Source organism: Lepisma saccharinum, chromosome 6, assembly GCF_977018435.1.
Source record: "Lepisma saccharinum chromosome 6, izLepSacc3.1, whole genome shotgun sequence".
Classification (NCBI taxonomy): Eukaryota; Metazoa; Arthropoda; class Insecta; order Zygentoma; family Lepismatidae; genus Lepisma; species Lepisma saccharinum.
In genome coordinates this window covers 16,079,796-16,368,153 of record NC_139234.1, presented here as the reverse complement: position 1 = coordinate 16,368,153, position 288,358 = coordinate 16,079,796, and the positions used below count along the sequence as shown (strand labels likewise).

The 288,358-nt window shown below is 37.9% G+C and overlaps 6 protein-coding genes across 10 annotated transcripts; 1 reads left to right on the top strand and 5 right to left on the bottom strand.

The window, feature by feature from the left end:
• The first annotated feature begins 1,942 nt into the window (after nucleotides 1-1,942).
• LOC145988590 (troponin C, isoallergen Bla g 6.0301-like) lies at nucleotides 1,943-14,538 on the top strand. Its single transcript, XM_083123575.1, has 6 exons — nucleotides 1,943-2,069; nucleotides 5,023-5,053; nucleotides 11,350-11,493; nucleotides 12,512-12,631; nucleotides 13,467-13,598; nucleotides 14,338-14,538. The coding sequence occupies exons 1-6, from the start codon at nucleotides 2,067-2,069 to the stop codon at nucleotides 14,364-14,366; spliced, it is 459 nt and encodes a 152-aa protein (XP_082979701.1). The 5' UTR covers nucleotides 1,943-2,066; the 3' UTR covers nucleotides 14,367-14,538.
• Nucleotides 14,539-22,074: 7,536 nt separating this feature from the next.
• LOC145988589 (NCK-interacting protein with SH3 domain) lies at nucleotides 22,075-58,840 on the bottom strand. Its single transcript, XM_083123574.1, has 8 exons — nucleotides 58,758-58,840; nucleotides 52,716-52,896; nucleotides 49,683-50,618; nucleotides 47,157-47,359; nucleotides 43,373-43,476; nucleotides 40,524-40,745; nucleotides 37,340-37,512; nucleotides 22,075-25,743 (listed from the first exon to the last, which is right to left on the bottom strand). The coding sequence occupies exons 2-8, from the start codon at nucleotides 52,884-52,886 to the stop codon at nucleotides 25,552-25,554; spliced, it is 2,001 nt and encodes a 666-aa protein (XP_082979700.1). The 5' UTR covers nucleotides 52,887-52,896; nucleotides 58,758-58,840; the 3' UTR covers nucleotides 22,075-25,551.
• A 42,059-nt stretch (nucleotides 58,841-100,899) lies between these two features.
• On the bottom strand, nucleotides 100,900-101,670 carry LOC145988996 (uncharacterized). The gene has a single exon (XM_083124297.1). The coding sequence runs from the start codon at nucleotides 101,668-101,670 to the stop codon at nucleotides 100,900-100,902; it is 771 nt and encodes a 256-aa protein (XP_082980423.1).
• Nucleotides 101,671-154,711: 53,041 nt separating this feature from the next.
• Nucleotides 154,712-165,076, bottom strand: LOC145989251 (uncharacterized). Of its 5 annotated transcripts, none has more exons than XM_083124572.1 (3): nucleotides 164,839-165,076; nucleotides 160,155-160,320; nucleotides 154,712-156,340 (listed from the first exon to the last, which is right to left on the bottom strand). In XM_083124572.1, the coding sequence occupies exons 1-3, from the start codon at nucleotides 164,858-164,860 to the stop codon at nucleotides 156,316-156,318; spliced, it is 213 nt and encodes a 70-aa protein (XP_082980698.1). In that variant the 5' UTR covers nucleotides 164,861-165,076; the 3' UTR covers nucleotides 154,712-156,315. The 5 variants fall into 5 exon arrangements, with proteins under 5 accessions (XP_082980698.1, XP_082980696.1, XP_082980695.1 ...); XM_083124570.1 differs by having other exon boundaries at nucleotides 164,826-165,074; XM_083124569.1 differs by having other exon boundaries at nucleotides 164,839-165,074.
• Nucleotides 165,077-191,336: 26,260 nt separating this feature from the next.
• On the bottom strand, nucleotides 191,337-215,807 carry LOC145988588 (uncharacterized). The gene is made up of 2 exons (XM_083123573.1): nucleotides 215,277-215,807; nucleotides 191,337-199,503 (listed from the first exon to the last, which is right to left on the bottom strand). The coding sequence occupies exon 2, from the start codon at nucleotides 199,460-199,462 to the stop codon at nucleotides 198,353-198,355; it is 1,110 nt and encodes a 369-aa protein (XP_082979699.1). The 5' UTR covers nucleotides 199,463-199,503; nucleotides 215,277-215,807; the 3' UTR covers nucleotides 191,337-198,352.
• Nucleotides 215,808-230,081: 14,274 nt separating this feature from the next.
• LOC145989250 (putative ammonium transporter 1) lies at nucleotides 230,082-274,525 on the bottom strand. The gene is made up of 11 exons (XM_083124567.1): nucleotides 274,418-274,525; nucleotides 264,455-264,554; nucleotides 252,256-252,345; nucleotides 245,782-246,009; nucleotides 243,614-243,816; nucleotides 239,192-239,425; nucleotides 237,673-237,784; nucleotides 236,294-236,409; nucleotides 234,605-234,731; nucleotides 232,980-233,084; nucleotides 230,082-230,981 (listed from the first exon to the last, which is right to left on the bottom strand). Exons 2-11 carry the CDS (start codon nucleotides 264,552-264,554, stop codon nucleotides 230,851-230,853), a joined length of 1,446 nt encoding a protein of 481 aa, XP_082980693.1. The 5' UTR covers nucleotides 274,418-274,525; the 3' UTR covers nucleotides 230,082-230,850.
• Between the last annotated feature and the right edge of the window lie 13,833 nt (nucleotides 274,526-288,358).

Below are 288,358 nucleotides of genomic sequence, written 5' to 3'. Positions count from 1 at the left end.
TTATCAACACTACTCTAACACCACTTAACACCCCCCCCCCAATTTCCTCTACAGCCTATCAAATTTCTCAGAAAAGCGCAATTAATGGTCATTTTGGCTCTGAACCCTTAAACACTTTGTACGAAGTTACCTCCCCCCTCCCAGTGGAAAATTATGGATAAACCCCGATTCACGGAAGAAATCAGCTTCCAAGTTTTTGCGTTTCTTACGAGAGCGAACTTTACATATCGCACTAAAAGTAACTTATGCAACGCCATAACGAACTTCACAATCTTCAGGAGAGGATTTAAGGAACAGCCAATTGCCATACCTCGTTTAACACACTAAACTCGTGAGATCTTTCGGAACACATCCACAATAGAATGAAAGTCAGTTGTAATCGTTTCATTACAAAAAAATAATGTGTAATAATAAAGTTTGTAAAAAAATAAGAAGCGTCAGTCCATTAAAAGTAGTAGTTCCAAGTATGTCATTTTTCACCATTTAATCCTTAAAATTCCATTTTGATATTGCAATTATTGAAGTGTATTTGCTTATAAATGAGTAATAGTAAGGGAGACAACTAATGCAGCTTTACCAATTCAAACTGTCATTACTGAACATAGAAACAAAGTGTACTATTTAAAGATGTTTATATGGATATTGGTGCTTTATTTTAGATTCAATTAATACGCATTGTTGGAATCCAGGAAATTCCAGAAACAGTACATATATTTACGAAATCAAGAAGATAATTCCATTTCTATTAGAGTATTAACATACCATTCTCATCGTGCAATAATAACAGTGTGGTTTTCCTTAAAAACATGATCAATCATGATGTATATTTTCAATAGTACGAGGTTCGAATTCGGAGCCTCTGGTAGTGGGATCCATGAGTATTACCGTGCAAATTGTCCATGACTAATTTCATTAATTTTTCTCTTATATCCTATGTGTTTTTAAGCGATGGATTTTTATGTGTCCTGATACAGAACTTGTCAACAGTTTATTTTGAGTTTTCTTTTAATTCTTGAAGCTGTTATTGGGTCAAATAAAGTGCACGACCATGGTGATGGACAATTTGCAAGGTAATATTCATGGATCCCACTGTACTAATGGTAAGAGAAAAATTTATACATAATACCTCTTTTCTTTACGAAGCAAGTTATGAATGCCGTGTTGATATTTTTGAAATCGATACGTAGAGGCATTGAAGGTTAAGCTATTATCTTTGTCCAGTCTGGGCATTATACTTAATTAAAATATTTTGAATTTGTACTAGGAACGAATTTAATAGTACTTTTGATATTATACAGCTTAGTATGGGTGCACTTATTTTCACGCGTCTCCGAGACACTACATTTTCTAGTTCTTAACACGTAGGTCTAGTTTATCGTGACACTTCACGATTTTCTCAGGGGTTGTTCCTTACTTTACACAGTAGCAGCGCTGCTGAATACACTGCAAGCTTGTTTTGTTGGCGTATCAATGTACCATTTGAAAATACTGTTAAAATTTGTGCGTTAACTGTTGTCTTATTAATAAACTAGCTTGTTTTATTCCTTAATGCTGCTTACGTGTTTGCTTTGAGTTTCATTGTATTTGGTTGAAATTCAAAGGCTGTGTTCTCTTCGTGTGGAGAACGTAAGTGCCGTCCTTCACTTCCAACACTTTCTCTGCTTCCTCAGCCTCTGACAAAATGCTCCATGCAAACTAACACGCACACAAACACACGCACGCGCTTGTTTCTTTCTTTTCTGGGAAACTCCCAATCAGAAAACATTTGTCTTTTCGGCAGCTAAAAATAGGCTCCGGCAGAGAAAATGTATCATTGCAACTGCTTTCTGCCCACAACGTGCAACGACAAGATCCGATTGGTCGACGACCACCAATCAGAGCGAGCGCGTGCATTAGTGGCGGGAGGGAAACGTCGCAGTAATGGAAAATTGGAAATCAGCTATAGGGCCGGAGCGAGGGTTCATAACAAGGTGTTGAGCAAAGCGATTCTCAATACGAGAGACAGCAGTCAAAGCAACACAAGCTACTACTACTACTCTACACAGCTACTTTACCTTACAAGTACAATGGTAAGTAGACTTGTTTTGCCTGCTACATTGTTTTGGATTAAGCGTTTGGACGTGGGTCTTACCTGATAGTGCGTTAAAGTGAAGTTCGTGAGAAATCCGAGCGAAAGGAAGTGGCGCTAGTGTATAATTGTGCTCTCTCGGATATGTCCCGGGTGGATACACACAGGTGGGTCAATTAGGAGTGTTCGCAAATATTCAGCGGTGTTAATTCATGACATACGAGTGGGCTGTTTAGGAACTACCGAGAATTTTCTAACGCTTTCAAGGAATACACATTGTTTCATTTAGTGATTTCTAATCAAAAGACTTAATTACTGACATGTATGTTTCTTGTTTTCTGTACTATGAGCATCTAGACTGCATTTTATGCAATTCGAGTGCGTGACTGTGCTTCTATTTACGTTTCCTACAAATCCACATTTATACTTGATGTTATTTCTCGACAACCAATGCCCGATCATTACTATTGATTGGCCTACCTGAATGTAAACGTCTTGGGATTCAACGGCTTGTGAAACATTTTGCGAAATGAAGGAAAGTGCCACTAGTGTAGAAGCCAAATATGGTATTCTCTTGGGAAAACGAAATCGAATCCAAAGGTGGACTTAATTACAAAAGAACTAACACAGCGGTTCTTTACAAATCTTGGCCCCCGCAAAATATTACCAAAGGCCCCCCTCTACCTACCTACTTTCACGCACCACACACACATTATATACGTGTGTGTGTGTGTGTGTGTGTGTATATATATATATATATATATATATATATATATATATATATATATATATATATATATATATATATACTGCTGGACAAAGAAAACCGGACACTTTAATATTTGACATCTGAATTGCAATTACTTATGAATTACGCTCTCAGTTTGGTAGTTTTCTGTAAGCCTTCGAATCAGAATGTATGCGGTATCACAAAAAATGCAAGTGTCCGGTTTTTTTTGTCCAGCAGTATATATATATATATATATATATATATATATATATATATATATATATAGGGCCTCCCCCATGGCGCAGTGGTAGCGTCGTTGCCTTGTAATCAAGGGGTCCCGGGTTCGATACCCGGTGGAGGCACAAGTGGTTCGGATCCCACTTTAAACTGTAGGTACAGTCCCGATTAGCCATACTGTGCATAAAGTGGACTTAAAACACCAACTCAACAACAACATATATATATATAATTACACATATATTATGTGTGTCTGACTTGATCTCATGTTGACAAAGTCACATACAAGGGCCTACAGGGTTATTCAAAAGTCCCTTAACACTCCCTATAAAGAGTAAAGGAATTAGGCGTGGTACATGATAGAAACAGGTTAGGCTTAGGGGAACCACATTGGTATGTTCCAAGCGGACGTCCGTCATATTGGTGGCCGCCATATTGAATTCAACTCAAAACTTCTAAATGGGAAGGAGGTGATGTGCATAGGGGGGGGGACAAAGCTAAGTATAGCATACATACTGATATCTTTCTGTTTACGGGCCGGGGGGGGGGCAAAGTTTGTCGGTTTGAAAAAGGAAACAGTAAACGCACAAGCACAAGAAAGACCCTCAAACTGAGTAATATTCCAACATCATTGATTCTGCCCATTTCAGAGCAGAATTCTGCGTAATTTCCCACCTGTTCTGTGCGAAGTTTCGGTGTGCAAGAGTTATGTAATATGTTGAAAGTTATAGATTGGGCTCCCTAAAGGGGGGGAACGAGAACTGGAGGGACCCAGACCCCCTGACCCCCTTGTTTCGGCGGCCGTGGTGATATACGACACTGTTTTCTCACACCTGGAAAATTATATATTTGTTACGATCATGCAGTCATAACATTTTCCTGATTAAAGATGGGTTGAAGAAACCTTCACCACTGCATTTCTCGTGAAATTCTAGCCAAATTTGATTCTAGTCTGATTGCCACACGGGAGGCCCGGGGTTGGTGATCTGTCGGAATTTTTCCGGCTTTGTCCCCACATAAAGCGGCTCCAGGGCCCACCCAGGGGGTAAAGGTGGCCTGGGCGTGGTGCTGATCACATCACCTACAAGATGTCAGACATCGAAAATATGTGGGGCCCTACTCCCCCTAAATGTGCCTTCATGGCACGGTGTATATGCACATGGATCTTTACCTTTATATATTGTATTCGTTTCTGTACCCCTGAGTAACTATGTTTTTTTTGTTTTTTTTAAATACGCGAACCCTCTACTATGTCAAGGGCCGATAGCCCCCTAAAGGCTTACTTGTCTCCTGCCCCGCCCCCCCCTCCCCCAGCACTGCGGGGTTTTGCGGCTTGTAGATCCGGCACTGTGTTTGCTTTATACGAGTATATATGGTGGTATGAAATGATTCAAAAGGAGGTGCATAAGCAACTGATAATGTTATGTGGATGGCTAGGGAGACATATTAAGACCTGGCTTGTTCACCATAGTTGCAAATTCGAATTGTAAATTTAATAATAAATATGCACATATCTAATACTACTTAGTAGTCGTCTAGAATAGTACGAGCTGGTAACGATATACAATACTAAAATAGACCAAAATACTTTCAAGAATGCACCTGCAATGCAAAATTTGGAGGATAGGACAGAAGCAGGAGACACGGTTATCATTTTATTTTCAACTGAAATGTATATGATATGGTAGATTTTGCACAGTTTCAACAAAATAATTTCACAGTATTTCTAAGTATTAACGACAGAACAGTAGAAATCTATTGAAAAACTATATATCACTGTATCCATACAGTCATGCTACTTTACAATTCAGAAATGTGCAAAAACTGCTTTTTACCCCAAAAGAAACAATAATCTATTCAACACTGGCTACATATGTTACCTTAATAAACTTAACTTTCATGCTTGAACATTATATATGAGAAAGTGAGTTTCGCTTTTAATGGATTGTGATTGTGTGTATAACACGAGTTCTTGTCCTTTTTTCAGGCAGAGGATCTTCCAGAAGAACAAATGCAGAGTAAGTTATTATATTTAATTTTTAACATAGTTTACGATTTATTTATATATTACGTATAGTGATAAAAGAATTTTCACATTGCTGTGAAATTTATTTCTAAAAATACTGGGCAAGTCAATCCAGCATAAGAGTAAGGTAGCCAAATAGGATAAAATATAATTGGAACTTTTTTATGCCGAAGTTCAATTACGTAAAGAAATTATTCTCTTTGCTAGTCTCAACAACTAGAATAAACATTTGTTACCGCCGGAGTAAAATAGCGTAGCTATGAATTTATAGTGTTTGTTATTTTACCCTATTTATCACTTACTGTCGTACTAATTTGACTAGGATCTATCTCCTCATGCAATTTTCAGCCAACTGTCTTCAAGGTATAACATCATCAGATAGTAGCATTGTAAAGTATGAATTTGCTCTTTTTCTGTACTGAACAACATGGATATACAACAATCTGACAGTGTTGGCAGAATTTTCTGCTGAAACCACTATTTATACCAGTCCAATAGTACGATATTTAAAAATAATTACTTTATCCACACAGCATCAATAATTTCTGCGCCTCCATGTTTTCAGTCATATACGCACAAGAAACAGGTCTAGGTCATTTGCGGCACATCGCACTTGTTCCTGTTAGGCCCGTTTCTATACTTGTTTATTCACCACTGAAAACGTTTCTCTCCTTCGTCTATCTATGCATATGTATTATTTCTGATAATTATATTAACATTAGCAAATCGTAAACTGCTATCCTATTAAATAAATTAGCTGTATTCATTAATATTCCTTTCATGTTGTTTATTTAGTTTAAGATGCACTTCAAATATGCTGACACACAGGAATTTTATGTTCCACCTGTTGATATAGTACAGTGGGATCCATGAGTATTACCATGCAAATTGTCCATGACTATTTTCATTAATTTTTCTCTTACATTCTATGTGTTTTTTAGCGATGTATTTTTCTTTTAATTCTTGAAGCTCTTATTGGGTCAAATAAAGTGCACGAACATGGTGATAGATAATTTGCACGGTAATACTCATGTATCCCATTATACTATAAATAAAAAAATATATTGAGGATATGCAGTGGCGAATTTTATGAACAAATAAATAGAAGTTTTCCCCTCTTTTAGTAATTCTTGCCTCGAAGGCATTTTTCAAAGTTGTCGACAGGTTAATGAAAATCAGGAAGTCTGGTGATAATTACTAGTTCTGGCAACACCTGCAGTGTCAAAGTACAAGAAAGGAGAACGCAACGCAACTGAAAGGGAAGTAACACCAAAACGAGAGAGTGAAGAGATACTCCTGAAAACGTTGTTGATGCCTCCGTTGAAAGCGAAAGTGTTTACATTGGACATCCGCCATTTTGGCGTATTCCCAATGGTCTTTCGCAACCAGGGTGTGGTTCGTTCTGTCCGATGAGAGACGAATCCTCAAAACACGCCTTTTACCGTCCATGACCACCCAGCTGAGAGGGCATCGACGTCTGGCAAATTTAAAGTCTTCAATGCCAGGCTCATGCGGAAGTCAATAACTCCATCTTGCCTTTTATTTACTTGAGTTCTATGTGGCACACAGTCGAAGGTGGAATTCACAGAGGTGGGCCTGTACACATTTTTATGTTTGGGAAGTTTAGGTGTCTTAGATTGTGACGTGGGTTGGAAATACTCACAAATGTACACAAATACAACAATTTTTAAGTGAAGGTTCTTCCAAGGATTAATAAAGGCAAGTTATCGGATATGTGGGAAATAAATTGCATACAATGGTTAAATTATTATTATTATTAATATTATTAACACACACAAAGTAAGCGTGTTTGAATATTCTGTACAAACCAACCTTTATAAATACACATTTGTTTTAAGGGATAAAAATATAACAAAACCAATAGGGATGAATGGATAGTTATACGTATAGTTGGATCCATGCGTATTATCGTGCAAATTGTCCATTACCATGTTCGTGCACTTTATTTTGCCCAATAAGAGCTTCAAGAATTAATATAAAACTCAAGACAAGCTGTTGACAACATCTGCATCATCATATATAAAAATTCATCGCTTTAAAACACATAGGATGTGAGAGAACAATGAATGAAAATAGTCATGGACAATTTGCACGGTAATACTCACGGATCCCACTGTAATAGGTACGTTGCAAGCTTGCTAGGATCAGTGCTGACATTTTTCGGTAGGTGTGAAGGTCCTCATCTTGCGTTATACGCAGTGCTCGAAATAAATCTTTACTTACTTGTCATAGTGAGAAGAGAGGAAGTGTATGGCCTCAGCCTTCTTGAGTTTGAGTTTAGTTTTAAGTCCACTTTTATGCACAGATAGGCTAATTGGGACTGGATCTACAGTTTAACGAACCACTATGTGCCTCTACCGGGTATAGAAACCGGGACACCTTGGTTACAAGGCGACGACGTTACCACTACGCCTTCGGGGAGGCCCACATAGCCTTTTTAAATAAAATAACACCGGATTATCGTTTACGTGAAAAGGGTTGGCTATTTAAAAAACATTCACAGTCGCACCCTTACGATATTCATGGGCACCCCAGTGCACAGTATAGCTGCTATGTAAGTCTTCTAATACTTCTTTTTCTATTTACTTATTTTACTCTTCTTTGACATTTACGAAGTATGTGGACCTCTGTGCAATGTAACCGAGAAATAGGGGAGAATCAACAAATAGAGTTTCGCCTCTTTTTTCGGAACGACTCATTCCCAGTGATGACTTGTACCCTTGAACGGATCGCGACGATGAACCGATTTCTCATTCCAGTCCATGACCTGGCATAGAAAGTGCTTATGGGAGCCAGAACTCGCCATATTCTAACAATAGCGCAAGAAACTGCAAGATCGAGATTTTTCATTCCTCGCCTCGCACAGTATTACGTTTCGGGTTTGAATGCAATGCCGGAGCCAGCACTTGCTTTCCAATTTGAATACAGGAAAACAAACAGTCTCCAGCTGGCTCCGAAAAGAAAGACGGAAAAAAACTGTTGCGGAAGTGAAAAACCGAAAGCAGCTGCGCACTTTGCTGGGAATAGATTCTTCCTCTTTTAGTCTATTTTTGGTTAAAGGCCAGACCAACAACGTAACGTAACTGGAGATTATGCTACGTGAGCAAAACTTCAAGGTTCCAGGGTGCGCAAAATATATATCCTCCTCCAACTGCCGTGTCCATCCTTGCGACATATCAACATCTCAGGAAGTACAACGATAAACATTTGATACTGTCAAAGGTACCAAATATTTATAGCGTTATAAATTGTGCAAGTCAAGAAAACATACCACGAGTAAGCGCTACAAACGAGGTACCAGCTTGTGCTTAGCATTCCGAGTCAATAGAAAGCATAGACATTATTACTAGATGAAATTCTGACATAGTGCTATCGGCAGTTATATTAGGTTCACCCTACTTTATATTTAAAGTTGTCTAACGGAAAGAGGATACCTGTTTACAGGCTGGCACTTGATGTTCGTGCTCAGAAATTGTAGAGTGGCATACATAAATAAATATACCAGGAAAATGATTTCATCATTTCATTCACTTGTACCCAACGAGTTCTACTGATGCTATGCAGAGGATGTAAAATGTTCGCTGGCGTTTTCTTTAAATTCTTGAACGTTGCATTGGGTGGGAAAAAGCAAATAAACATGGTGATGGGCAATTTGCCTAGTAGTGCTTATGCAACACATTCTACCAGCATAAATTCAATTCCATCCCTTAAAAACAAGCAATAGTAATATGAATGAAAATATAATGGGTAATTACTGGACATCTATAACATTCACACGTCTATGGACTTTACATTCACAGCAATAATCTGTAATCCACTAAATGTCACAACACTCCATATAAGCGAATCTGTCGTCTAGGCAGAAGCGTTCATATGTCCATGGATTTTAACAGGAAACTCTGTACCAGCATTCCTGCCTTCTGTCACTTTTACACGTCTATGTAAATACTATCAAAAGACTAACACATGCTAGTCTTTCGATAGTATAGCTCTTGCTTGCACTCTTCAATACTGGTTTTATGAATTAATTTTGAAATACAGTTTCTCTGGAGCTTTATCTTCAACCGTCTTAAATATTTTTCTCGGGTTTTGTTCATTTGTCTAAAAATCACATGTCAAATAATTTTTAGTTTCTCATATCTCCTGTAGCACGGTTCAGATTTCTTTAATCGTACAGTGGGATGCACAAGTATTGCTCGGCAAATTGTCCATGACTATTTTCATTATTTATTCTCTTGTATCCTACGTGTTTTTAAGACATATATTTTTACGTATGCTGGTGCAGAGGTTGTCAGAAGGGTGTTTGTCGTTTGTTTAAATTCTTGAAGCTCTCATTGGGTAAAACACAGATAATAAACATGGTGATGGACAAGTTGCTTGGTAATACTTATCCATCCCACTGTACAATATGCCCTCTCTATAGTTTTAGACTGGTTGAGCGTCTGTAGGGAGGGGAGATAGTGAAATAAGCATTGGGAAGCAGCTGTAAGAGAAACATAACACTTCACGTTCTGTTTAGGAAATAAAAAAAAAGCTCGCCCTGACAAAAATAAACCTGCGAGAGAAACGGGGCTCGTTTTCCTTTGCTCAATTTCCGTCTAGCTTCTTTGCTGGGACACCGTCATACATTTTGGCAATCGGGGCGCAGTTCTGTAACGGGGAGAACTAATGGGAACGGGATTATTAATGCAGTTGTACCCGTGTGGACCTGGCAACGATCCATCTACAAATCGGCCGCGTGGCGGCGCTAGTTTGATCTTTCACGTGAAAATGTACCCGAACTAATAGCAGCATTAATCCGTTTTGCTTCAGGCTGCCACTTTCGATTCAGAGTAGTGTATTGGACAAACCTCTTTCGCATGAAAATGAGGTGTTCGAAAATTTCCTGCATATTAGTTTGAGTTTTTGTTTAAGTCCACTTTATGCACATATAAGCTAAGCGGGGATGGACCTACAGTTTAAATTGGATCCGAACCACTACGTGGGAACCCTTGATCACAAGGTGACAACGTTACCACTACGTCATCGGAGAGGTCCCCTACACATCCATAAAATGGACTTAAACTATCTAAACCAACTTGCTTTCTTTAACAGTTCAAATCTTCTATCATTAAATTATATAAACACATAATACTATAACTTTTTTCGAACACATTTCTCTAATAACTTACAATAAGCAAATGGAATTTATGGAGAGAGACACACACAAGTACGTACAGTGGGATCCATGAGTATAACCGTGCAAATTGTCCATGACTATTTTCATTAATTTTTATCTTACATCCTGTGTGTTTTTAAGCGACGGATTTTAAGTATGCTGGTGCAGAATTTGTCAACAGCTTGTTTTGAGTTACCTTTTAATTCTTGAAGCTCTTATTGGGTCAAATAAAGTGCACGAACATGGTGATGAACAATTTGTACAGTAATACTCATGGATTGCACTGTACACACCCGCTATCCAACTGGGATTCATAAACCGATTTCAGTTCTGTTCGCCTGGAATATAGACAACCAACGTAACCTTAATGCTTCGCAGGATATTATAAGTAACAGGATATTGAACCAGTCACTGATCAAGGCGAGCTTCCACGTCAAAAGAATCGTCCCTCTGCCAAAATCGTCTAAATTTGCTTAATAAAACCATAGAACAATGAAATTTAAGTGAAGTACATACAAGGGAGTTCCACTTCTTTTATTCGGAAATCTTCGTGTGACGTAGGTTGAAGGTTCTCACGAATTTACACTAAACGAAGTTCTGAAGTCCATTTCTTTCGATTAAGACTTTACAAGGATAATTCAACGCAAGGTAACTGGGAAATTAATTTCACAATATTGTTAAAAAATTAAAATAGAATCATTGTTCGGAAAATTAAGTCTTCATTCATTAATTACTTGAAAAATTAAGAACTGCCCAAATTATTCTCTAAACAAAGAATGAAAAATGACCATTACGCTTTCCTCAGAAATCTCTACTTTTGTAGCTGAAAGTAACGTGAACGTACATACATGTATGTTTCTTGTGTAGCATATGGATATATGGTTAAGATGAAATTCTTATATGTCCATAATAGTGTACGAAAAAGTAACACGTTAATTATTTACTAAGTTTCCTGTCCCTGAATTAACTAGAGGAGGAAACTTGGAGCAGCAAGTGTAAAACTATACACAAAAAATTAACTGCATACATTGGAATTGTAGGATTTAAGTTCACATAGGCCAGTTCACTCTTTCGTTGTATTGTTAACTCGTTTTCTCGTCTCTTTTCAGTCTTGAAGAAGGCTTTCGATGGCTTCGACAGGGACAAGTCTGGCAGCATCCCATGCGACATGGTGGGTGAGATTCTGAGACTCATGGGGCAGCCCTTCAACAGGAGGATCCTAGAGGAACTCATTGAGGAAGTCGATGCTGACAGTGAGTATATGTTGAGAAAACAAAACAAACAACGAATGCGCGGATGTAAGAACATCTGTTAGAAAATTCTTGAGTTGGCAACACTAATTTGTAAGAGATTAAAATATTCCAGAAGTCTTATAATATAATTGTGTTAGTAACTGTAATTACGAAATATATATAACATATAATAATATTAAAACAGCCCGTCTATAATTTTGCCGTTTCAACATTTCTATAAGTAGTCTGTAATTAGTTTTGCACCCATATAAGTTCTATTTGTTATTTCACGTATGCTTTTGCAACATATAAAAAAGTGTATGTCTAAATACACATCTATCGAGCTCAGTCATCGATTGCATTATCTTGTTTCTTCAATTTTAAGACTGTGATCAAATTGCTGAAGAACGAATCTCATCATTGAAATTAAAGTCCACTCACTTTGATTTTCAAAAACCTTTCAATATGTACTCATGTTTCATGAACTACAAGATAACATTACACGAAAGAAAGCCGCTTCGCTACACTTTCCACTTACGCGATTCTCAGGATAAAATACAGATTGAAAACCACGCGCACTATTTCAAAATAGTTCACACGTTACACAATTACAAATATTTTTGAATTTAAGAAACTGACCAAAATGAAGTTTTACAAAAACAATTTAAACAAGAAAAGATTTGAAAATGTTCAAGATATCGCAATATTTTATTATAAACATCTATAACTTTGCCTGTACAGTTACGGACACTTCTGGGTTGTAACAATACCATTGATTCTCAACAGAATCGTTACAACCCAGAATTGTCCGTGACTGCACTAGAAGTTTATGGACGTGTAATTGGCGGAAACTTTCAGATACTAAAGCTGTCGGCCAGCGAAAGATAAAAGTTATCATGATTCGCCTTACTTCATTTAGCAGTTGCTGGAGAGTTGAAAACGTGACAATTCTTGTTCAAGATTAACTGCTTATTGTAGGTATGTCTATATATAACGTTATTTCGTGTATGCCTACTGCACAAATTCATTTTGTTTTCAGAATCCGGCCGTCTGGAGTTCGATGAATTCGTAACTTTGGCAGCTAAATTTATCGTTGAGGAAGACGCAGAAGCGATGCAAAAGGAACTTCGCGAAGCCTTCAGGCTTTACGACAAGGAAGGTGAGTGGAAACCAAGATTTGTTGAATATATGGTCTTGAATGTTCACCATACTTATGTCATCTCACCCGATATTTAGCTTCGATACAAAAATAGAACGCGCATTCTGTATTCACTTTTGGCACAACATGGCATTAGCTTGATTGATTTGCTTTATTTTACTTCGCCTTTTGTGCTACTTTTGACTAATTTGCAAAGATGGGGATGAGTGATGATATGATGAAATTGATGGACACTCACAAACATTTATGCCCATGCTGGGATTCGAACCCGGGACCCATGGCATCGTAGCGCGATATGCTAACCACTCCGTCACGGGTGCCGCCAACATGGCATTAGCAACGACTAAATGAATCCTGATTCCCATTCAAGGGCCAACAATCTTTTTTGAAGAATGGTTGCAATATTATTTGTACGGTCTGATTTTTTAGTTAGTCTCTCAACCTTTCTTAGTTTAAACAAATGTTATTTTGAATAAATTTCACACAAAGCAGAATAAATGTTCATACCGAAAGATATAATTTACGGTAAATAAGGTGTGCCTGGCGACCTTGCTAAGAAGTCATTTTGGATTTTGGAAGATGTGTTTATCATGGTGGGTTAAATTCAGTGTTGGTGCAGCCAACTATATTGAAAACTTCCTCTAAGTATTTTACAGCCAACGTGTTGTGCGCACAAAATTAAATTAGTACTACCGATGTATAATATTTAAGCTCTAGATGAGAATTAATGGAGCGGGTGGCATTGCTTATTATGCGAGATTAAAAAAATAACCAATTTTCTATCACTAGTTAAAAGCAAGTTTTTCAATCATTCTTTATGTTTGTATACTCACAGGACTTGGTTACATCCCAACTTCTATCTTGAGAGAGATCCTGAGAGAACTGGATGACCAGCTCACAAACGAAGAATTGGACATGATGATTGAGGAAATAGATTCTGACGGCTCAGGAACAGTGGACTTTGATGGTAATTAGCTATTCCAACACTTAATGAGTTAAGAATCATATTAACTTTTGTGTGCAAAAGCTTCAAAACTGTAGTAAAGTTTGATTGAAGTTCCCTGTTTGCAGATATACTAGATAATGGACACAGAAATTTCACTTGGGAAAATGTATAAACGAAAAGAAAAGAGATTACAAGAGAATCTTTCACGATAATCTACCAAGTTTTCCGAAACAGATGAAAATTGATTGGTTGATTGATTGATTTAGTTTATTTTACTTCGCGTTTTGTGCCTCTTGGCTAATTTGCGAAGATGGGGATGAGATGATGAGATGATGAAATTGATGAATGGACATTCACAAACAACCAAGCCCGACCGGGATTCGAACCCGGGACCCTTGGCGTCGCAGCACGATGTGCTAACCACTCGGCCACAGGGTCGGGCTAAACAGATGAAAAAAAGGTAGTTTAAGTTCTATTTTAAATTCAGCTTAAGTTGTAAGTAAACTAACCATCGGACCACAGGGATTCGGCACTTTCTTTGTGTATATGCGTAGATGTGGCATGAAGCCACCTGGTGGACAAAACAAAAACCACACCGATTGCTATAATGAGATCCTTTTCGGCGCTGCTCTCTTCTCACAATATTTATAATTGAGCAAATTGGTTGATGGTCAGCGTTTAAACGAAAGTTGCGGAGAATTTTGAGATTCAGGTGGTGGCATCTTTTTATGATGCTTACTCGATTTTTGTTATTTTACAGAGTTCATGGAGATGATGACAGGAGAATAAGTGAGCTCAGACTGAAGAGAAGTGAAAAGACATTTCCATTATTTTTGTTACATTTTGTTCTCGTCGCATTTTTATTTATCAGATTATTTGATGTTTGTTCTGTTAATTTTGCATTCATTTTTCTGTATCAATATAAAAAAAAGGTTTCAATAAAAAACAATTGACATAAAAATGTGTTTTCTTGTTTGTTCCATTTACAAACTGGAAATGAATTCTTGTTAGAGAACATTACATTAATCCAAAGCTTGTTGGTAATTTTCAAATAAGGTGAATACATAGAGGTGTGGCCATCAGGTAAGTATATTCAACAAATCCTAATGACATCAGAGGGTTTGTTGAATATACAGTAGAGCGTTGATTATCCGAAGTAATTGGGGGACTTGGGTGTTCGGAAAACTGGTTTGTTCGGATAATCGAACTGTACATGTTTATTTGCCAAAAAGAAGTACTGTACAGTAAATTTATTCATAAAAACAGGCATCTCTTTAAGTATTACAAAGTAACGTACAAAGGCAACTTTAGTAGGAATATATAGTATGTGGTACAGTTTATTAAACAAAAATATGTACATATTACATACGCATTTTGCATGAACAATACACACAGTACACAAAATTAACGTTTAAAAAAATCCTTTATTTTGGTCAGCAGCGCCTTATGAAGGCCCCATTAGAAGCAATGTTCCGCCAGCGGTGGCTCAGTGCGGCGACTACTGTGGGAAACTTGGTTTGGGAGTGAGGGGGATGATGGACGGTAGGGTGGGAGAGTAACAGGTGCGAGCGAGTACACAGTTCGGTTAAGCGGTCGTTCGGTTGACCAACGTTCGGATAATCGATGCTCTACTACTTCAAGTTGAATTACCCATGGAAATATGTGAAAAAATATATGCTCTAGAACTGCAGTGACTAAACTTAAAATTCCCAGGTACAAGAAGCAGATGACTGGAAAACCTCTTATGTTTTTCGCCTCTGTTTTCAAATTAAATTTATGTCTCTAATGCAATTGGTGCGAGTGATTTCAGGTGAATTTCTGTTTGTGTTGACAAATGAGATTGGATAGAAGTGCAAAAAAGACTGAAATTGATCATCTTTTGTTCATGCCAAGTGAATATGAAGTCTTGCCTTACTATTTCTACTGGCAGCTGGCATGGACCAATGAGATAGGCAGCTAAGAAAGAAGATGATGCAACTTCTTAACCGCAAATAGCCAGTTCCTTCTCTGCGAGTAAAGCAAAACTTCGCATTCAATTTACTTCAGCTGGGAGACTGCTTTCGCAACTATAGATAACTCATTGATGTTTACCCACTCTCTTCACTAACTTTTTCATTTACTCCGTAAACATCCTATGATCCATATAAATACATAATAGTGTTTTTGATTCCACTAATGAGTTGGAAGAGAGACCGAATATAAGGTAACATGGCATACTGAGTATTTTTTCCTAGCAAGCACATCTATACATTGTATGTTTTGGGAACTTTAGAAGATGCTATATTTGTTTCGACGCTAGCCTCAGTTCCTGACAACATTCTATGATCATTTTTTTTAAAACTCCGTTACAATAGCTTGATAGCTTGATCAAGGTTGCTGTTAGGAAACATGAGGTCCTGTGCGAACACTATATCTCGGGACAACTTCCATTTCTAGTAAAATTTCTACCTTTTAACAAAATGGTTATTACTATATCATAATGGTTTCTCTGTAAACCCTAGACAAAATTTGACATACGTAGAGAACATGAAGACAAACAATTTTTCTCGATATAACTTTTCTCCTAGCTGAAGCCTTGTTTTTGCACTAGGAACACTTGAGAAACATTTTAACACATTTGTACACAGCCATGCCCTACAGATTCATTCTTGCCAGTGTAAGATAACGTGATGTTAGTACTTGATGGATCATGTTGGCAGAGAAGCAGACAGGATGAAACCCTTGAGATATACAATACTGTCACCCAATTCATGCATTGTTGAACGGCTTTACAGGTATAGTAAAAAAAATTCAAAAGCTCTTTTTCGACTTTTTAAAAATGCATTCTATTTTTTCCTCTATTAAGACTTAGAATCCTGATTCATATTTACGTTCCCTGGACAAAAAAATTAGAAGTGTGAGGCCCTGTGCACAGGCCCACGTAGCCCACCCCTAACGCTGGCCCTGAATTTAATGTTAAGTAAAAAGGTGTTTTGAACGTTTCTTGACATTTTCTTTTCAGTGGCTTTTCTGATATCCTAGAACTGGTTTTGCATTTATTTTCAATGCACACATTTTGTGTTATGATTGCATAACCTGAAAATGTAATCTGGGGACATTATGGGGAACTACAGCATCTAATTCTGTGCAACGTGAAGGATTCAGTGACAGAGAAACTGCTTACAAAGATGACCAGGTTCTCTATTGTCACGAGCTTTTGGAACACAGGTATATCTGATGTTCTGTTTTCGTACAAGAAAGTGCATAACTCTTGTGCAAGCGTGTCAAGCAAAGATTAGGAGGCTGTTAACGCTTGTGTTAAAGTTAATTGTTTGAGAATTTGCACTATTCTTTATACATGCGTTTCATTTTACTTAATATTATTATTGTGACTTTGTAATGTTACCATTATGTATGGCAAAGAAAAAGTCAGAATTATGGAATTGAAGATGACATTCTCCCGTGTTGTTGACCAGATGAGGTCTAGAGACAAGGTTCCAAATCTTCAAGAATACTAATCCCACATCTTCTCTATTTGTAACTAGGAAAGCTTCAAGATGTAATTTATAGTCAGGTTTGGTTTGATTTCAGTTATGTTTGACAGGCGAGGGAAACATTTTTGTTACTTTATTTTTGTTTCTTGAAGTAAAGAGAAGGTCATTATACATATAATAACGATAAAAGAAGGGTACGAAAATATCCTCGATATTTCTATAACTTATATTTCTCAAATAATCACATAATTTGCATACATTCAATACACGAAACCTGAGACATTATAGAAATCTTTACATTTCCATACTGTAAGCCCATAAACACACCGATTTTAACCCTTCAAATACCAAAAATCCTTGACAATGATGCACAAAAACTGTGTGGAATGCACAAAATGCGGTATCGAGTTGCTAGCAAATTGCATACCACTGCCATCTGTTGACCAAAACTCGAAACACAAGCTGAAATTTTGGCACAGATTTCAAATGTCATTTTGAATGGGCCTTAACGAATAACTTCAGAACAGCCTTAAAACACATGCATGCAAAATGATAGAAAATATATATGGACTAGTATACAGGTATTATGACTATTTTTATCACAATTATAATAAAAAAATGTAGTTGCTCAACATTATGTTGTATAGCTGTACATGCAACACAAGGAAATAGAACTCAAATTAACTGAATAAATATCAGTATATGCATAATACTAATAATGATAATAAATGAGTGCTTTTTACATATAAAAAAAGTTTAAATTTTGTTTGAAACTGGATGTACTTATTAAATTACAAAAATTACTGTGACTTCTTGGTATTTGTACTTAAATGTTAAGAAATCATTCCACATAAAGAATATGTGCTACTAGCTGTAATTGAAAAACAGCCTGCCCTGCTTATATCAAGTTCACTTCTTTTAACACAATAGTTTTAATGCAAAGATAGTAACTAATATTCAACTTCAGTCTATTATCACACAAGGAATAAATTCATTGAAATATGAAAGGAACTTGTTCTATTGTAAAATTCGACATTAATTAGTAGAGTTAAACAGAATTTAAATTCATAAATTTTTTCTACTCACGTAGGTGTTGCTAACATTGTTTAAACTGAAAAGATACAGAGGATGGGGACATTTCAAAACTTCCATTTTTCAAATTTTCAGATTTTTTACACAATATGTAAAACTTTGGAAGTCAATGGCATAGGTAACGCTGTGAAGAATCCCTTATCTCAAACATATGCACCTATCTATTTCCATTCCTCATCATAATTCATTATGAGGTCATCTCAATTAACTTATATTTCTAATTGAATTATACTTAAAACAAAGGCAAATATGACAGTAAATTCTTTTCTAAAAGCATAAATTGCAAACCAACAACAATTTTAATTTAAAATAGCACCAATACTTTCAAATATAAACATAGAATAATGATTGTTTTGCAAGTGAATCAAGCAAGCAAGAAAATTTTACTAAATTTCTTTGCAAATCATTAATTTCATGATTTATTTAGTACACATTTAGTACAAAAACTGAGTTACTAGTGTAAAATTAAAGGACGAATTATTACTTCAAAGTTTTCTTTCATGATAACAAAAACTGTAGAAAATACACAAGGAGAGTATTCTTCCTGGCAAATTTGAAAGTGCAAAATATTTAAATTTACTATAAGTCATTCAGGAAGGAAAAGGGGAGGGGGTAAAACTATACGAAACACACTGATCAATGCAGAATTGGCAAACATGTGCAATTTAAAATCAATTTACAAAAAATATTTTACCTTGTTTTGTTATTGAAAAGCAAAATTACAGTATATTTTCAAAGTAAATTTGAATTACCATGAACTTGGCAGAGATTCTCAAATGAAAATGATTGTTTATTGTCTGCTAGTAAAGACTTGTACATGGAGAAACTTCTCTATTGAAACAATTGCAGCATAATGAAAGCAACAATGTCTCCTGGATTTAATTCACAGTCAGAAGAGAAAAGTTTTCACACGACAAATTTGAAAACACAGAGGTAGGAGATTTTGCTACAGGTCTACTTTATTTCCTGAAAATGGTGTTTGCTTGTGCGTTAACAAGCAGAAATATTCAATAACAAACAAAATTTTCAATATGCAACAAAAAAAATCACCTTGTTTTCCAGAAAACATTAAAAAATGTTAAAAATGACTTAAAATTTGCCAAACAATGAACCATTTTATTTAAAAATGCAGGAAAATGACAAACAAATTGCCTCTATTTAACCAATTATTTCATGATACACATTTTAATATATTCAAGCAATCTTTTAACCTTTAAAAAAAAAAAATATGTGAAAACATACAATACCTTGCCTAGTTATAACATTTCAAGAAATATATATCTAAATGTGTAAAAAGTTATTTCTGTATATAATTCGCTCACCTGCATGCAGCCGCTTTGAACAACCTAAATATCGCATGAGTAGTATAAAAGGGAGCATTTGAGAAGAAGAAAAGAAAAATATTTACGTTGTAACTGTTGGCAAAGATGACAGTTCTAAAGGACTAGTACAAAAACCAAAAAAGCTCTTCAAAAGACAACTATCACTCCACATCAGACCCTGATTACCTTTACATATAAATCACACATTAATATTGTGTAACAACAGACAGCACAAATGTACTTCTATTAACTGTATACATTGGTCACATCGAAAATTTCTCCCACATACAATCTCAACAAATGCATGCAAATAAGTTACATGCTGGAAAAACCAAAATGCTTTTTCATAAAATCAATCCAGTATTCACTATGTAATAGTTGCAAGTAATAATTTTAATTTACAAGGTAATAAGTGAATAAATTTTAACAGCATAAAATGATTACACTCTGCTTTGCCAAAGTTTATATTATGTAGTACATATAAATTTCTCATTTCTAAGGACAGTGCTATAATGTAAAACCAGGTAGATAAAACCTTTTTTTCTGATACTGAACATTTCGAAGTAGTTCTCTTGTACGAATTGGTGCTGTTTAATGTAATTGAACATCAGATCTAAGATTTAGGATTTGGATAATGGATTCAGACATTACATCAAGTATTCAGATATCAGATCCAATTTGGGTACCAGATGCAGAATTCAGATATTATATACAGCACTTAAATACGAGAATAAAAGTTGGTATTGAAGCTATGACGAACTTGTGATTTACTACAAATTCAATGTGCTAACCAACTATTCCATCATCCTGGGTTCGTTGGCACACCGGACATCTAGCAAATTATAGATCAGTTCTATTGCAACACTGGCAAAAAATAAATTGTTTATCTGAAGATGAGAAAAGAGATGCTTTTCGTGACACTGTGTTAGAATAAGTATAAATAACAAGCAGTAGACAATGGATAATGTCCAGTTAACATTGCTAATAAAGAATTATTGTCACTAACATTCAGAGAAGTGTTAAAGTATATAAATGTTTACAAGCTGTGAACAAGTGTAAGGCAATAATCAAAACCTAATTGCAGAAAACAACTTAAAAGCCTGATTGACATGATACAAGTATACTTGGAGCATAACTTGGACATTCATGCAGACATAAGAAAGATGGTGGATTTGGTTTCTGAAGATGTGAGAGGTGGTTGCAGATATCTTAATACAGATACCTGAAGAACATCATACCATCTGTAAAAATGTGGCAGTTTCCTACCACACAACATTGGGAATGTAAATTTGAGTAGCTGCACCTGCTGTATTTGGTCTTACATTTTTTCCATCTCTTGTTTATAAGTTGTTTGCATGCATGAATTTTTTGAGAACGTCACTACCAAACAATTTGGTAATGCTCCTTTTTGTTTGCTACCGTTTCTACTGTTGTATTCCATGCACCTTTGTTCTTATAGTTTGCCAACCTCACCTTACACACCACTCCCACATCCAAGCATACTTACTTGTATTGTGCCAACTAGGCTTTATTTGAATCAGCTTTCATGCTCAAGTACTCAGGAGTAATATTAACATTTGAAAAACAATTTTAAATATGAAATGTAAAGTAAATTTAATTTAGATAATGCATGTTATTTTGATAGTCTGAACTTTTGTCATTTTACAAAATATGTGAAACACAGTCCCTTGTAGTGAACAAGGACCACAAATGAAGAGTTTTTCAAACCAATTTCCTTCATTTAGACCTTAAAGAGATGAAGAAACAAAATCTGTATTCATCTTCTAATATCATTACAATAATTAAAACAGGAAGACTTTGGTGTAGCATGCATGGGAGAGAATAGAACAGTTTACAGGGTCGTTGCAGAGAAACCCTGGTGGTAAGGGACCTCTGGGAAGACCAAGACAAAAGAACAATGTTGAGATGGACCCGAAGGAAATTGACAAGGTTGAAGCTGCAATAAATGTCTTGTTTAGGAATTCCAGAGAATATGTATCACCACATTAAAAACGTCTCTTTAGGCACATGTCTTTTTCACATTTAACCAATATTCCTGAACATCTCAAGGGTGTCAAAACTCAAGAATATCAGCCAGTACTGAAGACAAAATTGAAACCCTATTACTTTCAATACCATCAATATCTTCCAGCACAGTGATAATAATATCAGCTCAGAAAGTAGATAATTTCTAACAACCTGCTAAAATAACAACAATAAGAGTAATTGTGTATATAGAACATTGACATACATATTTAAATAAAAGCAATAGGAAGTGATTCATAAATTAGAACTATGCTGTGGTACCATAAGTATCTGGACAACAATGTGCATGGAATAGTATATTTGTCCGAGGCTTGTACAAAATACAGAGAAAAGCTTTCAGAATAACTCCTTGAAATAATGACTTTCAGTCTCATCTTTACTTCTTCTTGCCATATGAACAAGAAAATACAGTTTTCTTTTCAAGGATCCTGCAAACAATTAATTTTTATGTGATTGTTGTTCTTAAATGTTTCTGTTTTATAAGAGTATTATACGAACCCATAAATGCTTATAGGCTGAATTTATATGCATATAAATTTTCTGAAGCTGAAATCATCATTCAAATCATATTAAATGTGCCTTTCCACTTTAATATCACATTCATTAATATCTGTTAAATTAGGGATGGACTGATATGAAATTTTGGCTGATACTGATAAAGTACCGATATCAATCACCGATATTCTACCGATCCAATATAAAATTTCAAAAGGTTCATTGACCTTCTTAATAAATGTATGTTATCACATGTATGAAGCTTGTATGAAGCTTTTACAATGCAAAAAGAGGCTGCATATTTAGACATTCACTTTAAAAAAAAGTATCAAATGGAGATTGCATGTATATATTCATAAAAAATAACGAAATGGCACAATATTGCACTAAATTATAAGATATTTATAGATGTATTGGACCGGGAAAGTTATCGACAATTTTACCAATACACTGATATGCCAATAACGATATAGTACCAATTAATCTGTGTCATCCCTGAATGCGCTGATATACTAGGCTTCTGCAACTGTCTTTTATTTATCATCCCTCTTGATTTTTCATTATTAATATTAATTTTAAAGGCAAGAGGCACAGTTTCGTACATGAATTGATAGGCAGATCTGCATGTCCTAGTGCTGGATGGAATATACAGGAAAACCTCGTTAATACGAAATTCAAGGGACCAAAAAATGTCAATTTTAAATTAAACAACTTCGAGTTTTCCAACTTTCCAACATGGCGTCCGTTTTTCACGTGGAAAATAATTTAGCGTATAAATTTCTGCCATAACAGTTATTTTAAACTTGGCATGAGCTCACAAAATAAGCTTCATAAGCTTTCGGTTAATTTCTCGGAGATAATACCAAACCAGTTGTTTCCTACAGCCAGTTTTAAGCAGGTGAATAATACCCTTGTCCAGTGGCTGCATGTAGCTTGTCGTGTTGGCTGGTAAGTACAATATGCTCATATTCTTGCATGTCATATGCCTGTCTAAACACAAAAGCCCGTAAATGAATATCTTCCTTGTCATTCATGCATTCTTCTTAAATGCATAGTTGCCAGGAAGATACTTTACCCCTTAAAAACAACAAGGTTTCTCAAATCTTTCCTTTTCCACCCACAGATCAGGGAACATATTTTGAATGATGCCGATAACGGATGCTGTCAGCTACAAGATCAAGAGTATCCCATTGCAAAACTGCGAGTTCAGAGCTACAGAACAATTATGACTGGTGGATGAGACTTCCAGATGCCATTCTGCTATCTTGTCTCCCATTTCTCATCTGGCATGTCTTCAAAACTGTACCTTCAGCGATGAAAGTAAGTGACCTGGCATGCAGAGTGATAAAGAATGCAAGCACTTCTGGCCACCTAGGTAGCCTCCTTCAAGCAGCTTTTAGGATGAGGAAACAAGTCGAGGTCAAGTTAAAATAACATCCGAGCTCTCTCCAGGTTCAATCTTTCCTTCTTGGCTTCACAGGTGTCTACTTCGTATTAAGTGAAACAAGTTTTGCCAAACGATCTCGGGGAATTAAAAATTATCCGTGATGAAATACTTTTAAAAACCTATTTAGCAGCTGGGGGATGTAAACAACTTCAATTTAAAGGGTACATTGTATTATCCAACATCGCATTTACAAGGTTTTCCTGTACTCCATATTCCTATTTTTGCTATTTAAGAGCCACTTTTCTACCACTTAAGGGTAATTGAGACAATGAGTAAGAATGAAAACTTGATGAAATTGATGAACAACACTCATGATCAGGCCCCTTGACTTGAACCTGTTACCTTAGGTGGCAGGATTGAAATTTAAGAACTTCAAATGGAGGATCAAATCTAGAATTTTACATGAGTGCTTACGGAAGTGTTTTTCTTTATTTACTATAGTAACATATTACTCCACACAATTGCACACATAACATGAAGAGAAAGGACAAAAGTTGAAGAAAATAACGTCACTAAAAATGCTAAATTGCATATTTTAATAATGAAAACATCACATTAAGGAGGGAATGTCTATATTCTTCATAATAAATACACATGAGTCTTGAACATATTTGTTGATGTCAGCTTAACAACCAATATCTGTCTTAATAATCTACATACACAGCAGTTTGCTTCTGCAATATGAGGAGAAATATATACTCTAGAATATGTTGGAGGCACTTTTCAATATTCATGAGCATTTTCACATAACTGAAATAAATGTGCAACTTATGTGAAAATGTGTACCCCATGGCCTTAAGATGAATGCGACTACAAGTAAAATTTGCAAAGTTTTAAATTTAAAAAAATAATTGTAAGAATGATAATAAAATAATATAATTCACTGCAGTGGCAATTGAAATGCCTTTTTCAGATAAAAACAAATATGATAAAGGGAAAATGTTTAGTTACTCAATGCACATTGCCACATGCCATGAAGGCATATGGGGGGAGGGAATGTGGAGATAGGGTGTTTTACATTCACAAGCTTGATTGTTTGTGGAGATGTAATCAGCACTATGCTTCAGCTGGCTTTATCCCCACGTGCCCTTTTACTAGTGACTGTGTGAACCCCAGAGCTGCTTCAAGTAGGGATATTGGAAAAATTCCCACCATAAATCACCTACCTTGAGTTTCCTGTGGGGCAGTCAGATGACCTATTGATTGTACCATTGCACTGCGGCTCTAAAATATTAAAAATATTCTGCACTCTTCAATGTCTTTCATTGTACCAACTTGCAGGAAAAAAAAAAACATCCCTCAGAAGTTCAATAATTTCACGGTGATTTTCTGCTTATACAAGTGATAGATGTATTTACTTAATGGAATTTATGTGCTGCTCAAATTGTGAGAAAGTTATGATTAAAAAAAATACTCTTGGACACCTGACATAAGTCTAGATCATCAGACATGTCCAGGAAACTGCGAACATCTGGCACTACTACCCTTGCGATGATTTAAACCTTCTTATCTGAAGTTTGGAAGATAAAAGCATCCACAGGTAAATTGTAGTGAATATTTCTGGTTGATCACCCTAACATAGATTAAACTGAAACATTAAAAAAATACAGGAAATTCGGAAGTGAAAATTTACTGAAAGAACAAAAGATTAACAGTTCCGATCTGTAGTTTACAATTCTGACTACATGCATGTCCAAATACTTCTGCTAACACAACAAAATGTACATGTGTGAATTCAGTCAAATAAGATCTAGAACTATGCACTAATATTGTTCTATTTTCTGACATTCTTACTAATAAATAACTAACCTGACTGTTACAGCCAAAAATATTCTATGTCTTTAAAAGACAATTATATAATTACACCTATATAGAAAAAAATATCATCTAATTAGAATACATATTTACAATATAATACAAGTGTACTATTTGGCACACAATTGAGAATTTATGATTCTGTAGTGCGTATTTTACATGGAATTCTCGAGCAGCATATCTAGATGGAATGGCAAGGAGAGAGTAGTATTTGCATATAGAGTACATGTACGAACAGGGTTGGAATTTTTACTTACAGTAAAGGTAGGGGGAGGAAATTTATCTTATACTTTGAAGTACATGGGGAACTCTTGCGAGATCTCCTTCACCAGCTGCTGGTCGACCTGGCTCTTGTCGGTTTCCTCAATGAATATCCTTGCGAAGACTCTCGCCATCTCGTCTTTCTTGTGGAGATGCTCTGCGTAGTTTGTGTTCCTCATCACAAGCCGACACAGCTCCAGGTACTGGTTTCGCCTCTGCAGAAATATTGAGGAATGTGAATGCTTATGCATGCACATGCTTTATAAATTTAATAACATTTATTGTGAAGAGTTCTCTTTATTTATAACTGGGTTGGTGGCCAAGCTAATTAAGTTGTCAACTTTTGATCTTACCACTGAGGTTCTCAGGTTTGACTCCTGGCCTGATCATGGACATTCTTTGTGAAATGCCTCCATGAATTTCATCTAATTATTATTACTATTATTATTTATTATCTCACTAGGGTTACAACTAAGCCATACAACATTTCATTTAGAACAATATTGATACAAATACTGACTCATCCTCATCATCGTAATTAGCCAAACAGTGGGGGGGGGGATGCTAAGTGCTAAATAAAAACAAAAATAAAAATGCATTACACTTTAGTGGCTGAGAATGTTAGTCTGTTTAATCAACAAGGTGGTTATTACATTTCTTCTGATTAAAGCCAAGCAACAATGGAAGAATATGATACACTCTTGATAACTGTTGGAGAGTCATGGAAACACTGCTGATTTATTTGCAGCAAAAAAAATAAAATAATAACAACAATAATAATACAGTATTGTGCAAATTAATCTGAACAAGACACACATTTTGTCATTTAATGCAATTGCTGCAATATACATAACTATGCGACCGCCTACCTATTCTCGTAGCACTTCTGGCAACTGGAGAATCGTAGGGGACCCCTTCCTTACTTGGATTTTTACCTTTCAGGCTTAAATCACATACGCTAACTCATGAATAATGTCAAAAACAAGTCTGGTGTTAGTAAATTCAGATTTTTATTAATTTTTACATGCAAACATGCTTGAAATTTGTTAGAAAACAATCCGATTCACATGCATCGCAAAAACTTACAACCATGGCTTCCATTCAGCTAAGCCACAGAATATCTCCACACTCCAATCCCTCTAATTTGTACAATGTGATTGCCAATATGACTTTTCTTAACATCGCTGTCAAAGTTGTAATTTGTACAGCATGATTGCCATTGTAGTTTTTTACACATTGCTGGCAAAGTTGTCATTTGTACAGCATGATTATTTTTATATACAACATTTTCAACTTGAAAACATATGATCTGTCATAAATTCCCCGGGGTTGGGAAATTTGACTTTCTTACTGAGAATCAAGAAGAAATGTCAAATACTTCATGCATTACTAAAATTATGACATTGTTTACATGCAAGAAGTTGGTTGCAAAACAAACACCACATAAACAAAGATATAATATATAAGATTATGACAAAATATCAGATTCATATATTAAATAACCTAACATGCATAAACACAAAACAGAATACACGTATGTACAGTGTGTATGCATAATCGCAGAACCAAATTTGTACAATTTTCATGCATAAACACAAAACAACACATGTGCAGTTCACATGCATCAGTAAAAAAAAAGAAAAAAGAAAACACATCATGTACAATTTGCATGCAGAGATAAAATCATCACATGTGCATCTTGCATACATAAATAAGCATAAATTAGCATGTATACATTTAAAACATGCAATAGACAACATGTATGCACGAACTCCACATACCACAAATATGGTACCACTAAAATTTACAATTTGTTATCATGCTCTCATCAAATACAGTTAGACAGCATCATACAACTGCTCCAAACCTAACTCATGAAGTTTCAAATCGTTACGCATGCTTAAAAGTTTGTTTATCCAAAGTTTTTGTTTGTCCAATGAACAATGCCAAACTTTGATATTTTTTACGGAAATATTTGCAATGTCTTTTCCAGTGTTGCAGCATATGGCTTTCACTGTGTTATCATCATGAATTTGCATACAAACAAAAGGACCTTGGTATAAATTGCAATATTTTTTTATAATGCAAGTGATAGTGTCACTTTGAGGATGCAGTTTTATGAAGATCAGATCGCCTTGCTTTACTGGATTTTTTGTTGCTTGTTTTTCATGCTGTTTTATAATATGTTTTTGTCTCTTATTGAAACTACATGTTTCTGCCATAAGCAGCTTATTTTTCAACATCTCTACATCAGGAATGCGATCCGTTAGTACTTTTTTACAGATATTTTGAGGTTCAATATTTAGCCTGAGTTCTATAGGAGCATAACCTGTACTGGAACAAATTGAATTATTTAACAGATGTAAAATGGCAGCAACATGGCTAGACCATTGCTTATGTTTACCATTGCAAAATATACGCATCAATCTATTTATTTCCTGGTGATATCTCTCCACTAAGTTGGCACTTGGATGATAACTGGGAATGTAAAAAATTTTTACATTGAGAGCATTCATACCTTTTGTAAAATGTTCTGCACGAAATTGTGGACCATTGTCACATATAATGATTGTTGGTATTCCCAAATGGATGAAGTAAGAATATGTTAGTTTTCTAGTTACGATGGAAGCTGTACTATTGCCAATAGGATATGCCACAAGATAACGACTAGCAGAATCTAATAATGTTAGTAAATATTTTTCACCTTTGGAAGAACGTATGAATGGACCTTGTAAATCAATAAATAATATTTCACCTGGTTTTGAGGGTTTGTGCATGATTTCCAGATACTTGGGAGGATGTTTATCTGGTTTATTTTTCATGCAAATTTCACAATCAGTGATGTAAGATTTTGTGTCTCTTTTCATATGAGGCCAGTAAAATATTTGGTAAATTTTACCGAGTGTCTTGTCTGTACCAAAATGACCACCTTCATCATGATACTTGTGCAGTACAAGATTTACTAATGATTGAGGCACGCATATTCTTATCCGGTTTGGATTGTGAAAATCTTTGATGGTAAGTAGATCATTGTGAATAAGGTATATATTCTTCCAGTTTCGATGTTTGCTCTGTTGTGAACTTTCACAACCAGCGAGAACAGATTTAACACCACTGCAATACGGATCACTATTTTGTTCATTAACAAAATTGTTTTTATCACATATTAATGACTCATCAAGATACTCAAAGTTATTCATGAATATGAGTTCATTATCATGGTCATTAAAAGATCGGCTCAACAGGTCTGCCAAGAGGTTTTCTTTACCTCTACAATACTCGACATGGAATGAGTACTGTTGTATTTGAATAAACCATCTAGTCAGCCTATTGTTCCAAGTGTGTGCAGATTCTAACCACGTGAGGGATTTATGATCCGTGATAACAGTAAATTTTCTACCTAACAACAGTGATTTAAATTTGTCCAGTGTAAAGAGTATTGCTAACACTTCTACTTCAGTGGATGTATATGATTTCTCAAAAGGTTTCAAAATCCTTGACACGAATCCAATCGGACGCAAGTTGTTGTCTACCAGTTGAAAACAATATCCTGCAATGCCTATATTTGATCCATCAGTTTGAACAAAGAATGGTTTGTTCAAATCTGGATGGTAAAGCATTGTTTCTGCAATAATGGACTGTTTCAACAACTCAAAGGAGCATTGTGCACTTTCATCCCATTCCCACTTTTTGCCTTTTTTCAATAACTGGTACAAGGGATGTGCCATGATGGCATAATCTTTAACATATTTTGATAGCCAATTGAAACTTCCCAAGACTTTCTGCAGTTGCTTGATATTGCAAGGGACAGGTACGTCTTTTATGGCTTGAACATACTTGGGAGATTTCTCATAACCCTGTGCACTGATAGAATGCCCTAAAAATTCCACCTTGACTTGACAAAATCTACATTTGTCCAGTCTCAGTGTCATGTTGGCATCTCGTAACTTGTCAAAAATAAGTCTTAAGTGAAAAAGATGTTGTTCGAAAGACGTGCTTTTGACAATTACGTCGTCTACATAACATACTGTAAAAGATTCCGTACCTTCCAAGGTTCGTGTCAGAGCATTTATGAAAGCAGACGTTCCATTGATTGATCCGAACACTACCCTTGTGAACTGGTAAAGTTTTCCCTGAAAACTGAAAGCAGTATACTTTCTTGCTTTGGGGTGTAAGGGGACCTGCCAGAAAGCATTAACCAAATCTAGGGAGGACAAACATTGACATCCATGAAAACTCATTAAGAGTTCATTTATGTTCATAGGATGTAATTGCTCAAGCTTGACATGTTTGTTGATATTTCTTTGGTCTAAGCAGAGACGAATGCCTCCTCTGGGCTTGACTACAACTAGGAGAGGACATAAGTACTCTGATTCAGAATATTCAATAATGCCTAAGTTGAACATTTGTTCTATTTGCCTGCCAACTTCGTCCCTATATGCTAATGGTATTGGATAGTTTTTGTTAACTATTGGTGTGGAAGTATCCAGTTCTATTGTGTGTGTATACTTGTTACAGAGACCTGGTAATTTAGAAAACAATGTTTTATATTGTTTTAACAACTGAAATAAAGCTATCCTTTGTGACTCATTTAAATGTTCACACTCTTTAACCCTTTTCCACAAGTCTTCATCAGAAGGATGTGCGGATGACTGTGGGGATATGTTAGATACAGAAGGTCTGAAATCTAAGTCTTCTTCAGGACAACTTTCATTTGAAACAGCGATAAATTTGGAGAATTTGCTTCCTTCGCTCGATTCCAAGAGTAAGCCTCGCTGGACAAAGTCTAAAGTACTGTCAATATTGTATAGGACATCTAAACCGAGAATAATGTCTACTTTTAAATGTCTGACTACCAGGAATTTAATATAAAAGGAAAGTCCACAAATTTCCACGTTCAAATGAGTGGAACCTATTAGCTTGTCTTTCATTTTCCCTGTATAGTCCACTAATTTAATTCCCGTAACTGGCAATAGCCATGGTTTAGAAGACTGAGTACAAATAGACTTATACAGGATTTCAGAGAGAACACTGACCTCAGCGCCACTATCGAGTGAAGAAGTATATTCCTTATTGTTTATTCTTACTTTTATGTGAGCAGAAGGTTTACGCTTGCTATTAGTATTTATGGGTTGCTTACAATTTTTAATTTCTGCACTGTAATCTATTTCATCACATTCACTTAAGTTTATGAAATGAATAGCAGGATTTATCGCAACACTCACATCACCTGCTTTTTGACATGAGCTCGTAACTAGTTTAACTGGTGTATGTCTGCCTGGACTGTGATTTCATTCTGATTGACATCATTGAACAGACCTTTTTGTTTCAAGAAATCAAAAACTACATTCATCCCAGACTTTGACCAATGAATTAAATCAATTCGGCCATTCCTTGGATTGCCAAAGTGTTTTTCAAATAGATCCAATTTTATACTGGAATCTGCATTCAAAAACAGATGACTAATATTCACTACAATGAGATTCTCATCATTCCCCAACTCTACTAGAAAATTATTCCACTGACTCCACTTACTCCACAAATCAGGATTGTCAGCAGTTAACAACTTTGGGATTGGTGGTAATGTGAGTAATATCAATTGATTCGTTAAAGGTAATAACTTGTGTATTAAACCTTTGAGGTCACTTTTCATTTTGTGTAGCTCTGTATATCTCAAAAAATCATTCGTGCCAATAAGCAACATCACTTTTTTACCAACTTTGGTATCTGGATGGATTTTTTGGGATAGGTTAGAAATAGTTTGGCCACTAGTACATAACCCTATGTTCCGTTTACCTAGTGAATCATATGAAACAGTGTAGTTTGCCAAGGTTTCTGCTACGCGGATCATCATGGAATCACCTAGCAAATGAACATTATTGTACAAGGGTTCAATGACCTGTGCTTCGGTATTTGTTTTGACTGAATTATAATTTTTTTTGTGTGTATGATTTACATTACTAGAGTTGAGTTGTTGCAAAGGAGGATTAGCAGGTACACTCATGACACCTCCCCCTCGACATGAGCGACTTACACGTTTCCCGAAAAAGTAGACTTATTGGCATTAGTGGTTACATTTCTTTTCGAGTTACGCTGTGTGCTGAAATGATCAACAACCTCGCACTTGAGTTTGTCACCTCTGTCTTTAGACTGATCAGTACATTTAGTTTGAATAACTGCTACGTTTCTATTATTATCAAAGTTTTTAGTTCTACTGTTAAACACTGCCTGTGGCCTTTCACGTAATGAAGTTTTGCCAAGGGCTTCAGAATTTTCTATTACCGTGATGGCTTCACTCAGCTCGGTAACAGGTTTCATAATGAAAATTTCCTTGATTTTGAAAGGCATCAAAGTAGCAATTTGAGCTAGCCTTTGTGCTTCGTCCGTGTTAGGTTGAACAATCTGTAAAATTTTCCATTGGTCCATGAAAAATGTTAGCAGTGACCCATGAACAGACTTTTGATACAGAGAATTCAAGATTTTGGTGAGCATCGTTGTTTTCCAATTAGAATTTTGATAATGATTCAGAAACTGAATCTTGAAAGATTGGTAATCTGAAAATTTTTGCTTTGAGATCTTTTACCATTGCTTAGCATCCTTTGTTAGCAGTGTTGGTACATAAGTCATAAAATCTGTTTCTGCTATTTGAAATAACTCGAAATTCTCTTCGATATCATCTAAGAATTCAGATGGTATTAGTTCACTAGAAACTCCGGAGAATTTCGGAAACCTATTAAATTGATCTGACTTTAAGTAATTTCTTTTAGTAACATGTGAGGAAACTTGATTTTCTTTGCACCTAGAAACACTCTTACTTGTTCCATTAGGGAAAAGTGTTGTTACACTATCATTATTATTCACATTGGCTAAGGGAGACCTTTTTCCTAGACCTATTCTTTTTTCTACTCTTACACCTAGATGAATGACAGCTAATTGTGCTGGGTGAACTATCTGAATCACTTTCCCGAAACCTGTGTAGCATGGTAGTAGTTGAATTCTGTAGAACTTTAACTTGTTGTGCTACACCTGACAAAACGGGCAACACTGTATTGTTCACAATACCCACTAAATGTTCTACCTCATGGGAAACATTACCATTTTGTAATTCACTAGTTTCGATGGGAATATTCACTTGTATGGGATTTACCAGCAATAAAATTAAACCATTCTTCAGCTTCTGATGGTTCTTCAGTAGATTCCTGGTGATCTACAGGTGAAAATGCAGGCTTCTTTTTGACAGACTCTGGTACTTGTACTTGACGATGACACCATACAGTCTTCGCTTGATTGTTTTCTATTCTTTCTTCCAGTTCAAAAAGTTTGTTTTTCACAACCACCAGTTCCTGACGCAATTCATCCTTTTCTTCTATCAATTTTCTCACTTCCATGTCAACTTTCTGGGTTTCACTCCTAACCTTCTCATTCCTAGAAATGCATTCTTGCCTGTATAGGGACACATCTTTCTGCATGACATTCAGTCGGATGTTCAGATCAGCTCTTGTATTTTTTTCTAGATTTTTTAGATCACTCTTAAATTCTGCTTTCACTTGTCCTAACTCCTGTTTAAGTTCCTCTTGTGACTTCGAGATAGCTCGCAATTCAGCCAATATTTGCTCCATATTTCTTATTTTTCACGTAAAACAACTTAAAAGTTCACTTTGCACCAAACAAGAACTAGTTGAACACTATCACAATCGTGGAATCACTTACTTGGTTTTTGCAAATTAGTTGCGATGATAATGTAAAAAATTTCACATTCTAATCTTTAGACGAAAAGTCTTTGAGACAGCGTACTGAGTCTCATAAAATCTTTTGCGACCGCCTACCTATTCTCGTAGCACTTCTGGCAACTGGAGAATCGCAGGGGACCCCTTCCTTACTTGGATTTTTACCTTTCAGGCTTAAATCACATACGCTAACTCATGAATAATGTCAAAAACAAGTCTGGTGTTAGTAAATTCAGATTTTTATTAATTTTTACATGCAAACATGCTTGAAATTTGTTAGAAAACAATCCGATTCACATGCATCGCAAAAACTTACAACCACGGCTTCCATTCAGCTAAGCCACAGAATATCTCCACACTCCAATCCCTCTAATTTGTACAATGTGATTGCCAATATGACTTTTCTTAATATCGCTGTCAAAGTTGTAATTTGTACAGCATGATTGCCATTGTAGTTTTTACACATTGCTGGCAAAGTTGTCATTTGTACAGCGTGATTATTTTTATATACAACATTTTCAACTTGAAAACATATGATCTGTCATAACTATACATGTATTTAGAATAACCCTTAGTACTTTATGTGACCTCCCTTGTTTGTAATCACATCTTTTACATGTTTAGGCATGGATGACACTAAATTTGCACAAATCTTTTTAATTTCTTCATCATGGTACCACACATTAACAAGGGCACAAAGCATCTTCTCCTTGGTTGAACAATCCACTTTTGACATCCTTCTTTTGCAGATAGACCATACATTTTCAATTGGATTTACGTCAGGTGAGTTTCCTGGCCAGGAGAGTACTTGTACATTGTTATTATCAAAGAACTCATTGACTTTTCGAGATATATGACATTTTGCTACGTCCTGTTGGAAAACACCATCACCATCAGGAAAAGATTTCTTGAGATGAGGTATGACTTTTCGTTGCAGTATGTCAATATATTTATCACTGTTCATCAACCCTTTAACAGGAACTATTGATCCAGGCCCTTCAGGTGTGAAACAACCTCAGAACATTATTTTCGGGGGGTGTTTTGGAGTTTGTTGCATGTGTTCTGGTGAAAGTTTTCACATTTTCCTTTACGAACGAAAAAAACCTTGTGACTATGCACTTCAAAATGGCATTTGTCCGAAAAAAGCACTTTCTTCCAGTCACTCACGGTCCATTCCTGATGACGTTTTGCCCACGTTACACACTTTTTACACATTTTTCTTGTAAGCAGCTGTTTTTTCAATGGCCTACAAGCTTTTCGTCCAGATGCAAGCAGTCTGCGACGGCTGTTGTAACGTGGACGTCCACTCCACTTGACAATAAATCATGTGTTAAATCAACAGCAGTCAGTCTGGGGTTCTGTTTGCATTTTCTAATAAGAATTCGGTCATCCTGCAATGAAGTCTTCCATTTGCGACCACATTTTCCCTTTCCTTGAGGCTCGATGGATCCAGTCTCCCGGTTTTGTTTCAAAACTGAATTAACCATACCCAATCCGACACCACATTCTGTAGCAATTTGTCTCTGTGTCATTGAAGTATGCTGTGATAACGTAAAAAATTTTGACCGTTTGCGTGGCATTGTATCCATTTGGGTAGCAGCCGAAATAAGAACCACTCACACAAAAAAACTTACCTTTCACTTGGCACATAACTTGCAACACAACTGACTCTTCCTCTGCAACAAAATACTTCAACAATAGACTCCACTTCGGGTCTTCAACAATGAACTATTGAGTAAAAATGGATCGTTGTTCATAGCACAGGGCATTATTGAGAGAGAATGTTCAGTTATTTTAAAAAAAAAGTGAAACTAAAGCTTAAAACTGCAACGTATTTTAAGATTATTGTATACCTGGAAAAGTATGCATCTTGTTCGGAATAATTTGCACGCTACTCTACACATGCATGGTAATTAAAACCAGGTCCAATAGACCTATCTGTCATCACAGGAGGTGAAGTGATATTAACTCTTGATAGTTTGGAACCACTCCACGACTAACCTGCAAGTAATCATCACTAGCAAAGAATCAATTAAAATATTGTAGTAGCTAATGTGAAAGGGATGTTTATATGGGACCTGGATGGAAAACCTGATGGTAAGAGACCTGTAGGAAGGTACAGAGAAAGATGGTGTTGAAATCGGCCTGAACAAAATGCAAGCGTGGTCATGATTGGATTGCACACTTGGGTAAGTCACTCAAAAAAGTAACGTGTTGCAATTACTGTTACTTTGCTTCCAAATTAACACATTACCATTTGTCACACAGTAAGGACACTTAATTGTTTACACAAGTACCACATCTGCTCCCCATAGTGCATGTTTTCCCACAGTAACTTTACATGCACACAGAATATTCAGTCCTACCAAATGAATCCTCCAGTTCTGAATTTATCAAGGAAAAGCAAAGTAACAAAGTACCATTAGAAATACTCATGTAAGTTTGTTAATGCATTATTAATGCAAATACCAAAGATGTTACAAATACAAGTACTGAAAAGGCAATGCATTACCAAAGTAAAACCTCACTGTGTTATATTATTCTCCAACTCTGTTGGATTAATCCAAACAAAGTGTGCCTTGCTTTGTGACATGCACCCTCCAAACATTCACTGACAGTGACTGAGAGAAAAAGTCATTCCACAAACAAGGATAGGCATAGCCAGTGGCGGCTGGCAGCTAGTATGATGGGTAGTGCCAACGTGATCAAGAAATCGAAAAATTTTTGCTAGCATATGTCATAGAAATCTTAGTTTACTAAAATTGCAGACAAAAATTCAGACTTCCTAAGATTGGTTTACTTCGCATTTGTACTACTTTTGACTAATCGCGAAAATAAGGATGCGTGAACACTCATAAAGAACACCCATGCCCAGGCCGAGATTTGAACCCGCAATCCCTGGCGTCGTAGCATGCTGTGCAGAGGTCTGCCAGAGTTTCCAGGATATAAATGAGACAATTAAAATTTTGACGCCTGTCACCTTTGCCATTTCTTTTATATTTTCAAATACAATTGATGTTTAAATCTGGCATGGGACAGCCAAATCGTTTAAGTTTTAATTTAATATCGTATAGTACCTTGGAAAACGGTGTATGTAATAATGCTCTAATCTGACTCATCTTTACTAACTACCCTTGCTTTCACACACCATCGGACTCTTTCACTTCACTAAAAAGAAAAACACTGAACAATTAGACACACCAAGTCGATCACGGAATTCTCGCCTTGCTTTGTTTATAATTTGCAACCCCAGCACGGCAGACGGTGCATCAACAATCGGTGTTATTAACAACTGAAATATGGTTATCTTCTAAATGAACTGTAGATCTACAATTTTTAGAATTCAATGCAAGAAATTTAATTATATCTCCAAGTGAAATTCTTATACTGATAGATTTTCCGTGTGATTTTTTACAAATATTAAAGTAAAAAATCCCCTGGTGATGCGAACTCCCTTTGATATTTAGACAATTCTTTTGTACAGTAAATGTCTTCAACGTTGTCAACGTCAGTTGCAACACATGAGTGTCTGTGTGCGTGAGAGCAAGGCATATATCTTTTCTTAAGGAAGAAATCGATAACAAAAAAGTCTGGATGGCTCTTTAGACGCATCTATCTAAATGGATATATAAATTTGGGGAAGATATTACGTTCGTTCTTGCCAAGTATGCAGGGAAGTATCTTTCTCGCGAATTACTTCTCCAACGAGTATTACAAATCGGTCAGGATTAGTCACTTTTCTGTGAAGTTTGCAACTATGTCAACACAATGCGAAAGCTCTCCCGTCGTGCCACGACACGAGCTGGCACGGCTGCTTGTCTTATGGCTGCCACTGGGCTACCACCCCCACCTCCTTGCTCATTAACTGCGGAGACTTTTTCATGCCTCCGCGTATGCCTCTGCCTTGTTCGTAAATGTATTAATTTAACTATATTTTGGCAAAGCAAGTGCTATTTCTTTTTCTGAGGGTAGAGCCATGGCACGGAGGCTCTCCCCTTAGAGCCGCCACTGGGCATAGCGACTTCACCTGCAAGTCAGTCACCTTGGTCACCAAAATTGATGGTTATGATGATTTGCAACTTACCTCGTCGCCAGGAGAGAGATCGGAGAGCTGCCTCACTATCACATCTATGAGCACCTTGATGTCATTCGTGTACACGAGAGCTGCCGTCTTCTGGCTGCTGAAGAGATCGATGAAGAGCTTCAGGACACTGTGGCATTGCCGCAGCTGGTTCTTGAACACATGAGACGGTTCCTCTGCATTCAAAAATAACAAAAGTATTAGAACCTGTCCATTACATATACTTAACAGAGCGTTTAGAGATTTCACCTGAGTCTTCCTTCATTTTTGATCTTACCAGATCATAAATAATAAACAATTTTAACATATACATCATCATCCTTTGGGGTGAAATATTTACATATTGTTGAACTACCTTATTGGTAACCTGGGGATTTAACTATAAAGAGACACTTGCTGTTAATTGCCCATTTCCTTTATTGTAAACACCGTAACCGTAATCAAATTTATGAGATTTCATTACTAGCCCAGTTTGGGAGTAATGTAATGCATTACTTGGAAACATGTTACTTACTTGGTACTTACATCCATAATATGTTACTTTTTTGGTGTTACATTCAAACACATTACTTTTTTGGTACTTACATTTGCAACATGTCACTCTTTTGGTACGTACATTAGTAAGATGCTACTTTTTCAGTACTTATATTTATAACATGTTAGGGTTGGTTGGGGTAAAATGGGTATAGTGGGGTAAAACGGGTATAAACAAAATTTTATTTAATAAATCCTAAACTATTAATAGTATGCACCAGTAAAAAATATCATATATGTATACCATGACTACATATTATTGATTGATTTGGTGTTTTTAAGTCCACTTTATGGACAGTAAGGCTAATCGGGACTGGACCTACAGTTTAAAGTGGGATCCGAACCACTTGTGCCTCCACCGGGTATCGAACCCGGGACCCCTTGATTGCATAGTGACGACGCTACCACTGCGCCATCGGGGAGGCCCATGACTACATATTAAATCATGCTAAAAACATGTTGGCAACACTGATATTGGCTTCTCAAAAAGAAAAAAATTGTTCTTCACAGGTGTCAGTGAAAACAAAACAACCAGTTTTAAAACATTGTGAAAAGTGAACCTGATAAGATTGAAGCTTCCAATCTACGTATGTATACATTACATATGTCTACTTCAAGTTTTCATTAGTTTAAGATTTTTATGTGTGATAGTTTCTATGTTATTAATGATTTAAAAATATTGGGTAAAATGGGTATAATGCGAGCTGAAAAGAGGCCAGGAAACAGAAAAAAAAAAGAAAACTAAGGGACCTACTGCAGCCTTGCGCAAAAAAATAAAACAAGAGAAGGCAGATCCAAATGTGATTAAGGAAAAAATCTAAATGTGCCAAGAAACTGTTTCAACAAGTCAAAAGCGTAGATGAAGACGAAGGGCCTAACCTTGCCAGATCATTAAAAAATGACATAGGCCTAACTATAGGGTCATGGGTATCTGTCCATTACCAGAGTGTGGCAAAACAGTGAAGGAGTATAGGGGGTAAGTAACTGCTCAGGATCTCTGTAATAAGGATCGTTATTCTGTCAAATTTTTGAGTAAGTGAAGGTGAATGCTACATTTTTACAGAAAAAGATGACAATGAATGGGTGGATGTTGGACAAATTGTTGAAGTATTTCATGTTCCAGACTACAATGGGAGATTTTTCAAGTTTGTCTACATATTTCTGCCACAAATAATGGACTATCATTACTTACTCTACCTACATTACACATATTCTGGGGTAGAACAAGTATAATACTTGTTAAAGCTATGTTTTACTTTGAAAACATGTACTATACCCATTTTCCCCCATCCATGGGGTAAAATAAGCATAGTGTAGAAATGGTAATCATTTTTATACTAAGTGGTCAATCAACTTATAACATGCATAAAACTATTCTAGAAAGTCACAATGCTGAGCTGGAACAAAATTTTAAAAAATAATGTTTATTGGAATTCATTATAAAACATTAAAGATGAAAAGGGGTCATTTTTATACCCGTTTTTCCCCCAACTGACCCTAGTTTCTTGGTAATTACATTCAAAACACATAACTTTTTCGGTACTTACATTCATTTGAATTTGAATTTTTATTTGTTTTAAGTGCAGTTTATACACTCATAGGATAATCATGACAGGACATACAACTTAAAGTGGGATGTGAACCATTGTGGTGCCTCCACTGGGTATCGACTTACATTCGTAATGTGTTACTCTTTTGGTACTTACATTAGTAACATATTACTTTTTCGGTACGTGCATTACCAATGCATAACCAAGATTACATGGGTAAGTGTCATTGTACATCTTTACCCTGATTTACCAGAACAGGAGCATTTATGTGCTAGGGTGGAACATACTTTGTTGTGATGTTGTAAAGTTGTGAACGTAAAGTTTCACTGGGAAAACATGCATCATAGAGATACTTGTGGAAGCACTTAAATGTCCTTATTGTGTGATAATGTTCTGGTACTAGTAATGCATTACTTTTGGAAGCAAAGTGACAGTAACTGTTACTCATTGTGCTTTTTGAGTAACTTAAGCAACTCTGATTACTAAATGGGAGATTGTTCATATGTGTAAAGAAAATTTGCATAGATTCTCACATATTTTCTGCAAAATTCCAGAAATTCAAGGAATTTCTCATGAGTAGACAACCAAGCAGTCCTGAGTTTAATCCTCCAAGTAGCTTCCAAATTTCAATGTTGATCCAGCCTCATGAGGACAATTTGGGAGCAAGTTGGAAGTAATAGTAGTGGACTCTTATCTCGAAAGCCAGAAAAGGGCGGCCCCCGTGGCGGAGTGGTTAACACATTGCACTATGATGCCAGGGGTCCCAGGTTTGAATCCCAGCCTACCCATGGATGTTTGTGAGTGTCCATTCATCATATCATCACTCATCCCCATCTTCACAAATTAGCCAAAAGTGGCACAAAAAAAAAGCGAAGTAAAACAAAGCAAAGCAAATCAACCAGAAAAGAGTAGTGATGGAATACAGTACGGTGACCATGCATAACCCAATAAAAAGCTGTTGGCAGCCTTGGCTCACAATGGGCTGTTTGAATCACAGAGTCAATCTTAAACTCCCATTACGACACCATTGATAGTGCAATGCAAGTGTAGTAATTATATAAAGTTTAAAAGAGCAATATGTACAAAACACATTAGCAACTCACCTTCTCTATTAAACAGCAGCAAGCATTTCTCTATGAAAACTTTTGCATTCAACCTCTTCCCCAAGGTTTCCATTGTAATATTTTCAGAGATATTTAAGAACTGCAGGTTATATACAAATACCAACTTAACAAAGAGATCGGACACTTCTTCACTGATATCCGTGTCAGCAAGGTCCTCCACAGAGTCCAGCAGGAAGTCAACAAACCTCTCTCCTAGGTATTCTACAGAGAAAAGGCAAAAGATGATATATAAAGTAGGGATGAAGCAAGACAAAATGTTTGCTGATAAGGTACCAATAAAAAAATGATTGACACTAAAAGCAGACATTCTACCGACCTGGTATAAAATATCGAGTTTTCCTTGAAGGCAGGAGGGAGGAATTGTGGAGAGAGAGGGGAAGAAACCAGGACAGTTCATTCACCTCTTCAATAAATTCTTCTAACCTGGTGACTGTACTGGGTTTTGTTCTAGAAAAGCAAACTGTATATTAAGACACTGACTTTACAATATCAGAATATATTAATGAAAATTAATAATAAGCTGGCAGAATATTGCATTAACCTTATGCTATGCTGACAGCAATGGAGTACGGATTCTAGCTTGCCCCATCCTTATTATAAAGTAATTACTGATATACGAGGGTCACTATTTATATTTTGAGCCTTGGCAACACTGATTGAAGTTAGGCGCGATTTGACGTTTGCACGGAATCGTCTGGCATTATTGACCATAACGTACTTCAAATGTTTTGTCAATAGCTTGATTTGTGTTGTTTATGTTGCCTTGGAGATTGCGCGACAACAATAAAATGGAATTAACTCGTGAACATTTTCGTGGAATGATTTTTTACGATTTTCGACGTGGATTATCAAGACAAGAGTGCATCGATCAACTTACTTCCACATTTGGTGATGAAGCCCCATCCTTTGCCACTGTGAAACACTGGTATAACGAATTTAATCGTGGCCGCCATTCGCTCACCGACGAGATTCGCGAAGGTCGTCCACAATCAGTTGTTGCTCAAGAAAACATTGATGCTGTGCAAAACCTAATACTGCAAGATCGTCATGTGACATACTGTGAGATTGAGGCAACCATAGGCATTAGTTCCACCAGCATATATAAAATATTACATGATCATTTAGCTGTGAGAAAGGTATGTTCTCGTTGGATCCCACACAATTTGACAAAAACTCAAAAAGACGCTCACGTCAATTGGTGCAAACAAATGCTCAATAAATACAATTGTGGTGCTTCAAAAGACGTATATAAGATTGTAACAGGTGACGAATCATGGATATATGCATATGAGCCGGAACGTAAACAGCAGTCGACTGTATGGGTGTTTCAAGATGAACCCAATCCAACAAAAGTTGTTCGTGCTCGAAGCACATCGAAACAAATGGTCGCCTGTTTTTTCGGGAAAACTGGTCATGTGGCAACTGTACCTTTAGAGGAACGTAGAACGGTCAACTCTGAATGGTACACAACAATTTGTTTGCCAGAGGTCTTCGGTCAAATACGGAAAACAAACAAACGCCGTCGGATCATTCTTCATCAAGACAATGCCAGCTGTCACACATCTCGTCTAACAACCGACTTTATGAACAGTCAAAAAATCGAATTGATGGGTCATCCGCCGTACAGTCATGATTTGGCACCCAATGACTTCTTCTTGTTCCCGAATGTCAAGAATAAATTGCGTGGACAACGATTTTCATCGGCGGAAGATGCCGTTGATGCGTTCAAAAACCATATTATGGAGGTGTCTCAAGAAGATTGGAAAAACTGCTTTGACAAATGGTTCGAACGAATGCAAAAGTGTATTGACCATAAAGGAGAATACTTCGAAAAACAATAAAGCAGTTTTCAATGCCAAATTCCTGTTTTTTCATTGTTAGGCTCAAAATATAGTATACCCTCGTAGTATTGATCTGAATGTGTTGACAGCAATTTATATAAAATTTAATTTAAAAAGTATCCATCACAAATATTCTATAAGTACAAGGAGATAACTGTGTGAATTCACCCTGTCAGCATTTCTACTGAAAGTGTGTACATCTTAGTGATGTGGTCAGTGAAATGCTCTGGTCACTTTATCTCCAAGTACCCATTGACTAGAGGTTGGGTGAGCTTGAGAGCAACGCAGGGACAGTGAAAAATTTCCACCCCAGTTCACCTGCTCTGGGAATCGAACTGTATCAGTCAGGTATCCTACCAAATGGACCAGTGTCATGGGCATCTGCAATTTTTCCAGAGAGGCACATAAAAAGACTTTAGTGTGAAGTTATCACATTTCTGTAATGTTCTGTACCAGTTTTACTTGAAATTATCAGGCCTTTACAACACTTAACACAAATTACTGTGATTAAAATGGAAGTATAGCTGGTGGATTCTAGGCAGTGTTGATGTCATCACCACACAGGAAAAGCAGCAGAAAGTGAAATATCAGGTAAGGTGAGGACTGGCTCATTAGCTGAAGTTGATAGAACAATGATACAGTATGCCCGAGACCGATGTTGAAGTCCTGGCGAAGTCTGCATTCTTTACTTACATTCATATGTAGTGAAAAGCATAATTTTAAGCTGGCATTCATTAACCCCTCTCCCGAAGCCCGTGATCACTGCAGCTTCCCTTCAATCAGATGACGCTTTTCAGTGACATGTCACATATCCCTGTAAAGATCATCTGATTATATATGAACATGTTCTTTATACCTATTCTGCAAGGTCCTTTATGACATAGTGTGTATTGCAGCCATGATACTCAAAGTTGTAGGTTAAATGTTTACACTTGTGCTTGATGTAAAATATCAATGTAAAAATAATAATTAGAAAACAGGATTTACCGAGATGTGTGATAGGCATTGGTTCTCCTCGAGAGAGAATAATGATTAGAAGACTAGCAGAATCCTTCAATTTTATCAGATCGTCCTGGTTGGTCTGCATGTCCCTGTGAAGAGAGAATTCTTCCATCAAAACACTGTGTACAAGATATACCCAAGGTTTGAAGCAACAAGAATACTTAACACTTTCCTAAGAAAATGAGTATGAATACCAGGGTGCAGAATCTTTAGAAAAATAGTGTGATAGGCATGGCATGGGTTGAGTGGTCAACTTACAAGCTCACAACAGGAGGTTCTGGGTTCAAGTCTGAGCCAGGGATGAATGTGGAAGCACTCATTTGAAATTTCTATCTATGTATTACCATTCCGATAATTTTACATTACTTTTCTACTTTATTGTTATGTTGAACCAGAGATGTCTGGCTCTGTAGCATGTCATACTGGATATTCTGCTACAAAGGGGAGGGAAATTTCATCTCATTACCAATTTATCTTCACCGTGGTATTAGCCAAAACTAGCAGAAAAGTACAAACACATATGCAGAAAAGTACATACACATAGAAAGACCTACTTTCTCCACCATTATCATTTTAAAAAACAACAAGAGAGAGGGATATGAATATTATGATTGTGGTTACAACTAATTGATTTTATCTGTTGTTATAACAGATCTTATTTAAGATAAGATCTACGTTAGGAATAAGGATATTAAATTAGGCACCTGGAATGTTCTGAGCCTTTACTGGCCTGGGGCATTTCAGTGTACAGTTAATGAGATAGGGAAGTATAAATTAGATGTAGTAGCTGTCCAGGAAGTTAGGTGGTCAGGAGAAGGGAATTGTAAAACTAAAAATTATACTTTTTTCTATGGTGGTACTGAAAATCATAATTTTGGAACAGGCTTTTTCATAAATAATAGAATTATCTCGGCTCTTAAAACAGTAGAATTTATTAATGATAGGATATCATATGCAGTTTTACAGGGTAGGTGGTGTAAAATTATTTTAATAAACATACATGCACCAACGGAAGCTAAAGATGATAATACTAAAGATGATTTTTATACAGAGTTAGAACAGGTCTTTGATAAATTTTCTCAGTATGATATGAAAATTCTGTTAGGTGACTGTAATGCACAGATTGGCAAAGAAGAGACATTTAAACCCACGATTGGTAAAGAAAGTCTTCATGAATTAAGTAATGATAATGGTATAAGATTGATTACTTTTGCAACCTCAAAGAATTTAATTGTGAAAAGTACCACTTTTAAACATAAAGATATCCATAAATATACCTGGTCTTCTCCAGATGGTAAAACTCATAATCAGATAGATCATATTCTCATTGATAAGAGAAGGCATACTAGTATAATTGACGTTCGTACACATAGAGGTGCTGACTGTGCCAGTGACCATTATTTAGTAATTGCTAAATTAAGACAAAGACTCTCAGTGATAAATCATAAGCAACAAAATCTAAAAGTTCTAAAATTTGATACAGGAAAGTTTGCTGATGAAAGAATTAAGAAAGATTACCAAATTAAACTGTCAAATAGATTTGATGTTTTGCAGGATTTAAATGATGATGAAAATATAAATGAAACAGACGTAAATAAGAATTGGGAGCACATACGTAATGCAATAGAATCAGCAGCTAAAGAAAGTATAGGATACCATAAACCGAGAAAAAGTAAGCCATGGTTTGATAATGAATGTCATAATCTAATAGAAATAAGAAATCAGGCTAGACTTAGGTGGTTAAATAACTCTGATGATACAAATCTAAGCAATTATAATAGAATAAAGCGAGAAGTTAACCGCACGTTTAGAAGTAAAAAAAGAGATTACTTGAAAAGCAAAATTAACGAAATTGAAATAAACAGCAAAAATAAAAATATCAGAGATTTATATAAAGGTGTAAATGAATTTAGAAAGGGGTGGCAACCTAAAGTAAACTTGATAAAAGATAAAGACGGTGATTTTCTAGCTGACCCAAACGATATTCTAAATAGATGGAAGAACTACTTTAATGACCTTTTAAATGTCCATGTAGGAGATAAATCAGAAGTAAATGAAGTCCACACAGCAGAACCTTTAGTTCCAGAACCTAACTTGACTGAAGTTAAAGATGCTATTAAAAGGCTAAAGAATAACAAAGCACCTGGCATTGATTTAATACCAGCTGAGTTAATTAAATATGGTGGAAATTCATTAATATGTCAAATTCATAAATTAATTTGTTTAATATGGAATAAAGAAGAAATCCCTCAACAGTGGAAAGAATCCATAATTGTTCCTGTGTTTAAAAAAGGTGATAAAATGAACTGCAGTAATTACCGTGGAATTTCTCTACTCTCAACAACATACAAAATATTGTCTAACATTCTTTTAACAAGACTAACCCCATATGCTAATGAAATTATAGGTGATTATCAATGTGGATTTAAACGTAACAGATCAACTACAGATCAAATTTTTCACATCAGACAGACACTTGAAAAAAAGTGGGAATATAATCAAAATGTCCATCAGCTATTCATTGATTTCAAAAAAGCATATGATTCGGTCAAAAGAGATAAATTATATAATATATTAGAAGAGTTTGGAATACCTAAGAAGCTTGTTAGTATGATAAAAATATGCACCAGTGAAACAGAAAGTAAAATTCGTGTGGGTAATAATGTGTCTGACAAATTTACAATTCATGATGGGTTAAAACAAGGAGATGCATTATCTCCATTGCTCTTTAATTTTGCCTTAGAATATGCTGTAAGGAAGGTAAGAGAAACTAAAGAAGGACTAAAATTAAATGGTGTGACTCAGTTGTTAGCATATGCAGATGATGTAGACTTACTGGAGGATGATGTGAATACAATTAAGAATAATGCTAAAATATTTTTCAAAACTGCTAGAGAGATAGGTTTGGAAGTTAACAAAGAGAAAACTAAATATATGCTTACAGGGCGAAACCAAGTGTTAGGTAATAATCAAAATCTAATTATTGATAACAACTCGTTTGAACCAGTTTCCAAATTCAAATACTTAGGAGTAATATTAACAAATGAAAATTCTATTCAAGAGGAAATAAAAAGTAGGCTCAATTCAGGAAATGCATGTTACTTCTCTCTTCATAAACTTTTATGTTCTCGTTTAATATCTAGGAAACTAAAAGTTAAAATATACAAAACAGTAATTTTGCCTGTAGTATTATATGGGTGTGAAACTTGGTCCCTTACATTGAAAGAGGAACATAAATTGAGAGTATTTGAAAATAAGATCCTTAGGAAAATCTTTGGACCTAAAAGGGATGAGGAGACAGGTGAGTGGAGAAGGTTACATAATTTAGAACTACATAATTTGTACTCATGTCCAGATATTATTAGAATAATTAAATCAAGAAGACTTAGGTGGGCAGGCCATGTGGCACGAATGGGAGAGGAAAGAGGAGTTTATAGGATTCTTGTTGGGAAACCAGATGGTAAGAGACCTGTAGGGAGGCCAAGACGAAGATGGAGGGACAACGTTGAGATGGACCTAAAGGAAATCGCTAGGGATGGGAAAGAGTATATAGATCTTGCTCAAGATAGGGAGAGATGGAAGGCCTGTGTTGCTGCAGCCATGAACCTTCGGGTTTAAGAAGGCTAGAGAGTTAGTTAGTTAGTTAGTTTGTTGTTATAACAGAACACCCCATACGAAAAATTTGGGGTAAATTACAATAAGACTGTTGGCAAAAGGAAATCTACCTCAACCCCGACCCAGGAACACTTCAAGACCCGCACTGACTTGCCTTGCTAACTCCAAGGGGAGGATAGAATTGACCATCACACCGATGATGGCTGTGTCCAACCGACACATGATCTCGAAGGCCTCCAGCAGGAGCTGCCGAATAGACCACCTTGTTTCCATCTGGTAGTACTGGATGAGGGAGATGATGCCCTGGTATTCGTCCTCAGACATCACATGCCGGGAGACAGCCATATTGGCATTGTCCTGAAAGGGACACACGAAGCTCCTGAACCTTATTCAAACTTTAAAATTCTTTGTGTCAGTAACATAAGCTAGGTTTCTTACTAATGGTACACATTTAATGCACGATAATTGTTATAAAGAGAAAATGTATATACAAAGAACTTTGATTTTTATTATCTGAAGCTAAACTGCATGATGATACATAAAAATATATCTAATCATAAGAAATTTAAAGTACTGCAGCCTGTTGTTATTTCACACACACAAATATATGGCAAATTATGTCAACTGTCTTAGAACTGTTGTTTTCAAAATTTATATACAGAGTCTGTCAAAATGTATACACTCTTTAACCGATGGTATCTGCATATTGTTTTTAGAGTTGCATTGAATTATCTGTGGAACATGTCGTATGGTGTTTTCTCAACAGATGTCGGTACCTGTATAGCTCTCTTGACTAACACGTGACGTATGATAGTGAATGATTGATTGATTTGGTGTTTTAAGTCCACTGTATGCACAGTAAGGCTAATCGGGACTGGACCTGCAGTTTAAAGTGAAATCCGAACCACTATGTATTTCCACCGGGTATCGAACCCGGGACCCCTTGATTACAAGGCGAGGACGCAACCACTGCACCATCGGGGAGGCCTATATGATAGTGAATCAAAATGGACTCTGCACGCCTGATGTTTGAGGAACGAAAGCTAATTTTGAAGTGATGGTTCAAGTTTGAAAATGTTGCTGAAGTTCAACGTGCGTGGGGTATGAGTTTGCAACACAACCTCCAACATGAGTGATAATTAAACGGCTTTGTGATAAGTTTGAGACATATGGTAACATTTGTGATGTGCACAAGGGAAAATCAGGAAGACCTCGTACAGCTACAAGTCCTGTTTCTTCTGCTATGGTCTTAGAAAAGTTTGCAACGTCGCATCGGAAGTCTGCTACACAATGTGCTCGTGAGACAGGGGTTAGCAGTACAAGTGTACGACGTATTCTGAAAACTGCCAAGTTGAAAGTGTACGTAAGAAGATTGAGGATGATCTTGATCGCCGCATGGAGTTCTGCGAATGGTTTCAGCATATGGCAGGTGAGGATGAAGAGTTTGTGACGAAGATTGTGTGGTCTGATGAGGCCCAATTCAAACTAAACGGTACAGTGCATCGTCATGATTGTGTTTACTGGGCCCCCCGAAAATCCTCACGTTCATGTCAACAAGGCAGTCAATCTCCCAGGGGTGACTGTCTGGTGTGGACTGTCATCTAGAGGTTTAATAGGGCCCTTCTTCTTTGAAGGTACAGTTACTGGCGCCAGGTATCTGGAAATGCTACGCACATCAATTTTGCCAGCTACACGTGAACTTTATGGAAACAGTGAGTTCTTCTACCAACAAGATGGGGCACCCCCCCACAATACCACCAAGGTGCATGGACTTTCCTAGACGAGAATCTGCCAGGACACTGGATAGGATGAAGAGGTGCATTTGAGTTCCCACCATGTTCACCAGATTTAACACCGCTGGACTTTTACCTTTGGGGGACCTTGAAGGATGTTGTGTATCGAAGGAAACCACCTATGCTGGAGGCCCTTCATGAAGAAATTTCAGCAGCAAGTGCAGAAACCCCCGCGGACACATTGACCAATGTTGTTCAAGCAACCATTCACCGTTGTGGTATGTGTCTGGCGGCTAACGGTAGCCATTTTGAACACCTCAAGTAACTTAACATGAAGGTGCAGAACGATTGTATTAAACCTGTGAACAGGAGCAGAAAGCTTGTATTAAACCTCTTATATGTAAATTAGTTCAGTACTAACACACAATAAAGAATTAGTGTTCGTTAAATTGTGCATACCTATACATTTTTTTGACGGACTCTGTATTATATTTACAGTTTTAAGACACTAAATATTATTCACAATCTAACAGAATTCGAACCTATCTGAATACAAAGTGGACTTAAAACTTAAAAAATAACAGACAATACAGATCACTGCTGCCAAACTTTGGAAATTTCCAGTGTCTGTTGAATTATCATTACTTCCCTCTCATCACACACACACACACACACACAACACTCACTATAAAAAATATGTTTTCTTTTTAAGAAAAAAGAAACAATGTACTTCTTAATCTGTATCACTTTATATGCATGAAAAACATGACCAGCATGTATTGCTAGACATAATGCTCTCATGTAGAAAATATTCACTGCTAACATGCATTGGAAAAAAAAAGTATTTGCACACTAAGAACTTGAAGCCTGGTAAAAAATACTAGATGATAATTGGATGAATACAGTGATAGAGAACCAAAAGAGCGAATTCTTTAGAATGTGCTTACCAAAATTGACGAGAGCTCTTTGATGTCCTCCGTGATAATGTGTTCATCTTCGTACAGCATCCAGCTTCGTTGCTGCTCATCCTCCTTGCAGGACGTCAGCTGCTTGAACAAGCGCCGCAGCCTTTGTGCATCATAGGTGTCTTCGATGAAAGTTGGAGTCATCTTAAGTGGCCCCATCAATTCACTCGAGATGATATTCAGTGATTCACCAGTCAACGGTACATAATCTTGCAACTGATTCAGCACAACTCTCACCGCAACTCGGGACAGCTCGTAACTCAGCTGTGTGTGGCGCCGTACTTGCTCGACCAGCTCGTGAGCTATCTTTGGATTCATTCGAGAGTTTCCTTCACCATGAGCCAAAACTTCAATGGCGTTGTGACTAGATTTCAGATGCTGTTTGTGTACGACTTCCGGACACGACTTTGAGCCTTCAACTGAGTTCTCACGGAACCTCACTCCCGACATCTCGGAACTTGAGTGCGATTGCTTTGGCACATTATCAGGAGGTGCTTTTTCTGCCGAGTCTGTGACTAGAAGCCGTAACATCAGCCTCCTTTCAATATCATCCGAAGGTGCTGCCTGATCAGCAGCTGGGTTGGGACTAGTCTCTCTGATCCCTGGCTGAGCTGTAATATACGAAACACCGGGACATGGCAACTCTGCTTGGTTAAGGCTCATGTCACTATCACACTTGGCAAGGTTTGTTGGTGAATGGAAGTTGCGAGTGGGTGGTGGAGGGGCCTTCCTCTTCGGCAGGAGAGGTTCGCCAAGGATATCTTTGCCGTTCATCGAACCAAGCTGCCTCAATAAGTCATTCAATTTGTGGATCAGATCTTGCCTCTCTTTTGGAACAGAACCTCCAGCCTCGTTTGTAAAGTTCCGAGCGACTTTCAGGCAGTTGCTCACAAACTCCATTAGGAAACTAACAGACACCTTAAAACAAGAAGAAAACACCAATGTAGCATGTAAGAGAATACTCTAAAGCATGAACATTATCATGCACTATCATACCTTTAGACCAACAGAATATTACAAAACATTAACACACATGCTAATTTGATTATCAGATATAAATATAGCCATGGGCTCAGTTGATATGTATAAGCATTGTCACTAGAACTGAAATCTTCAAATTCTTCATGCCAGTTACAGGGAATGGACAAAAATATGGAAACACAACATCGGAACGGGTGATATCGACGCAATTTTTCCACTTGAAATCGGACACGGTGCGACATTCTTTTGTTTTGTGGCATGAGATAGGACCCTGTCGGACTAGTAGGAGTAGACAGTTGCACTGTAGATAGCGTGCAGTGCAGTTGATACTGAATCATGTTCGAGCTGACAGTGTTTCAAAGAGGGCAAATTGTTGGTGCCCGCCTTGCAGGTGCCTTTGTTACCAAAGTTGCAATGTTATTTGGCATATCGAGAGGGACTCTATCCAAGATCATGATGACATAATAGTGTGTCCGGAAAGACATCATCAGATAAACACCTGCGTGGATGAAAATGTACACTGAGTGACAAAGACAGGACACTGAGAAGGATCGTGACCCTGTTTTGCATGAAGAATGGTGCATGATCCCATTATCCACCATCCAGGACTTGTATTTGTCCATGCCTCGGAGACTGCACGCCGTTTTGGAAGCTAAAGGCGGTCCTGCACCTTTTTAGCTGCAGCATTCCAGCATTTCTTTGTAGTTGTTTCCATATTTTTGTCAATCCCCTGTCTAGTATCACACTGAAGTACATTCCAGCCTTTCAGTTACAAGAATGTTTAAATCGGTTGGACCTAACGTATGTGGTTAACAGGAAGAGGTAGCCTATTTACTTCTTAACTAGGATCATACATGATAAAAAAATATTCTGAAAAATGCCAGGAGACAGAAGACAAACTGTCTTGTAGCATGCACATATAAAAATGCTTCACCAGTGATCAGCTAGCAAAAATGTCCACCTTGGACCTGAAAACAGGCATGAGCATGTTTCACCATGCTGGACAATACTTTGCGTAGAAGCTATACATTGCAGTCTCTCTAGTAACATACACTCATTAAAAATTAACATAATGCATAGTTAATGAAAGTAACTCTTCACTAAACTCACAACAATCCTTTACTCCTGGAAAATAAACATGCTTTTGAGGTATAGTGAACAACATTAGAGCCATTTGAAACATGTCGCTAACACAAGCCACTCAGATCTGGAGGTATTGGCATGCTATCTGTTGACAGGTTGCAGAGTTAGTTACATGATCATCTCTGTAAATGTGAAAGTCTTCCAATATACACCTGCCGCAAAATGACTTCGGACCTCATGTGAAATATGCCGTAGTAAGCGGTTTATCACTCTGTAGCCTTGTATCTAGTGTTGTTTTGTTTCGAACACGGAATTGTTTCTTCATGAACATATCTGGCAAAACTGTGTATTACTGCTGATAAGTGAGTACATTTCATTTCGTATTGTTAGTTGACACAGGAAGGGTGACTTTCTGCTGTAGTGTGTGTGATAAATTGCTGTGTTTTCGTGTGGTGTACTTTGTGTTGGATATTTTCCTACTGTATTGACTACTGTACAGGTGCATTTGTGATATGCCGGGAAAGTACTGTAGTAGTGTGGAAAAAGCCAGCATTATTGCATGGTGAAGTGAAAACATCCCGATAAAGACGACATGTAAACAAACAGGTCGTGCAAAATCAACCATAATGAAGGTACTGGCAGTCACCAGAGGACTGCCTCCGACTGTCATTCCAAAGCACAAATTCGGTGGTGGGAGGCAAAGAAAAACAACCAAATCTACAGACACTCTCCTAATGAGAGAAATAAAGAAAAACCCTCGACTGACAGCGCCAGAACTTAAAGAAGTCCACCCGCGTCTGCTGGAAAACGTTACTGAGGTCTGAAGTCATTTTGTGGCAGGTGCATGTGTGTTAATTTTGAACAGCAATAAGAATACACTTCATTTAAGTATACAGTCCACAAATAATTAATGCGAGAATCCACAAACACAGGTGGGATTGCAATACTTACGGGAACGCATTCAACATAGTTGGAGGGTATGAAGCCGACATTTCCTCTCTCGTCACACACCTGCCACCAGTTCTTCTTGTCAGTCGCCTTCAGCAAGATGAAGTAGTCATTGTCCTGGAAGCTGAGGGTTCTCGCATAGCTCGCACTGTAGCTGTATGAGGCCCGATACATATTCTCCTGCCTGGAAATAGACAATGCGTTGAGTTGATACATATTCTCCTGCCTGGAAATAGACAATGTGTTGAGACGATACATATTCTCCTGCCTGGAAATAGACAATGTGTTGAGTTCAGCATCATGCTCAGATCATAATCGAAGATCCAAACCACTGACAGCAACTTCTTATAACATGACAAGTTTAAAAACAAGATGCTGCAAATAGCTGTTGCGCATCTCGCACCACATCTTTCCACTCCATTCTCTGCAGCGACGTTGGTTCGCAGTGTTGCAACCTGGAGGGAGCGGAATGGTCTGAGGATTTTCTACGAAATTTGTATTAGTTTTTCCTGGGCTCTTTTCTACCTGTCAGAGTACAGAAATTCAGCTTACTTTTCGCCGACTCTTTTCCTTCTTTTAAAACTTGGCCTCCCCGATGGCGCAGTGGTAGCGTGGTCGCCTTGTAATCAAGGGGTCCCAGTTTCGATTCCCGGTGGAGGCACAAAGAGGTTCGGATCCCACTTTAAACTGTAGGTCCAGTCCTGATTAGCATTACTGTGCATAAAGTGGACTTATAGCAACAAATCAATCCAATACAATTATTTTAAAAATTGAGAAACCATTAATTTAGATACTCCCGTGGTGGCACTTGCGGACTCGCCAACATTATACTTAAGTTTATGTAACTCCTACTGATTTCGCAAATATGTTCAACATTGTAAAAAAAAAAAAAAAATTATCTGGCCTGTCCTCTAAGGGGCTTTCCAGAGCAGATTGTGGATTTCATTGGACCCGGCATGATTTGATTTTTGCATTTCAAAAATATGCAGCCAAGATTAAAGAGCAAGAACATTTCAATGCTTTAAAAAAAAAAAAACAGGCAAGCGTGTTATCAGATTGCCTTCTCGTAGAGATTGTTGTACGATAAACAAAATAACCCCCACCCACTCGGCTTTAAAAAGATATGAGCCATCGCAGTCAATCTACACAGTAAAAATAGTTAGTCATATTTGTTTTAGCTTAATTTTGCTGAGTTGGCACCACTCGTACTCTCAAGGCCAGACCAGTACATAGAAGAGTGGTGGGGAGGATGACGTAATAGGAAGTGCTCCCCAGCGATCTGCGCATATCAGGACTTAACTTGTCAGGCTATAACATAAAATCCATATTTTGATATTATCAATAACTGAAGTACAGACTGTCTGTGTTAGTGAATGCAAACAAAAATCAGTTCACTTACAAGACTTTTGAGAATAAACAAAGAGGGCTCTGAAGGTATTGATGATGACATACTCAAATGAAAAGTATTTTTGCTCTCCTTTTACTCAAAAGTAAACATATACACAAACCATTTGGTAAATGCAGTCAGAACCCAAGTTTCAGCTATTAAGGCTGATACATCATAACTAGAGCCCGGAAGTTTGGCAAAATGCCTCTTTTTATTTACTGCATATATTGATAAAATTTTTCCGGATATAGGTTTTTTATGTTGTTTCGAATGTTTTAGAAGCCTTTTCATTTTGCCTATTTGGGACCCCACTGCCTATTTTTAATTATAATGCCTTTTTCTGCCCTTTTCAATGAAATTTGACCATTTTTTTTAAAAAAAAAATGTTGGCATTTATTTTTCTTCTGTTTATTACGTGAATCATTTTCGCCTTATTTAAGTAATATTGAACTCACGCATGTTTCAACATTCCTGAAGGAGAAAAGTGTGAGAAAAAATATTTCATGCTGAGTTAGGATATTGCCTTTCGGTTAACATTTCCTTGTGCATGATTGACTGCTGAAGTGGAGAGGTTGATTTCGAACACAAAGAAGATATTTCTGAAATCTCCCTCTTGAACCCGAAAATTTCAGGAAGTTACGCCTGAGCTTAGTTTTCCTCCGCAACCATTCTTGACAAGATGGGGAACCTGGATATCAGCAGCAATATATATTATGCTAACAACCTTGAAAAAATCAGTGAGGTGATCGATGCTCTTCCAGAAAATGAAGCGGCTTCAATTCGTGAAGTGAGAAACTCCTGTGCTATTCAGAACTGAAGAATGAACTGTCGTTTATTTTTGCACATTATGGTGCATTGCCAGAGATAATTACAAAGCTAGAAAAAAAGAGGTGAGACTCTTGTAGCATCCATGAAAATCTCCGAGGAATCTATGCAGCAGATGATGGAAGTGCCAGGAGAAAAGGGGTCAGCTGTTGCGGAAAAGTGCAAACGTGTAGTGAGTGCAAATGAGGACTTGAAACAATTGAAAACAATTTGTGATATTCTAAAAGGTGAAACTGCTGTTACCGAAATGAGTCCAGCTACATTAGCTTGTTCTATGTATGCTCCAATAACTTCTGTCGAAGTAGAAAGATCATTTTCTATTGTGAAAAACATTCTCTCTGACAGACGACTATCAATGAATGTTGAGAACTTAAAAAGCACCTTGTAGTTATGTGCAATCAAGATGGAGTAAATTGAAATGCTCTTCCCAATGTAGATTTTAACATTTTGCCAGAGATTATATATAAAAGTAAGCGACTTCCAAATGTGGCATTTTTAGGTTTATTTTGCCTTTTTGCCTGCCTATTTTAACGAAAATAAATGCCTGAACTTCCGGGCTCTAATCATAACTTATACGTCAAATGCAACACCAGCCATTTCATTAATGTAATATTTGGCTACCATTCATTTTGTTTCATATTATTATTATTAATAATATAATAATAACAACAAACAGTGTGAAACGGGCCTTGATAGTCAGAGCCTACCTACTGACTGCTGGCCTCACTCCCACATGCCTCAGCAGAGGTGGACGATTATCCAACCACTTAAGGGATTATGTGTGGTCAGCACCATGAACCCCCAGTTTTTGTTGTAGGTTATCCATGACCGGGTTATGCTACTCATTCAGAGTTCCAAAATTTCCTTGACTACCCCTCTCATACACTGGCCTAAATCCCAGGAGAAAAATCGTTACGCTTCTCCCCAGGAAACTTGAACCAGCACACTCCCGTAGCCTAAGCCCAAAGCCTGATACCTTATACCACACACTCACGGTGCGGCATTATTATTATTATTATTATATCTTGTCAAAATTTTAAGCTCACTTTATGCTTTGATAAGTTAATTGGGACTGGACCTACAGTTTAAATTGGACCTGAATCACTGTAGAATGTGCCTCCAGCTGGGATCAAACATTAAATCGGCATTATGAGTAATGGGAGTTAACAACACTGCAGGCTCGTCCTTGTGTCCGCATTGAGAATACGTGTGCTTTGCTCATTTGCGTGTGTATGGTGCATGAAGAAGAACAGGTTCCAAAAACTTGTACATAGTGTAAAATACGTTCATCCCAAGTAATAATAATTTAGTGCATCGTTCAAAACCGTGCTTGCAGACAGCATCTGTTTACTTACTCTTCGGGTAAGTACCTTTTTCTTTTTACACTTTCTATTCACGATAGCCCCACTAACCATTCACGGGTAGCCCCACGAACCATTCATGGGTAGCCCCAAAACAATTCACGTTAGCTCCAAAAACCATTCACGATAGCCCCACGAACCATTCACGGGGACGAGGTATGCCTACGAGGTTAGGTTAGGCCTGTTAGATTAGGTTTCATTAGTACTCATTTCATCCCTAAATATGTGCTTCATCAGGTAAATGTCTGTTATATCGGAGACACAATAAAATCGGATATATTGTGTTTCAGATAGTTTGTACTTACCAATTGTGTATTGCTGAACATAGTTTAAGGTGCCATTATGCTTTTCAAATGAAAATAACTTCGATTTTTCACATTACGAGTAATTCTTTTGGTTCCTTTCTTCCGTTGCGGAACACACAGCTGTGGTGGATCATCGTGCGTCATGCTTGTTTTTTGTCGATTTGGAGTGGGTATGCAGTGTTTCAACCTTCTCAACCAAAAAATACCTACTTTCGTGTTCATTATGTAATCACAAACCATTGATGGAGATAGCCCCACGGACCATTGACGGATAGCCCCAAAAACCATTCACGATAGCCCCACAAATAATTGACGGATAGCCCCAAAAACCATTCACGATATCCCCAAAAACCATTCACGAGAGCCCCACGGATCATTTCCAGCAAGGTTAGGTTAGGTTAGGTTAGCATAGTTAAAAAAAAAATCTCGTAAAAAAGTTAGGAAACACTGGCGAGACCGCGCGATTTTCGACGCTCGCGCCATCTGCAGGTACATAATGGAAACAACGGCATAATGTTGTCGCTTTGCACAAAATGCAAGTTTATTACATCCAAAGCGCTTATTTCTTGTTGTGCAGCATTCTACGGTGAGAAAATACCTCCACGAACTTTCAAAATGCTACAGAAACTCATTTTCGTAAATAGTTTCTTCTGTAAAAATGAAGAAATGGGTCTCCGATATAACAGACATTTACCGCTTCATCATCGAAAAATTTCCTGGTACTATTATCGTATGCGGGAAACACCTACGAATCATATATTTCGGACTTCTTTACATTGCTAACGTGTTATTTTCGAATGCGGAACATTTCTTAAGGCGAAATAATGCATTTCTAACTAAGATAATATCTATTTCTTCTATTTACGAGTACTTACTGTTACTTATTGTTTCGAATCTGTAACAAATTATGGCCGTGATAGCGTACTGGTTTAGGGAGCGTTCTGAGAGTGTTTTGTCGATTTATGCAGTGTTGCAACCTCGTTCACCGGAAAATATCAACTTTCGTGCCCGGACTTGAAATTATGCTAATACCTCGCAAACCATTGACGTTAGCCCGACAAACCATTGACATTAGCCCCAAAAACCATTCACATTAGCCCCAAAAACCATTCACGTTAGCCCCAAAAACCATTTTCCGTAAGGTTACATTAGGTTAAGTTAGGTTAGGCAAGCATAGTTAAAAAAAAAAAATTAAAAATACTCGACATGTCATGTTCTAGTGAAAACACGGCGAGGCTGAAACACTGGCTATGGGGTTGCATCATCTTAACACATGGAACATTGCAGAAAGCAAATGGCGGGAGCAGAAACAGCGTGTCGAACAGAGATTTTTGCAGAAAACAACACGCATTCACATTAAAATGGATCAACTCTACATTGAGGAACTTCCACAATGCTAAAGAAAATTATTTCCGTAAGTACTTTCTCCTGTAAATTTGAAGGAATCCGTTTCCCTCATACGATAATGTTACCAATTTCCCCAGTACGTTCAATTACGCATCGGTTTTTATCGATTTCCTCCTCCAGGTAATTTTTCCTCGGTTTGGGATTTACGTTTTTGAATTCCTTATACAATAAGCTTTCCAACGATATGTAACAAACATTCCTTAGGAAAAGGACGTCAAGTAGAGTCTTACCCACATGGAATCACGAACGTCCACAAGTTACACAGTATCAACATAGCAAAGAAAAACAAGATATGTAAAGCCTCCCCGATGGCGTAGTAGAGTAGTAGCGTCGTCGCCTTGTAAGGGTCCCGAGTTCGATACCCGGTGGAGGCACAAGTGGTTCGGATCCCACTTTAAACTGTAGGTCCGGTCCCAATTAACCTTACTGTGCATAAAGTGGACTTAAAACACCAACTCAACAAGAAGAAGATATGTGTATAGAATATGGATTTAAATACCAACATACTGAAGTATGCAAGCAATTTTTACTAGACAATTCATCATCGTTATAGTTTTCTATCTATGTTTATTCGTGACTGAAGTTCAGTCCGTCAACTGGATAGGTTATAAACCACAGCTTCTAAGGAAGTATTAATTCACAGTGATTTTTTTATGAAAGGAAAGGTTACTGGGAAAGACATGTCTCCACAGTTGCTCTGAACAAATATGCACTATGAATGCATAGTATTATGCTACAATGACTAAAATCGTATACTTACTTGCTTTGAATCAGGGTATTTTCCAAAGAAACTTGTATTATTTATTGCTTCCTTGCTCTGGCGTATTTTCCATAACAACTCCGAATTAAGCTCGTCATTTGTTTTGAAGACAAACAATGTTGCCAAGTCACATTACATCACTTCACAAATTAAGGGCCGGTTGCACCATCGCCACTATCTGCCACTTTACAAAGTGCTGGATAACGACAGGCGGGAGATTTAGGCGGCGGTGGGTTGCACCAAGCATTTTTATCCTCGGCCTTGTAAGGTGGAACTTTCTCCTGCTTGCCGTACGACCTGGCAACAGAAACTGGAGAAAGTTGTGTTTTCGATTGTGTTTTGTTTGTTTATTACGTGCTAATGTCTGCTTGTCAATTCCAAATGCATGCTTTTTCAACTGAAATATGTTTTAAAAAACTAAATATTTATTGCAATAAAATGAAACAGCTGATAGAAGTAGGTAATGCATGTGTCGTACTCTCACATAATATCAAATGTATGTTATATGATACAATATAACCCGTAATCTTTCGAAGTAGTGGGAAGCTTGCAAAATTTTCAATTTATTTTCCACGTAGTACTCCAATTAACATAATGCAAAAAAGAATATTCCTCGTCTTATCTTTCAGTAAGACATACGGTCACTTTTTTAAAAATATTAAACACTACTAAACAGTGACCAAAATTTTACGAAGTCGTAACAAATGAAAGTTACATTTATTCAATTTTTATTGCAAGGCTGACATATCTGAGTTTGTGTAAATATACGGAATGAGGAGAGCAATCTTCTATTCTGCTCTTACTAATTTATCATTCGTTTCTGTTAATAATTTATCAATCCGTAACCCCTTCTTTAGCGAATAGCGAGTATAGTATTATCAACGTTGACCATCTTATAGGTTTCTTCTTTATTTATAATGCAGCTTTTGTGCAAGATTAATATTGAAAGTTGGTTGAGTAATAACAATGAGGATGAAAATTAATTTTTTGTATTCAAAACAAATTCGAATAGCACAAAAAAATCGTTAATCAACGGCTCCATGTACAAGGTACATTTTGGGAAATACTATCATCTTAGCACAAAAGAAAGAATCAAATAGTAATGTAAAGTACCGTAGTACTGTATGTTTTCATGTTTTATTCTTATTAAGAAAAAAGAAACTCCAGGCTGTATATACTTTCAGATAGGTAGTTTCGTGCAACGTTATATGCTAGTGCAATGCAAGAACGTATATATTTCTTTACAAAAAACAGTAATATTCACCAGGAAAATATACCTTGTACATACGTACAAGCTGTGGTCCTTTTTAGACGAGCGGATAGGGACAGTATTAGCACCTTGGGTAATACATGCTAACACCAAACATGGCCTGCCTAACCTATCCACGTATGTATATAATAGTTTAAATAAACAAATTATAATTTGCCAAACCTATTTACATGCTTATTTATGCTACTATATGCCTACGTGGATAGGTTAGGCAGGCCAGGTTTGGTGCTGTTAGCATGTATTTCCCAAGGTGCTAATGCTGCCCCTAGCCGCTCGTCTTTTTAGGCCAGTTATTTTGAAAAATCAAATACAAGATCATGTGTATTGCATATGAATGTTAAAAAAACAACAACAGAAACAACTTGAGTGCACGTTTTATGCATCTTCAGGCATGTAGATTCGTGCAAGGTTTATTACAATGGTGCATTTTCTTTGTATCTACGAAACGTAACACCATTCGGAAATTGTTCCTTGTATATACGTATCAACGCTGTAAAGATACTGCTGTACCTGTCTTTATTATTATTATTCTTTGCCAGTTTTAAAGTTAAAGTACAAAATCTCGCACAATGTAATGAAAAATATGTTACTTCGCATAAAACGTTTCCTCTAAGTAGTACATACCGAAAAAAAAACTTTGGCATTTACGTCTTATGCTCTCCCATGAACATTAGGGTAGGGTTGGTTAGGTTAGGTACAAAACCAGTAGGAAATTGTTCCTTGTACATGCATGTCAACATCGTAAGGATGCTTGTTAACAGTAAATTTTTTTTGCCAATTTTGGAAGTTAACATACAAAATCACACATATGCAATGTATACGTTTCTTAAAAGATTGGTATTACGTCTTATGTACTACTAGGTATGTAGTTTGCTGCAAGGTTATTATTGTAAATATGTGTGTTTGTAAAAACACACCACCATTCGGAAATTGTTCCTTGTACGTACATATGTATGAACTGGACGGTAAGAGTAGCTACTGCTAAATATTATACGTGCATTCTTTGCCAGTTGTTATTCGGAAACAACACATTACTTGTTTATTTGCAATGTTACATTCACACCAATGGCGACGGAAGTGACTCTAATAATATTACACGTGTTTTAATCTTAAATATTACAAATTACTAGGATTGCGAAAAAGCAACTGATGCATGGTGTACATTTCGTGTATTGCGTTTGGTTGAAAAAAATTGTTACAGCAAACACACATTAATTTACTTGGAACGGCATTTTAATACAATTTTCCAAGCATGAAACGCATTACTTTAACCTGGTTTTATTTTCTGTATCCGCATGCACTCAAATCCTACATAAGAAATTACAGTGAAACTGCTAATGCTAATATCAATTTACAACATTTTCGGAACACACACGAAAATGACCACCTAATATTCATTTCTACACATATATTTACAAACGTTGCTTTATTTATTGCCGTTCCTGGCCTTGTAAGGTGGAACTTTCTCCTGCTTGCCGTACGACCTGGCAACAGAAACTGGAGAAAGTTTTGTTTTCGATTGTGTTTTGTTTGTTTATTACGTGCTAATATCTGCTTGTCAATTCCAAATGCATGCTTTTTCAACTGAAATATGTTTAAAAAAACTAAATATTTATTGCAATAAAATGAAACAGCTGATAGAAGTAGGTAATGCATGTGTCGTACTCTCATATAATATCAAATGTATGTTATATGATACAATATAACCCGTAATCTTTCGAAGTAGTGGGAAGCTTACAAAATTTTCAATTTATTTTTCACGTACTCCAATTAACATAATGCAAAAAAGAATATTCTTCGTCTTATCTTTCAGTAAGACATACGTTCACTTTTTTAAAAATATTAAACACTACTAAACAGGGACCAAAATTTTACGAAGTCGTAACAAATGCAAGTTACATTTATTCAATTTTTAGTGCAAGGCTGACATATCTGAGTTTGTGTAAATGTACGGAATGAGAAGAGCAATCTTCTATTCTGCTCTTACTAATTTATCATTCGTTTCTGTTAATAATTTATCAATCCGTAACCCCTTCTTTAGCGAATAGCGAGTATTAGTATTATCAACGTTGACCATCTTATAGGTTTCTTCTTTATTTATAATGCAGCTTTTGTGAAAGTTGGTTAACGATGCAGATGAAAATTAAATTTTTGTATTCAAAACAAATTCGAATAGCACAAAAAAAATCGTTAATAAACGGTTCCATGTACAAGGTACATTTTGGGAATTACTATCATCTTAGCACAAAAGGAAGAATCAAATAGTAATGTAAAGTACCGTAGTACTGTATGTACGCATGTTTTATTCTTATTAAGAAAAAAGAAGAAACTCCAGGCTGTATATACTTTCAGATAGGTAGTTTCGTGCAACGTTATATGCTAGTGCAATGCAAGAACGTATATATTTCTTTACAAAAAACAGTAATATTCACCAGGAAAATATACATTGTACATACGTACAAGCTGTGGTCCTTTTTAGACGAGCGGATAGGGACAGTATTAGCACCTTGGGTAATACATGCTAAGAACACCAAACATGGCCTGCCTAACCTATCCACGTATGTATATAATAGTTTAAATAAACAAATTATAATTTGCCAAACCTATTTACATGTTTATTTATGCTATTATATGCCTACGTGGATAGGTTAGGCAGGCCAGGTTTGGCGTTGTTAGCATGTATTTCCCAAGGTGCTAATGCTGCCCCTAGCCGCTCGTCTTTTTAGGCCAGTTATTTTGAAAAATCAAATACAAGATCATGTGTATTGCATATGAATGTTAAAAAAAAAACAGAAAAAACTTGAGTGCACGTTTTATGCATCTTCAGGCATGTAGATTCGTGCAACGTTTATTACAATGGTGCACTTTCTTTGTATCTGCGAAACGTAACACCATTCGGAAATTGTTCCTTGTATATACGTATCAATGCCGTAAAGATACTGCTGTACCTGTCTCTATTATTATTATTCTTTGCCAGTTTTAAAGTTAAAGTACAAAATCTCGCACAATGTAATGAAAAATATGTTACTTCGCATAAAACGTTTCCTCTAAGTAGTAAATACCGAAACAAAACTTTGGCATTTACGTCTTATGCTCTCCCATGAATATTAGGGTAGGGTTGGTTAGGTTAGGTACAAAACCAGTAGGAAATTGTTCCTTGTACATGCATGTCAACATCGTAAGGATGCTTGTTAACAGTAAACTTTTTTTTGCCAATTTTGGAAGTTAACATACAAAATAACACATATACAATGTATACGTTTCTTAAAATATTGGTATTACGTCTTATGTACTACTAGGTATGTAGTTTCTTGCAAGGTTATTATTGTAAATGTGTGTGTTTGTAAAAAACACACCACCATTCGGAAATTGTTCCTTGTACGTACATATGTATGAACTGGACGGTAAGAGTAGCTACTGCTAAATATTATACGTGCATTCTTTGCCAGTTGTTATTCGGAAACAACACATTACTTGTTTATTTGCAATGTTACATTCACACCAATGGCGACGGAAGTGACTCTAATAATATTACACGTGTTTTAATTTTAAAGATTACAAATTACCAGGATTGCGAAAAAGCAACTGATGCATGGTGTACATTTCGTGTATTTTGCGTTTGGTTGAAAAAAATTGTTACAGCAAACACACATTCATTTATTTGGAACGGCATTTTAATACAATTTTGCAAGCATCAAACGCATTACTTTAACCTGGTTTTATTTTCTGTACCAGCATGCACTCAAATCCTACATACGAAATTACAGTGAAACTGCTAATGCTAATATCAATATACAACATTTTCGGAACACACACGAAAATGACCATCTAATATTCATTTCTACACATATATTTACAAACGTTGCTTTATTTATTGCCGTTCCTGGGATAATTAACAAATCCGCCTTTTTTTGCTGTTATTTGGTAATGCAAAAGATGCAGCAAACTTTCGCAATTTGCAACAGCTGATCGAGACTTTGCCATTTTATCAACTATAAAAGTGTAAACACAGATTATACTATATAGGTGCTGCACGTATCTTTTGGCTGCACAGTGTATTGCTTTTCCATGTTTACCTGGCACTTAACGCGTTAGGCAGAGCCTCGACCGCCACTTACGTTACACGGGACTTTAAGTGCTAGGTAACGTTAGGCGGACATTGAACAACCGCAAAATGGTGTTAAGTGGGGGATAAGACGTTAAGCGGAGATGGTGCAACCGGCCCTTAAGAAACAAAATTGTGTTGTGCATCGTACATCAATGTAAGGATGAGATTTCGGAGAATACGTCTATATATAACATATACCTTACAGATGAGAATGTAAAGAATAAATGGAGTAGGAAATCGAGTAAAGCGAATGCTCCAAAAGAAATCTCAGCGAATGGGCGTCGTCGGTTCAATTGCCTCAGGCAGCTGGTTTCCCACTTGAGATCGGGTGAGCTTCGGCTCGGCTTCGGCTGTGCTCGGAACTGGAATGTTTTGAAAATGCATGATTTTCCTACTCCGGTTATTCTATACCTTATCCTCTGTAAAATATGTGTGATATATAGCCGTATTCTCCGAAATATCATCTTTTCATTGATGTACGATACGCACAATAATTAAAGTTACCCCTTCCGAAGGAAAATAGCATTGAAATGGATAGGAAGAAAACTAAGTTCGTTGTGAACACTCAGTCCCAGCGCGTCTTCTGCTGTGACGTCACCACAAATGGACTCAATAAGTACTGAAAGAATAATCAAGCATTGACTCGTAGCGTCCGCCAGCAGTTTCCGCTGTTCAACGGACATCACTGTTTGCCGTGTTGCCACGTTCCACGTATAGCTTTTCTCCGCTGTATAAAAAAACTGTATAAAATCGGTTACGCAGTGAGAATTGACAATGATAATGTATTTTAAAAACAGATGCAAAGAGCTTCAAAACAAGACTAACATTGTATTTGTAGGACTACCCAATACTAAGAAAACATTGTTTCACAAAATTGATATAAAATGTTTTTTGACAAATTGAAAGCCTGAAAATTAAAAATTGTTTAAAACCTTTCTGCCTGCACCTTACTAAAATTTCATTACGATCGGACAGCCCGTGTTTTATTTACAGAATTTCAAAGAGAGCGATCGTTTGCAAAACTAATTAGAAAGACAGGCCTTTCTTTTGTTCTCACGACGATAAAAATATAAGTTATACTCGAAATAAATGGTTAGCATAGATTAACGCAGAATTGAATAAGCTAAATTTTGATGTAACTCCTTTTTATTTAGGTCTACTGGTTAATTTTTAATTGGAGTCCAAACTCGAGTATCTATAATTTTTAATCCGACAGTAGGTCACTTCATTCTTCCCATTCAATATCGACTGAAATCTACTGTGTCATCGGTTGGAGATGTGAAAATAATTTGACCCTGGCCGTGTCCGAAAGGTGCAAGTCCGTGCTTGGAGCGAGCATGCTTCGTGAATGGTCTCGCAGTTTAAGAGCCCGTATCACCGCTGGTGACGATACCTAAAAAATAGGTTCTTGCGTCGACCTTCTGTGCTCGAACAGTCAAGTGTGTGGCATTTAAATTTTACTGGGTTAAAGATCAAATATGAAATTAGTTATATCGCGAAGCCTTTTTTTAAATACATTATTTATTACTTAGTTTTCCTTATCTCAATTTCGTAAAATTCACTTGCTCGCCAATTATATGCAATAACTTAAATCAAGATTTTAAAGCACAAGAAAGCTTCAACTGTTCTTCTACAGCAATTAAACGAAACTGATCTTGCAGAATTTTCTTTAGAATGTCTGTAGCTTTTCGACGTACAGAGCAATGTATGTAAATTTTAACTTCGACTTTTCTAAGCTGGTCGCGCTAGCCGTTTCCCCCTCTGACCCGCTCGCGCCCCTCATGCACCCCCTCCTCAATCCTCCGCCGTCCCTTTTTTCTTTCACAATCTACCAGTCTTCGCTTCCCCAAGTGGCAAGAAAACCTCATGCTGAGAGCTAGGAAAAGAAAAAAGAAGGCAGGGAAAGGTTTTGGGGGAGAATCAATGGTTTGGGCGATGCTTGTAAACTGTTCTTCACTACGCGATATCCTAATACTAAATCACGATGGGGTTGTATTGCAAAGACAACAGCGAAGGACGGGGGATTTCCCCAGTATATTTTTCACAAATGGAAAGGGCTGACTGCACAGACTGAAGTACACCTTTACAAAAGGTTTGCACGCGAAAGAAAAAATTGTGCCAAATTATAACTTTTTTTGTGAGAACACGAAAGTCCATTACCAAGGGATTTTTTTAGGGGGAAGGTGACTTTTAACCTAACCTAACCAAAGTTTTTAGGTAAATATTGTGTAAATTCTATCTGGTGGTGGATTATCAACCAGTCACGCAAATGAATGACTTTTTAGCTGTCGATCATAAATAAGTTCAATGAACGTTCATTGTAAGTTTGAGATATTCCTGAGGGTCAATGGTAAAAAATACTTGATGATCTGTTATGGAAATAGTGCTATTTTTTAACATTTTGAACGTCCGTTCAAATTAATTACGAATTTGACTCCTTTCATGATTTGTAAGTAGGGGGATAAACTATATTTACTTAATACTTTACTGCGTTATTTTTTCACCAATTACACACACACACACACACACACACATATATATATTACAGTCAGACCCAAAGATAAATCACAACATAAGATAGTTCTGTGTCATCATATACAAAAGTACTTTTAGGTATAGGTCTTATCTAAAATAAAATACATTAATTATGTTGTTTTTTCTTTTCCAAAGACATTGTTTAGTGGAATAATATGACAGACTTACTATTGACAATGACCATACAAAACACACCATAAAAATTTCATTCACTTTCAACTTTCTGGGGCCGGCCACCGCGGGGGAGTGGTTAGCACATCGCGCTACGACGCCAGGGGTCCCGGGTTCGAATTCCGGCTTGGGCGCGGATGTTTGTGAGTGTCCATTCATCAATTTCATCATATCATCACTCATCCCCAACTTCACAAATTGGCCAAAAATGGCACAAAAAGCGAAGTAAAGTAAAGCAAATCAATCAATCAAGTTTCTGGATATACGACAAATAACACTATGTAATGTAACACTATCTCTGTATAAGGAATAGAGACAAAAGCATTGACTATGAATATCATTGACATAACTCAATGGATACAGTTGCAGCTCTCACACTAGACAGATGTGATTAGTAGTGAAAATAACTACCAATAGTTTTGATATGTGTTTCACATCTGATTCTTCTCCATGGAATAGAAATTGGTCACTCGACATAAATTATTTTCCAACGTTATAAATAATAATTTATTAACATGTAGACCTAGGCTTACAAGGAATAAAACTGCCCAAGCGTGCTGATTTTTGCAATGAATTGCAATGTTTAGTTGCACAAAGGCTAATCGGGACAAATCCTACAGCCCTTAGTGTAATCCGAGCCACTTAATTAAATGTGCCTAACCGTGGATCGAACCCGTAACACCTCGATCACAAAGCATCATTATTACCGCTAACCGCGGCGGGGAGGTTCACTTATATTCTTTCTAATTCTTAACATTTAAGACTTAGGTAGTTTCTGCAGTCTTTTGCCTCTCGGATGTTTTCAATAACAAAAATAGATGTAATGATGAAAGGATTGAGAAAACATCGCTGATAATTATGTTCATTGCAAATACTCGAATAAGAAACTACAATCAGAAAAGCTGTCCCCCGTGGCGGAGTGGTTAGCACATGGCGCTACGACTACAGAGGTTCTGGGTTCGAATCCCAGCTTGGGTATGGGTGTCCATTCATCAATTTCATCATATCATCACTCATCCGAATCTTCGCAAATTAGCCAAAAGTGGCACAAAAAAGCGAAGTAAAACAAACCAAAGCAAATCAACCAGAAAAGAGTAGTGATGGAATACAATACGGTGACCATGCATAACCCAATGAAAAGCTGCTGGCAGCCTTGGCTCACAATGGGCTGTTTGAATCACAGAGTCAATCTTAAACTCCCATTACGACACCATCTTCGCAATATTCAAAAGTGACAGAAAAGCAATGTAAAGTAAACTAAATCAATCAATCACTACAAACAGAAAATAAACTTGACGGTTCTTGAGATGTTGAACGTCCTCCAACTTTCAAAAATTCATTTTTCACACCTATTTCGGAAATTTGAAACACCATTTGCAGAGGATAATAATTGTACACATTTAACTCTATATATAACCTAAGAAACAAATAACAATCTCAAAGACACTGAATAAATCCACCTACCAGGTAGACATCACAATATCATGTCAATTTCGTGACAAGTTTGGCGACTCATGATTAACAATTTCTTAGTATCAAATGATCAGTGGCCGTTGTTGATCCAGGCAGATAAGAAGTTGCACTGCCCCTTTGCGATTTTAGAACACATTGTAATAAGGTAATATCTTCCTGAAGTAGGAAATGTACTTGAGCATTGTAATGACCTTTTATGAAAGAATTATAATGAAGAAAAACAAAAACGTTTTTCTCTTGTTTTGGTCGAAATGCGTCTACTGTACAATAAAAATCTAGGGGCTAAGAACTATTTTGACGGGCTCCAACCCTCACTACCCCCTTTAGCGCCATTCCTGAAGTTCAAAAGTCCTCTTAGAATTTATTAAAGGAATATGCACCTTCCAAATAACTGCATCACACACACACGCACACACACACAAACTTCATTACTTATATGTACAATTATCTGCGAATGTTTGAAAAGTCCTGTAGTAAAGTCGCAAATTCGTCGTTCCGGTTCAATATGAGTAATATGCATTGGCTGTAAATAGTTTTAATTGTATCAAAAATGCTAAAAGTACACATTTTAGTAACTACACGACTTCTCCAATGATTCCAAACGGCTAACTATTGGAGTCATATGCATGTGTATTAGCACTGACCTCCGTGATGGACTGGTTAGCACATCCGGGAATTCGAATCCCGGCATGGATGCTCTTTGTGAGTGTCCCTTCATCAGTTTGATCGTATAATTCATCCTCAGGAGGAGCACAAAGCATGACGCCTTAGGTTGTAAGACACGTTTTTATTACGTTAAGAAAAGAAAGAACATCAAAATCATCTCACCTAGGATAATCCACCAACTGCAGAAAACACAAACAATGTCTTCCGCCTGTTCTGCACATGTGTCGCAACAGGCTGAATAGCTATGCAATACTACAAAACATCATCTTTATTTCTATAGATAAGGCTAATACAGTTTCTTGTTCATATCTATCATAGTTATCCTGAAATACACGTATGTCAGTTTTCACGCAGCTTACTAGTTTCCAGATATGCTTGATTCTGTTAACTGTACACTCCTATTATTCATACGAGTAGTTGCGAACTCTCTCTCCGGATCCGAGCATGCATGTAAAAAAGAACTGAATCACTCCGCTCCGGAGGGCTCCTTTTGTACCACCGAGACCTAGCTCCGAAAGTTGAAAGTGAATGAAATTTTTATGGTGTGTTTTGTATGGTCTGTCATATTATTCCACTAAATAATGTCTTTGGAAAAGAAAAAACAACATATAATTAATGTATTTTACTTTACATAAGACCTATGCCTAAAAGTATTTTTGTATATGATGACACAGAACTATCTTATGTTGTGATTTCTTTGGGTCTGACTGTGAGATATATATATATATATATATATATATATATATATATATATATATATACAGGGTCCGGCAGAATGAATAGTAGGATATAAAAAGGATAGAACGTCGAAACAAATCGAATAATTTATTGAAACACACATTGAAAACAAAGAATAATAGATGCCATTACATACCATATATGCCATTTTACTTGGTTTTGAAGATAACGCCAGACAGATGGTCGCCATCACGTTCAGCGCATTCTTCCAGGCGGCGAACGAAAGCTCGCATCACCCGCTCCAGCATATCCAATGGGATCGCCTCCAGCTGTACGTATCCTTGCCTTCAGTTCAGCCACGGTATGAGGACGTGTAGCGTACACTTGACTTTTTAGGTAGCCCCACAAGAAGAAGTCAGGGGCAGTCAAATCGGGCGACCGTGATGGCCAATGAATGTCCCCAAATAGGGAAATCAATCGACGAGGAAAATGACGCCGCAAGACAGTCATGGACCGGCGGGCCGTGTGGGCTGTTGCCCCGTCCTGTTGAAACCATATATCTCTGTTCACCCTTGGAAGGAGAAAGTCATGTAACATTTGGACATAGCGATCGCTATTAACCGTTACCGCACGTCCATGAAGATCCTCAAAAAAATATGGACCGATGATGCCAAACGATGCCACACCGCACCACACCGTCACACGTTCACTGTGCAGGTGTTGCTCATGCAGCCAACGAGGATTAAATGGCGCCCAGTATCTGCAATTCTGTTTATTGACACCGCCGTGCAGATCAAAATGAGCCTCAACCGACATCAGTATGTTCTTTCGCATCTGCGGCTCGGCTGCTAAAAGTTCCAAGCAACGCAACGCAAAGGTTCGTCGGGCATGTTTATCTTGTTCGGTTAGTTTCTGTGCGACCTGCATTTTGTAGGGGTGGAAGTGGAGGTCTTCATGGATGATGCGCCGCAGGGAACGATCTGACATTCCTAGCGCCAAGGCATGTCTGGCAGCAGAACGCCGAGGACTTCGGATCAGTGCTTGACGGGCCTCCTCCACTCGCCCCTGGGTCCGTTGTGTCTTTGGTCTCCCCGGGCTTTTCTTTTTTGCACACGATGCAGTAGTCCTGAATTGTTGCGCCCACCGTACAATCGTCCTATGATCCGGGACGATCTGATGTCGGCCCAGATGGAAATGGTGACGAGAGAGCCGCTGCACGGTGATTGGAGACTCGTTATTTTTTAAATACGCCTCAACGGCGAATGCTCGATGTTCCGAACTCCACAAGGCCATACTTACAAATGGCAGTCCTTCCTCAATGCAGCGCGCACACACGTCGTTGCGCAGGCGCAACAGCGACGCCGTACTACGTGACTCAAATCAGGCTATTCATTACGCCGGACCCTGTATATATGTAATTGGTGATAAAATGACGCAGTAAAGTATTAAGTAAATATATTTTATCCCCCTACTTACAAATCATGAAAGGAGTCAAATCGAAATTAAATTGAACGGACGTTCAAAATGTTAAAAAATAGCACTATTTCCATAACAGATCATCAAGTATTTTTTACGATTGACCCTCAGAAATATCTCAAACTGACAATGAACGTTCATTGAACTTATTTATGATCGACAGCTAAAAAGTCATTCATTTGCGTGGCTGGTTGATAATCCACCACCAGATAGATACTCTGCCACGGAGGTCTTATCTTCTTATATATTTCCCTTTTCATTTCCTTCTCTTTTGTTCCTTTACAGTAAGACAAAAGCTGCGAGCGAAGAGAACCTGAAATTAATTAGATTGACAAGTATTTCTTTGCAAACTAACAATACTATTAATTTAAAAGGTACTAATAGTTAGAGGTAAACAATTTGGATGTTTTGCATGACATTTTGGAAGATGCTGTTAAAAAAACAGGACATAACTGATTTTTTGGAGTAGCATTGCAGACAGCAGGACATAGCCCTAAAAACAAAAGGACTGTCCTGCGGAAATCAGGATGCCTGGTCACCCTAGTAGCAACACACACTATACCTGCCGCAAAATTAGTTTGGTATTGAGAGCTGAAGGAACACGCGTCACGGTGTTGCCTTTTCATGCGATACGGTACGCAGTGCAGCCGGCTGACGCTGTGTCGAGGAAAACGTGTTATGAAAAGGAACAACAATGATGAAATGTGTTATTGTTTTTCGAGGAAAACTGAATAACAATGATGACAACAATGATGAATGTGTTATTGTTTTCTCTCTTTGTTTCCATCTCCCTTACAACATGAACGAATTAACGAAACGAGCATTGTTTACAGGTTACCTTTTCAATCCACTCTGAAAATATTGAATATATACACTTTCAATAATCATTTCTTTCCGAAGTCGCCGTTAAAGTCTGCCCATCTTTCAATTATACCGCAACTGAATTGCACAAAGTCCAGTTGGTGAGGCGTCTGACTTTGACGCGGGAGACCCGCGGTGGTTTGGGGAACTCTTTCAGATATCCTTAGCAGGCCTCCCTGATGGCGTAGTGGTATCGTTGTTGCCTTGTAATCAAGGGGTCCGTGGTTCGATACCCGGTGGAGGCACATGGCACAGTGGTTCGGATCCCACTTTAAACTGTAGGTCCAGTCCCGATTAGCCTTCCCGTGAATAAAGTGGACTTAAAACAACAAATGAATGAATCAATCAATCAATCCGGAGTCGACTCAACCCAAATGAGTACCTGGGGTAAAGGCGGTTGGTGAACCACATCACCGCATCACCTCCATAATATGGTCGAGGTCGAGAATGTGTGGAGCCCTACCTCCACATCCCCATATGCCTCCATACTTTACTTTATTTTGCGTCCATTAATTTTTTTGTATGAGAATCCCAGAGATTTTATGAGTGTCCTTATTTCCCACCTTGAAAAAGTCCCGAATCTTTCAACGAAACGCGCAGTTTCCCTACAGTGGGATGAACTTTCCTCCTATAATAAGAGTAAATATGGCGACGAATAGCGTCTTGCTGAAAGCTATCTAAATTTGTCACGCGTTTACTGATATTCCTCTTCTTTCCTGGGGTTTCCAGTTTTGAAACCTCGCATTGATTTATTTCTACCACATTATATTATTCTTTCCCTATGGTAACAATAGTGTTCTTAGACACGCCGACAGCAGCAGCAGTCCTGTCCAGAACTTTATTTACAGAAATGATTGGACCCCCATTGTTTCTCTCTTGCTCAAAATATTTGCGCACAGAACAAACGTTTTCCCGCGTTTGGCCTTTGAGAGCAATTCCTCAAGTATTGCCTCCTGTGCTTGACATTCTTCACACAGGCACACGACATACTCAAGCAGAACACAGAAAATTGTGTACGTACAAAAAAATAACACACTAAAACAACACGCTATATACAACAAAGAATACTCTAAATTCAATAAACACTAAACAAACGGGTCGGTTAAAATATCACAGCAACGCAACAAACAACACGTCCTCTCCCAAGAACATGAAAACTGATCGCAGGAAGAATCGCTCGATAAGCGGCAACACCGAGATAAACGTTTTCTGTTGCTAGGTAACCAGGGGTTGAGTGAAGCACTGGGACGATTTTGATTGGCTCGCATGCCAGCAACCCACCCTCTCGCAGTAACGTAGACCCGCTTTCTCCACGTGCTTCTCAAGTGTCAATACCAAACTAATTTTGCGGCAGGAATAAACCTGAATCACTGGATTTCCACTAGTAATGCTCTATAAAAAATGCTGGACTGGCCGACTACCCATTTGCTAGTTTTCGCCTCACACGATACTTGTTACACCGTACTTGTCGATAGTCTTTTGTTCCCATAATGGCGGCCGCGCGAGATGTAAACAACGTATCACTTCAGACTTTTAAAATACGATAACTATTCAACCGAGAGGAATATAGCTTCGTATTAAATGGTTTTAGGTAGACAAGAATGGCGCTGATAAAATACATACTTTACAACGTTTACTATACACGTATGGAAGAATATTTTAGCTTTTTCAATTGTAAACACCGTGCACTCACCATAGACGGTATAACTCGACGTGCCTTTCTTGCTGTATGTATTATACATTATAATTGGAACAGCTAACCGAAATGATCCATGAAAGGCTTTGGTTTAAAACTGTAAAGTACTGTCTGTTATAAGATTTTTGGAAGCATTTACGTAGCATTTATGCTTTCGTCTACCGCCGGCTTAAAGGTGGATGTGGGCGAGCAATTTGAAGAATGTTGTAGGAGAATTACTGCCTTGTGCTTTTATTAAGAAAGAAAAAGTGTGAACTAGAGATTGGCTCGAAAAAAAATGTGGTAATCAATGCGTACCGAACAAGCTTTTTAACTCGGGTTTGCATTATTCATTCATGAGATTCGCAAGATTCATTCACAAAAAAAGGTCAAACATTTATTAAAACACTTGTAATAATAATGATTTTCATTTTCAGCTAATCATATTTGTCACGTACACATCTCATCGCTTTGCATAAATACCTAAATATTAATGAACTGAACACGAATGCACTGCACGTCATCTCATTACTTTCTTTTAAAAATCGAGAAACGGAGACAGCCAGCACTCGGAAACCACAGACAAAAGACGCTAGCTTGCAAATTCATAGATTATCTTCACATGGTCAAACTTTGCTCTGATTGGATGTTCCACAGAATCCAGTCGAGGAAAGCTACGAGTAGTAGCAATTAGATCATGTCCTATTCCTCCAAACCAGTCAAGCAGTCAGCCAGGCGGCCATGATTTCTACCTAGAATGTCAGTTCAGCGCCAACTAGGGCATTCCTACTAGAAATCTTGTTCCGTGTAATAGGGGCTTTAGTCTTGAAGCCTAGGACAAAGGCTACCAGGGGCCCGTCAAGTATCTGAGCCATATCTGAGCGACGCTCGCTGAGGAAGCTAGTAGAATGACAGCATTTTGTTCCTACGCGTTAGCAAAAACTTGATGCGGCTGGTGTTATGTTACATCCGGTCGTAGCGGGCCACGAGCGGTTTTATTGTTGAGTCAGCAGAACGTGTCTGATCACGTTGAAGACATCGGAAGCGGTGGGGGGAGGGCGTCAATGGATTTGTCACGTCTTGAATGGTCTCGATTAGTCTGTGTGTAAATAAAGGCAACAAAATGGCTGAGTTCGAAAATCGAGTTGGATTAGTGGTTCATGTTGTCACCTGGCAATGAAGAGGTCGCGGGTTCGATTCTCTAGGTAGTTAAATTAGGCCAATTGTTTAGTCCCGCCATTATAGGTCCCCGATTAGTCCATCTGTGCATAAATAGTGTTTGAATAAAATCAATATGGTGGCCTTGGGTTAGTGGTTATTGTTGTCGCCTGGTAATGAAGAGGTCGCGGTTTCGATTTTCTAGGTAGTTAAATGAGGCCAATTGTTTTGTCCCGCCATTATAGGTTCCCGATTAGTCCATCTGTGCATAAATAGTATTTCAATAAAATTAAAATGGCGGCCGCGTTTTGTGTTTAGCGGCGGCGGCGCGGGGCGGCGCGGGGCGGGGCGGAGCGGGGCGGCGCGGCGCGGGGGGTGTTTTTTATTCCGCGAGATGTTTTAACCAAGTGGTTGAGGGTTCGATTCCCAATGTTGGTGAAAATTGGATGTGCAATTGTATTTGTTTAAAAGTTCCGATTAGCTTTTTGTGCACAAAGAGAAAATGAACTAATTGGAAATAGGATGTTTATGCTGTAATGAAAAGGTCCCCGGGTTCGATTCACAATGTCAAATTGGCTGATAATGATGTTGTTTTTCAAAATAAAAAAAAAAGAAGTGTGAATAAATTAGAATCTGTTGTTTTGCCGTGTGGGGCCCCAGTAACGATTATTTTAAATGCATAAAGAGTAGGTAAAATAAGCAAGATGGCCGTCACTATTGTTTTGTGATCAAAGAGGAGTCACAGGTTCGATTCAATCAAAGGAGGTAACATTCTATGTTTCAATTCCATGTAAAAGTCTAAAGTTATGTTTCGATTAACCTCAATGCATAAAGAGGAATTAAACAAAAACAAGCAAAATGGCGACAGATGTGATAAAAGAAAAATTGAATTAGTTTTTTATAGTGACAAGAAAAAATAGCGAATCATTGTTAGAAATAGAATGAAAATAAAGATACTTGCCTTTGCGTGTCCAGCGCTGTGCAGAAAAGCTCTCATGCTTTATCTCCGACAAGTCCACAATACACATTTTTTTTATTGTATAGTTAATTATTAATGTTGTTATAAACACAGATTCTTACCAGTGTGAAGGAAAGCTCTCATGCTTTATCTCCGACAAATCCACAATACACACTTTTTCATTATATAGTTAATTATTAATGTTGTTATTAACACCGAGTTTTACCAGTGTGAAGAAAAGCTCTCATGCTTTATCTTCGACAAGTCCGCAATACACACTTTTTCATTATATAGTTAATTATTAATGTTGTTATTAACGATTGTTACCAGTAAAAATATAAACCATGAGGATTTTTAAAGGGGTGATAAGTGAAAAAAAGCCAAGACATATATTTTATCCCTGTTTATTACCAATATTTACAAAATTCAAAAGAGCCGCACACGCACACACACACACACACACATACATATGTAAAATGTTTATATTGTGTCACCAGTTTATCAGCATGTTATTTAACAAGTTTTTATTCTTCAAGTTTGTTCACTCACCCACATAAGGAATTGTGTCACTATCATATCATATCCATTTTCTGCTGCAACCACTGAATTAAAATGTTTCACTATTTTTTCCACAAGCATGTTCTCGCAAAAAACAAACACTTCTTTGGAATGTCTTTTTCCGTCGATGTTTTGTATAGACAAAGGCTCAGGTTTTGTACATCCATGTAGATGGGAAAGCACAAACTTCTCCTTATTACATGCATGGACAGGGGAAATATCTGTGCAACCGAAACATTGTTCGCGAAGGTCGAGAATGCAAGATTCCACACAGTTTCCAAAATATGATTTCAGATACGGCGACACTGTTTCACACATAACTTTCGCATGCTCGATGCACACAAATATCTTCATAAAGTTCCGCCACGAACTTTCTGCGATGAACACTATCTCCAGGGAACCGTAAGCTGGTTTCTTCCTTATAATGATCTGACGGCGATTGTACAGTGTGGTTATCAGCAATTCATGTTGCTCACTTAGTGGGTAGGAAACACGAGGCTGCTCACCTGGAATAGCGATGTAATTGTCGATTACTGGAAACAATTCCTGAAGAGCGTGCCACTCCTGCAACTGTAGTTCAACACCGGCCGCCCCGCTTCTGTGTAGCCTGACCACAGGTTGGAAATCCAGATGAGAGGAAAGTCCGATTGAGATAACTTTTGTTTTCGAAGCATTCAAATAGTAGACGTGATCAAATAATATCGACTGGCGTATAAGACTAGTTACTTGTTTTTGTTCTTCAGGTAAATGCTGATCGCTCTCTTTCTGAAGAACCCCCTTGAAATTAGTGTACGGTTGAAATCTTTTTTTCAGCGGCATCGAAATAGAGGATTCCATGACTAAGAACTGCGAGATACTGCATGTCGCAGCGTGCAGGTATACATTTGAAGAAATGCGTGGGTGTGTTTTTGAGACGCATGCGCGCGTAGCAAACCAAGCATGTGCTGGACAAAAAAGGTGGAGGGGGCGGGGCATTACAAAGATCAATGGTGAGAGAAAAATCAGCAGAATATCATAAACGTCATATTGAGGAAATATTGGATAACAAATATTAATTAATTTAATTTAAGCATCAACCGCATTGTCGATCTGAAATTAGGTTTATAGACAGGGGGCAAAATGGAAAATATCGACGATGTTCTAGTATTGGATTGTTTCTGTATTTCCATCGGTATAATCCTCCACCACATTTGAAGCATACTGTTTTATCCTCTTTTTGAATGTAAAATAATCCTGCTTCGGACAGAGCTTCTACAAACGGGAATTCTTTTGATTGCCGGTTTCTGAAAGAGGACAATCTAGCATTGAAAGATCCCATCTCTGGATATTGCGTCATTGTTCTGTAAAGACACAAAACAAGATAAATATTATAAGTAAGCTGTTGTAAACTGTAACGCTACAAAATTATTAATATACTATTAGGACTATATGTAACTTGTATAAAATTTCAAACAGTATTTACTGTCAATATTTTCTAGTATACGTACCGAGTATTATAAATTTAATTTACGAGTCAGCAAATAAGTTGTTATAATATTGTCGTTTTTTATCGGTACTGGGAATAAAATTTGAAATTTATGCATGGGTTTACCAGAGGCTCTATGGAATAAATACAGAAAACAGTAATGCCCACAGTACACAGACCCGTAACTTTGTATCTGATGAGTGTTGTACGTATAGAATTTAGAGTTATTTTCCAAAAATCGCAAATGGTTATGCACATGTGGAGGTTTTCCGTAACTATCAAAAAATTCCCCCCGGGAGTTACTGTCTATGTAAATTGCTACCCAGTGCTTCCCGGGGCTATCTTTGGGATCTGTATTTACAATCAACGCTGCTGGTAGTTCCACATGTACAGGTAATTCATTAGCTGCGAAAACCCCAACATGATGATTGTCAAAGGCTCTATTTGATATTAACCAGTGAAGCAAATTTAAAGTCGACAGCATTGCTGGACACTAAATAGTAATATTGTGCAACTCACCTTTTTATACTTCAAAGTAGACGGTACACGTCACAGTAGATTCCAGAACCAATTTGATCTGGGCCACCAAGCTGTTTATAGTTGTTGAAACAATGGAGAGCTATCTAACACAACGCTGATGCTCGGAATATGTAGGCGGGGTTTACAAACGCGCATGCGTACAATGCTATCAGGCATTTGTTGTGCTGTTGTAAAATGAATTTTGTATTATAAGAAAATTGTCTGTATGTGTGTGTGTGTATATACATATATATACAGACACACACGAATATTTATTTATTGATGAAGTGTATATATATATATATATATAATACAATACAATATAATATATATATATGTAATTTGAAGATACAACATATCAGTAAAATCTAACAACTAGAAAAATATTCATAACATTCGACTTTTATATTATATGTAATTTAAAACATTCTTCACAGTTTGAGAAATGGAGTGCTCGTGGAAACACCCGTTCTCTGCAATATTGGCTGGTCCATCAGGATGTGGAAAGACATATTTTGTGAAGCATTTTCTCCAGTGTTTACCCCAAATGGTAAATGTAAAATTCAACAATATTTTGGTGTGCTACGGGGAATGGCAATCTGCATACAATGATTTCCCTGGTTTTGTACAATTTCGGGAAGGAATGCCTAATATTGAGCAATTTGTGCCAAATTCTGGACCTCATCTTATTATTATCGATGATCAGATGAGGGAATGCGATCAAAGAGTCACAGATTTATTTACAAAAGGGTGTCATCATCGTGATATTAGTCTTTTCTTTATCACTCAAAATCTATTCCATCAGGGAAAAGGGAATAGGGATATATCTTTAAATAGTCATTGTATTGTATGCTTCAAAAATCCAAGAGACAGAGCCCAAATTAATTATTTATATAGACAAGTATACCCGGAGAATCCAAATTTTATAAAAGATGCATATTACAATGCCACCGCTGAACCCCATGGATATTTGCTGTTTGATCTGAAGCAGAACACTCCGGAAGAAGTACGTTTTCGGTCGCGGATATTTCCCGACGATGATATCAATTATGTATATATTCCTACAAAAAAAGCAAGCATAATCACTAGTCGTTTATTCTGTCATCATGGCTCCAAGAGTGAAACACGCTAAAGTGCTCCAAGTTTTGTCGGATGCTAAACCAGCTCTTCGCACAGCGATATTACAAGCTGCTGATTCTTCCTTAGTTAAGTCAATCTGTGAGTGTTGTTACAATGTTCTAAAAGGGAATGTTCCTCTTTCAACACCCCAGAAAACAAGATTGAGCCGGTACAAGAAGGTGATACGTAATCTCTCTGCCAAAGGACACTCTACAAAGCAGAAGAAACAGATACTAGTGCAACACGGAGGATTTCTACCTGCGTTATTAGCCCCTTTAATAGGAGGTGTGTTATCAAGTTTATTTAAGTGAAAAAAAATCTGAACATGGAGCATGCCAAAAAAATGGTTATAATACCTCAAGAATTTATGGATAACATGAGACATCCTGTTATGTCTGCACCGTCTACATCCTTATCGCAATTGGATCAGGATATGCAAGTAATTTTGAATCTCAAAGGTCTTTCGGATGATGAAAAATGGAATCGTTACAGTATTGTGCTTCAAAAATTTCTGTCTATTACTCGAAAACAAAGAGAACCTGTGTCGCTACCGATTACAGAATCTACTGAGAAGTTGACTCATATGAAAGAAGAAATTCTAGCTGCTACACCTAGCATGTATCGTAGAAAAGCCGAACTGTTGTATGAACGTCTTTTACATAATAGTAATATTGATTGGGATAAATATGGGGCAGTTTTTATTAACAATAATAAAATTGAAGGCTCAAATATTGTCGATCTAGTATCGGATATAATTCGACCACGAAAAACAAGCAATCCTGTTGGATGGCAACTATTCAATAGAGCTCTGGCGTTATCTAATATTCCTCAAGAATATATTGGAAAACCCCGGAGACAGGAGTTTATTCAACAGATTGTTTTTGGCAACCCCGGACGCCATGTTCCGCTGTCCGGAGCTAACCAAGAAGAGGCACAAGAATTAACAGAAGCAGAAGAAGAAGAAGAAGAAGAAGAAGAAAAGCAACCAATTTCTTTTGTATCATCATTTCCAGGGCATAAACGTAAACGTACTGTTCCAGTTTGGTCAAGATACAAACCATGAGCGAAAAAATATTAGAGAATATCTGGTACAATCCATCTCATCCAGCATCCTATTCTACAGCTTCAACACTATGGAAAGCTGTAAAAAAATCCATACCATTGTCAACAATCAAACATTGGTTGATAAAGCAAACTGCATACACTTTGCATAGACCTGTAAAGCGTCGATTTCCGAGAAACTTTTATTTTGTGCATAATATCGATGACCAATGGCAGGCTGACTTGAATGACATGCAGAGTTTGCGGAATCACAACAAAGGGTACAGATATATACTCACAGTTATCGATATTTTTAGCAGGCATGCTTGGGCTGTCCCTGTAAAAAATAAAACTGGTGTATGTATAAAAAAAGGCTTTCCAGCAAATTTTCAAACAAAGCAAAAGAAAACCTTTGAAATTACAAACTGACAAAGGCCGTGAGTTTACCAACAGTATTGTGCAGGAATATTGTGCAACTCACCTTGTTATACAATTAATCCAGATGAATATCTCTTTGATTATTAATTTCCATGAGAGCGTCAAATTCAGAGTAGATAACACAAGTCACAGTAGATTCCAAAGCCGATTTGAAGTGGACTTCCAAGCTAACAGCCCCTTGCCGTTGAAGACTGCAGTGGGATATGGCACTTGCAGCTGCGTCTGGTATTATATCGAAAACAAGTAATGCGTATCCCTGGGGGGTATTCCTCACGCGATATATTGTTTCCTTCATCCATATAGTGTATCCCTGTTCCAGAGAATAATGTGTGATATGCTGTTATGTACTTGTTGTTTTCAAAGTCTGGTTGAAGTGGTTTGCCGGGAATTTGGACTCCATCAACATATAAAGTAAAGAAGTTGTAATTGAAATGTTGAAAATTGAATGGGTTTGTAGACAGAGTGCCGTTGAATGCATCGTTGGTAACAAACCTCACAACTAATCGTTTCGGAAGACGTCCAAGTATCACATTGTCAATTGTTTTTGAAACAATATCTTTTGGAATAGTTACAGCTTTAAGTTGTACTCTTGTTAGAGGGTATTTTGCTGTATGTTTTTACAATATGCGATTGTGACTAAGTTTGATGGATGAACTGACCGATACTTTTCTCACATATAGTGTAGCATCCAGAATTTCCACTTTGCCTTCACTGTCATCTAATCCCATCAAGCAGAAAGTGTTTTTCGAAGGAATCAGTTTTATTCGCATTTCCACTCCATTGATCAAAAATTTCTCTTGATTGAAAATATCAGAATGCAAGTAACCAAACATATCAAATGTTTTACTCTGTTTTGTTAGTTGGTTACGTTTTGTAAAGCCTTTGTTGTCTTCCGAAACGTTATCAAAAGCGCCTGCTGTATCTTTGTACCACAATGCACTTTGGAGATGAGATGATTTTGCAGATATGTCATAGTTCAGTGCTTTTTCAAAATAAGACCTGTATGGGTGCATGTGAGATGGAAACGAGATGAGTTTGTTATTTAAGTAGATTTGTACTTCGCTGAACATTGCATTGAGAAAATCATTGACAGGTCCAATTGTTTTATCTGTGGGTAGCAATAACTGACCATTCGCTTTTACAATTCTGGCATCTATATTCAACATTGTGTGTGCTAAATCCATATAATCATCACCATGTCCAGGTATTACAAACTCGGTGGGGGCATTATCTGCCAGAGAACTAACAGGTTTGTATCCGATGGTGTGGTGTTCTAAGATGCTTGTCTGAGTAGGTTTTACCGAGAAAATATCGAATTGACTTTTAAAACACTCACATGATTTCTCCCTAATTAGCGCCATATCTAATCAAAAATATCTGATGTTATTTGAATTTTCTTACGGTTGCGTTTGGTTGTTTTTTTGGTGTTTGTATTGGCACTGGATCTCTTCTTTCTCTGAGCGATCCTTCCAGTTCGCTGTCCCAAAGCAGAGTGATTCCTTTTGAAATGTTTATGCCCCTGATAACCTGAACCAATCATTTCCTTTAGCTTTGTTTCAGCTTTTCTTTTAAGATTTGATCTAGCATCCGAAATTCTGGATTGTAGTGACTGTTTTAGGGGTGTTTTGTCTACAACATCACCTAACACATTTACCCCTGTTTTTAACATTTCTTTCCCTACAGCTTTCGCTCCTTTTTTGATAAGAGGCAAAGCTGACCGAAAAAGTCCTCCAAGAAAACTTCCAATGCCATGTCCTTTTTGATAGGCAGCACCGTAATATATGTTACCCACACCAGATCCAGCTTGTTGATGGTAGTATTGAAAATATGGGTCATTCATAATCAGAGCTTTTCACCACAACGTCTAAAATGAAGTTTCAAACACACTAGTCCGAAGGAGAATGGGATGTGTGCACCAGTGCTATCCCTTAAGTCAATTTCTATTTGTTCGAAATTATGTTTCTGCACTGGGATGTAATGTGGTGAATCGAAAATTTGCACACCATCACTTCCAAAAGTATGTTCCATAGGATTAATGTTTATAATACGTAATAGAGGGGCGACAGCATCTCCCACCATATGTGATTCCGCAATATCTGTGTAAATATACATCTGGGAAGGAATTTCTCTCACAACATTTGGAGGCGAGCGTCCAATTTTTACTTCTGATAGATCATCGGTCGGTTTAAAACCTAATATCCGTGCCAGTTGAGGTGACAATCGTACATTTATGTTTCTCTGCTTGGTAGATATATCAACAGTCACATGTTTGTACGCAGGATGATTTCGGAGACTAAAATTTAATGTTTCAGAATATTTATTGATTTCTGCAACAATGCTGTTTATAGATGCGTAATAGCCTTCGGATATTCGAAGTTCGTTCCATTTGACATCATCCATAGATTTATATTGAATATAGTTGTTAAATCTTGTAATGTTTAGTATTGAATAAGGATAATGCACTTCTACCAATGCCATCTCCCATTTGTTGGTGTCCAACTCCACACGGTTCTGAAGCTTTGTGGTGTAATTAGTTAGAGTATTACTTGGGAAATATTTCATGGAACTGTTACTAGGCAAAGTAAGGTAGAAAGCGTTTGCTTTTCTCATGATGTGTTATGAAGGTTATTTGTACCACTGATGAGAATACCTACAAAAATTTATGCCTCTCTTTTTTTTGACTCCAAAAACGATGCGCTAATCCAACTGTCAAATAATCTGGAGTAACCTTTCCGATGAACTAACAATTTTTTACTGGCTCCTTTACCTTTGGCCGCAAGGATTTTATCAATTTCATGCATATCCGGTAAGCGGACCAATTGCAACTCTTCCGTATAAAATGTTCCATCGATTTTATGTCCTTGTAGATCTTTTAATTCATACACTTGAGGATTTCTTTTCAAAATACGTTCCACCACAAATATTTCTCTTGTCCAATTTTCCATGTAACCTTTGTCAAAGCGTTTTTTGGTTTTTGTTATTCTCACTGTATCTCCTATTTTGAATGGCATCTTCAATGACAATAGTGGAGATGAATCAGATTTGAGTTTTTTGTCATACATATTGTGCCATACTTTCAAAACCTTCTCAGGAGTAACATCTGCTGGTGCCATTTTAATACTCGAGTGAATTTTATGATTATAAGCTTTCAAAAACTTTGGGAGTACATTAACATAACAGCTGGTTCTTTGCTTAGTAAAATACTTCCACATGCGTTCCTTTAAAGTTCTGTTGAATCTTTCAACAATACTAGCTTTAATATCAGGATTCTTTGTTGTAAAATAAATTACATTTTGTTTTTTGAGATATTCCTGCACAATACTGTTGGTAAACTCACGGCCTTTGTCAGTTTGTAATTTCAAAGGTTTTCTTTTGCTTTGTTTGAAAATTTGCTGGAAAGCCTTTTTTATACATACACCAGTTTTATTTTTTACAGGGACAGCCCAAGCATGCCTGCTAAAAATATCGATAACTGTGAGTATATATCTGTACCCTTTGTTGTGATTCCGCAAACTCTGCATGTCATTCAAGTCAGCCTGCCATTGGTCATCGATATTATGCACAAAATAAAAGTTTCTCGGAAATCGACGCTTTACAGGTCTATGCAAAGTGTATGCAGTTTGCTTTATCAACCAATGTTTGATTGTTGACAATGGTATGGATTTTTTTACAGCTTTCCATAGTGTTGAAGCTGTAGAATAGGATGCTGGATGAGATGGATTGTACCAGATATTCTCTAATATTTTTTCGCTCATGGTTTGTATCTTGACCAAACTGGAACAGTACGTTTACGTTTATGCCCTGGAAATGATGATACAAAAGAAATTGGTTGCTTTTCTTCTTCTTCTTCTTCTTCTTCTTCTGCTTCTGTTAATTCTTGTGCCTCTTCTTGGTTAGCTCCGGACAGCGGAACATAGCGTCCGGGGTTGCCAAAAACAATCTGTTGAATAAACTCCTGTCTCCGGGGTTTTCCAATATATTCTTGAGGAATATTAGATAACGCCAGAGCTCTATTGAATAGTTGCCACCCAACAGGATTGCTTGTTTTTCGTGGTCGAATTATATCCGATACTAGATCGACAATATTTGAGCCTTCAATTTTATTATTGTTAATAAAAACTGCCCCATATTTATCCCAATCAATATTACTATTATGTAAAAGACGTTCATACAACAGTTCGGCTTTTCTACGATACATGCTAGGTGTAGCAGCTAGAATTTCTTCTTTCATATGAGTCAACTTCTCAGTAGATTCTGTAATCGGTAGCGACACAGGTTCTCTTTGTTTTCGAGTAATAGACAGAAATTTTTGAAGCACAATACTGTAACGATTCCATTTTTCATCATCCGAAAGACCTTTGAGATTCAAAATTACTTGCATATCCTGATCCAATTGCGATAAGGATGTAGACGGTGCAGACATAACAGGATGTCTCATGTTATCCATAAATTCTTGAGGTATTATAACCATTTTTTTGGCATGCTCCATGTTCAGATTTTTTTTCACTTAAATAAACTTGATAACACACCTCCTATTAAAGGGGCTAATAACGCAGGTAGAAATCCTCCGTGTTGCACTAGTATCTGTTTCTTCTGCTTTGTAGAGTGTCCTTTGGCAGAGAGATTACGTATCACCTTCTTGTACCGGCTCAATCTTGTTTTCTGAGGTGTTGAAAGAGGAACATTCCCTTTTAGAACATTGTAACAACACTCACAGATTGACTTAACTAAGGAAGAATCAGCAGCTTGTAATATCGCTGTGCGAAGAGCTGGTTTAGCATCCGACAAAACTTGGAGCACTTTAGCGTGTTTCACTCTTGGAGCCATGATGACAGAATAAACGACTAGTGATTATGCTTGCTTTTTTTGTAGGAATATATACATAATTGATATCATCGTCGGGAAATATCCGCGACCGAAAACGTACTTCTTCCGGAGTGTTCTGCTTCAGATCAAACAGCAAATATCCATGGGGTTCAGCGGTGGCATTGTAATATGCATCTTTTATAAAATTTGGATTCTCCGGGTATACTTGTCTATATAAATAATTAATTTGGGCTCTGTCTCTTGGATTTTTGAAGCATACAATACAATGACTATTTAAAGATATATCCCTATTCCCTTTTCCCTGATGGAATAGATTTTGAGTGATAAAGAAAAGACTAATATCACGATGATGACACCCTTTTGTAAATAAATCTGTGACTCTTTGATCGCATTCCCTCATCTGATCATCGATAATAATAAGATGAGGTCCAGAATTTGGCACAAATTGCTCAATATTAGGCATTCCTTCCCGAAATTGTACAAAACCAGGGAAATCATTGTATGCAGATTGCCATTCCCCGTAGCACACCAAAATATTGTTGAATTTTACATTTACCATTTGGGGTAAACACTGGAGAAAATGCTTCACAAAATATGTCTTTCCACATCCTGATGGACCAGCCAATATTGCAGAGAACGGGTGTTTCCACGAGCACTCCATTTCTCAAACTGTGAAGAATGTTTTAAATTACATATAATATAAAAGTCGAATGTTATGAATATTTTTCTAGTTGTTAGATTTTACTGATATGTTGTATCTTCAAATTACATATATATATATTATATTGTATTGTATTATATATATATATATATATACACTTCATCAATAAATAAATATTCGTGTGTGTCTGTATATATATGTATATACACACACACACATACAGACAATTTTCTTATAATACAAAATTCATTTTACAACAGCACAACAAATGCCTGATAGCATTGTACGCATGCGCGTTTGTAAACCCCGTCTACATATTCCGAGCATCAGCGTTGTGTTAGATAGCTCTCCATTGTTTCAACAACTATAAACAGCTTGGTGGCCCAGATCAAATTGGTTCTGGAATCTACTGTGACGTGTACCGTCTACTTTGAAGTATAAAAAGGTGAGTTGCACAATATTACTATTTAGTGTCCAGCAATGCTGTCGACTTTAAATTTGCTTCACTGGTTAATATCAAATAGAGCCTTTGACAATCATCATGTTGGGGTTTTCGCAGCTAATGAATTACCTGTACATGTGGAACTACCAGCAGCGTTGATTGTAAATACAGATCCCAAAGATAGCCCCGGGAAGCACTGGGTAGCAATTTACATAGACAGTAACTCCCGGGGGGAATTTTTTGATAGTTACGGAAAACCTCCACATGTGCATAACCATTTGCGATTTTTGGAAAATAACTCTAAATTCTATACGTACAACACTCATCAGATACAAAGTTACGGGTCTGTGTACTGTGGGCATTACTGTTTTCTGTATTTATTCCATAGAGCCTCTGGTAAACCCATGCATAAATTTCAAATTTTATTCCCAGTACCGATAAAAAACGACAATATTATAACAACTTATTTGCTGACTCGTAAATTAAATTTATAATACTCGGTACGTATACTAGAAAATATTGACAGTAAATACTGTTTGAAATTTTATACAAGTTACATATAGTCCTAATAGTATATTAATAATTTTGTAGCGTTACAGTTTACAACAGCTTACTTATAATATTTATCTTGTTTTGTGTCTTTACAGAACAATGACGCAATATCCAGAGATGGGATCTTTCAATGCTAGATTGTCCTCTTTCAGAAACCGGCAATCAAAAGAATTCCCGTTTGTAGAAGCTCTGCCCGAAGCAGGATTATTTTACATTCAAAAAGAGGATAAAACAGTATGCTTCAAATGTGGTGGAGGATTATACCGATGGAAATACAGAAACAATCCAATACTAGAACATCGTCGATATTTTCCATTTTGCCCCCTGTCTATAAACCTAATTTCAGATCGACAATGCGGTTGATGCTTAAATTAAATTAATTAATATTTGTTATCCAATATTTCCTCAATATGACGTTTATGATATTCTGCTGATTTTTCTCTCACCATTGATCTTTGTAATGCCCCGCCCCCTCCACCTTTTTTGTCCAGCACATGCTTGGTTTGCTACGCGCGCATGCGTCTCAAAAACACACCCACGCATTTCTTCAAATGTATACCTGCACGCTGCGACATGCAGTATCTCGCAGTTCTTAGTCATGGAATCCTCTATTTCGATGCCGCTGAAAAAAAGATTTCAACCGTACACTAATTTCAAGGGGGTTCTTCAGAAAGAGAGCGATCAGCATTTACCTGAAGAACAAAAACAAGTAACTAGTCTTATACGCCAGTCGATATTATTTGATCACGTCTACTATTTGAATGCTTCGAAAACAAAAGTTATCTCAATCGGACTTTCCTCTCATCTGGATTTCCAACCTGTGGTCAGGCTACACAGAAGCGGGGCGGCCGGTGTTGAACTACAGTTGCAGGAGTGGCACGCTCTTCAGGAATTGTTTCCAGTAATCGACAATTACATCGCTATTCCAGGTGAGCAGCCTCGTGTTTCCTACCCACTAAGTGAGCAACATGAATTGCTGATAACCACACTGTACAATCGCCGTCAGATCATTATAAGGAAGAAACCAGCTTACGGTTCCCTGGAGATAGTGTTCATCGCAGAAAGTTCGTGGCGGAACTTTATGAAGATATTTGTGTGCATCGAGCATGCGAAAGTTATGTGTGAAACAGTGTCGCCGTATCTGAAATCATATTTTGGAAACTGTGTGGAATCTTGCATTCTCGACCTTCGCGAACAATGTTTCGGTTGCACAGATATTTCCCCTGTCCATGCATGTAATAAGGAGAAGTTTGTGCTTTCCCATCTACATGGATGTACAAAACCTGAGCCTTTGTCTATACAAAACATCGACGGAAAAAGACATTCCAAAGAAGTGTTTGTTTTTTGCGAGAACATGCTTGTGGAAAAAATAGTGAAACATTTTAATTCAGTGGTTGCAGCAGAAAATGGATATGATATGATAGTGACACAATTCCTTATGTGGGTGAGTGAACAAACTTGAAGAATAAAAACTTGTTAAATAACATGCTGATAAACTGGTGACACAATATAAACATTTTACATATGTATGTGTGTGTGTGTGTGTGCGTGTGCGGCTCTTTTGAATTTTGTAAATATTGGTAATAAACAGGGATAAAATATATGTCTTGGCTTTTTTTCACTTATCACCCCTTTAAAAATCCTCATGGTTTATATTTTTACTGGTAACAATCGTTAATAACAACATTAATAATTAACTATATAATGAAAAAGTGTGTATTGTGGACTTGTCGAAGATAAAGCATGAGAGCTTTTCTTCACACTGGTAAGAATCTGTGTTTATAACAACATTAATAATTAACTATACAATAAAAAAAATGTGTATTGTGGACTTGTCGGAGATAAAGCATGAGAGCTTTTCTGCACAGCGCTGGACACGCAAAGGCAAGTATCTTTATTTTCATTCTATTTCTAACAATGATTCGCTATTTTTTCTTGTCACTATAAAAAACTAATTCAATTTTTCTTTTATCACATCTGTCGCCATTTTGCTTGTTTTTGTTTAATTCCTCTTTATGCATTGAGGTTAATCGAAACATAACTTTAGACTTTTACATGGAATTGAAACATAGAATGTTACCTCCTTTGATTGAATCGAACCTGTGACTCCTCTTTGATCACAAAACAATAGTGACGGCCATCTTGCTTATTTTACCTACTCTTTATGCATTTAAAATAATCGTTACTGGGGCCCCACACGGCAAAACAACAGATTCTAATTTATTCACACTTCTTTTTTTTTTATTTTGAAAAACAACATCATTATCAGCCAATTTGACATTGTGAATCGAACCCGGGGACCTTTTCATTACAGCATAAACATCCTATTTCCAATTAGTTCATTTTCTCTTTGTGCACAAAAAGCTAATCGGAACTTTTAAACAAATACAATTGCATATCCAATTTTCACCAACATTGGGAATCGAACCCTCAACCACTTGGTTAAAACATCTCGCGGAATAAAAAACACCCCCCGCGCCGCGCCGCCCCGCGCCGCCGCCGCTAAACACAAAACGCGGCCGCCATTTTAATTTTATTGAAATACTATTTATGCACAGATGAACTAATCGGGAACCTATAATGGCGGGACAAAACAATTGGCCTCATTTAACTACCTAGAAAATCGAAACCGCGACCTCTTCATTACCAGGCGACAACAATAACCACTAACCCAAGGCCACCATATTGATTTTATTCAAACACTATTTATGCACAGATGGACTAATCGGGGACCTATAATGGCGGGACTAAACAATTGGCCTAATTTAACTACCTAGAGAATCGAACCCGCGACCTCTTCATTGCCAGGTGACAACATGAACCACTAATCCAACTCGATTTTCGAACTCAGCCATTTTGTTGCCTTTATTTACACACAGACTAATCGAGACCATTCAATATTGACATCGTCGCCTTGTAATCAAAGGGTCCCAGGTTCGATACTCGGTGGAGGCACATAGTGGTCCGAATCACCACTTTTCAACTGTAGGTCCAATCCTGATTAGTTTTACCGTGCATAAAACGGACTTAAAAAAACGAACTCAATCTATCAATCGATCAATATTGACTCTACCAGGAATCGAACCCTCGACGCCTCTTGTTTTACAGAGCAATAACCTTAGCCGCTAAGCTTTCGGGGGGGTACAGCACCTTCGGCGCCATCTTTAAATCATTTCTTCATGTCTTTCCATCATACGCAATGGTTGCGCGCGCATTTCCTCCACACAAACACACACACACACACACACACACACACACAAACATATGCACGTGTTAGGTTAGCATACATCAAGAAACAACGTGACAAATCCATTGACCCCCTCCCCCCACCGCTTCCGATGTCTTCAACGTGATCAGACACGTTCTTCTGACTCAACAATAAAACCGCTCGTGGCCCGCTACGACCGGATGTAACATAACACCAGCCGCATCAAATTTTTGCTGACGCGTAGGAACAAAATGCTGTCATTCTACTAAGCTTTTCGCTCGTTTAGCAGACAGATCATTTACTTGACGCAGTTTGTTCATTGATCAAAATATGAGTGCCTTTGAATAATTTGTGATGAATGTTCCTGCGTCGAGTGGACAAGATTTCGGTGTTTGAAAAGCTGTTAATTATGGAAGTAGAATAGTTGATGTGAACAAAACTGTCGAAATTTTCATTTTCAAACCCTTGCACAACTTTCCAAAACTACGGTGTATATTTAGTATTTATTATTTGGAATAAACAACACTTACATTTTAAAAAAAACTGGAATATTACATCACCATCTGTTACTTGAACTTCCTCTCTAATTACGCTATATCGCAAGCCGTTCAGTTCATCATAAATCTTTGAGGACTAAAAGTGGTAAACGTTGTAAGTGGCAAAAGCGAAAGTGTTGAAAAATCGCATCGTTCCGCACATTAGCCCGTAATAACGTTCACACTAGTGACCTCTTTACAAGTCCTTTGACCTAATTAGAGGGCTACCAGCCACTTTTCACGTTTACCACATTATAAAGCATGGTACATTGCACAGCTTAACGTGGAAAGCGGTGTTTGAATTATTTTGGCACTTACAGCGTTTACCAATTTTAATCTTCATTTCCTCATTGGTCGCCCGCCACTCGCGGCTCGCCACTTCGCCATCCTCATACAATTTTCCTTTTCTTTCCTTTGCCTCACGAAATCGAAACACATAAACGCTATATTCTGTGGCTCAAACCTGTGGCGAGCAAGGTTCAAGTTCGCTCAGCGATCAACTGAGCAGCGCTCGCGGAGCAACGCCAAATATTCCGTCAAGTAGCTGAGCGATCAGGTTGCTCGCTGAGCGCTCAGATACTTGACGCACCACAGACGTCCCGATTTAGTCGGGACAGTCCCTTTTTTTTCAGTCCGTGTCCCGACTTTTTTTTCTGACCTCATTCGGGACGTCAAGCCATTTTTCTTTAATTTTCTAAAAATTACTCGGTCATAATAAACATGCAAACTCACATTTTCCACAAAACATTGTTGATTGCGATAGATAAAGAAAAAGACAACATGGAAGAAACGGTTTCTTGCATGTTAGTTAGGCGGAGGGGCAGGCCCGTAGCTAGGCAGGGGCCAGGGGGCTATCAGCTCCCCCTGGAAGTGCCGTCAGCTTTCCTGGCACTGCCATCAGCCGCCCTTGACATTAGGTAAACTATTTTGCATAATTTGTTTGCAGTGAAGAGTGAAAATGTAGACAGCTCACAACTTTAAGGATAAATGCACAGAATATGAACAGCATCTGTTTATGAGCAGAAGTAGCTGCATTTAGAATATTCTCTAGACTTCAGAAAATTCTTACATAGGGGAGCTTCTTTATCTGTACCTTCACTGTCCCTGTTGCGACCTCTCGTTTTGCTACCTTCATTTGGTGCAAAGGTTCATAAACCTTAATCTTAAAACTCAGCTAGCTTATCTACAGGGTAGGGTTCTTTGTAGACAACGAAACCAGACAGAATGCCTTCCAATGAAGACGTTTAAACGAATATATTATTTAAACACATGATACATGGAGTAAGAATATTTACATGATAAGCTACTTTCTTCTATAATTTTCTTGTTTACAGTCAATTTTCATCTCAATATGATTTTTATTATTTATTTTCTATATTTGAATATTCTTCTATCCTGACTTCCTTCGTTATGGACAGATCTGTCTATATATCTACTAATATCTGATCTACTAATATCCTATTGGGTACGTAACAGTTTAGACAGAAATCCGAGAATTTGATGTCATCATGCAAATTCCCTCCGCATCTGCGTCAAAGGTCAACAGCTCTCAAGTTTTGGGAAGGAAGGGGAGTTTCATTGCTTCGGCCAGTGGTGGAATATACTGTAGGCACTGTGATTGAATATTGTGCTTTTTTTGTGTGTGTGTGATATATATATCTGTATAATCTAAAGTAGCATGGAGTGTGTAAGGGATGATTTCAGTATCAGTTTAATTAACACTTCAACAGATGTTTTAAAAGATGTAAAAAAATGTAGTATTTGTGAAGTATATGATATTTATAAATTTTATACAGGGTAAGTCAAAATGATGGACCCGATTACAGAAATTTATTCTGTGAAATCTAATAAACATATGTTATTGTGAGACATTCGCTTCGAAAGTTTAACTTTCAAAGTTTAGTTTCCACGCAGTGTTTCCACTTTCTACCGCTAGGAGTCAGTAGCGAGCAGCGAGTAGGAAAATGGCGTTGACTGGAGAACAGAGATCTTTCTGTGTGCTTGATTATTATGTGAACAAGTCTGTGATTAGTGTGCAACGGCATTTCCGTACCAAATATCGGAGAGAACCACCTACGGGGAAGGCCATTCGTAAGTGGTATGAACATTTCAGAGATTCGGGCTGCATCTGCAAACGAAAATCAACTGGCCGTCCGTCGACTGGGGAAGAGACAGTGGAACGAGTGCGCACATGTTTCGTGCGGAATCCACAGAAGTCCACCTACCGGGCAGCGATAGAACTTCAACTTCCACAGAAAACTGTCTGGCGGGTTCTGCGGAAACGTTTACAAATGAAACCCTACCGCTTGCAACTAGTTGAAGCCTTAAAAGACACTCATTATGCTTTGGGCGCGTCCTTCTGTGCTGATTTCCTCGCATTAATGGAAACGGATGGGTTCTCTGAGAGGTTAATTTACAGTGATGAAGCAACTTTTCACCTTTCAGGGAAAGTGAATAGACACAACGTAAGGATTTGGGGAACTGCCAACCCCCATGAATTTGTGGAACATGAACGTTCAGTGTTCGGGACCATCTCAATGGGGCATTTGAACAACGTTGGATAGGCCATGCATCTCCGGAGGATCGACCTCTCCTTCATTGGCCACCTCGTTCCCCCGACTTGCCCCATGTGTTGTCTTCATGTGGCGTTTTGTCAAGGATCATGTTTACGTACCACCACTTCCAACAACATTGGATGACCTGCGTGCCCGCATCACAGCAGCCATTGCTGATATTGACCGCATACTACATACACAAGGTTTGGCAGGAGATAGACTATCGGCTTGATGTGTGCCTTGTTACGCGAGGTGCTCACATGGAACACTTGTGATTTGTTTGAAAAAAACTTTCACAGTTTACCTTTCTTAGCACATGTCTCACAATAACATTTGTTTATTATATTTCACAGAATAAATGTCTGAAATCGGGTCCATCATTTTGACTTACCCTGTATAACTTAATGAGGCCCTCCTCCCATACACATAATTTATCTTCATTTAATACTGTTAAATTTTAAAAAAATGGACTTTGTTTGCAAAGCCCCCCCTGATAATCCGTGAGCCCCCCGGAGATCAATTCTAGCTACGGGCCTGCGGAGGGGTAGGGAGAGTTGAGCAGTTGTGTTTGTTGGTAGGGATGGCCGACTGTGTGGGTAATTGTTGTCGGGTGGAAAACAACGGCGAAAGTTGAACACAACAATCAACGCCGTAAGAAAATCCATAACTCGGAGAAATATCTGTGAATTGATGTGTGTGTTACTGCTGTGCAAGGCTTGGCCAACCAGATGTTGAACATAACTCTGTCATTATGTAAGTACCATGTATTCATTACTAACAATTATTTTACATCTAAACACAGTCAAAAAAGTTTTGCATCACCCGAGCAGTGATGAAAATAGCATCTGCAACATGCCGAAGCGGACAAGAAACGACGAAGCAGAGCTCTTTGTGCGAAGTAACGCGGTCGACGTGCAATACCGATCACCACAGACGACTACCGGAGTCGGCAAGCGCATGCGTGTGTTCGAGCATAGCACGACGGTAGTCGGCGTAGGTTGGTTAGGTGTTCCTTGTGTCCAGTTAGCGAAGGCGAGCGAGTGCAGCTGTGTGCAAGGCATGCCTAGGCGTACTATTGTGCAGTTTGATCGGGCCAGGATCATAACGCTGTTGCAGACTGGCATGTCACAACGGGCTGTAGCTAGGGCTATTGGAGTGGTGCAAAGCGATGTCTGTAGGACCTGGAGGCGGTATAAACACACAGGAACAGTAGCAGATCGTCAATGGACAGGTCGTCCACGGGTCACAACACCAGCACAAGACCGCTATGTACGACTCTCAGCTCGGCGACAGAATACTATGACGGCAAGTAACATCACTCATGCCCTCCAGGCAGCCTCTGGTGTGCGTGTGTCAAACCAAACTGTCTGTAACAGACTCCGAGAAAGTGGTTTACGTTCCAGAAGACCTCTCCGCCGCCAGTACCTATTGCCACGACATCGGCGCGACCGTGTGCATTGGGCCCGTGCACATCGAAATTGGGGACCCGATCATTGGGCTCATGTGCTCTTCACCGATGAATGTAGGCTCTGTCTAAGGCCAGTTTCACGAAGAGGACGGGCGTGGCAAGGCCCCGGACTGCAGAAGCGGCTTCGTGGTGTCCAGGGGGTCTATCCATACCAAGGAGGAGGACTCATGGTGTGGGCAGGCATCATGCTCGGACGTCGAATGCCCCTAATTCCAATTAGAGGGACACAAACAGCTGTTCGTTATGTCAGGGACATTCTCCAGACGACTGTGGAACCATTTCATCAGGAAATTGGTGACGAATTTGTCTTGGTGGATGACAATGCCCGTCCACACCGCGCACAGATGATGCACGATTATCTGCAGGCGGCGAATATACGTCGCATGCTTTGGCCAGCGCAAAGTCCCGACATGAATTGCATCGAACATGCATGGGCAATGCTTAAAAATGCCATTGCAAACCGTCCTGTGGCTCCCACCAATCTTCGTGAAGTTCTTCTTGCGTCTTGCGGCACAGGACGAATGGGATCGCTTACGGTAAGATCACCTTGATCGTCTCATCCTCAGTATGCCACAGCGTGTTCAAGAACTTCTTGCAGCCAGGGGAGGACACACCAGGTGGTAGACAATGTTTCTTGTGGATCCGCTATGACGAAGAGTCTTCTTGTGACAGTTCTTTGTTTTTCCACCTCCATCATGAATTGTGTCATTTTCGTTTTAAACACATTTCTGAGAGAATTGTACGTTTTTTGTTCCCTTTTCATTCCACGTGTTTTGTTCTTCATCTTTTCTTTTGTACTCCCACTGTCATTGTCAATAAACCTTGTGCTTCATATATCTTTTGTCATTTTCCGTCCTGATGCAAAACTTTTTTGACTGTGATTAGTTTTAATTTGTTCAAACATATCGAATAAAATTTGGAATTAAACTACACGAACAGTTTGTAAAAATATTGATCTCTAAATATTTCATTTACATTTCCATATTCTAATTTCGGGATACTAATCTGTTTTCTTCATTTTCAGTAATATGCTTTTGTTCTTGTTCCATTTCATATTGTGCGTAATAACAATTGTTTATTTTGATTAATTAATAACATAAGTATCATTTATGTGTAAGCGCACGCGCATGCGGTCATGCATTGCGACATAGGAATAGAGTAGTAGAAACGTCCCGATTTCACGTTCTGAAAGTATGGTAGCTTTACCTTGGGCTGGAATTGCACTTCAACTGCAGCGCCAAATACGATCATACTAATCAATGCACCTCTTACTACATGATTTAAGTGGTACTTCTCTGAGGACACAATTTTTATCAAAATTTCAGGTTTAGTCAAACTATATTTATGTTAGATGGACAGTCAAACTCTTTAAAATTATAGGGACCAGTAACAGACATTTTACAGACTTTATGAAAAAATAATTTCTCTCGTTAGTCTGTTGGGCTGATGGTAATAAAAGTACTCTCTGAACATTTGAATTATGACCTGTAATGTTAAACAAATATTCAGCAATTACCGTAACTTAAAATGGTTCGAGAAGTTTAAAGTTCGAGAAGTTTCATCTTGGGTAGTTTTTAGTTCAATAACAGGGTGTCTACCAAAATAACACATCCAGAATTCTTGACTTTTTCTGGACTTTTCTATACCTTTTTCCCGTCTTTCTTAACGTTTATTTATCCGACCCCTACTTAGGTAAAATTGGAAATTAGTAATTAAGAAAATAAATATTTATTTATTGAAAACCCCTACCAAAGGGCCAGTTAAGATGAAAACTGAAGCTGAATTTAAGAAGAGAATTACATCTGCTTTCTCGTATTAATGCATCCTGAACTGTGTTTGGCAGACGAGCAAGGCTCTGGCGTCTGGACTCAAGCCAGTATAAACTTATGTGGGGCTTGTGTCGGTTGTCCCTATATGTTTGTGACTGTCCCTTCATCCATCTTACCTTACCGCCATTCATTATCATTTTCGCGATTAACCAAAGGGACAGAAAAAAGTGAAGTAAAATAAACTAAATCAACCAATCAGTCATTATGATAGCAAAAATTATTTACCACAAGAATAATTTATTGCCTTCTTGACCTACTTGTTGATTTCTTTACTTTTTCTTGACTTCCATGGCTTTCTTGACTGGTAGACACCCTGAATAACTTTGTTCTCTATACCCCTGCTTTACAATCAAATTATATTGAATAAGAATGGCAACACCTTGTTCCATCAGTATAATACCTAAGGCAAGAGATTCTGCTCAGGTATTGAACAGTGACGTTATCAGAAAGTGGTCAAAACTGTGTTCATTAAGTGCTTCCGTTTTTAGTATTTTTAATAGCAGGACAAACTTTTTTCTTTTTGTGCAATGACAGAATCAAAATAAATTTCACCATTGAGTTTGGAAGCGCTGTCCATAGACTTGTAACTTGCATGATTTTTTTCTGTTACCTACTTTCCTAATTAATATTATGTGACTGTCAAAATGTAGGACATGTATGATATTTTTCAAATTCCTCCCGGACGCCGGAAATAATGTTAAAATGTAGGGCATGTCCGGGAAAATCCGGACGTCTGGTAACCCTAGTTGATCCAGAGTTAATTTTCTCAAAATAGTAGGAGGGGCTGTAGCCCCATCAGCTTCCCATGCGTACGCCAGTGCAAGGCAACACCAAGCCAATTGTCCATTGCTACGATGAGGTGTAGAGAAGTCTTTAGCCTTTGTGCCTTTTTGCTTTCATATGAACTGAACAAAATGCATGTAACTGGAAAGCTATGCCTTTCTATTTTATTGTTGCTAAAAGTACCCTTCTGTGTTCATAGTGACTATTATTTCCAAGTGTAAACTGGAAGACAAATTTCACTGTGAAGGAGAACAAACTGCGACCAAGAACCTCACGTCAGGGAAGGAAATTCATGCCACCGTTGTGGGTTGTCAAATCTAGGTTTGTTATTTCAGCAGAGATAATGAACAACATCATAGCGGCCCCTTATGTTGATTGTGTCAAATACTGTGAATGAAATCACCCTTACGATCAGGAGAATTTCTCCCAACAAAGTTGATGAGACTACTTACATTTTCTGCGAAAGAGTTGGTGTAGTTATACACGATACCATGAACATAATGATACAATGATGAGAAAATTCTCAACCAAATGGATCACTAAATGTTTGAACGCTGATGGAAAGCTTGCAAGAGGTGCTCTAGTACAGCACTTCTTCGGCGTTTTCAGCGGAATTTGCAAATCGCAACTGTGGACGAAACATGGAAGTATTTGTGTCATCCCGATTCAAAAGAATAGTCACGTGAGTGGAGGTACAGTGGTAGTGGTTGATTTCGTGTCAAGAAGTTCAGCTGACTTTCTTCTCGTAAATCTCTTCTAGGACAGGGTTGGTCTATTGTTAGAAACTACCCCTAGAACGGCACAAGTATCTAATTTGAATGTTATAAATCATTTCTGGATGAACTGAAGCAGAAACTGAATTCAAACCGTCGGGGAAAGTTGTCCAGAGAAGTAGTCTCCCTTCAAGATAATGCTCCACCACACAAACCAACTGTCACAATGCAGTAGTTGACTGCACTGAGGTTTGGCATGATGGCCCTGTTTATTCACCATATATCTGACACACTCTGAATACTTATACTGTATACGTATATAATTGAAAAAATCATTTGAAAGGGGTCAGCATTTCGCATGACAAATCAGCTGTAGATGCGTGGTTTCAGGCCTAGCTACAAATATTATTTACAAGGATTACAACAGTTTCATTGCAAGTGTCAAAAAGTGTATGGATCTTCAGAGCGACTCTGTTGAATAAATATATAAAGCCATTAGCATATCTATTTCTTTTCTAGGAAAGGCGAAAGACTCCTCAGAACACTCTCATATTTTCTCACTATTTTCTTACATCCTATGGACTGATGCTTGTGCACGTTTGATGTTCATTTTCTTTTGTCCTTTTTTTTTTCAATTCTTGAATCATCTACTACACAAGACTTGGCGAATGATTATTGTGATGGACAAAATAAAAATGTCTGCCATTTTCTCTGTAGCAGATTGTACTCTTACATAAATAGCGTTTTTTTTTAGAGTAAAACAGCACCGAACATAAAATAAAATTGTTGACTTCATGACCAGTTTATATGATCATCAGGCACGTATCTAGAAATATGTTTCGGGTGGGGTCCGAACTAAGTGTATCAGGAATAATAATAATAATAATAACAATAAAATAATAATCATATTTAAATTAAAATAAATATATTAAATCAAATTAATACTAATTACAATACATAAATTAATATTATACAGGGTGTCCACAAATTATCTTTACAACTTCAAATCTAAATAACTAAATAAAGGAACGAGGTATCTCAGTTCTGGTTCCTTCACTTAAAAGACAAACTCTCAAAGTTTTTTGTACCACCTCAATGCATCTCTAAAGTGTGCCCTTCCTTGTTTCCCGTAGGATATCATTCCTCCCAATCCATCGACCAGGAACATGTTTATCTTAAGGTCAATTTCTCGAACCTCGTGAGGCTTTTCAGACCCCCAAATTCGACAGTTATGCCTATTCAATACTTTATGAAAAAAGGAAACACACTGTGCCTTCTCCTGTGGAGTAGTCATTTTGTGGAAATGTGACCTCACATCTTCCCAACTTACTTAATTAACCTGAAAAAACAGTAAACAAAACTTTGAGAGTTTCTCTTTTACATGAAGGCAACAGAACTGAGATACCTCTTTCCATTATTTAGTTATTTAGATTTGAAGTTGTAAAGATAATTTGTGGACACCCTGTATTATTATTACACGAATAGGTAAAAAGACTGTATAAGAATATAGATATAACAGCGCATATTCATTACGTAGCTTACCTGTAGTTAAGATCGGATTAATTTACATAAAAACAAGTGCCCTGGCAATAAATTAATGTCAAATAGATGAATATTGAATATTTATCGAATAACAAAAATGATGTTACATGTAGTTGGAGAAAAGTAAGTTTCTGATTAATATCTTATGCATATTATTTTGAGTAGTAGTGTACATAAATCTTCCTTGTAATGCCATTCAAAGCCGTATGATCCCAATATAATCATTGCCTTCTAAAAAGTTCAGAGGAAATTAATAACCATCGATTATGCAACAAATGCTAATATTTTCATTACTTAATTTTAGTACTTGGTAAGTCTCTTGGGGTCCGGACCCCTGAAACCCTTTAATACGTTCTTCCTGTCCTTCAAAACCGTATGATCCCAATATAAAACTTGTCTTCCAATAAGTTCAGAGGAAATTATACAACGAATGCTAAACGAGTATATTTTCATTATTTAATTTTCATTTTTAATAAGTCTTTCGGGTGGGGAGGGGGGTCCGGACCCCTAAATACGTCCTTTCCGTTCTTCAAAGCCGTATAATCCCAATATAATTCTTGTTTTCCAATAAGTTCAGAGGAAATTATACAACAAATGCTAAACGAGTATATTTTAATTATTTAATTTTCGTTCCTAATAAGTATTTTGGGTAGGGCGGGGTCCGGACCCCGGAAATACGTCCTTCGTGTCCTTCAAAGCCGTATGATCTTAAAATAATCTTGTCTTACAATAAGTTCAGAGGAAATTATATAACAACGGCTAAACGAATAAATTTTTCATTATTTAATTTTAATACTTGATAAATCTTTCGGGGGGTGTCCGGACCCCCCTAAATACGTCCTTGATGATCATGACTATTACTCTCTGAGTTGAAGAGAGTCATTTATTCTATCATCCCTCAACCTCCTTTTGCAGCTATTCACCAGAGTGCGTAGATCAGGGTAGACATTTCTAACCATGAACATTATCTGAAGAATGTTCTTCACTATGAAGAGAGACATGTTTTGATTCAAAGCCACCCATATATAGATCCTTATAATGAGGTATGTGATGTCAACGAGAAAAAGATGCAGAATGTTATGTAGTGAAGGCAGGGTATTTATCTTTATCTCCCCAATGTCTGACAAACTCAATCTGTACAGGGATAATGCGGGGAGAAGGAAGTTGATGGCGAAAAAGGCAAGAATTGCACACTCAATACCGCTGTTCCCGTAAAAGTCCCTCCCTTCATTCTTGCTAATAGACATCATTGTACCGAGAAGAGACACAGTGTCCAAAATCTCAATACTTGCTTTGTAGCAGATTGAAGTGATGAACGAGTACCTCTCGGACTTTCTGTCTTCATTATTATGGCCTTCTACAAGGAGCAAAAACACAACAGAACTGGCTGCGATTGTAACTTTCAAGGTCTGTATATCCAGGAGAGAATTCTCGATTACTTTGTAATCTTTATTGTCCAGGAAGAAGTAAAGTATTTTTGATAACTGAACAAAGCTGTACAAGAGCCAAGAAATGAACGCCATTGGCATCAGTATCTTTACTCTGGATATTGTCACTGCGTTCAGAAATCTCATTGCTGCAGGTGAAACATCATTCGGCAAGTTCATTATCTTGTACGCTTTCCACATTGCTACACAGAACGTAATTACCGAAATGACGTCACCAGCTATCCACATGTAACTCTTGGTAGCATTATGATGGTAATGTATGACGTAAATGTCGAGCACAGCGCCTTGAAATCCCGAAACCAGAATCAGAAGAAGTGTAAGTATTATTTGGAACGTTTTGCTCCTGCTCCTGCGCCTGGGAAGGGAAGGCATGGCAACACTGTCTTGGTTTCTATCTGTTCGGAATTCCTTTACTTCGCTGCAGGCTAGTAATCTTACATGAAGTTCTAATGAGGATTTTTACCCTTTTTCTGTGCTGGATTCTGCAAGAAAAAACAAACATTTCAGATGATTGTTAACGTAATCACTAGTCTAGATTTCAGTAGCGCCGATTGGGTTCCAAAACAGGGAGGTTTGGGCCGTGGTGGGTGGGGGGAGGACAGTTTACTTTCTCTTGGTAGACAAGGCTTAAGCCCCCTGCACACGGGGACAGTAGTGGCGGCCAGTAGTACTAGCCAGTAATGGCCGCTACTAATTGTCCCTCTACTGTCCCCGTGTGCAGGGGTACTTCCGCTTCAACGTCCAGTAGGCTACTGGCGGCCACCAAACTCAAACATGTTTGAGTTTAGTGGACGCCAGAGGGCCAGTAACAGGGTCACGTGACCTAGTGGCAGCCATTATTGGACGTGTCTTTAAAGGTTCTGGCCGCCAGTAGAGCGCTAGACTCTGTTGAGGGAAGAACTACTTTTGTGATTACTTTCGTATTTACTTTACGTATTTACTTTCGTTGCGAAATTTCACACCGGAAATGTGTTCAAAATCTGAAGAAGCGAAGACAAAACCAACTGCTAGTGTAAAATGGAGTGCGGACAATATCGGTACATTTTTAGAAACTTACATAAACTATGAACTACTATGGAACGTTCGTCATTCTGATTATGCCAACAACGCAAAGAGGGAGAGTTCAATGATAAAGTTAAAGGGTGAATTAATAGGAGAAGGGGTCGCAGTTCCCGACTTGAGTTTTTTGAGAGCCCGTATAAAGGCTATAAAGGCCACGTACAGAGGTGAACTCCTGAAAGTGAGTGAATCAAAAGCAAGTGGAGCGGGCACTGACGACGTCTACGTACCGAAACTACCATGGTTCACTGCAGCCGACAGTTTCTTGAGAGATGTGGTCATCACGAGGAAGTCAACATCGAATTTGGTAAGTCTGATTTTTTAATCCTTAAGTAAGAGTATGTTAGGTCAAAACTGTGTGCCAAGGTAAATAGGTATTCAATTAATTGTCACCTGTCTAGAGGTTACGTCATATAATTTCTTAGTTGCGAAAATAGAAACAGAATCAACAAACATATTTGTAAACATAAGGAGAAAAAGGATAATAACAACTATTTAAAAAAAACAATCAGCTGAATATGTAATTTAATAAGATACTAGACTATATCAAAAGATTACGGACCCATTGTGTTTTAAAACATTTTACAATCTTGTTAGTGTTATCAACTATTAACATTTTAAACTAATTTTGTGATTTACTGACCAATAACACTAGTAAGATATTAAGAACATTTGATTTTTACAGAGTTCGTCAATAACAATGTAGGGCCTAAGTACATTTGCTGTGCCACTGATTACATGCCAATAGCCTTCATCTGCCAAGACACTCGTCCTTCTCCGCTCAAGTACTCAGCCAGTTTCTTCCTTGTTTCCGTAGCTCTTTTCGAATATGTGTTTGTCGAGCGAGCTCCTCTCAATGACGGTAGTTCTGTCCCAGTGGAACGCCACTGGCCGGGGTAAAAAACGCCTGTGTCAATGTCTTCATGGTCAACCCATCCTCTTTCAAAATACGTTGCTGATGACGTTGTTCGCAACCAGTTGTGGAGAGTACATGTACATTGTACAATCAGATCTACAGTTTCTAAATCAACTTCGATATATTTTCCAAAGATTCTAAATCTTGCTGCCATTATACCAAACGCGTTTTCCACCACTCTGCGTGCACGCGATAAACGATAGTTGAATATACGTTCCAATAATGTCAAATTTCTTTTCGAAAAGGGCTTCATTAAGTTCGGTGACAAAGGGAACGCGTCATCCCCCAAAATAAAGTAGTCATTAGGAAAATTTAGCTTACTATTGTCTATAGCTGATTTAAGAGAGGACAACCGGAATACACTTGCGTCATTGGCTCTTCCATTGGTTCCCACATCTATGTATATAAATTTACAATCAGCATCTACCAATGCCAAAAGTATAACGCTGTAACCTCCTTTGTAGTTGTAAAACTCAGAGCAACTCCCAGGCGGACGTTTTATGGCCACATGCTTTCCGTCAATAGCACCACAACATAGAGGAAAATGCCATTTTGTTTCAAAATTTTGTTGTATTTCCACCCATTCCTCCGATGTTTGCGAACCTAAAAAAGAAATATTAGTTACAAACTAAAATTTGCAAGTGCGTACAAACACATTTACACAAACATAGAGAGTTGTGAGTTCGGTAAATTATTGGTTATCTTTTAATTTCAGGTTACACCAGCTACCAGCGCTAAAGATGATGGGAAGGATGAAGAAATTGGCGAATCTGAAAATCAAACTGTTGACAGTGAACAGAATGTCGACAAATTGATTGAAGAGGACTCATCACAACCCCCAGTTGTGCCTACTTTTCACACACATAATACCAAAAAACGGCGTGTAAGCAACTTATCTAAAGTTGAGGGTGCGATTGCAAAATTACAAAAAATAACTGACAGTCGCCCGTCAACTTCAAACAAAGTCCAGCCCGACGAGGTTGACGTATTTGGAAAATATGTTGCAGCTCAGTTGAGGGACCTTCCCATGAGGAACCGACTTACTTGCCAGGACAAAATTCAATCTATGCTAACAAAAGAGAGATTGCAATTGTTGGAATCCCCACGACCTTCACCTTCTCCGATGTTATCTGGAGCCTCCTCCTACGTCGGTAATTCTGATGACGACGGTAGTATTCAAAACGAATTTATAGCTGAAGGAGATTTTGTTTACAGACATTTACATTGAAATGACATTACCTGACAAACAAATTTTGTTCTGTGTACTTTACAAATCATTACAATTAATATTACATTTCATAATAAATTGTACTAACGAAAATTGATATTTTTTTTGAATCACCTCTTTTATGGTTAGCATAGTTGTTGGGAGTGACAACCCCTAAAAGATATGCACATTTCTGCACTTATTTACTTTCAACTCACCAGTCTTACTAAGAATTTGCTACTCTTTTTACAAATGTTTATTAAATGATACAAAAGACAGGCCCAGTCTTGATTTTTCTACTACCCTATACTATAAATTAACAAGTTAGCAAGCAATAATTGTAAGATCTTACCTTCATATATTCTTGTAATGCTGTCGTTATTGCTGTAAGTATTTCTGGCATAAAACTAGAAATAGCGTTGGCTGTTATTCGAAACATGATTGCTAGAGTTTGGTAACTGTCACCAGTAGCTAAAAATCGTAAGGCAACCTCTAGTTGTGGACGGGCAGGAACTGCGTTTCTCATTAGCGTATCTGTTTTTGATATTTTATGTTCAATTAAATTACACAGTTCGTTAAATTGCCCAACACTCATTCTCATAATTCTCTTGTATACCAGAGGATCCTCCTCGGCAAGTTCCCGCAGTATTGTAGCCGAAGCTCCCAGCTGATCTCTACGACACACCCAGTCTTTAACCCAGCACGCCCTCTTTTTGGTTACTATTTCTTGAAGCTCTTCACTTAAACAATGTACAATATTACTTACAGCTTTATCAACAGCTTCCTCGAACTCTTCACCAACCTCCTCCATGTTCTCACACATCCTCTGACTGTTGCACTCACCACGTCCACACAAAAAAAAAAAAAAAAAAAAAAATGGCTACTGGCTGCCACTAATGGAAGCCATTACTGTCCTCGTGTGTAAGCCTACTGTCCGGCCATTTCACTGGCTGACACTTCTAGCCGCCAGTACTGGCCGCCAGTACTGTCCCCGTGTGCAGGGGGCTTTAGCATTAAGAGGTAATACTGCAGGTCAAAAGTGGCAAAAAGTGAGGGGTAACTTCCCCCACGCCTCCCCTAATCGCCGACACTGTACATATTGTATATCCTTGAACTACCAATAATATCCTCTAGTTTCAATGTTACTCTTCCACAAATATAAAATTTTATTCCATGTGCACATGTGTGCAAACACGCAGAACGGATTCGGAGACGGGATTGGAAATTATTTTTATCCCGGATAAACTCTTTAGTACATTTTCAACAGATCCTATATCCAATTCATATATTGTCGTCTTTTGAACTGTAAATACTTGTGGACAAAGGAATTTCATCTTTAATACAAAATTATCGGGCTAATATGCAACACTGGGTTCAAGATGCAAGATTTATGAGGGCATAGAACTGTTTCATAGCTTACTATCATTTTTTGGAGTAACTAGCTTGACCATATGTTTGACCGATTTTCACCGTGTTTTAAACGTGCAGTATATGTATAGATATTCTTTAGAAGTCGATTTTCTCTGGTGAGTCGGTGACACACATTATGATTATATCAAAGCAAATGATAGCATCTTCTACGTTATTTCATCTGCGCATCTACGCATGTTTCGTACCATTTCATACAATTCTTTAAAAATTACCTTGCCATTATTATACGTGAGTGTTATATGTATGTATGTAGGAAAAAGAGATTGTAAAAATTGGTTGGTGGATTTAAGAACTTGCCCGCACCCCCACTCTGAAATAAGTTCCGACGTGAGTTCAATAGCCTGAGGGGATATATTCATCATTCATTTCCAGGAAAGCGTCAAGACTTACTATGTACCATATTTACCATTATGTTCATGTCTTTTACATAGTAGAAATCTTATTGTATATTATACCCTGAAACTTCCTGCACGTTCCTCCCATGTGACAACTTGCAGACAGCAGTTGAAATCCTTGCTGGTTGATGGGACAGTTGGGTCATTCCATGTCAAGTGAACCAAATTTTGGTCAATTTTGAATGTGACCATATCTGATTTTATTCATACTTAGTTGTTATGAAGTACCACCTATGGTAGAAAAATTGCAGATTTGTATCTGTTGTAGTTCTCCAGTTAGAACCCTTTGAAATATGGAAAAAAACACATAACAAAAAACAACAACATAAATCAAGCTAGAATTGAAGTAGAAGGTTGGGATAAGAACCAAATTGTTGCCTTTGCTATGGGCTTTAATTAGATATATCACATGACTATTCAATTTTTTTTCATGTCAAGGTCATTCAAACTTTTTTTGAAAATAGAATTTTTACCGCGGTGGCTCAGTCGGTAACGCGTCTGACTACCATGCTCAAGGTCCCGGGTTCGATCCCCGGCCGGTTCAAATCCGGGAACTTTTCTAACGATGGAAACGGCCCCGGCGCCCACCCAGCGTCGAATAACATGGGTACCGGGGGTAAACCCTGGGGGGTAAAGGCTGTCAGGGGCGTGATGCTGATCACATCACCCTCACTCACGACCGGATCAAGAAAGTGTGGGCGTTACCCCCACACCCCCTATACGCCTTCATGGCGTGGTGCTAAGCACAGGGGAACACTTTACTTTTTATATTTTGAAAACTTTTAAAAAATGCACATAGAAACATACATATTTCAACATCAAGTCTTAGAAGTTTTGTTATGGGATTGCAATGGGATCATAGTTTTTGACATGTATAAACAAATACTGTACAGTAGGTAAGACCATATGACGTGGGAATATTGCAATGTAAATTCCATTCCTTTCAACAGAGTGAAACTTGTATGCATAAGAATATTGGCCTATAATAATATTAGCACAAATATTCACACATTTATTTGCATACGCCTTGTAATTCAGTAATGTGTTTAAATATCTTCCATTCAAATTCAAGAAAAGACAATGATCATGTTAAAATGGATGGTAAGAGTAGTGCCATAGTATTCTTATCTGTGTAACACCAGCCACACATTGAATGTGATCACAATGTAAGAGAAACATTGCAGAAATTGAAGATTCTTTACGAAAATTGAATTTAGAAGAGGCTAGAAATAATTTTCAAATAGAGTTCAACAGTGGCATAAAATTCCCATTGTCACACATGCAATTAACAAAAAACTGTTTAAAGCAAAATCTGTGCAACATAACATTTTGATTGCTCCCCTGTACTTAGCACTAAAATGTAGTAGTAGTTGTGAGTTTATGTTTTTTCTTGTGTAGAGGTTGTTATGTGTTTGGGTGTATTGTGCAGTAGTTGTGCTGTGTAGTGTGTTTGGGTTTGTCTTGTGTAGTAGTTGTGGTGTCTAGTGTGTTTGTGTTTATCTTGTGTAGTAGTTATGCTGTCTAATGTGTTTCTATTTGTCTTGTGTAGTATTGGTGGTGTGTATGTATGTGTCTTGTGTTGTAGTTGTGCTGTCTAGTATGTTTGTGTAGTTGTTGTGCAGTCTAGTATGTTTGTTTTGCGTAGTAGTTATGCTGTCTAATTTGTTTGTGTTTGTCTTGTGTAGTAGTTGTGGTGTGTTTGTGTTTATATTGTGTTATAGTTGTGATGTGTTTGTGTGTGTCTTGTGTGGTTGTTGTGCTGTCTAATGTGTTTGTGTTTGTCTTCTGTAGTAGTTCCTCCATTCATATTGGGGGTTAAGCGTAGAGCTGACAACTCTGCACTGTAAAAAGCCATGTCAAGAATCAGCAATGTTCCCAAGGTAAAATATTCCGGAGGTAAAATAGTCCCCCGTTCGGATCTCCGGGTGGGGACTACTTTGGGAGGTACCTGGACTAAGGATAAGATCTACGTTAGGAATAAGGATATTAAATTAGGCACCTGGAATGTTCTGTGGCCAGGAGAAGGGAATTGTAAAACTAAAAATTATACTTTTTTCTATGGTGGTACTGAAAATCATAATTTTGGAACAGGCTTTTTCATAAATAATAGAATTATCTCGGCTCTTAAAACAGTAGAATTTATTAATGATAGGATATCATATGCAGTTTTACAGGGTAGGTGGTGTAAAATTATTTTAATAAACATACATGCACCAACGGAAGATAAAGATGATAATACTAAAGATGATTTTTATACAGAGTTAGAACAGGTCTTTGATAAATTTTCTCAGTATGATATGAAAATTCTGTTAGGTGACTGTAATGCACAGATTGGCAAAGAAGAGACATTTAAACCCACAATTGGTAAAGAAAGTCTTCATGAATTAAGTAATGATAATGGTATAAGATTGATTACTTTTGCAACCTCAAAGAATTTAATTGTGAAAAGTACCACTTTTAAACATAAAGATATCCATAAATATACCTGGTGTTCTCCAGATGGTAAAACTCATAATCAGATAGATCATATTCTCATTGATAAGAGAAGGCATACTAGTATAATTGACGTTCGTACACATAGAGGTGCTGACTGTGTCAGTGACCATTATTTAGTAATTGCTAAATTAAGAGAAAGACTCTCAGTGATAAATCATAAGCAACAAAATCTAAAAGTTCTAAAATTTGATACAGGAAAGTTTACTGATGAAAGAATTAAGAAAGATTACCAAATTAAACTGTCAAATAGATTTGATGTTTTGCAGGATTTAAATGATGATGAAAATATAAATGAAAGAGACGTAAATAAGAATTGGGAGCACATACGTAATGCAATAGAATCATCAGCTAAAGAAAGTATAGGATACCATAAACCGAGAAAAAGTAAGCCATGGTTTGATAATGAATGTCATAACCTAATAGAAATAAGAAATCAGGCTAGACTTAGGTGGTTAAATAACTGTGATGATACAAATCTAAACAATTATAATAGAATAAAGCGAGAAGTTAACCGCACGTTTAGAAGTAAAAAAAGAGATTACTTGAAAAGCAAAATTAACGAAATTGAAACAAACAGCAAAAATAAAAATATCAGAGATTTATATAAAGGTGTAAATGAGTTTAGAAAGGGGTGGCAACCTAAAGTAAACTTGATAAAAGATAAAGACGGTGATTTTCTAGCTGACCCAAGCGATATTCTAAATAGATGGAAGCACTACTTTAATGACCTTTTAAATGTCCATGTAGGAGATAAATCAGAAGTAAATGAAGTACACACAGCAGAACCTTTAGTTCCAGAACCTAACTTGACTGAAGCTAAAGATGCTATTAAAAGGCTAAAGAATAACAAAGCACCTGGCATTGATTTAATACCAGCTGAGTTAATTAAATATGGTGGAAATTCATTAATATGTCAAATTCATAAATTAATTTGTTTAATATGGAATAAAGAAGAAATCCCTCAACAGTGGAAAGAATCCATAATTGTTCCTGTGTTTAAAAAAGGTGATAAAATGAACTGCAATAATTACCGTGGAATTTCTCTACTCTCAACAACATATAAAATATTATCTAACATTCTTTAACAAGACTAACCCCATATGCTAATCAAATTATAGGTGATTATCAATGTGGATTTAAACGCAACAGATCAACTACAGATCAAATTTTTCACATCAGACAGACACTTGAAAAAAAGTGGGAATATAATCAAAATGTCCATCAGCTATTCATTGATTTCAAAAAAGCATATGATTCGGTCAAAAGAGATAAATTATATAATATATTAGTAGAGTTTGGAATACCTAAGAAGCTTGTTAGTATGATAAAAATATGCACCAGTGAAACAGAAAGTAAAATTCGTGTGGGTATTAATATGTCTGACAAATTTACAATTCATGATGGGTTAAAACAAGGAGATGCATTATCTCCATTGCTCTTTAATTTTGCCTTAGAATATGCTGTAAGGAAGGTAAAAGAAACTAAAGAAGGACTAAAATTAAATGGTGTGACTTAGTTGTTAGCATATGCAGATGATGTAGACTTACTGGGGGATGATGTGAATACAATTAAGAATAATGCTAAAATATTTTTCAAAACTGCTAAAGAGATAGGTTTGGAAGTTAACAAAGAGAAAACTAAATATATGCTTACAGGCCGAAACCAAGTGTTAGGTAATAATCAAAATCTAATTATTGATAACAAATCGTTTGAAACAGTTTCCAAATTCAAATACTTAGGAGTAATATTAACAAATGAAAATTATATTAAAGAGGAAATAAAAAGTAGGCTTAATTCAGGAAATGCATGTTACTTCTCTCTTCATAAACTTTTGTCTTCTCGTTTAATATCTAAGAAACTAAAAGTTAAAATATACAAAACAGTAATTTTGCCTGTAGTATTATATGGGTGTGAAACTTGGTCCCTTACATTGAAAGAGGAACATAAATTGAGAGTATTTGAAAATGGGATCCTTAGGAAAATCTTTGGACCTAAAAGGGATGAGGAGACAGGTGAGTGGAGAAGGTTACATAACTTAGAACTACATAATTTGTATTCATGTCCAGACATTATTAGAATGATTAAATTAAGAAGACTTAGGTGGGCAGGCCATGTGGCACGAATGGGAGAGGAAAGAGGAGTTTACAGGGTTCTTGTTGGGAAACCTGATGGTAAGAGACCAGTAGGAAGGCCAAGACAAAGATTGAGGGACAACGTCGAGATGGACCTAAGGGAAATCGGTAGGGATGGAAAAGAGTATATTGATCTTGCTCAAGATAGGGACAGATGGAAGGCCTGTGTTGCTGCAGCCATGAACCTTCGGGTTTAAGAAGGCTAGAGAGTTAGTTAGTTAGTTAGTTAGTTATTATACTTCACAACTCAATTAAAGCTGGGCGATACGCATCTTCTTTAACAAGAGGCTTCTTTAATTTCGAGCTATCGAAATTGAAACTCCGGTAATTGACCCTCTGATAAATTACTTGTTAGTAAAAATTAGCAAAATAAATTTGCATATTTGTGTAGCCTATTTCCCCCCAACGCCCGACCCTGTGGCCGAGTGGTTAGCACATCGCGCTGCGACGCCAAGGGTCCCGGGTTTCGAATCCCAGTCGGGCTTGGTTGTTTGTGAATGTTCATTCATCAATTTCATCATTTCATCACTCATCCCCATCTTTGCAAATTAGCCAAGAGGCACAAAACGCGAAGTAAAATAAACTAAATCAAATCAAATCAAATATTTCCCCCCAAATACGAATCGATCTGTATACAGTTCCTTCTATCAAACGTTAGAATCAGTTTATGAGCAGGGGTCTTCCCTTATTATTGCAGGGGATTTTAATTTCCCTCAGATAAAGGGGGCGGATCACAATCTTTTATTTTCAAACGAAGCTTGCGTAGAATTGAGTAATTTCATGTCACTCCATCTACTAAACAGCTTCAATGACATAAAAAATGATAAGGAACGAACGTTAGATTTGATTTTAAGTAACGTTAATAGCATAACAGGCACAAGGGAATCCGATCCTCTCGTACCAGAAGACATTCATCACCCAGCTTTAAATATTGACATTTCCATGACTAAATTTAAATCTATCACGAAAAATTCAATTCAAGCAGAATATAACTATAACTTTAGGAATGCAGATTTTTTAAAAATGTATAATCTTATGAGAGCCGTAAATTGGAATGATCTGAAGAAATACACTAATATTAATGCCGCCATTGATAAGTTCTATGAAATGGTGTATGACATATTTTGACATATTTAACAAATGCGTACCTTCAACGAAAACTCAACCGAAGAAATTTCCGAGCTGGTTCTCACGGGAAATTATAAAGAATATCAGGAAAAAAGCATATCATAGGCAAAAATGGAAAAATAACGCTCCACACGCTTCGGAACTTCGGAATATTGTTAAACGAGGGATTCAAAAAGCATTACGCATTATATTTCAAGCACAGAGTATAACATACTTCATACCCCTAATCTCATCTTCAGCTTTGCCAAAAATATGAAAAAACAAAAAAGAGCAGAACCTTTTCAATATCAAGGTAAAGTACTTTCTGACCCTCTAGAAGTAACAACAGCGTTTGCTAAATATCTTCAATCGGTGTACCGGCAGGATGATGGAAAAAATAAGACTTTGAATATTCAATCTTACAGTGAAATCGATAAACTAAACCTATCAGATATTAATCTTAAAGAAATCGAAGATGCCATTAAAAATCTTAAACCGAAAAAATCAATTGGTTCCGATAAAATTCCGCCTTACATACTTAAAGGATGCGGTGAGATACTCAAATACCCCCTGCACACGCTGTTCAATCTTGTACTTTCCACCTCAACATTTCCAGATATTTGGAAATTAGCAAAAATTACCCCGATACCAAAAACAAATAAGCAAAATGATGTAGAGAATTACAGGCCGATAGCAGTCCTGGCAGCACCTGCCAAGCTCTTAGAGCAAAGTCTTTACAAGCACATTTCTTATCTCATACGATCAGTGATCTCTCCTTAGCAACATGGTTTCTTATGTAAAAAGTCTGTCTGTACCAACCTATCAGAAATAACTCATTTTATCGCAACCGCGATGGATAGCGGAGCTCAAGTAGATGTAATATATACAGATTTTTCGAAAGCGTTTGATACCGTGAACCATAGAATCTTAATAGAAAACTGAAATCATACAATCTATCGAATCCGATGTTACAATTGTGTCAATCCTACTTAACAAACCGCAAACAGTACGTCACGTTTCAGGGAAATACTTCCGATGAATTTGAAGCTACATCCGGAGTTCCCCAAGGCTCTAACCTTGGTCCCTTATTCTTTCTCATGTACATAAATGATCTTCACGAACATCTGAATCAATCGGGTAAACTACTTTTTGCGGACGATTTAAAAATATACAAAAGAATTTGCAGTTACGGTGACTGCACCGAGTTACAAGCGGACATAAACAGTCTTGTGGAATGGTGCGAAAGCAACAAACTAATCTTAAATAGCGAAAAATGTTACCAAATGTCATATACTCGAAACACTACATCAATAAAATACGACTATTGCATAAATAAACAAAAATTAATACGGGTAGAAACAATCAAAGAACTAGGAGTTCTGTTTGATTCTAAACTTACATTTCACGCGCACGTTAACTTTGTAACAAACGAGGCTTACAGACTTCTGGTATTTATAATGCGTACATGCAAAGAGTTCAAAAATGTCGGAAGCTTAATGATGCTTTATAATGCTTACGTTAGAGCGAAAATTGAATACGCAAGCATAGTGTGGCACCCTCAAACCCAGCAAGATATAAACAAAATAGAACAAATTCAAAGTAAATTCTTAAGACACTTAAAGTACAAACTAGATGGTATATACCCTCAAATGGAATCCCGTGAGAACCTTCTCAGATATTTTAACCTAACAACTCTCAACAACAGACGCATCATGCATCAGCTCATTTTCCTCCACAAAATTTTAAATAATCTCATTGAAGCTCCTTTCGCCCTGTCGCAGCTCGACTTCTACGTCCCCTCAAGCAAATTACGACCAAGAAGGCAACTCTTCAGCCTCCGTCGTAATAGAACCAACGCTCTGACAATATCCCCAATTTGGAATATATGTAAAACATTTAATGATACCATCAAAAGTGAAAACAGTGTGGACATATTTTGCCCGACCGCAATTTTGAAAAGGAATATATTATACTAAAATTGCATAAATTACGATAGAACCTAAGACTTGTATGTTTGTTAAATGTTTTCTGTCTGTATACTACATTCAACTGTGCAATATTTCAATAATGTTATCACAAAATTATTGTATAATGAACGCCATTAATGGGTAATATACCTGTTGCGTTCAATTTCTGAAATAAATAAATATTAATTAGTATATTGTTGTAATCATTGCTTAAAGCATACTCCTATTATTACTGTTTCTAAAATTAGTGATAGAGCGCAGCACATAAATGTTCATAAAAATTATGTAACACTCCATAACGAGGCCCTCTATGTTGAAGGTTACAAGATTAATCAGTTAGCTTATAAAAATTCCCTTCAAACTTACTTAACTCTAATTTTGGAGTAAAATACGATATATCACAAATTTTATTGCGTAAATTCAATTGAACACATAACCAGAAGCGTATATTCCAGGCTAGCTAGGCTATCTGCGAAGCCTAAAGCCTAGAAAGTAATATTCTGAAGATAATGTCAATTCTGAAGTTGGCAACCTGAATTTTTAGGAGTTGGCAACCTAAATTCTTAGAAGTTGGCAACCTGAATTCTTAGAAGTTTGCAACCTGACTACCGTTGGGATGGCAACGTGGCTTCCTTGAAGGCATCAAGAATGAGCCTATTAGTCTTCTCCCTTTCTCCATAGCCTAGGACCAGGTCTTACACTCAGCATACGCCACTGCACATAACACATGCCAAGATTATGATCTAATTTAGGTTTTTAGAGATAATATTATTCCTAATGGCTATAACACTCCAGTACCTATATTCCCCCTTATCGTGACAATAAATTTTATGGCTATCGTTAAATAACTCATTATTATAAACACCTTTATATAGCCAGGTTTCTTTAATAATAGTAATGTGGTACGCATTTGTATCGAGTCTCCTTATATTTTGATAAATTGTAATATCATTTGTTTTTATCATTTAAGGAGAAACAACAGAATATTCAATTTAAGTTGTATACACAAGACTAAATGGTATATATCCTCAAGTATCTTTAAAACAAGGTTCACATTCTTGTCGCCTTCATTTTTTCCTTAATATATTAATGCCTGAACATGCATAATTTTCCCCACTCCTTGCATAACAAAATATATCCCTTCTATAGGTATTAGAATTCAAGTATAAAGAGCGCACGTCTCGGGCGAATACGGCCGTAAAAACAAAATGACTTCGTTTGAATCTGGTCGGTGCACGCCAGATCAGCTAGACGCCAATGTGACAGCCTACACTTATTTACATTGTGATATTCGTTCTGCCGTTCGGCACAAAAGTATTGGCGGGAAGCACCTGTGCATGTCACACCTTGCCATCATTTTAATGCATCATAGATAACAGACGTCCGTCATTGAGCATGTTTACATAAATAAAGGCGGAGAAATCACATTGAAGTTGCTGATAATAATGTATATCCAAACAATCTCGCCTTCATTCTCTAATCTTGTTCTGCCTGCATGACGTCAGCGTCATGTAAAAAACACACAGAAAGATTGGTAAATTTCTAATTTCTCCCTTTTGACATTGTGCCAGGGAAAGAAAATTACAGAAAAGTACAGATCTTGAACACATATTCTTCACGGGAGATGAAACAATTGAAACTTATTCCTCCTTTCACTTCAAAGTACAATATGTATAAAGTTGATTGCAACTGACCGAATTAGATAAGAGAAAAATCGTGGGTGTGGGTGTCATTTATGTATCTTTCTCATAGGCGCCGACTTTGGTGGGGCAAGGCACTTTCTGCCTCCCCCCAATTCACGTAGAAGGACGCATTTTATGCAAATTCGCATATATATCAAGTATTAAAAATAGGAATTGTAGCTTTCCTGGCGACGTGATTCGAACAGGTGTTCTCGGGATACCAACCAGGTTAGATTGGAGTTAGCTTCCAACGTTTCTAGCGCATACATTGCTCTCATCATCAGGGAATCCTGATCATTCCCTGATGATGAGAGCAATGTATGCGCTCGAAACTCCAATCTAATCTGGTTGGTAACCCGAGAACACCTGTTCGAATATAAAGTATTGTTTATGCCGATCTTGCCCCCCCCCCCCGCAAATTTACCTTGTCCCCCAAATTTACCTTGTCCCCCCAAACTTTATCATAAGTTGGTGCCTCTGTTCTTTCTACTTATTTAGGTCAGTTTCGGATTAATACCCTACACTATGGGGAAAAATAAACTTTCAAGAGATCTAGGAATGCCTTTACGTACGTGCAGCTCCGGTCAATTATTCTGAGTTGTAACGGTGCCACTGACTTTCAATGAGGTCATTGCAGTCAAGAATTGTCTTAATTTTAAATGGTAAAGGTGTGTTGCTAATTGCTTTTATGCTACTTGACAGTTTATTTGTGCTCAATGGAACGACCAACATCAACATTGAAAAACATTTATGCTTTGCCCAGAATTCAAACCCGGTACCTCTGGCTCCAAATCACGTTAGTCTAAATATCGACGGCAGTTCGAAGTTTCTCACAGGAATCTATAGAAAGATCACCACTCATCTGCGTTTCATAGGTAACTTAAAAATTACTAAAGAAATCTTAAGCAGAAAGGCCTACAGATGTTAGCTTCCAGCAATAAATAGCGGAGAGATCTCAAAATAAAAAAAATAAGGGACACGTCAGTTTCTCGGAAACTATTTACATTGATTTATTCTGTCCACCTGTCAGTGTGGGTTTGAAATTGTAAAAAAGTGTTCTTTATCGACATCATCTCGCCTGTTTAATACTTTAGGGTACTATGCACCCTAAAGTATTGTAATTTATTATCCAATTGGTAAACCAAAGCACAACACAGAATTCTTTATTCACTGAAAGTCATGCAAACCGACAGCTTACAGCACTCCAATTTATGTCTCAAAGCACCAGCCAGCATGACGTCATCGATCGCATACCAATGTCCGTTTACCACACTTAATCGACTAACATTTTACTTACCACGTTATCACCCTCAGCCATAATAGTAATCACGAAAGGTGGAATTTGCACAGTTGTGACGGTCAGGATTATTCAATAAACATGATTGTATGACGTCACGTGGAGGACTTTACTTTGTGAAGAAAAAGTGTTAGAGTTTCAACAGTTTTATATCCTTAATGCCCCATTGGTGTGTTTATTTAGTCGAATTACCTTTGGAAAGTAATAATTGAAAAAAGTTCAGAAAGGAGGTAAACATTTGTGTATCGAAATCGGATTCGTTGGACCAAGTGTTAGAGCTATAATCCTTTAGCTACGTGGGTACGTTCAGGTTGAAAACAGGTAAAATTCAGTTCTGAGATGTTGTAACGTATTCATGTAAATATAGTTAAAGAAATGAAACATTTAACAAGGAAAAATACGATGGATGAATTTGTGAAGCTCAAAATAAGATAATTAAAGATTACTTACAAGTCTACCTGAACGTTTCAAAAACAGCAACTGATGTCTCTTGTATGACTATATCAGAAGTAATATTTAATCGTTATCTCGGAATTATCCGTATGTATCAACTGATATTTAGTTTAAGATAAGAAAAGAAGCATTGACACTTCAATTGACACAATTGAAAATTCTTCCTTCTTTCACTTCAAAGTACAATATGTATGAAGTTGATTGCAACTGACCGAATTAGATGTGTGTGGGTGTCATTTATGTATCTTTCTCATAGGCGCCGACTTTGTGGGGGCAAGGCATTTTCTGCCTTCCCCAAATTCACATTCATACATTGCTCTCATCATCAGAAAATGATCAGGATTCCCGGCGACATTTCAATTGAAACGAGGATCTTCCGCGCATCAAGAGCGAAAAGTACAATTTCCAAAGATTTTTTTGCACCATTTTGAAACGTGTTGACTGATTTCACTCAAATGCAATGCCGGACCAATTGTGCAAGGTGTCTTTCTGTTGTGACAATTTCAGCTGGAGATCAACTAATTTAAGAAATTTTCTGGTCAAAAAATTGGCAACTTACCTCCACTTCATCCCCACCCCCTCTTTACTAAATGACACATGGTATTAAAACATTTCTATTGTTAAATTCCCACTCAGGTGATGCCATAAAATTTATACGACTTTCTTTTCTTAATCTTTGAAATTGTAGCAGGAAATCATAAGGCAGAATTTTTTGAAAGGGTTGCAGCATAGGAAAAATAGTTTTTTCGTCTACCATTTTGAAAACCATTGACTCGTTGCGCTGAAATGCAATACCAGAACAGTTCTTACAGGTATTTAGCCCTCTATTTAATGTTCATTCACAAGCTATAAACTTACAGCAGATATCAGATATATGTATCAGCTACACTCCTGATCATATATTATATTGTCGAATTTACTTCAAAACGCAGTCAGCAAAACTTCTTCAATTTAGAACACCATATTAATAATATTTTAAATTATTATAAATACTTAATAATATTTAAACAATATTATTTACTTTTTGTTCACATTACATGTTGATATTATTTTCAACAATTTTAACCAATTATTAAATTGGAAAAGATATTCAAAAAAGTTTTTGTTCTTTAAAACTTTACTTATGTATTATTTATGTACACTTATTGAAATAAGTACAAGGATGCTCATGGTTAAAAGAAACTTATCTCACAACTAAGTCTTTGTAGCCCACTATGCAGTGGCAGTTATAACCCTCCCCCCCCTTCGCAAAGTATTCCTAAAAAAGAACGTCAAAGGTAGGAAAATATGACAAAATGAGAACTGACTACCAAGAAAAAAGTATACATAACCCCTCCCTTTCGAAATTCCTGGGCACGCCACTGCCACTATGTACTTACTATAATAGTATTTATTTCATTTTGAAATAATACTGGATGTAAGAGCAACTGTCCAACACATATCTTGATAATTCTGCCATGAGTTCATCATAATCACTTCTTTCATATCATTTCAAACTTGACCAGCTCTTCGTGAGTATGTCCATTAGGGCAGAATTTCCAACCTATCAACATTATCTGGGAAATATTCTTCACTATGAAGAGAGACATGCTTACATTTGAAACCACCCATATGTAGATCCTTATGACCAAGTATATGACGTCAACAAGGCAAATATGCAGAACTTTATTTAGGGAAGTCACTGAATCTATTTTTTTCTCCCCAATGTCTGACAAACTCAATCTGTACAGGGCCAGTGTAGGGAGAAGGAAGTTGATGCTGCAAAACGCGAGAATTGCACACTCAATACCGCTGTTCCCGTAAAAGTTCCTCCCTTCATTCTTGCTGATAGACATCATTGTACCCAGAAGAGACACAGTGTCCAAAATTTCAATACTCACTTTGTAACAGATTGAAGTGATGAACGAGTACCTCTCGGACTTTCTATCTTCATTATTATGGCCTTCTACAAGGAGCAAAAACACAACTGAACTGGCTGCGATTGTAACTTTCAAGTTCTGTATATCCAGGAGAGAATTCTCGGTTACTTTGTAATCTTTATTGTCCAGAAAGAAGTAAAGTATTTTCGACAATTGAACAACGCTGTACAAAAGCCAAGAAACAAACGCCATCGGCATCCGTATCCTTGATCTAATCACTACACGATCCAGAAATTTCTTTGCTGTAGGTGAAACAGCTTTCTGCTTGTTCAAAAACTTGTACGCTTTCCACATTGCTACACAGAACATAATCGTCGATATGACGTCACCAGCTATCCACATGTAAGTCTTAGCAGCTTTATGGTGGTAATATATGATGTAAATATCGAGCACAGCTCCTTGAAATCCTGAAACCAGAATCAAGAGAAGCGTAAGCATTACTTGAACCACCGTGCTTCTGTGCCTCGGAAGGGAAGACATGGCAACACTGTTTGAGGTTCCTTCCGTTCGTAATCTTACTTCTAGCTTCAACAACGATTCCCTTTCGTTGTGTGTGTGGTCTCTGCAAGAGAAACAAATATAATGTCAGGTAGCAATAAAATATGTTTTAACCAGTGTGAGCAGTGTGAGTATTTAAAAAAAATTCCAGTAAATACTCTTAAAGTATTAAGATATTATTAAATTATACATGTAGCTACCCTCAGTAGCGGTGGGGCGCCAAAACTGGTAAGGGATGGGGGAGAATAGTTTAGTTTATCTTGGTTGACAAGGCTTAGTAATAAGAGGTCATAGTGTGGGAGCAAAAGTGGGATGGGGCAACTCCCCTCTCCCGCCTCGCCGAAACTGGCCACCCTTCCCAAGAGTCAAAAAATATGAACTAGAATAGGGTTCAGAAATCAGAAGAGGGAATTATTCTTATGCCGTCCTTCGAATACCATCTTAATATTAACTGACACATATAAAACATTTATGAAGGAAAATATTTCAAAATTAATCAACAGAAATGCACTTTTCAACAAAAATTGAGGGAATTATTTCAAAAGATACACATGTCCATAAATTTAGGTTCATGACACATCAGACACATACAGCTATCTAACGTGCACCAATTCGGCTTAATATGTGAGATACAACTGAAAACAAAAAATCAACAATCGTGGCGCAAAGCAATTGTAAAAAATGAAGAAAGAAAAACAGAAAAAACCCAACGGGAACGCATTATATGTCATGCATTGCTGTCAGGGGACACCATATTCGCTATTAACATTTCTGTGGAGCACTCAAATTTGTCTTTGTGCGCAGACTTACAGTGGGATCCATGCGTATTGCCGTGCAAGTTGTCCATCACCATGTTCGTGCACTTTATTGCAACAATATGGCGGCCGTTTCCCCTCCTTTTATCAATTCAGAAACATAGAGCATAATCAGTTAAGTAAATATAGGCAGCAAAACGTAAAATTTAGCAGAGGAGAACATGATCGATGGATCGTTGAAGTCCAAACTCACATAATACGATAACTATAAAAATTACTTACACGTGCATATGGGCGTGTATGTCGCTCAAGAACTGTTTTGCGTCGTGGTAAGCGTCAGCGTTATCTCAGAAGCTAAATATAACGCGGCGCTTAATCCTTATCTTTAGGATTATATAGTCAATATATTAGGAAACTGATATTTATTTAGGATAAGCTAAGACGTTGACCTTAAGCTGTATCGCCCGCCATCGTTTTGCTACAATGCGTGCCTTCGTGCCAAATAGTCGACCGATTTCAATCAAAAGCAATAACGGACCAGCCAGCTAAGGTATCTAGTTTCTGTCAAAATTTCAATCCAGATTCTATTGAACTCTGAACATGCAATCTAGAAATGGCATTTCAACCGAATTTGGAGCAGTAACAACGTACCAAAAGACGAAGAAAGAAAAGTTCAGAGAGAAAAGAGTAAAGGGTGAAAGACAGACAGAAATAGAGAGGAGGAAAAGGAAGACAGAAAAGGGAGAGAATAAGAGACGAGAGAGAGAGAGTTAAAAACAGAGAGGGAGAGCGAGAGGGAGGAGGTGGAGGTGGAAAAGGGAGACAGATAAGGGGAGAAAGAGAGAGAGACAAGTGAGATAAGAGAGAAAATAGAGAGAGAGACAATTCAAAGAAAGAGAGAACCTGCGAGTAAGAGAAAGATAGTGAGAGGAAAAGGAAGACTGAAAAAGTGTAGAGAATATGAGAGAGAGAGAGAGAGAAAGAGAGAGCGAAAGAGGAAAGAGATGATTGATTTATTTTTACTTCGCTTTGTACCACTTTTGACTACAATCATGAAATGTGGTGTACCATGCAAGGGTGAGAAATAGAATGTCAGCATAATTATGCAACATTTTGCCAATAGTTCCGTCCGTTTATCTCTTCATGTCAACAATCAAACCATTCGATGTCCGTTGCTTGAGGAAACTTCCAATTACTGCTTGCGTGAACTGAAAGAAATACCAAATATTACATATCTCGATCGATCCGATTGATCGGTTTGTCAATAAGAGTAAAAATATATAGGAAAGTGGGGGAATTGTGCGCACCTAAGCAATTTTCATTATATTTGGAAAGGTTTTGCTTGAGAAAATATCAAATTTAGCTTAATACTTTTTCATTCTTTCTCCTTTTGAATGAAATAATTATAATTGAAAGAAAACAGTGTGTACGGGAGTAATGCATCATGTAATGCAAACCTGCACTTGCGCACAATTCCCCAACCTATGGGGTAATGATACGCAAGGGTAGGGCAATGGTGCGCATTAATAAATAGTTCAGCAAATAAAAATGTATGTAGTTATATATCAGATTAACAACATATAAATTGAATGTGTTAAAAGTGGTTGCCTTACAATTGTAGAAGGCAATTGAATTGCTGTTTCAATATTTAAAATTGAAAAAAAATAATGGGGAAGACGATGTTATTTTCGTTTACAAAAATCACACACGTAATTGTTGGCTGTATCGACACCAGTACACTCTGCATGGCTCCATTCACAGCAAGAAACACATCGATACCATAATTCATCGTCTTTCCCAAAATCACCACAAATTCCGCAACGTTCATTAGTGTCTTGTACAATCAAAGCACTGCCTTGTCCCCGTTCTAAGTCTACGTCATCCAATTCATCGTCATCAAAAACAATTTCTTGATCCTCGGTGTCTGACTCAGACGACTCTGAAAGTTGCCTTTTCCTTATCAGCTTCTTCTTGATGCTTTTCATTTCACACGGACGTTTATGGTGTCGCGTTATTTTGTCCAACTTCTTCTTACTTACTTCTTGTTTCTTCTTTTGGGCCTCTTCTAACTTGCGTTTAATGGGCGTACTGGTCAAAATTTCTGAATGTTGTTTTGTTCGCCGAGAATTCTTTACAGTTTTGGTATTATTCCCTTTTTCTTGACGTAATCCCATTGGGACAAAGGAAAGGAAAGAGTTTGTCCCTGCAGCAGATGTTGAAGGCACATTATTATCAGGATTTGGATGGATGATTTCTTCCACTAAGTCTTCATCTGCACTGTTCGGAATGCCACATGATTTGTTCGAACTTTTAGGAGAGGAAGAATCTTTGTTTTCTTCCACTAAGTCTCTATCTGCACTGTTCGGAATGCCACATGATTTGTTCGAACCTTTAGGAGAGGAAGAATCTTCAGCGATAACAAGTGTAACGTCCTGAACAGGAGCAAAATCATGATCCTGAAACTTGTCGGGATTAAAGGGAAATATTCCTGTAGAGCGGAAACCTGAAACAGCTTTCTCCATTGTTGCAACTTTTATGTAAGCTTGATTTAGGAGTTCAGCCAAATCATATTCTGTCACCCTCTCATGGCCAGTTGTAGTTAAATAAAGATCATATTCCCTGTACAATGCATTTTTCAATGGACTTAAAAATGTTAAGTCGAGCGGCTGCAACCGGTGTGATGTGTGCGGTGGCAGAGATACCATATGAATGTGGTTATTCCTGCAGAATTCATAACTCTCAATTGAAATATGGCTTGCATGGTTATCTAAAATAAGCAGCACTGGGTCACTTGCTGTGGGTTTTGTAGATTTCTGGAAGTGAACTAGCCACTCAGTGAACAATTCTGCGTTTGTCCAACCATTTTTGGAACACTTGTAAGAACACCCGATAGGACCATTTCTTTGTAATTGAGGTGTCATACGTTTCCGCGGATAAATCGGCATTGGAGGAATATAAGATCCAGCAGCGTTGACAGCAAAACCACCAGTTATTGTGCGCCCTTTTTCTGCTGAAGTAGCAGCACCAATCCTCTTCATACCTTTCGCAGCGTAAATCTTCGGGAACTTCTTTGGGACGACCGTGATGCCTGTCTCATCCATGTTGTAGATTTGCCTTGGCTCAAATTTATATTCATCCATAACTTTCTGAAGATTTGAGAAAAATAGCTTCGTTTCTTCTTCATTGAATGCAGTAATTCTATTTAAGCTTGTTCCTTCGGGTTGTCGTAGAGTTACATCGGGATTTCGTTTTAAAAATCCGTACAGCCAGTCTTTACCTGCTAGAGCCTGTTCCATATTGAAAGAATGTACAATTTCGTGATCTTCTGCATATCTAAATGCTATGCGTCTTAATTCTTTCGGAGTTAACCCGTAGAATAACTTTGCCAGTGTCCGAACATAGTCCTTCAATTCACTTTCCACTTCAACAGAAAACGTTGATTTTCTTCCAAGCCGGGTTGGAGTAGGCAGATCACGATTTTCTACAAGTTTTTTCCGTAAAGTAGACTCAGGTATGTTGAACCATCTGCCAACTTCCCTTATTTTTCTTCCTTCATTTTTGATAGCGTCCAGAGCGTTTTTCAGATTACCCTGAGAGTAGGAGTTCTTCTCAGTTTTTCTGTTGTAATTTCGTGACATCTGTGAACAAAATAAAAACCTGGGTATTACTACTTGTTTCACCTTTAATGTCGTTTGGGGAAATTGTGCGTATTCAATTACATATACGGGGGAATCGTGCGCACCCTTTCTCCGAAGCGCACCATTGCCCCACACCAACCTTACAAAAAATTTACTTTCTAGAAAAAAATATAAAAAAGTTAATCTCGTAACAAGTAGACACGTGTATAGACATGATCATGCACTATCGAAACAAGCATAGTTCAAAACACTAGAGTAAAAATTTAAGACATACCTCCTTATTTTCGTCAACAGCAAAATAACAGCAATGGACACAAAAACAAACATCCACTCGCTACACACAACACAATACAACTGGTGCGAAAAGCCCAATGTAGTAGTATTTCCTGAGACGCCCGCTAGGTTATAGCATGAATCGAAAGTTAATTCTCTGGCAATGTACCTTCGGAAACGTGGTGCGCACGATTCCCCGCCGCGCACGATTCCCCCACGATATAGTGCAGAAAAATTTTGTGGGAAAAATGCCGATCTCGATTTGGCAGTATAGGAAATTACGTGTGCAATGAAAACGGATTCAAATGTTAATTAATTATGATATAAACTACCTCTTATAAATATATTACCAATAAACAAAGCGATGTGCCAAAGCATATCACGGTTACATTGCAAACACACTTCCAACATGTGTTACATGTGTGAGAGCCGATGAACTTTCTAAAGTACACACATATAACAGTTGAACAAGGCATTTCTTTCTGTGAAACGACACCTCTAAAGATGAAAGCTTCTCTGATAGTAGTTACCAGTTACACTGTAAAACTGCCTTACCTTTATTTACAGAAGTTGTCTCTTCAATTTTTTTACAAACTGATACCGCTTTCAAGTTTTTTTAAAATTAACATATTATTGGTGAAATTTTGCTTGTTCGGTTTCATGAGGTAAGATGCATTGGTGAAAGGAGATTTAAATACTTGTTGGTGACACTTATTCGCTATATCCTCGTAGACTACAAAAATAATGATAGGGGTACAAATATCACTCACCCAAATATTAAATTTTAATAGCTAATGCTGTTATTACTGCTAGTATTTAAGAGTATTTTCGAAGGTACTATTAAAGAGTAATATAAATCTAAATAGTGTGCATCTAATGTCAGGTCGATTAATAATTCTAATATCCATACTAATATTTTTATACAATTCGCTCGGCTTTATTTTTGAAGTTTTTTAAAAAATATTAAAATATATCTACATATGTACGAGAGATAATTGAGAAAATTATTTTACTGAAATTAAGAAATAATATTTTTTGAAATTTTAAATTTCAGGGGTGTAAATCTAAATTCAGTATCAAAATCATTACATATTAAAATAAATTACGTCGACCGTGTATATCTGACCTCCTCAATGGTGTAGTGCTAGCTCTGGCGCCTTGTAATAAACTAGTCCCCGTTGGAGGCACATTGTACATTGGTTCGAATCTCATTGTTAACAACAGGTCTAGTCCCGATTAGCCCATCTTACCAGAGAAAGTGTGTTTAAACTTCCACATACTTTTTAAATGAAATATAATAGAATTTTCAGATATTTTCAGACATTGAATAGTTTTCCACTGTCAACAATATAGTGAAAGACACTTTAATTTAATGGCTAAAAGTATATTTCCTCGACGCTTGCACGTTACATTTCCAGCAACTCCAGTGGCAGAGGACGTTGAGTGGTCGATTCATGATCTCGTTACTGGAGATCCACAATCAGCCTAAACATGGAGATGGATGTCCGTTCATCAGTTTCATCTAAGCATCATTCATCTTCATCGTTATGATGTCTAACTGCATCATTAAATAACATTGCTTCATCGCATACCTCAAGAAGTTCAAGAGCTTGTTACTGTCCCAACAAAAAATATTCTTATTCATAACTATAACTGTGTGGTTGCTCCTTTACCTGTCTTTCTAAATGTTCTTGTAAAACAGCATTAAATTGTGTAGTCAATTCACATGATGATTCGTTATTACATACTTTTAGTTTTAATTTATTACATTATTATTTTTAATTGCATTATTTTCTGTTGGATATTTTCATTATACAATTACTAGTTTCATTTTTTACTTAGTGGCCGCGGTGGCTGAAATAACCTGTAAATCCTTGTATGCAAATTTCCTACATGTGATCCTTTGAAATTCACGCCCAAATGTAAAATCTGTGTAAGTAATAGCGTCTTTCAATAAAGAAAATTTAAAAAGAAAAAAAAAGTCGGTAACGCGTCTGACTACCATGCTAAATGTCCCGGGTTCGATCCCCGGCCGGTTCAAATCCGGGAACTTTTCTAACGTTCGAAGAGGCCCCGGCGCCCACCCAACGTCCAATGACGTGGGTACCTGGGGGAAACCCTGGGGGGGGGGGGTAAAGGCGGTCAGGGGCGTGATGCTGATCACATCACACCCACTCACGACCATGGATCTTTGGAAGTTGGTGAAATAAAATGAAAATTGTGCAAAAACATTTATATTTAATATACTATAGTGTGATAGACATTATGCTTTACTTTACCTTTTTTTACCTTTTATTTTTTTACTTTTTAATCTTCTAATGGAATGGATGATATTCAGCGAAAAACTTCCCCCACAATTCATTGCGCGAAATCACGCTCCGCCGCCATATTTCAGCAAATAGACCATATCATGCGTTGAAAACATACCGAGTAAGCTTTGTGCTTTTTATGATCTTAGATTATGATTCAAGGTACGATTATATTGATGATATGAGGAATATGTACGTATAAAATATCGCAAATTTCTCGCTGTAAGGCTTCTCATACGCTTTCCTTAAATACAAGGGACACGTGCAGCTGCCGTGTCGCTTCAGTTCGAAAGGTTCAATTGATTACCAAGAGTTCGCTTCCAAGCGACACTTGTCGCTTCGGTGCGAAATCTCCCTTAAACGGGTGCGGTGAGCTTTGCGACGTCGGTGGCCGGTTCGGTGACGTGGTTCGTTGTAGCTGGCACAGCCACCTACTAACGTTTGCTGTTTTGGCGGAAAGCCGATACAATTATGCCTTTTGCCCTATGATGCAGACGGACTGCATAAAGGTTATAAGCAGGGAGTGGATATTTATGTATGAAGCTGAAATCAGTTACATTTTGTATTATCTTTGCGCATCATGGCATGTAGACTCGAAAAATTCAGTTTTTATTTTTCATGTTATTACATACAAAAAGGCTTTGGCTCATATTTTACATATTTTAGTTATTTTTACATATTATTTCCATATTTCAGAACATTTCTCAACATATACTCCATATTCAAAACCGAAAGAGTTTGATTAATTTCTTGCCAATAACTGACAAATTTGAAATACACTCCCATTACTTCTTGCAATATTGAACACAGTTTTACTCAATACAAATCCATCTTAAAAGACAACAGAAGGAAATTCACTTTCGAACACTTACAATATATTTATTTTTGGAAGCAGAAAATGAAAACACATTTTGTGTTGTTTTACAATTAATGTCAATGTAAGCGTATTGTATTTTATGTAGCTCGTGGTGTCTTATATTATTATAAAGGTAAATTTTTACAATTTTAAGTCCATATTTAACTACATATTTTTGGTGAAAATATCTAAATATGTGTTTACATATTTAGCACATTTTTACTACATATAAATCCCTTCCCTGGTAACATAAATCGGCTACTTCAATTATATAAACACCACACTCCTCGTCGTACATCCTGGTGCATGCTACTCACTCAACACTCAGTAGCGCAATGCCTACCGGGTACAAATTCTGTAGCAGTAGGAGTTTTCAATTAAATTAATATGTGTTAATGCAATGAAAAAAAGTGTTAGTTTTGATACAGCAAAATATATTGTTTTAGTGAAAACTCAATCCACTCTATCATGCTCGGAATTTTTATTATTATTATTATTATTATTATTATTATTATTATTATTATTATTGTGTAATGTCGGAAAGAGAACTATCGCAATTAATTAATGTATCTGGTAGTCAAAGCACTTTTCGTGTATGATAGGATACTGGCCGCACAATACTTCCATTTTATTTAACACTGTGTAAAAATGCAGAAAGTACATGTTTCCTCGTCTAGAGGCACTACAAATTCGTACGTTGAATGTTTTGGCCTTCTCAACAATATATCTCCATTTGTCAGCATACACAGGCACTCTGTTTATCGTATTTAATTTGCTTTTCATTAAAAAAAAAAAAAATTGTGGCGTGGTGTTTACGGCAACAAATTACAGTGCATTTGTGATAAACTTTCCGTTTTAAAAATACTGAATCTCATTTTAAGATGTCGGACTTCAAAATGGACTCCATGTTGGTAACATACCCCGACAAGTTTTCCGCCGTTTCACATATAGAAAAAATTGATTTATGTGTTCATATTTGTTTTGCAAGGGCGATTTTTACACTTGTGTACTAATGGTTTCCTGTTTGGAAGCAAACGTTGCTGCGGGAATAAATCCAGAGTTAGTTAATTCGTTCGTCTCATGCATCAGATAGAAGAGTCCATCTCTCCAAGGATAACAGTATTACTATTAGTTAATAATAATTGTTACTATTGATTATACTATTAACTAATCAATTTATATCAAGAACATGACAATGTTCCTACCATAGACGGATGGGAAGTCAATTAAGACAATTTATTTCGAATTCAACTAACATTTGCAAGGTCCAGTAATTTTCACATCAGCAGCTTGATTGGTTTCTGATCAGCAATGTCTGCGTCTGCATGCTCAGCTAGGCTAATTGGAACTGTATCAACAGTTTAAAGCGTATGTACCGCCAACATAAGTGTAATTCAACTCAGGAATCTTTGATTACAAAAGCAATGAGTTCGTGGAGAGGTATTGGTAGAAGTGGCGGGTGGCAGCTAGTATGGGTAGTGCCAACGTGATCCTGAAATCGACAAATTTTTTGCTAGCATATGTCATAGAAATGTAATGAAAGAGGTAATTTTAATGGAACTTTGTTTACTAAAATTGCAGACAAAAATTCAGAGTTCCTAGGATTGGTTTATTTTACTTCGCATTTGTACTACTTTTGGCTAATCGCGAAAATAAGGATGAGTGAACACTCACAAAGAACACCCATGCTCAGACCGGGATTCGAACCCGTGATCCCTGGTGTCGCAGCATGCTGTTCACGGAGGTCAGCCAGAGTTTCTAGGAAATAAAATCGACTATTAAAATGTCGACGCCTGTCACCTTTACCACTTTTTTTGTTAATAGAATTGATGTTTAAATCTGGCGTGGGACGGCCAAGTTGTATAACCTTTGATTTAGTATAGTATAGTACCTTGGAAAACGGTGTATGTATTAATGCTCTAATCTGATTCATCTTCACTCACTACCCTTCCACGGCAGACGGTACATCAACAATCGGTGTTACTAACAACTAAAATATGATTATCTGCTAAATGAACTGTGGATCTACCATTGGTAAAATTTTTAAAATTCAACACAAGAAATTGAATTATATTCCCAAGTGAAATTCTTATACTGATAGATTTTCCGTGTGATTTGTTTTACAAATATTAAAGTAAGAAATCTCTTGGTGATGCAAATTCCCTTTGATATTTAGACAATTCTTTTTCACAGAAAATTTATTCAATATTGTCAACGTCAGTTGTAACACGTGAGTGTTTGTGTGCGTGAGAGCAAGGGATATATATTTTCTTAAGGAAGAAATCGATAACAAAAAAGTCTGGGTGGCTCTTTAGACGCATCTATTTAAATGGTTATATAAATTTGTGAAGATTATAACTTTGTTGTTCCCAAGTAGGCAGGAAAGTATCTTTCTCGCGAATTACTTCTCCAACGAGTATTAAAATCGGTCAGGATTAGTCTATGAAGTTTGCAACTATGTCAACACAATGCGAAAGCTCTCGCGTCGTGCCATCCGAAAATGGGCACGGTTGGTTGTCTTATGGCTACAATCTCCTTGCTCGTTCCTTGCGGAGACTTTTTCACGCCTCCGCGCATGCCTCTGCGCACAGGCCACACTATGCTGGCCCAGAGCAAGTGAGAGAACAGCTGGAGATGGGGCGCAGGAATTGAGGCGGCCGTAAACTCGAACGCTTACGAGATTCGAATCTCCTTGTTCGTAAATGTATTAATTTAACTATATTTCGGCAAAGCAAGTGCGTTTTCTGAGGGTAGAGCCATGGCACGGCGGCTCTCCCCTTAGAGCCGCCGCTGATTGGTAGAATATACGAGGGTAGTAAAGTGCACCTCTGTCACAGTCTCCTCTAGGAAAAGAACCTGCTCAAGTCATCTTACTCCATCTCTGGTAAAAACATCCAAGTGTTTGTTTGTGTGTGTGTGTGTGTAATTGATACTCGCATCAATATAATTTGACTGTTTTTAACATAATATGAACTCATAATTTGTATGAGTGTGATGTGTGTGTGTGTGTTTCTAACGTGAAATTTTATGCATATGTTGCGGAGACTAACTGCAAAATTTGAGAGTTTATGAGCTGACATCTAAAAACGTTCCAAGATAGCGATTTCTAAACCAACGATAAACAACTATCCATGGAATGGAATAACAGATATATAAATATATATGTGTGGCCGCGGTGGCTCAGTCGGTAACGCGTCTGACTACCATGCTCAAGGTCCCGGGTTCGATCCCCGGCCGGTTCAAATCCGGGAACTTTTCTAACGTTGGAAGCGGCTCCGGCGCCCACCCAGCGTCGAATGACATGGGTACCTGGGGGGAAACCTGGGGGGTAAAGGCGGTCAGGGGCGTGATGCTGATCACATCACCCCACTCACCCCCTATGCGCCTTCATGGCGTGGTGCCAAGCACAGGGGAGCACTTTACCTTTTTTAAATATATATGTAAAACTGAAACCTATTATACTTGTAATCTAATAAACATTAGAGATTATATACATATATATTGTCTAAAAAGTAATATGTACTAATATTGAATCATGTCTTTAAATTTAACCGAAATTTTTATATTTTTAATCGAATTTCACTTTTTCCCTTAATATTTAGTTCGAATTCCCCCGCGAAAAGTGAAGTGAAAGTGAAGTGAAAAGTGAAGCGAGCAAGAATTTTTTTTTAGGCCTCGTTCCTTTGCAAAATGACAACAATACTAAATTAATTGGGCGCCAATACATGCACGGGGCACCGTGCCGTTTACTATCTCGTTTAGCTCTTTTGGCCCCCTCTTTTCCACTTGGGCAGGGGCGATCTGCCCCCCCCTCCTCCCGTAGCTAGGACTCTGGCATGTAGGCGTAGACTTCTCATCTACGGTAAATCACTGATCATAGCATTTGTAAGTAGCGTATCATTGTATGTCAAGAACTGCAACAAGGACATAGATAACAGTTCGAGAAGGTATTTCCTTTTTTGAAAACACACCTTCATTCTGAAGATGTGAAAATACTTTGAGACGATATTTAGCAGCTTCATTATGTGTTTTGTTTGTAAAAACTGTTACCTTCATTTACAGAAGCTATCTGTTCTAACAAAATCTCCTTCCGATAGATACCGTTATCAAGGGCAATGAATGGTACAAAAAAACTTATCTCGAGGAAACCATTATTTTTAAAATTTTTCCTGCTCAGTTTTTGAAGTGACGTTATCAGAAGAGCATTTTCAGAATATTTTCACACTATAAATAAACAAGGAAAAATAATATATTTTTAAGGAAAAGTTTGTTCTTGTGGTTAACGTATGGCGTTCATTGATCAACTCGATATGCCTAGTTGTTTTTATGTAGAGATTCAAAGAATTTTCTCGAACTTACGAAAAGAAATATGTACCCGTTGGTCAGAATTAAAGTTCTCCTACTTCGAGCCCTCTGAAGCCCCTTTGTAGCATCAGATTGTGTTAAAACTTGGTTCAGAGTCTATGGAGACCACGAGGAAGTGAGTGTTGATGAAAGAGAAAGTTCAAATATTCACCACCAGGTGGAAATGTGGCGCTGAAATAACAACTAGAAGTTGGGCATGCAAAAATGTCAGTACGGTAGTGTTCAGTATAAGCACCGTCAACGTGAATAACCCTTTGGGAAGCGTAAAGCAATGTGATCAATGGTCGAACGAAGAGTTTCCCGGGGAATGGTAGAGACATTATGATGGCTTCAACTCTGGCAGAGTCCTGTCTGTCTCTTGTAGGTGGGTTCCGGGTTCGATGCCCGGGAACATAGTGGTTTGGATCTAGCTTTAAACTGCAGGCACAGTCACGATTAGCCTTTATGTTGTAACGATTGATAAATTTTGGTAAATTTCTTTATTATTCAAATTACTTTTCGATAGCCCTCGTATAAATTATTTTTTTTGTCTAATCTTTCTGAATGTATATTTTATCCTTGTTAAAATGTGTAACGCAGTTTCTGCCGAGCGGAAAAGAACGCAAAGCAAGTTGAAGCTTGCATTCTTTTTCTTTCTTAACAACAATGGGTTCTTTTTCGTTCGCGGCTGCGCTGTTTTGTAAGTTTTGCAGCATTGTGTTTCTCGATATGCTTTTTCAACGGGGTAATTGTTGAAAGCTAAAAATAACTTTACATAGGTCTAAATCTTTTGTTCAGGGAATAGGATTGCGTAATCCCGCAAGTATAAATACCAGCAGTTTCGCTGGCAAAATAATCAGTATAGCAGTAGATTCCGGAATCTTTAGGTGATTAAATCGCTTGTCGAGGTCCAGGCTGGGAGAATACGGGCGTTGTGTAGGGAGTGGCTGGTCAGCTCTCCCTTCCACAATGTCCGAGGTTTTCCGTAAGCCACCTTTCAGGATTAGTGCTGGTCAGCATGATCCTTAAAGGGGATTTTGGCAGGCTTGTAAATAATTAATTCATATATAAATATTTAATCTTAATAATTTAAAATTTTGATTCATAAATTCTGTTGGAGTTGTCACTGGTCAGTGTGGCTCCGATGTAAATTCAAATTAAATAAATTAGGCTCATCAAAGATATACATCCTTCTCGTCGAGTAATTTATTTTTATTCTAAATCATTCTGAATTCTCCTGGTCAGGAGGTTCAATTAAATAAATTTGATTCTTTTTTAGTTTAATCCGAGAGCATACCTCTGGTCAGAGGGTGCCTTTTAAATCTCACAGCTTATATAATTTTCATGTCCGTTTTAAAGTCTGAGTATCCGGAACGTTAAGGAAAGTTTATTGGTTTCTCTTATTTAGGTTTTATTTAGATGTATTTTGAAACAGTTATAATAGGTGACCGGTCGAGTATATGTTTTTATAGAAATTCATTTTAATGTAAAAGTCTATTGTTTTGCTTTTGCAATGTGAGTAGCCAAAAAGGGTAGACATAGAGTCCCCTCTTATGTTAAGGAATTCCACGTGGACATTTGTAATTTGTGGCCGAGATATGGCTTTGATATTGGGTAGAGAAAGGTTCCCCTTTTATTTTGTTATGAATGCTTTTGGAGGTTGACCCTGAAGAGGGTAGTATACCTCATGAGTTCTAGAGAACATAATGCAGATGTGAAAATATGACAGAAACACGAATAGAAATTTACGGAAAGATGTTATGCAAATTTTTCTTTGATTTTGGTTAATAGTATGTCGACCTTTAGTTAATAATTTGTCACCTGTTTATTGAAACCAAGTTAAAGCTGTGTTAGTTCTATGATGGGATATGGACATGTAATATAAGAGAGCTCTCTGGGTTTTATGTTTACTCTAAAGCAAGTTTCAGTCTATGTTAGGGAGTCGTTATTGATCTAAATTTTATTTTGGCATTGTAGTTTTCTTTTGATCAGAAGTTTGTATATTTTTCTTTTAACTTAACTATGTTTGGATTTGTAAATAAACTTGTAGTCGTTAATGGGTATTTCCTTATAGTAAATTTGGTTCAAAAGTACAAATTAACTGGCATCCTTTTGGTTTGATGAGGTGTCCCGCCGTCACTGGTCAGTGAGGCGGAAGCTTTATCATTCCATAAGGCGTCAGTTTAGATTATGCTGACTTCGCTCGCGACTCGCATGCGTATCCTCACTGGTCAGTGGGATGCGGGTGCGATCACGATGGAAGTTTAAGCGTAAGGAAGGTTACCTACTTTAGAGTTAAGGTTCTTAGATAAGTAAGAATAAATTTAATTGTAATTTTGTTATTCAAAAGCAGACCCTTACCCGAACTTTGGGATGCGGACTCTCATGTCCCGCAGGAACTGAGCGTAGTCGTGGCATATATTATAACAGAAAGATAATTGATAGGCAGCGACGCCCGGTCTTGGTCTTTCGAGGGGACCGAGTCGGTGTGTCGTGTGCCTTGGCAACGGGCTCATGGCCTACATTGTTGCAATGTGCATAAAGTGAATTGAAAACAAAAATTCTTGTAGGGGTACCATCGTCAACTGAACCGCAAAACCTTGCGAACCGGCTGTCGGACATAGACAATTTACATGGCACTCCTCGCGCACTATACTGGTCGCATTTCCAGCTGGCGGCTGGGAAACAACGAATCAGCGATCAGTTGAATTCTCTTCGAGTGACATCGGGCATTTTCGTATCAGAAGGCACCGAAAGTTGCTGGCGAGACGAGACAAAAGAGCGTCGGATACACAGCATGTTGCCAAAGTACAGAAAGCATGGAAAATTGGCACACAAACCACCCAAACACTGTGCTAACAAGCTAATAAGAACAACTGACAAAAATAGACGTACGCTTGGCAACGGGAGAGCGATGTTACCCCTACAGCTTTTACTTCGCAAGTCAGGTTGTTGACACTCATTGAGGCCCCCCCCCACACACACACAAAGATGACTGGTGGACAGATGGGAGCTATGTGGGTCAGCCGCCAGTTGGACCTGCGATCAGTATAGTCAAAGAACACCGAGAACGGCAGCTCTGTCTGCCACTGCAACGGCCACTTCGGCAACAAATTCTTCCGCAATTGGCCGGCGTCCCCTTCCAGCTGCCACATCCAGTCTCTTCAGATGTCATCATCATCTTTCGCAACCCGTTCTTTGATAGGGGCCATTTTGTCAGTCCTTTCTGGGGACGATAATCTCGCAGCGCAGCTGCGCTATTACTGACGTACTCATAAAATAACTTCATCAACAAGACTGACTGCTCGCATTTGATTCAGCACACAAATGCAGAAGTCGGATGCTTTCGTCTTCAAACCCATTTGCAGTTTCTGGGTTATGGTAACTTGAAAATTCTGGTGGAAACCCATTACACATAAAATGACATATAAATCATGGCCTGATATTTTTAAATTTTAAAAAAATAAGCAATATGAATATTTTTGCATCTCTAATTTACAATATGAACACGTAAAGTAGACGAATCAAAGCAAAGTTGCGTATCTGCGAAGCAGATAATTATTATATTATATTATATTATTATAATTATTATTATATTATATTAAATTATAATTAAATAATGTACAGTTTTAATTCTAGAGAAGATTTTGAAGCAACACAAGATATTCGATCATACCGCTCGTCCATAGCTGTGAAATTTTAGTTCGCTTTGTAACTTGAAAGTCGTAAGGTCGAAATCACATGTGGTAATATTTTCAAATTATAAATTATGTTTCGTAGAATGAAATGAGACCTAATTTTCTCTTCAGAGAGAAGATCGATATTAAAATAAAATAAACAAAGTGTAATCTAGATAATATACTGCACAATATGAATTGATGAAAGTTAATAAATAATTTCACCAGCTGCACTTTGGCTGTGGAGTAATCAGAGCAGAGGCTATTACTTGAATATGGTTTTGTGACTTAAAATTGCCCTCCTACTGTTTGATCGAGCTAGTGCCTTCTACATTCGCTCTTCCATGTGGTACTTAGACATCCTATCCTGGAGATTATTTTAGGTCAGGCGTTGAATGAACTGCGTATTGCAACACTGTCGTTTCATCGTTTCACATTCCAGTGATATATTACTTTACCGCCATTATGTCATTGCGCAAAACGAGCTGGGGGTTGGGCATCACATTATACGGAATTTTATTTTAGTAGTACTGTACAATGTACACAAGCAATGACACCAGGTACAAATATAATAAGTATTGCGTATTAATTGACAAGCCATTAAAAATGTCTTGAAAAAAGAAAGCTGTCATTAGATTGCATGATTGTATATAATGCAAACTTTTCTTTACATTTCGCTGGAGATTAAGTTCATCTGGGCCATTTAATTTGTAAGTAAATAGTAAACAGTATGCTCAGTTCGGAAATATTTCACAAGACGATCGATTAGTGTTTGTTCGGTGATGAATGTAAATGTCCACATTCAACTTCAAGGTTAGCGTGATGTCAAGTCCAATGATAGCGTTCGAAAAATCAACAAAGGTCCATCGAACGCACGAAAAGTGGATTATTATCCTTCTTTAAGATAAAAATCTTTGACTACATACACCCTATAATATGTTAGAAAGGAGCAAAGGATGGTTACATGACAGAAAATGATAAATAATAGTAATGAAGTAACTTCACCAAAACTATTTATTCTCTTTCTGATGCAATTTATCTCTAGAATAGACATCTTTTCGCTAACACAGGAGTAATTTCGAGCTATTTTTCATAATTCCATAATGATTATCTGGGAGAACGAGTGTAGCTAAGTAGTGGTAAGTATACCTTCTATATATTTGTCTAATCACTTAATATAAAGGAGATATGACTAGGCTAATTTGTTAAGAGTTGACACATACATAGCGTCAAGCATATTGCATAAGTCACTATTTCTGTCCGAATTATATTGGTTGATTGATTTACTTTATTTTAATTTCGCTTTTATGCCACTTTTGGCTTATCGCAACAAGAGTGTCGATTACGAGAGTGCTGCGACAATCTCTTCGCTAAGCTAAATAAAAAAATCAATATAATTCTGGCAGAATTGGGTATCTATGCAATACGCTTTGTAGATAGTACTTATAAAGCGTACTACATCTCACTGATGTTAAAAAATACTGATGTTTAAAAACATTATTTTCATCATAAATTGTTTAAACTTGATCTTTTGGACTTCAGAAAATACAATATTTGTGTACATCTTTGAAATGTACTGAGGAAAACCGCAGATAATAAGCCTGTATTGCATGTAGTAGAACGATGAATTGTTCGGCAAAATGATGGCGGCTAAACTCAGAGCTGCAACCTGAGACGATTCCCTTCCATTACATGATCGTTAAGTTAAAGTCGTTCTGCAGCGCTGTAAGCTGAAGCTCTGTAAAACACGCCGAGAGTTTTCTTTTATGCAGTTCTGAAAGGAATGAGTTTCTTATTGCACACGTTTGCTTTGGTACATACGTAGAGTGACCAGGTAAATTGCCCATCCCCATGTTAATTTACTTGCTTTATACAATGTGAGATTCAGCCGATCTCTGTGGCGGAGTGGTTAGCACAGCGCGCCAGGGGTTCGAATCCCAGCCAGGGCATGGGTGTTCTTTGTGAGTGACCCTTCACCAATTTCATCAAACATCAAATCAAATACATCACCCATTCTCCTCGTCGCGATTAGCCAAAATTGAGAGAAAAGTGACGCTACATAACAAAAATCAATCATGCAACGAGAGATTCAAAATTTGAAACAAAATGCCAACGGAACAGTCAACAAAATTCTCGCCAACATTATTATTACAATGCCACTCCTTAAAAACAAGTAGGATATAGGACAAAAGTTAATGGTTACACTGTGGGAACTTTTATGCATTCCGCTTGTACAAAACAGACTTCCTTTCACAGTCTCATGTTTACAATTGTTTGGTTTCACTTTCTGTGTATATTTTATTGCATACTCTGAAGAGAGTAAACAAAGGTCAATAAATACCCTTTAAGCAGTGGCGGCGATTAGAGGGGGCGAAGGGGGGATTAGTTCCCCCCCCAAAGTTTTCGCCAGTTTTGGCCCCGCACTATGCTAAATCTCCTCTACAAAGGGAAATATGCTATCTTGCCCCCTAGTTTTCGCATCTTACCCCCCCCCCCCCCGTTTTGGGACCCAATCGCCGCCACTGCCTTTAAGATATAATTATTGCAGTCTTCTTTACGTTTATGAGAAATACAATAATAATAAAAATTGGATTATTTATTTTTCAAAAATACTTTACGTCTGAAAAGCGATGCATTTTGTTGAAACCAGACTACTCGCCTACAATATAACTACGAAGAATGCGCTCTCTGAATGTGTTACAACTATCGCGCTGAAATATTTCATAGACGTCAGAACTTTAGTAGTGTTTTCAGAGATCAGTATACCAGAATTTTCCAACGACATGACAAAAATACTCAAGAAACCATTTTTGAGAATTGAACCAACTCCACAAACAAAAGAAAATGCAGGCATATGCTTCCCAGTAGGAGTACGATGTTGCCTACATATTGATTGTTAAGAAAGCAGCGTATTTTCCTTCTGTAGTGCAGAAGTTAAAATAAACTTTACTTATGGGACCCTCGTGCAAAGTTTATGATCGTTTTAAGTGAAGGAAGTAGTAGTTTGAAATATATCGCAGACTTGTTTCGATTGTGTTTCAATGAATCTTTGTTTCATGTAATACTACTCCTTGTCTGTGCCAGTGTAACTACGAAAAACCAGTTTGAACAGAGTTCGATCTACATACGAGTATATAGTCACATTCCTTTCAGTAATGGACATTGCACGAGCATTACGATATACGTGTATGTTGTAGATGAATGGGCAGAATTAGGCTTTTCCTTGGAGGCTGATTTATTCCTCAACAAAGCTTCCAATTTGTATGGTTGTTCTTTACCTACAGAGGTTGTTCGCTTTATATCCGACCATTTTTGACGGGTACTCACCTTAAGAGATACCGCGCCGCCACCACCGATCATATTCTATTGGACCCCCAGCATTGTGGACTATCGCCCGGCATAGCAGTTTCCATTGCAACAAGCTCCGGCGCAGGACAGGCATGGGAATTCTGTCCCACTCCTCCCTGCAAGCTTTCCATAGAACATCCAGGGTGCGCGGGCGGCGATGTTGAAGACGTCGTTTCAACAGTCCAAATGCGCAAAAATCCATTGGACTGGCATCTGGGCTTTTCACAGGAATGTCTTCAAACGGAATGACACGAATTCCTAATTCCTTTGCTATTTCCTGATAAAAACGTAGTGATGTTCTGGCGGTATGACTCGAAGCCTTGTCCATATGGATCATCACCTGGTTCGCGTCCATTCCATACAATTGTGAGATGTCTCTCCGATAGATAGATGTCAGAATGCAGTCTTGGAAGTATCTGGCATTCACCTTCACGTTTTTGTCCACCTTGCGTATCATCAACTTACCCTCATATCCGAATCCCGTCACAACCATAAAGCCACGAAGGAAACTTTCCCTGCACTGACGAACCAAGTTGCTGCGCACTTTGCCGTCAATGTCACGGTATATGATCGCCCGAATGTGACCACCAGCAGTGAGACGGACATATGATTCATCCTTTGTGACAACTTTCTTCCATTTGGAACCCGCCAGGTACTTTTCATACAGTTTCCTGCAGTTCGTCTTACGTTCGGCAATGTGACGCGGTAGAAGGTGGTGTACACGGCTTGCAGCCCTTCTCCTGGTGGTTTTCGTAGGTGAATGTTTCGCAAGGAGAGCCTGTTGTGTGTAACGGGCCACAATAGCTTTCGCAGTAGTCACCCCGAGTGTTAACCCATTCTCCCGACACTGTTTCACAATGCGTACGTATGAAAACTTAGCATGGAAAAGGGCCATTATGTAACCCTCCCAATACCGGTTGATTTTCGGCGCCATTTGATAACATTCACTACCAACACTCACGCACCTACAAGGTCAGACACAACACTACTACCGCCAGCAGACCCATAGTTCCAGCATGATACGCCAGGTGGCAGCACCGAATCATCGAAAATGGTCGGATATAAAGCGAACAACCTCCGTATTATCAGTACTAACCTTGCTCCCTTTCTTGTAGCTGAACCAAAGTCGGGCATTATTAGTGGTGGTACAGGAATAGAGTTACTGAAGACTCTTTCAAGATTCATCAATTCCACGTTCGACGGGAGTATTCACGTTTTTTTATGATTTTGGAAAGAGGTTTGAAAATGGATCATACACATGTGCTTTAGCTGCATTTCATTCTGGCATATACAAAGGACATGTTTGTGGTGTGAGTCCACACGTATAATGGCTCTTTTATTTTGATTTCGTCTTGAGCAGGGATTTCTTTTATTTAACTTGGATTGTTCCCAAATCTGGGTATTATCCTCGATAGATGGACATCTTCTTCCCTTTTCAGCCTCTTCCTTGGATTTTGACATGGTTGGCGTATATCCTGGTTTTCGCCACTAAACTTGTCACTTTTGTTTATTGCCGAACTAAGGTTTTTGCTCTTAACGCGTCTTTACTTCTCAATCTTGGTCTGCTCTTGTGTTGGTTTATGCCATCTCCTCCGGCAGTCCTCAGGAAGTATTTTCTACTTTGGGTGCTGTGTTCAATAATCTTATGAACAGGCTACCAGGCTTCTCTCTTTGGATTCATCACTACCCCCAAACGATATCCTTACGTAAGGACAATGGCCGAGCTCTTACATTCAAACTTAGAGTTTGTTGGAGATGAAAGGTTTAGAAAGACGCAGGGACGTCGTTAGGGGGGGGCACGGGGGGCACTGGCCCCCGAAACGTTCACGTGGCCCCGGCAAACTGTTCTACATTTGCTGAAAATTTTACTTTCATGACAAATATTGCAAAATAGTTTTTCAGTATTTTTTTTCTTTCAGTTAGAAACACTGTACTTAATTTGAGTGGCATGAACCCAAAACCACATTTCTTTCTAGTGTTCCTGGTTCTAGCTATAGTGGATGTCAGTGTAGGAACCTAGAACTTCGTTGTTTCTCGAAATTTTGAGGGAGCTGTCTTTCCTCCCCTAGCAGTCGCAGGTCAACAACAGGCAGGGTTGGGCGTTGAGTGTTGCCGTTGCGTCCAAACAAAGTTTTGAGCTTGAGTAGATTGAAGAACGACCGCTTGTGCAGCGGTAAACCACATATATGCAAACAGTTACAACTAGTCCCGAATCAGAGCGCAATACACGCTAAATAAGTATAATGGTGGCAGGATGCCTCATATCTCCGGGTAAGGTAGTATTATTCGCACCAAGTAACTATTCTACTATTGAAACAGTCTAAAACACGCAACGTGTTAAAAGTAATTATCTTCACAAACTGTACGATTTCTCGAGTCGCATATTTTTATCGATATCGTGAAGACCGATTTTGAGAATCCTCCTTAACCTCCCGGATTGCGCAGTGATAGGGTTGTTGCCTTGTAATCGAGGGGTCCCGGGTTCGATACATGAGTGGAGATACATTGTGGTCCGGATCTTACTTTAAACTGTAGGTCCAGTCCCGATTAGCATTACTGTGCATAAAGTGGACTAAAAACACCAACTCAACTCAACTCCTTAACAAACTTTTCGAAGAATCGAAAATTTAAACAAGAAGAAGTAAATACATTTTTTGTAATTTTGAAGTAAATTATTATTATTATTGTTATTATTTTGGGTATTTTTGGTTCGTATGAATCTGCCTCACACAGTAAGCTTATTTTGTTGAGTCAAGTACAATAACAAACCCTTGCAATAAGTCACTGGAAACACATGTGAGGTTGCACATATATTTAAGCATCTATAAATATATAATAACCCGTGGTTCGACAGCCCTGGAAGGGCCTTGGTCTATCTCCCGACTGCCAGCCCCTCCCACAATCCTACCTAAAATTTTAGAGTTGTGGAGATCTTTAACCAGTAATGGGGTGACGTGGGGTCAGCACGTCGAACCCCCAACCATTATAGGGGATATCCATAAAGAATAATTATATTCTTGTGGTAAGGAGTCGTTGTCATTTAACAAACTTTATTGATTTATTTCATCAGCATTATTTAAAATGTAGTGCCATACTGAACTTACCAACTTATCAAAGGCACATTGATTGCTAAATGAGGCATTTTCCTTGTGTTGCAGAGCAGGTTCAGTTTTTTGGAGTATTGCAATGTTTTACACAGTCCGTTCGAAGAATTTTGAGAATATTGATGTTTTGTCAAAGGGACCACCCCCGAATAAATATCTGTGGATGTTTTACAGGTTTCATCGTATTTAAGAAGGTAATTTTTCCTGTGCAACTTTCCTCCGTACAACATGTATTTTGCCACTCAAGCTGAAGAGCCGATTAATAGGTGCAACGACCTTGGCAGAAAGAAACTCTGATTGGAACCATGTTGACAAAAGACTCAAAAAGTCCCGCAACCGACAGAACTCGGATCCTACGGTGACGTACACTTTGACTGAACACAAACGGATGCATTGGTAGGAAATACAGTGATTTTATGGGCCGTCCCTTTCTGGGAAGTCAGGGAACTTTTGAAAGCACACTTTCCCTTCATGCACACCAGGGGGCTTAAGCCAGATGCCAGGTCACCCCTTCCCACAAAATCTTCTCTTCATCTGGCTCTGGTTATCGGCAGCGCCGAAACGCACTGCAGGTAGCTAGGACTTTCTGGGTTAATTACTTTATGGTTCAGCATGGACATAGGCTTTTCAAATTGCAAGAGACGAAATTCTACTGTTTGTCCTTTTTCTGGCGGGAGATGAATGACAAAGATGTCGCGGTTCCTTCAGGTTCCCACACTCAACCCTTGTGCTCATAACCTGCAATGAAAGGAAATGCCATAATAAGCCTTTGTAATGGACTTTATATCCTTCCTTGGTAACTTTCCACTCATTTTCAAGAAACATCTGCTTCTTTTTGCCCTACTGTGTTGATTGGTCGACAATTGATGACTGCCAGCTAGTTCGAAGAACAATTTGATCCAAGAAGTGGTTTCATAGTTAGCTTCTGTAAACGTGAGATTCCGGTAGGATCACGGAGTGCTTGAGATCTCATTTTCATGCTTTGCGAGTGAAATTTTGATTGATTTGGTTCATTTTACTTTGCTCTTCTGCCACATTTGGCTAATTGCGAAGATGGGGATGAGTGAGTAGGCGAAGTGAAATTTCGAGTGTGAAGCTGCCAGCTTGTTTTCGTCCCGAAAAAGTTGAAGTAGGATCGACTGATCAACCAAATGTCCAACACATTGACTTTCTAAATTGGTGTCCGACTACCACACAGGAGACCGGGCTTGACTCTCAGGGCGGTTGATCTCACATGTGATGAAGAATAAGTCACATTTCAATTAAGGAAGGAAACGAGGTATGTAGTCAACTTTATAAAGTAGTGTGCATGCTCTAGAAATAAGACGTTTCAAAATTCTGCTTATTTTGTGATTTTTCTTCATTTAGCCTCCACCAGGGTTGTCAAAGGTCCATCTACCCATAACTTCTATGGGTTTTATTGAGTTCCGTTGCAGGACCGAAACCTTTCTTCTCGAACAATTTAAATTCGGTCCTAGTAGTGTATTGTTCCATTAGAAAAAGGATACTGGATCGTATTTAAATTAATCCGGAAAAAATCCTGTACCGTATTTAAATTCATACGGAAAAAATGTTCCTGGACCGAATTGAGGCCTAGAACCCATTTACACTTGCTGATTTTCTCTCCCGGATGTGAAATGAATTTATTTACAATACCTGGACTATTAACAACCCAAGGATTGTTAAAGATTAGGGAACGCATACATTCTAATCCCATTATAGGACCAGAACCTTTTCTCTCGCACAATCTAAATTCGTACCAAGTTGCGAATTGTTTCATTTCAATACGGAACTTTGACCCTATTTAAACTGATCCGGAAAAAAATGTTCGTTGACCGTATTTAAATTCTTCAGGAAATAAGGTTCCTGGACCGAAATTAAATTCATCTGGGAAGAATATTCCTGGGTCGAATTGAAAACTTTACAAATGAAAAGGTTCATTACGGTCCAGAACCCATTTACGCTTGATGATTTTCTCTCCTGGACCGGAATTGAATTTATTAAAAATTCCTGAACCTTTAACAACCCTGGCCTCCACCCGCAAATGCAGACGCTGTGGCTGCTGCTTAGGCGGGAAAGTTGACTAGACATACAAATAAAATTTATCCAAAGGTATATAGCGAATAATAGTTGCTTACATAATAATATCATGAAATACGGAGAGCCAAATTACTTATCAAGCATTTTCTGTTATTTGCCTATCCTAGTGGGAGCGAAAATCTTTTGCCCTTGCTGGTGAACTCGGTTCCTGCAAATTCAAGACGGCATTTTCTAATTTACATTTCTATTTGGGCCGACAACTCCGTGTTGAATGTCCCGTGTTCGAATCCCGGCCTGAGAATGTGTCTTCTTTGTGATGGTCCTTTCATCAAGTTAATCTTAACTCATTCTCATCTTTACGATTAGCCAAAATGTCAGAAAAGTGAAGTAAAATGAACCAAGTCAATCAATATTTTCTATTTCGTTATTTTACGCCGCTTTTCTATCTCTTGGGTTAAATGCGACGATGAGATTGAATGATGATCCGAAAGAATAGCGATGCGAGACATGACGCAACCACACCTGTCCAAGGTCCGAACCTTGGACCTCTGGTTTCGTAGTGCGTCATGCTCATGCTTCGGGAGTGGAATCCTTTGAATTAAAAACTATAAAAGTAGGGTGAAAGAAAACAACATTGTACTGTGCAAAAAAGCCATGTTTAGTTCCTCTAAAGAAAAGTACAGTTATTCAGTACAATTAATTTTGAAGGACAAAGCCTCGGAAGTGTTTTTCCATTCGGTGACGCATGGTCATCACATAGAGTCCCATCTAGCTTTGAGAGTGGAATTCGCTTACATATTGATTTCAAGTATCTTCCCAATTGTCCTCACGATGTCAGGTCATCACAGAAATTTTGGAGTTCCTACCAGGGATCGAACCTTGAAAGACTAGAGCGCAATAATTTGAGCGCGCGGGAATTTTGTTGTTTCTATTGCCATCATATATTCAGTTTGGCACGCGCAAAGAAGATTACTTTTAAGAAACTAGATGCGTGCATAAAATTTCATATATATCGTCATCATTCTCCAATGTGAACAGTACGACGCCACAAAAGACTCGTGCATGTCCCATAGAATAAAGGCCGCCGGACTCGATTCTGGTATAAGCAATATAGATGGGATGCCTATCTTGAACTCATTACACAAACATTTCATTTTCGCACCGTTGTCATACTTGTACGTACACCTGATACCAGCACCCTTTTATATCAAAACCCACGGAAGAGAGTTTTCTCTACTTCTCAATTTTCTTCGAGCAAATTTACAAATCTAAGGAGTAAGGACTAATGACATTGTTCTTGGTGTCTCAAAAATCTAACATAAGAGAAAATACATGAAATTTTAAAGACTGTCTAGATGCCATTAAGTTAATAAGTTCATTCTGCATTTTGATTCCCGAATAATGGCCGTGGATTTCGCGAGTCTATATCCGTAAATTTTTGGGGGCTACAGGAGAAAATAATGTTATCTTCCAACAAGATTATATATATATATATATATATATATATATATATATATATATATATATATAGGGTGATTCTAAAGGTATAGTACAAACGAAAACCACAGATACCTCCCATGAAATAGAGACGAAAGTTCCCCTTCCACTTTGCCGAGAGATGCCTCCGTGAGGAGCTAGACAACGCCGAAAACGTGTGAAAATGAACTTCACACCTCTGTACAGCCAGTACCAGTGAAGATAGAAAGGCGGAACAAACGAAGTCAAAAGGAACACCAAAGTCGCCCATCCGAAAAACACTAGGCGGCAGCTGCGCAACGCATGCACATGGGATTCCACAAAAGAAATAGGAGTGTCCCGCAAGACAAGTGAAGGGAAAGGGTAGCGATCGACAACGGTAGGGAGAAAAGAAGCAATGAAGCATGAAGTAGCAATTGCACAGCGGGAAACAAACACCGTGACTGAAGCAGTGCAGTCGAGAAAAGTATTGCGGGGTTGCAGAACCACGGGAGGACGACGTAGGATGTAAAAACACACCGAGAATGCAAGCAAAGTGGTCCGTGACACTCGACAGGCAAAAGACGCGTACATGGTTCGGGGCAGAAATGGCGGCGCTGGCGGTGCAGCGCTAGGGGAGTCCCCAAAACACAGTGGGGAGACACCGCAGCAAGAACAAAGCACGGTGCAACAAAAGAGAAAGAGGACCGGACGGGGAATGGTACCTGCCAAGGAGACAACAAATGCGGGACGAGGGATTCCCCGTAGCAGCACCGAGGGGATGTCACACAGAGGTCGTGCGCCAGCAGGACGAACACAGCAACTACGGGCACAGGAGGTTATTGCTAATGAAAGGTGCACGTACAGATAGGATTACGTACCCCGTACTGACGTTGTAACAAACGTCGTGATGGGGCCCAATCAGCCTCTTAGAAATGAAGCCGGAGGCACATCGCTGGGCGGGAGTGGGCGAAAGGCTGCTGGAGTGTTGTACGGACCAAACCACTCCGTACGGTGGACGACACTAATGGACGAGGTCGGAATGTTTCCATCCCGATCACCAGGTCCACCGTTCCTAGACCTGACGCGGCTGCTTGCTACCGAGCGCAACCCCAGCCGAACAACTCGAGTCCCTCCTCGGCCGCAGCCTTCCGCTCCGAAACCAAGCGTGGCCTCACACCACCGCAGCCGCACACTGCCGCGTGGGTGTGAGACCGGGCCGAGCAAGGCTGGACAGATAAACTGCGTGGGACAATCGTGTAATGAAGCTACGTGGGGGTATGCACGTCTGTTCAACTGCTGGATTACCCCACATTGGTGTACACAAACACCACACGATCGTACGTAGTGGTCCCCGTCGGCTCGAGCAAGACGGACGAAGTACGTGTTGTGGGTGAATTGGGCAAGAATGAAGGACGCTACATGTGTTCCACGATGACAAGGCCCCAGAGTACATGGCCCCACCTGACGGCAGTGGTCAGGTAGTGAAGAGCACAGGCACGGGTGGCTCAGGAACGTCAGCTGATTGTACCACAGCGCCGTGCGGACGTATGGGCTGATTGGAAGTGCAGCGTCAGGGAGCGTGTCAGTGAAAGAGCCGGTGCGGTGGTGGTGTGTTTGACGTACGACAATTGAGTACGTTGTTTCGAAGCCGTTGTGACCAGTGTGTGTGTGTGTGTGCCACCTGTGCACTGCAGTACAGTATTCCATAATTGGCACTATCCTCACCGTACCATGGAACGCTACACATTTGTAGAACTGAGGGACATGCATTTTGTCTACGGCCTTGCAGATGGCAATGGCCGAGCAGCTGCACGCCTTTATCGCGGACGGTATCCGGAGAGGCGACAACCCGACAGCAGGTTGTTTTCGAACGTGCACCGTACCCTTGGCGAATCGGGTGTGTTACGTGCAGGCCATCATGTCGGTCACCCTAGACATGTGCGCACCGCGGCGGTCGAGGAGGACGTACTTGCTCGCGTGGACGACACACCGTCCACTAGCACCTGTAGCATTGCACGTGCAGTGGGAGTATCACAGTCGACAGTGTGGCGTGTCCTTCATGATGATCTGCTGTATCCCTATCATCCACAGCGAGTCCACGTGTTGCAGGCTGGGGATTACCCACGACGTGTGGAATTCTGTCAACGACTGTTGCAGTTTTGTACCGACGATCCCCGTTTTTTGCGCCTTGTGCTTTTCACGGACGAGGCAAAATTCACCCGTGAGGGCATCTTCAAATCCACATGCAGCAGTCGAGGTGCACCATCAGACCCAGTTTGCAGTGAATATCTGGGCAGGTATCATCGATGAACAGATTATCGGTCCATACCTGCTGCCACCACGTTTAAATGGCCGCCTCTATCGCACCTTTCTTGCATCAGTCCTTCCAGAGCTGCTAGAAGATGTACCCCTCAACGTGCGACATCGTATGTGGTTTCAATTGGATGGAGCGCCTGCACATTTTGATGGCATAGTGCGAACCCTTTTGCACCGTACCTACCCACAGCGCTGGATCGGCAGAGAGGGCCCCGTCCCCTGGCCCGCCCGTTCGCCTGACCTCACACCAATGGATTTCTTCTTGTGGGGCCATGTGAAAACACTCGTCTACGAGACCCCGGTGCCTGACAAGGAAACATTGGTAGCGCGGATACTTGCAGCATCGGCCGAGGTGTGTACCATGCCAGGGATTTTTGATAGGGTTCGCCAGAATTTCCTGCGACGCTGCAATGCCTGCATTGAATGTGGTGGTCGTCAATTTGAGCAACTTTTGTAACAACGTCAGTCCGGGGTACGACTACGTACTACGTACTATTCCTATCTGTAAGTGCACCTTTGCGTGGCAATAAACCTCCTGTGCCCGTAGTTGCTGTGTTTGTCCTGCTGGCGCACGACCTCTGTGTGACATCCCCTCGGTGCTGCTACGGGGAATCCCTCGTCCCGCATTTGTTGTCTCCGTGACAGGTACCATTCCCCGTCCGGTCCTCTTTCTATTTTGTTGAACCGTGCTTTGTTCTTGCTGCTGTGTCTCCCCACTGTGTTTGGGGACTCCCCACGCGCTGCATGTGTTTGTTTCCCGCTGTGCAATTGTTACTTCATGCTTCATTGCTTCTTTTCTCCCTACCGTTGTCGATCGCTACCCTTTCCTTTCACTTGTCTTGCGGGACACTCCTATTTCCTTTGTGGAACCCCATGCGCATGCGTTGCGCAGCTGCCGCCTAGTTTTTTTTCGGATGGGCGACTTTGGTGTTCCTTTTGACTTCGTTTGTTCCGCCTTTCTATCTTCACTGGTACTGGCTGTACAGAGGTGTGAAGTTCATTTTCACACGTTTTCGGCGTTGTCTAGCTCCTCACGGAGGCATCTCTCGGCAAAGTGGAAGGGGAACTTTCGTCTCTATTTCATGGGAGGTATCTGTGGTTTTCGTTTGTACTATACCTTTAGAATCACCCTATATATATATATATATATATATATATATATATATATATATATATATATATATATATATATATATATATATATACAGGGTGTCATTTTAATGGCGCCCACGGACCACAGATTCGTATAGAGGACATCAAAACAAACACCTTTTCCCAGTAACATTTTTCTCGTTGGTGCGTCGATTCGACGCTACAGCCGTTCAAAAAAGACCGTTTTGCCGCCTGGATGCTGGCAACCCAACACAACATTTGATCGTACCTGTGACGTCATATCCTCCGGCGAAACAGCGCACGGCAGGGTTGCAAAGAACACACAAATGTTGTAAAAAATGACAAACTACCAACCACATTATTAGCTGTAAAACGAAGCGAGAAACGCGTCCAGCAGACCGAACATCATAGCCTACCAGCCAGAAGATCAGCAGTCATCTCAGGGGAAGGGGAAATGAAACCAACGATATGAGAAATGGTAAAAAATGTATTCAAAATGAAATGTCAATGTCGGATTTTGTCTCAGCCTACATCTAAAATATCAAGAACTACAAATTTTATTGGACTTACAGCTTACACGTGGCTGTTTACGCCCAACTACATGTCAAATATTTGCAAATCTCGTTGCAAGGTTGATATCTACAGGTTTGTGTCCAGATGCCATGCGGTACTTTTGTGCTGATAACGGAAGTATCCGAGGTTCACGTTGTTACATTACGACTAAAACACGTACAACCACAGTAACAATCTAATGATGAATCAGTACAGAATATACTGCCCTGTTCACAGATGCAAACTATTACATGTGTATCCGGTGCATAGATATACACATAGTCGTCTTAGAGCTTGTAGTATTACTACTACTTATATCCCTGTATTTTCAATCATTTTTGCCACTTGCCTCATAATGCTCTGAATATACATTATATTATCTGTTGCTTACGTTTGGAATTTTGAGTTCTTTCATTTCTGTTTTGTCATCTGTTCAGTGTGTCACAGACAATAAGTATTACAAGGACGAAGTGGATAGACTAAATTGTAGATGCCAACTTGGTAACTAGATTTGCAAATATTTGGCATGTAAGCTGAGACAAAATTCGACATGACCACTTCCACTTGAATTTTATTTTCTTTCTACCATTTTTCGTATCGTTTGTTTACTTCCTGTTAGGTTACAGAACGTGTTTTCTCGTTTTGTGTTACGGTACATTATGTGGCTGATTGTAGCTATGTCATTTTTCACAGAGTATGTGTGTTCCTGGCAACCCTGGAACGCATCGCTTCACGACGGGATATGACGTCACAAATGCAATCAAATGTTGTGTGTGGTTGCCAGCATTCAGGCGGCAAAACGGGCTTTTTTGAACGACTGTAGCGCCGAAATGACGCACCAACGAGAAAAATGTTACTGAGAAAAGTTGTTTGTTTTGATGTCCTCTATACGTTTCCGTGGTCCTTGGGCGCCATTAAAATGACACCCTGTATATATATATATATATATATATATATATATATATATATATATATATATATATATATATACACACACACACACATACATACTGTACATATACTTATGTAGGCCTATATGGTATATTAATAGTTTGTTAGTTTTTGATGGTTTGATAGAAAAAATCTTAAGTTTTTGGCCCCCCCGAACTGATCAACCTAGCTACGTCCCTGGAAAGACGTTAATTGATGCAACAGATCAGACGGCAAGAAAAGTATCTAAAAAGTGGATCACCTTGAACACTTCGGCAATAATCAAAAGAACGTTACAAGATCGAAATTTTGCAAATCTTCAAATTCAAAGCATTATATAGGGTGGCAACGAAGTCCCGTTACCCTATAATACGCAAACACAATGAACAATAGTTCTTTTGAGTATTTTTTATTGAGAACAGACAATGAATTTACTAAACACCTCTGTGATATAAACCATTATTTATGTAAGGGATCAGTCTGTGCACCATCATTCTCATGGCAAAGGATAATCCGCAGCCACGTTCTGTAAGACATTTTGCGGAGGAACGAGTGAAAGCCCGTCTCACAGCATCTTTCAATTCGTAAGTGGTACCGTACGGTTTAAAACGGAAACAAATATATACTTTTATTATACTTTACATAGGGTAACGGGACTTTGTGGCCACCCTGTAGAATACCTGACAAAGATTTCTTGCGTTTGATTCCTACGGAAACCCATTGCTGTACTTTCTAGATGAAAAAGTAGAGACGATCCCAACTGTTCATCTATTGCGACGTGGCTCACCTTACACGAAATCTTTCTCGTTTGTAATCGACAGCTGCTTTGAGACTGGATTGATGGTGAAGTGGAAAAAAATATTTCCTAGATATGACTGTAAGCAAATTTAGACCAATATCGAGTTTCAAAATTAAAGAGAGTCACGTTGCAATAAAATTATAAAATTTGATTGGGGCAACGTACTTACTTGTCGTTGGTTTGTTTCTGAGTTGCGTTCAGTTCGTTGCCGAAGTTATAATAGGGTAGACCAGGGCATTACGGATCACAGGGCATTATGGATCAATATAAGGTTCACGTGACCTGCAAAGAAAACTGTTGCAGGCACGAACTTGAAAAATATAGCGGATCATGCTGCCATCTGTCCGCTTACTAGCTGGCTGTCTTTGTTCGCTGTGGCAGTTGGCACGCGTATGTGACAAGTGATTGTTGTAAGCAAGTTGGTGGAGACGGTGCAGAAAAAGTACCCATTGTAAGTTTTGTTCGACGTTTGGTAAGGTTGCATTGTGGAATGTAGGGGTTTAAGTGCACTATAATTTAACATGTGATAAGGTAGGGTGTGTTTTTGCGATGTGCCAGTATTTGATATGACTAACCCTATTTGTTATTATTTAAATGGACATATGTCGAAAATATGCAAATCAGGGCATTACGAATCGGCCCAAACGGGGCAAAACGGATCTCCCACTTTCAGTACGTTTTACGTACTTTTACTTAACAGTATCTCTTCTAACACGACGCTTTCAATTTCCAGATAGTTCGCGATTATCAAAAGAAGTCCACCAGAAATTCGTGGTCTGTAGTAGGAATGCGTGAAGCTGTGCGTTTGGTGACATCCGGAGAAAAGACTATTCGACAAGCTGCGGAACTTTGTGGTGTGCCATATACTTCATTGCAACGAAGAACATCTGGTGGATCAGATGACGTTGGTCGTCCTGGTGTAAAGCAAGTGTTTAGTGATGAGTTTGAGCAGGCTTTTTCTTCGAGATTGTGTGATTTAGCTCGAAGAGGATTCGGGCCAACACCCAAAGCTGTGCGAAGATACGTTTTCAAGTTTGCAGAGAAAGAGAACATACCGCATCCCTTCAATAAAGAGAAAAAGGACTAGTCAGGGCGTACGAACAAATGTCATGTCGAATGTAGACATGATTGCTAGCAATTCTTGTAGTTTTTGTAAGATTTCATATGATGATCCAAGATGTGCACAGATGGGAGATTGGATTCAATGTTAGTCCTGTCGTAAATAGTATCATGAGCGTTGCGTAAATGCTGTCGGAAGAAAACAATTTGTGTGCGGTATATATCAGTTCCCAAAACTGTAATACAGTATACGGTACTTGTTTTTATGTTTTTTATGTTTTTAATCTTATGTTATATACATAAAATTAAACTGATCCATATTGCCCCGTTTGTGATCCGTTTTACCCGTTTATCAGGGAATACGGATCAATTGCAGTGTCCGACAAAATATTTTTTTCTGAATTGTATTTTCAACTTCTGGTTCTTTCAATGATATGCACATGTAGTAGAAACTATAATTAATTTTTTGGTAGAGTTTTGTGTTGCTAGCATAATTCCTTGACCAATAAAAACTGTTGTAAAGAAAAATTGATCCTTAATGCCCTGGTCTACCATATATCGTAGGAAGAGAAGGGAAAACTTAAAATAAATGAAAGGGCACAGAATTAATCATATAACGTATTCACTCAATGCAGGAGTAGAAGTTAGTCGAGACTGAAAGGTTTACACGAATCAAAAATGTTCCAATAGGAAATTAGGAAATTGCTTGTAAAGATTTACGACTCAAATGAATCAAATATCGTTTGACAGACTCAAACCTAACCTGGTGTCTCTTTTACAGCAATATACCTGTATATAATTTACGTCTAACTCGTACATACGTGTGTAACGGGTTCGTAACTGTGTTCTGAGGCTACATTGAAGTATGTGAAATGTTTAGTTTGTGTATTTGAAGTACATTTCATGTTCGTTAGGCATTTATCTTCAATATGGGTCGGAAACTTAATTAAAGAATTTCACACATCACCAAAATAGACCAGTTTAAAATTAGAACAAATTTATAGCCACCACAGTGAAATACTAAAACAACACCGAGTACAAGTAACATTGCTACACGCGTTTCACCATAGTCCAATATTCTACTGATCTTTAAATGCGACATGGTACCACATTTCACTCATTACGCCACATAACATGGATATCGACTAAATAAATTTGATATATATATATATATATATATATATATATATATATATATTAACAAAACAAACATATTTATTATTTAACACGAATTATAAATTAAGGTATAGCTTTAATTGGAATTAACAATATTTTCCTGTCATACAGAGAGTATGATATTGAAAATTTACTTGAAGATAACAACTCTCAGTGGGAGAGAAAAGACATTCATCTGGAAGAAATAGTAATGTAGTTTAGATATTTATTGACTTCACGCCTTCTAATATATTTTTTTGTAAGGCTATGCAAAGTTGCGATTGAAACTTCATCACTGGGCGACTCTAAGCATGCCACCATAAGTTAAATTTCACATGTTAGAAGTACACAGTACAAATTTCTGTTTACCAATAAATTTCGTATGTCCTATTATTATAGTCATATAGTCTAAGACAAGATATGTAATTGATCGATCGGAAAACACGAAATAGCAGAATAACCATATAATGGCCACCTCTGAACTGAATCACCTCTTGGTAGTCCTACGCGCAGCTATAACTTTAAATTTATTCGACTTATTTAGCGTCGCTTTTCTGCCACTTTTGGCTAATCACAATCATTATGATGGGAGATGATATGATGAAACTGATGATGGGAAATTCACAAAGAACACATATGCCCAGGTTGTGATTCGAACCCGGGGCCCCTGCCGTCGTAGCGCGCTCTCTACCACGGAGTTCGGCAAATTATGCATCTATCTTTTCTAATCTGTTAGTAGATGTCTGTGATGTTGTATAGTACAGTTGATATCTACTGCTCTACAATGGAATTCATGAATAATAGTGAGGGCTTGTAGAGAAAAAAAAATACGAAAAATTTGATATTCCGTGTCTGTTGGCGCTAGTTTAAAATACCCAGAATTCATTTACATTGTATTTCTTACCGTACAATACGGATGAACGATTACTGCTATTTACATTTAGCGTACAACCGACTAATCTCTAAGACATCAACACACTAAGGTTGAATGAAGTGTCCGTCAGCAACTTTTTGTGACTCATGGATGATACGCATATGTGGAAAAATAATTGCACAAAAATGATAATGTTGTAGTATTGTTATTCTTCTGCGCACCCGCGTTCGCCATTAGCCAAAAGTGGAAGAAAAGCGAGACTAAGGCACTAATGGTGATTGTTCAACACTTTCTTATGTACATCTGTGCAGACTCCATATGCAATGTCATCAATGGTAGGTATTTTATAACACTACGATATCCGTATTACAGTCGCAAAATACGTTATTTAATATACAAATTCACGTAGTTTAAATGTTGGAGAAAACATTGAAAAACACACATTTTTGACTGCAATGCTGATTTGGTGTTTGCAATGACCTACCACTGATGACGTTGCACATGAGTAAAGAAAGTATCCGCAGGCCTTGAATATGAGAAGGTGTTGGTCTGTTGAATTTCTCACATAAACCCACCTTATGTACTCTTATATTTATTCCATCTTGATACAATACAATTTAATTTCGAGATTTTGTTTGTTCTTCATTGGACTGGATTTGAGACACCGTGATTTCACACTCAACATTCTGATTATCGCCAACTGCAACCATCTCGCTCACATCTTTATCATGGCGTCGCTTTCTTCTTGCTCTCACAAGATCTCTCACATCCGGGTAGATCGTTTTCGCCGAGAAAAATAACGCCGCGACATTTTTCACTAGTAAAACAGAGGACTTTATGTCGTGCATCAGCCACAGGAACACTCGAAGGAACAGAAAAGCACAGTCAACCAAGAACAAGTGCAGCAAGTGATAAACCAAGACCAAAGGCACTGAAAATCTCTTCAGTGCAAAATCCGACAAACTTAATTTATACAACGCGAGCGCCGGCAAGTAGAATGTGATTGCAAAAAACACTATAATGATAGTTCTGAGAGGTGTATCCGGTGCGGGGTCATAGTTGAGTTTATTTTCTACGACTATTCCGAGTATACTAATGCAGTCTAATATCTCTAAGCAGGTTTTGATCGTAAGAGTGCTGATAAATGCATGTTGTTCTGATTTCCTGTCGGCGCAATTGTGTCCTTCCACCAGCAACAAGAAAACCAGCATAGAGATGGCAACAGTGATTATTAATGCGTGAGAGCTAAACCTCTGTAGGAACAATGCATTGTCTATTCGCAAGGCAACAATGGAGAGTATCTTCCCAAGCACTATTGTAGCGTAGAATGCCCAGGATATGAAAGCATACGGCATACTGCCAGCTTTTTCTCGTAATGCTTGAAATCGAGTTTTAGTTTCTTGATCAATCTCTACCTTAACAGAATACATATGATAATATGCTTTAACGAACGTCACAATGAAAACAACAGCGCAAATAATATCCGCCACGATCCAAGCGTAATGTCCATCATGGGGTCTATCTGGCGAGCTCGAAATGAGGAAATAGTTCAATATGGCCGCCTGGACGAGCATCACGACAACCAGCGCCACGGTGTCCATAACATGAACTATTTTCTTGTTCAGGCATCCACATGTTGTATTCTCTGGCATCTTTGAACATTTTACTACAGCAGCTGCTGACGTATGTTCCTGAGAAGATAGAAAAAAAAACAATAAGCATGTCTTATTGGCATTGTATTATATCCTAATTATTTCTTTCATGTAAAATGTAATGAGTCAAACATACTTTTATTTTGATAATGTAACCAATCTTAAAAAATACTTTTTCGTTTAAGGGTAACAAATAAACTTCTGTTATTATTTTTCCAACGTTCTATATCTTTAAGGTCATGTCCCAAAAGATTAAGTTCACACTTTAAGTATAATTCAGTTAATAACAGTTGGGCTGAAAAGTTCGTAGGCTGACTCATAGATGGCGTTACTAGAATTAAATTCATGTGATTTTTACTTAGTACTAACCTTCAAAAGATACGTGTATAAATTTCACAGCTGCGGGATAATTAGTTCGTGAGATATAGCATTGTGAGTGAAGCAGCTTTTGTTATTGTGAAAAAATGGATAAAAAAGAATTTCGTGTGTTAATAAAGCATTCCTTTTTGGCGAAAAAAATACTGTTGAAGCCAAGGCTTGGCTTGATAAACATTATTCGGACTCTGCACCAGGAAAATCAACCGTTGAGAAGTGGTTTGCTAAATTTAAACGAGGCGAAATGAGCATCGAAGACGATGCACGCAGTGGACGCCCCAAAGAGGCTGTTACCGACGAAAACATCAAAAAAGTCCACAAAATAATTTTAAATGATCGTAAAGTGAAGTTGATCGAGATAGCTGAGACTTTAAAAATATCAAAGGAACGTGTTGGACATATTGTGCATGAATATTTGAACATGCGAAAGCTGTGTGCAAAATGGGTGCCGCGCGTGCTCACAATCGACAATGCACCGTGTCACAAATCAATGAAAACGATGGCAAAATTATATGAATTAGACTACGAATTGCTTCCCCATCCACCATATTCTCCAGATCTGGCCCCCAGTGACTTTTTCCTGTTTGCAGACCTTAAAAGAATGCTCGCTGGAAAGAAATGTAGCACTGATGAAGAGGTAATCGCCGAAACTGAGGCCTATTTTGAGGCTAAAGAGAAATCGTACTATAAAAATGGCATCGAAAAATTGTATGACCGCTATAATCGTTGTATCGCCCTCGAAGGCAACTATATTGAATAATAAAATCGAATTTTGTCAAAAAAATATTTTTTACTATGTTAGCCTACGAACTTTTCAGCCCAACTGTTATATCATGTAACGAAACCAAAACTTAATTTTAAAGTTACATTTTTGTACACTTCAAGAATAATGAACAAAATTATAGCTTACTAAACAAATAGAAATAGCATTTCATCATATGTATTCATATGTTAATATAAAATTATATATAATACAAGTAGCGAAGGATTATGATTTAAAGTAATCACTGTGAAAGATTAAAAATTAAGTTTGACAGTGGAACCTTGATAACTCGAATTTGAGGGAGAAAAGAATCGAGGTATCAAGGATTTCGACTTAACGAGGTTCGAGATATTGAGGGTCGAAATTGCCGAATTCGAGATATAGAGGTCTAAAGTTTATGTATCAACACTTCTACAACGCACAAACAATGATGGTTTCATACACGACAGGGTGGTGGAGTTCAAGTCCCGACACGATTGATGATCACCTGACATTGTACGTACGCACCCTATACTTCGACTTATTGAGGTCCGTGCGACTAAAACTTCGAGTTATAGAGGTGATTAGAATTTAACTTCGACTCATAGAGGTTTTTCATAGTCTACCTTCGAGTTATTGGGCTCGAACGACATCCCATAAACTGTACAAAAATTCGTCTTATCAAGGAATACGAGATGTTGAGGTTTGAGTTATTAAGGTTCCACTGTATTAAAATCGGTTTTGTAATAAAAAGTGATAAATCATTGAAGCACCGGAAATTGAAAAAAAAAATCTGAATTTCCGCACCGGGATGAGCTCAGTAAGACCATGCCAACTTTAACTTCTATGTTTTCGAGAAATTTGATGTGCTAAAGAATCAAATCGAACACAACACTCCGCCCCACCCCCCTCCAACATCACACACACACACACAATATTTGTCTAGACAACTACTGAACAGTTACAAAGAACAGTTTTAGTTATGTATAGGGATACGGAGATGATTCTCTTTCTCAATCAAGACGAGAAGGGGACCAGGCTTCGACACTAAAGACTAGATAGAAACGCCTCGGTGTCCGACCGTGTAGAGTGCTGGTTCATTGATTTGATTGATTGATTTACTTTATTTTACTTCGCTTTTTGTGCCACTTTTGGCTAATTTGCGAAGATGTGAACGAGTGATGATATTGATGGATGGACACTTACAAACATCCATGCCCAGGCCGGGATTCGTACCCGGGACCCTGGCCTCGCGATTTTGCTACCGACGGTCCCACGTTCGAATTCTGGCGTGGACATGGGTGCTTGTTTATGAGTGTTCCTTCATTAATTGTATCTCACTCTTATTTATCCTCGTCGTTACAATTAGCTAAAGGTGTTAAAAAAAGCTACGTAAAATATACGTAGGCTAATACAAATTGTAAATGTTAACTAAACAAAGTTGATTTTACCTTGCATCTTGTTCAGACATTCTAAGCGTATATCTACCTGATTATATTGGGATCATACGGCTTTGAAGGACACGAAGGACGGATTTCGATGGTCCGGATCTCCCCCTCACCCCCACCCGAAAGACTTATGAGGTACGAAAATTAAATAATGAAAAAATGCTCGTTTACCATTTGTTGTATAATTTCCTCTGAAGTTATTCGAAGACAAGGATTTACATATATTGAAATCATTCGGCTTTGAAGGACAGGAAGAACGTATTTAGGGGGTCCAGACCCACCCACCCCGCATACACACACATCCGAAAGACTTATCAAGTACAAAAAATAAATAATGAAAATATACTCCTTTTGCATTTATTGTATAATTCCCCTGAACTTACTGGAATACAAGGATTATATTGGGATCATACGGCTTTAAAGGACAGAAAGTACGTAATTAGGGGGGCTCGAGGGGTCCGGACTTCCCGAAAGACTTACCAAGTATTAAAATTAAGTAATAAAAATATTAGCATTTGATTAAATTTAAAAAAAAATATTAGGCAAGGATTATATTGGGATCATACGGCTTTGAATGACATTACAAGGAAGATTTATGTACACTACTACTCAAAATAATATGCATAAAATTTTAATCAGAAACTTACTTTTCTCGAAGTACATGTAACATCATTTTTGTTATTCGATAAATATTCAATTATTCATCTATTTGACATTAATTTCATTGACAAGGTACTTGTTTTATGTAAATTATTCCGATACAGGCAAGCTGCGTAATAAATATGTGCTGTTATATATATATTATATCTACTCTTATATAGTATTTTTTACCTAATCGTTTAATAATAATATAATATTAATTTATGTATTGTAATTAATATTAATTTGATTTAATATAATTATTTTAATTTAAATATTTTATTATTATTATTCCTGAGACACTTGGTTCGGACCCCCCCCCCCTCGGCAACATATTTCTAGATACGTGCCTGGCCCAGAAGTATCCATGATTGTAAAAAAATAAAAGCAACAAACGTGCATTGCAACAAACTAAAGAGCAGATGATTATCCATTGAAATATACTGAGAATATGGCTTCATTAACACACAAGCAGACGAGATTTAAACCACATACACACGCGAACGCGCGCAACACACTTCAAGACCACCTTCAATTTGGCCCAGTTTGGAATACTTCTTGGTGGGTGAGAATCACAGATGCTCGTTTCGGTGCAAAAACAGGCTAAGAACACTTACTTTTATGCAGCAACATAATTGGCGCCAATTACCTCAAAGAACTACAAATCCAAAACCAGAAGACTGTAGAAAACTCCATTGCAGTCAAGCTTACAACCAACCTTACAACCAGTTGCTTATTAAAACAGCCAGGAAGAACCTTCTTATCAATACTTCCTGTGCTACATCGAAGCCACGCCGTGTCACAGCGACCTCCAACTGCACACAGAAATGTAACAGGAAAAAAAAAATTGCATGAGACATACGCAACAGTCAATAATAATTAAACCACTGACTTAATTACAGCACTTTCTTCACTCATTGTTTTATTATTAGTCACGCATTTGCGCTTAATCATTTTTTTAAACACCCACTACGCTACTTTTGCCGTTATACACTTTCCTTCCCGCTATTACGCCAAGTTAAAAACAAGTTGGATCTGTGCAAGGTGAACAAATACAGGCGCTACGTATACGTTCCTTGTGTTAGAAAATTTTCGTAGCGAACGAGGTATTTTTCGTTCGCTACGGCTAATCTTAGTGTGACGTAGTATTGAGGATCATACACATTTCCACAAAACGAACGTTTTGAAGAGCTTGATTTGTCCAATTAAATCTTTGCAAGGATAATTTAACCAATGTATAATATTCTTATTCACCACATTATCTACAAACATTGAGAATATTATTCGCCCTCTTTTTTCGTGGCACGCTATATCGGATAGAGTACATTTTTATGAAAGAAGTTTCGACAAATCTATTTTTTTATTGAACATTGAGAACTCTTTGTGATCTCATTTGAAAGGTAAGGAATTGGAAAAATCAATTGAATCGAGATCGTGCATTAGAGCTTCTCTGTTCAGTTATCAGTATTTTGAAATTAGAAGTTTTGAAAATGTGAATGTACTTACACATCCTCCCCTCTTCAATCAGTGGTGGACAATTTGACTGGCAGTATTCACGCGTCCACTGTGCTTCATCTGACTCTATATCACACTAGTTTTCTATGAAAATTACAATGACATCCGTGCTGAGATAAACACTTTCCTGAAACTTTCAATAAAGTAATTATTTGAAGAGTACAGGGGAGAAACTTGTTAAGTCCAATTTTATAGATTTACTGTTCATTATGGCATTAAATAGTTCTGCCCGCGTACTTTAGTGTGTTGTAACTGTACAGAGGAAAACTCAGTAAGTCCTGAGAAATGTGAAAGTTCAAAAGTGGTATACAACGGGAAAGTATTTAGTCTTGAATTCTACAATTTGTTCCCTTGTAAAAACAGAAAAATGTGACTTGATCAGTTTTTCCCCTGACTTCATTTCTAAACGTACCAGTGCCGGATCTACAAATCTTGGGCCCCCAAAATCCCCCCCTGCCTACCTGCCTTCACACACACAGTGTGTGTGTGTGTGTGTGTGTGTGTATGTATGTATGTATGTATGTATGTATGTATGTATGTATGTAAGAAATGCATTTAGGCTGGGTACAATTGGTCATGTTTGAAACAGGTTAGACTATTTTGCAATGGGACTGGCTCATTGAAGAGCGTGAAGACTACAGTACTCCCATGCTCTTTCCTCTATTCTCGCACATATTCATTCATAATATACCATGCGTTTTCCATAATTCACTGTCGGATTGAAAAAGAAAATACTGAAACAGTAAACGCACAAGCACAAGAAAGACACTCAAACTCAGTGACTATCCCACGTTATTGATTTGTTGTTTTAAGACCACTTTATGTACATAAAGGCTAATCGGGACTGAACTTACAGTTTAAAATATGATCCGAAGCACTGAGCGATGTGCCTCCACCGGGTATCGAAACCGCGACCCCTTAATTACAAGGCGACGACGTTACCACTACCCCATCACAGAGGCCTCCATATTATTGATTTTGCCCATTTCAGAGCAGAATCCTGCGTAATTTCCGACCTGTTGTGTGCGAAGTTTCTGTGTTAAAAGTTATACATTGGGCCCCTTATACTGTAGTTGGGGTCCAAACGAGAACTGGAGGGGCCCTGACACCCTTCCCCTCCCTCCCACCAAGGGCGCCCGTGGTGATGTGATATATATAGGACAATGTTTTCTCACACCTGGAAAATGATACATTTGTTACAATCATGCAGTCATAACTTTTTCCTGAGTAAAGAAAGGTTGAAGAAACCTTCACCGCTGCATTTCTCGTAAAATTCTAGCCTGATTTCATTTTTCTGACTACCACGCGGGAAACCCGGATTTGGTGATCTAAGGTCGGAATTTTTCCGGGTTTGTCCCCGCATAAATCGGCTCAATGGCCCAACCAGCCTCAAAAAGGCGGCCGGAAAGTAGTGCTGATCAAATCACCTCCAAGATGTCCGATATCGCAAATATGTGGAGCCCTACCCCCACATACCCTAAATGTGCCTTCATGGCAGGGTGCTCTATGCACAGGGAACTTTCACCTTTGCCTGTATATCGGTATTGTATTCGTTTCTGTACACCTGATTAACTACGTTTATTTTTTACATACGGATATACCAATCCTCTACTATGTCGATGACTGAGGCCCCCCTAAAAGTTTATTTGTCTCCGCCCCCCCCCCGCACTGGGGGGTTTTGTGGGTTGAAGATCCGGCACTCCAGCTTTTTACAAATACACATCTAATAATAAAGGCATTAGCAGAAAACGGGAACAAAAGATACATGCAATAAAGGAAGAAGAACATATTGTAAAACATAACTGCGGCTATCCTTTGTTAAATACAAAGGAACAAGCAGAGAAGAGAAGAGAAGAATAGAAGGAAAATGCGAAATTAGTATGGAAACAACGAGGTGGAATGCAGTAAATTTTGAGAAAGGTAAATAAACAGCTTGTGCAAATCAACCTCAGGGTTGAAGAAGAAATAGAAACAATAATTTGTTTCTGTATAATTCTGAAGCGTTTTCCCGTAAGTAAGATGTCGCAAAGATACACTTCCACATTCTCTCTTTCTCTCTACATTGTCTGCAATCAGTGACGTGCACTGAGGAGTAGCTAGTCTAGCAGAGATAGATCAATCAATCTCAAATCTCTAATTATTTTCAAATCACAATATTTATTGTTTTGTTGAAGCCACAGTTCATATGCAACACTTTTTTTTCACGCGCTTCTCGTCCCTCGGTGCGTTCAGCGGCCTAGCTCGCTCTTTCTCCGCCTCACAGTTCCAGGTAGAAACGGGTTTTCGAAGGGAAAGGGAAGATTTCTGCCTCTACCTCCCTTGCCCCCTCGCCGCCGCTCCAATGGTTGAAAGCCCGTGCTTTCAGGTCCTCCAGTCTATCTCCTATAGGACAGATAGGGGATCGGATTCCCTTCGCTTCCTTTGTAAATCCTCTAAAGAACTAAGGGGAAATTTTTCTGCAATACTTATGTTCTCTGTATTTACATTACTTTTTACACGTTGTTACAATATGTATGTATAATATGGGATGTACTTTTATCATTTATGTAATTGGAACGTCTTATGTGCAGACAAAATTTTATGCTTTTTTTAAAAAAATATGGAATATATAATGATTGATTAAATAACAAATATTTGCTCACGCTCTCTCTTGCTCTCGTTTTAGTAATGTTTATTTAAATATACTAATCTCTTGGCCTCCAATAAAAAAATGGATAAGCTAAACAATCATAAATACGGATGTACTTATTTGGGAAAGAGAACGCGCGTTCTAATTCTTCTTGTTGGTTTGGTTTATTTTACTTCGCTTTTCTGCCACATTTGGTTATCTCGAAAATGAGGATGAGTGATGATATGATGAAACTGATGAAAGGACCTCACAATGAACAATTCAGGCCGGGATTCGTGACGAGCGTGCATTCTTGTTCTTATGTGTTGTACTCTGCCTGCAGTGAATAATGAGAAAATTAGAAATGAAAAATGTATCCCAGAACTCAAAAAGCCAAATTAATATCATTGAAGAAAGTAGAAAAATGGTTTGTTTAAAGTTGTGTTTTGTAGCCCATTGCTTTTTCTAGCTGTATAGATTTAATCGGAATAAGTAGCTAAGAGCTTGGAAAGTCGTGAGGGATAATCATAAACAGAGAATTCTAGGCTCCTGATTTCACAGTGCCCTGCAGATGCACTGGGAGGAAATTATTTGTATTTTCTTCTCTCTCGCATCGCTTTACCTAATTTCTGCCATGACGATGAACGTTGATTAAATTAAACGGGTGAAGAGTGGTTGCAAAGAAACACTCATGCAAAGGCCAGGGCTCGAGCCCGGATCCTTCATTAACGAGATCGTGAGATTGGGAAATTATGGAAATCAAGCAATGCAAATTTTTGGAAAAAAAGTTAATCATATATAAAGATGGTATTTCAAAAATTGAATTGAAAATTACTACTCAGGAGAAATACAGTTTTTTTTTACTGATACACACGTATCCGAATGGTTAGCGCCTTCCTCACATGTTTGTTGTCGGCCGACCTACCTGGGGGAGTGGAAGTGGTCCCGGATCTGTACCCGATGGAGGCATATAGTGGTTCGGATCCCACATTAAACTATAGGTCTAGTCCCGATTAGCCTTTCTGTGTATGAAGTGGACATAATCAACCAAATGTATGTTGTTGGCAGTCTCGTCTCGTCTTGCCTCAGACGATACCTGTGGTCAATTTGCCTATTACTACTTTCACATATCACACTACTCATAGGCCATCATGCACTTGTATTCAGAAGTTAATTATTATATAGGTAATTACTTACAGACAGTACTTACAACTCTCGTACAGATAAAACATCAGGTGAATAAGAAACAACTTTTCAAACCGAAAAAGCAGTTATGGACAGGTTTCAGGAATTCGTTATCCTTTACCATGCTAATAGCACCAGACACAAGGTTCCTAAAGAATTGCAGATGTAACAAATATTGTTGACTTACGCGACGATTTCATAACGATAACTTCCACATTGTAAGTCGATTTCAATGCACTCAGATTGCTGGAAAGAATGAATGCTTACATCATTATGTCTCTGGATGTTCACATCCTTAAAAAAAAAAACATGCACTATACGCCAATGAAGCTTATCTGAAGTTGCAAACACAAATGCTTTACCAGCGCGTAGCGAATTCACAATAAGCTTTGCTTGAGAAACTTTTAACTTAGAAACTTTTTTTTTTGTACAAGGGCAATGATTCACTTTAGTTCCTTCGACATTCATACACTTTAATATGGTCGTGCTGGATACACGTTCTAACATAGAATCATGCGAATGAATGCTTTGGAAGGTCTTAGGGAGAATTCACACTGAAGCGACAAACGACAAGTGATAGAAAATTAGATGTTTTTACATGAGTACGTAGAATGTTCTGTAGTAGCAAGTAAAATAAAGAAAATTAGAGTGTTTAGAGCTTTATATATACGTACATAGATAGTATCGCTTGGAAGCGAGCCCTCAGTAATCAATGAAACCTCTTGAACTGAAGCGACACGCCAAGCTGCACGTGTCGCTTGTGGTTTGCGTATTGTTCTGACTACGTCGTTTTCTCAACACCGTGCATCATGTCGCCCCGGTGTGTAGATGGACTATTATTTACATTACATTATTGTCTTGTAAGCAAGTAGTCTCTAATTCGATTTCCAGTAGTGTTCCATTTCAATGTTCAGTAGATCCAGTCCCGATAAGCGTATTTGAGTCAAAATTATTAATTGTATTAGATTTTGAAAGTAGGAGTTACCAATTGTACGCCCTGTAGATTTGAGATATACGCTTATTTCAAGCACCACACGGGGCCTTTCCTTTCATTATTCAGTACTCAATCGCATGCTTGAAAAATGATTCACTAGAGTTGGTAGTGAATTTATAAAGAAATTATGGATTTCATGCTCATTAACAACTACTAAACTTGATTTTCAAAATGCATTACTAGTTATATTCAAAACATAAAAAAAAATCCGAAACAGTACCTACCATTGAAGAAATATTGTAAGGTCCGGTGGGTATCACCGAATTGGGAGTTATAATTATTTTCTTTTAGTAGTCTCTTTTTCTGCATATACGTCAAACGAGGATTATGGCCCCAACAAACATTCTGGCTAAGCAAATACTTCGAAATGAGAATAATTTTGTTGGTTTAATGCTCATCAAGCTGACAAATATTCTCATTACGAAACATTAAATATTATAGATTTAGCTGTGCAAAAAAAGGAAAATTGTCGCTTCATTAGAACAATCACATAAAAAGTTACACAATTATAATTAATCACATTTTGAATTTTACAACTGCATTTTTTATTTTACTCTACGAAAGCCAACAGTACTATGCCTCTTCTTGCTATAAATTTACATGTACAGTCACGGACAGTTCTGGGTTGTAATGAATGCATTGACTTTCAATGGAATCATTACAACCCAGCAGTGTCTGTGACTGTACATGCATGTAAAGATCAGCAAGGATTAAGCTATAGCAAAAAGTATGAACTGAACAGAGCGAATAAATTACATACTCATTACATAATAAGGTAAAATAATAATGTCACATAATTTATAATCTCTATCATTATAAAATACATACGGACATAGAATATGAAAAGAAGTTAAGAGCAGAATGGATGATATTCCCCTACGATTCATTGCGAGAAATCACGCTCCGCCGCCATATTTCGGGCAAACAGATCAGATCCTGCATTGAAAACATTCCGGGTAAGCATTGCGCGTATGATCTTTTTCCGAAGTGATTCAACGTATGATTATTATCATGATGATGTGAGAAATGTGTACGTATAAAATATCGCAAATTTCTTGCTGTAAGAGGGCTTCTCATACGCTTTCCTGAACACCCACGAAGTATACTGCGTGGTGACGTCAAGTTGAATATCATCGATTGCATTGGAATATTGCTTTTCCCCGTCATGAAATTAATTTATGCCTAAACCGTCAAGGTGGATATATAGGTAGATCAGTCGTTGTATGTCTTGGAAAAACTCTCGGTGTATTTACTAGTGACGTAATTTCCAATTTGCATGAAACATAGAAATAATTGATTGCCTTTCGAGTTAGATATAGAAGCGCAATTGAACGTCAGTAAATATTTTAGTTGTTTTGAATTGCTTACCTATTCGTTAAGGATCAGTGAAGGATGAGTTTGATTGATTGATTGATTTAGTTTATTTTACTTCGCGTTTTGTGCCTCTTGGCTAATTTGCGAAGATGGGGATGAGTGATGAAATGATGAAATTGATTCACAAACAACCAAGCCCGAGCGGGATTCGAACCCGGGACCCTTGGCGTCGCAGCGCGATGTGCTAACCACACGGCCACAGGGTCCGGTTGGGATGACTTTGATGAAATAGAATCAATAAATACAATGAAACGTCCATACCATATCCTAGATAGCACTATGGTAACCAATTCGCCACGGAGGCAGGCAATTGAGTGTTCATTATGACCGAGTTAATTATACGTATAATACTATTAAAATGCAATCTATTTCACGAATGAGAAAACCGTTGACAACGAAGTCATTGGACTTCAACCAGTGTTCTACAACCACAGGCAACTTCTTGATTATCCTGCTATGAATCAGGATTGAAACTAATCACAAGCGATTTGTTCTAGTTCTTCTTTAATGAGTGAATGTCTATAAACACAAGTTATTTGAGAATGTATTTGAACTTAATGTGTAGAAATTCACATCAAAAGTGTATCTATATGTATTCGAAATGTACACTGGGCGTCAAGAGCTGAACATATGATTGTAAGTCCAATGAATTTTGTTATGATCTAGTTCTTTAAAACATTCTATGGTATCAAAGATCAGGAATAACTTTATTTTCTCTAAGTCTTGGTGGAAGTAATTTTAGACTGTGCTCCTGCTCTTGCACCTCGCTCCTTATTATTATTTTGTAAACGTCTTTAGAATTGTCGTAAACATTTCTGAGCATGAACGTTCCAGTAATCACGCTTCGAAGGAAAAACACTGACATTTCGCCTCGAAACACAATCCACATGTAGAGTCTCAGAACAAGATAGGGAACGTCGAGAATCAAGAGATGCAAAACGTTGTACAAATAAGTAACTCCGAGACTGAATTTTTGGTTGCTGAAATTGAAAGTTCCAAGCCTGTAAAAGTAGATAGCGGGCAGGAGGAAATTAAGGCAGCAGAATGCAATAATCCATTTTGAAAATTCACGCAATTCTTTAGCCGAAGCTTCCTGATCGTGTAGCTCACTCAGAAGGCTAACAGTGTCCAGAAGTTCTATGCAAGTTTCCTCGCAGAGTAGCGACACCAGATGGTACCTTTCGGACTTTCTTGTCGAGTAATTGTGGCCCTCCACTAATAAATAGAACACAACGCTGCACAGACCGATGGAGAAATGCAAAGTTCTGGGTCCGAAGAAATCTTTTTCCTGCAATGTGCTTGGAATTTCGTGACTGTAGATAACTGCAACACGCGACAAAAGAAGACTGCTATACAGCAACCACGAGACGTACCCTAGCGGCAGTTCACCGAAGTAGCGGCCAGCAGTTCCAGCATCGTTAAAGTCTAACATATCTACGACAGCCCCAGAGAATCTGATATTCCCTAAATGCCTTGCAGAAAGTACAAGTGCTCCGAAGAACAACAAAATCACACAAACATCGCCTATCAACCAAAAGTAAAACTTCATTGGGTGAATTCTTTCTAGATATCGACATATGAAGAATCCCTGAACTGACGTCACCACTAGTAGGCCCAAAGCAAGCGTTGTATGGATGAATCTTGTCCGTGTTTGTGGCATCGAAGGCATTTTAATAACTATGTGACTTCCTTCCCTGAAAAAAGAGAAATATTATCATTATGCTTATCTTGATAGTGTCGGTAATCCCAAATAAATACAATAATAATAAATATATATTCAGTGCAGTTTATACGACGTTATTTCAAGAGAAAGTGTATTATCTGTCTCCCAAGAAACAATTGAAAAATTTATCAGTTTTTAAAACACAAATGATTATTTCGTGTAACTTATTTATTTTTTGAAATTAGCAGTGTAAGTGACCTCTGCTCGTACGCCAAATATAAATTAAACTTTCCAATCATATTTTCGGCATACACGTCAGTTACAAGTCAGAATGTTATTGACAACAGTTCTGTCTTCAGGTGAACAAATTTCTTTCTACCAGATGGTGAGAATCGAGCGTACGACAGATTTATGGTTATACTATGGTACACATTCTGTGAGCTAAGCAAGTACTCCACGGCACTAGCCACGTTCAGAGATAGGTAGATTGATTGATTGATTTCGTGTTTTAACTCCACTTTATTCACAGTAAGGCTAATCGGGACTGGACCTACAGTTTAAAGTGGGACCCGAACCACTATGTGCCTCCACCGGGTATCGAACGGCGGGACCCCTTGATCACAAGGCGACGACGCTACTGCTGCGCTATCGGGGAAGCCCTCAGAGATAGGATTAACCAACACAGGTGTATATAAAGTCATAATTGATCAGCACAAGTACACAACGACCTACACCTAGAAACGTTACATGAGTTCATGCTACGAGAGAAGATAAAGTTTTGGAGTCTCCGGCCGCATCAGTCGAATTCAACGATTCACCGCATTGGACAGGAGGAGCGCAAGTGACCTAGGCTTCAATAAAGACAGAACGATCCTCAACCACCTCACCACTCTTCCAATAACTGGGAAAATTGGACATGTTCTGCAAGTCAACTCAAAACAAGAGACCTCACTCTCAACCTTGCGACAGTGGCAAGAAGACTGTAGTAAACACTTGACAAACAAACGAAATGACATGACAAAACTCAAATTCACATAATGAAGGAAAGGTAGACTGACACTCAATAATGACAAAACCGACAGATATTGCTATTGGTATTATACATATATAAGTAGTTGACGATCTCATAAGCTAGCGTGTATTATTTCGCCTTTGCTATAGAACAAAAATAAATATGATTTGGTCATATTAATGGATTCAGTGTTGTAAATGGATGTCTTATTAAGTGTTTCTTCGCAACATTAAAGGTTGTCATATGTTGTTTCGAACAATTTATCCAGTGTTAACTGGGTTGAAAATACCACGTTCGTGTTCGATGTTTGGATGTACAAAGAGACGAGAAAATCATTCAAATGTCCATTTTTATCTGTTAGTAACATTTTTACAATATGTATATACTACGCCTAAATGTATTTCTACAAAATTTGATTCTAAAATTAAATGTTATGGTGAAAGCTCATCAGCTTGTTTATACTCACAGTGTTCCATACAGCATCGCAAGTGTAATAACGATTGGAATTTTTAAGAATTTAAACATATGAAATTAATTAAGTCAAGGAGAGAAAATGTCCAGAAGTTCACAAGTGAATTAAAATAATTCAGGATAGATGGTCTTGAAATATTAGTTTTATCTGTATTACAAGTAAGGGTTACCAAATTTTCAATGTGTACAAGTTAATTATTTTTCTGCTTTGAGGCGAATATTTTTGGAAATATTTCAAAACGTAATTTGTGTCAGACATCACAGAGGCCTGAAATCTGGGGAAACGTTAAGAGAATACATATTAGTTGCTACATTTTCTTTCTCTCTCGTTTGCCTCGAAACATTTCTTCTTTTACGTTGTATTCAATTTTTCAGTTGGAGCGCTTTTTCTTTAACACCTGGCTTATTACTTGTCCTGTATTGCAAGATAAATATCATATTTATGGTTTGAGTTATTATCTTTGACTTTTTAAAAAAAAATCCGCCCCTGCATAGGGAAAATGTGTGACGAACTCAGTTTCGCACAGACGAATGTGGTTTCAGTGTGTATATATAGAGGGAGGTGGGGGTGTATAAGTATTCTTCCACGATAGTACACCGGAATGGATATCAAATACGTCACATCTGAACACATACAATGTGCACATACAAGATTATTCTCGCCTCGGTGGACAAGGGCGTTGAGTGCTCATCTCACTACCTCAGCACCGACGGTCCTAAGGTCGAGTCATGGCCGAACCTTTAATCTAATCACTGTTACCTACTTATCGTCGCAGCCAGATAAAAGCGACGTGAAATAAGAAAAATACAAAAAATACACAAAGAATATTAGGTACAGTCAGTGGGCTACAAAATGTTTCCCAGTATCCCTCTTCCAATGCACCGACCAATGTTTCCAACAATATTTACAAATTGAGAGTGTTCCCCCTACCTCCAAAGAAGACTCTTCCCACCTAGAAACTTAATCTAAGCGGCATGTCCTATCCATTATAGTTTTCGAGTTACAACCACAGTGAACAATTTTAAATGTTGCACAACTAGACTCTGCCCTAGAATGATAGGGTACCTGCAATTTTCATGTTAACATACAACCTTAGTGACAATGAAGTTCGACCAGTCACAAATATAGGAGTGCGTTGTGAAAGAAGGAGAACACATGCATATGCTGAACATATTTATTCAGCAGGCTACATGGAACAAAGGAAAACATAAATTTCCGCTGAAACGCAGCAATGTATGGTGTTCACACAAAATAAAACATTTTCGTCCATCTACACGTGACATTGAAGTTCGACCAGTGTTAGAGGGGATCCTGTTTACCATGGTGTGACGCCGCCCCGTCGGCGAATAACTGTGGCAATGCGTCGGGGCATGCTGCGGACGAGTCGTTCAAGGTATTCCACATCGATGCGGTGCCATTCCTTCTGCAGGCAGGCGACAAGAGCAGCCACTGTCGTGGGTCCCCTCTGTTGCACACGTCGCTTAAGAACACGCCACACATTCTCAATGGGCGAGAGGTCGGGACTCGATGGTGGCCATGGCAGAGTTCGCACGTGATGGCGAGTCAACCATTCTCTTGTCAGCCGCGCTGTATGAGGCCTGGCATTGTCGTGTTGAAAGATGAGACGCCGCCCGTGGAACAGGTGCCTTCGCACTGTGGGAAGATGCCGCTCCAGTATGCGTGTATAGGCGTGTGCATTCACGATGCCCTCACGGACGTGTAGTGGGCCAACCCCAGATGCCGTCATGCATCCCCATACCATCACTGACGCAGGTTTCTGTACCCGACGTGCATAACATTTTGCTTCATTCTGTTCCTCCTTCCGACAAATGACTGTTTTCCGTATTTTCCCGTACACAACATTGAAAATGGATTCGTCCGTCCACAAAACCCTGTTCTACTGCCGAAATGTCCATCCCCGGTACATTCGTGCCCACCGTAGTCGATTGCCTTTGTTCAACATGGAAAGGAAGGGTTTACGTTTCGCCTTGTACACTCGGTAACCGCATCGCTGTAGGTAACGGCGAATGGTTCTGGTTGACACTTCAATGTGAAAGCGTTCTCGAGTCCACAGTCATAATTCGGCTACAGAAAAATGATTGTTGGTCTGGATATAGCGCCTAAATATCCGTAGGTCATGCACCCTCAGCAGGCGTTTTCGACCGGGGGCCTTACCTGGCTCTGTAGTACCCGTATTTTGGTGGTGTTTGATGATGCAGTGGACGGTTGACTTGGGTAAGTTCAGTTGGCGCCCTATTTCCCGTTTTCTGAGTCCATCCCGTTGCAACTCCACCACTCTTCTCCTCACGGTGTTGTCAATAGGTTTGCCCCTGGCCATGGTGATGATGCACTGCGGTTCCTCTGTGCACAGCATGCGCTTATATATGGCAGACTCCCTTATCGTGTCCGTGACGTCATGCTTCCGTCGAATGCGCCACTATCTGGAATATTCCGTATGGGTCTGGTGCCTGGTCGAAGTTCAATGTCACGCGTATAGTTCCCCGTTTTCATTCTTTACGTGACCTTGGGTGCAACATGCTGGGATCACGATTCTTGCCTGCTCACACGCCTCCTCTTACACACATGTGCCACTTCTGCCGGTCACCCATTCCACCGCCTATGCCTCTGTGTATTTAATCACGTATTCCTTTCTGGTCGAACTTCATTGTCACCAAGGTTGTACTTTCTCTTACAGGGGACATTCCAACAGACATCATGTAGTGTCAGAAGGAACACGGTAACCTCCTCTATCCCATGACTTCTCAGTTACTTATGGTTTGGTACACTACAGCCGTAGCTATGGAGAAAGGGTACCGAGGGACGTCGCCCCGGGCGCCGAGAAAAATTAAAAGAGTGAACGTAAGCTTGTCAATTAATGCTAGTATCAGTTTGCAAAGAATTCAATCTAAAATATGCTTGCAGACATGTCCTGATCTATTTTCGCTAATCCTTTAATTTCAATTACAATGCCAGTTTCAAATGCAATGCACTGATTATTGCAATCATGTGCAGTAAGCATACATTCCTTAAATATGCTATTATTAATGTTTCATATGAAACTTTCTCGTCCCAAAATATGGGGATGTGCTACATGTTGGGGGAGTGCCGAGTGCGTAATAGGCATTGGGTGATACACACCTATGTGTGACAGTAACGACCTACGCGGTGGAATTATTAACATAGCGAGCTACTACGCTAGAGGTCCCGGATTCGAGACATAGTATAGGTAGGTGTTCTTTGTGGGTGTCTCTCCATCAGTTTCATCATATCACTCATCCTCTCCGCGATTAGCCAAAAGTGGCAGAAAAAGTAAAATAAACTGAATCAATCAAATAAGCAAACTAACCTTCAAAAAGGTGTATAGGGAAACTTAGAAGGACGAGAATATTTTGTGTGGTCGAATACCATTAATAGCAAATGGAAATGTGTATTTGAGGTACAATTTAATTTGATTTTCAATTTTTCTCGTCTACTCGGGGAACAAGGTGTTGGCTTAGATGTCGTACGCCTCTCGACTCCTCCTGGCATCGCTACTGACCTTTGGCTATCCAAAACATACTTAAAACACTTGGTATTTTTCCTCTATTCCAATCCATGTGTTTATGTGACGAAGGGAACTTCAATGGCGAGTCCATACATATAATATGGACTATTCGGAATATTGAAGTTCCCTGTTCGAATCTTGACCTGGGCATGGGTGTTCTGTGTGTGTCCCTTCATCAATTACATCTAATTATCAGTCATTTTTTTCATCTTCGCAATTAGCCACACTTGAAGAAAAGCTACGTTTAATAACAAAAGCACACATACAGTCCGTCCAGTGGGAAAGGTGACGCCGCGAAACCACCCGTCCCATCTATGGAGAAGTATATGTACTACGTAGCGACACATTTCGACTTTCCGGACTTTCTTCCGGATCTTGTGACTGACAGTCAGTACTTGCTGTACATCGGTTAGAAACGGAGCAATGGAGCAACGTGCCAACATTAAATTCTGTTTCAAATTGGGTAAAAGTGCAACAGAGACGTTTCAAATTATTCAAACTGTTTGCGATAGTGAGGCATTGAGCCGTAATAACGTGTTAAATTGGTATGCAAGATTTCGTGATGGTCGGGAGAGCATTGAAGACGATCCGCGACCAGACCATCAGTGACTGTGCGAACTGACGAAAACGTCCAAAAAGTGGCGGAGATTGTGCGCAAGGATCATTGTACATCTGCAAGGCTCATCGAGGATCTCACTGGAATTCTGAAGTCCACAGAACTAACTAACTCTCTAGCCTTCTTAAACCCGAAGGTTCATGGCTGCAGCAACACAGGCCTTCCATCTGTCCCTATCTTGAGCAAGAACTATATACTCTTTTCCGAAGTCCACAGTCCATGTCATTTTAACCGAAAATTTGGGCAAACGGAAGGTCTGTGCGCAGTTTGTGCCATACACACTCAATGACAAACAAAAACATTGCAGAGTGGAACACTGCAAAGACATGAAACAAGCAGCTGATGTGGATCGAGGATTCATGTCAAGCATTGTAACAGGTGATGAAACATGGTGCTTTCAGTACGAACCACTCACAAAGCTTCAGAGCTCGGAATGGAAGTATCTCCAAAACCGAAGACAGTGTTCATGCAGAAGAGCCGAATCAAAACTCTGCTCACTGTTATCTTCGGTTCCAAAGGCATCATCCACAAGGAATTCACTCCAGAGTGTCACACTGTGAACGCTGAGTATTACGTGGGTGTTTTGCATCGTCTATTGGCCAGGATTCGTAGAGTTCGACCTGAATATCAAGAACAAGGCTCATGGTCTCTGTTGCACGACAATGCACCCGTGCACAAGAGCAGGTTTACGCCAGTTTTTGGCCAAAAAAGGGGATAGTGGAGCTCGATCACCCCCCATATTCTCCAGATTTAGCTCCATGCGACTTCTGGCTATTTCCAAAACTGAAATTGGCGTTGAAAGGAAGGCGTTTCGACAACATTCCAGACATCCAAAAGGCTTCGACCGCTATTTTGGAGGCAATTCCGAAACAGGAGTACCAAGACTGCCTCACAAAGTTCTACAACAGCTTCAATGCATGTATTGACTCACAAGGTGTCTATTTTGAATAAACGTTATTGTAAACTATCAGTCCACAACGTCTTGTTTTTCATTTCTCATTAGTCACCTTTCCCACGGACCGACTGTGTATATATGTAACTAGAAACATGTGAATGCATGACTGATTGTAACACAGAATCACTTGGAAATTATAGCAGCATTTTAACAAAAAGAAACTGTACTTACAGAAACTTACCTTAATAAAAATGATTTAAGAGTCAAATCTGACGATCAACAGACGATATAATGCATGTTTTTAGTTCAATCTTATCATAATACCTTTATCCGCATGATAAGATCACAGATAAGTTAGTATATGCGCTGAGGAAACCCAACTTAGAATGCCAACCAACCAAGGACTTACACTATATGAATCTAGCATTGAAAGCCAAACGTCAGCGCCACTTGCGGAGGAAAGTTTGAAAAGTTGTTAAGGTTGACCCAAATAATTATGTAAACGTACAGCAATTTAACCCACAATTATATGAAATTGAAATCTATTTTCAAATTCTTAAAACTATCAGCAGTGTCGGTGACAGAGGCGCAACCACGAATTTTTGTTTGGGGGGCAAGTACCAGGATAAACGTACCAATAATAATAATAATAATAATAATAATAATAATAATAATTATTTTAATAATAATAATGCAAATATTAATAATGTTATTATATTATTATTATTAATTTGCTTTATTTTATTTCGCTTTTGTGCCACTTTTGGCTAATTTACGAGGATGGGGATGAGTGATATGATGAAATTGATGAATGGACACTCACAAACATCCATGCCCAAGCCGGGATTCGAATCTGGAACCAAGATTATTACTATTATTATTATTAGTAGTAGTAGTAGTAGTGTAGTAGTATCAAAGACGATATTACCCTCGTAAATTATGCAAAAAGAGGGTTGAAGTTGGTACATTTGTGTTCGAACAAACAATTTGAATTATTTTTTCAACACGTTCAATTTCACATTAATAATGGAAAACAAGCACACAAACTATTTTTGAACGACAGAAAATGCTTGATTAATGCATTCCAAATATAATTTTTTTTTTCATTAACATGTATAACTTTCATGCACGATATATGTTTCACACATAAGTAGTGTGAATTAGACAGTTCTGCAACAACTTTTGTAGGTAACCCCTATTTCTATGGATTTAGCCTCAGTTGTATCATATTATGACGATTGTTTTGTGGATTTTATGGCGTTCGACGACGTTCCAGTACAATTTTCACCGCAACTCGGTTTTTTCAACCTCATCCTTTGTAGGTATGCAACGATCTTACGTGATATAACTTAACCTATTCATTTTTTACGATCTTTCACGAGTTAGATAACATACAGGTCCTTCTCTTTCACTCCAGTTGTAACCTGTCACGAGGACGTAGTAGTGTATATTAGTCGGTTCAACTGTCACCATTTGTACGAATCTCACCATAAGTACGAAGGGCCCTCAGAGTAAACTTCTACGATGTATTTTTTGGGGTCCCATGATTTTTCACGATGTGTTTAAACCTCGTGGGTTCTTTCTCGATGTGTACGAGGGGGTCCTGGGCCCTTTACGATGTGTTTTTACGATCTTTTACGGACTAATCTAACCTACGCATGCATGTCCTTGCAAATTTGCAAACAGATTTTTTGACCAACTGTATAACCGCTTTTTTCGAGATACACCCATTTCCGGTCGCCATTTTTGAATTTCGGAAATCCGATTTTAGTCAGGGAGGACAGACGATGCTAACGCAGAAAACCCCATGTTTCTACAGTCATCCTTTCGAAAAGTGATGGAAAAAAATTGGCAGTTGGCTCTTGACCTCTTGACCTTACAGGACCACCAAATTTTGTACGCGTACTCCATGTTACCGAAATCGACAAGGGTGTCAACAAGGGTGATTTTTCGAGTTATTTTTGCGCTAACTCTTACCGTTTTCGAGATACGTCCACTTCCAGTTGCCATTTTTTTGATTTTGTAAAAATTTTCGGAAGGATCCAAAATTATTGATAGGCGATGACAGAGCCATTTATGAGCAAAACTCGGATGTTGGAATTTTCTGCCAATTTTTTTCAGTACGTCAACCTTTTTTTTCAATAATTTAGTATTTTGATTTTTTGACAATTTTGTGCAAATTTTTATGATTTTTTTTAAAAATGGCGATACTTGTTCTTAGTTTTGAAACTTTTTCTTTTTGTTGACGTTAACACTGTTCCGTCACCCTCTCATTTTTGACATGTTGGACGAATGACTTCTCTGCCACCAGGATGACGCTGCAAACGGTGTCGACAGGGAGGGCGTCGTGAAATTCACATACTATTTTGATGTTGGTGCGATCGTTGACCACAACCTGCTTTCTTTTTGACGTGTTGATGACGAACATGGGTCTCTGTTCCTTGAATTCGCTTGGAGTGTAGTACATGTCCACGTTACCCGTGGTTACCCTTTTGTATGCGGTGTATCCTTCGTAAAGCTTGAGGTAATCGTTGACGGTAATGTCTAGGTTGAAATTCTCGCGCGGGAAAACTTCGTTTCTTCTGTTCTTGATTTTGCAGTTGTCGAATTTGCTGGAATCGTTTATCTGGTTGTTATCGCGTCCGGTCTGAAAAAGCACAACTACGAAATCTGGCATGTCGAACTGTATGTTGTTGAACTGTGTCGTGGCGTCGAATTCGTAATGGTTGCCCGAAGCAGGTTTTGCACGCATTGGTAACTGTAAAGCTGAATGGGTACTAGTGGATTTTTCAAGATTTCCGCTTTGTACTTGAGGGCGTAGTTGGTTTCGTATTCTGCCACTGGCATTCTCAACTCCATGCTCTGAATGATGCATTTGGTTGCTTCGGGTAGGGTGTTGGGGAGTGCGGTGCCGTCGGCGTTCAAGTTACTGTATCGCATCAAAACATTGTTGTCGTTCGAGGCTCTGCGAAAAGTGATTCTCAAACCTCCTTTCCACATGATCTCCTTTTAGTCTGAGAAGAAACCCGGAAGTAGACGCATGAAAAACATACCGTGTGACTTTTTGTCAAGATTTTCGTTCCTGCTTCGAATCCTCCTACCTGGTAGTAAGTGGCATCTGTTTTCGATAGTTTCAATGTTCCCACGGCCGTGGAGATGATCCCGGGGTAGTGCACACGATCGATGATCGTTCCGTGTTTTCTGACTTCAACTTGCGAGAACAGGTGAGGTACGAAGTTGTCTACGAGTTTCAAATTTGCGTTGGGCGGGAATGCGTCTCCGTTTTTCTTTTTCACCACGTCGAATTTAACGTAAAGGTCTGCTCTGTGAGGATGAACGAATCCGTCTCCAACATCGATGTCCACCTCTATTTCTCGGTTCGGTTCGTTGAGATTGACGAACGTGCGACGGTTGAAAGGGAAAGATTGCAGTTTGTAACTTTCGATTTGCTCCATTTTTTACGATTGTAATTATTTATATGTAGTAAATGAAGTGCACACAGCAGAACCTTTAGTTCCAGAACCTAACTTGACTGAAGTTAAAGATGCTATTAAAAGGCTAAAGAATAACAAAGCAACTGGCATAGATTTAATACCAGCTGAGTTAATTAAATATGGCGGAAATTCGTTAATATGTCAAATTCATAAATTAATTTGTTTAATATGGAATAAAGAAGAAATCCCTCAACAGTTGAAAGAATCCATAATTGTTCCTGTGTTTAAAAAAGGTGATAAAATGAACTGCAATAATTACCGTGGAATTTCTCTACTCTCATCAACATACGAAATATTCTTCTTCTTATAAGGCGCTACAGCTCTTTATGGGCTTTGGCCTGCTCAATTACATCCTTCCACTCTTCTCTACTCAACACACAATTCTTCCAGTTCTGTATCTTCAGTTTTCTTATGTCATTTCTGACATCGTCTATCCATCTGGTTTTGGGCCTTCCTTGTGATCTTGTAGCAATAGGTCTCCAATTGTAAATTTGTTTCACAATTCTTTCTTCGGGCATTCTTTCAATATGACCCAACCAGCTCAATGTTTGAGTTTTGATAAATCTTCTTATATTCTTACTCTTTATTAATATTTCAAGCTCTTCGTTTGTTCTTATTCGCCATATATTATTAGATTGTCTCGTTGGGCCATATATTTTCCTTAATATCTTTCTTTCAAATATCATTAGTTTTCGAATTATATCTTCTTTCAGCACCCAGGTTTTACAGCCATATGTAACCACAGGTCTTATTATGGATTTATACAGCTTTAATTTTATTTTTCTTGTAACTAGTTTGGATTGGAATATCCTCTTATTCGCATAAAATGCTCTGTTTCCAGCTGCAATCCTTTCTTTAATTTCTTCTTCGATTTCATTGTTTCCATTTACTATTGACCCAAGATATTTAAATGACTGTACCTGCTCTATGTGCATTGTATCTATATCCTCTTTTTGTTGTTGGATTTTTCTTCTTGAACACCTCATATCTTTTGTCTTTTTTTCGTTCACTATTAATCCATATTTCATTGCCTGTTGCTTTAGTTTCACTAGTGAGTCCACCATTGATTGCTTAGTTCTTGTAGTAATTACTATATCGTCTGCATATGCACAGACCTGTCTTATTCTTGTTGAAATGTTTCCTCTGATTTCCAACTTCTGAATTATTTCATCCATGACTATGCTAAATAAAATTGCTGATAATGGGTCTCCTTGTTTTACTCCTCTATTTATTGCAAATTTCTGACTAAAATCATTGTTTCCTTTACTACTGCTGTAGTGTTTTGTAATGTCATCTTTATTAATCTTATTAGTTTGTTTGGAACATTAATTTTCTTTAGACATGTAGGAATTATATTTCTATTTACTGACTCAAATGCTTGCATAAAATCGATAAATATGTTATGCAATTCAATATTATATTCATAACATTTTTCATATATTTGTCTCAGTATGAATATATTGTCAAGTGTAGATCTATTTGGTCTAAATCCCATTTGATATTCGCCCAATTTGTTTTCTGTAATTTCGGAGATTCTATTTTGTAGAAGAATTGCAAAGATTTTGTATGCAACATTCAAAAGCGTAATTACACTGCAACCTGTCTCCTTTTTTAAAAATTGGGCAAATGATACCATGTAACCATTCTCGTGGCATTTCCTCTTTATTCCATATGTTGAGTATCAAATTATAAATTTTATTCCTTATCATATAACCTCCATGTCTTATCAGTTCTGCTGTGATATTATCTGAACCAGGTGACTTATTCATTTTTAAGGATTATATGATTTTATTTACCTCCTCATATGTTGGTATTGGAGTTTCAGTATCATTTTCCAATTTTTCGGATATTTCATCTTCAGACGGTAAGTGTTCCCAATTTAATAATTCCTGAAAGTACTCTTTCCAACGGAGTAATACTTTTTCTTTCTCAGATATTAATTCTCCAGATGCATCTTTACATAATGAAGTTGCATGAGTGTAGTTCCCTACATGAGATATCACAGCCTTAAAAAAATTCTTGAATCCTTTCTTCTATGGTATTCCTCAATCTCTTTGATTCTATCATTTATCCATTCCTTTTTCTTCTTTCTGCATACATTGTTGGCAATTCTCCTTTTTTTTCTCATATTCTTCACAATTTGCCCTTGTGTGTCTCTGTAAACATCTTTGACGTGCAGCATTTTTCTGATTTATTACCATTTTACATTCATTATCCCACCATTCATTCCTTGGTTTTCCATCTTGCTTTTGTATTACTTCAGTTGCTGTTTTCAGAATGACTTCTTTGAGTTGTTTCCAATCTTCATTTATATCTTGGGTATCAATAAAGTTTTCCAAATTTTGGCTCATTTTTTTCTATATTGTTTCAGAATTGCTTTACTATGCATATTGCTTTTATTCCATTTTATCTGTTGTCTTGGAGTACTTTTTCGTACAGGTATTAATTTCTGGTTAATTACTGCCTTGACCAAAAAATTATCCGAGTCACAATTCAGACCCCTCATTGTTTTTACATCCTGTACCATTTCCTTTTTATGTTCGTTTACTAAAACATGGTCAATTTGGTTGGTAGTTTTCCCATCTGGGGACACCCAGGTACCTTTATGTATCTTTTAATGTTCATACTGTGTACTCATTACAGTCATATTATTTGCAATAGCATAGTTGCATACTAATTCTCCATTATTATTGGTTATCTCATGCAATGTATGTTTACCTGTTACTTCTTTATATGCATCCTCTTTTCCTAATTTTGCATTTAAATCTCCCAACAGGACTATCAGGTCATGTCTCGGGGTTTTATCTTGCACTACTTGTAGTTCTTCATAAAACTTATCTTTAATGTCATCATCTTTCTCTTCTGTTGGAGCATACACGTTTATAAATGTCACATTACAGAACCTTCCCTTCACTCTAAGTTTAGATATTCTTTCACTACACGGTTCAAAACCTAGTACATGTTTTACCATTTCTCTCTTTACTAGGAATCCAGTTCTGTGCTGACCCGTAGTTTCTTTACAACTGTAATACACAGAGTATTTGTCTTTCTTGATTTCTCCTTGCCCTTTCCATCTTACTTCCTGTAATGCGACTATCTACAACTTTGTTGCTAAGACTTGGTCAGCTATTTCCTGCATTTTTCCCGGTTTTAGCATAGTCATGATATTCCATGTTCCTACACAGATTATATCTTTCTTATTCCTTTTCATATGCCTAGGTCGTTTTCCATTAATCCATCCGCCTTTCTGTAATTGAGCTCTTTTAGCGGAAGGTTATTTTTATGAGACCAGGGTGCTGGCCTAGTGCTCAACCCCCATTTCTTTGGAGGACCAGGATTTTCTGTTAGGGTTTACTCCCATAGCTGATAACACCCAGTTTAGGCGCTGGATACTCGCCTTCACCCTCCTCCGTCTGCTACAGCATCGGCCTGCCGAAGCGGGCCGTATTATCTTTTTTGCTGCATTGCCCAGGGGTCACGCGGCTAACAGCCTTCGGGGACGTGGAGGTAGGATTTGTTGGTAGTATTGGTAGTTGTTATACCCAGTGGCGTTCCTCAGTATTTACAGAGTGCTCATATCAGCATCCGAACACTCCCTGAGACCATACCAACCTTTGACCCCCATATGAAATATTATCTATCATTATTTTAACAAAACTAACCCCATATGCTAATGAAATTATAGGTGATTATCAATGTGCATTTAAACGTAACAGATCAACATCAGATCAAATTTTTCACATTAGACAGACACTTGAAAAAAGTGGGAATATAATCAAAATGTCCATCAGCTATTCATTGATTTAAAAAAAGGATATGATTCGATCAAAAGAGATAAATTATATAATATATTAGTAGAGTTTGGAATACCTAAGAAGCTTGTTAATATGATAAAAGTATGCACCAGTGAAACAGAAAGTAAAATTCGTGTGGGTATTAATGTGTCTGACAAATTTACAATTCATGATGGGTTAAAACAAGGAGATGTATTATCTCCGTTGCTCTTTAATTTTGCCTTAGAATATGCTGTTAGAAAGGTAAAAGAAACTAACGAAGGACTAGAATTAAACGGTGTCACTCCGTTGTTAGCAAATGCAGATGATGTAGACCTATTAGAGGATGATATAAATACAATCAAGAATAATGCTAAAATATTTTTCAAAACTGCTAAAGAGATAGGTTTGGAAGTTAACAAAGAGAAAACTAAATATATGCTTAAAGGCCGAAACCAAGTGTTAGGTAATAATCAAAATCTAATTATTGATAACAACTCGTTTTAACCAGTTTCCCAATTCAAATACTTGGAGTAATATCAACATGTGAAAATTATATTAAAGAGGAAATAAAAAGTAGGCTTAATTCAGGAAATGCATGTTACTTCTCTTTTCATAAACTTTTGTCTTCTCGTTAAAATATACAAAACAGTAATTTTGCCTGTAGTATTATATGGATGCGAAACTTGGTCCCTTACATTGAAAGAGGAACATAAATTGAGAGTATTTGAAAATAAGATCCTTAGGAAACTATTTGGACCTCAAAGGGATGAGGAGACAGGTGAGTGGAGAAGGTTACATAATTTAGAACTACATAATATGTATTCATGTCCAGATATTATTAGAATGATTAAATCAAGAAGACTTAGGTGGGCAGGTCATGTGGCACGAATGGGCGAGGAAAGAAGAGTTTACAGGATTCTTGTTGGGAAACCTGATGGTAAAAGACCTGTAGGAAGACCAAGACGAAGATGGAGGGACAACGTTGAGATAGACCTAAAGGAAATCAGTAGGGATGGAAAAGAGTATATATATATATATATCTTGCTCAAGATAGGGACAGATGGAAGGCCTGTGTTGCTGCAGCCATGAACCTTCGGGTTTAAGAAGGCTAGAGAGTTATTAGTAGTTATTTGTATGTTGATGTCAACGATGGCCGTTGTCGTGGCTCCTGCAAAATCTACAACCTCTCCTTTTTCGTTGGTCACCAATAATTCAATCTGGTCGATTCTGTTGCGGCACACTGGAAAGTAGATTGGCGACGAGAGCGTGAAGATGATCGGTTCCATGAATTCTGAATTTGGTTTGAAGGTTGCGATGATTCCTGTTTGTTTGTGACTACCGATATTGTCTGCTTTGGTGATCATGCCTTCCGCTACGTTGCAGTGTACATTCAAAGTCTCGATGATCAGAAATTTAGGAATGTTGGCGCCGAAGTGTTTGGTGCCTGGTTCGAGTTTGGTGTTGTTCTCGAAACCTAAAAGCTCTCCGATCGTACCTAGGTCTACGGTTTCTGTTGCGGACACCAACTCAACTCTGTGAGTCACGGAATTTTTAGAGATAAGTACTCTTTTTGGTAATTCGGCTTGCAAAGTGGACAAATTGTACTGTCCCGGCATGATGCTGACTTTTTCGTTTCCGAGCTTGATGGTGTTGTTGTGTTCGGTGACATTGAGAATCAGGTACATGCTGTAGAATGCACGAAGAGCGATGGATTTAGGATAGACGATATCGTCGTGAAATGTGAGTTTCAAGACCGAAGTTTCGCTTGTGAGATGGAACACTCCCATGATGATGTTTCAGGTTCCACAATGCTTTCTGGAAATCTTGAATTGATGGGTTATTTATTCGAGACAAAAAGGCGAGCATGGAGCAGCGACCAGTTCACTTCCGTTAAACTTTGGATTATCTCGCCGTTGTAGTAGAGATTGAAAGCTTTGAGATATTTTACTAAACCCGATGATGGAACACCTCCGAAAGAATCGAAAACAAAAGCGGTATTTGAATGTTTGAGATAACATATCCAATGTGTGCCTGAATTTTCGTAATTGTCCAAGTTGACGACTCCACACTCTATTCTTTTAACTGTAGAGGGTAAAGAATCTCACATCAAAACTCCTCTGGTGTTTGATTCCCAATGGTTCGATCAGATTAAATGTCGTGGTTACTGAGTGGTTCTTTTTTTAAAACTCGCTCAAAGCGTCGATTTGTTTTCTCTTGACGCGTTTACCTTTTTTCTCCATTTCCAGGTTGTGACGTTTCTGTTCTTTCATTTCCGCCTTGTTCTTTTTTCGCGTCGATTACGGTTTTTGCTATGGCGGGGCTACTACCTGCTAAACTTCCCACGGCTCCCAAAGCTGCTAGAATTGCTGAAATGCTAAATATGAGACCTCCCGTGTGAGTTTTTCCCTCGAATGCTGCAATCTTTTCAATTGAGGGATGCTGAGCAACAATTTCATTCCGTGACCTTTGGACAAGCAAGAATGTTTCCTTTCGCGGTTTTTGGTGAGTAACCCATCGAGGGCACACAAGAGTTTTGAGATTCGAGTACGGTACTTGGTACACGACACCCTTGGGCTTCATGATGATGTTATGTTATTTATATATCGTGGGAGTCGAAGAAGAAAGTTCGTGCTTCAGACAACGCAATGAGGTGTGCGAAGATGCTACCTGTTTCCATGTTGGACCTGTACCAATCGTCGGTGTATCGTCTCATTCCTTGCCTTGACTCGTGAAGCTCATCCAATCTATTGTCCAACTTTTCCCCTGCAGTCTGAAATTGGATGTCGAGATCTTGCAAGCTTTTTGTGCCGCATATTTTCCGAAGATGTTCCATGAGAACTATCTTGCACGGTGGTCGAAATTCCGATGTTATTTTCGCCAAGTCGACGATTTTTGAGGCATTCTCGTTCACCTGCGTCAAACGTATTCGTAAATATTTTATGCAACAGTTCGGGAAGAAGTTGAGTTATGCTAAACTGCGTCATTTTTTACGGAGTGTTACTTATAGACCCCATCCCAATTTTCGTTTCGTGTTCATGGCAATGGTCGTGCCCAACGCTGCAACCCGTTCCCCCAGAGAAGCGTCCCTGCTGATGAGTCTTCCGAATGCTGCATGTTCCAATTTTCTATCTGCTTCGTGACGTGCATCTAGATTTGTGTGAGTATTGTAAGCGATGTCGTGATCTTTGCATGGCGTCCAACGGATTCAAGCCCTTGTCTCCTTTTTTCCAAGCGTTGTTCGAGTTTGGTACCCAGTCCGCAGTACTGGTAACCTGGGATGTGCATTTCGAATGGTAATTTGTTTATGAAGTCGTTCACGAGACCCTTGCCTTCGCCCACGTTCCAAAATTTCGGTGGAAGAGTGTTGATTATTTTGATCAGGTATCCTATTCCTTTACTGTCGTTCACGATGAAGTTGGAGAGTTTGATGCTGATAATGTCTACGATGCCTACCTTCTCGTTGTGGAAGTTACGATTACCTGCATTTTCTTCGCCTGCTATGACAAGTAAACGATCCAGGAGTGTCGTAACATCGTCCACCCACACGAATTCCTTTGGCAATGTGTTGTAGCGTTTGACACCGCTTCCAATTTTTATATCGTTCCAAATAGGTTTGATGAGATTTCTGCATTTCTCTCCGCTGCTGGATTTCACTCGGTTCTGAGTGGCTTCGTTATTTTGGTACAGAGCGTCCGATAATATTAAAATGTACGTGTAACTTTGATAATCTTCGTCCGTGTACTCTTTCGGATATTTTTTGGTGATAAGTTCCCACAGTCCCACCGTACCTAAGTACCTGGCCCAACTATTTTTTTCACCTAAATCAACTTTAATGTCGTCACCTCGTTCTTGTCGAATTTCCCGGTGATCAGGTAATCCCTTGTAAACGGACCCAACTCGATCTAATCCGAAGAGGATGAAGTACTTCCTATGGCTTGACGTTTCGGATGTGGCGGTTGCCTGAGTTCGAGAGGAGTGTGAATGCTAGAAAGAGGCGTGGATGGAAAATCGACATAATTTCGAGCGGCAAGAGGCACGAGTTCCGTGATGATATCCTTGTTCTGTTCTGTAACATTTTTAATCTCTTTAGAAAGACCGCTGATGGCGTCGATGATAGGTTGACCCTCGCGCTCGTTTTCTTCGTCAAATTCACGATTCTCAGATTTCCAACCTTTGGAAGATTGGAAGGCCAAGACGAAGATGGAGGGACAACGTTGAGATGGACCTAAGGGAAATCGGTAGGGATGGAAAAGAGTATATAGATCTTGCTCAAGATAGGGAAAGATGGAAGGCCTGTGTTGCTGCAGCCATGAATCTTCGGGTTTAAGAAGGCTAGAGAGTTAGTTAGTAGTTAGAATCATTTCTCAAGGTAATCGCGTAATTTCAAGTTGTCTTCGATTTTTCGTTTTGTCATTTTTTTTTATATGGGGTTATTTTAAACATCGTGTGACGTTGCAACGTTCACAAAGTCGTTGATTTTGTTTCTGTATTTTCCGTCGTTTGGTTTTCGAGTCATATCGATCGTAGCAAATCCAAAATCGCCATTGTTCCAACAAGAGGAGCAGAATTTGGAAAATTGATTGTAGTTTAAATCTCCTCCTACATAGTCATCATAGACATGCTTGAGGTTAGTGTGATCTTGACGAAACAAACAAATAAAATTAGCATTGTCGCGTAGTAACTGTTTCGGAATCTTGGAAAAAGTTTGAGCTAGGTAAAAGCAATCCATTCTCCTGTGACGACCTTGAGTGAAAAAGTTGCGAATTTCATTCTGGTTTTCTAAAATTACATCGTCGAATACTACTACCGAAATTTCGTGACAACAGTCGAGTGGTTTTATTTCGGATTCAAAGGTGGCTATGCCCAGTCCCTCGTACGCTTTCGTAAGTTGCTGGTATTTCGATTGCTCCAAACTTTTGGAGAACACGTACAGGTGTCTGTTCTTCCAATCTAACCAATTAGGTGCGAGGAGAAAATTGTTCCCGAGTAATGTAATTTTTCCACAATCAAAAGGACCAACAATAAGACAACGAATGTTATCGGGTAGCAACCCGCCGTTCAATTTTTTAGTTTGATATTCCGAAACAGGTAGGCGCTTCACCACGTTCTCATAGAATCACCGTTTGAATTGATCCAATAGCCACTGATTCAGCGTCAGTCTTACACATCTGGGATCGATAACAGCTGATTACTATGTAGACTGGTACATTGTTAACATAAAAATTTTATATCACAAACTAACCAACTCAGGATACAGTATTTCTTTTGTCTGGACTCCTGGGCATACATCCATAGAAGGGAACCACATAGCAGACACATTAGCCAAGTACGCAGCTGAAGAATCAAGTCACCGATCGCTTCGGATCAAATTTTCTGCAAAAGCGCTAGAGTTGCATGCTAAAACAGAATTGTTGAAAAGTTGGCAGAAACAATGGACAATTACAGGGAAGACTAATGGGAAAAAATATTATTCAATTCAACCACTTATACCTAAAGAACCTTGGTATCAAGACATTAACCTTTCAAGAAACTCTTTAACAAGTCTTCTTAGATGTCAGCTAAATTACACCCTAGCACCTAAAGACCTGTATACTAGGAACATTATTCAATCCACAATCTGTGAGTGTGGTGCAACTGAAGGAACACCTGATCACATTATATTTGAATGTCGTCTTAATGTAACTACGCGTGATTATTTCTTAAGAGATCTAAAAGAAGCAGGATATAATGGCGCATACGCCTTGTCAGTACTTTTGAGGAACCCAACGAAGAAAATAATATATGTACTTAAAAACTATATTGTGAGAGAAAATATTATATTATAAAATTATGAAATTGTAAAATTATAAAATGTAAAACAAATGTAACTGGTGCATAGCAGCAAAGCTACAACCAAATATACATTTATAAAAAAAAATTTAAAAAATTGATCCAACTCTTTTCCGGAAGTCCCAGCCATTTCACCAACAGTTTAATCTTTTTACGCAATTCTTTCTCAACGAGATACGTGTCGGGGTATTTAGTTTTAGAGAGTTCCTTTTCGTAAAACCTTCCTTTCAAAATTTCTTCGCGACTATCCTTTATTATGTACGTGTGACGGTTTCCGGGTAGAACTCAAACTGCAGTAAAAAGTTCCGTACTCCAATTTCTGGTGAAGCAATTTTCGAATGTACGTTCGAATTTTCGGATCCTCATCTGGTCTCCTACTTTGTATTTAGATTTCTTGGTCGTGGGACTGTACTTTGGACAATAAACCGTAGAAATTAAAAGCTGCTTGTCAGATTTAGTAACGTCGACGTGTTTCATGCGTATCGTGCTGTGAACTATGTAATTGTAATGTCGTTACGAGTTCCTGCAGCATGTCGACCCACTTGTAATTACCCTGAAGCGTGAAACGTTTCCACATGCGTGTTTTAAAGTTTCGGTTCAAAACGTCCCACTATGGTGGCTTTTATGTGACTGAAGGTCGAATAATGCTGAATGTTGTTTTTGAATGAATTGCCGGAAAACGGAGTTGTAGAATTCCTTGCCGTTTGAAGGAATCGAGGTCGTCTGCCATTTTCATCGAAAATTATTTTGAATGCTTCCACTACACGTTACGTTTTGGCCTTGAGGGGTAAAGCCCATGCGAATTTTGAAAATGTATCTATGACGGTGAGGAGGTACTTGTTGCCCTTGTTGATTTTATGTAAATTCTTCAAATTACCACTGCTCATTTCGACGAGGTCACATTGCCACAAATCGTCGATGCCTTTTGTCACCACCGATAAACGTTTGTAGTTGCGATGCGCTGGTTCGTGCAACTCGTTCACTATAGCCTTCCTAGATATTGAGTGAGAGATTTCGTTTGAAGAGAATGACTAACGTGATTGGATGTTTCGAAGGCGGCAATTCACTGGTATTTTGAATAAAAAGTTCATCTCCAGCGACCACATCAAAAACTGTAAGATCTTCATCCTTATGTATTTCATATACAGAATGAGTTTCATCCCAGTATGCTAAAGGGATATTTCCTGCCTTGTGGACTCTGCGTTTACTTATTAATATCATTGTAGGAATAGTGAGCTGTTTTCCAATTCGTGTATTTGTATAGTACCAATTATTAAAAATCTGTAATATGGCTTATGTGGGCTTAATACGTACAACTTATAACAAATGTGGAACTTCATTGCTGGTTTGGTATGCTATTGATTTCGATAGCTTGCAAGGAAAACAATTTGGCAATTTTAGTATCGACAGTAACAAGATTACTGTGAACATGTCCCAGTTTATTTTCTATGGGTAACAATTGCTCGACGATATAATCCGTTATAGATGAAAATGATGGTTTGATTTTTATTTCAACATTCGATTGTTTGTAGTTTTCGTTCAGTTCTTGTAACTTAGATCCGAAAGTGGCTAGTGTCGATTCCTGCGATGCAGCATTGGTTTCGAGAACACCAACCTGTTCTCTGACACTGATGACAATTTGCTGAAGATTTTCTAATAGATTCAATTTGGAACTTTTCACAGTAAGATCGTTTATTATATTTCTCATCTCGGTAAACTGCATATGGAGATCGATTACACTCTGCGATGTTGGTAACGTGGACACCATGTCACGAAGCAAAGAAATTTCATCCCAAACCTGTTCTGTATCCGTCATTTCTGTTTCAGTATGCATGCAATATTTCTTTTAATGGCGCAAGTTCTTGCGAGGTGGGAAGACCACCTACTGTGTTTTCGAATGTAGTCAGAGAAGTTTTGATACTTTCTACATCACTAGATTCTGACAATGTCGACACCGCTGTTTTCAACTTCTGTAAATCTTCATTCGATGGAACACTCGTCTGCAAGGTTTCGAAATCATGCTTTATGTTGTCAAAGCCATGATGAAAATGGTTGAGATTAGATTCAATGTTCAAATTTTCTAAATAATCAATCTTCTGCTGAACCGTAGTTAACGTGTCTTGAATACTGATCGTCTGATTTTGGAAGTTCTCTATAAGGGTATGGATATTTTACACAAGAGGATATTATCCTCTTGGTCCACATAGCAACAGGTGACTCATTGAATAAGTATGATGTTATTCACTCTTGATCAGCATAGCAACAGCTTTATGACCCACAACTAAGAAAGCAATTTCTTGAAACTGGATTGTACTGCACATTATATAAAAGAGATAATTTTTTTATAACTTTTACCCATCATGTGTAAATACGGTATTCCCAATATTAGATGCTTTTCTCCCATCATTGACTAGGAAAGAAGGCCTGAAAATTTTAAAACTTCAAGTGCTTTGCGGCAAGCCTTTCCATTGTTGGATTGAATTGAAATTTTACATGGTTCATTTGCTTGACGAGTGGCAACAGTCGAGGGGAAGTGTGCTGGATCGAAATTCAAAAGTTGGAATTATTTTACAATACATCCTAATATACAACTGCCATTACATTGCATGTGGTTTTATTTATTTGGCATTTTTCAACAACTCTAGGTCTGGCAACAATAATTGGTGAATAAATGAAGCAACATGCAATGAAATGTTCATGCCTTGCTCAAGATTTGAACCTAAAACATTTGGCCATGTAGCATATCACACTTACACTGTGCCACAGGAGCACACTGTAATTTCATCTTGAGTGGAAGAATAGCATTTCATTCTTGTCCTTCTGATGCACACAAAAATACAATTTCGAATTTGTGTATACTTTTATTATAAAAAAACATCCAATGTATAAGAACCCATACATGCAAAATACATATATATATATTTTTTTTTACAAAAGTAGCATATATAAGGCACAATGTAAGCTCTCAGGAGATTGTATTTATATCAGTAATATAGTGAGCTAAGTATTGCATAGTTTTCAACATTAAAAAATATATATTGGAAGCACAATGTTACATTTCATTAAAAAGGAATTTAATATTATTCAAAATATATGCAGCTACACACAATACACAAATAAGTAGTTATCCTTCAGTACTGTTTGAACATTCATTTAAAATCTCTCATGTAAAAAATAGTTTTCTCCCAATAAGGTACAGTTCACTTAGTATTACATTGTAACATTAGCTGTGTGGCTACAAGGTAGAGAAGGTGGGGTTGGGCTCTGTCTCCCACTATTTTATCATTTCAAAATTCAAAAATTCCAGTCATAATTTGACAATAATAATTTTCAGTTATGTCCAACATAAAATCCAAACTTGTACATTTTCACACTCATGTGTGGCTTTTAATTTACAAATTATTATTTGAATAAGCATTCAATGAGGTGAACATCCTAGTAACTTTTCAGGAATAACATGGTCTAGTTCTGAGAAGTACTGTTGTTTTGGCAGATCATTGTTTCATAACATTTGGGGACAATTAGCCCCTCTCCCCCACCATTTTGAGGGAACCCAAATGTACAGTGGTAGAAAGAAATACTTCCCTCCATTAAAGCCCTAAGGGGAAGTATTTGTTTCCAGTACTGTACTGGACAAACACAGAGATGTAATACAAAGGCCTGTCGGTGTACTTTTCTTATAACCTGTCTTTTGCCTTTTGAGACTATATAATTTGGATACAAAATACAAATGAAGTATTTTTTTTTTGTTTGTACATGAATATATATATCTCAGTCACCTTACAAATACTAAATGCATTGCATGATTATAATTATCACGTACCATAATATCTATCCACAATGCAGAATACACGTTAACAATTCAGTGAACACGAGGATAAAAACTGAATTAAGTATAATTCATGTGAACAAGTCACGACGATGTTAAAGTGATTCACAGAAACACTTTGTCCAAACAAAATTGTTTATATGTAAATTGCATCAGTGGCAAATTAATATAAATCAATATTAACTGCTACAAAAATAAAAAATAAGTTTATTATTCTAAGAAATCTTAATTTACAATCAACCTAATAAAGGCAGTTAGTTAAGGGGGCCTATTTTGAACTTATGTAAATCAACTGTACATACAATATCACCAGGAAGGCAGGATGTGGCTTTCAAAAAGATGAAAATGGAGAAGTTAGTAAACTATGATGAGTATATATGGGCACAGAAGGTGAGCAAATGCTGCTACAAGTTATCAATTTAGCATTGGAAGAGGGAGGCATACCAGAAGATTGGCAACTTACTATCATCGTACCAGTATACAAAAGAGGAGAAAATAGAAAATCATAGAGGAACCTCTTTACTCGGTGCACCAGAAAATATTTATACTGAAACAGGGATGTCTCCTCTCTACCAGATATAAGAACTTCTCCCCCGGTGTTTACTGAATCTGGCAAAGTATAATGGACAGCACAGCATTGAAACTAAAATTGTGATAAACTCCTCCTTAAGGTATATTTAAACAAAACTTATATTTTATGCACAAATAAATAATAAACCAAACGTGCTCCCATAGGGAATTGATTGCTGGGACCTGTGGGGCATACAAGGAGGTTGTTGCTAGGTCCTAGCCCATCTGGGAGATTTCCCACTGAAGTGACATATAACATGTCACACATAAGTGATATGAATTGGATTGATTGATTTAGTTTATGTAATGTCATATTTCTGCCACTCTTGGCTAATCACGATGAACAGTGTGATTAATATCAGGACTTAATATATAATAGTAAAGAATGCTTGAAAATGCACTAAACAACATAATGATTAACAATGTCTTAATAGCCTCACAAACATGTCATGCGTAGAAAGTAGCATCGTAGCAAATACACTAAAAGATATAACCATTCAGTTACTTCAGTAACAAATAACAATCTCCTTTCATGTTAAAATTACATGTACATAAACCAGTCTAAAAATATAAGTTGTACTCACTATATATTTGTAAATGCATTGTTTCTGTAAGTTGTTATGTGAACGCAGTCTTGTTATAATACAACCTTTGTTAGAAAAGTTCCAGAACTGAGCTCGTAAAAAATAATCTTTTTAACTTAGGAACTAACGGTCCTATGTCTTCTCAAAATAGCCCCATCGGCTATCTATACACAGCTGCCACCGTTTCTGGAGGTCATGGAAGCAAGCAGAGAAAGCTTCATCTGGGATGCTCTTCAGCACATCTGTCACAGCCGTTTGGATTGCTGCAATATCTTCATGACACTTCCCTTTCAGCGGCATTTGAAAAAAAAATAAAAAAATCACATGGTGACAGTTCAAGTGAATATGGGGTATGTAGTAGAGTGGGGATATGGTGCTTGGCCAGATATTCCTGGACTGATTAAGCAGCATGGGGCCTTGCATTGTCGTGCAATAAGAACCATTGCCCAGATGCCCACAAATCAATACGGTGCCACCAAATTGCTTGATGCAAACATTTCAGGATGTCAATATAAAAGTTTTGGTTTATTGTTTGCACTTCAGGCAAATATTCATAGTGACCAAACCTTTAGCATCAAAAAATGTGATCAACATTGTCTTTGTTATTCTGGGATCGTCTTGCACTGAATGTCTGCCCTCCTGAAACCTGTTGTGCCATTCAAAGATACGGCTTCTCAATAATCCCTCGTCACCATAAGTTTGCTGTATCATATTCCATGCTTCACTAGGGGTTTTCCCTAGCTTCACACAGAACTTAATGTTAACTCTCTGGTCAGAATCCACGTCCATTACGTCACTCGTGTAACTTCCAACTAAGTGTGCCAACAAGCTGAACAGTGGGTTGCTAAGTATAGCCCTGCCACCTAGTGAGTTTGCATGGAAACACTTCCAAGGCCATGTCTATTCAGAACACATATCAGATGACAGAATAACACCCATCTCTTGTGTTTGAATATTACAGGTAAATAATAAAAAAATTATGTCCTGCAACTTTTCTGATAAATGTTGTATTAAATGCTAATTGGCATTATGCTTGCAAAATAATAAATTATTATAATTATATAGTGAAACCTTGATTATTTATCAACTATGCAATTAAATACCATTATGCTATCATTCACATACTCACTCCACACAAAGATATGCGAGGCACATCCAGAAAATAAGAACAGATTATTGCACCGAGTCATTTGCTTGGCACTGAGTGAAACACATATTTGTGTACATAGAACTTTAAGTGAAAAATGCAGGCTCGACCAGGACTTGAACCCGGGTCTCGTGTCAGAGACCTGGGTTCCAGTCCTGGTCGAGCCTGAATTTTTTGCTGAAAGTTCTACGTAGTACATCTCCCGTGTGTGCCTAATTCAATGAAGTAACATATTTGTGTGCGTAGTAATGTTCTACGAAAATTGCTCATTTCTATGTGGCAATTTACACGAAAATTGGCAATAAGTTTTAAACTGCGACTTAAAGAATACAGAATTTTACAGTGTCTGAATTGCATGAAAGTTTGCAAGCGTGCCCAGTTCTTCAATGATAAATGGTTTGTGAGCAAGTTTCTTCACACCATAATAAATATGGTGAGTACACAGAATAATATGTACTACATGTTGCAACATTATGCATTAAATAAGGTTTACTTAAAATTATTACTTCCCTACACTTTTCTGGTATTGTTAGACATGCCTCATATTTTAACAAAAGGAAAAGGAATGTTTAGAAAAATCATAGCTAATGAAACAGAATATAGCAACATGTTATTTATAGAGTTGCTTATCAACATCCTAATTTATTAAAATTACTTCCTTATTATTACAAATGCAGTTTTCATGAAAGCAAATGCACTCACACCTTATCTAAGCAAACTTGGAAGATTCCATTACTATTCATTCATCTAATTCAGATATTCACATTGTGTATCAACTCAGACATAATAAATGACTGGTTTTAGTAAGTGTTGTACTAAATATTGCATTGAGAACTATGAACAGAAAAAAAACTGTAAACACATATTCAAAAATAAAATTGACACTTTTATAGTGATAAATACATAAATATTAATGCTAGAAAAAGTAAAGATTCAGAAATGCTTATAAAGAATGGAAGGAAATAGATACAGAATGAAATTATTGGGTACAAAGTGCAATGCTTGACATCATGGTATGTATAGCATACATAAACATGTAAATTAAATGACATTTAATAGTTATCCATATATGTAATTAAAGCATATAATTTTTTAGCATATAATTTCATTTAAGTAAAATGAAATTGTAAAAACTTCCTTTCACTTCACTCCAAACGTACCTGTGATGTACTTAATAACCTACAGTTCTCAAAACTAAAGCATCCATCTACTATTAAATCGTTACTGAATTAGTTTTCAAATTCTGAAAAAAAAATTTAATTGCTAGTATATAAGAATACATTTAAAACTGTACCAAATGCTAACTTTATACAAAATTTTAAATACACATTATGCTCAATTGCTGTCTATAAGTAAAATTTAATTATAAATGCCTCTCTTATCACTTAAATGACAACATTATTGCTTTCTGATTATAAATCAAACTTATTGTCAATATTTATTGTTTACACCAACACAACCTGCTCTCACACAACCATGTCAACACGATACACAAATACTACAACAGTGTAGAGTAAAGGTATTTCAATATTCATAACTTGTGTTAATATAACTGCAATTTTATATATAAAACATTAAAAATGTGTTGCTTACACTTCTGATTTAAACTTTTGTGCATTTAACATTTTTTTAAAAAAAAGTGTTACACAGTTATTGTCCAAAAATGTTAACAAAAAATCTTGTAATCTAGAATAAAATAACTGTAGAAGTAATTGTTATTCCAAAGGCTGTATCACATTATAATGGGTCCCTGAATCTGGGGAGCATTCCTAACCCGGGAGAGTTTTACAGGTGGATTTTTGGTGTGCATCCACACACGTGTCTATGTTCTTACCACTTTTCTTATCTTGATAATGAGGAAGTGAAATTCCTGAAATGTTAAGCTTTAGCAGAAAGGACCTTTTTACGGATCGTAGAGTTGAAGTTGGTTTTTGTTTTATGTTCTTGAGGGAAGTGAAATATTTTCATCCTCCCAGCACACGGAGTTAGAAGACCAAAAAGAAAAATATTATATTTTTCTTGAATACATTCATTTGGTAGAACCAAATCCAATTGTGTTTGTATGAAGGTTCGATGTCAAAATTTGACTTCTTATGAAAGTCCTTGCTGTTCTGTCCAGAATAAATCAATCATCAACCAGTAATAGCTCAATTACAATTTTTGAATATATGCTCATATTTGAAAAGCCCATACTTCAGAAATGAAGGCACTTAAAGATTGTTCATTTTTTTCATTCTGTGTAGTGTTGAGAATATTTGTCGAAATTCTAACCCAGGAAAGACAATGTTAGAGGCATAATTTACATAATTCATAATTTATACACAGACGAAAAAATAAATATATTTGGGATGAATTTAGTGGCAATTTTCAGGTGCTTCATGCATTATAAATATGTTATATTAAATTTTCCTCGATGTTGAATAAAATTTGACATCAAAGAATAAAATTGTAACATGGGCTATTAAGAAGGGCACCTAAGTGCCACGTGGAAGAATGGGGCAGGACAAGAGTCTCATCTCAACACCCGGATTGTGCATTCATGTCATGGTGCAAACTAGAGTACTGCATTTGACCACTTTTGCTCGAAAATACTCGATCGAATCTTACACACACAAGCGTGATACACTCAAATATATAGAATATAAAAATATAATTCCAATGGGACAATAATCATACAAATATATGTGTAAAAATTTGTTCTTGCAGTTTCAGCCCATAATCATCTATTCATTTTCATATATTACTATGTTTTGGTAAGATAGACTAAATTACATTTTAACATGGAGATGATGACTATGTTCATTTCAGTTTCCATTTCACTGCGCCTTTCACTTCACGATTCATATTTGAAGGCTCACTACCAGAGACAAGTTACGGTTATACGGGAACGAGCATATACCGATCACTTGCCTGTTCAAGCGTTATTCGCTCGAGTGAAGAAACGGTGAATTCTGTAAGCCATCTAGTGTTGTCTGTGCGAACTATTAGACGATCGAGCAAAAAGGCATCGATGCAGCGCTCTAATACAAACGTTACTGTTGGAGAGATGCTAAAGTTAAGGTCTATGAAATAAAATGGAATGACATTATGAAAAGCAATCAATGCTGATAGATAACGCAAACGTTCAGTTATCAAACACTAACGTGCACAGTACATTTTTGTTACTCTGCTTTGTCATGATAAGGATGAATCGTGATTTGGTGAATCAATGAAACACCCATGTCCAGGTGGGACTCAAAACCCTTTGCCTGTTGTACAAAGAATGTCAATCCACTACTGAAATACTCTGTCACTGAGATGGATACTTCAACAAAACAATAAAATTATGCAGAAGTGTAAAGAACACATTACATGTGTTTATATTCATAATTACAAGTAATCTGTCTAGCAATTGGTAGGTTATTTAACTATACCTGTACACTACACCTTCATGCTAAGTCAACAATTAAATTAGTACCTCCAAATGTATACTTGTCAACATCTCAAACATACAGTGTCATGCTTACAATGCTAAGAATATTAAAAATACCCTCAAAATACATGGAAGATACAATCACTTTTATCAAATAGACATGAGCACAAAATACAAATCCTACAAAAGTTATAAGTAGTATGAAGTCTGAGTATTAAAAAAAATACATACAAAAGCTGTACAATCTATAAAACGTTAACAGATTATATTGTCACTTTTGATATGTCAAGTCTTATCGTGAAGGCACTTGTTTAATGCAGAGAGATCTTTATTCTTCTTTCTTCGGAACTTCTTGGGGGGCATCGTTGAGTTTTACATCTTCAAATTCGTTAACTTTGTGATTCGGAATGATGCAGTTTTGCACATGAGTCTTTTCATCTACTGAATTAACGGTCTGTAGCTCTACATTCTCTCCTGCCTTATCCATTACCTTCTGTTTTGAAACATGCTTTGCTAGCCTATACAAGTCTGGATATATACCGCGAACCACATAGATAATGCCAAGGACATTTTTCATAATAAATAGTGAGGTAGGATTGTGATACTCCACCCACATGTAAATGCGAATCCACAAGTATGGTATGTCGATAAAGCATAAGTGCAGAAAGTTGTACACGACAACAAGTGGCAATGGAAAAGGCTGTGATGCAAAATTTGACAAGCTCAATTTATACAGTGCAAGTGTTGGCAGCAAGAAATTAATGCATGCCAAAGTGATCACTGTGTTTTCCAGAGTAAACGTGAGCGTCAAGCGAGTTTCGTTGACGAACAGGAGACTCAAAAGGGTTACGGTGTCAAAAATCTCAATACCAGTCTTTCCACAGACAGCCGTAATGTATATAAAACGTGGAGATTCTCGATCTGAGTAATTATGACCCTCAACAAGCAGGAGAAAAATGATCGCTGATAATGCAATCGAGATTTTAAGTAGCTGTGGACCAAACATTTGTTCTGGACTCAGTGCATCAGGGATCTCAGACTTGAAAATGAGTATTATCTTTCCCAGAAGCAAACAGCTGTAGAAAAACCATGAGATATAACTTAAAGGCAGGACCCCGAGTATTGGCATCGGGTAATTCTTGCTAACCCTACTTGGAGAGAAGGACAATTCTTTTGCAGCCCCTTCATCGATCATCTGCCTCCGGCAATACTTGTATGATATCCACAGTGTCCCAGCAAAAGCGAAGAGGCACACAAAATCGCCTATAAACCAGAAGTAGGTGTTTAGGTTGCTCTTGTAGTGTGAAATGATGTAGTAGTTCATTATACTACCTTGCACTATCAGCACAGAGAGCAAGCATGCAGCGTCCAACATGTGGATGACTCTCCTTCGCAGCCAAACACATTCTGTACCCGATGCCATACATACACGGCACATCTTCTTGTGAAATCAGGAAACATGCACACACCACAAACTGCCTAAAATAAAATAACGCAAAATTACTGCATGAACTCAAATAATAAAAATATATAAAATACAATTACAACTATTACATTTTATTTTTCTCAAGTTTAGCACTTCTCGTGATACACTCCTTTAAGTTAAATATTAAATAAGGTGATCTGTGATAATACTGGCATCAGCTGACATATTAACCAAATAGCAGTCATATGAAGCCATTGCAGTGGAACCCCAATTTTACATTCTCCTGCATTATACATTCAATCTTCATGGTCCCAATAGAGAATAATGCTATAAAGCTTTCCCAGATTTTACATTTCCCTCATCTATCAACTTGGTCCCCTGAAAAACATATAATCGAGGTTCCACTGCAAAACTTTCATTTACTTATTCCATGTTACTTTACTTAACGTTACCATATACTTTGCTTCACTGTAGTTATACTTCAAATATAACATCATTTTTGTTAAACATAATTATTTATTATGTCAGCTGAAATTTGAACTGGGTATATTTTAATAGCTTATTGATATTCTTAGTAATGTACAACAATAAAATTAGTTTTAGCCTTAAAGATACATCTTATTTGTGAGAAAACAATTAGTGTTACCACTAACATGTTCCCACTCATTGGTGGAAGAAATTTCCTGACTCTCCCAGGTTTTCCAGGTCTCACACCAGCCTGTTAGTTCATATGTATCCATTCCCTATTTATAAATACATTTTTCAAAACAAATGCTCGGACTTAAAAGTTTCATTAATTTTTTTTCATAGAATTTGATTCTGCAATAAAAGAGGGGGTTCGCATTTGAAAAAAATGTTGATATCATTTTCACGGATATGACTAACTGGTATCATAATCTTGTGGCTCCCTTCTAGCATTATATTTTCCATTATAAATGGCCTACCCTATGTACACACACACATATATATGGATCTGTGGAAGTTGGTGAAATAAAGTGAAAATTGTGTAAAAAAAAACATTTATATTTAATATACTATAGTGTGAAAGACATTATGCTACGGAATATGGACTGTAAATTTGTAAACAGAAATTTCCCCAAAATGCAGGGAGGGAATATTGAATGATTTTTCGCAAGTTTTACAGAATAGCAGACTAAAAACAGTGGCATAGTAAGGGGTAGGCAAAGTGGGCAACCGCCCAGGGCCTTGCATCTCATGGGGGTTGATACAAAAATTTATTAAATAGAAGTGAGGGAAAAAAGGTGGAAAAGGCTAATTTTTGTAGGTAATAATATTAAAACATTCGGTTTTTATCTTGTTTTAAATTCTATTTAAATGTTATAATATGTCAAATAAGGATTTCTCTTGATTTAAAATTCAATAATTTTATGGGTAAAAATAGCAAACATTTTGTATAGAAAAATATACAAAATACTAATCATGTTAAACCATAAATAGTGTCAATATCATTAAACTGTAAATAAACATGGCAGCTGGTATTTTTGAACTATAATTAAAAATATCTCCAAAATTAAGGTAATATTTTAAGTTACAATTATACAGTACATCCAGAATGTTTTAGTTTCATTGGAAGAAAAGTTACTGAAATTATTATTAGTTTCATTAACAAACTCAACAATCATTTCCATAGTAGTTACTAGAGGGCTGCAATGAGAGTTTTTCGCTCGAGCAGCAAATAATTCGCACGAGCAATGCTAGATGGCATACACAATTGATAGTTCTTCCGCTCGATCGAAATACACTCGAACTCTCAAACCCTACAAGTAGACGTATTTCCATAATTTGGGCCCTCAAATATGAATCGTGAAGTAAAAGACGAAGTGAAATTGAAAAATAAGTGAACATAGTCATCACCTCCATGTTAAAATGCAGTTTTCTGTATCTTACTGAGATACGTGAAAATTAAATAGATGATTATGGGCTGAAACTACCTAAATTGAAATTTAATGTATCTCCGATTATTTTCACATTGAAATGATATTCAATTGAATGTTATAACTGCATTTTATTATTTCGCAGAATATTATTATTCTTTTCGGTAAGTGAACAATGATGACACGTACTCATTTGTAATTGCTTAGGCAGGTCTGTCAGCATGTGTATCCATTTTATGTTCGGTCTGTAGATATTGCATACTTTCATACAGGGTAGGATTCATAAGTAATGAGCCTCACTTTATACTGACGTGTGTGTACCCTGCAGAACACTCCGCTTGACATGAACGGTGGTGGTGGGTGTTGGCTTCGCAGCGCAATGCGTGTCAGTTGGCTCCCAGCTTTCGGAGCGGTAGCATCGGCCTTAACAGGAACCCCTATACAGTGGTGCGTGACACGGTGATATGGAAAGTTCGTTAGAGCAACGCCACGCGATCAAATTTTGCATCCGGTTGGGCAAGTCTCCTTCCGAAATGGTCACAATGCTTCAACAGGCGTTTGGGACTGAGTGTCTGTCCTCTTCTCAAGTCAAAAAGTGGCACAAGGCTTTTCGTGAGGGCCGGGAAGAGGTGACTGACGAACCCCGGTCTTGACGCCCGTCGTCGGCCCGAACTGACGTGAATCTGCAGCGAGTGCGTGATTTTTTGAACACGGACCGGCGTTTGAGTCTCTACCAAGTAGCAGAAGCCCTGAACTTATCGGAGACAACGGTGCAACGCATTGTTACCAAGGACTTGCACATGCGGAAAGTCTGCGCGAAACTTGTGCCGCGAGTTTTGACTGCAGAACAGAAACATAACCGAGTGCTCCGATGCGAAGAACTGCTGCAATTGTGCAAAGGCAATCCTGCCATTCTCGAAACAGTGATAAGCTGTGACGAAACGTGGACTTTTCAGTACGATCCAGAAACAAAACGACAAAGCGCTGAGTGGCACACCTCAAACTCACCCCGTCCCAAGAAAGCGCGGATGAGCAAATCGAAAACGAAGACCATGCTCATCGCCTTTTTCGGAGTGACAGGGATCGTCCACTACGAGTTTGTCCCGCCCAGACAGACCGTGAACGCTGCTTACTACCAGAAAGTCCTGAAAAGGCTGCAAAGAAGCATCGCGCACAAGCGAAGGGACATCAACGACAACTGGAAGCTTCACCACGATAACGCCCCCAGCCACACTGCCTTCATCGTCAACGACTACCTGGTCCAAGTCAACGTTCCTGTGGTACCCCAGCCTCCCTACAGTCTGGACTTGTCGCCTCCTGACTTCTTCTTGTTTCCATGCTTAAAATCAGTGCTGAAAGGAAAACGTTTCGACTCTATCGAGGACATCAAAGCAAATGTCAAGACAGCCCTTGCAGCCATCACAGAACAGGACTTCGGGGACGCCTTTGAGTCATGGAAAAGTCGTCTACAGAAGTGCATTGATGCAAGAGGTGCCTATTTTGAAGACTATTAGTCAGTTGTACCGATCAGCTCAATAAATATGTCTTTTTGAACGAAGGCTCATTACTTTTGAATCCTACCCTGTATGTGCTGTATTTGAGTCTTACATAATATACGAAATTATTATTTAGAATTGTAATTGCATAGAGTGGTTTCCTTCTACGTATATATGGGTTTTAGGTTGACAGTGTTGCTTATTAGGGTCTGAAATATGGGACGTTGCCGATCATTCCACAACGAGTGTGGTGCGTTCGAGCATGGGAGATTCGAACGAGCAAAAGTGGTCCGATGCAGTACTCTAGTAGTTACAGCATCAGAAACAGAAAAATTTATGTTTACGTACATTTTTAATTTGCTTTAATCAAACTGTTCAAACATTTTACAGGGCCATTTACTAGAAAAAGCATTTCTTTAAAAAAACATATATCTATGTGCAGGGTGTCAAAAACCATGCAAGCAATTTTAGCATGTTTCTTAAACAATAAAAATCATGATTTTTATCCACCTGTTTTGCAGTGAGCAATCATTCTTGGGTTTTGAATCACTCAGACAGAGTTTTGGCATATTTTAATGGGTCATTTGAAAAAATTTCTTGATTCAGACCAGACACTGTAATCAGTTGTTGGAAGCACTTACGAAATTATTTTAATGCTATTTAATGACCCATCTAACCTAACAAGTATTTACCAATGTAATACCTCTTCACACCCCACACATGTGAAGTAGATGGCATTAGTAGACAGTAGCAGCAGTCTATATACAAGACAACAGTTTCTGTGTAATTTCCTAACAGATAAAGAGGCCCTCCAGCATTACGTGCATGACATTCCACACATAAAATGTACGGTTCAAGACATGAGATTGGATTAAAGTATTCATATGAAATGATTTCATGGAATTATGAAGTACTTTGTGCTGTATGCTAACAAATGAAAAAAACTTACATATGGCATAGTCTGTATGAATGTCCGCAGGATTTTTTCCAGGGAGGGGCAAGGAAAGTATTTTTTTTCAGGCACAAGGCAAATTTTTCCCAAAAATAGAGTTGTTCCCTAAAGAAAGATTGCTTAAATTTGATTGGATTGATTGATTTGGTGTTTTAAGTCAACTTTATGCACAGTAAGGCTAATCGGGACTGGACCTACAGTTTAAAGTGGGATCCGGACCACTATGTGCCTCCACAGGGTATCGAACCTGGGACCCCTTGATTAAAAGGCGAGGACGCTACCCTGCGTCATCGAGGAGGCCTGATTAAATTTGAATTTATCATATTCATGTAATAACTAATACATATTATTGTGGCTAAAATGAAATTATATGTGTGAAATGCATAATTTTTGGTTGACTTTCATTTTCCAGGGGGCAGGCACGGCTCCCCTTCCGGATGCCCATGCATGTATGGTACTTTAAAAATGTAGCAAAATTTAACTTCAATTGCAATTGAATTGTAAACAATTGTTTGTGAAGCATATAGGCTGCACATGCTAACAGTTTTTGTTGGTGAAATATGGAAATTATATGTATTCACAAATATTTAAAAAAAATAATACTTTTCAGATTAATTCATTTTGTCATTTACATGGAGTAGGATCACTTTTAGTGGAATGTCACCACAGAAGTTTTCCAAAAATTTGGAAATATATTCCTGGTATGTATATTTAAATTACAGTGTGCATAGCACTGACTTTAATTTCATTATTTGGGGGCAAGATTGATGTAAGCAATACTTCACACATGAATATATCATTGTGTGGGAACCAGAGGAACGTAATTCCAAAAAATGCTGTTTTTGGTTTTGTTTTAATGTATCTCCTCTTATAAGATCCATTTTGAGTCAGATTGACTTACCTCAATCTTTTCTTGATAATGGTAAAGTATCTCCAAATTACAGATTTTTTTTTTGGGGGGGGGGGTCAGTCATATTCCTTGAATTACACATTTTCTCTCTTGTTTGTCGTTTGAGAACCAGACAGACGTACCTCCAATTTTTCAAGTTTATAGGAGAGAGGAAATTCTTGCAGGATAAAGTAGTCACGTGTCTCCAATTGACTGATTGGCATTAAAAAGAGGTTATACAGGAAACTAGAGTACAAATTACTAAAGTCAATACAGCTCATAGGACTAATATCGACCAATTTGGACTTCCACCACCCCTCAAGACAAACTCCTAGTTAGTCCTATGACCAGTGATGTGCTCAAGGTGGTGGGGTTCATAATCCTCCCCCCACGTTTGGCCCAGCACTCCATAATAAAGAGAACATCAAATGTAGGAAAAGATGGCAAAATGAGGGCTGACTACCAGAAAAATTGTACACAACACCTCCCTTTCAAAAATCCTGGGCACGCCACTGCCTATAATATAGTAATTTCTACTCTACTTTCCCGTTTAACCTCTTCTACATCAATGTTTACAAAACACACCATCACATCTCCTTGTCTCACTCCATTTTCTATTACAACAAAATCCGAGAATTGTCATCCTACTCTCATCCTGCTGTTACAGTTCAAATTAGCTTTATTGGGATATCAAGGCATTGTGTTGCCAGAATATACGTAATTGTGCGCTATTTACACCACCGTATGCAGATTTTCAAACAATGAATAGGTGGTGTGTTACTATTCCACACTCCAGCGTTTGCCTTAGCCCTCTCATGCATGAATTATGAAAAAGTTATAAAATATTTTTTAAATTTGATTTTCTGATCAAGTAGATTCCCTAAAATAGATATCGCAAAAAAAAAAAAAAAATCATTCGTAGTTAGATAAGTGAGATATGTCATGTCCTCATATGAGGACGCTGTGCAATAAAAGGAACAATATTTCTTCGAAGAGTGAATTTATTAGTTACATATAACAGACACAAAAAAATATGAAAAATTGTTGGAAAACTACAGAAAAAGGCAAGAATCAGTTACAGAACAATTAAGATCAACCCTTGGAAAGCCAAAACAATGAACATAAACCCTTATTACTTTGTTTCAAGCAACAAAACCATGAAAATTAAACCATAAAACTTTGTATGAATCCCTAAACAATGAAAACGATCACTTATTACATCGTATGAAACACTTCAAAGCACTCTGGACACAATGGTACATCACACCTGCCACTAATATATCTTGTTTTACTTTTACACCTCAGATCACGACAACGATTTGCATATTTTGACTCACTCTTCTTTGGGTAATGACCTCCTCCATCAAATATTTTCTCCCTGGGTACAGTCAGGATTGCTTTCTTCTTTAGTGGAGGTGGCGTAGTCTCACTGCTGGGCCTTCCTCTAAGTCTTGCAGGTGTGGTGGCATTTCCTTTGCAAATAAGTCCTACAGCCACACCACTTTTGAACTCAAGCAAATCCATATTTTCATCTTTTGAATTTTTCCACAGTATCCAGGCGTTTACCACAGCAACATTCAAGAAATGATAAAATATACGCAGATACCACCTCTTATTTCTAACGTCATTTCTGTAACGAGCCACAAGCGTGTCCATCAAATCAACCCCACCCATATGAAGATTGTACTTTGAGATTGCAAAAGGATATTGAACTTTGGTAACTTTCTTCTCTTTTCTGGAAAATCTTGAGGCTTCGTCTTGTGGTTCTAGTCTGGCATAACTTGATATAGTATGAACTGAAGAATTGTCTAACCACCGCACAACTGTTACATCATCAGATGATGTTACAATGGATGAACTCCCACGAACCCTTTTCAAATCTGGCAATGAAGTGAGTTTTCTTTCCCAACCCTGGATTCTGTTTGTCCTCGCTGTTCCAAGGAACCAAATACCCATTTCTCTCAGCTTCAAAACAAGTGGTATTCCAGTGAAAAAGTTGTCACAAACCACCTTGTGATTTTTTTTCCTTCTAACGAGTGACAAAGGTGAATGAATGAATCACCAGCCATTCCAAATTCTGCAGAAGGCTTTTCCCTCCCACCAGCTGCACCCTGGTAAACCTCGAAGCAGTACACATACCCAGATACTCCTGCAGATACACACACTTTATAACCAATATTTTTTGTTGTTTTTTTTTTGGTAGATATTGTTTGAGGGAAGACCCTCGTTTAAATGGTATCATCATTTCATCAACTGAGATATGTTCTTCAGATTCACAAGCACTGTGAAATGTGGTATGAAGGAAATCCAAAACTGGACGTATGCGCATCAGTTTGTTTTCATTATTATCAGGGATACTGTTCTTGTCTTGAAAATGAATGTAGCGCCGAATGAGTTCAAATCTATTCACTGTCATTGCATCAGCAATGACATTTTGTCCGAGTCCACTTTCTTGTGACCAATATTGTCTGATACAAGCGTACTTTATGTATGTCATTGTAAGGCACATACCAAAGAAAGTCAATTCACCTTTACGTAAGTCAAAATGATCCTTTCTATTTTGAACAGCGTATAAATTGGATTGGTAAGTTATATCGTCAACTAGGGATTCAGGAAACAAATGAAAAAATAATCCAAAGGAGATTCACCTGTTACATTTACTTTCTTTTCACCACTGAAAGGCGGAATATTATTGGAATGCGAATTATCCTTCCCTGCGAACCCCACTGGGACCCTTTTGTTTGGAACATTTGGTTGTGGAGGAGTGGGAGAAGTTCCATCTGGTGGATTGTCTATACTTTCTGAATTTGTATCATCTGAAGATTCATATTCCGCAGCTTCTGGAAGGTAGTCCGCATCATCAAATTCATTATCATCAGAAACCAGTTCGTCTTCAGATCCTTCAGGTATCAAAGGAGTCAGTTCCAAGAGGTAAGCCTCTATTTGGTCATGACTAAGTGGACGATCATCGACATCAACTGGAACGAGAGGGGTTGGATGTTGTTCATCAGACATTCGTTAAGTTCCACTTGTAGGATCATTCATTCTACAAAAAGAAAAGCACAGATCTTGCTACATTTCTCAATGTTACTGCTTTGCTTCTTCTAAAATAAAAATTTCACGCAGTAAAAATACTCATATTTGTAAAACATTGTATTATAAGATTTATACATGGTAGCAGGTCTACTTTGTAAAATAATGGGTGCACACATTTAATTTCCTAATGATGCTTTCAAATTAAATGATAAAATATTCTAAAATACACTGGCAGATATGATTTTGACCTTACTTGGTTTCATAATACTAATTTTTATAGTTTTGAATCATAAAGAGTGAAAATATATATATATATATATATATATATATATATATATATATATATATATATATATAAAAGGTAAAGTGTTCCCCTGTGCATAGCACCACGCCATGAAGGCGTATAGGGGGTGTGGGGGTAACGCCCCACACTTTCTTGATCCGGTCGTGAGGGGGGGTGATGTGATCAGCATCACGCCCCTGACCGCCTTTACCCCCCAGGGTTTCCCCCAGGTACCCATGTTATTCGACGCTGGGTAGGCGCCGGGGCCGCTTCCACCGTTAGAAAAGTTCCCGGATTTGAACTGGCCGGGGATCGAACCCGGGACCTTGAGCATGGTAGTCAGACGCGTTACCGACTGAGCCACCGCGGCCACTATATATATATAAGATGAAATTTTTGGTTATCCAATATAATGACAATCAGAAATGTTTTGATAACTCAGCTGCATAACGTCCTCACTTCAGGACACATGTTTCCTTGCTATTATCTCCTTTTATATAACACGTTTGTTCAAAATAACAACAAAATCTCATAAAACTACATCATAGTAACAAAATAAAAAAAAATACCTGGGAAAATGATTCCAAATGCTATATATATATAAAAAAAATTTTCATAAGTGCATATGCTCAACACGTGTTGAAACACTTTTTTATATCTTCCAGCAACTGCATCACAAGCTCGAGAGGTGCTGCCACCTTGCAACTTCTCACCGAAGCTTTCGTGCCCTCCAACAAGGCTCTTGTGCATTTACAGAAAAATTCCGCTATGAATTGGATAAGAAAGAAATTCTTGAAGCTTACCTGGTGGCGAATGATGAAGAAGTTCTCTCGGGATATCAGCCAGGTGATATCTTCTTCATCAAGAAAGAAATTGTTAAATAGCTATCTGTCCTCTTATGAGGCCAGTATGCATGAGAGGGTTAAATATTCAGAGTACTTTGACACTAGAAAAGATTTGTTGGAGGAGGTCATTGCCCAAAGAAGAGTGACTCAAAATATGCAAATCGTTGTCGTGATCTGAGGTGTAAAAGTAAGACACGATATATTTGTGGCAGGTGTGATGCAGTAGCGGCTTCTGCCTATTCGCACGTGCACACCCAAATAAATCTATAATGCAAATCATTATTATTATACTTATTTATTGAACTCTATCTCCTTCGAAACATCAAGTGTTCCCACGCTGCTCCACCAAGAGAGATGGTGGAGAAGTCTGCGATCCGTGATATCAACCCACGTAGACAGGCCGTGATCGGGGCTGGAACACAATGGTAGTTTCACTTGCTATGACGCTGTTGCAGCAGTCGCGTAAAGGACTTTGATTGGGTGTTTTGGCTTGAGCGCCGTGTGAGGGGAGGTTGCATCATTTTGGAAAGCTGTGAACTCAGGGATCTGTGTGCGAGCGAATGTACTGTTGCAAACCCATTCCATTGGAGATTGTGTGATGCAGTCGATGCAACCCATACATCATCGCAAATTGAGGGATTTTTTTTATGAAAGGGGAATTTCGGTATATTGTCCCCAGCATAACAGGGGAAGAAAAGGAGGAGAGGGGGGAGGGCAACTGAAACCAAAACAGGTGTTTTAAGCATGCCTTTGCTTCGTGCATCTTGGTCAAAATAAACGGCCTCTGTGGCGCAGTAGCCGAATTATCAACCTGCAGGAGGGAGCGTGCATCAAATAGTCAGTTGTTTTGCATTGTGTGGCTGTTACTGCATTACAAAATTATTTAACGCTGTCAAAAGGTCGTCCCTGTCTCAGTGCAAAGTGTTTGATTTCACGATGATTTGGGAAACTGTACATAGCGAAAGCAGACTTAACGTTATTGAATTTTTGGAGGGAAGTTAGCTACAATGCCTGTAGCAACTGCAGTAATATATGGATATGGCGGAAGAGAAGGAAAATTCTGAAGTACGATTACGAAGCAGGGCAGTGTGAACTTAGTGAGTACTGTTATTTGCTTTAACATTTATTAATTTCTTGACCTCGCTTGATTTGCTTGCTTTGATCAGTCTGTCATTAGAAATAAACAACAACTAGATAGATTACAACTGATTTCCGCCATGTGGTTGTTGGATCTGCTTCTTTGGTGTACGCCAATGTTATTATTCTCCTTGTTCATTAATATCAGCAGATCAGGGGAGAAAGTTTTTATGAAATAATTTGCAAATCGAAAATAGTATTGATATTGTAGATCGGTATTTCTATGTTTTGAGTGACTTTGTCAGGTTATCGAATGCTGAATTACATACTGCACAATAACATCGCTCTTCTCGTGATTGCCTAGATAATTCTTGAAATATTTGAAATTTGTAAAACTATTCCTGTTAAAAAAAAAATCATGAAATATGTATAACTCAGTCATAGCCCCATTATCAGTGAAAGGTGATCAAAACTTGGGTTGCCAATATTTTAACTCTTTCACTGCGAAATTCTCTGGCACACAATATCCCTTGGCTGCGTAATTAAATTTGAAAAAATATTTTTTTATAAACAAATAGTTTTCACAATTACATTACGTTATATACGAGAGAGAACTTACAAAATTCATTCCTTGCACTGGAAAACCATTCTGTAGTCCCTGGTGGTATGATATTTTGAAAAATTTTGAATTTTTTTAAAAAAAAAAATTTAGAAAGAATAATTGTAAAAAATTACATTGCAAAATATGTTATAGAGAAATCACAAAAGTCATTCCTTGCACTGGCAAACCATTTTGTAGTCCCTGATGGTATGGTATTTCTCAAAACACGGGATGACGCAGAGTGGTGGAGCAGCGTGGAAATTCATAAGTAGTATCAAGATACTGGGTGGCGAAAACTTCAGTTTGTTCTGTAAGGTGTGTTCAAATACTGAGCGGGGGAAATATTTGATAAAACAAGAAAATGGTGTGCTAAATACTGTACTGTCACCAAGTAACTTAGCACTTGCCTGTGTCAAACTTCCCGCACCTAGATCAATGCTGCTTTGCACTTTGCTCCATGATGTTACGGACGGCTTGACAAATTCTTCATCAGACACTACACAATCACTGTCACCACTTGAAGTCTCATAAAAACTGTCGCTATTATCGTCACAACTTAATTCACCTTCTGATTCAACAGCTGAGTAACATCATTATGAGACAAGAGTTGACAACTTGACGAAGCCATGTTGTTTACATTCGAACATGCATTTGAAACTGACATGTCAGAGCACTCAATGCTCGTATTCTAAACGGAGGCGTAATTAGCGACATTATACGGATATAAACAAAACTACAAGTTCAAATAGTTCCAAATAGTATCAACAGATGTCTGAAGGCTACTAAAAGCGACGTACTGCAAAAATGCAACACCCGCAGCGAATGAAAGTATGAACTCGCAATAATGCGAGTTCAGCGGAGCAAGGCACCTGGCATGATGTGCATAAATGCGACGACCGCAGCGAAAGAGTTAAGCTTCATTATGTACGCACAAACGGGTGTGAGTATTTCACAGGGGTGGTATAACACTTCTGGATGATAGACTGAAGTGTACATCCATAGAGCCAGACCACGAGCTGGCACTGGTGTGATGTACCTTTGTGTCCAGAGTGTTTTGAAGTGTTTCATACAATGTAATAAGTGATCGTTTTCATTGTTTAGGGGGTTAATACAAAGTTTTATGGTTTCATTTTCATGGTTTTGTTGATTCAAAGTAATAAGGATTTATGTTCATTGTTTTGGCGGTAACAGTTTCATACATCACAGACACATTTCTTCAGTTTTACAGAAGAAACTACTTAAGGAAATGAGTTTCTCTAAGGTTTGCAATGTTCGTCGAGGTATTTTCTTTCATCGTGGAATCTCTTTGACCGGGAAATCATGTATTTTTCAAGAGAAATATCTCACCGACGCACAATTGCCATTGCTTTCCCTACAGCAGAATTTCCAACCCCCCTTATTTTTAACTATGCTTGCCTAACCTAACCAAACCTTATCGGAATTGTTCGTGGGGCTATCCGTAAGCTACCCGTGCATAATGTATAATTTGCACATGTGACGAACACGATTGTAGGTATTTTTCGGTGAAGAAGGTTGGAAACTCTGCATACTCACTACAGTAGTCAAGTTTAGCCTGCAATATTGTGTGTTAAGGAAGCAAAGAAAGGAATAACAAAAATTACTCTCTATGTGAAAAATTGAGTTTGTTTTCGTGTAAAAAGCATAATGGCACCTTGAACTATGTTCTGCAATACACAATTGGGAAGTACGAACCATGCGAAACACAAAATATCAGATTTTAAGTGTCTCCGAGCTATGAAACTGGCACCGTTTTGGCTTTCCAAGGGTTCATCATAATTGTTTTGTAACTGTTTCTTTCCTTTTTCTGTAGTTTCCCAACCATTTTTCATATTTTTTGTGTCTGTTATATGTAACTAATAAATTCACTCTTTAGAGAAATATTGTTCCTTTTATTGCACAGCGTCCTCATATGAGGACATGACATATCTCACTTACCTAACTACAAAATTTGATTATTTTTTTTTGGCATGAGCTTACGATACCGGACCACTCTCCAATTTCTATGAAATTTCGCATACTCACTAATTGAGACAAATCTGCATCTAATAATTGGCGGTAAAGCATGTAAATTGTAAAATAACTTGCAGAAGTTGTAGAATAACCTTGTTAAATACCACGATGATTCTCCATACAAAGCAATTGACAACCATGTTTCTTTCGCAATTTGCTACAATCTTCCTTGTCGCACAACAGTTTTCCTACCTTATGTTCCGACGTCAGACGAGGAATGAATGCCTATGAGGTTAGGTTAGGCCTGTTAGGTTAGGTTTCATTAGCATAAATACAACAAAAAAGGTAACGGTTCCGATTGTTTTATGATTTCTCCTAGCACAAAGACTAATTATTGTAAATTTTGGAAATCATTGTCACACGAAATATGAACCTTCCTTAAAGTAATGAGTCCTGTTTGGACTCAAAAAAAATTATTTATGTTGAAAAAAACAACTTGAAAATTACCTTACTCACTTCTCATGGACAACATACGTATTCTCCATCGACAACAGACAGTAAATATCGTAGAAGCGTGGATGAATGTAGAAGTAAATCGGAACCTTAGTAGAATGCATTTAGGGACTTTATTTTAATAGTAAGGGAACCAAACCTAACCTGCCTAACCTAACCACGATAGCATATATTGAACAAAATATTAAGTGATCGCTAAAACTCCGCAGTATGTGTTGACAGACATAAATCAAAATCTGAAGGACTGAAGATGACCAGACCCCTCTCCGATTTTCTTCATATTTGGCATACTCACTAATTGAGGCGTCCTAATCACGAATCTGAAGTTAAAAGTTGTCTGAAACGTCTAGAAATTGCAAAATAAGCGAAAATAAGGCGTTAGTTTTCCGAGTGGAAACCATCGATTTTTGCAATTTTTTTTGTTTCACAAGTAAATATATATATATTCGGTATGACTTGAGATGACCGGGCCCCTCTCCGATTTTCTTCATATTTGACATACTCACTAATTCACTAATTAAGGCCTCCTAATCACGAATCTGAAGTTAAAATGGTAACAGTTGTATAAGTCGGAGACGGATTTCTTCAAATTTACAGGAGAAAAGACGAGAAAGTACTTACGGAATTGCGTTCTTGAGTACTTTCTGAAGCTGGGGAAATTGTTTTTTCGAATCGTGCAACTTATTTGGCCTGTAAGTAAGGTATTTTTCGTCATTCATGCATCTCCGTTGTACGATAGCTCATGCTGCCATTACCGTCGACTACGTGAATCAAATGTTCCATGCGTTCGATTATGTAACCCCCTGTCAGTGCAGCAACCACGGGGTAGTTTTACAAGATGACGTTTTTTTTTTTCAATTTAAGGTAACACTCTAGTTTACGTCCTTTTCCTAAGGAATACGTGTCATATATTGTTGGAAAGCTTATTTTATAAGGAATTCAACAACGTAAATCCCAGAGCGAGCAAAAATTACCTGAAGGAGTAAATCGAGAAAAACCGATGTCCGGATATGCACAATTGAACGTACTGAGGAATTTTTTAGATGATGAAGCACATATTTAGGGGTGAAATGAGTGCTAATGGAACCTAACCTAACCTCGTAGGCATACCTCGACCCCGTGAATGGATAGTGGGGCTATCGTGAACAGAAAGTGTAAAAAGAAAAAGGTACTTAACCGAAGAGATGCCGGGTGCCACACCACGATCGCACACCGCGAACGCAAAGGGTAAAATTTACTATCTTTCGGACACCTCTAATTTTTTCGTTTCGTCAATTTTTGATATTCGTACTTACGTACCTGCTTCGCGGAACATTCCTGAAGCTGTATCAACGTTGTTTTGATGAAATTTGAACTATGTTTCCTAACCTAACAGAACTAACCTAACCACGCGGCAATGGTTCGTGGGGCTAGCGCCAATGGTTTGCAATTATTTACAATTTCTAGATCCTGATACTAACACGACACCAAATTTGAACTATGTTTCCTAACCTAACAGAACTAACCTATCCACGCACCAATGGTTCGTGGGGCTAGCTATTCTCCGTCGGAGAATTAATTTTCAACGAACAACATGAATTTCAGCTATGAAACATTCCCACATCACAAAACACCTTCCCGATGTTCGACAATGCTACACGAACTTATTACGGTAAGTAGTTTCTTCTGTAAAAATAAATAAATGTGTCCGAAGGATAGTAAACAAGTACCTCAGGAATATATATATTTGGTTGTGAAACAAAAAATTTTGCGAAAATCGACAGTTTCCCTTCTGAAAACTAACGCCTTATTTTCGCATATTTAGCAATTTTTAGACGTTTCCGACAAATTTTAACTTCAGATTCGTGATTAGGAGGCCTCAATTGGTGAGTATGCCAAATATGAAGAATATCAGAGAGGGGTCCGGTCATCTTCAGTCATACCTCAAAATCGAACCATGTAAAAATTACATTCGTAGAATGATGAATTCGCAATAAAACAAAAGGAACTTGGGCCAAATAATATACTGTATTGCCTTTATTATTTCACAAGAAAGAAGAATCACGAAGTACGTGTTAACATTACTAGATCCGTACGCAAAACCGTTTGTAAACATCGGTTTAGATGTAAACAAAGATTTATTTGTGTGTTTACTTTCCCAGCTGGGCTGAACAACTTTTCGTGTAAAATTTATACATGACATACAATTATTGTACACGTCTGGTGGCTTAAATATATCACAACTTAAATCTAAATGCTAAAACAATTATTCATCAGATTAATACTTACGAATTATTTCTATCCGTATTTGTTTCGCAGTTCGCATCACATCACAAACGATCACGATCACAACAGCTTTGCGAAGGAATAGTGAAAAACTCTTTCTTCTATCTTGGCAGATTCGGCAAAGTTGGAACAGATCCAGGGTGAACGCACGAAATTATTTTTCTTTTGTTTTCGACGAAAAATCAAATCACATATCATGCACATATGTCAACGTGAAGAAGCTCTAATTCAAGAGTTAACTTCAAATACAACTTCCAATGTCTTACAGATACACCCAAAATATAAACAAACACAAACTAATTGCGGGAAGCATCAATCTTCGGCGTAGAAGAATATAATGCCATAAGACATTTTACCTTTACCCTATTGAAGGAAATTTGCAAACTAGATGAGAATGCTGTAGAATAAACGTTCCAACACAGACCTTGTAGTAATATTCCATATAAACATCAATAAAATATAATCAGGACATTTTTCTTGAATAATTCGAATCAAGTTCCAACTTCTCTTTAAATCAGTTCAGTTCTTTCTCTCTGCAATAGGCTTAGATCGCTGATTGGATTTGATTCGCGCAACGCTGACATGTCGATTTGAAGAAACATTGTGAGACTTTGTCATATGTATGAAGGTCAGGACACTCCTATCAGTGGTGGTGTGTCTATATTTCAGCACTCGATTCTTGAGTTGACTTTGTCCCCTCCTCTCTCTATCACGTGAAATTTGGATTATTTTGGTTATACAATAGTTGATGCTATAGTTCAGTGGCATACTAGTATAATTGACGTTCGTACACATAGAGGTGCTGACTGTGCCAGTGACCATTATTTAGTAATTGCTAAATTAAGAGAAAGACTCTCAGTGATAAATCATAAGCAACAAAATCTAAAAGTTATAAAATTTGATACAGGAAAGTTTGTTGATGAAAGAATTAAGAAAGATTACCAAATTAAACTGTCAAATAGATTTGATGTTTTGCAGGATTTAAATGATGATGAAAATATAAATGAAACAGACGTAAATAAGAATTGGGAGCACATACGTAATGCAATAGAATCAGCAGCTAAAGAAAGTATAGGATACCATAAACCAAGAAAAAGTAAGCCGTGGTTTGATAATGAATGTCATAATCTAATAGAAATAAAAAATCAGGCTAGACTTAGATGGTTAAATAACTCGGATGATACAAATCTAAGCAATTATAATAGAATAAAGCGAGAAGTTAACCGCACGTTTAGAAGTAAAAAAAGATATTACTTGAAAAGCAAAATTGACGAAATTGAAACAAACAGCAAAAATAAAAATATCAGAGATTTATATAAAGGTGTAAATGAATTTAGAAAGGGGTGGCAACCTAAAGTAAACTTGATAAAAGATAAAGACGGTGATTTTCTAGCTGACCCATGCGATATTCTAAATAGATGGAAGAACTACTTTAATGACCTTTTAAATGTCCATGTAGGAGATAAATCAGAAGTAAATGAAGTACACACAGCAGAACCTTTAGTTCCAGAACCTAACTTGACGGAAGTAAAAGATGCTATTAAAAGGCTAAAGAATAACAAAGCACCTGACATTGATTTAATACCAGCTGAGTTAATTAAATATGGTGGAAATTCATTAATATGTCAAATTCATAAATTAATTTGTTTAATATGGAATAAAGAAGAAATCCCTCACCAGTGGAAAGAATCCATAATTGTTCCTGTGTTTAAAAAAGGTGATAAAATGAACTGCAATAATTACCGTGGAATTTCTCTACTCTCAACAACATACAAAATATTGTCTAACATTATTTTAACAAGACTAACCCCATATGCTAATGAAATTATAGGTGATTATCAATGTGGATTTAAACGTAACAGATCAACTACAGATCAAATTTTTCACATCAGACAGACACTTGAAAAAAAGAGGGAATATAATCAAAATGTCCATCAGCTATTCATTGATTTCAAAAAAGCATATGATTCGGTCAAAAGAGATAAATTATATAATATATTAGTAGAGTTTGGAATACCTAAGAAGCTTGTTAGTATGATAAAAATATGCACCAGTGAAACAGAAAGTAAAATTCGTGTGGGTAATAATATGTCTGACAAATTTACAATTCATGATGGGTTAAAACAAGGAGATGCATTATCTCCGTTGCTCTTTAATTTTGCCTTAGAATATGCTGTAAGGAAGGTAAAAGAAACTAAAGAAGGACTAAAATTAAATGGTGTGACTCAGTTGTTAGCATATGCAGATGATGTAGACTTACTGGGGGATGATGTGAATACAATTAAGAATAATGCTAAAATATTTTTCAAAACTGCTAAAGAGATAGGTTTGGAAGTTAACAAAGAGAAAACTAAATATATGCTTACAGGCCGAAACCAAGTGTTAGGTAATAATCAAAATCTAATTATTGATAACAACTCGTTTGAACCAGTTTCCAAATTCAAATACTTAGGAGTAATATTAACAAATGAAAATTATATTAAAGAGGAAATAAAAAGTAGGCTTAATTCAGGAAATGCATGTTACTTCTCTCTTCATAAACTTTTGTCTTCTCGTTTAATATCTAAGAAACTAAAAGTTAAAATATACAAAACAGTAATTTTGCCTGTAGTATTATATGGGTGTGAAACTTGGTCCCTTACATTGAAAGAGGAACATAAATTGAGAGTATTTGAAAATAAGATCCTTAGGAAAATATTTGGACCTAAAAGGGATGAGGAGACAGGTGAGTGGAGAAGGTTACATAATTTAGAACTACATAATTTATAGTCATGTCCAGATATTATTAGAATAATTAAATCAAGAAGACTTAGGTGGGCAGAACATGTGGCACGAATGGGAGAGGAAAGAGGAGTTTACAGGATTCTTGTTGGGAAACCTGATGGTAAGAGACCTGTAGGAAGGCCAAGACGAAGATGGAGGGACAACGTTGAGATGGACCTAAAGGAAATCGGTAGGGATGGAAAAGAGTATATAGAACTTGCTCAAGATAGGGACAGATGGAAGGCCTGTGTTGCTGCAGCCATGAACCTTCGGGTTTAAGAAGGCTAGAGAGTTAGTTAGTTATAGTTCAGTGGTTCCCCAATTGTGCGCCGCCTCGCACAATGTTCCAATGTTTTCACTGAAATGACACTTACTTGTTGGTGTATACGTGGCTTATTTAGTACTTTTTACATGTAAAATGTTTCTGAATTTGAAATATGTTTAGAGCCTCCCCGATGCCGCAGTGGTAGCATCGTTGCCTTGTAATTAAGGGGTCCCAGGTTCGATTCCCGGTGGAGGCACGAAGTGGTTCGGATCCCACTTTAAACTGTAGGTCCAGTCCCGATTAGCCTTACTGAGCATAAAGTGGACTTAAAACACCAACTCAATCAATGAAATATGTTTTATTTTTTAACGTAAGGCAAGGAAACTAACCACACTGAGCTTTGCAAGTGTTAAATAGGCCTACACTTTGACTTGGGCGCCACGAAACGAAAATGCTTAGGGGACCCCTATTTTAGTTGATAGATTAGTTATAATGTAAGGAGTGTAACATTTGAGGGGAATTCCCTTTTAGGATACTTTGAACTCTGCTCTAGGAAGTGTATTTAGTAGAATACCCAAGAACCATTGGCGAAGCGTGACATTTTTACGTAGTTATCGCAAGACTTTGCCAAACGTCAGGGTCAATCTTTCAGCCGTGGAGGGGGAGGGGGAATTTCTATATTGATAATGATGATAACAGTGTTCGTACAGACGTGTGAAGTAGAGATGGCCAAATTCATTTTCTTCTACATTGTATATGATCGTAAAATAAGGAAGACTAAACTTTTTTAAATTCTACCCGAAAAATGGAAAAATTGTTAAACGTGTCTCTTCGAAATCCGAGTAGTAAAATTTCCGAATCGAGATTTTAAATTTTCCGGAATCCTGATGATGTTTACCATCCCTGGTATGAAAGTAAGATATGTTAGGGAAAAGGTTCTGTCTAAGTAAGTATGTCTGTCACCTCGAGAACAAAAATCTTGATCAGTCTTGTCATTCGTAAGCATAGTAAACACAAAACAACATTGAAGTACTTCGTGTTTTGTAAAAGAACATTATTTTCAGAAAACGATAATTGAAACGCAGGATCAAAAGAAAGAAAAAAATTGAAAAGGAGAAATACTGTGAAGGAAATACAATGGATCCACAACTGTTTACCTCCCCAAGCTCTTTCTAGCACTAATCGTGGTGAAATTTATGTTTTTGCTTACTTATGACGTCACTGAAAGCCTGCCGTGTTTGTAAACAAGGGGGCTAAAAAAAAGGCCTCTTATGACCAGACCTTCAAGAGCAGGGGAAAAGCGGTGGAAGGACCTTGGATTCTCAGACCTGCTGCGATGAGTTGGCCCGCCTGACACCATTGCACTCAACAGCAAACCTAGCGGGACGGCTGGGCACGGGGGGGGGGGTAGAACTGGGCTCTCCTTTCGATGATTTCGCTCAAATATGCGAGTATTCGGACTTATTTTTTACTTCTTCTCTAAAATATTTAAAAAGCAATTTTTATTATTATTTTGCTTTGTCATCGCCGCAACTCCCGATGACCGGACGCTTCGCCTCTGCCAAGAACTTCATTATAGGAGTAGCTCCTCAATTCGTCGATATTTGGCTTGTACATTTTCAACAAATATCAGACATTACAAAATGTATTTCTTATATAAAGCATTTAACAGTTAAAATATATTTTAAAGAGCAAGTCTGGAATCTCTTTAAAACAGTGTATTTTTAGATGTGTTTAAAACTCCTTTTAATTTAACAGTATTTGGATGAATCCCTTCTTTTCCTGTATCTTAACGTACATTGTTGCTAATGTCAATGTATTTTATTGCATTTACAATAAAATGTGATGTTTCCAATCAATATGTAGTCACCATGGGACCGGAGAGCCAACATGGAGTAAGTGGACTCTGACCAACTGGTAAATTATCTGAACAGATTAATTTGGAACAATCATCTAAATTTTGTTATCTACTCAGGAGAAAATTGAGTAAGGGACTTGCCGTAGCCAACGAGATATTTTTCATTCGCTACGGGACTTGGATAAGCAGAAAAATACTTATAATGAGGGAGGGCCCTATGGAGGGTCAACTCTAACTCTGGCTCTCGCCCGAGGTCCGGCGCTCAAGAGGGCCCCGCGCCTGATAAAAATAATGGTTTATGCACTGTTTATTATAAGTTGGACGCTTCAAATTAGGCAACTAAACTGATTTCTCCTGAATTTTTATGGATTGTTTTAACATGCTTAAAAATCGGAAACCATATTCTAAAAAGTACTGAATAAAAATCGTATTCAAATATTGCAATCAAAAATAATAAGCACTATTTGTTTAATTATAGAATAAAATCATGAAGTGAAAATATTATTTTGTATGAAGCCATCTAAATTGAACGAAAACTAAACAAAAGAGAATTATGAGAAATAATGTTATTTGATATGATTAAAAATTGCCAGTTTGATACGTACGATAAGGATTTTTAACGCACCAATCTTTGGAATTAAAGATAATGAAGGATAATTCGACGTACGTTGATGCGTATGTGTGAAATTTTATTACATGGTAACTATTTTGTGTGTTATAATTTATATTAAATTATAAAATTATTCTTCATTATACCTACTCAAAGTGACGTTTCACTTTCATTGAACCCCTGTTGGATGAAACTACCTTCACAAATCAATGTTCTACCATGATCTACATCTAGAGTTAAAGACGTCATAATTTTTCTGAACATTTCCTACTTTTTAGTATTGTGGCCTCATCTTGTATATTATAGGCATGTCTGCACCTAAAATTAGGCTTTCCCGCATGAACTACATAGGACTTTATGGGGCCCTTGCAAAGATGCTTCTGCATGCGAAGATCAAGTGCCGGCAGGAAATTTGAGATTAATTATAGTAACGTCCAGAATGTAGGTTTTCTTCTTAAAGTGAATTATAAGCAATAAAACCCGTAATTGAAAAATGTATTAGAGAAGGGCTGGACTCCGTGGTCATAGGACGCCTCGCCACTGGTAACAAACAATGTTTTGAGACGTGCACCCTGCGAAATCAATCATCCAAGACGCAGGATGGTGTAGGCCTTACCAGAGACAAAGAAATATGGAAACTAGATAAAAGAAGAGAAGCAGAAAAATCACAGTGACAGGCTCATGGTGGAGCATATCAAATAAATCGCTCAAGATGTGAATTGAAAACTAGAGAGAAATGAACACATTAGCTGAAGACGGGGACAAATATAGAAATGCCACAAGGCAAGCCAGGGCCGCCGTTAGGGAACGCGAGGCCCTGTGCGAACTATATCTGCGAGGCCTTTGCATTATGTAATGTTGAAATATCTATAACGTCAGTTTCTCGTAAAATTCTTCTCTACGCCAACCTGCTTATTAGAATTGTGTAATTATTACCTATTGTTAAGCACGCGTTCGCAGTATCGCCGTTTAGCACCAATAAAATTTAACAACTTTTCTTAACAATTTTCGCCGATTGAGACCTTGTTTTAGTGACACAAGCCCTAGAAAAAAATATTTTATCCTGTGTGCCCCCAGCCATGTACTGTAAATTTACCCTTGCTTTTTATATGCATTTTTTCTGCCAGAAAACGCACTAAGTACGGAAAGGGAATCATGACAGCCAAAGCCGGCCCTAGGGGGTGGCAACTCGGGCACTCATTCCAGGGGAAACCGCACTAGATAAAAATAATTGTTTGTGTGAAGTTTTCTTACGAGTTAATAAGGATACTGGTGCTTCCAATTAAGTAACTAATCTGATATAGCCTTCATTCGTGTCTTATTTTGACATACTTAATCATATCCAAAATTACTGAAATCATAAACAAAGTAGCTACAATAGTGTTACAAATATTTGTATCAAAAATACTTAAATTCTATAAGTAAACAAAAATAAATGTTAATATATAAAAATATTTTTTTATGGAAACAATGCAAATTCATAACAGTATCAAAATTCAATGAAAATTAAATAAAACATTAATGTTATTGGATATTATTACATATTGCTACTTTTTTAGTTAAAGTAACAATACGATATTAAACATTCCCGGTTTTGCAATTAAATATGTACTAGGGGTACACGAGATTGAGTGATCGATTTGTTGTTTTAAGTTCACTTTATGCCCAGATAGGCTAATCGGTACTGGTCCTACAGTTTAAAGTGGGATCCGAACCACTGTGCCATGTGCCTCCACCTGGTATCAAACCCGGGACCCCTTGATTATAAGGCAACGACGTATACATCAGAATGAAAACTAAATGAAAATGTAATAGTCTTTACATTATAATTTTGTAGGACACCTGTACTTCACACTAAGGAACAAAAATTGAAAAAAAAAAATTATTATTCGTCCCGCGAATACGTTATGCCTCCAATCATCGCAGCCTTCATTTACCAGCATGCCCCCACCCTTCTTCCCACACAGCTTACAACAAAACAGAAAATCTTATCTTTCCTCTTCGAGTACACCAACCACCTTCTGTCGACAGTTTCCCCATTTTGCATAACACGCTTATAATGTCCAGGTGAAAAGTGTCGATTATCTCCATTGATTGGGTAATCACGATTTATGAGGCGAATAGGACATTTTTGAATGATTGAATCTAATTCGGAACTGTTCAAAACGGACGGTCACTCACCTGGATCTAAAAGCAGAGACGGTCTGTCACCTGGCTCAGACGATGAACATGAAACATATTCCTTCTCGCAATTACAGAACATTTGGCACCTGGTTCACAAACGAGCTACATTTAAGGTCACCACAGCCACTGGTACATACGATTTGTACTATATCGCGAACACATTCAAATCCGTAACACCGCCATCAACACTAACACACTTGACGTCAAGTGTATCTACATTATTTCAGTTTAAGTGGTGAAATTTGAAATGGAAACTGTATTTACAAGCAGCAAGATTATTTCGAAGGCACCCTTCTGACTTTTTAAAAACTGGTCCTTTTTTTCCTTCTTTTTTTTTTCTTTCTTTTGGAATCCAGATTCAAATTTACGAAATTTGTCCCGTTCCCTAGACAGTCATATAATCTCGATTCTACGCACCCGCACGCACTACTGTGTCAAACAAGAATGACTTGAAATGTGTTGATACTTCGGCATGGTTGTAAAATCGGGCTAAATCTGGAAACTTACCTTCTTTGGGAGAGTTTGAGAGGCAATTTAAAAAAATGTATTCACATCTCCAGATCTATACTTCTATTTCATCTGGGGGGGGGGGGGGCAATATGCCGACCCAAGGTCCTTTGACCTGCACACCGCTTGCCTTGAAAAGCCTGTTTCTGAACCCCCTTTTTGGAAATGGATGGCGTTGTAAAGTTTGACGTCAGAGGGAGGAAGGCAGTGGAAGAGAACACAGTACCCCCTGATTAGAAAGTGAAATAATCTTGTGTAATTTTTGTTTTTGTATTCGTGTGTTCCTTATGATTTATTTTTGTAGAATTTTTGTAGGATTCTCATTTCATATCTAAGTTTGAGACATAAATACTGTCGTCAAGTACAGTAAAACGCAATATTAAAAAACTGATATTATTTTACGTAGTTCCTTCCGACGAGAATGTGTGAGAAATTATTGAGAAGACAAATTTGACGTGGCAAATTCTAAATTTGCCGTTCATTTTTTTTACGAGACTGCTATACAAGCCCCATTTACAATCTAAAGTGCTTGGACTAAAAATTGACGCCAATTCTGTGTTGCGAATTGCTTGCATAAAAACATCGTGAAATTGCTATACATGCAGAAAAGCTCAAATAAGAACACATTGAAAATAAATTCTTGCAAACTGAGTTTTGCTTAAATGCTGCAGTTACATTTGAGTGCATAAAAGTGACAGGCAAATGAGTGATTGTTTATGCCTACTTTCCTTATTTGACGTCACTTTTCTGCCTCTTTAGTTAAATGTTAACGATGAGCATGAAAATTGAAGAAGGGACACTCACAAAGGAACATCCAACCCCACGACACGATTTGAGCGAGTGCATTTTTTTAGAATTAGATATTTGAATAGTAGGAATTAATAAAATGGGATGATAGGAGTGAAGCAAAATAACTGAACTTGTCTTTAATTTCGAAATTCTTCACAGTAATGCTGTGGCGCACAGCCTGCCAATCAACTTAGGGGCACAGCCTGCCAATAAACTTTTCTTTGGGTGAACCGTGGTGAGCGCATCGAATCCCATCGCCGCTATTTTCTGGCTTTCGAGACTGGAGCCTGGGAATCGAACCCGGGCGGGACCACTCGCACCAAACTCTAGAGCGCTAACCAGTAGACTTCGCGGGAGCCCTCTTCACAATAATAGGTGCGTTTAAATTAATTTATTTAATATAAAATAACTTTCTTCTCATTTATCTAACCACCATTCATCATCGTCGCCACGATCAGACCTATTTCCCTACTTGATTTAGAGGTTTTGATGACTACAAATCCGCAGCCCTACTCATTATTCTCGAAAACTATAGCGTTACGTGTTTTGCACTAATGGAGTATCAGACACTCGGTAGACGGTTTCCTCTTGCCGTTGAAGACACCCAGCTGTGGTTGTAAACACGAGGGGCTGTAGTAAAGAGCCCCACCTTACAAGCGCGTTTGCGCGCACACACACACACCGATAACATAGACTGCGTTCTATACCTCGATATCGGGTGCACCAAGAAACAACGGGGTTAATGGGACAGGCGCACACGTAGCCCGACGCGACAAATTTCATGGAAGGACCTTCCGATGGTGGGGTTTGATGCCTGCCGACTCTTGTTTTAGTCATTTCGCGGTTGTCTCTCAGTTTCCAGACAAATAACCATTTTATGATGGTCGAACATTAGGCAGGAAATCAGGGAAATTTGGAGTCACAAATGGATCGTTGTTCCCTGTCGGCGAATTTGTACTGGTGGTGACAAGAAAGGACAATTATGTCTTTCTTCCTTCTACTCGAGTGCAATCGCGCTTGCACAAAAAATGAGCAAATAACGGACTTGGAAGCGCGAGGCCCTGTGCGGTGGCAGGTGTCGCACACCCCTAACGGCGGCACTGAGGCAAGCAAGTTCTACAACCTTCTGCTTTTAAACACGAAGTGGCAGACAGTGAACGAAGAAAAGGAAATATGAAGTGAGAAGGAAAATAATGGGGCAGTAAAATTTTTCGAATGAAAAGAACCTGAGCAAACCAACATTTAAGATGACGAATATATGTCCATTCCAAAATGTTCATTTTTACTGCAAATGATTTTGTCCTAGTGATCTGGTAGCCCTATCACGGTAAGGCTTGAATTTTAAAGAAGCCGACCATCACAACATAATGAGCGAAGTTTCTTCAGTTTTCTAAGAAACAAAAGGACAAAGAACAGGTCGACCTTTGGTTCGACCTCCCTCCTTAGCTTTTATCATTTGCATGACCTTCAGAAACAGTGTGGCCAACTGCATATCTGTTCAATGTAGCTAACGAACAGTGGGTTATTCGTGTATCTATCAAAGCTTTAGTTTCTGCACATACGGACTTTGTAGCAATTTCCTCATTATCAAGTAATCACGATTCATCTTCAGCTGAGGAAGCGTGTTGATCTATTGACACTGTGGTTTGTGCTTCGAAACCTTACATAATTTTCTTATGATTGAGCTCATTGGTTTAATTTTGCAATAACTTAGAATTGTATAAACTAAACGGGAAATATATGACGAAATGTGCACTGAACAAGGACTATTGAGCGCATCATATACAGTCACTATGCACTCCATAAACATGGGATTTAATGTACCGAATATTGTTTACATCTACCTACAAGCTCAGTCGTTAGGGCGGCTGACTACCATTCGAGAGACCCGGGTTCGATCCCCGGCGGGGGGAGAACCGGGAATTTTTCCTCCTGATCAAGCGGATCCGGCGCCCACCCAGCGTCGTATAAAGTGGGTACCTGGAGGAAACTCTGGGAGTTGAAGGCGGCCAGTGGCGTGGTGCTGATCACATCACCTTCGACAGTGATCAGGAAAGTATGGGGCCCTAACTCCACCCCCCCTATACGCCTTCATGACGCGGTGCAAAGCACAGGGGAGCACTTTACCTTTTATCTAACTACAAGTATGTTACGCTGAGCGTAACACGCTGCGACGCTAAGGTCAAGGTTCGAACTCTTGTTAAGGACGGATTATAGCACCTAATACAGGAGCAGAAAGAATGCCAGGTCAGAAAGGAAATTTTGGGACAATCCTAAGGAAATTTCTCGGTCCGAACCAGGAACAATACTGCAAACAGAGCGGTCAGCTGTGCAAGTCGATGGGTTTGCAGGTGCGGTGTGAATCCACGAATAAAATCTGTTTCGCACAATTCTCAGAAATTCCAAACATTTGAACATTCTGGAGCGATTGCCTCAAGGAATGGTTCTATAAGCATTCTCTCGCAGTTGCACTAACTATGTATAAAGCTTTGAATAAGTTGTCAATTTGTTTTCCGAACTTTCATTGATCCAACGTAAGCGAAGTTTCATGGGGAGAGGGGAAGTTGACCCGCCAATAATCAGTTTCGTATTGTCAGCGAGTATGAAAATTAATAAGTAAAAATAACAACAGTAATAATAATGGACTTGATTTTACATCAATTGGATATAACAACTTCTTTGCGAAGTAAAATAAACCAAATCAATCAAACACTCAATTTCGAAGATGAGGATGAGTGACATGAAATTTGATTCATTGATTGATTGATTTGCTTTACTTCGCGATCTTGTGCCACTTTTGGCTAATTTGCGAAGATGGGGATGAGTGATGATATGATGAAATTGATGAATGGACACACAAATATACATGTATGACAATCAGTTTTTGTCACCTACGTTTTTATTATTCTATATCCTAGGCTTTCATTATTTTATATTTTTCTGTAACTTCGTATCCTCTTGATGCTTGGGTAGAAAAACAACACGTTTCTGAACCTTTTGTGTTTCTCTGCTTTTGTCGACTTTTCCCCCGTTCGTTCAGGGGAGCTGGGAACTACCACAATGTACTGTGATAAACCTTTCACTGTTTGAGCGACTTTTGTGCATTTGGCGACGAGAAGTTCCACTTGGGAGGCCAATTAGTGGAGGAACATGTTACGTACCGGGTGAGAGTCCAGGCGATAGAATCTATTCTTTTCACCCCATTCTAACGCAACACGTGTGCCTGAAGAAGCTGGACCAAGCAAAAAAGGGACGCTTGACCACCAACGACTCAACTTCAGATTTCCGAGCCTAAAAGCCAGTCTGTTGAATTCGAAATTTCAAGTTGTCTTTAAATAGTGGCAGAACGGACGAACATACACAGTCTACCGCCAGTTCTGCGACAGTCTGAGTAAAGATTCGGGACTGTCTTTTTTCTACCGCGCCGTGTGTTTTACCCTGCGTGAGTGAGCGACAGTGACTAGTCGTATAAATAGTGACCTGTGTTAATTAGTGACCTGTGCACTGGATTCGTGTTATTCTTTTTGTGACGAGGAACATTAATACAACTATGGCGGGCTAAATCACAAGAGAAGGAGGGCCATGGGTCTTCCTATCCTGCATGAAGCCGACAACGCAGATCGCCGCTCAGCGTCGCGGCGCCACACCGCTAAAACGCCGCCACAAGCGCCACAAATGACGTCCGCAGCCCAATATGAAGCTATGTAACGATACCGCCGAAAGCAGCCAGCCGAATCAGCGTCCTTGAGTACTTCGACGGCGACGCCCGACAAAAGTTCTACAGAGAGAGAAAGAGAGAGGAATGGAAAGATGAAGCGACACCAGCCCTCACTTATACCTACCGTCTAGAAGAGAAGACTGAGAGATGGAGCGACACCTACTGCGTCTTGAGACGACGCCGACGTCCCGCGTGAGATTAGCAGTGAGAATCCACGAATACCTCCGGTAAAGCAACTTCGACAGTTTTCGCCGTCCCCCGAGTAGAGAGAGAGACGATGCGAAGCAATTAATCGCTCCACCACGAAGCAGACCAGATGGCAGAGAGGCAGTTTTTCCCTCATCCTTATCGCCGTGATGTCGAAGCGTAGAAGGAAGGTGTGTCCAAGAAGTTTCCGAAGTGCCGCAACAAAGAAGTAACGTGGGGAAGTGTTAGGGTCGCGAGGAGGACCGCGGATTGACGTCACGCCGCCGTTTAAAGGACTACGGTAAACGTCGCTGGAACGTCTAGATGGTACAGTATACTACTGTTAATTTTCTATATGTGTGAGTGATCATCTACCCAAGACTCCAAAGATCGGCCGTCGGACGAAAAGATACCAGTATTTAAATTAAAAGTCGCAAAGGTATTGATTAAATTTCTTGCAATCATCATCTAAATTTCACGACAATTGCTAATTCGGAAGATCGATTCACAGCATACTGTTGTTTTTCCACGCTCTGCGCCGAGCTGTTGAGTAATAATGTTTATTTATGTCACCTTATATGCTTTACTCGGTAAACATTTGGTTAAAACTGCGTATATCGTGTATCTCTTGCAGAGATCACCTCTCAAGTTTGCTAAATAAGGAAGTAAATTAACTTCCTGCTATTTTTAATATATTCATACATCAGTGTCTTCATTTTTCATTCTGTAAACATGTGTGCGCCTTGCATTTTGATATCTATGTTGCACGAGTTGCGTGCCCTGCCTAATGTTATTGAAGTTCCGAGGCGCAGTAGTGATAATTCTACAATAATGATTTAATGTTTTAATAAAAAAGAAGGCAAAGTGTTCCCCTGTGAAGGCCATGAAGGCGTATATTAATGTTTTAATAAATTACGAAATATAAAAGATTACGTGTTATGCTCGTTGGCAGAATGTAATGAGCGTGCGCTGATGAAAGCTAAATATCTTTAATTCTAAGCAAATTAACGTCTGCGGGCGCACTTTAAGATTCATAAGAAAACTAAATATTGCTTGGCATCTAAGAAATCCAATGTATTTACCTTAATGTAATTTTCACCCCTGCGGTATGAGAGAGTGTGTGAATGCTTGAATGACAGTGAGGGGTTGTGTAATGTGTCTATTTTTGTGTGTTATATAATATACATTATTGTTATCTATGATTTGACTATGATTTGTGTTTATACATATCGTATACTAATCCTCATAACTATTGGTATTAATATTTCGTACAACGTTAAGTCAGCAAAGCATTTCCGCTGGACTTTATGGCTAACATTAATTATTATTATCTACGTCGTTATTATTATTATTATTATTCAACATCACTTTATGCACGAGTCGGCTATTCGTCGGGGGTAAAAACCGATCCGGTGACACGTACCCTGGAATCAAACAGTTTAGCTTGGCATCTAGGAAGGGGACTTCGGTCTCCGGACTAAGCGTCAAACATGGACCTCTGGCTTCGTATCGCGATGTACTAACCACTCTGCCACGGGGGCGGCTAACGGTAACTTGCGTTGAACAACACATTAAAAGTAAGGAAACATTAAAATTTTACTCATAGAAAGTGTAAAATGCTCTGCTTCAAAAAAAGTTAAAAATATAATTTAGAACACTTCCACGGGTCTTTCAGTGCATTGCATAACTCGAAGGTAGGACAAATAATAATGCGTATTATTTTTGAAACAGCTTTACCAATATTTTGTCAGTATAGCCGTAAAACATACATAAACGTTCTACCTTCGAATTAATCACGACACTGATGATAAACTATGACTTGTTATCATACTACATCAAAGAACGCAACACAACACTCACGTCTTGGTCAGTAGTCGAACCTAAATCCCACTGAACTCAGATTGTTACATGAGATATAGGCTTTGGAATTGGGAACATTATTTTATTAAAAAATATGTTCGATAAAATTACATGCATAGCTGATGTCATATTATATATAAAATATTACATAAATATACAGTGGAATTAATAATTTCAAAGAAAAATTATAAATAACACTTCAGATTCAGTCCATATTAGTATAAGGGAAGTTATAATACTGTTTACAAGTTAGCTCTCTTGCGTTTGTGCATTATGGTGTTAGCAAAACTAGTCTTAAATACATATGCAGAGCGAGTTGTTGGAAAAATGTGTCAATTGGTGAGTAAATCTGTTCAGGAACTTGACACTGTTTTCGTTTCTTGCGTAGACTGGACTACCTTATAATATTATTGCACTTCAGAGGCAACTTAAATATTAAAATACTAATTCGCATAATACTCCTCCCTTTGCTTCTAAAAACTACTGTACTTAATTTCATAAAATATCAAGTGTTTATGTCGCACCTCCACATGATGTCATTTCTCGCAGACCATTGACCTTGGGGAGGAATTATGAATAGTTTTATTAAAATACAGTTACTTTATCAAAAGGTGAGACCTCATTTTTATAAACATGCTCTCGAGCAGATTATGTACTTCCTTTCAAAAATGCCCGATCACAATCCTTCAACGTTCGGGCACCATGACTTCCTAAGGAACTTTTCGAATGTCCACTTTGTTCCTTCGTTAGCATGTTTTCTTATCACAGGTTATTCAAGCGCCAGTCTCCTGAAGCTAAATTCACAGAAGTCTTCCAACTTTCGTGTTGAGGATTTGTTCACTGCGTGCCTGATTCTACATCCCCGTTGTTGAAAGCCATGTTATCGAAAGCAGGCAACACTTTCATTCTTATTCCTTCTTTGGACGAGACTTTCGAGGTGTCGGCCGACATGTTGGAAGGTAAAGAACCTGTAAAAGAGGCAATATAAAGTGAATATTAATAAGAGTGTTCCACAAACATCTTGGTAAAAAGGAAATATGGGTTCACAATTTAAATCTCTCGTCTTCATTGCGTGCATTTTATGAGCGGAAAAGGAAATTATCATGATTACAGAATCGACGATTTAGTCCTAGTAGCAGGGATTATTGTCTTCAAATCTAGTATCCAAGCTGGTTCGATAGTTATTTTATAACGGCAGCCAAAACTATGGCCCGCAAAAGGTTTTCTTTTAATGTGGTCCGGTTTTGTACTTGTAAAACCTATTATATTTACTGTAAGTAAAATGTAATACAGTGCGCGACAAATTGCTCAAGTGTTAATACAAAAAATGTTTGGACACCCCTGCTTTATAATATTGGCACGGTCTGGATTAGCCTATGCATGTGGACAAACTGTTTTTTATTTTCCCTTCAATGACTCATCACAGAAATTAGTGACAGATCAGCGTCCCTACTGCGAGCTCCACTCTAGGGCAGAGCATATTTCGATATATTGGTATTCAGTAATTATTTCGTTCGTTCAAGTCTCGATATTGTAAAAGCAATTAACTTCAATATATCACATATACCATTGTTACATAAATTGCCAATAGATATTTTATCACAACCAATATCATTGTGACCATCGATATTGATATTGTTGACAGCCTATATATCGAAATTCGTTATTGAACACATTTCTAGTACGTTCTCACACTAGCTTCACGAAGTGATTCTACACAGAATTGTGTGTTATTGAAGGCATGCTGCACGTGTATATACTTTTGAAAGTGAAGAAAAGAATGAGATTCATAAACAACAGAAATGCCGTGCAAACAACACAGTAGACAAAAGCTGCGACGTGCGAGTGAAAATAGTCTTGGAGCAATGGGTTGATTGATTGATTGATTTAGTTTATTTTACTTCGCGTTTTGTGCCTCTTGGCTAATTTGCGAAGATGGGGATGAGTGATGAAATGATGACATTGATGAATGGACATTCACAAACAAACAAGCCCGAGCGGGATTCCAACCCGGGAACCTCGGCGTCGCAGCGCGATGTGCTAACCACTCGGCCACAGGGTCCGGCTTGGAGCAATGGGGTGACCAGGAATTTTCCAAGAGCATGTCTTCATACTTCTTCTTATAGTAGTTGGAGTTATGTTTTACCGTCAGTTCAAATTAGGGTTATAACCTCACTTGAACAAACAAACTCACCTGGACACACCATTGCCATTGTCAATACAAGAACATGCAACAAGGAAAAGTGCTAACACAAACTTCGACATAATTTCTACAAACCCCAAAGTTAATCTTGTGTGTCTAAAGGTTCTTCAATCACACAAGCCATTGGTACAAGGAAAGATATTTCATCTAGAAAGTAAATAAACAAAAATTAAACATTTTATTATAGTTTTCAGTGTGTTGACAACCTTATTATATTGATGATGTCCTTAAATTCATCAATTCTGTAGTCTTGCCTGAGTAAAACAAATTGAATGTTAATTTTTTCCAACTTGTTTTCTCTTTGGTTGCCTCTAAACTAGAATCATTGGTTCAACTGCGTTTCGCTGTGAAATGTTCGACAAAAAGATTCAACTAATTTTTCTATCATTAGTTGCTACATTCTGTGAACATGTACAGTTAATAAATTTGCTTTATAGTCATGCTATTTGCTGGTTTTCATGGGATAAATGATAATGAGTTCAGTTATATTTGTAAACATTCATCTTCAGAATTTAAATAACAATGTTACCCTCTCCTTTGGAATAGGAAACACAGAACAAGACCAATTACATAATAGTTCAATAAATATCTTCAAATACGTTATGCCTACGAGAGAGGACAGCTACGATATGTTAAAAAAAATCCTCCTTTTCGAAATTAGGTGTTTTAATTTGGCCCAACATGCAGCAACAACAATGTCAAAAGAATGGATCTAAATTATGTCTTTGTTCGTACAAAACCAATAGTTTAGTTTTAATCTCACCTCTGTGCTCGGAACTTCCGATTCCTATGTGTTTGCATTGGTATTGCTCTTCTCTCCATGCTTTCGCAGGGTATGCTGGTTCCTTGTGTTTCGAGACGTCCAAACCTAGGAAAGAATTATTAAAATACGTCATTTTGCTGAATGGAAATAGTGGTTTGTCATTAAAAATTTCAGATTTACTCAAGAATGTACATATTTTTATAATCCGATTAATTCCGAAGATCCGTGGAAGTTACCTATCTTGATAAGTTCTTGCAAAGCTGATAATTTCACTTCTTGTTTCGGACTCTGACCCTCGTGTCCAATATTATATCTGAACTACTGCCCGTAATTGCAGTATCGATTCAGTTTCTTGAAGACGAGAGATCTGTTCTAAAGGGTAACATTCAATGCCTAGAGTAAGTAACTGGATGGGTCTTCCGACAATAAAATTCGATGGTGGTCATGACACCGTTTTAGGTTTTAACGCTTGTTTTTCTTAACAGTCAGAAAAGAGACGTATGGCAGACATTGAAGGGAACAAATTGCTCTACTGTACAGATATTGTCGGGATTTTTTATGCCAGCACGATTTAGGTTAATTTGGGGGCAAAGGGCACTTGTTATTATCTTCAGACCACGATAACTAACTACAGTAAACGTAGAGTTTTCTGAGCAGCTATATCCTTTAGGGAAGGGTTGAGATCGGAGGGAGATGCGTCAGTGAAAATAACATCGGCTGCAACATTCACGGTACTCTGAGCGGACAGAAAAATTCCATCCTTTCTTCGTTGTAGCTGCACATTCTCGAGAACGGAATAATATTGGATGTTCTATCATATGTATGGTTGGTTGCGAGATGACCTAATTTCACATTTCTTGAAACCAGTAGAGGGAGATTATTTCCGTAACATCTTTGTCTGTTATGCATTTGAAGCATCGGAACGAGTCACAACTCTCAAAGCAGCCAATTAACCAAGCGAGCCGCTGACGTCATCTCAAACCAGAACCTATCGCTGAGACCCTTGATCAGGTTCTACACGCCCACTAGGCTCGCTAGACAGACTCGCTCAGTCCGCTGGAGATGTTCCGAAAGTAATTCGACTACCTCAACGTTAACCATTAACATGGATTCATGAAAGCGAGTGCGTCCCATAAAGGGTTCGAAACGATATATGTATAATATAATCAGAAAGGGGAGGAGGCTGTTTTGTAAGCCCGGGCCTCCACATATGTAAATCCTGGCCCAAGAACAGTGTAATACGTAGAATGAGAGAGTGTGTGGTTTAGGAGGAGCAGGAATCAAAGTGGGACATGCTACCAATGTTCTGACGTGTAGGTTCCGTATTGCATTTGAACGAAATAGGACGATGTGTATTAGCAGCGCGGACCTTAAATCTACAAAGTTCTTTACTCTGAAAAATAATCTTGACGTGGTTAATGCGTTCCGTGTGATTCGGCTTTCATATGGTGGCGGATCAGTAGGCGTGGCAATTTTGTATTCTTCCCTTAAATCGTTATTTTGTCCTCCACCTTGTTCTTGGCAAGTGTTTTGTACGAGTGAAGAGAGTAATTGAGCAGTGGCGACCTATATAATTATAATTATGTAACACGGACAGCTAAGTTCACAGGTAATTTCTGACTCACCTCTCTCTTCCTCCTCGAGGGACACCCTGAGCGTGTTGATCCGTTTCAGGCATCCGAACATAATAACGCAAAGGGACGCCGACCAGGCAATGATGGCCAGCACGCCTGCCACGTTGTACGCCAGCAGCTGAAAGAAACGCAAATGTACAGTATCTGCAGGGTGAGAAATCATTCAAGACTGGTGGAAGAGGGGGTTAGGAAAATCAATCTACACACACAAATATTATTAGACGATTTACATATAATATAAAATAAATCACTGAATATATTAAATACATTATTATTAAATACATAAAGGATTTCCCTTTACTTACTGGTTAAAGTTGTGAATAAATTTTAAAAATTGAAGGAATAATTCTATTATGTATAAGTGTTTGTTTTCTATATCCAGATTTCATAGTTATATTTGTATTTTATTCTAGTTTTACTATTATTGTGCATATAATGTTGTTAGTGTAATCTGCTACTGATCTCTTGAAAGAGAGGAGGGAAGGAGAAGGAGAGAGAGAGAGAGAGAGAGAGAGAGAGAGAGAGAGAGAGAGAGAGAGAGAGGAAGCATTCAGCACTAACAACAACACTATTTTGTGTGTTTTTATACTATTCTTGGTAAAAATATAATATTTGAAGTCAAAACTAATTTCTTATCTTTTGTTGTTACAAGAAAAAAACTCTCCCCCCGGGAAAGTTTTAGTGGGGGAAGGTTTGAGGTCAAGATTGTTGGTGGGGGGAAATCCTCCCTTTCCCCCACCCCAGGTTTTCGCACCCGGAATATCTGGAAAGGTACTTCGTTAACGTAACCGAGTTATAGTTAATGGATTTGAAACTTAACTGGGTTGGTATTTTTGTATGCAAGGGCATCGCCGGAGAATTTCGTTTGTGGGGATTGGGGGAGTAAAGGGTGGACGAAATATTTTCAAGTTGATATGCTTCCGTTTCCCTCCGCTCTCCCTGCCATTATCTCTTTCTTTGTTCCTGTCTCTCTTTGTAGCTTTCTTTTTCCCTGTTTCTCTCCATTGCTTCCCTCTCTTTCTCTATATTTCTTCATTTTTATCTTTCTTCCCTTGCCTTTTTTCCCCTTTTTCTTTATTTCTCTTCCGTCTTATTTTCCTCTATGCTTCTCTTTGTCTTTATTCTCATATTTCCCTATCTACCCATTTCTGTCTTATTCTATCTATCTCTCTTTACGCATGATTGCTCTACTCAGTTTCAGCAAATTTCTCTAACCCGTGGCGATGCCTCTGCTTGCAAAAGGTGTTCCCTGCAATTCAGTGTTTTTCTTTTAATTTACGGTTGTTACAAGCAAGCAAAACAACTTTATTTAAATCATAGATCGTGTTGCACGCATGAATTACAAACTAGCTACGATGTATCTTTTTCAATACTGAGTTGCCGGAAAAAGGACGTCTCAACGTTGGGACTTCTCTACTTTTTCACTCACGACGAACACAAACATTCTTGGGTCACGCAGGATTCGAACCCGGGATCCCTGGAGTCTAAGCTCGCTTCGCTGACAACTCTGCAGCGAAGGTCGACTTACTATGCTAATTTCCTGTCGTAGATAACACCTCGTATCGCAACTGGCAATTAACTGTCCGAAGAAAGAAAAACAGAAGTTAGAGGCAATAAATAAATAATATTACATGCATCTTGAATGCAAGCTGTACTATCAAGTCGAAGATTGCAACTAACCAGTCCAGCGCTGCCGTGACCGTAGATCAAGCCTTCCTTTATGAACACCGGCGCGGCTATGACCCCCAGCAAACCTCCTCCTAGATGGACAGCTATGGCGTCCAGCGGGTCGTCCACTGAAAAACAAACACATAGTTACTTACGTACACTCACGTATTCAAGTACTCCAATTGGTTAGGGTAAAGTCATGACTAAATTTCTTTCAATCTTGAGAATCTTAATTTTTGACTAAATATTACTCGAAAACTGAAAAAAAAAAAACTCTTCAAGCACTAATTTTTATTCACATTTGACGAAATTTGAGTTCGAGCTATTGTGAATACAAGATTTATGAAAAGTGACTAAATTTTATTAATTTTTGACCAAGTTGTTTTTAGAGTGCTGGAGGGATTGAGGGAATATCAATTCTGAAGTAAATGATAAGAGAATGATAGAGAATGGACGCGTAACTTGTAGAGAATTCAGTTGATTTGCAAGAGTTAGCTGTGAGAAATAGCCAATTCTCAGCTTCATTTGTAAAGATGAGAGCTTCCGGTTTCGTACTTTCGCAGCAAATGTCTCAAGCATTTTTCTACGTTGTTTTTATTGAGGCCAGTGTTTCATGTAATTTTGAGACAGCGATATTTCAAGAGAAGTCTGTTTCGATGGACCCAAGAGTAGACAAGACAATTACAAGTGGCTCTGCCTTGGTGATCAAATTGGTAAGATTTGGCTCATTTATATATGTATTACACACACAAACAAACACGGTGTCAACAAGGATAAACTTCCACGGCATGTACAGCACATCCAGACAACTGTTGTTCTGAACGTATTACTCGTTAAGGCCTTGTTTCGACGCTACGACTCCTCGAAAAACTGTATTTTCTGTCCTTTTGGTATACAGCCTTCAGCAATGATTCACGGTTGCCACAGGCATGGAGTGGTTTTCGGCCAGAGGTTCCGTATTCCAGGCCTGGGCATGAGTGAGTATTACTTCATGAATTTAATCTTATATCACTCATCGTCATCTTCGTAATTAACCAAAAAGTGGCAGAAATGCGAAGTAACAAACCGAGTCATAAATCAATCTTATAGCCTAGACAGGACCACGAAGTAAACTTTAATGATTTTAACACAGAGGCTGAATCAATAGCAATTAAAACTGATTTCAACTTCTATTGCAAAAAATAAATAAATAAATAAATAAAATAAAATAAAATAAATGATATCGTATGGTGAAAGCTTCTTCGTAGAAATAGATAAATATGAAACTTACTCATATCACGCTCTTGTTATAGAGTATTTGAAGAATGATACGAACATCATAAATGTGACTTGGACATTAAGTTATATCAAAAACAGTACATTAAGACTGAACAGTTTTTGCAAGCACCTACCTCTAATACGTACAACCAAGTAGTGTGCTCCTAAATAGACGAACCCAGCGATTAGTCCAATCGCAAAGGAGGCCCACAATTCAAAGCGGTCGGCTCCTGAACAAATGGACACCTGTAGTGCAAAAATGTTTATGTAGACACTTTCGTTTATATATTCTAAATCTTATTATGATTACAGTAACATTTGTTGTTATGGATACATTTTTAAAAGTAACGAAATTTATATAACAACCCACCAATACAGACTTGGATCAATCGACATGTACAGCTCTGTTGGCAAAATTATACAAACTGCAATATCATGGGATTATTTATTCGGCGAATATATTGGTCATATTTGCAAAACTAACTAAATTTGTATCAAATCAAACTAAATTCGATCTGGCTAGTTTCTGTTCGAAATTTAAAATGGGTCTGAACAATATGAAATTAGCTGAAACCATTTAATTCGTTAATAATTTCCATGTATTTGCGAAACTAATGAAATGTTTGACCAAACTATCCAAAGCAATGATCGGGATATATTAAGTGTGGGAAAAGAAAATGGGTCGGTTAACCTTTACTCGGCCAATGGGTCACATGTGACCCATAGAAAATATAGGCGTAGTCGGCCGATGAGTCACTGGTGACCCATCCTGCTGATTAAAACGTTCATGTGTTTTTAGCACCTTCATACTTGTATGAGAGGTTGTAAACTCTGACAGATGTTGAGATACAACTTTGAAATGTCACGTGGAAGAAAACCCACCCGCCCAGGACCCCCTCCCCCCCGACTCCAAAGTTACGTATGGAAGCTGGCGCGAATTTTAAATTTGTACACTTATTTGACAAACAATGTTATAACTCGTAGACTATTTGACCAATCTACTTCGGGTAACTTTTGTTTTGCAGATAGAACATCAGGGCATGCAACCGTACAGGAATCAAAACGCCAAAGCCAATAAGAGGGGTTGGGTGGGCCGCGGCCCCCAACTTTGTATAAACAAATCATAAAAATGGGGAGTTTGCCCCCTCTTCCCCCGCTATTTTTGGAAGAGAAGGCAAACTTTAGCCTTATTTTCAAAGAATTGTCCTTTCTCAACCGAATGAAAGTAATTTCATGTTCTTGGGTGCATTACATTATAGAATATGTGAAAAAACTCCCCATTTTTATGATATTTTTCATAGAAAGTTGGGGGCCGCGGCCCACCCAACCCCTCTTATTGGCTTTGGCGTTTTGATTCCTGCACAGTTGCATGCCCTGATGTTCTAGCTGCAAAACAAAAGTTTCCCGAAGTATATTAGCTCAAATAGTCTCAGAGATATAACGTTTTTCTGAAATAAGTGTAAAATTTAAAAATCGCGCGCAAAGGCGGCGGCCAGAGAGAGGCTACTTTCAAAACCCTGCTCGGCGGTCTAAAGGTTAACTTCACAGAGCTTTACGACCTCGCGACTGTTGCACGGAGAATCATCCTTCGTGTACATAGAAAGAACATTTGCAGCTAATATACTAAAGGCAATGAATGAGAAACTAACTCACCATTCCCGTGAGTGATCCGTTGAGAGTTAAGAGGAAACTCCAAGAAGGTGACATTCCCAGCCCAGCGCGACAGGCAGTGAGGACAACAAAGGCACCGGCTGTTCCCGCCACCACTGTGTTGCAGATCACCCGTCCGATGATGGCCGAGTCCCCTGGGTTGGACATGCTTCCTAGGGAACCTCCGTTGAACGCCAGGAAGCCGAAGATCAGGATCATCCCTCCGATGCCTATCATCTGAAACGGCATGGGCAATGCTCACTATCAACAAGCAAATAAGACGACAACTTCGGGCAGCTCAACAGAATGTACTTTTACGTATCTTGGGAGCTTTCAGAACAACAGCCACCTTAGCAGTCATAGTCATAGCTGGAGTTTTACCCCTTGATATGGAAATCCAAAGAATTGCAGCCAGGTATTGGTGGAGGAAAAGGGAATATCGAATGATACAGCAACTTCTAGGGATCAACATATATTCCCTGCAAGACATTGATCAACACCTCCAAAGTGCCTGGTATGCGGATTGGAGAGAACATCAGGGATCTCAACACACCAAGGAATACATACCAGAGGCCAAAGTCCGATCATCCAAATCTTATATAAAACCCACAAAGGGACTAACACACTACATTACGGGACACGGTCCTTACAGAACTTATTTAAAGAGATTTGACCTTGGCACGAAGGACCAGTGTCCAATTTGCAAAACATTCGATACACCTGAACATGCCTTGATTCATTGCATAAAATTCCAGGATACCCGGATCAGGAAATTGAGGGCTAATCTTCGACAGGATGTATTGCATCTAACAATGACTGATCGAACAATATTTTGTATAGTAAATAAGTTGGCTGAAATAATTTCAAGCAATGAAGAGCTTGAATACAGAACCTCAAGAAGGGTGCCTGGAAATGGCCAACCAAATCCTGTGAAACCAGTGACAGAGAGAAGAGTCACAGCTGAACTAAGAAGATCTACAAGAAGACATGAGAGGACTGACCCTGAATCTTTGAACTCCGAAGAGGAGGATCCTGATGGTAATATCAAGTTCTATGAGGATGGACCTACTTCCATAAATAGAAGATACTACATAACTACACTTAGAAAGAGACCGACTGGAATGGAATGAATTCAAATTGTCAGAGATTCCCACCGACACCTCCAGGCTGAAGAAAGAACGAAATACCAAATATGGAACACCTAATTATACTGGATAGTTCATCATCCCAGTACCAATATAACCTATTATTATATTCGTACATAAATGTATAATGTATGTATATATATATTTGTTTATGTTTGTTTATCATCTAATTGTATTTTATATACACTCTTTCTTTTATTATATTATATATACTCAACAAACTTATAAAGAACCAACATGAAAGTTCATACGTCTTGGTTTTCATAAAGGTACCAAGATTCAAGTTTCACTTATACTCGTCTTATTCTATTCTCAATCATATTTCAAGAGGAGACAACAGTGGAATCCTTCTAACCGACTTCCAAAGTAATATTCCTTCTTACCAGGACATGAACCTCAAAACCGCACTCAGTTTTTTTGAAGAAAGAGGAAGCAAAGAAGAAAGAAGACACTGAGTGAGAGGGTGAATAAAGAGCGAGTGGTGAGTGGAGGCGGAGGATCCCACCTTCGTGTCCCTTGTGTATCATCTGAAACGATAGCAAAATTATATAATGACCTACATTACAAATTGTTATAACAATAAAAAATCAAAATTGGTGCAGTTTTGCCTTTAAAATTTTACAATAAAAAGCCAAGCCAACATCAAAGAAGAAATGTTTTTCAGCTTCGATTTATTAACAATACGCCCGTCACTGCATGTAACAGTTATTTTTGTCAAAACACGAGTACAACGAAGTTAATAATTACTTTTGTAGAATAGTTGACGTGTATTTTGGTCCCGCTTTTTCACTACTTGGAACTTGTTCGTTAGATGTCTCATCAAGCAAGATTATACCTTTGCTCTTCGCCATGCCCCACTGTATGCTGATTGATTACCAACTAATGTTTTCCACAAAGTCATTATGCTCTACTTAAATCCTGTGTAATTTTTTTTACAGTATTACGATCTGACAACTCTTTGTACGGAATGAGATATAGCCTGAAGGCAACTGTGTCTTACATATGAGAAAAATCTCCCAAAACACTTTTTGTCGACATTAGTTTAAAATGAACAGTATAATTCCGTTAATGTCTTCTTTTCTTTTATTTGTCACTTTGGATTACAAAATACTGCTAACGCAACACTAAACTTTGTTAAAAGTGTAGGAATTTTCAATATATATTATGTTGACACGATGCTATGGGTAATATTGTAATTTTCCAATTACTCTGTACGATTGTCTTGTGCACCTTCTTTTCATTAATTATGAATGTATAATAAACTAGGAACGGATTTGTATGTACCAAAAAAAGTGTTAGATATGTAAATATATATTTAGTTATTTGAATCAAAATATGAAACTAAATATGGACTTACAGTTATGAAAAATGACACTTTCATTAAGCAAGGGGTCGCCAAGCTAAATAAAATGCATTAGGCTTACGTGATATTAATTAGAATGCAAAATTTAAATACAAAATGTGCTTTAATTATTTTGTGTTATCAAAACAATGGATTACCAAACTTTCGTTTGGTGCTGAAATGTGAATCTTTTGTTGTCCCTCAAGACAGATTCATATTGACTGAAACTGCGTTCAATGCCTCATGAAGTAATGGGAGTATATTTAAAATATGCAATGGATTTATCCATTGTTGACAAGAATGTTAGGAAAACAGATGCACCTTTGGTATTTAATACAAGGGAATATTCAATATGTAGTAATAGGATGAATATGGAATATATGTCGGAGAATGTTTGAAAGTACGGAAATTATATGTAAAAACTAAATTATGAAAATGTGTGCTAAACGCTAATATATTTAATAATATGGAGAATTAAAATAGAACCTTTCGAGCTTGTGTACCACAATTCGCAAAGATAATGCAAAATAACATTGATTTAACATTATATGAAGATATGTATTTACATATAAATCCATTCCCTGGATACAGATTAGTGTAGTAATATGGTGGATAAAATGACAATGAAGTTAAGAAAGTTTTTGGAGAAAATATCGTAAAAAAGATACTAGTTATTCGCGAGTAAGTATTTTCATTCCTAATTCTTGGGTTTTTGTTTCGGGTTTCATTAAATCTGGAATACACACTGGGGGAATTATTCGAAATCATATTACCAGAATCGTTGGAAAGATAATTCCCAAATGCTTCACGATATATTGAGAGAAAGAGATCACCGAGATGCGTACAGGCACTGATCGTCAATATGTATGGAAATTTGTTTTCATTAATTTAGCTATATTATTTCGTAAAATAGATGGTTTCTTTACGAGCATGCTGTACAAGAAATATTAATATAAGTAAGTGTTAAGATTATAGACACGACAAATTTTAACTTTCAAACCGTCCGGTAAAATATTAATAGCAATTTTCCCATGCCAAAAATTAATAAATTGTTTGGAATCCCTGATTTGTTTAATACGCTGTTCAATCGGTCCATTTCGACCACTAAACAGGTTTTATCTTTTTTTACCAAGTTACAACACATATATCTTACTTTTCTGAGGTGCCCTTGTATACCGTAAGCCAGTAATTGAAATTGAGTCGGATAATTCTATTTGCTTCACTCTTGTAGGAAGTGACCTTCATTCTAACTTGAAGTTTCACGTTGTTTTTAGGTAGTAACGGTTTTCGTAATCATTTCAATAAATTATCATCAACTTTTCCTTCAAAATATGCTTCACAAGTTACAATCGGTTAATTGCAACAGATTCAGTCCCTGTATTAAATTCTTTACAATTTAGATGATTGTCAAACTTGATCCCTAGACACCACTCAACAGAAATTTATCACATAGCTGATGCAGTTTCAAAATCAAACACTGTAAACAGTCTATTAAAATAAAGTTCTCGCCACTAGCTTTAGAACCATATGTAGTAAGGACAGTGCTCAGTAACTGGCAAACTCTAGGAACAAATACCGAACCTCAATGTGGGCGAGTGTGTTGGTTTAAAAGTATTCAGTAAGTAGCTTGATCGTAACATTTTCAGTAACTATCGATAAATGTAGGTACATATTGTGTCTCATTGTGGAGCAGTTTTATTTTTCTTAGTATTTCGTGCAGGTTACCAATATAATTGTGTTCCTATTTGTTGTTAGTTTTTATTTTGCATAATAGTTAGCGTATATTATTTTTTTTTTTTCATAACTGACTAATATTTAATGCACATAAATCCAGAGTCCAGCAATTACATAGAAACCCGGGGCCTAGAAATGAAAAATTCTGTATGTTTAGTGAAATAAGGGAAATAATAGCAGCAAACGTACTGTATCTCAACTTACGGGAACAGAATGGCCTTGTATGTCCTGCGGTCCATCTTTAGTGAAGCGTCCTATCCGTGGACCCAAAAATGCTGCTCCGATGAGAGAGCAGGTTCCACTGAGGCAGTGGACCACACCGCTCCCTGCGAAATCCTTGTATCCCAACTGATTGAGCCATCCCTCCTCGGTCCAAGCCCAGTGGGACGCCACGGGATACAAAAATCCTGGACACGAAACGAAGAGAAAAGGAATATTGCAAACTCTAAAAAATCATGTCTGAATACAAAAACTTCGAGTTATAGAGGTCTAAAGTTTACTACACTTCGACTTATTGAGGTCCGTTGGACTAAAACTTCGACTTATAGAGATGATTAGAATTTAACTTCGACTCAAGAGGTTTTTCACACTCTACCTTAGAGTTATTGGGCTCGAACGGCATCCCATAAACTGTACAAAAATTCGTCTTATCAAAGTTTTATTCGAGTTGAGCTTCGAGTTATCAAAGTTCCACTGTAATTGAAAGAAGAATTTCCAATAACTACTAATCTTGAGGGATTGGGATACTATATATTGGACTACAGTCATGTACGTAGCCTGTGGAGCGCTCGGGGACTGAAGCCCCGGAAATCCTACAAATATATAATATAGTGTACAGGTGGTAACTAATTTTATTTCCTTAGCAGCATTAAACACCTTGTATAATAAGTTGTAACACTCATTTTCAGGGTTTCTACCCCCCCCCCACACACACTCTTTCGCCTTTATATACGGCTGCTGATAAGAGATGAGCCCCCCCCGAAATAAACTTCTGGCTACGGGGCTGGAGTATCGTCTCCAAGTGACAAATTAGTAACCATAGGAGGAATTGCTCTTAATCTCCTTCAAATACAACCTTGTGCTGTTACTAGTAGTATATATTCAACAACAATTATTAAACTAGTAATCACAATTAGGGAGACTGGAACGTCAATGAATTCTCTCTTTGTCGATCGAGCGAAACCAAGTTGATAAGACAATCATTGAACCGACAGGAAAAACGTCATGAACATCACCCTGATTGTGTACTACATAAACTAAAAAATGTATTATGAACTGTTGTACGTTGTACTCTGGACACTAGATGAACGAATATGTTCTTTCATTTTCCAATGTCAACCTAAATACACTGAAGTACTTAGTCATATTTTATTGTATCACATGCCCACATTTTTATGTAATTACATAGTTTCCTTTCTGAGTAGCCAAGCAAAGTTGAATACGTCGGCGAATCAAAATGTTAGAGACGATACACATGAATTTCATTTTACATAGTATCCGTTTAGAACATTATTTTGCGCCATTATCTATGCTTTAGTTTTCATTGAATAATGCAGACATTATTACAAAAAAAAGAAAAGTCCATCAATATTGACTTGAGACAAATGGCTGCCGGCGCCGCTGCAGAAGTACCAACCTACAGCGAACGCTTGACTCTCACGCGAATCACGGGCAATCAGCTGACAACGGGAGATTTGAAAAATAAAATAATTACATTGTGTAACTGAAATATCACTATTAAGAGGACATGCTAAGAAAATTCTAAGCATTATAAGTATTCTATCATACACAATAATTGGGTAAACAGTTTATTCTTGATCTTTAATCCATAATTTGAAAACACTGCCACTTCGCTTGCTTCACCAGTCGCTGCACGTGAGTCCTTTCAACAGTTGGTAACATTTCGCGCGCCCGAGCATTAGTTTCCATTGGCCCGTTACAGCGGGAAGTCCCCCGCTCTAGCCAATTCCAGCGCAGTTGCATCACTCACAGAGCGGCCATTTCTCTCAAGTTAATTCTGCCCGACTGTATGTGACAAAACACTCAAAATATGATTTGTCTAAAAATTCGCAAAATTGTATGCGATTGTGACAGAATCGTCACTTTAATTTCATTTAATCTCGTTTTAACCCATGAGAGTCACACCGCATGAACCCATGCATCGTATGTAATACTTTGTTCTTCACCACTGCCATATTTATCAAACAATCCCTGCGGATTCTGGGAATGGTGACTGCAGGTCAGAAGTGCAAGCAGTGACCCTGACAGAATTTCAGAGAAATTCACTCGAACCTTAAAGTAAATAGCATAGGAATAAAGGAAACGTTCGAAGAGTACGAAAAATGTTATTACGTCTTTTTATTCAAACTCACCCGTGAGGACGAAGCTGTAGACGATGTAAGCGACGAAGTTGCAGCGCTCGGCCAGGGCCCCTGACAAGATGGTGGCCGCCGTCGCAGCGAAAACGTACTGGAAGAACCAGTGAGAGAAGGTGTCGCTGGTGATCCCTTTGCCTCCGAAGTCTGAGAGTCCTATGAAGGCATTGCCGTCGCTGTAGGCCAGGGAGTACCCAATCAGCCAGTAAGACAGACAACCTATAACTAGAGGAGAAAACGAAACGTAAGAATATGAAGTTACAAAACTGTGCATGTAGTGCGTAAACAGTCACTTTGTGGCCAGGGAGGAGGTACAGCACCTCCCTAAACCCTTCGATCCAAATTATACAGATGGAATAGGCTATCGTTCAAAGAATCTTGCAGGAAACACAAAAACTTCCTTTTATCTATATTATATACTCACCATGGCCGCGGCGGTAGGGATTGAACCTAGACAGATCTGTGATTTTACTACAAATTTCTCTAGAATTGTAATGTTAGAATAAGTATAGTTTTAAAAAAGCACTAGGCAAAGGGTAATGTCCAATTAACATTGTATGCAATGTTCGAATGGAAGGGGGGAAGCAAGGAAATTTCCCCCAGTCAACATTTTTCATCCCAGGCTCTACATTTATATTTTCCCCAACCAGGGAAAGAAAATCCCCCCCCCTTGAAGGTGTGTTCTATATTATTTGGGGTAGCATGACAGTCATTCCCTGTTTGAGTCATACATTCGAGCTCTCTGTTCACATTGTCGTGAACAAAGATACACAGTCATTGCACTTTAAAGCTTTCATGGAATATTGTTTATTGTATGTTTAGAAGCAGCAAATTCAAAGTGTACAAAATTTACTCTAGTTCTGTGAATGTGTGTATACTATGTAGATATATTTAATAAACCTACTGAAATATGAAGATAAGAGGAAAAAATCGTTCATAAAAAAAAACAGTCTCTTTTGCACTATTGTTTGTATGTCTAGGTATGAATTTCATGTCCAAAGTGGTATTTGAAATTTAGAACTGATAGTTCTTTTACGCCAGAGAGAAAAATTAAAGATGCCGAACAAGAAAAATGCTGCCAACCAATGTATTGCCATTGATTTGAAACACTTTTGGGGAAATAGTCTAAAAAAGCACCAAAGAGGGTTTTTTCCCCCTTAAAAAAAGCCATCTTTCCTCGACCACTTCCAACTACCTGAAGTGGACGATTTTGCTATGACAATATATTCTGAAAGAAAGGACACCATGCTGCAACGCATCGTTTACACACCGAATTGTAAGAGCATTTTCGAATGGTAGCATAATCGTACTGGCACTGTCGCACTCATACACAAAATATGAAAATGCAAAGAAATGAAGACGTCCTGCATTTCCACTGATTGTATGCTTTGTAGCCTTGCTTCTTTACGAATTTCTAAGAAGTTTTCTCATTGGGACACCTTTGTAAGAAAGCCATCCAGAAAACATGTCGTGCGTATGACAGACACCGACTGACCACTGGAACAGTTAATAACAATCATTAAGGTTTCCGTTGCTTCTTCCAGCAACGACAGCCCCTGGGCCTTCGTTACAGGTCAACGACTGTCCTCTGTCAGTCTTGCAGGAACTGAAGGTGGAGATGTGACGTAGCTTAATGGCAATAGGGAACAAGAAGCGCCATAATCATTGCTAACTTCTGCACTGCACCTAATTTGGCTATTGTAATGGAGTTCGGTGTTTCCATTTGGACACTTACGCGTATTACATAAAATTTGACAAGCTAATTCCAAAATTTTAAATTAGTTTTTTTCTACCACATACCAATTTATAAAATTTATCAGCACGGCTAAGATTTTTATTATATAAAAACATTCAAATGTGCAAAATAAAATGTGCACTTGTAGCCTAAAACTTTTAAAAATCTGTTTTAGGGTATATTTATAGAAGTCCCTAACGAAAAAGGTGAATTCCCCTGTGAATTTCACGGTGACGAAGGCGCATAAGGGGGACCCACATATGCTCGATCTCGGCCATGTGATGTAATAAGCACGACACTCCAGCCGACATTAGCCCCCTCCCCAGGTACCCATTGATTAGAGGCTAGGTGAACCCCAAAGCCACTCCTTGCAAGGACATTGCTAGAAAAATTCCCTCCCGGGATCAGCCATCAAGGATTCAGACCCAACTGGGCCACAGAGACTTGCCCTAATGACAAAATACATTTCTATCCCCTCGTTTCTCAGGGAAGCACAGATCAAGGCCATAACAGAAGATGCAATGTTTGAAGAAGTTATAATTTTAATTGAGCCAAACTTAAGTGTGGCCGCGGTGGCTCAGTCGATAACGCGTCTGACTACCATGCTAAAGGTCCGGGTTCGATCCCCGGCCGGTTCAAATCCGGGAACTTTTCTTACTTTGGAAGCGGCCCCGGCGCCCACCCAGCGTCGAATAACATGGGTACCTGGGGGAAACCCTGGGGGGTAAAGGCGATCAGGGGCGTGATGCTGATCACATCACCCCCACTCACGACCGGATCAAGAAAGTGTGGGGCGTTACCCCCACACCCCCTATACGCCTTCATGGCGTGGTGCTATGCACAGGGGAGCACTTTACCTTTTTTTTTTTTACCAAACTTAAGTTATCTTTAGGAATACATTGTTAAGTTTTTGGGAAATAATAAAGCCCCAAACTATGATCAAATCATCGATAACGTGGTTTACAAACTACAAAGGTTTAGGATGCTGAATGGTTTTGGAAATATACTTCCTCTTCACCAGTTCCGAGAACACCTTAGACGCAGTGAGTGAAGAAAGGTTGGAAGATTTCAATGCGATATCAAAGAGGTATTAAAGGCCATATCAGGGAAGATTGAACGCATCGATGATGGCGAGGTAATGCTGAAAGCTGGAACGTGATGGATCGGACACTACACAAAAGAGAACATGTGGGTCTCTTTGATTTATTTGCTATAAGTCCACTTGATGCACAGATATGTTAATCGGGACTGGACCTACAGTCTAAAGTGGGATCCTAATTATGTGCCTCCACTACACCGTTGTCGGGGAGGACCGACATAATTAAATTTCAAAGGGGGGGCCCCAACTCATTGTTAACAACTTAATGATAACCTTAACGCTGTGTAATTAATGTTCTTTATTTTTGCCTATTTTCTTCGTTCTTTATTTTGTAGTTTCTGAAAAAAAATGTAGGCTAACCTGCCAAAAGGGTTTTCAAGAAATCTATCCATTATCTATCCCTCAATCATATATTTTCTCTTCATTATCTACCTTAAGATAGTTCAACATACAAAAATAACTGCTGTGGGTGTGAACCGTCTTGGTTTTCTACCTTCTCTTGACGACCAATTATACTTCTTTCAGGCATCTGTCACGGGTTATGCGTTTTTAAGTACCAAGCAGGCAATATGGCGTCGGTCGTAAAACACTGCAAGTTCAATAGGAATTCCACGGTGCAGAGATTCATGCCATGCTGTTTTCTGTCCTAGGAAGCTCGTTAGGAAGAAAAAGATACAGGGTCCTTGAAGGGTCGCTGCGACTCATTCATTTCTGTATGTAGGGGCTTCATGTGAATACCTAAGTGTTGAATATTCTCCTTAGAAAATTGTAACGCCCTCTTATATGCAAGGCCAGTGTAGTCTTTTTTCCCTTGCAGACAACGTCATCATCGGTAGGTCATTTATGACAACAGGATATCACCATGACATTCACACCATATGTTGAGTAGGCGGAAAACTGACATAGTTTGAATGCAAATAGTATACCGTGAATGTACCCATAGACGTCATCGTAAATTTTTGTGGTAGGCCGAGGGGTCAAACCATTGACATAATTGAACAGTGCAAATAATAATTAGCTATGATTTTTGTTGCCAATTATAATTTGTCCAATTTTAGAATAGAGAATGGTTGTATTCAGCAGCCAAAAGCTATCTTGATAAAGTTGAATCTGTACAGAAAGTAAGGGCTTTTCATGACAGAACTATCATTCCCAGTTTCGCGAACTGCAGCTAGTGTAGCTACTACTCACAATATTCGTTCACTGCATTCCTATTCTTTTCATATACTGTATTTGCATTAATCCTTAAGTCTGAATGAATGAAAACCCTTTTCCACTCTTCGATCAAAAGTTGGTAAATTTCCAATTTCTCTGCCTGCCTCTTCTCAGAATTCCCTAAAATATTTACAATGCTGAAACAGTTGTTACTCTGTAATTCCACAATAAACATTTGAGATTTCCCGAAGAGTAGCGATTCTCGAAATGTAGGGATTCACTAACAGCTGAAGTTTCAGTTCTTCAAGTCGACATTTCTCGAATGTCTCACATACTCAGTATTCCGAAAGAGAGTAAATCTTCCCTAGATTTCGGAACAGTCGGGAGAAAATCAAGATACTATCCCGGTCTGGTCTTCATGTTTCAGGATACTACTATTTATTCGCGTCATGCTTCGCCTACCTATGATGACGCCACGCACCGCAGACCTTACTGTAAGAAGTAATTGGTTCAATAGGCTCTCTGCGCATGCGCTCGTTATCACACTGGTCCCACACGGTCAGTTTTGGCAGACTTCATTCTAGGAATGATAGCAAATATAAAACATGTTTTGTTTTGACAAATGTATAGAGAATATTTCTCAAGTAACAGCTTGGGAACATGAACAAAAAATTTGCGAGTTTTATCAATTAAATTACAGTTTGAGCTTTTTTGGAATAATAAGTAACGAAATATAATTGAATTTATATTGCTCGTATAAAAAATAATAATAAATAATATTTATCGTATTCAAGCTAAATGGCACAATCTTCCATTGTGAAAAAGAACATCTCATCTGTGCAGGATATTTAACGAACACTATTAGATGACGTCATCATATGGAGAACATTGATTCTATGAAGAACCACAATATCGCAATTTCACAAATTTGAAGTAATTAATTTCTCACATGTGCTCAATAATGTTGAATCATCCTTGTAAAGCATTAATCTTGCTCCGGAATCGTTGTTTCGTGCAGATTTGTGAAGCTTTCCAACATACGTCACACCAAGATTCCACAACATAAAATAGTATGAGTCTGACAAATTGTCCCGAACATAAGCGCCGCCTAGTAGTCTAGTTTTCCTAAAATTTGTTGGAGACAGTCTTCACTTTTTCGATCTCAAACGAAGTTGCTGCCATGACTCAAGAAGGGTCAGAATTCCTTCCTCAATGTTTACAAACTATTCTTATCATAGCTTCCTGTTTTGCAGTCAAAGAGGTCATGGTCGTGATCTTGAGGAAAAACTAACGCGTAGCTTAAAGTTCAATTTCATCATGTTTTTTTTTATCTTTCTGACATTAATATTAATGTTTTTTTTTCTTTTTTTGCTTGAGATGTTTGCCAAATAATCGAGTCTGATTATCTCTGTATCGTGCCCCAATATGATCAGGTTCAGATGGAGCGCTGTGCTGTGCTATTCTCGAATAAAATATGGTCTGTGGGGCTTGAGCCCACCCAATAATTTGCTCATTATTATATTTTATTTTATAAAAGGGAAAACAATAAGAAAAATAAATGTTTCATTATGGTACATGTAAAATATTTTCAAGTTATTTACTGGCAGTGTTATAATATTTAATAAAAAATTGTTATATCTCCAATATGATACATTTTAGTGATATTATGTAAACTGTCCGTGGTCACATCGTTATTAGGAAAGTAAGGGAGGAAAATGGCATAAAACCAGGATTAGGCTCGATAGGCACTAAAATCTCAAAATAGGCAAAAAGCACCGAAAGATACAACAGAGGCACTCCCAAGTTTATTCCTTTTTTGTCTCTTTCTCTAATCCCTTCTTCTCGGTATTCTCTTTCAATATTTTCCCCTCTTCTCGTCATAAAACATTTATATTTTGCTATGACTCATAAAAATTACGTCACACAATTTTCAATACATACTGCGTATTTATTTATTCCAATTTAGAACATGACCTTTTGAATTCTAACCCTCGCCGGAAAGTCCGCAGGAGTCCATGCCTCCTTTGGGCGCCAAAGACATTACACCATTACCATGTCAACAGCCTAGTTAACAGCATTATCTGTAACAATTCGATTGATTGATTGAATAAGGTTATTTTACGTCGCTTTATCCACTTTCGGCTAATCGGGACGATGAGGATGAATGCTATGGCGGAAATTAATGAAGGGACACTCACAAAGAACATCCATACCGAAAAAAGGAAACTGGAAGCTCGAAGATACACAAGAAGGAAGTAAACAAATGAAGGTAGTTGTCAAAATAAGAGGTAATTCTAACACATTTGAAGTCACTGTGGCTGCACAAAGCACAGGAAATCCTACCCAACTCGCTGTTGATTCTGAGGCATTAGTAACACTCCACAATACGCTTTTTTACCTTCATGCTATGCCATCAGCCCCAAAATTACACATAATGATATCTTCACCCAGCGGTGACCTTAGACTCTGCACGCATACTTACAGATGTCGAGGAAGTTCTTCATCATGATGTTGGTCACGTTCTTGCTCCTCACGGATCCAGCCTCTATGCACGCGAAGCCAAGCTGCATCACTGAAAGAACAACAATGGGTTTGTCAACAATAAGAGCAAAGGCGACAACAACAAGGGCGCCCCGAGGATTTTTTTCGCAGGGGGGCAAAGTCATAGAAACGTTTTATTATTATTGCTATTATGATTAGTTAGTTACTTTACTGCTTACCTTACAAATCATAAAATTGAAATTGGATTGAAAATAGTTTGGCGTTGTATACAAGTTCAGACTCGAGTCGACTATTTAGATAGAAACTGGATTCGCCTTTCATCCTTTCAATAAACATTTATCACTTTGTTGATGAACAGTTCTTTATCTTTTTGTACTTTTTCACAATGCACAGATATCAATCAGAGTCGGAGACCACTTAATCTACTGTCCTTCATAGTACCTCTAATCCATGTTTTTACATGCTGAAGGGTACTGTAAAATAATAATAATAATAATAGTTCCTGTAACTTACGACCTGCAAGTTACAGAAAACATTTTTTTTATAAAATATGCAAGTGGCCCCTTTGCCCTCTCCCCTGCGAGCGCCCTTGGACAACAATGATTGATTCTACACTGAAATACATATTACTAAGATTTGAGGGGGAAGGTACGTTTCAAGCATTCAAATCAGGGAAATGCTAGATCAGGAAACTCTATATGATTTTATGATAAGGGAAAAGATAAAATTCTGGAATAAACATCATCCTAATCCTACTATGCATAATATACGACAACGGGATATGTTAAGAAGAATTCACAAAGTGTCACGGCTTAATTAAATAAAATCGCAGGTTACGTATTAAAACAACAAAGTGGATGTGCGCATAGCGTCAGTCAATCATTAAAAGGAGCCAGGAAGAGTAATAAAAAAATGAAATTAAGCAACAAAAATCGGTCATTGTAATGGTGACCATCTCTCTCTCTACAAAAAAAGAAAGAAAAAGAAAATAAATGAAAAGAAGTAGAACAGGTCTAGTAGATACCTAGCCACGTTAACATATACTTAAGTAAATCCTACTCCATACAATGTCGTATGCTGACTTTGCAAGACAGTTGTGCAAAATGAATAACTGTGCCAAAACAATGAAAGACGACATGATAAAAGGCCGAATTAACAAATAAGAAGGCATGGCACAAATCTTGCCGAAACTTCATCATGTAAAGGGAGCCGCCATGATTGCAGATGAGATGAAGGATGGTGCTGTAAAAGGGTGAACTTCTGGAAGGCAATCTCTTCCATGTAGTACGAGGGCCACTATTTATATTTTGAGCCTTGGCAAACTGATTGAAGTTAAGCGCGATTTGACGTTTGCACGGAATCGTCTGGCATTATTGACCATAACGTACTTCAAATGTTTTGTCAATAGCTTCATTTGTGTTGTTTATGTTGCCTTGGAGATTGCGCGACAACAACAAAAAATCTCAAAAAGACGCTCGCGTCAATTGGTGCAAACAAATGCTGATTAAATACAATCGTGGTGCTTCAAAAGACGTATATAAGATTGTAACAGGTGACGAATCATGGATATATGCATATGAGCTGGAACGTAAACAGCAGTCGACTGTATGGGTGTTTCAAGATGAACCCAATCCAACAAAAGTTGTTCGCGCTCGAAGCACATCGAAACAAATGGTCGCCTGTTTTTTCGGGAAAACTGGTCATGTGGCAACTGTGCCTTTAGAGGAACGTAGAACGGTCAACTCTGAATGGTACACAACAATTTGTTTGCCAGAGGTCTTCGGTCAAATACGGAAAACAAACAAACTCCGTCGGATCATTCTTCATCAAGACAATGCCAGCTGTCACACATCTCGTCTAACAACCGACTTTATGAACAGTCAAAAAATCGAATTGATGGGTCATCCGCCGTACAGTCCTGATTTGGCACCCAATAACTTCTTCTTGTTCCCGAATGTCAAGAATAAATTGCGTGGACAAGGATTTTCGTCGGCGGAAGACGCCGTTGATGCGTTCAAAAACCATATTATGGAGGTGTCTCAAGAAGATTGGAAAAACTGCTTTGACAAATGGTTCGAACGAATGCAAAAGTGTATTGACCATAAAGGAGAATACTTCGAAAAACAATAAAGCAGTTTTCAATGCCAAATTCCTGTTTTTTCATTGTTAGGCTCAAAATATAAATAGTGACCCTCGTACACTGTGGGACTGCATATTGCAAGCCAAGGAGGTTCTGGTGCCTGTACCCATAGGGAGGGTCTTTGGTGTTACGTTGTCTTGGGTCACCTGTGCGCCTTTACAGCCTTGTCTTTTAAAGATCGGCATACAAGGTAGGAACCCAGACAAACAATCTCTGCCAGTTGTGGAGGTGATGTGATCAGCACATTGCTCCGATCCCCTTTACCCCTAGAGTTGTCCCCAGGTAGCCATTTATTACAGCCACTCCTTGCACGGACATTGCTGAAAGATATCCAACCTGAAGTCATAACCCCGGGGATAGAACCCACGTGTCCCGTGTGCCAATTAGTGTTGCCCACGGGACGAGACGGGACAGGCTTTTAGAAATTCGAGACGAGATTGATCATGTGTCCCGAGACAAACGAATATTTTCGAGACGAGACAGCATTTCACAGCATTTCCACGAGACGAGACAGGCCAAAGTCTCGTCTCGTGGACAACACTAGTGTCAATCAGACGCCACACAAACTGGATCACCGCAGCTCATTTTAAGATTCGAATTAGTTAATAATAATCGCCTTTATTGAAAGCACGTTTCTCCGCCTAGTGGGAACTTCTAACCCAAACTCTCCTCACAGAGATAATAGTACATATCACAACTGGTATTCTACATACACTTTCTCAAAATCATTATTACAACAGGAAAATTAAAATATACAGACTTACAATACAAACAGTTACTGAAGATTTTATATGTAATTTCATAAAACGTATCTGTAGCTTCGTTAGCACTTACCTTTACATCTCAGTTTGACACCTTCATTTTTTGATAAATATATATTTTTTTAAATAAAAGGCCTTGCTAAAGTTATACTCTTGAGAAGTTTTATCCCTTATTTTCTTATTTAATTAATATATAATAGAACTGATATTTTCTATGAGCCTAATAGAATTTAGAAAGACTCAATGCATTCCATTTCACATAGTAAAATTAAGAAAACACTATTGTATTCATTTATTTTATTGATTGATTGCAGTAAAAGTTTTGGGTGCGTCTGTACTTTAGGCCATTTTGCACCCTTCAATATATTCGGGGAAATATCCCCTTATCTAAAATTCTGACTAAAAACAATGGTGTAGAAAGCCCCTTCCGAAAACTTAAAAGTGCAAGATTGTAAAAAGACCTGCACAAGACAAACACATTAAAAAGTCAGCCAGAAGCTTCCTCACAGACGGTAGAAGAGACCAGCTTTTCGCAAAAAATCTAAAAACATTTGATAAAACAATATTGTCATCGCCCAACAGGGATGACAAAGAGCTGGGAAGATTAAAGTCTGTCTGAGGAAAGCAAAGTCGGCACATTCACTAAGAATATGCCGAATACTCAAAACAGCATTAACATACGACATATCGGAGGGTCCAGCCATTGTAGCAAGTGCCCATGCGTTAGACGGCTGTGTCCAATACGCAGTTGAGTGAGAAGAACTTCTCGACGAGAGGGACGGGACGAGAAACGTCGTGCACCGATGGTGAGCTTAATGGCGTGAAACTTGTTCCCATACATTCGCACACATACATCACTCAGTGGCTACGTGTGAAGGGACTCATATTGGTTTTCTGTCGCCCTTCACAGCCGGGCGCGTATTTCACATGTGCACATTGAAATAGAGATTGGGGGCGTGCTTTGTGCATGAATGCTCCCTATTGGCTAACAGACTACCTCAATGATAATCTACATTATTATATATATATTATTATCTGTATTATAGGATAGGAAACTGGCATTTTTTTCATTGACTTTGCCGAACACTTGTTGTAAACCACAGACTACTATACCCCAGCACAAGCAGAACCATCTGGTCGGGGAAGACAACGTACTCGAATAGTAATCAATATTCGGAAAGCGAATAGACTATCTTATTGGAAATAATTTTTAAAATGTTGCGTTTGATGAAAATTCTTATACAATTACTAAATATATTGGGTCATTTTCCGGTTTTCGTCACATTCAATCAAGAAACAATTTGAATCCTTACTTTGAAAATCTGTCAAACCCTTGATTAGCGCCAAAACCTTAATTTTGACAATATAAGCGCGCGCCTATTTGTTTCAAAAAGAGTTGTTACAAACCAGATATACCAACACAAAATGAAAAGAAAATAGTTTCGAAATAGAAAAGTAAATGGCAGCACAAGGTGAAAGAATGTAAATAAATCGTTGGAGGATAAGTATCGATTTAGTGAAAGTGAAGCTGTAATAGAAACATGTAGAAAAGATGAAAGCAATGTATTAAAAGTAGATAATAGATGGGAAAGAAAAATATAACTGGTTTTCAGCTTTCAACAAGTTCAAAATTATAGTCAAATTGTAAGGCACGCCATAGAAGTACTCAACAAATTAGAAAAAATGTGACTCCAGCTAACCAGAAACTTCTCCATTACAAACCACGTCCCCAATCTTTATTTCAATGTGCACATATGAAATATGCCAACCGAGACACGGCACTGTGATCGTTGCGTAAGAAATGCGACATGAGCTGACCAAATCGCATGTTCTGTGTGAATCTCTGAGCCCCATTTGAATATTAACTACTGTAGAAAAACTATCTGAAGGCTTTCAGCTACCGGAAAGGTGTATATGCTGAAGCAGGCACACATGCCTCAACAATTGACATGGTAGTCATAGCTAACATACTGCTATCATGCATCACGTTGTATCTGTCGACAATGAGACAAACAGCACTTCGCGGATGCACAAATTACACGCATGTGCCGTAGACTATAATTTTACGTCTACATGCGTTGTCTACACGTAATCTACGCGTAGATTACATTGGGTTGCAGTTTACATAAACTACGTAGACAATCTAAAGTCCATTTTCAAGGGTTTCAAGAAAGGAAAGTGACATTTTCAACTAGATTGGTTGCTAACGAAATGAAAAGAATCCTATTTACAACAAAATTTCTCTACTCTTCTATTATCAACTATGGAAGAAGATAAATAGTATGCAAAAAACAACAGATGGCAGTCGTGAGGCAAGAGTGGTCTCTTTCACATAAACCACTACAATATTTCGTATAATAGGTTTCCTCCTAGGTGAGAAATTGTTCGAATTTGGAAGAAAGAGTATGAAAAGTTCTCCTTACACATCAGCAACTGATACGCAGTATAATTTTCTTTTAATTCCACGGCGCCCTTTGCTAAGTTATCACCTTTCGCCATGTTGTTTACATAGCTTACGTAATCTACGTTTATAAAATAGTCTACGTGTAGAATGTAGACTATCGTTGTTTACGCGTAGACGCACATCACTGCTTCGGAGTTATCTAGGATATGGTTTTTAAAGGTCCAGGAATTTTAAATAAATTCAATTAAAAATATCCATAAATATACCTGGTCTTCTCCAGATGGTAAAACTCATAATCAGATAGATCATTTTCTCATTGATAAGAGAAGGCATACTAGTATAATTGACGTTCGTACACATAGAGGTGCTGACTGTGCCAGTGACCATTATTTAGTAATTGCTAAATTACGAGAAAGACTCTCAGTGATAAATCATAAGCAACAAAATCTAAAAGTTATAAAATTTGATACAGGAAAGTTTGCTGATGAAAGAATTAAGAAAGATTACCAAATTAAATTGTCAAATAGATTTGATGTTTTGCAGGATTTAAATGATGATGAAAATATAAATGAAACAGACGTAAATAAGAATTGGGAGCACATACGTAATGCAATAGAATCAGCAGCTAAAGAAAGTATAGGATACCATAAACCAAGAAAAAGTAAGCCATGGTTTGATAATGAATGTCATAATCTAATAGAAATAAGAAATCAGGCTAGACTTAGGTGGTTAAATAACTCTGATGATACAAATCTAAGCAATTATAATAGAATAAAGCGAGAAGTTAACCGCACGTTTAGAAGTAAAAAAAGAGATTATTTGAAAAGCAAAATTAACGAAATTGAAACAAACAGCAAAAATAAAAATATCAGAGATTTATATAAAGGTGTAAATGAATTTAGAAAAGGGTGGCAACCTAAAGTAAACTTGATAAAAGATAAAGATGGTGATTTTCTAGCTGAACCAAGCGATATTCTAAATAGATGGAAGAACTACTTTAATGACCTTTTAAATGTCCATGTAGGAGATAAATCAGAAGTAAATGAAGTCTACACAGCAGAACCTTTAGTTCCAGAACCTAACTTGACTGAAGTTAAAGATGCTATTAAAAGGCTAAAGAATAACAAAGCACCTGGCATTGATTTAATACCAGCTGAGTTAATTAAATATGGTGGAAATTCATTAATATGTCAAATTCATAAATTAATTTGTTTAATATGGAATAAAGAAGAAATCCCTCAACAGTGGAAAGAATCCATAATTGTTCCTGTGTTTAAAAAAGGTGATAAAATGAACTGCAGTAATTACCGTGGAATTTCTCTACTCTCAACAACATACAAAATATTGTCTAACATTCTTTTAACAAGACTAACCCCATATGCTAATGAAATTATAGGTGATTATCAATGTGGATTTAAACGTAACCGATCAACTACAGATCAAATTTTTCACATCAGACAGACACTTGAAAAAAAGTGGGAATATAATCAAAATGTCCATCAGCTATTCATTGATTTCAAAAAAGCATATGATTCGGTCAAAAGAGATAAATTATATAATATATTAGTAGAGTTTGGAATACCTAAGAAGCTTGTTAGTATGATAAAAATATGCACCAGTGAAACAGAAAGTAAAATTCGTGTGGGTAATAATGTGTCTGACAAATTTACAATTCATGATGGGTTAAAACAAGGAGATGCATTATCTCCATTGCTCTTTAATTTTGCCTTAGAATATGCTGTAAGGAAGGTAAGAGAAACTAAAGAAGGACTAAAATTAAATGGTGTGACTCAGTTGTTAGCATATGCAGATGATGTAGACTTACTGGGGGATGATGTGAATACAATTAAGAATAATGCTAAAATATTTTTCAAAACTGCTAAAGAGATAGGTTTGGAAGTTAACAAAGAGAAAACTAAATATATGCTTACAGGCCGAAACCAAGTGTTAGGTAATAATCAAAATCTAATTATTGATAACAACTTGTTTGAACCAGTTTCCAAATTCAAATACTTAGGAGTAATATTAACAAATGAAAATTATATTAAAGAGGAAATAAAAAGTAGACTTAATTCAGGAAATGCATGTTACTTCTCTCTTCATAAACTTTTGTCTTCTTGTTTAATATCTAAGAAACTAAAAGTTAAAATATACAAAACAGTAATTTTGCCTGTAGTATTATATGGGTGTGAAACTTGGTCCCTTACATTGAAAGAGGAACATAAATTGAGAGTATTTGAAAATAAGATCCTTAGGAAAATATTTGGACCTAAAAGGGATGAGGAGACAGGTGAGTGGAGAAGGTTACATAATTTAGAACTACATAATTTGTACTCGTGTCCAGATATTATTAGAATAATTAAATCAAGAAGACTTAGGTGGGCAGGCCATGTGGCACGAATGGGAGAGGAAAGAGGAGTTTACAGGATTCTTGTTGGGAAACCAGATGGTAAGAGACCTGTAGGAAGGCCAAGACGAAGATGGAGGGACAACGTTGAGATGGACCTAAGGGAAATCGGTAGGGATGGGAAAGAGTATATAGATCTTGCTCAAGATAGGGACAGATGGAAGGCCTGTGTTGCTGCAGCCATGAACCTTCGGGTTTAAGAAGGCTAGAGAGTTAGTTAGTTAGTTAGTTAGTCCAGGAGAGAAAATCAGCAAGCGTAAATGGGTTCTGGACCGTAAAGAACCTTTTCATCTAAAATATCTCAATTCGGTCCAGGAACGTATTTTCCGGATGAATTTAAATGCGACCCAGGAACTTTTTTCAATTAAACAATACGCAACTTGGACCGAATTTAAATTGTTTAAAAAAATGTTCCGGTCCAGCAGCGGAACCCAATAGAACCCATTAGAATATATCGGTCCCTGGACCTTTAACAACCCTGATCTAGGACAAGGGAGGCCATCTACTTATGTAAGGGTGATACCGAGACGAGATAGGGAGTCTCGTTCCACCTCGCAACTCGAGATAACTCGACCAATCAACCAACTTATAATTGACTCACCAAGTTGGCCCTCAAAGCAGCCCACGCTGGTACTACCTTCCGTTGCATAAAACCTCCACAGTGTTTCTTTGGGTGAACGCTCTGTGGAATTCCCAAAGGGAGGAGGTAGGTCAAGGGATGCGAGGGAAACGATCTTGTGCCTAATTGCGACTCTGGTGACCTTGAACTCCTTCTCAACGAAAGCAAGGCAAGCGGAGTAGTGAATGCATCGCACCTGCAGCGAGGCAATAGGCAGATCCAACACCTCTCTCTCCCACTGCACCGAGATAGGTGGGGGAAAGAGCCAGCCAGATTACATATATAGACGAAGTAGAAGAGATGCAAAAGAAAGAGGCAAATAAAAAGGTGGGCAAAGAAAAGGTAAATTTCTCGTATCGGACAAACTGCTGAAATTTGCTAGTTCTTTTAATTTCAATATTCGTACTTACGTATTTTGCATTGAGAAACATTGTTGAAGGTGGCTTTTCGCTTATTTCACGGAAATAAGCTCTATTGCGACATATCGAGTAGATTTATTCGTTTCTTTTTGCCTTCGGTAACACGCAAAATGGCGGTCACAGTTTCACTACCGTACTCGGCAAGCAGTGTTTCCACCCCCACTGCACCCAAAAATACCTACGTAGCCCCACAAACCATTGACGCATAGACCCACGAACCATTTCCGGTAAGGTTAGGTAGGGTCACGTTTAGGTTATAATAGTTAAAAATTGGTTTAGAAAAAAATGCGTAGCCCCACACACCATTCTCGCATAGCCCCACGAACCATTTGCGGAAACGGACCTTCTTCAGTTACAAAAACACGTGTTTAGAAACACTGATCGGCATTGATCGTGATTACGTCATCACACACAGGCAACATCCGGCTGGAAGATAATGGATGCAACAGCTTCCGTGCATCGGTCACACATTTATATCGAAAAATAGATGATTTACCGGCAAAATTCAATGAATGATGCGAGAAAACACTTCCCCGAACTTCCACAACTAAGTAATTTCTCCTGTAAATTTGAAGAAATCAGTTTGTCCGATACGAGAAATTTACCAAAGAAGAATATGGAAGAAGAAAGAGGGACAAAGAGAGATGAAAAAGAAAGAGAAACACAAAAAGAGATGGAAAAGAAATGCAAATGGACGAAACAGGACAAAGGCAGGGAAAAGTCGCAGAAAAGAAAGAAGCAAACAAAAAGAGGAAAAAGAGGGGAAATAAATACATTTGGACAAATAAAGAGATATGAAGAAGAGGCAAACAGAGAGGGACCAAGACAAACAATGAGAGGAGGAAGAGAGACAAGCAAAGAAAGGGACGAGCAGAGAAAGACAGGGATAAAGGTAAAGAAATAGAGAGATAAAAAAGGGCAAACATAGAGGGACAAAACAAAGATACGTTATATCTAGCATAACAGCTGAATTCAACGTTTATGAAGTAGCTTCTATACTGTCTTTTGAGGTAAAGGAAAGCAGAAAACTGTTTTTCACACAAATATGAAAGGCGCCAATGCTTTCAGAGTTTCGGAAAGTCTTCTTGTGAGTGATCAGAGAGATTCGCAAGGCCCTTTTCCTCGTACTGCAATTTCAGAGCACTAAGAACTGGTCTTATTGACGATCTGAAAACGTACATATTATATCAAGTAATCTTAGTAAAAACGATAAAAATACTGTCATGTTTTCACTTCAAGCAAACTGTTGAATATATTAGGTTTTTTTTTTTTTTTTTTTTGGTAATACAATTGACAGCTAATTTTAATCAAGCCTTCGCAACAAGTAGAAGAGCTCGTAATATTTCTTAAAGTCTTGCTGGAACCCCTAGGGGTCTGCGGACCACATGCTAAGAACCACTGATGTAGATGATGGAACAAACATAATGAGACATCCATAGCGACCGAATCTCTGACCTCTGACTTCGTAGTTCATTGCGATGACTACTCCGCAATGGAAACAGACTCGAGAAAGAGAAAAATAGAAATAGGCAAAGAGAGAGAGAGAGAAAAAAATAGAAATAGGCAGAGAGGGAGAGAGAGAGATTAAAATAGAGAAAGGCATAGTGAGAGAGAGAGCTGAACAAACCGAGATAGAAATAAAGAGATTAAAACAGAAACAAGAGATGGACCCAGATTGGTTGATTTAGTTTATTTTACCTAGCTTTTCTGCCACTTTTGGCTAATCTCGACGATGGGCAGAAATGGTGATAAGATAAAATGAATGAAGGGACAAACACACATGGACGACACAACACAAGCCTCATAGAGGATTATACTAGCTTCTTGATCCAGGTGCCATAACCTCGTCAGCCTGAAAAATGCAGTCTAGTGTGCACTATGTGGAGGTGAGGTGACTTGAGAGCAGGCCATCCTTTACACCCCGTCAGAAATAGACAGAAAAATAGGTGTTCTGTTTAATGCGAAGATTGTTGTTGAGGTCACAACCAACTAGGATTGTGGGGGGTAAAAAACTGACAAGAAAATCCCAAGTAGAAAAAAAGGTACTGTCCTCAAACGGGACCTGAATTTCTTATCAGCAACATTTTCTCCCCTAAAAAGAGCGTTGGCTGTATTTCTAAAGATGTCAGGGCTAAGTACTTGCTATTCAACATGAGCGTCTGCGATGTGAGAAACACACGAAAGCAAGAAAAATAAATAAGATCCTTTCAATATTCAAAACAAACCTATATCTTCAGTTCTATAGGATGCAGTCAAATAGACCATTAGAACATATGGAACTTGGGCAGTGGCATAAAATTGTGAAAGTGAACTTATCGTTGATTGATTGAAATTAAAATGTTGTCTCGGCACTAAGGCTATTTTCACCAGCCAAAATATAAGAGGACAAGCCCTTAACAATAACTATATGAAAGATAGGCCTTGAATAAAACAAACATTCTTAATTGAAACTCGCTATGTAAAGATATACTCCTAATACTTTATTTTAGCTGAAATGAAATTCCATTATTTAAAATTAAGCCCAGATTGAAATGTGCCTTCAAGGACAGCACAATAGATCAAGATGGGCGCGTTCCAAAATGCGATAAACGACTTATGGCAAATGGCCGTTCCTTAAGTCCTCGCGTGAAGACTGCAAAGTTTGTTATGGCGTACCTAAAGTTGCTTTCCGTGCGATGATGTTTTCCACGAAGGCAGGAGTGGAAGGCAAGTTTGTGTTGCAAAATCTCCTAGTTGCAAACAGTGTGGGTGCATGGTAGCTTCAAACAGCACAAGTTCGGAAAATACAATCTAATTTGAACCCAAAGCGGTAACATGCAACGTTCGGACGAGCGTTTCTATATCAGCTCTTACAATGTGATTGAAATAAACAAAGTAAGGAAACAAAGTGCTCCCCTGTGCTTTGCACCACGCCATGAAGGCGTATAGGTAGTGTGGGGTTAGGGCCCCAAACTTTCTTAATCTTGCGAGCTGGGGGGATGATGTGATCAGCACCACGCCCCTGGCCGCCTTTACCCCCCAGAGTTCCCTCCAGGTACCCACTTTATACGACGCGGGTGGGCGCCGGAGCCGCTTGAACAGGTTGAAAAAGTCTCCCGCCGGGGATCGAACTCTGGTCTCTCGCATGGTAGTCAGACGCCTTAACGGCTGAGCTAACGACTGAGCTACCGCGGCTTCTCGATTAAAATGAACAATAATCAATAATATCTGCAACAATGTGAAAAAGTAGATATCTGTATATTAAACTTGCACTATATGTTTGCGCAAGATATATGTTAATTGCAAACCACTGGTCTACAACTATGACTGAGATGCGTCTAGAAAAGGTTACGATCTGTTGCATGCATGTCTGGCACATGAGAAAATTTCCCACGTTCGTTGACAAACAGTTTCATTGCTAACATGTTCTAAAAGAGGTAATATACTTACGCATAACGATCATCCCATTGGTCAATAGAAATACGTCATCGACATTTTTTCTCAGTTGATGCAACTCCAGAGACAAATTCCTGACTTCCATGCTGTTCATCTGAAAGAGAAGGAATCTATCAATACAACATTATCATGAAACAATGCGATGTAACATTAAACCGCGCTAAGATTTATCTGGAGACCCGATCATATCATTACTAACTACTTAACAGTGTTTGGAAGTAAAAAGTTACTTTATTTAACCTACTTACTTATTAAAATGCGTGACTAACCGAGTTGCTTTTGTCAAGTAATGACATTAACTGTTAGGGATAATATCGAGATGTGACAAGACTTGTAATAAGACATGTCTCATCTAGAGATTTAAATGCCTATCACGTTCTCTGTCTCGTTTCGATTTGTAAACATGTGTCTCGTTCTCGTCCCAGTCTGTCCAAGAACATGTCTTGGTCCCCTGTCTCGAAAAACGTACGAGAATACAAACAAAACAAGTTATGCAGCGCTTGGCGGCGAATTCTGATGTGTTCGAAAGTTAATAGAGAACACTGTTGCTGAAAACTGCGGGCAATGGTGTGGACAATCTATCTTCCAAAGGACTCTGACCCACCCTGCCCCCTTTAGTGTCGCCAAACTGTGGCAAATTGAAAGTAATTTCTCTACCTTTGCCTTATCCAGTGGCGGATTAACGACATCAAGGAGGAACATTTTTCATTCTTATTTTTTTCTGCCTCGAGTTGGAGCAACTACTAAATGTTGACCTAAAGTGAGGGAGGGGCAATGGTGGTTGTGGCCCACTCGAAAATCAACGTGAAAAAATATTTTCTTCATAGTTTTACATGCCCGATCCAGAGCTCGAATCCGGAACCGACATTAGATGTGAACTTACCATAAGGTCAAGGCGCTAATAAAGTTTATCTGACACATGCAACGATACTACTGTTTGCGTCGCATAATATTTTATTATGAAATAATGCTATGATGTTATAATGAGTGTAATTGTTCTCTGGCCTGGGAATAGGTGTTCCATTATGGACATGGATTTCATCTACAGTCTGTCCCAGTAATCTGTGGAGCAATGTCGCGCATAACTAGAGAAGGGGAGAAATTGCGAGCTGCTGCATACGGCTGGTAGATGCAATCTCTTTCCCTCTCATGCGTTCATTGGTCGAGCTGTCTCGTGTCACTTACTTGCGCAGAAGACTTGTTCTCGTGCGCTTGCTCCATACATTACCGGGACAGAGTGTAATACCATTGTTCCCAGGCCTGGGCAATCTTGTTTCATTATGGGTGTCCCGTTATCAGTTTCATCTAGGCAGAAGACGAGAAATAAGATAAAATATAAACAGTGTGCTGTCGCAGTGCAGTACTAATTTAATTTAAAATACAGTCTCACCAGAGGCATTTTTTAACATATCGACTTTTTAGCAATACCGGGTGTCCCAGAACTCTTTCCCCGATTACAAACTTTATTCATATCCGCTATATGCAAGGTAGAGATGTGAAAGTGGTGCCAAAATGTTAGAAAAGTAACCAAGTTTTCTTGTTGCAGGTTTGAGTAACGTGGCTGTAGTGTAGCAGTGTCAGTGCCCAGAAAACCGGAAATGTTCACAAATCAGGAAAAAGCTTAGCATGTCCTCTGGTATCACGAGACCCGGTCACCAATAACAGTGCAGAGGAACTTTCAAATGTACAGAATTATTTCGTCTAGAATATCTGCTATCAATAAGTTGGCATTTAAAAAATGGAATTTATCTTCATTCCCAAATCCTGTCAAGTCCAAGAAACATTGTATGGAAAGATGCCACCCGATGTCAAGAGCATTAATTCCGGATTCCTTGGCACTGACACTGCTACACTACAGCCACATTACTGAAACCTGCAACAAATAAACTTGATTAGTTTTCCAACATTTTGGCACCACTTTCACATCTCTACATTGCATATAGCGGATATGAATAAAGTTTTTAATCAGGGAAAGACTTCTAGGACACCCGGTATTTTTCAATTGACAAGAAAGTAGGTTTTCCTTGTTGCCGCAAACGAAGCTCAAATTGGTCTCGTGCACAGCGCTTGTGGCAGCAGCAGTCTAGTTCCCTGACAGCTCTCTACCTACGGAGCTGAACAAGACCGTGACAGGGAGGAGCTAACACTGTTTTTTTCATTCCCATCGTGACGTAAGAGCAAGTGGTGGGCGCTTCTTCTTCGAGAGTCAAATGCAGAGGCTTTCCCTTCAGTTTCTAACCGTCTTGTCAGTTCTTTCCCGGGGATTTCCCTATGCGGAAAATTCACATTGTCCCACTGGTCACTATCAGTGTTGCTACTTCCATGGATATTTATCTCAAACTGGAGATTTTTACTAAAATTTAGCAACCTGTGCATATATATAGCACCGTGCCATGAAGTCAAATTTAGGGGATGTGGAGGGTAGGGCTCCACACAATCTGGATGCAGACCAGTTTGGAGGTGATGTGATCAGCACCACGCTCCGGCAGCCTTTACCCCCCCCCCCAAGTTATCCATTGATTTGAGGATGGGTGAGCCCCGGAGTCTATATGCGGTGACAAGGCTGGAAAAATTCGACCTTAGATCACCCACACCGGGAATCGAACCCAGGTCCTCCGCGTGGAAGTCCGGTAGGGAAAAGTTTATGAAAATATTGAGTTGCGTAAAACGTTATAAAACAATCTGGCCTAAAGTATGTAATTTAGTTTAATTAGGTTATTTATTTATTAAAACTTTCACATGGTGTTGTTTTCGCTACAAATGGAATTCATTTTTCGCTTACTTCAAAGTAATTTGCACTTTAGGCTTCGCCGCACTCACTTTTTTTATTTTTCTTTACATATCGTATTAAACTTGGACATAACATGACAAACAAAACTTTCAAGATCTTCACATCTCATGAAAAGAAAGCATACCTAAGTAAATTGTCACATTCCTTTCTGTGCAGTCAATACCTTCTTTTTTTTTACAGTATATTCTTGTTAGTGATATAAGGTATAATGGAAAAGTTATTTTTTATAAGTTTTCACACTTCATTGTCTCTCTTATGAGTTATTTCCCCAACATTTGCGATGGTATCTTAAAAAAGTAACAGCAGCGCACAATTTAGGAAACATAGCCTAGCAGTCTTATAGACTTTGTGAATTATAGTGATATAGTCGTAATATACCTTGCAACACTGACTGCAGTTTTCCTGGTCCTCTTTTACCGTTAGTTGCGTCTTGCAAAGCATCTTTCTCCTCTGTGGCAGCTGTGACTACAATATGTAGGTTCGCTACACCTTCGCGATACGTCAGGGAAAACCGAGATCGCTCTAGGCATAATTATCGCGGTTAATGAGTACACGAAGAGAAGAAAATCAAAGGATCGAAAACTCTGGGAAGGCAGTGTGAATAAAACAGAAGATTTTCTCGCTTTCCGCAATTTTGAACGAAGTTCTTTCATGTCTACTTCCTGAGTATCGTAATCGGGTTGAACTCATGGTTGAGAGGGGGATAGGAACAGCTGAATTGGCATCTGATCGGAAACGAAAAAACAAGTTTTCTTCGTAACGTTTTGTTCGTTAAGGCCTTGTTTCGAAGCCCCAAGCCCTCCAAGAACACCATTTTTATTTTATTTTGTATGCATGCAGAGGCATGACGGACACTATTTTTCTGTCTGATAACATGCTAAAAGCGATAATATGATAGGAAGACAGTTTCATATCAGCAGACACAGAGGCAGCAGGCCGAAGTAGCTGCTGTTATCCATTCCCATTTTAAATCGTGTATGGTATGTCCATACACGAATTATATAGAATTCCCTGTTTTATGCATTTGCATTAGATACATTTTGACTAGAAGTTTTCATGCTCCGGAGGTTAGCCAATCCCTTGAGTGGTCAAGAGTTTTGTCGATAAAAAACGAATGCCAAGGGTAACCATGAATCTGTGTTGTATGGTTGCATGGATAGAAAATGCAGTTTTTCATGGGCTTGTGGCTTGAAACTAGGCCTGAAAACTACGATCGTTTGGCAATCGTAAAGATGGAGATAAGTGATGATATGATGAAATTTATGAAGGGCACTCACAAAGAACAACATGTCCAGGCCGGGATTGGAATCCGAGAGCCCATAGCGTCGTAGCGCGTTGTGCTAACCACTCCGCCCTCTACACGCTGAGAAATTTTGTCAATGTTGTACAGAGACACTTTGTATATGTATGTACGTGTGTGTGTGTGTGTGTGTGTGTGTGTGTGTGTAAAAGACATTTAGAAAGCAATATATGGTTATGTTCTGAATCCAATGAAGAGGTTTATTGAAGTTTGAGGTCGGTAGATGGCAGAGCACTAATACGATTGATTAATGGAGTGCAATTAGTAACTGTAAAAATATTTTTATGTTTAACATTATATCTTACTATGGTAGCCATAAGAATAGTTTTACTTTGCAGCATTATTTGAAAAGTGGAAGAGTAGAAAGAGTTATTTTAAATTATGTTATATTTTTACATAAGAAATCTTCATAGAATTAGGTTTGAAATATTCCATGTGTTGACAATTTTATGGTTGCATATTCCTTCCCTAAAATGTAATACAATAGAGCGTCGATTATCCGAACGTCGGTCAACCCAACGACCGCTTAACCGAACTGTGTACTCGCTCGCACCTGTTACTCTCCCACCCTACCGTCCATCATCCCCCTCACTCCCAAACCAAGTTTCCCACAGTAGTCGCCGCACTGAGCCACCGCTGGCGGAACATTGCTTCTAATGGGGCCTTCATAAGGCGCTGCTGACCGGCCAAGCCGCCAGTCGCTGTGTTTCAACAATCAGCACACTTCTGTCGGTGTATGTATTGTTCATGCAAAATGCGTATGTAATATGTACATATTTTTGTTTAATAAACTGTACCACATACTATATATTCCTACTAAAGTTGCCTTTGTACGTTACTTTGTAATACTTAAAGAGATGCCTGTTTTTATGAATAAATTTACTGTACAGTACTTCTTTTTGGCAAATAAACATGTACAGTTCGATTATCCGAACAAACCAGTTTTCCGAACACCCATGTCCCCCAATTACTTCGGATAATCGACGCTCTACTGTATTTGTAGTCAGGAGAAAATGTTCGTTGTTATTCAAATACACTCTAAAATTCTTATAATTTACATTCCGTTATGGCTGGCACGTTAGGTAATTTTACACTCACGAGACAAAAGGTATAAAAATCATTAATTAATACAAAAAATTAAAATAGAAGAGCAACATAATAAAGGGAGGATTTGCATCATTTAAGGAGGATTGGTTCAATTCTGTAACAACATTTTTCGCTGTCTCTGCTGGCAAAACCTTTCTCGATATCATATTACTTTCAATCTGTGGTGGCTACCATGAACCTGTGCACCATAAATAGATAGAAAATACTGTTTTAGGTCTCTTAGGTTTCGAAACAAGACCTGAAATAGCAAAATGTTACTAAGAAAAGTCGTTGTCCTCTATGTCTATACGACGTGAAAGAGCTTTATAATATCAAACGATCTTTTACTCCTAATCTCACTTCATGCTGAGATAGTCTAATCGCACCTGACCTACACTTGAAAGTGGTATCCTATAAGTTATTTAATGTGGTTCTGGGAGATCGAACCTGGATACTTTGATTACCTTATCCACTCCGCAACTTTTATTCCCCCAAGTAGATTTTAGTTTCGCCCCCCCCCCCACCAACTGTGGGAATTGCATATTCTGATATGTGCACATACGGACTTCAATATGTAGAAACCTTCTCCTACATATATCATTGGGGCAGTGCGATGACGCAGTGCATATGTTTCACCCTTCCGAAAGATTTGCCAAAGTTACAACTGCGAATTGTTAGTAGCTACCTTCGAAACTGTTGACAACCTGGTTACACGTGGTTCCCATGTTGAATCTTTATAATATGAGTCATGTGAGTAAAACTTCCAGAGCTTTTCTTTATATTGATGCCTTGTCTGATTGTCTATCATAAATAGTAACGTCATAATAAGTGTGTAAAGTTGCACCATTCATTTTGAATTACCCTGTACATCCGGGATCTCCCCGGTAACGTCATCGACTTGTAATCAAGGAGGTCCAGAGTTAGATACCCAGTGAAGGCACAGAGTAATTCGAATCCCAGTAGGCGCACTCCCGATTAGCCAAACTGTGCATAAAGTTGTCTTAAAGCAAAACATGGTTTTCGAAAACAGTAAACTAAATTCCTTGGTAGAACAGCCATCTTACCACCAGGACCAGCCAATCGGCTTTTTCAATGGACGACACGTTGTCGGCTCATCAAGGTTCATTGTAAACATGTTCTGGATATCTAAACGGACACGACTTGTATACAAGTACCGCTTCCATTGCCAGATACGAATCATATCAACATTTTAGGACTCCATTGGGGCAGAGCGCCGATTACACCAAAAGTAAGAATGTCCGACTTTCGACTACAAGAACTCTTAATGCCTATACTAATAAATACAATAACACTTAATATTTTTACGATATCGACGGCTCGATAATTTAAAGTATAGATATATCGAAATTCTGCACATTCCAACTATCTCTGTTGTCGTTAAGAATCACTGGGCCGAGTAGTCAACCTGGCCGCGTGCCTTTGACATCAACATTATATCATGATGGATGAGGATTCCATCAATTTTTCTGTGCAAAGGCAGGAAAATTCCTCTAGCAATAAGCAAGCAAGCATATCGGCCTTGCACGCCGGTGGCAGTAAAAAATGGCAATTTTTTTGTGAAACTAGTTTCATCTTCATTTGGAAGTCAGCAGATGCGTACAGTGCACGCACGTAAATAGGCTATGTGAACCTATACCTGACATCACAAAGTAAATTTGGAGATTTGTGATTATGCGATCAGCACCACGCTCCGGCCAACTTTATCACAGAATTGCTCCCAAGTACCCATTTATCAGAGGTGGGTGAACCCAAGAGCCGCTCCATACAGGAGAAATAAGAGAAATTCCTGCCTAAAATCATCCAAACCGAGAATCGAACCTGTGTCTTCAGCGTGGCAGCCAGACGTTATACTGACTGGACACCTTGATCCTATACATATTGTTGTAATTATATAACGAAGAGGAGAACGTAATTGTATTTAATGGGTATATACCGGGTGTCCCAGAAGTCTTTCCCTGATTACAAACTTATTCATATCCGCTATATGCAATGTAGAGATGTGAAAGTGGTGCCAAAATGTTGGAAAACTAACAAAGTTGATTTGTTGCAGGTATATTCGATCGATTTCCCATAAATATGTACATACCCTAAATATTGTAAAATAAGATCCATACAATGCATTATAATTCAAAAACATTTCCCAAATTCAACTTTAAAGTCGACATTAAAAAGTTATCCGTCAAATATAACAAAATGCGCAATTAATATTTATTACATTTCATGCCATTGGACTAGTGGTACTACAGTGGCTGCTCTGTCGCGACGGAAGATAATTTCGTTCTTATGGGCTCAGCTCTCTTTCGGTAGTCATGGATATTTCTTCCTTCTTTTATTTTCCTACGTCTCCCTCTCTGTCTTTTGCCTCGTTCACTCTTAATTTGCTTCTCTCTTTCTCCCTTTTTTCTTTTTGTATCGGTTTCCATCTTCCATTGTTTCTTTTAATCTATTTCTCGCTGGTTACAGCTGTTTCTATTTCTCTCTCCGATTCCCCCTAACTATTTCGTTCCTTCCATCTGCCTTTATTCGTATTTTCTATATCTCCTACCTCTTCTCACTGCAGTATTTCTTTCTCAGTTTCTCGATAATTTAGCAATGGCATTATGACAGAGATCGTGTCTCGTCTCAATTTCTAAACTCCAGTCTCCAAGTGATAGAATAAAAAAATGCTTTAAAAACTTCGGTATCAGTTCGTTACATCGGACACTTTAAAATCGGATATTTTGTGTTTTGTATGGTTCGTACTTACCAATTGTGTATTGCGGAACATATTGGAAGGTGCCATTAAGGTTTTCACACGATTAGAAACATTTTTACACTAAAATAAGCAATTTCTCGAAGTGTTACGGAACGCACGTTATGGTGCGAGCCCCACAAACCATTCACGGATAGCCCCAAAAACCATTCCCGGATAGCCCCAAGGACCATTCACAGAAGGTTAGGTTAGGTTCAGTTAGGTTAGGCAAATAGTTAAAAAAACGACGTGGTTGAGTTTTCGCTTAATTTGAAGCAACGGGAATTGATTTCCTGCTGAAATAGATTGAAAAATGAAAGAAAATACCTAGAAGAACTTCGACATTGCTACAGAAACTGATTTCCGTAAGTAGTTTCTCCTGTAAATTTGAAGAAAAGTGTCTCCGATATAACGAACTGTTACCAAAACTTCCTAAAACTAGAACAGTGGACAGTGGGTCGGCCTGAACGCAAGACACGAAGAGAGAAAAGTTACAACACCCTAAATGTCGCGGTGTTCTGTGAAAGTATTTCCGCTCAATTAATTTCATGTTATAATCAATTTGCATACAAGGAGACCTATAAAATATATTGCTCGCTTCGTTTCAGGGGGACATCAAATTTATAGTTACTGCCTGAAATTTGTTCATTATTAAAGATTATACAACGTACGGAAATGGCTGATAGCATGTGGAGGGGCTTTCAGAAAATTGGACAAGGTCACGAGACATGAAAGTGATGAGACTACAATCCCAAAGAATACCCATTGACACACCAGGACTTCAACCAGGAAACTAGACCGAAAGTCTGCCATGTAGCAGTCTTTGGCGCTGTGAAGGTATCTGGGTTCCACTTAAGGTCAGGACATTGGTATTCTTTGTGAGTATCTCTACACGAGTTTCGTCTAATCATCGCACATCCTCATCGTCGCTATCAGCCAAAAGTGGCCGAAAAGCGACACAAGGTAAAAGGTACACAAGAAGCTCATTTCGAACATTTTTTCTTACAACAATTATGTTTTAGTAAGTCTGCTTTGCTACATCGGAGTATGTAATTTTTGCTACGGAGTTCCATTTTGGGCGGAAATGTTGCAAAAGAGGGTAAAATAAAGGATAATGTTTGCTTCAAGCAGAGGGAGATAATGCATGCCGTACTGCCTCCTGGGGTAGAAATCATTAGCTACGGCTCACATGAAAAAGATACAAAGTTTTAGCAAATCTGTATTAGAAGAAATATTTGCGGCCTCGTACGTGTTGTGCGCCGGATGGCCGCCTCACGTCTTCTCCACTTGAGCAGAGTTTGAACCCCGACCATGGCATGGGTATTTCTTTTTTAGTGTATTTTGATAAATTGTATCTAATCAACTTTCAGCTTCACTGTCGCGATTAGCCTAAATAGTCATAAAACTAGACATTTATTATATGAGGCGTTGCGGATACGAAGGGCGAACTCAACAAAAGTACATTTTGAGGAAAATGTGTTTCAAGTCGAGAGGCACGGGGGAAACTCAACAAAAAAACTTTGGAAATCACGCAGGAAACTTTCCGATCTACTCTTACCACGTTTTTGTGGAGTTTGCACTGTGCCTGACAACTTGAAACGCATTTCCCTTACAATGTACGTTTGTTGAGTTCGCCTTTCGTATTCGCAACGCCTTATATGTATACATATCTATGTCATGTGTATATGTAAAAATTCTAGTTTGCTAAAGTCTAGAACAGAACGGAGACAGTAAATATCTTGTCTTGCATCGATTCCAAATTTTCGTGCTGCCCCGCCTTGTAATCAAGGGATCACGGGCTCGATACCTGGTGGAGGCATATTGCACAGTCGTTCGGATCCCACTATAAACTGTAGGTCCAGTCCCGATTAGACTGTCTATGCATAAAGTGGACTTAAAACGATTAAATCTACATGTCTGTTTCCTTCTCGGTCTCGTCTTGCTTTTCAAACTGTAACGTTAACGCTGCGTTTAACCAATTTGTGCGTAAGGAGGAGTTATATCAAACTGTTTCCTGTTTTCACTCACCGCGGGCAACGTTTCCTATATCACAGCACCTCAGCAACACCTGTCACTACAATACGCGTTACCGGTGAACTGCCAAACCTCAAAATTCGCGAGCGATTCTGAAGCAGCCGTCACGTGACCGTGACGTACGTGAACCAAGGTAGGAGAAGTTCCTTATACCTATTCGTGTGACGTCCCGCGAGTATCCAATTACCTCATTCATTGCAGGGGAACTGCAGCTCACGCGAAAAACAACAGACGGTCGTTGCGAAATGGATGACCTTCGTGGGAAACACAAACAAAATTGCCTTTGCACAAAAGTGGGCGATGAATTGTTGTTGAGAAATGGGTCCCGCAGTCTCACAACAAACTTTTGTGAAGCTAGTTCGATGATCTACAGCGAATCATTAATTCATAGTTTCATTTAGTTTTCTAAATTAAATAGCAATTTCATGAACATCATTATTACCAAAGGTTGAGCATGATTCATTATGGGATGAAAAATTTAAGGTTATGATCGGGACAAAAATTCTGAGAAATCTCCTACAGGTGGCAGGCAGCTCGATTCAACAAATACTTAATACCTACTATACTAATATTCAACAATTTCCTTGAACGAAATTGAAAAGATATATTTCTCTATTTTCGATTTCAATTTTTGTAATTTAGCGTCGCTTTTCTGCCACTTTTGGCTAATCGCAACGGAGACTGGTTTCTATATGGAATTGCAAATTTTAGGCAGCTATTTAACACTAAATAAAAGGTAAATTTGTGTATACTCCTCTCACATTGATGGCGTATGGAACGGATATGCAGGAAGGGCCCAACACACTCACATATCGAGCATTTGTGATCAGCACCACGCTCACACGACATTTATTAGAGGCTGGGTGATCCAGAGAGCTTTATTTTCCCTCGCTTTTTGTGCCTCATTTCGGCTAATTAGCGAAGATGGGGATGAGTGATATGATGAAATTGATGAATGGAGGCTCACAAACATCCATAACCACTCCGCCACGGGGCCCGGCTAAATCTGATTGGAAATACTTCGTTGAAGTAAATAGGTTCTATCTCTTCAGTTTTGGGAGAATCGTAAACTTTTGAACGAATGAGGAAAATTTGGAAAATTAAAGTGGTACAAATTCTACGAGTGACTAATAGCTTGTCAGGGAAGTTGCTACATATGTACACCTACGCAATATTATCCATGCGTAAACGCGTGTGCTGCACTGAAGTGTTAAATTCATGCTTAGTTACAACTACTGCACTGGAAGTTCAAGGCACGGCACATTGTTGGAAGACTTTGTTTCCTTTTTCAATCGAACGCTTAGTCAGGGAGGACTATTTCCTTATCTGCCAGGATATCCTCGTGTTGAACAGAGACAGCCATGGATTATACACGTGCCGTATACAGTGACGGCGCCAGCCTGAAATTCTTCGTATTTTTATGCACCCCCCCTTGAGAATAATTGTAGCAATTGAGATACGTGGTAATTTGAGGAGAGGTAAAATAAATATAATTAAATATCATTCCTAATTAGGTTTCAAACATTGTGAATTTTATTTTTAGGAAATGATTTACAAATAAATATTGAAATAGTAGTGTAATTGGTACTATAGCTGGTGCGATAAATGAAGAGATCTTCGACTGAATAGAAATACTTAAAACTAAGGCAAAATGTCTATAAAATTTCATTTCTACTGTGTAAAACCTACGATTTTTGTAAAAAAAAGCTTCCGAGAAAAGATGACCCCCTCAAATTGATGTGGCTAAACCAGAATTTGCTAAAATTGCTGTTTATAAATTTGTTAAAAATATGGCTTTTCTCAATATTGTTTTAACTACACTTAAAACTAATCCAAGATGCTCTTTAGAGTTTTTTCATTATAGTGTGCTATTTTGTCTAATCCAAGATTTTTGTAAAAAAGCCCACGGGAAATTCCCGTAAAAAGTATAATTCTTCTGGAATTTCCCGTAAAAACAAAATTCTCGGGAATTTCCCGTAAAAAATATAATTCCACGGGAAATTCCAGTTTTTTTTTCTCAGACCGAGTTTAGCTACATCTATAAAAAGCTGGATCTAACTATAATAGTTAATATTGTGAGAATATTTGAAGAGTACAGACGTGTTGTTCCAGTGCTCCTCATATTATAGCTCTGTTTGGTTTGATATACTGAATTTCTTATTATTTATATTAAACATATTTCTAATATATTGAACAAGAATCTTATATTTTATATAAAAGAGTTTGATATTTGATACATCTAGTTGTAATTAGTTTATATTTAGAGTTTTGGCTTGCCGCTGTTGCAGTCTGTCTCTGTGTGTTATAGAAGATCAATACACATTAGGTCATTGCCAGTGCTGACATGCAATTGTGGTAGGTCACTGTTTTCTGTGGATCAATACTTATTCTACCTTCGTGCACGTAAGCCATTGGCATTACAATTTGTCATAGTTTTATTAAGTATAGAATTTTGATTTAAACCCCAAGAAATCTGATATTTGTATGAATTTGTATTTGTATTGAATTTTGAATTTTTTCCCGAGAAAATTTATATATAAATACCAGAGCTGAAAAAAGAATATTATAATTATAACTATTGTTTTTAAGTTATATTTTATCAATTATTATAAATTTAAAAGTGTTTTTTTTCTAATAAATAGAATCTTATTGAATTTTAACTTGATTGTGAGTTTTGTGTTTTTCCCCGAGAAAATTTATATATAAATACCGAGAAACTTCTATTTAAATAATATCTTATAAAAATGACAACTTGTATAACTGACTTACCACTTGAACTGCTGTACAAGATTTTTGAGTATACAGTCGACGGAGGTGAGGATGTTGCGAGGCTCGTTGAGTTAAGCAAAATAGTACCTGAATTTCGTCTACCGTGCAAGATGATTTTTATGGACAATCTTCGCAAAATAAGCGATATGAAAAACTTGCAGAATCCCGATTCTCTTTTTCGAGCTGCAGGCAAAAAGTTGGCCGATAGGATGGACGAGCTTCATGAGGCGAGGGAAGAAAAAAGACCATATACGGATGATTGGTATGAGTCAAACAGTACGTTCTTATACGTTCTTAAACGTTTCAACGTTTATATAAGAACGATAAAAACGTACTGTGATACTGATCTTCACGATTAGTCAAACGTATCATTCATTCGCTGTTCATATTTTCTATCCTTAAATTCTAATAATTATGTATTTTATCTAACAACAGATTAAATTAAATACTAAACATTATCGAAAAGCAATTTCTAAAACATTATATTAAAATATTAGCATTATAATAAGTGTCCTTCCATAGCCATTTCAGTCTTCAAACTGCTTCCAACGGCTTCCGTACGTTGATTCGCGATTAGTCAAACATGTCAAATGTAACTGCTATTGGTAAACGTACAAGGAAAATAAGTTTTGTAGAAATTCTCTTCTCAATAAGAATACTATATTACTACCTTTATTACATTAAATATTAATTAATTAATTAATTCTCTAGCACTCTTGATTCTGAAAATTCGTGGTTACAGTTCAATTTGTACTTATCCTGAGCAAAATTTATATATATTCTATTCCAATCTTTACAGATTTCTTTTAGTTCCATCTCCATCTCCGTTTTGGTCCTTTACCATCAGGTTTCCCAACAAGATTCCTGTAAAAATCTCCTTTATTCCTTTCTCATTCGTTCCCACCTAGGTCTTCATGATTTAATCATCAATCTAATAATATTTGGAAACTAACATAAATTATGTACTTCTAAATTATGTAACCTTCACCATTCACTTGTTTCTACATCCCTTTTAGGCTAAAATATTTTCCTAAGAATCTTATTTTCAAATACTCTCAATGTCAATGCAAGGGATCAAGTTTTCGCATCCATAGGCAAAATTACTGTTTTGTATATTTCAACTTTTAGTTTCTTAGATATTAAACAAAAATACAAAACTTTATGAAGAGAAAAATAACATGCATTAAGCTTTCTTTTTTCATTTCTTCTTTAATATCATTTTCATTTGTAAGTATTACTTAAATTTAAAAACTAGATTAAACAAGTTAGTTTCGACTTGTACTTTTCTCTTTACTAACTTTCTTACTTGCTTTAACAAATATTTTAGCATTATTCTTAATTATATTTACATCATCTGCATATGCTAAACAGTTAAGTCACATTACTTCGTTAATTTTTTACCTTCCTAACAGCATATTCTAAAGCAAAATTAAAAAGCAATAAATATGATGCATCTTTGTTTTATAACCTTTCATAAATTGTACATTTGTCAGACATATTAACAAGATTCTTAGGTATTTCAAATTCGAATAATTTATCTTTTTAGCATCTTTAACTTCAATCAAGTTAGTTTCTGGGACTATAGGTTCTGCTTCATTTATTTGTGATTTATCTCCTACATGAACATTTAAAAAGTCATTAAAGCAATTCTTCCATCTATTTAAAATAGTCAGCCATTTTTCATCAAGTTTACTTTAGGTTGCTACCCCTTTCTAAATTCATTTGCACCTCTAATACTTTTATTTCAATTGCGTTAATTTTACTTTTCAAGTAATCTCTTTTTTGTTACTTCTAAACATGCTGTTTTTTAACCATCTAAGTCTATTTCTATTAGCCCGACCCTGTGGCCGAGTGGTTAGCACATCGCGCTGCGACGCCAAGGGTCCCGGGTTCGAATCCCGGTCGGGCTTGGTTGTTTGTGAATGTCCATTCATCAATTTCATCATTTCATCACTCATCTCCATCTTCGCAAATTAGCCAAGAGGCACAAAACGCGAAGTAAAATAAACTAAATCAAATCAAATCAAATCTATTTCTATTAGGTTATGTGAACCCTTGCTTATTTTTTTCTTAGTTTATACCTGTTGATTCTATTCTACTATGTACGTGCTTCCCAATTCTTATTTAAGTCTATTTCATTTAAATACTACATAATAAAAAATGTATAATGCTATAGGTTAAGGTTTATTATGTAGAAATAAATTTCATTTTTAAAAAAAATTATTCTATGCCAGGGATTGTATTTTTTTTATAGTTACATGTGATTTCATAACTAACTAACTAACTCTCTAGCCTTCTTAAACCCGAAGGTTCATGCCTGCAGCAACACAGGCCTTCCAGCTATCCATTTATATATTCTTAACCATCCCTAGCAATTTCCTTTAGATCTATCTTCTTCTAGGCCTCTTACCATCAAGCCTCCCAACAAAAATCCTGTAAACTCCTCTTTCCTCTCCTATTCGGGCTTTGTACCACATAGCCTGTCCACCTAAGTCTTCTTTATTTAATTGTTCTAATAATATCTGGACATAAATATAAATTATGTAGTTCTAAATTATGTAACCTTCTCCACTAACCTGTATTCTCATCCCTTTTAGGTCCAAATATTTTCCTAAGAATCTTATTTTCAAATACTCTCAATTTATGTTCGACCAAGTTTCACATCCATATAATACTACAGGCAGAATTACTGTTTTGTATATTTTAACTTTTAGTTTCTTAGAGAGAAGTAACATGCATTTCCTGAATTAAGCATACTTTTTATTTTATTTCCTCTTTAATATAATTTTCATTTGTTAATATTACTCCTAAATATTTCATGAGATTTGGTTGCCTGCAAAAGTTAATCCATTTAACTCCTTGTTAGTAATAGTATTTTATTTATATATCATGTCAGGTTAGAAAAAAAGTTCGCGCCTCAGTCAATGCAATAAGTTGTGTAATGATGTTGTCTGTTTCCGCATTTGACTCATACCAATCATCCGTATATGGTCTTTTTTCTTCCCTCGCCTCATGAAGCTCGTCCATCCTATCGGCCAACTTTTTGCCTGCAGCTCGAAAAAGAGAATCGGGATTCTGCAAGTTTTTCATATCGCTTATTTTGCGAAGATTGTCCATAAAAATCATCTCGCACGGTAGACGAAATTCAGGTACTATTTTGCTTAACTCAACGAGCCTCGCAACATCCTCACCTCCGTCGACTGTATACTCAAAAATCTTGTACAGCAGTTCAAGTGGTAAGTCAGTTATACAAGTTGTCATTTTTATAAGATATTATTTAAATAGAAGTTTCTCGGTATTTATATATAAATTTTCTCGGGGAAAAACACAAAACTCACAATCAAGTTAAAATTCAATAAGATTCTATTTATTAGAAAAAAACACTTTTAAATTTATAATAATTGATAAAATATAACTTAAAAACAATAGTTATAATTATAATATTTTTTTCAGCTCTGGTATTTATATATAAATTTTCTCGGGAAAAAATTCAAAATTCAATACAAATACAAATTCATACAAATATCAGATTTCTTGGGGTTTAAATCAAAATTCTATACTTAATAAAACTATGACAAATTGTAATGCCAATGGCTTACGTGCACGAAGGTAGAATAAGTATTGATCCACAGAAAACAGTGACCTACCACAATTGCATGTCAGCACTGGCAATGACCTAATGTGTATTGATCTTCTATAACACACAGAGACAGACTGCAACAGCGGCAAGCCAAAACTCTAAATATAAACTAATTACAACTAGATGTATCAAATATCAAACTCTTTTATATAAAATATAAGATTCTTGTTCAATATATTAGAAATATGTTTAATATAAATAATAAGAAATTCAGTATATCAAACCAAACAGAGCTATAATTTGAGGAGCACTGGAACAACACGTCTGTACTCTTCAAATATTCTCACAATATTAACTATTATAGTTAGATCCAGCTTTTTATAGATGTAGCTAAACTCGGTCTTAGAAAAAAACGGGAAATTCCCGAGAATTTTGTTTTTACGGGAAATTCCAGAAGAATTATACTTTTTACGGGAATTTCTCGTGGGCTTTTTTACAAAAATCTTGGATTAGACAAAATAGCACACTATAATCAAAAAACTCTAAAGAGCATCTTGGATTAGTTTTAAGTGTAGTTAAAACAATATTGAGAAAAGCCATATTTTTAACAAATTTATAAACAGCAATTTTAGCAAATTCTAGTTTAGCCACATCAATTTGAGGGGGTCATCTTTTCTCGGAAGCTTTTTTTACAAAAATCGTAGGTTTTACACAGTAGAAATGAAATTTTATAGACATTTTGCCTTAGTTTTAAGTATTTCTATTCAGTCGAAGACCTCTTCATTTATCGCGCCAGCTATAGTACCAATTACACTACTTGAAATAAAGGGGCTTAACCCCAATAAGCCCTCTTAAATACGGCACTCGTGAATACAGTACTGATTCCATTCAATATAACCGTAATGTAAAATTATATCACTGTAATGTAGCTGAAATATCACAACACCTTACGGAAATGTATCTGTAATGTTACACTGATATGTTTCTGCAATGTTACATTGACAGGTTTCTGTAATGTTGCACTGACATGTTTCTGTAATATTACGAATATTATGTTAGATTCGCGGACACTTTTACATTGCTGAAACATACCTGAAACATCGCAGTAATGTTTCGCAATGTTGCTGCAATGTTACAATGTTTCACGAGTTACGTATCCGTAACATATCTGAAACCATGTTGTGCTGTATGGGATCTACCGTAGTACAAAAATCTAGGGGGCTACGTGGGGAGCTGAGACCGTTTTGGGGGGCTTCAGCCCCCCCCCATCTCACAATAGCTCCCACTTCAAAGGTGTGTATCATGCAGTGTCTGATGATACCTGTCAAAAATGTAAACTGCATCATGGGCTACAGAAGTGTAAAGACTTTAAAAGCCTTTCGGTGATGGACAGAATGAGATTTGTTAGAGAAAAGGGTTTGTGTTATAATTGCATTCAAGGGCATCACACAGGCGCGAATATTCTAAGCTACCTACGCTATCGCCGAAGCCCAGGTTAAATACAGAAAGTAATCGACTATCAAATGTGACTGATGTTGTACTCTCAAACAATGACCGCGGTAAAAAAAAGATAGTATAAAACCCGCGACTCCTGTGCACCGTACTCCCGCGAGGAGAGGAGGGGGAGAGTGGACCATGCTTCCTTATGGTCCGAGCTGAACGGAAGAAAAGGCTGCCCGGGGATTTTCGTCCAAGGTTTGTTTACCTTGTGTCGCTTTTCGGCCACTTTTGGCTGATAGCGACGATGAGGATGTGCGATGATTAGACGAAACTCGTGTAGAGATACTCACAAAGAATACCAATGTCCTGGCCTTAAGTGGAACCCAGATACCTTCACAGCGCCAAAGACTGCTACATCGCAGACTTTCGGTTTAGTTTCCAGGTTGAAGTCCTGGCGTGTCAATGGGTATTCTTTGGGATTGTCGTCTCATCACTTTCATGTCTCGTGACCTTGTCCAATTTTCTGAAAGCCCCTCCACATGCTATCAGCCATTTCCGTACGTTGTATAATCTATAATAATGAACAAATTTCAGGCAGTAAGTATAAATTTGATGTACCCCTGAAACGAAGCGAGCAATATATTTTATAGGTCTCCTTGTATGCAAATTGATTATAACATGAAATTAATTGAGCGGAAATACTTTCACAGAACACCGCCACCTTTACGGTGTTGTAACTTTTCTCTCTTCGTGTCTTGCGTTCAGGTCGACCCACTGTCCACTGTTGTAGTTTTAGGAAGTTTTGGTAACAGTTCGTTATATCGGAGACACTTTTCTTCAAATTTACAGGAGAAAATCAGTTTCTGTAGCATTGTCGAAGTTCTTCTAGGTATTTTCTTTCATTTTTCAATCTATTTCAGCCGGAAATCAATTCCCGTTGCTTCAAATTAAGCGAAAACTCAACCACGTTGTTTTTTAACTGTTTGCCTAACCTAACTGAACCTAACCTAACCTTCTGTGAATGGTCCGTGGGGCTATCCGGGAATGGTTTTTGGGGCTATCCGTGAATGGTTTGTGGGGCTCGCACCATAACGTGCGTTCCGTAACACTTCGAGAAATTGCTTATTTTAGTGTAAAAATGTTTCTAATCGTGTGAAAACCTTAATGGCACCTTCAAATATGTTCCGCAATACACAATTGGTAAGTACGAACCATACAAAACACAAAATATCCGATTTTAAAGTGTGTCCGATGTAACGAACTGATACCGAAGTTTTTAAAGCATTTTTTTTATTCTATCACTTGGAGACTGGAGTTTAGAATATTGAGACGAGACAGGATCTCTGTCATAATGCCATTGCTAAATTATCGAGAAACTGAGAAAGAAATACTGCAGTGAGAAGAGGTAGGAGATATAGAAAATACGAATAAAGGCAGATGGAAGGAACGAAATAGTTAGGGGGAATCGGAGAGAGAAATAGAAACAGCTGTAACTATCGAGAAATAGATTAAAAGAAACAATGGAAGATGGAAACCGAAACAAAAAGAAAAAAGGGAGAAAGAGAGAAGCAAATTAAGAGTGAACGAGGCAAAAGACAGAGAGGGAGACGTAGGAAAATAAAAGAAGGAAGAAATATCCATGACTACCGAAAGAGAGCTGAGCCCATAAGAACGAAATTATCTTCCGTCGCGACAGAGCAGCCACTGTAGTACCACTAGTCCAATCGCATGAAATGTAATAAATATTAATTGCGCATTTTGTTATATTTGACGGATAATTTTTTAATGTCGACTTCAAAATGGAATTTCGGAAATATTTTGGAATTATAATGCATTGTAGGGATCTTATTTTACAATATTTAGGGCACGTACATATTTATGGGGATCGATCGAACATACCTGCAACAAATAAACTTGGTTAGTTTTCTAACATTTTTGCACCACTTTCACATCTCTACATTGCATATAGCGGATATGAATAAAGTTTGTAATCAGGGAAAGACTTCTGGGACACCCGGTATATACCCATTAAATACAATTACGTTCTCCTCCTCGTTATATAATTACAACAATATGTATAGGATCAAGGTGTCCAGTCAGCATAACGTCTGGCTGCCACGCTGAAGACACAGGTTCGATTCTCGGTTTGGATGATTTCAGGCAGGAATTTCTCTTATTTCTCCTGTATGGAGCGGCTCTTGGGTTCACCCACCTCTGATAAATGGGTACTTGGGAGCAATTCTGTGATAAAGTTGGCCGGAGCGTGGTGCTGATCGCATAATCACAAATCTCCAAATTTACTTTGTGATGTCAGGTATAGGTTCACATAGCCTATTTACGTGCGTGCACTGTACGCATCTGCTGACTTCCAAATGAAGATGAAACTAGTTTCACAAAAAAATTGCCATTTTTTACTGCCACCGGCGTGCAGGGCCGATATGCTTGCTTGCTTATTGCTAGAGGAATTTTCCTGCCTTTGCACAGAAAAATTGATGGAATCCTTATCCATCATGATATAATGTTGATGTCAAAGGCACGCGGCCAGGTTGACTACTCGGCCCAGTGATTCTTAACGACAACAGAGATAGTAGGAATGTGCAGAATTTCGATATATCTATACTTTAAATTATCGAGCCGTCGATATCGTAAAAATATTAAATGTTATGTATTTATTAGTATAGGCATTAAGTCTCCTTCATACCGCGACGAAAACGCGCAGTGCAGACGTTTCCTTTTGAACAGATTTTTCAGTTACGAGCAAAGATAGGATCTCGGGGTTTGTTGTCTATCCTTCAGAAAATATGGCTGCGTAATTCCTACAAAGCAGAAATTTAAAAAAAGACCCTGCTTAATAAGTAAATTGGGCATAAAACAGTAATTTTCACATGCAATTATCTCGTTAACCACACAAGCTTATGGAAAACTGTTTTGTTGGGGTAATGCAAAGTTCATTGTACTTGACATTAACATCATCACTGTAAAAGTCAGTTTTCCTATTTTGAGACTGTTTGAGGAAAACGAAACCCTTGCAATACGTAAAAGTGTCCCTGCACTGTAGCGACACCTCGTGCAGATAGTTAGAGGCGTTCTAAACCCCACCCACAGTAGACCGCGGAGGGATACAACAAAATAGCTCGTGAAGACAAAACACGATCGCAAGCGAGAGGGAAGTGTGCATGCGTCAACTGGACGTGTTCAATTGCAAAATATGGGTGACGGCAGCAAGTGTGTTTGGCGCAAGAAGTGCTCCAAGAAAATCGTCTGCTGCAGAAACAACAATGAAGTTTCAAGCGCTACAAAATCGCCGGCAAAATAAGGGTTCAGAATGAAATATAAATAAAACCTATCCGTTTACTACATCATCAAATTGGGAAGTATTTATCGCTTTCCATTAGACGTTTACATTGTACGTACGTAAACCAGTAACGTTATTTTGTGTAATTCAATGAAACCTGTCTCCTTGGCAAATATTACGCTATAATACGTAGAACAAGTTTGCCGGGGGTCCGGACCCTGATCCCCCCCCCCCCGAGAGGATTATGAAGTACTAAAATTAAATAATGTAAATATACTCCTTTAGCAATTTTTGCATATTAATTGGATAATTTCCTCTGAACGCGTATTGGAAGGGAAGGATTATAGCTATAAATATCATACGGCTTTGAAGTATAGCACCCGAATACTTATCAAGTACTACTATTTTTACTCTGAATATATTGGAAGGCAATGATTAGGACTGAGATCATACGGCTTTGAAAGACATAAAGGATTTATTTATGGCGTGTGGACCCCCTCCCCCCAAACTAAATGATTACCTAACTAACCCTCTAGCCTTCCTAAATCCGAAGGTGCATGGCTGCAGCAACACAGGCCTTCCATCTATCCCTATCTTGAGCAAGATATATATACTCTTTTCGATCCCTACCGATTTCCTTTAGGTCCATCTCAACGTTGTCCCTCCATCTTCGTCTTGGCCTTCCTACAGGTCTCTTACCATCAGGTTTCCCAACAAGAATCCTGCAAACTCCTCTTTCCTCTCCAATTCGTGCCACATGTCCTGCCCACCTAAGTCTTCTTGATTTAATTATTCTAATAATATCTGGACATGAATACAAATTATGTAGTTCTAAATTATGTAACCTTCTCCACTCACCTGTCTCCTCATCCCTTTTAGGTCCAAATATTTTCATAAGGATCTTATTTTCAAATACTCTCAATTTATGTTCCTCTTTCAATGTAAGGAACCAAGTTTCACACCCACATAATACTACAGGCAAAATTACTGTTTTGTATATTTTAACTTTTAGTTTCTTAGATATTAAACGAGAAGACAAAAGTTTATGAAGAGAGAAGTAACATGCATTTCCTGAATTAAGCCTACTTTTTATTTCCTCCTTAATATAATTTTCACTTGTCAATATTACTCCTAAGTATTTGAATTTGGAAACTGGTTCAAACGAGTTGTTATCAATAATTAGATTTTGATTATTACCTAACACTTGGTTTCGGCCTTTAAGCATATATTTAGTTTTCTCTTTGTTAACTTCCAAACCTATCTCTTTAGCAGTTTTGAAAAACGTTTTAGCATTATTCTTAATTGTATTTATATCATCCCCTAATAAGTCTACATCATCTGCATATGCTAACAACTGAGTCACACCATTTAATTTTAGTCCTTCGTTAGTTTCTTTCACCTTCCTAACAGCATATTCTAAGGCAAAATTAAAGAGCAATAGAAATAATGCATCTCCTTGTTTTAACCCATCATGAATTGTAAATTTGTCAGACACATTAATACCCACACGAATTTTACTTTCTGTTTCACTGGTGCATACTTTTATCATACTAACAAGCTTCTTAGGTATTCCAAACTCTACTAATATATTATATAATATATCTCTTTTGACCGAATCATATGCTTTTTTTTTTAAATCAATGAATAGCTAATGGATATTTTGATTATATTCCCCTTTTTTCAAGTGTCTGTCTAATGTGAAAAATTTGATCTGTAGTTGATCTGTTACATTTAAATCCACATTGATAATTACCTATAATTTCATTAGCATATGGGGTTAGTCTTGTTAAACGAATGTTAGATAATATTTTATATGTTGTTGAGAGTAGAGAAACCCACGGTAATTATTGTAGTAAATTTTATCACCTTTTTTAAACACAGGAACAATTATGGATTCTTTCCACTGTTGAGGGATTTCTTCTTTATTCCATAATAAACAAATTAATTTATGAATTTGACATATTAACGAATTTCCACCATATTTAATTAACTCAGATGGTATTAAATCAATGCCAGGTACTTTGTTATTCTTTAGCCTTTTAATAGCATCTTTAACTTCAGTCAAGTTAGGTTCTGCTCTGTGTACTTCATTTACTTCTGATTTATCTCCTACATGGACATTTAAAAGGTCATTAAAGTAGTTCTTCCATCTATTTAGAATATCGCTTGGGTCAGCTAGAAAATCACCATCTTTATATTTCATCAAGTTTACTTTAGGTTGCCACCCTTTTCTAAATTCATTTACACCTTTATATAAATCTCTGATATTTTTGTTTTTGCTGTTTGTTTCAATTTCGTTAATTTTGCTTTTCAAGTAATCTCTTTTTTTACTTCTAAACGTGCGGTTAACTTCTCGCTTTATTCTATTATAATTTGCTTGGATTTGTATCATCAGAGTTATTTAACCACCAAAGTCTAGCCTGATTTCTTATTTCTATTAGATTATGACATTCATTATCAAACCATGGCTTACTTTTTATTGGTTTATGGTATCCTATACTTTCTTTAGCTGCTGATTCTATTGCATTACGTATGTGCTCCCAATTCTTATTTACATCGGTTTCATTTATATTTTCATCATCATTTAAATTTTGCAAAACATCAAATCTATTTGACAGTTTAATTTGGTAATCTTTCTTAATTCTTTCAGCAGCAAATTTTCCTGTATTAAATTTTAGAACTTTTAGATTTTGTTGCTTATGACTTATCACTACGAGTCCTTCTCTTAATTTAGCAATTACTAAATAATGGTCACTGGCACAGTCAGCACCTCTATGTGTACGAACGTCAATTATACTAGTATGCCTTCTCTTATCAGTGAGAACATGATCTATCTGATTATGAGTTTTAC

Bases quoted from the DNA above. Each gene is read 5' to 3' on its own strand.
- LOC145988590 (XM_083123575.1), top strand. The intron at 11,494-12,511 runs GTGAGTATATGT...TTTTGTTTTCAG, and splicing joins TGAGGAAGTCGATGCTGACA to AATCCGGCCGTCTGGAGTTC. The intron at 12,632-13,466 runs GTGAGTGGAAAC...GTATACTCACAG, and splicing joins CAGGCTTTACGACAAGGAAG to GACTTGGTTACATCCCAACT.
- LOC145988589 (XM_083123574.1), bottom strand. From the start codon at position 52,886: ATGTATCGGGCCTCATACAGCTACAGTGCGAGCTATGCGAGAACCCTC. The intron at 40,746-43,372 runs GTAAATCCTGTT...TTTTCTCTGTAG, and splicing joins AATGCCTATCACACATCTCG to AATACCTAGGAGAGAGGTTT. The intron at 25,744-37,339 runs GTAAGTTGCAAA...ATATTTCTGCAG, and splicing joins ATCTCTCTCCTGGCGACGAG to AGGCGAAACCAGTACCTGGA.
- LOC145988996 (XM_083124297.1), bottom strand. From the start codon at position 101,670: ATGTGGAAAGCGTACAAGATAATGAACTTGCCGAATGATGTTTCACCT.
- LOC145989251 (XM_083124570.1), bottom strand. From the start codon at position 156,301: ATGCCAGAGAATACAACATGTGGATGCCTGAACAAGAAAATAGTTCAT.
- LOC145988588 (XM_083123573.1), bottom strand. From the start codon at position 199,462: ATGTGCCGTGTATGTATGGCATCGGGTACAGAATGTGTTTGGCTGCGA.
- LOC145989250 (XM_083124567.1), bottom strand. From the start codon at position 264,554: ATGAACAGCATGGAAGTCAGGAATTTGTCTCTGGAGTTGCATCAACTG. The intron at 246,010-252,255 runs GTAAGTATGCGT...TTTCTCCTCTAG, and splicing joins GAAGAACTTCCTCGACATCT to TTATAGGTTGTCTGTCTTAC. The intron at 230,982-232,979 runs GTGAGATTAAAA...CCTCTTTTACAG, and splicing joins CGGAAGTTCCGAGCACAGAG to GTTCTTTACCTTCCAACATG.